We start from the raw sequence: 288,358 nt of genomic DNA on the forward strand, positions 1-288,358 counted from the left end.
GACAAGCACGAAAATTTTTCTCGTACGATACCAGATCATACTATTTCATTTAACCTCTGGAAGACTTACCCCCCTTCATGGCCAGGCCATTTTTTGCCAGATGTGGTGCATTTTGAAAAGTACTGCATGCTGAATCTTTACTGCCGTTTTGAAAACCGCACCAAAAAATGCAGCTTCCCATTGAAATAAATGGAAATCAAGGTAAAAACGCGCCGCAATTTACATTTTTTGGTGCGTTTTTGAGTCACATTGCCAGTGCATGTGATCTCAGCTTGCAGAGTTTGGATTCATTGAATGAGTTTACCAAAAATGGAAATATTGCACAATATACAGCCTCATGCTACATAACTAAACTGCATTTCATGCTGAATAAACTAAAGTATTAATGTATCTTAAATAGAAAACTATCTTTAGATAGATTTTTACTCCAAAAGCATTTTAATAAAATAAGTTTGATAAATATATATATATAAAAAAAAATCAGGTTTAAATAAAAAAAAATATATTTTTTTATTAGTTCTTAAAAATCATCGATTTTTATCCACCCTGGTTGTCCTTGTCCCGCCACTGGTTGCTGTATACTGCAAAGTCAGGGAAGTGTTCCACATTAGAAGCTTTGTGTGCCCTGGATTGAACTACTATACCGTGAACATCACGAGGCATCCTATGTCAGTGGCAGCTGCAGCCATTGTATAGCAGATGGCATACTTGCATGGCAGATGCCAGTCGCCGCCCCTGTATGTGTGCCAGGGTTAGATTTCCATTGGAGACGCTGATATAAACTTATTGTAAATATATTATACAAAACTGGGTGTGGTGCCATCCAAAAGAAGAAGTGGTTTATGGCATACTGGTTTCTTTTTTCTTTTGATGATGCCAGTCAGTATGAGGTGCTGGAGAAGAAGAAAAAACATCTTCAGCTTGGTTCCCAACCATAACGGCCTCTGCATTATCCAACACACGGCACTTTGTGGGGTAAGCAAATGCAAAAAATTAGATTGTAGCTCTAACTACTCCACAATAATTATAATACAAAGTAATTTAAAAGGAAGGTTGGGTACATTGTGGTGTCATTAGCTGAGAACACGGCAGCAACGCACAGCTTCTGCGGGTGCAGCTTGGTACACCGTAACACACATGCCATGCCTTGTTTTGTGCTGCATTATTAGTGTAGGGACTCTTTTGTCTATTGCCATGCATTTTGGTAATGCAATAGATCACAATGGCTTAAAGAGGTTCTAAAGCGTCAAGGTTTTTTAACTTCATACATTCTATGCATGAAGGTAAAAAACCTCCTCTGTGCAGCAGCATCCCAGCCCCCTGAATACTCACCTGAGCTGCATCTCGATCCAGTGATGTGCACAAGAGCCTTGGCTCTCCGGGAACTCTCCCTCTCCATTGGCTAGGAAAGCAGTGGCAGCCATTGGCTCCCACTGCTGTCAATCACAGCCAGTGAGCCAATGAGGAAAGAGAGGGGGTTAGGCCAAACTGCAGCTCTGTGTGTGCATGGACACACAGAGCCACGGCTCGCGAACAAGCCTGCTTGTGTGCCCCCCCCCGTTGCAGGCTGCTTGCTGTGGGGGCACTCAGCAGGAGGGAAGGGCCAGGAGCACCAGTGAGGGGCCAGAGAAAAGGAGGATACAGGATGCTCTGTGCAAAACCAACTGTACAGAGCAGGTAAGTAGAACATGTTTGTTATTTAAAAAAAAAAAAAGCCTTTAGAATCACTTTAACTGGCTCCTGACCAGCCGCCGCAGATATAATGCGGCAGGCTGGCTCCCCTGGGCGAGCCGTCGTAGCTTTAAGTAGGCTGCTTTAAGAGCACTAGGGGGCACGCGCGATGACGGAGCCAATGCGTGTGCCCGGCAGTCGCAATGTTCGTCGGGTGCCCGCGATCACTCCTGAGAGAGACAGAACGAAGGTCTATCAACGTAAATAGACAGATCTCCGTTATGTCAGGGGTAAGGAGGCTGATCAGTTGTTCCTAATGCTTAGGAACAATGATCCATCTCTTTCCCAGGCAGTCCCATCCCACCACAGATAGAAACACTCCCTAGGTAACACACTTAACCCCTTGATCACCCCCTAGTGTTAACCCCTTCCCTGTCAGTGACATATATACAGTAATCAGTGTTTTTTTTTAGCTCTGATCGCTGTATAAATGTCAGTGGTCCCAAAAAAGTGTCAAAAGTGTCCAATCTGTCCACCACAATGTCGCAGTCCCGATAAAAATCGCAGATCACCGCCATTACTAGTAAAAAAAAAAAAGTAATAATAAAAATGCCATAAATATATCCCCTATTTTGTAGACGCTATAACTTTTGCGCAAACCAATAAATATACACTTTTTGCAATTTTTTTTTTACCAAAAATATGTAGAAGAATATATATTGGCCTAAACTGAGGAAGAATGTTTTTTTTTTTTTAAATTGGCATATTTATTATAGCAAAAAGTAAAAAATGTTTTTTTTTTTCAAAATTGTCGCTTTGTTTTGTTTATAGCGCAAAAAATAAAAACCGCAGAGGTGATCAAATACAACCAAAAGAAAGCTCTATTTGTGGGGAAACAAGGATGCCAATTTTGTTTGGGTACAATGTCCCATGTCAGTTAAAGTAACACAGTTCCGTATTGCAAAAATGGTCTGGTCATTAAGGGGGCAAAACTTCTGGGGCTTAAAGGGGTTGTAAACCCTTGTGTTTTTTCACCTTAATGCAGCCTATGCATTAAGGTGAAAAAACACCTGGCAATGACCGGCCCCCCAACCCCCCCCGTTTTACTTACCTGAGCCCTGGTATTTCCCACGGAGAGGATGCGCTATCCCTCTACCCGGGGTACTCGGCTCTTGATTGGATAAATTGATAGCAGCGCAGCCATTGGTTCCCGCTGCTGTCAATCAAATCCAATGATACGGGCGCCGGGGCCCATCATACATTCGGACGCCGAATGATGGACTCAGAAGTGCCCCCACAAGGTAACACCCCTGGGATAGCGCTTCTCCTAGGGGGTTATCTGATGCGGGGAGGAGCCGCGAGAGCCGCCAAGAGACCCCAGAAATCGGTGTTTGGGGCCACTCTGTGCAAAACGAACTGCACAGTGAAGGTAAGTATGACATGTTTGTTATTTTAAAAAAAAATGAAGCTTTACAATCACTTTAAGTGGTTAAAGAGGGCCTTAAGATTATTATCCAAAGACAATCAATTATATATATCTATTGATATTCTGTTTCAAATGCCACTTTATGCATTGACATACATCTTTAGACCCAGTCTGTCTAGAAAGTATAATCACCTGATGACTTGCCACCATCCACAGGCAGCTTAACTCTTCAATAAGACACAGAAGTTGAATCCAACTCAATTTTACACAATGCACAGAAACTAAACAGTGTGAATGAGCCCAGAGTGTTAAACTCCTTCAGCATCCCTGAATATCTGTCGTGCCCATTATGAAGGGTTCCCACCATGTATGCATAGAGTTCCTAGGTCTGTAGGCCTGCTGTGCCCATTATGAGGGGTTCCCACCATCTCTGCACAGAGTTCCCACGTCCGTAGGCCTGCAGTGCCCTTTATGAGGGGCTCCCACCTTCTCTGCATATAGTTCCTGGGCCTAGAGAATGGCTGTGTCTATTATGAGGGGCTCCCACCATCCCTTCACTGATATCCCAGGACTGTATGTAGGCAGGTTGAAATGTGTGTGTCTTCACCTAAGGTGCTTTATTAGTATATATTTTTTTCAGGTTTGCCTGGGAAGTGACAGCCCATGAATCTATTTCCCATGCTATGAGTACTGAATTGATTCTACCTGCACTTCACGCCAAGGTAAATTATTCATTTATTCCTCTAGTATCAATGAATTGGTCCCTGTATTATATATTCCAAAAAGGGACACCCCTATTTTATATATTATTTTCCTGTTTTTTATGTCTCCTTCTGCAAACACTGGCTGGGCATTTCACCAATGGGACGCTCTTCATACATATGAAATCTGTATTTCTTCATTTTCAAGCTACATTTCAACTCTGGGCAATCCGGGGTAAGGTCCATGTCTCTCCCTTATATCTATAAGTATTGATTAGTACTTTATAATGGATATGAAACCCACTATGTTGAAATCTTTGCATACTTAATTTATGCCAATAAGAATGTTTTCTATCAATATGTTTTTTTTGTTGCTTTTTTTGCATTTATCAACATGAGCATTCATTCCAATCTTTTTGTTGTCTTTAGCATTTAAAACATCACACCGGAATCTCCTGAGGAAGCTCTGCTGAGCGAAACATGGTGAGTGGTGATGTCTATTAACTATGCCTTTGTACAGAACAATTGACTTTTGATATGGATTAAATACTGTTCTTATGTTTTTTATCTTTGTAATAAAATTCATTTTATATATAGTATTAGTGAGCCTTTCAGTCTCTTTACCCAACATCTTTAAAGTCCCGAGGTTTGTGACCTCCCTGTCCCCCCCTTTTTTTAATCTTTTGTATATTGGGAAGTGGTGTTTATTTTGATTGTTTCCGTCTTATCTTTCTTGAAATGTGTAGTTAGTCAAGCTGCTAGCCCAGGCTGAGGAAGTGGTTAAAACATTTTTGGTTCTGCTTTCCCAGGCTTTTGGTTTTGGCGGCCCCACCTGTGATATAACAGAGGGGGGCCACTAGGACAGGGGGCAAAGGTAGAGAGATGAGAATCAGAGTGAAGCATGTAGTGCCGAGAGTATGGAGACCTACCTGTAAGTGCTAAGATGGCGCTGAAGATACTGGGAGTCAAGGACAGCAGCCAAGTCATGGACAATGGGAGGAGAGGTAGTGGCGCTTAATGAGACGTACATGATTATGGCTCAGACAACCCGTAAGTAATGGGTCCTAAGTATGAGTATTAGATGGCTCCTATGTACATGTAGTCCATCATCAGTCCATATGAAAACAAGTGTGGAAAATAAGACAGAAAGTCCTTGGCTGAAATGCTCCAAGTCTACAACATAGTGGCTGCCAGCTGGGATAAGTGAGAAGCAACTCTATGGGTAAGATACAAATAAGACAGCAGTGCCATCAAAGTGCAGTATGAACAGTAAAAAAATCATTAAATCGATATGTAAACAACTCACAAAGGTCAGATGTAAACACGCTTCTATGGCATAATGTATGGGATAAGGCTCCTCCTTGCTCGTATTAATCCATATTGCTGTGTAGTACACTCTGAGAGCATACAAACAAATGGCCCCTACCCCCAACTATAACTGGTCTTTGCAGCAAGGAGCACATGGAAAGGCAACACATGTCAAACAAAACCAGCTCAACTTACCGACTAGCCTGCAACCAACCAAATCATTTTGTCTAACAGTATGCGTTAAAAACAGGGGTTTCGTTTGCAAATACATGCGTAAGCTACAGATCCCCGTCAAGGCACCCCCAATATTTTCTGCAGTCCTAACTCAAAATTTTGAGAGCCTCCACAGTGGAAGCACATGCATTATAATAGATAGGGTGAGGGAAGGTGACCCTGGAGGGAGCCCCCCTTCCGTAAAGACACAGGGGCACACTGGACACCTGGTTCAGTTACTTACAGGCTGGTTGGTAAGCTGAGCTGGAAATTTCTTTGGTCTGGTTTTACATGCATTGCCCTACCATGTACTCCTTGCTGCAAAGGCCAGTTATGGGGGGGGGGGCAGTGGCCATTTGTTTTTACTGTTGAAATACTGGTGAGGGGATGCACTGGACACCTTTTCTGCCATGGTGCTATGTGCTGGGTGTCTAGTGTGCCCCTGTGCCTTTTGTGGCAGGGTGGGCTCTCTGGAGGTTCATCTGCCCTCTGCCTATTCATTATAATGCATGTGTTTCTACTATGGAGGCTCTCAAAATGTAGAGTTAGGACTGCAGATAATCCTGGGGTGCCGTGAAGTGGTTCTGTAGCTTACGCATGTATTTGCAAATGTGTGCAAACTAAACCCCTGGTTTTAACACATACTGTTAAGCAGGATAATTCGGTTGGTTGCAGGCTGGTCGGTAAGTTGAGCTGGGAATTTCTTTGGTTTTGTTTTACACTCTGAGAGCGTAACCACGCTGGTGGTATTTAGGACTCCCCAGCAAGCAGAGATGCCCTGACAGCTAGAATGTCCAGTCCAGAAGGTCAGGCAGGGGGCGTGACAGGCGCACGTTTGGAGCATGCATGCTCCTTCCTTAGGCCAAATAGAGGCCATAGCAAGTCTGGTCTTTTATGGGCAGAGAAGCTGGCAGGCAACAAATGTCAGCATTCTAGCGCCGCTGTTCGAGGTAACACAGTATCACATTATAAAGGAGCAGAGGTCAGCCATGGTAGCTTGTGACACATAAATAAGTACTGGGAAATCTAATAACAAAAGACATCATGGAACAGTCTTAGTCCGTAGAGTTTCAGTATTAAGTTGGCCCACCCTTTGCAGCTATAACAACTCCTCTGGAAAGGCTGTCCACAAGGTTTAGGAGTGTGTCTATGGGAATTATCCAGGCTCATATATCACCATCTCACATGTGTGCAATCCCAGCTGCTCTTTGTGCGCACAGTCCACCCCCGCTGGACTATGACTGGCAGAGCGTGGGGCGCCCCATCACCTGATCAGCGGGCCGTTTGCGTGTGACGCCCATTCCCTTTAGGACCTGAATGCCGGCATTCTAAGAAAAAAGATACATAATGTAGCAAAATTATATATATTTTTTTATTGATTGACAGGATAATCATTTACTAATCTCTCGTGTTGTGATTACAGTAATAAGCGGCTTCCAACTGAAAATCGTTTGATTTTCTACTTTACTTTAACACGCGCGTGAGTTAAACAAACACATGAATGGCTGCTCTGAAAAATACCGTATTACCAACACCATAGAGCGTGAATGATTGCTAGAAAAGGAAATGTTTCTATTTTTATTTTTTGTACATCATTTTTAAAGGATCAGGCCACCCAAAGATGAGATTTGGGTTATAGGTGGGCGGAGTCATCTTCTGGCTTCTTATGTATCTTGAACTCCCTGATGTAATTCCTGGCTCTGCTCTTGTCAACCGGGGGGGTTTCAGGGGTTCCTGTCCACCTTTATGCATGCATCCCATCTCCCCCTGTTAAATTATCTATAATATAAAATAAATATATACTCAGTAGGGATGGTGGGAGCCCCTCATAATGGGCACAGCAGGGGTACAAACCCAGGAACTCAGCACAGGGATGGTGGGAAACTGCTATTCTGCTCCTTGACAGTGAGGTGTGAAGTTGCTGGTTCCTTAGCTCCTGTGCTTCCAGAGACCAGGGGCTGAAGTTGCTTCTCTGCCCCAGGAGGGATGGTAGATTCTGGGAAAGACCCTGGCAGGGGCCCTCTGGATAGGCCTGTGGAAGATACTGGGCCTGGCCCAATGAGTCCCTGTCTGCCTTTAGACAGAGGATTGTTGGTAAGCTGAAACGGATTGAGAAAGAAGAGGAGAAATTGTTGATTTTGATGGCTGAATTTAGGAAGAAAAAACAGATTTGTGCCAAACTATACAGCAAGAAGAGACCGGCTCTGAGGCCTGAGTTGAAGGACTTGGAACAAGCTGTGAAGAAGCAGAAAGAATTGGTGAGCTCTTTGAAGGAGAATAGTTGAGTATTTAAAGAAAAATATAGAAATGAGGAACGATTCAACCGAATGAGAAGAGGAGCCGCTTCCTGCATGGAAAGTGACCAACTCAGTGAGGAGATGCAGGTACCGACAGAGTCAGCAGAGAGTGAGAAAGTGGGCCTGGAGGATAAGCCCAACTCTTCAACACCTCAGACACACGCTGAGCCCACAATGGCGGAGGCCTCTGTCTCCCTCCCTCTGCAGCAGCAATATGGAACATCTGAGCAGGAGGTTGAGGGCAGTACTGGCATGCTGGAATCCCCTCAGGGTGCGGATTCCCTAGATGATGATGAGAAGATGGACACTGTTCCTCACCCTGTGAAACAGAGACCTGTAACGAGAGCAAGATTCACCATGAAGTCTGCAGCAGCTGGGGGGAAGTCTGATCCCACCATCAGTTGTGACATCGCAAAGGTAACAACACAGCAAACAGGTACAGTGTGTGTGCAAGATGGTGAGGTGGACTTTATTAATGAGAATGAGCTTGCTGAGGGTTGTACTGCTGAAAACAATGCTTTAGATGAAACTGGTGAGAGTAATTGTCAGCTTCTGGGGGAACTGCAGCGAGGAGCTCCATGGACAATACAATGACTTTGTCTGGACCAGAGAATGGTGGAGGAGATGCTGGGTGCAGTAGTACTACAACTCTCCAGGAGTCTGCCGTAATTAAGACTGTGATTGAACCCAGGAGAGAAGCTGAGTGTTCAGAGCAGGGTGAGAGGGCGGGTCCTGCCACTGCTAATCAGAAGACTGCTATCCCAGCTGATTCAGACTCTCTGCCAGCTAGTTTCAATGTGTCTAAGGACAAGACTGCAAATGCTGGTGGTGTAAGAAAAACTTATGCTGTTGTTGCTGCTACAGGATCTGGGAAGGGGCAGCAAGGAAGGAATATGAAAATGTTTTATCTTCCTCCCTGTTTAAAAGGAGGAATGTCGTTCAATTAAAATGGGAGTGATGGATAAAATTTTGCAGATGGGGTTCAGGCCTGCAGATATCTTCGCACTGATCAGTCCGGCAGGTTTCTATGAGTACGATTTGTCCTTTATCCGTCCGGAGTCTTTGGACATATTTTGGGAGAAATATGAGCAAGTGTGTAGGGCCCCGCTGGACTGGAAAGGTCTCATCCCAAAGCTTATATCACGCCAGCCACTCATTAAAATGGTGAAAGTTCTTGTCTGCAATGAGTCCATACCACAAGGGGATTTATCTGTATAGTTGAGGAGTTATGGAGATGTCCTGAGCCCTCTAAAGAAGATTTTGGACGATCAGGGAATATGGATGGGGGGGGGTGGTCTGTGCAGTCAAAATTAATAGTAATTGACAATGTTGTCCAGCATCTGCCATCCTCAGCTTTCCTGGGGAGGGACAGACTGACCATCTTCTACCCGGGCCAGCCAAAGCTCTGCAACAAGTGTGGAGATAAAGGGCATCTTGCATCCTCCTGTCCGGTGATGAAGTGCTCTCTGTGTCAGAGTATAGGACATTTGGCAAAGGACTGTAATATTATAAGGTGCAATCTGTGCAATGCGGTGGGGCATCCTTGCAGTCAGTGTCCTGAGGCAATGCACAACAAGCCTGAGCTCATGAGAGAGTTCTTCCGCCTGGACATGGAGGATGCTCAGAGCTCAGCAGCTGGAGTGCCTGTGAGTCCATCTGAGTCTGTGCCAATACCCAATGTGTCTGTGTCTTCCCAGTTGCCCCAGTCCGTGCCAATACCCAATATGTCTGTGTCTTCCCAGTCTGTGCATTTACCTAGTGTGCCAGTGTCTTCCCAGTCTGTAGGTAAGGTTTCAGTTACTGAGAATGTGTCCAATCCTTCTGTGTCTTCTAAAATTGCAGAGGCAGCGAGAGGTGCTGAGGCAGGTGCATCATGTGCAGTGCCAGTCCCCCTCCCCTGATGCTGCAGGGTCTCTGTTAAGGATCGTGGGGTGCAGAGAAGTGGGGAGGATGGTGAAGAGGCTGGCCTGGTGGTGAATAAGGGAAAAGAGAGTGGGGGGGAGGGGACTGAAGGGGAGGATAGGTGTGGGGAGGCTGTTGATTCCGGTTTGTTCAAGGATGATATGGAGTGGTTGGGGGATAAAAGGAGGAGGGGCAAAAGAAAGAAAAAAAAAAAGAGGTACAGTTACCTTAACCACCTCAATACAGGGCACTTACACCCCCTTCCTGCCCAAGCCATTTTTCAGTTTTCAGCGCTGTCGCACTTTGAATGACAATTGCGCGGTCGTGTTACACTGCACCTTAATTAAATTTTTATCATTTTTTCCCCACAAATAGAGCTTTCTTTTGGTGGTATTTGATCACCTCTGCGGTTTTTATTTATTGCGCTATAAACAAAAGAAGAGGGACAATTTTGAAAAAACACAATATTTTTTACTTTTTGCTATAATAAATATCCAATTTTTTTTTTTTTTTAACAAATTTTTTCCTCAGTTTAGGCCGATACGTATTCTTCTACATATTTTTGGTAAAAAAAAATTGCGATAAGCGTATATTGATTGGTTTGCGCAAAAGTTATAGCGTCTACAAAATACGGGATAGATTTATAGCATTTTTATTATTTATTTATTTTTTACTAGTAATGGCGGCGATCTGCAATTTTTATTGTGACTACGATATTGCGGCGGACACATCGGACACTTTTGACACATTTTTGGGACCATTCACATTTATACAGCGATCCGTGCTATAAAATTGCATTGATTACTGTGTAAATGTGACTGGCAGGGGGAAGGGGTTAACACTAGGGGGCGCTCGAGGGGTTAATGTATTACCTAAGGAGGTGATTCTAACTGTGGGGGGAGGGGACTGACTGGGGGAGGTGACCGATCGCTGTCCCTATGTACAAGGGACACGCCATCGGTCTCCTCTCCTCTCTGACAGAACGTGGATCTGTGTTTACATGCACAGATCCACGATCCTGCTCTGTTACCCGGCAATCGCGGGTGCCCGGCGGACATCGCGGCCGCCGGGCACACGCACCGGGTCCCGAGTGACACAGCGGGCGCGCGCGCGCGCCCCCTAGTGGCTCGGGAATGCGAGGACGTCATATGACGTCCTCCCAGAACAATGGAAGCCTCGTCCAGCCGTCATATGACGGTGGGCGGTGGCTTAGTGGTTGAGTCATAAGGTTTTGCCTTTGGCAAATAAGTTTGAAGCCCTGTCAGATGATGATGATGATAAATGGGACTCGTTCAGTACGGTATCCTCTATGGATGATGAGTGCCAGGGTGTAACGAAGCTCGCTGGTTCTCCAGGGAGACGGAATAGTCAGGCTAAGAAACGTCTGCCTCAATTACCCTAATGGCAGTTCCCACTCCATTTTTATAAAAGGCCACATGCATGGTGACGGTGATGTTCCTTAGCCTGGCTCCCCCGTAGGAATTATGTTGTGCGCAATTTGGTTTGCACCATTTATTATATTCTTGTTTTTTTTGTTTTGTATTATCATATTCAATTATTTTGTAAATATGTTTTATTTATTTATTATGGTTTTATTGTATATAAGTTGTTGTTTGTAGGATTTTTCAATAAACAAAATTAACCCCTCATATTGGGCAAATCAGGTGTACAGACCCAGGAACTAAGCACAGGGAGGGTGGGAACCCCTCGTAATGGTGACTATATATATTAAAAAAAGGGCACTCTCCCTGTGAATATTAATACCAATATACATCACCTTAAACTCATATATGTACACAATGATTCAAATGTCCAAAATCATGATTCAAAAAGATGATTCAAAAAGATCAAAACTCAGAAACAAATAAAAATAAAAACAAAAGACAAAAAAAGTCCATCAGTGATGGTGATATTCTCAAATAAATATTAAAGTGCTGCTGTGGCAAGTGCTGTAAATAAAATCTTCCTGTGTGCCCGCTCACTCACCAGCTGCTATGGACTCCCATAACAGAAGTCATATGCACTTTGCAAGTCAACTGAAATGCTGGGATTAGAAGTTCTCCAACCAGGCTTCTACTTTTATAGACCCAGATTCTCCTCATATCTGAGTTGTGATCTTTTTGAATCATGATTTTGGACATTTGAATCATTGTGTACATATTTGAGCTTAATGTGATGTATATTGGTATTAGTATTCACAGGGAGAGCGCCCTATTTTTATATATATTCACGATTTAAAGGCACTACACCTTTGAAGGAGCAGCATTCCTAGTTTATATGAATATATATTAGATATTTGGTTGTCACAATTTGTTACACAGTCACTAATTTATAAAGTTTATTGATGTACTACACCCATTCACGTGGGTATATGTATATATATATATATATATATATATATATATATATATATATATATATATATACACACACACACAGTATCTCACAAAAGTGAGTACACCCCTTACATTTTTGTAAATATTTTACAACACTGAAGAAATGACACTTTGCTACAATGTAAAGTGGTGAGTGTACAGCTTGTATAACAGTGTAAATTTGCTGTGCCCTCAAAATAACTCAACACACAGCCATTAATGTCTAAACCACTGGCAACAAAATTGAGTACACCCCTAAGTGAAAATGTCCAAATTAGGCCCAATTAGCCATTTTCCCTCCTCAATGTCATGTGACTCGTTAGTGTTACAAGGTCTCAGGTGTGAATGGGGAGCAGGTGTGTTAAATTTGGTGTTATCGCTCTCAATCTCTCATACTGGTCACTGGAAGTTCAACATGGCACCTCATGGCAAAGAACTCTCTGAGGATCTGAAAAAAAGAATTGTTGCTCTACATAAAGATGGCCTAGGCTATAAGAAGATTGCCAAGACCCAGAAACTGAGTAGCAGCACGGTGGCCAAGACCATACAGCCGTTTAACAGGAAGGTTCCACTCAGAACAGACCTTGTCATGGTCAACCAAAGGAGTTGAGTACACATGCTCAGCATCATATCCAGAGGTTGTCTTTGGGAAATAGACGTATGAGTGCTGCCAGCATTGCTGCAGAGCTTGAAGGGGTGGGGGGTCAGCCTGTCAGTGCTCAGACCATATGCCGCACACTGCATCAAATTGGTCTGCATGGCTGTTGCCCCAGAAGGAAGCCTCTTCTAAAGATGATGCACAAGAAAGCCTGCAAACAGTTTGCTGAAGACAAGCAGACTAAGGTCATGGATTACTGGAAGCATGTCCTGTGGTCTGATGAGACCAAGATAAACTTATTTGGTTCAGATGGTGTCAAGCGTGTGTGGAGGCAACCAGGTGAGGAGTACAAAGACAAGGGTGTCTTGCCTACAGTCAAGCATGGTGGTGGGAGTGTCATGGTCTGGGCCTGCATGCGTACTGCCAGCACTGGGGAGCTACAGTTCATTGAGGGAACCATGAATGCCAACATGTACTGTGACATACTGAAGCAGAGCATGATCCCCTCCCTTTCGGAGACTGGGCCACAGGGCAGTATTCCAACATGATAACGACCCCAAACACATCTCCAAGATGACCACTGCCTTGCTAAAGAAGTGAGGGTAAAGGTGATGGACTGGCCAAACATGTCTCCAGACCTAAACCCTATTGAGCATCTGTGGGGCATCCTGAAATGGAAGATGAAGGAGCGCAAGGTCTCTAACATCCACCAGCTCCGTGATGTTGTCATGGAGGAGTGGAAGAGGACTCCAGTGGCAACCTGTGAAGCTCTGGTGAACTCCATGCCCAAGAGGGTTAAGGCAGTGCTGGAAAATAATGGAGGACACACAAAATATTGACACTTTGGGCCCAATTTGGACATTTTCATTGTCATTAATGGCTGTGTGTTGAGTTATTTTGAGGGGACAGCAAATTTACACTGTTATACAAGCTGTACACTCACTACTTTACATTGTAAGAAAGTGTAATTTCTTCATTGTTGTCACATGAAAAGATATAACAAAATATTTATAAATATGCGAGGGATATACTCACTTTTGTGAGATATATGTATATATACACACACACACACACACACACACACATATATTTTTTTTAGTTAACCCCTCATAATGGGCACAGTGGGTGGGTCTGTACAATGGGTGTACAGACTTGGGAACTCAGCACAGAGATGGCAGAAACCCCTCATAATGGGCACAGCAGGTGTACAGACCTGGGAACTCAGCACAGGGATGGTGGGAACCCCTCATACACCAATTATTTATAACATTATGACCACTGACCAGGTAACTGAATAACATTGATTACGTTGTTACAATGGCATCTAAAAGTTGGTGGAATAAATTAGGCAATAGGCAGCAAGTGAACATGTTGTCCCTAAAGTTGATGTATTGAAAGCAGAAAAAATAGACATCGCAGTTTGTTGTGTATGGGGGCTATGAAGCCACAGACTGGTCAGGGTGACCATGCTGACCCTGTCTACAGCCAAAAGTGCCTACAATGGGCATGTGAACATCAGAATTGGACCACGGAACAATGGAAGGAGGTGGCCTGGTCTGATGAATCACGTTTTCTTTTACATTATGTGTATGAATGGGTGCGTCCTGGGGACGAGATGGCACCAGGATGCACTATATGGGAAGAAGGCAAGCCGGCAGAGGCAGCGTGATGTTTAGGTCAATGTTCTGCTGGGAAATCTTGGGTCCTGCCATTCATATGGATGTTACTTTGACATGTACCACTTACCTAAACACTATCCCTGACTAAGTACACCTCTTCACGTTCCCTGATGACAGCGGTCTCTTTCAGCAGGATAATGCGCCCTGACACACTAAATTAAAGTGTTAACTTGGCCTCCAAATTCTCCAGATCTCAATTCAAATCCAAGTGCTGTCAAAAGCTTGTAGGCTTCACCTCTGTAACATCTCTAAAATTTGCCCCTTTTTAATTAATGAAACCACCAAGCTCCTTATCCACTCACTTGTTATCTCTCGCTTTGACTATTGCAACTCCCTTCTCAAAGGCCTACCTCTCCATAGGCTATACCCTCTTCAGTCTATCATGAGACTTATCTACCTTACCAACCGCTCAGTGTCTGCCAACCCTCTCCTCCAATTCCTACACTGGCTTCCCATTGACCAGCATAATAAATTCAAAATACTAACTACAACATACACAGCAATCCACAACTCTGCCCCCAGCTAAATCACCAACCTTGTCTCCAAATATCACTCAATCCGTCCGCTCTGCTCCTCTCAAGACCTCCAGCTCTCTAGCTCCCTTATCTCCTCCTCCCATGCTTATCTCCAGGACTTCTCCAGAGCCTATCCCATCCTCTGGAACTCTCTACCTCAATTTGTCCAGCTTACTCCGGCTCCTTCTCTGGCTGCCTTTAGAAGATCCCTGAAAACTCATCTCTTCAGGGACACCTATCTCTTCTCCAACTAACTGAACTTGTATCTCTTCCATCAGCTCATCCCTTGCAGTTATACCCTTTTGTACCACTTTTCCCACCCTATTAGATTGTAAGCTCTTGAGGCGATTCAGTTCGCATTTGCAGCGCTATACAAATCATTCATTCATTCATTCATTCATTCTTGTGAGCAGGGCCCTCTTAGCCCTCTTGTATGTTATTGTACTGTATTGTCTCCCTTTAAATTGTAAAGCGCTACACAAACTGATGGTGCTATATAAAACCTGTATAATAATTATAATAATCTGTGGGATGTGCTGAAAAATCAAGTCTGATCCATGGAGGCCCCACCTTGCAGCACACAGGGCTTAAAGGATCTACTACTGATAGCTTGGTGCCAGATACCACTGCATACCTTCAGAGGTCTAGTGGCGCCATGCCGAGATGAGTCAGGACTGTTTTGGCAGCAAAAGGGGGACCTACCCAATATTAGGTGGGTGGTCATAAAGTTATGGCTAATCAGTGTAAGGGGCACAGCAGATTGACAGACCCAGGAACTGCACAGGGCTGGTGGGCACACCTAATAATGGGGACAGCAAGTGTGCAACCCCAAGAATGTAGCTCAGGGATGGTTGAAGCCCGTCATGATGGGCACAGAAGGTGTACTGACCCGAGCCATAGCTCAGGGATGGTGGGAACCTTTCAAAATGGGCTCAACAGGTGTACAGACCCAGGAACCTAGCTCAAAGATAATGAAAACCCCTCATAATGGGCACAGCAGGTATGCAGATTTAAGAACCCAGCAAAGGGATGGTGGGAAAACCTTTTAATGGGCTCAACATGTGTACAGACCCGGGAGCATAGCTCAGAGATGGTGGGAATACTTCAAAATGGGCTCAACAGGAGTACAGACCTGGGAACCTAGCACAGGGATGTTGGGAATCCCTCATAATGGCCACAGCAGGTGTACAGGCCCGGAAACTCAGCTCATGGATGGTGGGAACTCCTCATAATGGGCACAGAAGGTGTACAGACCCTGTAATTCCTCACAGGGATGGGCGAACCCCTCATAATCGTCTGGTAGCAGACCCAAGAACCAACATCAACAGACACCCTGAGAGACTATCAGCTAAAAATCTCCTTTGTAGCTCTGACCAACTTAAAGGGGTTACAAATCCTTCCATATACTCTTGAATTGACTGGCCTCAAGTGATACACAGAGATGAAAAAATCATCCTACATACAGTGCCTTGCAAAAGTATTTACCCCCTTGGCTTTTTTGTATTTTGTTGCCTCACAACCTGGAATTAACACGGATTGTTTGGGGATTTGCATCATTTAATTTACAGAACATACCCACAACTTGGAAGATGAAGATGTTTTTTTTTAATATTGTGAAGCAAACAATAAATAGGACAAAATAACACACATAAAAAAATAAATGTGCATAACTATTCACCCCCCTAAAGTCAATACTTTGTAGAGCCACTTTTTGCGGATATCACAGCTCCAAGTCGCTTTGGATAAGTCTCTATGAGCTTGCCACATCTTACCACTGGGATTTTTGACCATTCCTCCTGGGCTTTGACTAGGCCAGTGATGGTGAACCTTGGCACCCCAGATGTTTTGGAACTTCATTTTCCATGATTCTCATGCACTCTGCAGTGTATTTGAGCATCATGGGAAATGTAGTTCCAAAACATCTGGGGTGCCAAGGTTCGCCATCACTGGACTAGGCCATTCCAACACATTTACATGTTTCCCCTTAAACCTCTCAAGTGTTGCTTTAGCAGTGTGTTTGGGGTCATTGTCCTGCTGGAAGGTGAACCTCCGTCCTAGCCTCAAATCACACACAGAGTGGTACAGGTTTTGCTCAAGAATATCCCTGTATTTGGCACCATCCATCTTTCCCTCAACTCTGACCAGTTTCCCAGTCCTGACTGCTGAAAAACATCTCCACAGCATGATGCTGCCACCACCATGTTTCACTGGGGATGGGGATGGTGTTCTTTGGGTGATGTGATGTGTTGGGTTTGCGCCAGACATAGCGTTTTCTTTGATGGCCAAAAAGTTAAACTTTCAGTCTCATCACACCAGAGCACCTTCCTCCATACATTTTGGGAGTCTCACACATGTCTTTTCGCAAACTCAAAACGTGCCATTTTGTTTTTTGCTGAAAGTAATGGCTTTCTTCTGGCCACTCTGCCATAAAGCCCAACTCTATGGAGCGTACGGCTTATTGTCGTCCTATGTACAGATACTCCAGTCTCTGCTGTGGAATTCTGCAGCTCCTCCAGGGTTACCTTAGGTCTCTGTGCTGCCTCTCTGATTAATGCCCTCCTTGCCCGGTCCGTGGGTTTTGGTGTGTGGCCGTATCTTGGCAGGTTTGTTGTTGTGCCATGTTCTTTCCATTTGGTTATGATAGATTTGATGGTGCTCCTAGGGATCATCAAAGATTTGAATATTTTTTTATAACCTAACCCTGACTTGTACTTCTCAACAACATTGTCCCTTGTTTGGAGAGTTCCTTGGTCTTCATGGCAGTGTTTGGTTAGTGGTGCCTCTTGCTTAGGTGTTGCAGCCTCTGGGGCCTTTTAAAAAGGTGTGTGTATATGTAATGACAGATCAAGTGACACAAATGTCACGTACACATGATTGGACATTCCGACAACAAAATCCTGGATTTATTTCCGACGGATGTTGGCTCAAACTTGTCTTGCATACACACGGTCGCACAAATGTTGTCGGAAATTCCGAACGTCAAGAACGCAGTGACGTACAACACGTACGACGAGCCGAGAAAAATTAAGTTCAATAGCCAGTGCGGCTCTTCTGCTTGATTCCGAGCATGCGTGGAATTTTGTGTGTTAGAATTGTGTACACACGATCGGAATTTTCGACAACGGACTTTGTTGTCGGAAAATTTGGGAACCAGCTCTCAAATTTTTGTTGTCGGAAATTCCGACAACAAATGTCCGATGGAGCCTACACATGGTCCAAATTTCCGACAACAAGCTCTCATCGAACATTTGTTGTCGGAAATTCCGACCGTGTGTACATTAGATTGCACACAGGTGGACATCATTTCACTAATTATGTGACTTCTGAAGGTAATTGGTTGCACCAGAGCTTTTTATGGGCTTCATAACAAAGGGGGTGAATACATACGCACATGCCAATTATCAGTTTTTTATTTCTGAAAAATAGTTTTATGTATATACTTTTTTAATTTTACTTCACCAACTTAGACTATTGTGTTCTGATCCATCACATATAATTCAGATTAAAAAAATATTGAACTAAAGGCTATAATGTAACAAAATAGGTAAAAAGCCAAGGGGGTGAATACTTGCAAGGCACTGTAGGTTGTACCTGTTTATCTTTGGCCATTTGTCCTGTACATATTTGTAAAACTCAGAGCTGAAGAGGATTTTTCACAGACTTACAATGCAGGGGGCATGGAGCTGCAGTTGCACACAGGAACAGAGCAGAGACTGTCAATCACAGGCTGCATGCTGGAGGTCCCTCCCCTGTCACCATTTTAGTCTTGGTGTCAGGAAAACTTGTCAGAAGTGACTCATGCTGATAGCAGAGGAAAGAGGAGACAGCAGAGAGAAATGACACTTAGTGGTCTGGATTGAGACAAGTACACACTATAGAGGGATATGCTTTGTTCATATTTCATGTCTGAGGTTTACAGCTACTTTAACCTGAATGGAGTTGTGTTTTAGTTGCCCACCAACACTCAAAATCTAAACTGTTAGTAGTATCTGTGTCCATGTTCAAGCTCTATCCCATCACTTCCTTCTCTGGCACTGGGGGAATTTCCCCAATAGGTTCACAGACAGCAATAGAATAACCTGACAGAGGCTCTAACCCTTCCCCACTCTATCCAATGCAGTTGGGCATTCCTGGCTTTCTCTCCTTCATTGTGATCTCTATGAGAAGTGTATCAGGCTGGGATCAGGTTGTATTTGTGTTCAGAGATGGCTCCCTTGGCGTAGTGCGGTGAGCAGACTGCGTAGTGACATGTCCTGGCTGTAGGGCTTGGTGTAATGTGCGGAGTCATCTCAGGGCCTTCCTCTATAACTGTACATCTCTCACATGTTCCGTCTAATGGGGGTAATTGTGTGTGAGTGGCCAGGATTGTGTTCACAGCCCGGGGTCAATGTGTGGCTCCCTGCTATCTCCTCCGATAATAACACTGGAATAGACAGGCGGTGTCTCTCCCTCGCTGTGTTTTGATGCTTGCTGCACTGCAGAGACCATAAGAAGCGAACGTTCCCCACAACACTGGCTGAACAGCATGCAGACGGCTTAACCGCTATTCTACCGGCCGGGCTAATGTCTTCATTTTCCACACACGAAAAAATCTACATTTTTTGCTAGAAATTACTTTAAAGCCGGAGTTTTCAGACTTTCCAGTACGAGTAAATATATTTTATAAATATTTGTTCACTGCCCTACTGACACCCTTCTCTGCCGTACTGACACATCCACTGTCCTACTGACACATCTACTGCTCTACTGACACATCCACTGCTCTACTGACACATCTACTGCCCTACTGACACATCCACTGTCCTACTGACACATCTACTGCTCTACTGACACATCCACTGTCCTACTGACACATCCACTGTCCTACTGACACATCCACTGCTCTACTGACACATCTACTGCCCTACTGACACATCCACTGTCCTACTGACACATCTACTGCTCTACTGACACATCCACTGTCCTACTGACACATCCACTGCCCTACTGACACATCTACTGCCCTACTGACACATCTACTGCTCTACTGACGCATCCAATGCTCTACTGACGCATCCACTGCTCCACTGACGCATCCACTGCCCTACTGACACATCCACTGTCCTACTGACACATCTACTGCTCTACTGACGCATCCAATGCTCTACTGACGCATCCACTGCTCTACTGACACATCCACTGCCCTACTGACACATCTACTGCTCTACTGACGCATCCAATGCTCTACTGACGCATCCACTGCTCCACTGACACATCCACTGCCCTACTGACGCATCCACTGCCCTACTGACACATCCACTGTCCTACTGACACATCTACTGCTCCACTGACACATCCACTGCTCTACTGACGCATCCACTGCCCTACTGACGCATCCACTGTCCTACTGACACATCTACTGCTCTACTGACACATCCACTGCCCTACTGACACATCCACTGCTCTACTGACACATCCACTGCCCTACTGACACATCTACTGCTCTACTGACACATCCACCGCTCTACTGACACATCTACTGCTCTACTGACACATCTACTGATCTACTGACACATCCACTGCCCTACTGACACATCCACTGCCCTACTGACACATCTACTGCTCTACTGACACATCCACCGCTCTACTGACACATCTACTGCTCTACTGACACATCTACTGATCTACTGACACATCCACTGCTCTACTGACACATCTACTGATCTACTGACACATCCACTGCCCTACTGACACATCCACTGCCCTACTGACACATCCACTGTCCTACTGACACATCTACTGCTCCACTGACACATCCACTGCCCTACTGACACATCCACTGCCCTACTGATGCATCCACTGCTCTACTGACACGTCCACTGCTTTACTGACACATCCAATGCTCTACTGACACATCCTACTGACAAAGTCCACTGCTTTACTAACAAACTCCACTTCTCTATTGACACTGTTCACTTCTCTACTGACACCATCTTCTGCCCTACTGACACTGTTCACTTCTCTACTGACACTATCCACAGCTTTACTGACACAGTCCACTGCTTTACTGATAAATCCACTGCTCTACTGACACTGTTCACTTCTCTACTGACACCATCCTCTGCTCTGCTGACACCATTCTCTGCTCTGCTGACATGTCCACTGCCTTGCTTACTGACAGCATCCACCATTATACTAGGACCATCCTCTGCTCTACTGACACATCCACTGCCCTACTGACACTGTCAACTACTCTACTGACACCGTTGACTTCTCTACCTACACATCCTCTGCTCTACTGACACGTCCTCTGCTCTACTGACACGTCCTCTGCTCTACTGACACGTCCTCTGCTCTACTGACACATCCAATGCTCTACTGACACTGTTGACTTCTCTACTGACATATCCACTGCTCTACTGACACATCCGCTGCCCTACTGACACATCCTACTGACAAAGTCCACTGCTTTACTAACAAAGTCCACTTCTCTATTGACACTGTTCACTTCTCTACTAACACCATCCTCTGCTCTACTGACATCATCCTCTGCTCTGCTGACACGTCCACTGCCTTGCTTACTGACACCATCCACCACTCTACTGGGACCATCCTCTGCTCTACTGACACATCCACTGCCCTACTGACACGTCCACTGCCCTACTGACATGTCCAATGCTCTACTGACACTGTTGACCTCTCTACTGACACGTCCTGTGCTCTACTGACACATCCAATGCTCTACTGACACTGTTGACTTCTCTAATGGCACATCCACTGCTCTACTGACACGTCCACTGCTTTACTGACACATCCAATGCTCTACTGACACATCCTACTGACAAAGTCCACTGCTTTACTAACAAAGTCCACTTCTCTATTGACACTGTTCACTTCTCTACTGACACCGTCCTCTGCTCTGCTGACACTGTCCACAGCTTTACTGACACAGTCCACAGCTTTACTGACACAGTCCACAGCTTTACTGACACAGTCCACAGCTTTACTGACACAGTCCACTGCTTTACTGACACAGTCCACTGCTTTACTGACAAATCCACTGCTCTACTGACACTGTTGACTTCTCTACTGACACCATCCTCTGCCCTGCTGATATGTCTACTAACCTACTGACACCGGCCACTGCTCTACTGACATGTCTCCTGTTCTAATGACACCATCATCTGCTCTACTGACAGACATCGTCCACTCTTAAGGTAGGCGAAGTTAATATTTTTACAGTGACATTTGTTTTATTATATATATTTTTCTAAGTTTTCCTTTACTAGGCCTTGCTAGGTAATTTCTTTAAATAAAAAAAAAATATGTTTCACCGAAACTCCGGTGATCTTTAATCTCTTTCATGTTGTTCAGATAGATCTCCACCTCTCAAAGGTTACCTGCCCCTACTCTAATGTATTGACTATGACAACAGTTCTCCTGACGCTTGTCCTTCATTTGGACATACTTTATGTAAAGATCAATTACAGTAGAAAGGTCGCCGGGGGGCCATCAAAACTTTGCTATGGGGCCCCATGATCTGCAGTTATTTTCCTGGTTTCTTTATCAGTGATATAAGCTCGTTCTGCAGCATTCCTTTGTACATCATTGCTATAAAATACGTGCCCCGGCAGGTTTACACTTTCTTTTATTTCTTCTGTATCTTAAAATACCGAAGTCCTGTTTTACCTGAATTATGAATTTACATTTTTTTCACCACAAAGATTTTCACTTTAAACACTTAAACTGTCATTAAAAGGAATGAGGGATTTGCCATTGCTGATCGTCTTCTGAAAATGACAGTTGGCTGGTTGTTACGCTGACCTCCTGGCTTCAGTTCTTCTGGACACAGAGGTCTTACCCTACGTTCACATCTATGCACTTTGCTGTGCGTTTTCCGTTTTTCAGGAACGCACTACAATCCATTTAACATGGTTTCCTATGGTACATGTTCACATCTATGCGTTTTTCAGCCAGTGCGTTTTTGGAAAGGGTCGGGGGCTTTTCCCACAGCAGATTGCAATTTGCATGTAATAGACTTCAATGTAAGACAAAACCAGAGAAAATCCCCATCTCAACTCACCAACCAATCTGCTTACCAACCGAATTAACCTGTGTAACAGTTTGCGTTAAAAACAGGGTTAGCACACATCTGCAAATGCATGCGCAAGCTGCAGGGCCCCTTCAATGTAGTCACACTAGAAACGCAAGTGTTGCGCTTTTGATGCGTTTTGGTTTTTTTTTGCTTTCGCCTTTAAAAACACTGTATATAGCTGGTTGCTAAGGAGCAGGCCAGGAAGCCGGCCGCCGTGTCCTTAAAGTGGAGTTCCACCCACTTTTACAACTCTTTAGCATCCCTCACTAAACTGTGCACTGTAAACGAATTGGACATTTTAAAAATTTTTTTCTCAGCACCTACTGTATATCTGCTGTATACATTTTTCACTTCCTCCTCCCTGGCCGCGGCCCATCGCATCATTTCCTGTTTGCAATGCCTTCTGGGAAGGGGCAGCAACTTCCTCTGACACTGCCGTTGCTATGGAAACCTGACCTGAAACCTATTACACTGCTTGTGCTGCACTGAGCATGTGCGAGATCTGCAAGGATGAGATCCAGGAAGAAATACAGTCTGGCTTCAGATGCCCAGAATTAAGATGGCCACGGCCTGCTGTAAGTTTATAAAATAACAAACTACTGCTATAAACTAACAAAACAGACCTTAGTTTACAGACTAACTTTACTAGAATACATTAAGCTTGTGTATTATAGGGGTATTTTTATTTAAAAAGTACATTTTGGCTGAAACACCACTTTAACAACCGATGAGTCATCAGCTGTCAGCGGGGTTCCCTGCTGATAGCTGAATGTAAAAAAAATGCTAAAAAAATCTGTGAAATAAATGGCGTGGGCCCCCCCCAAAAAACCATACCAGGCCCGTAAGGCCTGGTATGGAATGGATTTGGAGGGGAACCCCATGCCAAAATGTACCCCCCTCAAAATCTATACCAGACCCTTATCCGAGCATGCAGGCCGGCAGGTCATGAAGGGAAGAGGACAAGCGAGCGCTCCCCCGGAACCCCCCCCCTCCTGAACCATACCAGGTCACATGCCCTCAACATGGCGGAGGGGGGTGCTTTGGGGACAAAGGCCTCTTCCCTATAACCTTGGGCTGTGGTTGTGGGGGTCTGCAGGCGGAGGGGGGATTATCGTAAACTGGAAGCCTCCTTTGACAAGTGGGCACCCAGCTCCCACCAGCCCATGTGAATGAGTATGGGGTACATACTACCCCTACCCATTCACCAAAAAAGTGTAACAGTGAATAAAGACAGTACAAAAGTTTTTGACAATTCCTTTATTAAAAAATTAAAAAACAGTGTCCCCCCACCGATGTAGATCCATCGTCAATCACGCCGCCGCTGCTGCATTACATTCTTTCCGGGCCATGCTGGTCGGGAAAACTGTCAACATGGACCTGGAAGTAACGTCATACATGTCGCATTCGGGTAAGGAACAAGAAGGGGAGGAAAGCGGATGTGTGTCAGCTCTCCTCCCTCCCCTCTGCCCGCTTTGTCGTCCCGGGCCTACAGATGGGCAAGCAGAGCCTGAGATACATAGCTGGGGGTGTGCGCAGAGGGCACTATATCCACTTGTTGGGAAGCAATCCGGCAGCAGTGGAGCCACCTGTGCACTTCCACCTGACAAGGGAGCTCTGAAAATGTAGAAGAAAACTACATGCATGTCCGAGGCATCAGGCGATGCAAAAATGTGCATCCCTGCAACAGCCCTGCCTTACTCTATCCAAAAAAGTTTTGCATTTAGTGACACTTTGAAATTCAGGTACAAGTCTATCTCAGTGTTAAAAGCTGTACACAAAGCCAACACATTGAAAAGGTTAAGCCTTCCTTCGTCAGGGCTTGCTGATGACGAGCATAGTCAAAACATTATAAAAAAAAAAAAAAAAAAGTATGATGGTTGCAGCATGTGTACAGCCCAGAGTTGTTGCATGCCCTTCTTTAAAGATGGTCAGTTAAAAAAACATCTCAACCACATGATTTTACTGTCCCCTGGATGCCATGTGAACGAGTCCCAAGGGGACTTTCCTTTTATATGTTACCACAGTGCCTGGCATTGGAGGGAAGCCAATACTGATACAATAAGCTGAACATCATATCAGTGCCTCTTTTCCATTTTATAGAGCTGGCCATAAACAGCTTGTCACCAGGTGTCAGCAATAGAGAAGTGAGAAGTCCCGGCTGACATTTACTATGAGGAATGTCAGAAGTTCTCCTCCAGTGTTACTGGGAAATGGATGAATCATTGGATCTATTTATAAATCACTGTTCCTCTATTTTATATTTAATGTATCCAAAATCCACAATAGATCCTTCTAAGGGAAAAATCCGCACAGCGTTGACAACCTCTGGAACAAAACGAATACTGATGTCACTTTCTAGATGGTAACAATACATCTGGGTTGTCACTTTGTATTTGAGAAGTCTTGCTGGGCTCCTTTACAGCTAAACTCCAGGTATGGATTTGATTGCATAGTTAGATTAATCCAGCTAGGACCATGTAGTATGCTTGTGCCATATCTGTGTGGGTCTGCTGTGGAAGTGGAGAACCATTCTAGTAGTCACTGCTACAACAGTGATTGCCGCTATCTCCCGGGTCCCATGCTGCCCTGCCTGCTGCACAGTAATCACAAGGGTCACCAGGTTAGGTGCCATTCACAGAACACCTTGCATTCTTCTCAATGATAGAAGGCATCCATTGATTAGATGAGGTTGAGATTGTGACATCACTGCTCTGCCTCTCCACCCCATCCAATCAGAGAAAGGCTTTTATGCATTGAGAAAAATTCAAGACGTTCTATGAATGGCGCCTGTGCTGAGCAAGCAACCCCCTGTGGTTACTATGCAGAAGAGCAGCACGGGACCTGAAAGACAGTTGCGATCACTGTAGTAGCAGTGATTCTCCACAGCGGACCCACAGGTATGGCACATACATGCAACATTGGTCCAAGCTGGACTAATGTAATCATGCAATAAAATCCATATCTGAAATTCAACTTTCTGGGCCCCCCTTCCACCCCTTGAGTCCCCTACTGGCAATATTGTGTCATTTCTTTCCTGTTAACTCTTTCTGATGTCCTTTGGCTGGTCATTGGGTCTCTGAATGGCATGCTCAGGGGGCAGGGCCATGGCTTTCTGTACTCACTATCTTTCCTCAGTGCTCTGAGTTGGGTGGCACCATTCACTTCTGAAGACTGAGGACATCTTGTGGCGAAGAAGAGGTACTACAGGTGGCAACTCCGGATATTTAAAAAAATATTTTTTTTCAGGGAAAAAAAAAATGTATTAAACGGTGTTATATAGTGCCAACAAAACACAATGCTTTACATTTACATCAGTCCCTGCCCTCAAAGAGCTTACAATCTACGCTCCCTATCTCACATGCAAAAATAGCCTGGGGTCGGGATTTAAAGGGTGATTACAGCCTTTGTATACTTTTTTCTTTGTTATTTATGTGAATGTGATCACCATATGCTGATCCTGAGAGACATACTAATCTTTGGATCAACTTTAGAATCTGTGCACCTGATTTTTTTAACCCTTTTACTGCCACTGACGTCTGTAGCATGTGGGTGGCAGCAGAGGGTTTTGCACACACATAAATCCGACAAGCTGACCATCGGCTGTCAGATAGAAGTGATCCGGCGGCTTCCACACCCCCCATATGTGTCACTCCCTTCACCCTTTGCGTGCCCCTTGCCATCTTTCCCTGGCTTTGCATGTCTATTGGTGCAGCTACAGGCATCATCCCAGTACAGTTTTTTTTTTTTTAGGCAGCGGTAAAAGCAATCTAAGGGACTAACTAGCCACTGGATTGCTTTTACAAGTAGCGTGAGGGGAATTCGCACCCCTCCCGTCGCTGTACCAGAATCTCCTGTCCCCCCCCCCCGAAGTCCTGATCGACCAGCCGGCTGATCATAGAACCCAGCAAAGACCCAATCAGCTTTGTTGGGCTCTATGATTTGGTAACCCGGAAGTGATGACATCATATCACTTCTGGGTTACCTGGATGTAAACGGCGCCATTTAAAAAAAATTAAAAGCATTTGATCTCCCCAATCTTGGTGTAATCAGATGCTTTTAAGGGCAGAGGAGGGATCTGGGGTCTTATAGATCTCTCCATAAAGAGTACCTGTCACATGCCTATTGCTGTCACAGGGATTTTTTTTTAAGTGACAGTGTCAAATTTAAAAATAAATGACAATAAAAAAGTTTTAAAAGTTTTATAGTACCCCCCTCCCCCCTCCATGCTCACGCGCAAAGGCGAATGCAAGCTTTGGTCCCGCACATTGTCCCACACATGTGCAGTATCGCCGGGAACGTCAGATCATGGGCAGTAATTCTAACACCGGACCTCCTCTGTAAATCTAAAGTGGTAACCTGTAAGGCCCCTTTCACACCGGGTGGGCCTGATCGGACCACCCATTGTTCTCTATGGGGTGGCAGGTGTGTCCACTGAAACCAGACAGATAGGGATCCGTTCCCCATCTGTCGGGTGGATCGGATGACAATCAGATAGAAATGGACAGGCAATCCTTTTCTATCCAACTGTTCCATAGAGGCGAGCATACTGTGTCTGTGTCCATTGTGCATAGTGGAGCAGATACGGACCTGTCATCTGCCTGATCGGCTGGGATTAGCGGAGAGATCCCTCGCTGAGCAGACGGATCTGCTTGGACAAATTTTGCTCCTTCTAAAAGGGGCCTAAAGGCTTTTAAAGCTTCGCCTGTGGATGGTAAAATTTACGTTGTTTGTCACAGTTGCACGGGTGTGCGCAATTTTAAAGCATGACACATTTGTTATCCAATTACTCGGTGTAACATCATTTTCCAAAAAAATGAGTTATGTATTGTGGGGTTTTTTTTGCATTAAAATCCAAAAAAGTGTATTTTTTTACAAAATAATTATATTTGAAAAACCGCTGCGCAAATACCGTGACATGAAAAATTGCAAAAATCTCCAATTTATTCTCTAGGGCCTCTACTTTAAAAAAAATATATAATGTTTGTGGATTTCAAGATATTTTCTAGCAAAAAATACTAATTGTTAAACAAAAACTGCAAGAAAAGGCCTGGTCTTCAAGTGTTTACTTGTTTTAACCACTTGCCGACTGCAATATTTATATATATATATATATATGTTGTGGTCTGCAAGTGGTTTACTGCGATTATGGCTGAAGCTATCAGCCATAACCATGGTGCTTTTTTTTTCTTCAGACGGCCGGCTTTCTCATGAAACTGGTCCGAGCGGCTCAAGAGCTGCTGGGCCGGTTCCCAAAGTGGCAGGAGGGGACGTCCCCCGTCCGTGGTGCTTCTCGGGCTTGCCGTCTCTGAAACTTCACCCGAGAAACGATCCAGCGGTGAGGCCTGCTGCTCCCATAGGCGATCAAAGAGTTAACACCTCTATGACCTTGGGGGACCAGAGTGATGTCATGACGTCAGTTCCGGTCCAGGCTGGAAGAATTTTTCGAAAGTTTGATTTTAAAGGTAAAGAAGAGATTTTTAAAGGAGTTTAAAGCGTCGCCAATGGAGATTTTTAAGTACCGTAGTTTGTGGCCATTCCACGAGTGTGCGCAATTTTAAAGCATGAGGTGTTAGCTATCTATTTACTCAGCATAACTTCATCTTTCACATTTTACAAAAAAAAAATGGGGTAATTATAGTGTTTTTTTTTTTTTTGTTTTTTTAATTTAATGCATTTCTTTCAAAAAAATTGCATTTGCAAAACTGCTGCGCAAATACCGTGTGACATAAGATATTGCAACGCTCGCCATTTTATTCCCTAGGGTCTCTACTAAAAAAAATGCATAATTTTGGTGGTTATAAGTAATTTTCTAGCAAAAAAAACCCGGATTTAATCTTTTAAACAAAAAGTGCTAGAAAAAAGCCTGGTCTTCAAGTGGTTAAACTTTTTTTTTTATATATATTTCTGGCCTGGGTCAAAATTATTTCATACATAGTCTTCATGGGAGGAGGGGCTTTCTCAGCTAAGCACACCCTCCTGCCTGTGTATTATCACATATGGCGACCCATCACATTTGGCTACCCGCTGGACTGCGCGACGCCGCCATATGCGTTCCAAAACTGTGGCGATCTGCGCTTGCGCAGAATTTTGTGGCCACACCCCTGAGTCCAGGTTCAAGCCCCACCATCCAAGTGGACATAGAGTTAGATTACGATTATGCTGAGCAAAGCGAGGCCATGCCCGAAGCGTGGCAAGCGAAGCGAGCCCGCGAGGGGCCCTGTGGCTAAGTGGTCTTACAACAGTGTTGGAACGCATATGGCGGCGTCGCGCATGTGCACTCCAGCGGGTAGCAAAATGTGATGGGTAGCCGAATGTGACGTGACACCTGCTTCCGGGAGCTAAGGGCAGATGCATTCCAGGAAGTAAATGCTACATAAATCATTTGCCCTTACTCAAGATGGCCATGGTTAGAAATGCTAGGGGGGCGTTTTTTAAACTGATTTTTCAGCAAAATAAAGCATAGAGACATGGATGGATGAGTGGGAGAGTTTGCTTTGATTATTAAAATAAAATAAATATTGTTTGAGTTTTGTGTTGCTCAGGTGCAGTTTAGTTCCGCTTTAAATTTTCATTTTCTGTATCCAGCATTTCTAGTAATGAGAAGGAATTCCATGCCTTCGGGGTGCATAGCTCTGCACACTGACACCACAGTCATACATAATTATCAGCAATCAGAGATTTATTGAAGCTTCCTGGAAACTAATCATCATTCAATTCTTATTTGTCTTTATGTAAGAAATGCACAGCGGTGCTGATAAGGCCGTTACTACAGCAACGGTTTGTTTGTGTGTGCGGAAGTCCCGGCCCTGGAGGATGTTTGACTTGATGCCCTGATAACTTTCTCAGCTACTGTGGTTAGTAGCTTCTGCTTTTTCCTTCTTGTAATGAGAACCGTCATGCCATCCGAGCAAGTCGATAATTACCTGCAAGACCCCTCACCGTCTCGTAAAACGAGTTTTTACGTTTCTGCCAAAGTGCAGAGTTTCACCGACCTTGCTAGATAATTTAGGTGTTAAAAAAGCCACAACAGTAAAATCAGTCTGCATGTGCAGTAAAGCATGCTTGTTACACTCACTGTGGAACCTAAGGGGTTAATCCTCTGCATTGTATAAAAAGGCTGTTTGATCCTGTCTTTTCTTATCCTCCCCTTCTTCCACTGTCCCCAATCCATCTCCCCATAGAACAGAGCCATGGAGGCACTCTGCACATGCTCAGTTCGGTGTGTATTGCTAGAGTTTTTTTTCTTTTTCTTGGGAGAGTGCATGTGATCAGCACAGGGCCAATCAGCACTGTTAAGACAGAGGGTCAGGGGTCACGCAGCCTCATAGGACAGTCAGAGGAGAATGAAAACTCCTCCTACAAGCTTTAACCAGTGCTTGGCTGGAAACTGATAGAAGTCAAAAGACTGCTATATACTGCTGATGATAAAAGCTATTTATCAGTTTATATTACTAAAATAATTGCATTTCCATGTTCTGTGTATTGTGGGAGATTAGATATAGTGAATGCAGGGTCCTGAGTTTAGTAACTTTGCCATTCTAAAGCTTCCCGCCAACCACTTTGCATATTATTTTATACTGTATATACTGTGATTCTGAATATGCTGCAGAAATCTCCCTCCACCAAGTCTAGCTGCATCTATTTTAACTGTGGGCAGCTGAAGCTGCTGCCTGTTCACTTCCTGGATCTAAACAGACACACAGAGGCACACCTCCAGTTCTTCAGCCGTGCAGCTCTCATTGGCTCTCTTATGACTCATCCCCCCTCCCTTCCTGGCAAACTCTCACGAGAGTGAGAGAGGGAGCTGTGCATGATGTCATAAGCCTAGGCTTATCACCAGACAAGAAACAGGAAGTAGGCTGCATGTGTTTTTAGCAAAGACTCTGGAGAATAAACTGGGCGGTCGTTGCAATATTTTATGTCACACGGTATTTGCGCAGCAGTCTTTCAAACACAATTTTTGGGAAAAAATACACTTCACTGCATTTAAATAAACTAGACAGTAAAGTTAGCCCAATTTTTTTGTATTTTGTGAAAGATGATGTTACGCCGAGTAAATAGATACCTAACATGTTACGCTTTAAAATTGCGCACACTCGTGGAATGGCGGACAAACAACAATACTTAAAAATCTCCACAGGCGACGTTTAAAAATCTTTAACGGTTACTTGTTTAGAGTTACTGAGGAGGTCTTTTGCAAGAACTATTGCTCTCACTCTAGCGATCGCTGCGATACTTCACACGTGTGATTTCAACACTGTTTACATTTGCGGGTGTGACTTGCGGTTGCGTTTTCATGGCTGCGTGAGCACGCGGGGACAGGGGCGCTTTAAAAAAAAATTCTCTTATTTTTTTTTACTTTACACTGTCGCTTTAAAAAAAAAAAATATCTGATCACTTTTATTGCTATCAGAAGGTAAACATCCCTTGTGACAGTAATAGGTGGTGACAGGTGCTCTTTATAGAGGGATCTGGGGTCTAAAAGACCCTCCTTTGCACTTCAAAGTATTCAAAATGCCAAGATCTGTGTTTTTGAATATTATCATTTTTTTTTAAATCGGAGGTCATGCCGGCTGGTTGCTCAGGTCTCCCAGTGGGACCGGAGACCCGGGCGGAGTGGCGGAAGGTGGTGGGAGGGGACGTCACATTTGACCGTTACCTTGGGCGATCTGCATGCAAATACAGCCTGCCTTGCAGTGGCGGCCCGTCCATTAGGGGCGCCGGAGCGCCGCCCCCTCTATCCACGGCCACCACCCCCATGCTCTATCCACGGCCGCTATTTTGACAGGACACTGCCACACCCTATTCATATGTCCAACCCCTTTCAGGACGGCGGGTGCGTGAATTCCAGCGGCGAGGGTTTTTTTTTTTAAGCAACTGATCAGAGCCAGAGGCCCTAATAGGCTTCAAAATAGGGTGGGCTCGTGGAGCATAGCATTGCGCCAGGAGCCCACCCAGGTGTTTCAATAGCGAATATTAAATCGCTGTTGTAACACTGATCCCCAATCCGACCAATCAGAAGCTGGTCTGAAACCTGTTTTCTGATTGGTCGAAAAGAGAGTCCCAATTGGCCGCCGAGGAGAAAGGAGGAAACGGAAGCTGCCGCAATGCCCGTGGAAAGCAGGGGAAGGGAAAGCCGTCGCCGAGCAAGGGAAGCCGCCAGTGAATCCCGGGAGAAGTGCTGCCCACCATAGATGGGGTAAGTGCATCAGACCCACCCGACCGAACTGACTGGGGGGGGGGGGGAGGGGGGGATGGTACTGTTTGCCCCCCCCAAAAAAAAAAAAAATTACCACCCACCCCACTGCTGTCTTGGCATGCCCACTAGTCCAGACTGAAACCCACCCATCAAGGCATTTTGATATTTTCATAACTCCTCCAACTGATTGCATCAGGACTGAGGGTTCTTAATAGGAGTACTGGCACAGGGCGCTGTGTGGTGTTCTCAGGAAGCTATGTACAGCACTCTGTCGGCCCCTCCCACCAGCCATGATCTGCCAGCATTGCATAGCGAAGTACAGAGACCTCACTGGATCTAAAGTATGGTATGTAATGAAACAGAGGAAGGAAAGAGCCAGGGAAAGCAAAATATAAAGTAGGGCTGAGGGGTTTTGAGAGGAGTACTGAGGCAGGGTGCTGTGCTGTTTTCATTAAGCTCTGTACAGTGAGGAGAATAATTATTTGAACCCCTGCAGATTAAGATGCATTAAGATAAAAAGAACCTTTTGCCTTTACAACCACTTTAACTTGACTCGCCTTGTTCGGAGGAAGAAAAATGCTGACTATGACCCTAAGAACATCATCCCTACAGTGAAGCATGGAGGTGGAAACAGGATGCTTTGGGGCTGTTTCTCTCCTAAAGATACGGGTCGACTTTGCCACATTGAGGGGCCAATGGACGGGGCCATGTGTTGTAAAATCTTGGATGAGAACCTTCCCTCGGCCAGAACACTGAAGATGGGTCATGGACGGGTCTTCCAGCATGACAATGACCCAAAACATACCGCCAAGGCAACAAAGGTATGGCTCAAGAAGAAGCACATTAAAAAAAATAAACAGGGAAGACATTGGGACTTTAAATGAGGCCGTTGGCAGGATGGAGTTGAAATAAAAGGTAAATTTATTGCATAGGCATCAAAAATACATAACATAATACGTGCATAAAAGGTTGCATGCGCATTCACGTTAAACAAAACCTGCATAAATATATGCTAATACAGAGGATAACATGGTATCTAAGCAATAAATCAGAATTAACATACATCATAAAGGGAGTACATATACAACACTGGGAGGTACATGTTAGCATGATGTAAAAGGTACGTATAAAAGTATAATTTCCTAAAAACATTGATCCGGATGAAATCATATTGAAACAAAAGTAGCTGCATCCATATTGCCCGACGCGTTTCTGTGAATAACACTTCTTCAGGGGCAGATGCAGTGAGGTATCTGTAAATAACAAAATGTGAAAACATCAACCAATGAGCTAAAAGCAACCAGAAAGGACAGCGAGTCGATTTCTGGATACTTACACTATGTACCTAGCTAAGGTGTATCGTAGGGTAGGCACCGGGCTACAACGATTTGTTCTCCCCCGGAGCTGAGGCGGCCAGGGACCCAACGCAGGACAGGCATACATAGGCATCATCCCCAGAACACAGACCATCACCTCCAACAAAAAAGCAAAAACCAACACAAAGTCATCATGGATGTGTATCTGAAATGGATGAGAAGGTCCATTGAGATAAGCCAATGTAGTTGACAAAAAGAGTATAAAAAGTAAAGTATTACCAAAAAGGGGAACCACTAAATGTTACCTTAATGCGCTTGGGACAAAGGCTAGCTAAAGCCATGGCGTCTGCACGTGTGCGGGGGTGAAGGCTGCGTCTGAGGGAGAAAGACAGGAGCCTAAAAATGCATGCCGCCTGCGTCTGCAGTGACCGCCAACGTCACATAGGAGCCGACAATGCGTGAGGCGGGACTACAACCTGGGCGGTGGGAACCCGCCCAGGACTGACGTCACCACGTCCAGCTGGGTCGGATGGTTGGAAAGGCGCGTACCTCCACCGCAACGCCAGCTAGTGATGTCGTGTGGAGGAGCGAGGCGTGACGCCGATGCGCTGTGATCTGCCGCCCGATCCCCAAAGGGGGAGGGGGGGGCCGCGCAGAGCGCATTGCAGCTCCGGGTATGAAACAAAACACAGCCTGGGAATCAAACCCCACATACACTATGCCGGGATGTAACCATAATTCCCAGAGTTCCAGCAGCAATTGTATAGCAGGAAATTAAGTGTACCTGTAAACTGCTTCCATCCCTAATATATAGCGATGAAAAACTTGTAATGGGACTTTGAATGAGGCACAAGATAGTGCCTCCATCCCAGGTTAGGGGAGAAAAAAGAAGGAGCAAAAACATAAGGACTTAAGATGAGGCAGTTCACAGGGTATAGTACCGAATGTCGGTAAAATATGGCTTCCAGATGTACGTCGCATATAAAAAAATTGCTCATGCATACGCATAAAACATGGCCTAAACCTGGGATGGAGGCACTATCTTGTGCCTCATTCAAAGTCCCATTACAAGTTTTTCATCGCTATATATTAGGGATGGAAGCAGTTTACAGGTACATGTTATCCTCTGATACCATGTTATCCTCTGTATTAGCATATATTTATGCAGGTTTTGTTTAGCGTGAATGCGCATGCAACCTTTTATGCACATATTGTGTTATGTATTTTTGATGCCTATGCAATAAATTTACCTTTTATTTCAACTCCATCCTGCCAACGGCCTCATTTAAAGTCCCAATGTCTTCCCTGTTTATTTTTCTAAACCCGGGATGGAGGTACTACCCTGTCCTCATTTAAAGTTCCATATCCTCTTTTTTCGCTATATTAAGAAGAAGCACATTAAGGCCATGGAATGGCCTAGCCAGTGTCCAGACCTTAATCCTATAGAACATTTATGGAGGGAGCTGAAACTTCAAGTTGCCAAGCCACAGCCAAGAAACCTTAAGGATTTAGAGAAGATCTGTAAAGAAGAGTGGACCAAAATCCCTCCTGAGGTGTGTGCAAACCTGGTCACCAACTACAAGAAACGTCTGACCTCTGTGTTTGCCAACAAGGGTTTCTCCACCAAGTACTAAGTCATGTTTTCCTTACGGATCAAATACTTATTTTACTCACTGAACTGCAACTCAATTTATAACATTTGTATCATGTAATTTCTGGATTTTTGGTTGATATTCTGTCTCTGTCATTTAAAATACACCTACGATAAAAATGATAGACCCTTCATTTCTTTGTAAGTGGGCAAACTTACAAAATCTCTAGGGGATCAAAAAATTATTTTCCCCACTGTATATATACAGAGTTCAGTGTGTTTGTGAGTGTGTGTGATTGAACCTAGCCGATAAGCAGGATTCAGCAGTGGAAGCTGGTACCAAAACCCCCCCTACCCCCACCCTGGTTGGTCGGTCGGCGGCAACCCCCTGGGAGGGCGGTCGGGACATCAAAGCCCCGCACTTACCCCATCTAGGAAGCAGGTGAGCAGGTAGCGTGTCCGGCGAGCGGCAGCTTTCTTTCTTCTCCTCCTCCTATGCATTACGGCAGCTTCCGCCGTGTATCTCCCTTCACCTCCTCCTGGGCGTCTAATAGGATTGCCTGTCCTTTCAGCCAATCGGAAAACGGTATCAGACCTACACTTCCTGATTGGCGGAGAGGCGATTCAGTGTTAGAACAGTGAATATTCATTCGCTATTCTAACACACCTGGGTGGGCTCCGAGCGCAATGCTCTGCGACTGGAGCCCACCCTATTTTGAATCCTATTAGAGCCTACAGTCCTAATCAGGTGCTTCAAAAAAACACCCCCCGCCGCTGTAATTCATGCGCCCTGCGTCCTAAAAGGGGCCAGACGCATGATTAGGGGGTGGCAGCGGGGATGGAAAGGGGAGATGGTGCCTTGTGCCCCTGGGTTTCAGCCGAAATTATGGGGGGAAATTTGCTGCCAAACTTGTGCTGTGTCCAATCACAGTAAGGGTCGGCAAAGGCAGAGGAAGGCCGGTCATGTACATGTAAGTGACTGTGCCTGTACCTGCTGCCCAGTCTCAGTATATTGGCAGGTAGTTAATTAATAGAATATTTAATTGATTTACTTGATTAATAATTATTTTATTAATACTTAATTTCTGTGCGTTTACCTGCAGTTTGTTAAGTTGGTGACAGGCTCTTTTTATAGGAGTAAAAATGAATAATCATGATTGGCCGAGTCCCGATTGTGCGAGACTCCATCCTCTCCCGGTGTCTCACATATCCGGCGACCGTTTTTGGCATTGCTCGCATAGTTCAGCCGCCATTGTGATTGTAGTTACAAGAATCAGAAGAATTTCTATCCTGTACATATGTGTGGGCTGCGCTGACAGAAGTCATTAAGGATCGCTTTCCTTGGAGTTCTGTTACACGGACACATGGCAGGAAACCCAAACCACCGATGGAAACTCCACCATGGACCGCGGGATATATTGAGGACGTGTCTGTTCTTGCAGCGGGGGCAGCCCGTGTCACATGACCCGCTGTGATTTCTAAATCATGTTTGCTGAGAATATTAGCCTGTAGCTCACAGTCTCTCTATGACATCATTGCCCTGATCCATTGTTATCGCCATAAAAGAGAATTACGCTTTCCCTTGGCGTCCAATTGTCATCGGCAGCCGTTTGAGAGTCTGGCGCTGGTTTAAATCCATATCAGGGGTCGGCAGAGCATCAGAAATGAAATGTTGGTAATATAAAAGAAAACTATTTTTAAATATTTTGTAATTCTCTTCTTTTTTTTTTTTTTAATAGAAAACAAACACAGTATTAATATTTTTACACTTTTTAGGTTTTGGGCTCCTTCAGATATGTGAGGGGCATTAAGGGCCAGTTCACACCACATGCAGTCCAGTGCATTTATTTTCTGCATCAAAAACGCATGGAAAGTAGGTTATATGGTTTCCAATGGCGTAGTTCACAGAAGTGCTTGCAGTTCCAGGGTGTTCCAGTTCCATAACATGCTAGAACATGCTGCATTTTTTCCTGCACTGGAAAAAAACAGGAAAAAAGAAGAAAAAAAGCACCTGGAATGCACCCGGAAACACATAAAAAATGCACTGGAATGCCCAAAAAATGTGCATGCGAAAACGCGTCACGGAACGGATCTGAAGTGCGTTTTTTGTGGTGCGAACCAGCCCTTAAAGCAGGTGGTTGAGCCGTGGTTTTAACGCCCCCTGGCCACCAACCTGAACACTGAGGGCTGTACCCAGCACGGCCATGGCAAAAATAAAACCCTCTGCTGCTTTTGTCCAGCAGTATCACCATCAAACACAATACTTCAAGGTAATGGGCCCAGTACCGGGACAGGTTTGTCTAGCACCCATGGCAAGGATGCAAAACTGTGCCCCCATCCCCACTTTTAATGTATGCCATAGAATGGGTCTTACTGCCCTGTGTCCAATCTCTGCCCCCCCCCTCCGCTTCACTGTGCCCAGGGCAGCCTCCCCTCCTGCCCTCCCCTTGTCCCAGCCCTGAATGGTACTATGGCAGGGGCGTACGTACAGGGGTCGCAATTGTGACCCGGCCCCATGCTCCAGGGGGCCTGTGCAGCCCCCCCTGTACACCTGAATAGGAGGGCAGCAGGGGCATGCTGAATGCCCACCTCTCCTCTTCTCCCTCCCGCAGACATTTAGCGGCTGTGGGAGGGAAATGGAAGGCATCTGTTCCTCTACATGCCACTCCCGCCGCCTCCCTATCCCTGTCCTGCTAACCGGGCCCCCCGGTCGGGGACCAGGGGGGCCCTTCATGGCTGAAATTGAACCCTGCAGATTCTAGTTGCCCCTCTGGACTATGGTGCAACTGCCCTGCAACCACACAGTTGCGGCACAGTGGTGCTGCCATGGAGAGTTAAAACGATCAATCACCCTGTGGATGGCTTTTCAGAGGCGTGGCAAGGGTTGCCATTTGTGAGAATATGCCCTTAAAGTGGATGTGAACCCGAAATTTTTTATTTATATCATACTGTAGAGTATAAGATTTCCTATCATTTGAGCCCAGTCTTACCACACAGAGTTAATCCATCTCTGAGCAATCCTCTTTTATTGTTCAGTGAGAAAAACTTTGTCAAATCCTCCCCCTTGCTGTGAGTGACAGGTGATTTACATATCTCGTGCACTAGCCTAAGACATGCATGATTTTTTAATTCCCTCCCCCACTCCTTTCTTCAGCAGCTCTGTAAGGATTGGCTGTTCCACACCTCACCATGATTTGGCATGCTGATGTCATGTGGTTACTTTCCTGTCTTTTCACTGGATGTTAGAGATCATAGCCCACCCACAGAATCTGCAGTTTTTCGGGTCTAATAACAGACAGAGGGGAGACATTTGACAGGTAAAGATACATACAGGAGGCGTGTATATCCTTATAGATAACCCCTATGGCAGTAGATTAGAAAGGATGACATTGGGTTTACATCCACTTTAAAGCCAACTTGAACCTAGAAAATACTTCTAACCAGTTCTGAGTAAATGAAACAATTAGGACCCGTGATTCAGTTATCACTTCAACACTGGACTTCTCAACTCACCAAACCAGGCAATGCCACAGCCGCAGCCACATCAACCACTAGAGAGGAGCAGAAATCTTGCAGTACACAAAGTAGTCAAGCAGATTGTAGTATTGGAGGAACTGTGTATGTCAGCACTGTTCCCCGTACTCAGGTGTAGTAAGGTATGCCCTGGTTGAATGTGTTTCATTGATTTGAATCGAGAAGTACAGCATTAGGCAACTAGATGGCGCTAAACAGCATAGGAAATCAAATGATGCTTAGCGCCAACTGGTGGCCACATGTTGCATTTTCATGTTTAACCACTTGCTGCCATATCATGTACCTAGTACATCATTTGACTTCAAGTGGTTGTACCGGGTGATGCCTGCAGCTCCAGGCATCATCCTGGTACCGTTTTTTAGAGCTGATGGTCGGCTCTCTTGTAATAGCAATCATGGCATCTAACTAGCCACTCGATTGCTATTAGAAGCATTGGGAGGGGACGATTCCCTCCTCCCTCTGCCTTCTATGGCTCTCTTGGGCTCTCCTGTCCCACCGGGAGACCCGAGCAACTAGCCGGTGCGCCTGCCAGCTAGTCGGAGACCCATAAAAAGCTGGGTCATGTCTCAGCTATGGTAACCTAGAAGTGATGACATGACATCATTTTCGGTTTACCCGGATATCAACGGCGCCATTTTTTGAAAATCTAAAGTATTTAAAAACGCCAATCTTGACGTTTTGAATGCTTTCAAGGGCAGAAGAGGGATTTGGGTTCTTTTAGATCACAGATCCCTCCATAAAGAGTACCTGTCACTGCCTATTACTGTCACCAGGATGTTTACGTTCCTTGTGACTGCAAGTGATTAAAAAAAAAAAAAATGAATGCAACACTGTAAAAATAAATTAATAAAATAAATGAATAATTAAAAAAAAAATGAACGTGCCCCTGTGCCCCTTGAAAAACTGCTGCGCAAACACTGTGCGACATAAAAAATTGCAAAACCCACCATTTTATTCTCTAGGGCCTCTGCTAAAAAATGTGTATATATATATATATATATATATATATATATATATATATATATATGTGCGTGTTTGGGGGTTCTATCTATCTAATTTTCTAGCAAAAAATACTGTTTCATATGTGTAAACAAAAGTGTCAGAAAAGGCCCGGAGGTCACATGGTTAAGTCAGAAAGTACAGCATTTGGCAAACTAGATGATGCTAAGTAGCATATGAAAATCATGATACTTAGCCCCAACTGGTGGCCACATGTGGTATTTTCATTTTTAAAACAATAAAAACATTCAACCCATGCAAAATATAGCCTAATAATTATTTTTTTGCCCCATTTGCACAGAACAGCCCCTTCACTGGGTAGTTTTCTATGCAATATTTCTTTTTTTTTTTTTTTTTTAACATAGACCCCTAAATGTCATTCTGTTAGGCTTTACATCTACTTTTACCACTAATGCATGTAAGCAAAAAGAATTGTATGAAAAAACGTCATTTAAAAAAAATGTTAAACCTGAAGATCAATGAGGAATGTCAGGATTGCAATCCATGAGAACAAGTCTGTATAGTTGCGGGGGAGGGGACACAGCTGGTCTCTGGAGACAATCTCCTGGTTGGACGGATCAATGACGGGTCTGGATGACACCTCTGTGCCTGTACAGGACAAGCTGCTGCAGACAAGGCTGAGCTGGTTTTTTAAGATCAGGGATTAAAGTTCAGCGCTAGAAGCGAGACAAACCAGCTGCCTGCTGTCCCATTGACCACAAACCATCCTGAGAATGGATTATGTGCTATAAAGACGTTCTGAGTCCCATAGGATGCGTTAACTCATTGCAGCTTTACATAAGTGCCTACTGATGGCAGGATGTCCCCATTGGCAGATTGCCCCTCACATCCTGTCCTGGTGACAACTGTAAAACAAGGATGGGTCATAGAAGAAGCATTAGTGAACCTTTTAAGCTTATAATAATATACAAAGTACAATATTTTATTATTAAAGTGTTGCAAATGCATACCTCCCAACTTTTTGAAATGGGAATGAGGGACACCTATTAGCAAAAGTATGTAGGCATAGGACACACCCCCTGCCACGCCCCCACAAAAAAAAAAAAGATTTATTAACTGGTTCACAACCGCCCCATAGCATATTTACTACTACAGGGCGGCCGCACTGCGCAGAATCATGTGTATATATATCTATATCTATATATATATCTATATATATAGATATAGATATATATCTATATCTATATAGATATATATATCTATATCTATAGATATATATAGATATATATATCTATAGATATAGATAGATATATATACGCGGCTCTGCACTTCCGGGTTTTGGGCGCAAGTGCTTGCAGGCGGTGGCTCGCTCCCGCTATGATTTCCGCGAGGACCTGCCAATCGTTCGTTACACTGACAGAATGACAGTCCACCTATGTAAACAAGGCAGACTATCATTCTGTGAGTACCGAAGACATGGGATCCTGTGTTCTTGTGAAGCATGTCTACCTATAGTAAAAGCACCTCCCCCACACAGTTAGTAAAGCACTCCCTAGGCACACATTGAACCCTTTGATTGCCCCTGATGTTAACCCCTTCCCAGCCAGTGACATTTGTACAGTGACAGTGCATATTTTTTAGCACTGATCACTGTATTAGTGTCACGGGTCTCCAAAAAGTGTCACTTATGCCTCGTTTCCACTGAGCGGATCGGTTCTGTACGGTACGCTATTTTGAGTGTTTCCATTATGAAAGCGGCCCATACAACCGAACCATACCGCACCATTCAGGGTCCTGCTTCAGATGTGGGGTCATAGAAAATGGTACGGTACGGTTAGGGCAGAGCTACTGGCGTCACACGATACATTCCACTGATTGGTGGACAGAAAAACGTCTGCCAATCAGTGGGACGCCACGCTAGGCATTTTTTCTAAACCCTGTATGGCCCCTGGCGTTCTGACTTGCAGTGGAAACGCTCACCTGATTAGGCCGGACCATTCTAACCCTTCTAAACTGTACCGACCCGAACCGATCCGCTCAGTGGAAACGAGGCATTAGTGTCTGATTTGTCCGTCACAATATCGCAGTCCTGCTATAAGTCGCTGATTGCCGGCATTGCTAGTAAAAAAAAAAAAGACGCTATAACTTTTGTGAAAACCAGTCAATATACGCTTATTGGGATTTTTTTAACAAAATATGTAGCAGAATACATATTGGCCTAAACTGATGAAGGAATTCGATTTTTTTTACATTTTTTTATTGGATGTGTCTTATAACAGGAAGTTTTTTTTTTCTTTTTTTATTTCTTTCTTTCTTTATTTCTAGCACAAAAAATAAAAACCGCAGAGGTGATCAAATACCACCAAAAGAAAGCTCTATTTGTGGGAAAAAAAGGACTTAAATGTTATTTGGGTACAGTGTCACATGACCGCGCAATTGTCAGTTAATATTGCATCGCAAAAAAATGGCCTGGTCATGAAGAGTGGGGGGTAAATCTTCTGGAGGTCAAGTCGTTAAACTCCCAGGTACTTTTTTTTTTTTTTTTTAACCACTACTATTCCTTTATATTGGCTTTTGAAATTTACAAGTTCAGCAATTTAGTAATCAAATAAAAGGTTTAGCACTGGGAAACACTTTAAAAGATAAAAAGCGCATTTTATATACAACTATATAGATTGGACTAAAATGAGGGACAAATGAGGAGGAATGAGGGACAGAGGGACATTGTTCCAAATCAGGGACAGTCCCTCGAAATCAGGGACAGTTGGGAGCTATGCAAATGCTCAGCTACAATGTTCCAATTAGCATTGTATGTGATTTACTGGTGTAATACCAGGTTTCTCCACTAGGGCCCATTTACACCATGTTGTTGGGATTACCGTGCATTACTGCGTTCTTTACCGCAACGCACATTATGTACGTTGGTGAGATGCAGTGGCATTTATTTGAATGACACCCCAACGCACCTTGCCGATGGATGTGTGCTGCAGCACAAGTCTACAGGAAGGTTCACCAGTGGGATTTCAGAATGAATGGCACTGTACGGCGCTTACAATGATCAGCTTTTATTTATGTAAAACTTTTATCTCAAAAGGAGAGAGAAAAAAAAGTTTGCTTAAACGTGTGAGCTGGAGTTTGGCTTCAATTTGTTAGTGTGTTTATATCTGCTAGTACATTTAAACACTTCCCCCCCCCCCCAGACTGACAATACTGCTGTGTCTGCTGTGCCCCCTTTGCTCCTTCATCCAGAGGGTGGGCGCTCTAAGGCCCCATTCACACCTGATTGATTATCTGCTTGAAGCTCAAAAACACTGGAGGAGGAAAAAAAAAATCAATGATTCTCTATGGAGATGGTTCAGATCTCCAACTTAAGTTGCCTGAAGCCAAACAAGTTCTGGAGCTTTATTTTGTCGCTTGAATTTGGGTGTTTTTGGTGCGTTTGTATTCCCATAGAAATTTATAGAAACGTGCAATTTATGCGTTTCTGCGCGTGTTTTTTTTTTCTGCTCAAATGACAAAAAAGTAAAAAATAAAATAGTGATAATATATGAATAAATAAAATAAATACACAAATAACTAAAAATCATCATAAATAAGTAAAATAAATAAATAATATGTAATAATACATTAATAAATAATAATTAACCTCTAACCTTAACCGCTAAGCCACCGCCCACCGTCATATGACGGCTGGACGAGGCTTCTGTTGTTCTGGGAGGACGTCATATGACGTCCTCGCCCTCCCGAGCCACTAGGGGGCGCGCGCGCGCGTCACTCGGGACCCGGTGCGCGTGCCCGGCGGCCGCGATGTCCGCCGGGCACCCGCGATTGCCGGGTAACAGAGCAGGAGCGTGGATCTGTGCATGTAAACACAGATCCACGTCCTGTCAGAGAGGAGAGGAGACCGATGGCATGTCCCTTGTACATAGGGACACCGATCGGTCACCTCCCCCAGTCAGTCCCCTCCCCCCACAGTTAGAATCACCTCCTTAGGTCATAGATTAACCCCTCGAGCGCCCCCTAGTGTTAACCCCTTCCCTGCCAGTCACATTTACACAGTAATCAATGCAATTTTATAGCATTGATCGCTGTATAAATGTGAATGGTCCCAAAAATGTGTCAAAAGTGTCCGATGTGTCCGCCGCAATATCGCAGTCACAATAAAAATTGCAGATCGCCGCCATTACTAGTAAAAAATAAATAAATAATAAAAATGCTATAAATCTATCCCCTATTTTGTAGACGCTATAACTTTTGCGCAAACCAATCAATATACGCTTATCGCAATTTTTTTTTACCAAAAATATGTAGAAGAATACGTATCGGCCTAAACTGAGGAAAAAATTTGTTAAAAAAAAAAAAAAAATTGGATATTTATTATAGCAAAAAGTAAAAAATATTGTGTTTTTTCAAAATTGTCCCTCTTCTTTTGTTTATAGCACAATAAATAAAAACCGCAGAGGTGATCAAATACCACCAAAAGAAAGCTCTATTTGTGGGAAAAAAATGATAAAAATTTAATTAGGGTGCAGTGTAACATGACCGCGTAATTGTCATTCAAAGTGCGACAGCGCTGAAAACTGAAAAATGGCTTGGGCAGGAAGGGGGTGAAAGTGCCCTGCATTGAGGTGGTTAAAAATATTAAATTTATTATTATTATTATTAATATTATTATTAATAATAATGAAAATAATAATATAACAACACCCAAACTCGAACAAAAAATAATTAATTAATAATAATAACAATATTAATATTTTTTTGTGTTAGGGTTAGGGTGTTTAGTTATTTATTATTATTAAAAAAAAATTATGCGGTAAGGGTTAAAGTTAAGGGTTATTTATTTATTTATTGTTAGTATTCATTTATTGAATTGATTTATTTCTTATTTATGATTTTTATTTATTTGTGTATTTATTTTACATTTATTTATTCATTTAATAATAAATAAAATAAATAATAAATAACCCCAACTCCTAATCCTAACCCTAACCTAAACTGAACTGGAACCCCTTACCCTAACGAAAAAACATTATAATAAATGAATAATGATAAAAGAAGAAATAAAAGCTAATGGAAAAGCTGAAATACCTAGTAACAAATGATGCAACAAATAATAGTTTTCTCTATCGGCTAATAAAAAAAAATGCCAAAGCCCCAAAACGCTGCATACACACGTGCGAAAGCGCCCGAAAAAAACATGCGAAAATTGCCAGAAAAGCGCTCAAAGACGCTACACTCTGGTGTGAATGCAGCCGCGTTACTGGCCAGATCACCAGGTGAAGACAGAGGGGGGGAAAAAACGTTAAAAAAGAAAACGAATGCAGCCGCCACATCTAGTGATTGTAAGCCGCAATCTATTACATTTCTGGTTTGGGGTTTATTACCGCTTTGAGCATTCAATCTGAAGGACAGCAAATTGCAGAAATCTGCTTAATGGGCCAATAGACCTCAATGCATGTTAGTGAGTTCCCTCCACACTGCGCTGCAATGCCCATCCATTGGAAGGTGGGGGGTATTGGGATGCCCATCAGAATTAAAGTGGGTGTAAGCCCTCGTTCACATTGGAGTGATTTGTCATGCGATTTGACAAGTCGCAGCCTATTGCCGGCAATGGTGCCGTTCCAAACAGTGCGATACCGACTTTGCGGCGCCGCACCGATTTGCAAAAGTAGTCCCTGCACTACTTTTGCAGATTTCAGTTGTGACTTCAATAGATATCTGTGAATGAAGCCGCACAGATGTCTTTCAAGCAGCACCTGAAATCGCACCGACCTGCTACGCTGAAATCACACTACTTCAAGAGAATCAATGTGAATCAGGGATTAGTGTCATTTCTGTCTGCTGCTTCCTTTCTCTGCTGTCAGCATGAATCACTTCTGACAAGTTTTCCTGACACCAAGAGAAAAAAGGGGACAGGGGAGGGATCTCCAGCACACAGCCTGTGATTGACAGCCTCAGCTCTGTTCCTGTGTGTTGTGTGAAGGAGGGTATGTGTGTTCCTCCAATCAGCTCTCAGAGCTTTCCTCGCTGAGCTCTGCAGTGGGCCATTTCATCTCCCCGCCCCCTGCTTTCTGAAAGATCAGACAAGCTTTATAAATTCTGGACTTTGAATTGCTGTAGAGAAGAGAAGACTGGAGATAAACAGTCTTCTGTAGGGAGATTTGTTTCATCTCTGTGTATTACCCGAGGCCACCAGTCACTTCACTGGGTATATAGAAGGGTTTACAAGCACTTTAATGGCACCGCTGACCGAGCAACGCACCACAACGCATGTGTTTTGGAAAATGTGCCATTCAGAATAAATAGCACCGCACGTCACCAATGTACCGGGTAATGCACAGAGGTGTGAAAGTCCCCCAAAGGAAAATTGTCTTTATAGGAAAATACAAGGCTGTGGTTTCAGTGCTGTTAGATCCTGGCACAATTCAGGAAGATGTTGGTGCCTGCTAAAAGAATGAAAGGGGTGGGCCAGGGACAACCAGGCTGGGGAGGCAAGGGCTAGATGATTCTGAACATCCTTCAATCAGCAAATGAGGTGGGCTCCCTGCTGCTCCCTCCCACCAGCCATGATCTGCCTGTACTGCATAGAGAAGCACAGAGACCCAGTGCCCTGTACTCCTCTTCTGAGCCCTAAATCCTGATGAAAGCAGTGGGCTGGCTGTTGGGAGGAGTTATGCAAATATCAGAATGCCTTGATGGGTGGGTGCCTGTCTGGAGGAGTGGGCGGTCCTATCAGGCTGTATTTGCATTAGGACCACCCTATGTGATGCTGAGCCTCCATGATTGAAAGAACGGAGAGCCAATGAATGAAAGGGGCGGGCCTGGCATAGTCAGGCTGGGGAGGAAGCAAGGCGAAGGGTTACAAGAATTACTACTAAAGGTAGAGGCATGATGGGCAGTCCCCTGCACTGTGGGCACATGGGCGCCGCCCCCCCCCATCCACGCGCCCAGCCCCTTTCAGGACGCATGGATTCCTATGGCGGGGGCGGGAGGGGCTGGTACTTTTTAAAGCACCTGATTAGAGCCAGAGGCTCTAATAGGCTTCAAAATAGGGTGGGCAGAGAGTGCGCCCCGATCTGATCCCACCCAATTGTGTGACAATAGCAAATACATTTTCGCACTAACCTTCCTCCCCGCCAATCAGGAGGCAGGGCGTCAGACCTGTTTCCTGATTGGTCAAAGCGCCAGGCCACCCTATTGGATGCCTGGCACTTAGGGAGAGGAGCGGAGGACTCTGCGACACATGATGGAGCGGAGGTCGCCGCCACTCCAGCGTGTGTGGAGCTGTTGCCTGGCAGTGAGTGCCACAATCTCAGAGCCGCGGGCCCCGTGAGTGGGGGGGGGGTCGTTGGGCACAGTGGCTGCATATGATGGGCACAGTAAGGCTGCAATTGATGGGCACAGTGAGACTGCGATTGATTTGGGGGGGGGTTCAGTATTTTTCAGTTTGTTTGCGCCCCCCAAAAAAATTTTGAGCACCATCCGCCACTGATGATGGGACTTGTAGTTCTGCAACAGCTGGAGGGCTGCTAGTTTGACATCCCTGGGCTAGATGATGCTGGATATCCTTCAGTCAAATGAGGTGGGTTCCCTGCTGCCCCCTCCCACCAGCCATGAGCTGCCTGCATTGCATAGAGAAGCACAGAGACCTAAAACTCCATTCACACTTGTACCACTCCAAAGTTGCGACAACTTTGGTGCAATTTTGACGCAATGTTGGATGGGTGCAACTTGGATACGACTTTGGCTTTGACCAGTGATAATGGACAATTGTTGCACACAAGTTGCATTGTATAATATTCAGGTCCGACTTTCATGGAACTTTTGAGGATTAACATTGAAGTCTATGGCCCTCAAGTTGCATGAACTACTTTTACGTTGCTGCGACTTTAAGGCCCCTTTCACACTTGTGTGACTTGTCCTGTGACTTGGGACTCTAAAGTCGCATGACAAGTCGTACCCCATGATTTCCAATGATAACCATTCATATCTGTGCGACTTCCAGTCGCACCGACTTCAAAGTAGTCCCTGTACTACTTTGGTCTGACTTTGTTGCGAGTTGAGGTCCATAGACCTCAAGTTTATACAGACATTCCTTGAAATCGCTGTAAAATCTCACGACTTTCAGGTCACGACAGTGTGAAAGGGGCCTCAGTTGCACATATATCAATGGTTATCAATGGAAAACACGGGGAACGACTTGTCATGCGACTTTGATGTCCCAATGCAGATATTTGCCAGCACACCATGGATCGACAAAATAGCGTCCAAATCGATTTTTATTGCATGATCGCACCACAAAGTGATGATGTCCCAAGTTGCAGGACAGGTCGAACAGCTGTGAATGGAGTGTTAGCCTAGGTTTCCAATATTGCGACCTGATAGTTGTGCGATTTTGATGTGACTTAAAGCAATGCCTGTGTATTTTTGAGGTCTGTGGACCTCATGTCGCATCAAAGTCGGACCAAAGTAGTGCAGGGACTTTGAAGTCGCTGCGACTTGAAGTGGCACAGATATGAACGGTACTCATTGGAAATCATGGGGTACGACTTGCCATGCGACTTTGCAGTCCCAAGTCACATGACAAGTCACACTAGTGGAAAAGTAGCCCAAATCCTGATGCAAGCAGTGGGTGGGGCTCCCGGGGGAGGAGTTATGCAAATATAAAAATGCCTTGCTGAATGGATGGAGGAGGAGTGGGCTTTCCTAGGCAGGTTGTATTTGCATTAGGTCCGCCCTATGTGATGCTGCTCCTCCATGATTGAAAGAACTGAGAGCCAATGAATGAAAGGGGCGGGCCAAGGACAGTCAGGCTGGGGAGAAAGTAATCCAGTCATGGAGGTTCTTTATCACATGGGCGGTCTGCATGCAAATCCAGCTGGTCTCAGACTGACATTCACGCATCAAGGCATTTTGATATTTGCATAACTTCTCCCACTGCTTGCATCAGGGCTGAGGAATATAAACAGCACCCTGCCAGCCCCTCCCACCAGCCATGATCTGCCTGCATTGCATAGAGTACAACAGATACCCAGTGATGATGTAACTGGGACCAAAATAAGGTATGTAATGACAACAGAAAGGTTTTATATAAAAGAGGGTGGGAGGAACCGGAGATATAAGCAGATTAAACTTCAGCTTTAACAACTCCTCTATGAAAACCCATGCATGTACGTACTGGTCTGCTCTTACCAAAGAGACAAGCCATCTGGAATTAATCTGATAATTTCACACATTTAGCAACTATAAAGTGTCACGGCCGGATAAAATGACTTGTGTGCCGTCACCGACAGCTCCGGGCGCGGTGGTGGCGGCGGCGGTAGTAGCGAATTCTGTTTTCCCGGGTCGGTCGGCAGGGGGTCCGTCTAGAAGGACAGCGGATCTGAGGCACAGCTGTGTGTGGGTGGGGGGTGGTCCTGCTTGGAAAAAAAAAAACAAGCAGCGAGAGCTCCAGGCGGCATTTTGATTTCCATATAGAAGGAGCAAGAAACATTGGCGCGGGGGAGGGGAGGGGGGGGCGGACAGGCAGGGTACTAAATTGCTTGATGACACAGAGAGAGACGGGAGATGATTGCAGGGATGGGGCTCACCAGCTGCTGTTCAGCTACCAGTCCATGCACGATCCGAGCAAATCTGTGTAACATTTTAGAAAACAGATCAATAGAATTTGCTGCAAATGTCCGATCGTCCCTTTCCTGGAGCCGTCTCCCTCTGTCCTCCAAACTTGGCCCAAATTTTCAAATCTCTATAAATTCAAGGCCTGAGCCTAAAGCCGGTCGCAGATGGATAAAATTCTGCCAGCTCAGCAGGTACAAATTTCGATCCATCTATGGGCAGGCTGGTTGGACAGAAATCAAACTAAGAGATCAGCTTCTGTACAACCAGCCTGTTGGAATTTTTGCTTGATCTGTGCCGCCGGCTGTAGCCAACGGTGCTAATGAGTATGTTCTGATGGCGGAGAAGCCAGAATACAATAGCTCTGCACAGGGATATGGCAGTAGATCTGGCCCTCCTGTACCGCGCCCCATCAGTTCAAAAGGGAGGCCTGGGCATCCCCGAACTGTATTGCCTTATTGCTGACTCTTGTGACTCCCCCCTGCAGCACTTCCGGCTTTTACTCCTCCTTCTCCCTTCATTTGCACTGCAGGGGTATCAGCTCCAGGACCTGCGCCCCCCTTCCACCTGCTGTTGGCCCCCCTCTATTCCTCCCCCCCCCCGCAGAGCTTCCGGCTTCCCTCCTCTCCTCTCCCGTCAGCTGCACTGAAGGGGGATCGGTTCTAGGATCTGCACCCTCATCCCCTGTGTTCCCCCTCTCCACGCAGTGCTGCCAGCTTCCCTCCTCTCCTGTCGGCTGCACTGGAGGGGGATCGGTTCTAGGATCTGTGCCCCCTACCACCAGCTGTTGGGCCTCCCTGTGTGCCACCCCTCCATCCACACCACTTCCGGCTTCTCTCCTCTCCCATCGGCTGCACTGGAGGGGGGATTCGTTCTAGGATCTGCACCCTCATCCACCTGTTGTTGCCCCCCAGACCCCCCCCCCCCCCCACAGCGCTGCCAGCTTCCCTCCTCTCCTTTTCTGTTGGCTGCACTGGAGAGATATCGGCTCTAGGATCTGCGCCCTCTTCCACTTGCTGTTGGGCCGCCACCACGCAGCGCTGCCAGCTTTCCTCCTCTCCTGCCGGCTGCACTGGAGGGGGATCGGTTCTAGGATCTGCACCCCTACCACCTGCTGTTGGGCCTCCCTGTGTACCACCCCTCCCCCCACAGCACCTCCAGCTTCCCTCCTCTCCTCTCCCGTCGGCTGAACTGGAGCGGGATCCGTTATACAATCTGCACCCTCATCCACCTGTTGTTTCCCCCACAACGCTTCCGGCTTCCCTCCTCTCCTCTCCTGTTGGCTGCACTGGAAGAAGATCGGTTATAGGATCTGCGCCCTCTTCCACCTAATGTTGGGCCCCCCCACAGCGCTGCCAGCTTCCCTCCTCTCCCATTGGCTGCACTGGATGGGGATCGGTTCTAGGATCTGTACCCTCTTTCACCTGCTGTTGGGCCCCCCTGTGTGCTCTCCCCAGCGCTTCCGGCTTTCCTCCTCTCCTGTTGGCTGTACTGGAGGGGGATCGGTTCTAGGATCTGCGTCCCCTACCACCCGCTGTTGGGCTTCCCTGTGTGCCAACCCCCCTACAGCACTTCCGGATCCCCTCCTCTCCCATTGGCTGCACTGGAGGGGGATTGGTTCTAGGATCTGCGCCCCCATCCACCTGCTGTTGGGTCCCCCTATGTGCTCCCCCCGCGCGCAGCACCTCCGGCTTCCCTCCTCTCCTCTCCCGTCGGCTTCACTAGAGGAGGATTGGTTCTAGGATCTGCGCTTCCATCCACCTGCTGTTGGGCCCCCCCGTTCCCCCTCTCACCTGCAGTGCTGCCAGCTTCCCTGCTCTCCTCTCCCATCGGCCTCACTGGAGGGAGATTGGTTAAGATCTGCCTCCTCATCCACCTGCTGTTGAGCCCCCCCTACCCCCCGAAGTGCCTCCGGCTTCCCTCCACTCTGGTCAGCTACTGCAGGCACACAGGAAGGCTGTTTCAAGATGGAGAGTGGGAGGAGGTGGTAAATATATCCCTTTTACCAGCCTCTACCTTTCATGAATGAACACAATGAGTGACCGGTATCAAACGTTCCTGTATCCATTAATCGCTGAAGCAAAGTAAACTGTGTTTACTATGCTCCAGTCTGCGAATGAACAGGAAGCCTCTGTACAGAGCACTTCCTATTCATTCATCTGTGCAGCTGAGGCTGCAGAAAAGGGACTGAATGAATCTGTGTTCTCTGTCCCTTTCTCTGTCTCAAAAGTGAGATATCACATCAGGGTCTGTTTAGAGCCCTGATATTTTATCCAAGGTCCCCAATAGGGCAATTAAAAAACTGTAAATAAATAAATTAAAAATACAATTCTAAAAAAAAAAACTGTAAAAAAAATCAAAAATTCTAAAAAATGATTTAAAAAAATAAGGATTTGTTCTCTGAAGAGCAGCAGTCAACATTTGGATTGATCCCCAGAGAGCATTTGAAAAGCAGTGAGAAAGCATATTGCCTTCTCACCGCCTGCTTAACCCAGGGACAGTCAAGCTGGGGAGGAAAGGTTTAGATGATGCTGGATGTCCTCCAGAAAGGAAATGGAGTGGGCTCATTCTTACTTGCTGCAGCTTCGAATACATATGAGAAGCCCACAGTGTGCAGTGAAATGACAATACGCCTGACAGTCTCTTGCTGCACCTTCCATTCATTCTTTGAGGGCCCACTCAGACCTTGCTGCCCCGGTGCTTTGCGGTAACGCACACTAATTTGTGCATTGCTAATGCAGTGTACAAATTAATGTGCGTTACTGCAACATTAGCCTATTCTAATGAATATGTTGGCAATGCACCTACATTTCCAAAAAATTCGACATGCCGCATTCTTGGCAATGCAGCGTGCCACAATGGATAGTAGTGCATTACTGTGCGTTATGGTGTGCTGCTACACATATGCAGTGAAGCTGTGTTACCTTAGTATGTTGGCATGCCTTTCAATGAATGGCACCTGTGATTAACCCAACTTGGACAAGGGCTTTTGGAGGGGAATGCAGGGTAGCCCCTTGCCTACTGACTATGGGCCCTGGCATTTGAGGGAGCTACAAGCATTCAGGATGATGTCCTGTTATATAATACAAGATGACAACGCCACATTTAACAGTTAAGGAAGCCATGGTGGTCTCTGCAAACCTAAAACTCATTGACTCAATCAAGATGTATGTGAAAAGAGAGCTGGTTAATGAGATTTGCACAGCCCTGGGTCTTCTTGAATACTGGTGCCAGACTGTCTGGGTGGGCAATGACCTAGGCTTGTCTAGGTGATTAGTTGTTAATTAGCTTACTGTTTATGTTATTACTATTTACAGTTTGCATTGTTTAAGACAGTGTTTTTCAACCTTTTTTCAGCCAAGGCATTCAGCCTTTACAATCGCAAACAATCCTGGGTCACACCTGTCTGAGGGCTTGTTCGCACACTTTTTTGCACATTCCCCTCCTAGCACAACTCCACCAAATCCTCCCTCCTAGCACAAACCCCCTACCCAAATCACCCTCCCTGCACAAACCCCTCCTCCTAGCACATCCCCACCCAAATCCCCCTCCTAGCACAACCCACCCCCCCTCTTAGCACAACCCCTCCACCCAAATCCCCCTCTCTGCACAAACCCCTCCTCTTAGCACAACCCCACCCAAATTACCCTCCTAGCACAACCCCCCCTCTTAGCACAACACCTCCACTCAAATCCCCCTCCTAGCACAACCCCCCCCCCACCCAAATCCCCTTCCCAGCACAACCCCCCCCCACCCAAATCCCCCTCCCAGCACAAACTCCCTCTCCCAGCCAAAAACTCCTCCTTCTAGCACAACCCCACCAAATTTCCCCTCCAAGCACAACCCCCAACCCAAAGAACCCTCCCAGCACAAACCCCCACCCAATTTCCCCTCCCAAATACCCCCTTCTAGCACAAACCCACCCCCCACCCAAATTCCCCTCCTAGCACAACCCCCCCCCCCCCCACCCAAATCCCACTTCCCAGCGCAAACTGCCAAAAATCCCCCCTTCTAGCACAACCCCCCAAATCTCTCCTCCAAGCACAAGACCCAAACCAAAATCACCCTCCCAGCACAACCCTCCCAAATCCCCCCCCCCCCGCCTCATAGCCAAATCTCCCTACTTGCTCCCAAATCCCCCACATAGCACAATTATCCCCCGCATCCCCTTCTCTTTCCTACAGTAGTGACAGCAGCCAAGAGGGGAGAGAGCCAGGTGGAGGTGTAGGTTGTGCTTTCTCTAACCCCCCCCCCAAGTTCCTCTCCTTCCTGAGATCTGAGCAATCCTCTTTTAACTGTACTCCTGTCGGCAAGTCCTTAGCAACCGATGATGTCATCTGTTGGCAGTACATGGTCAGGGGGCCAGCTCCCCTTTTTCTTTTGCCGGCAAGAGTACAGAGAGGAGCAGAAAGTGGGGGGGATGCGGGCACAGCTCTCCCTCCTGTAGCACAGGAGCTACCAGAGGATTGCTCAAATCGGGCTGTTGATGCGGCACACCTAAGGAATCCTCATGGCACCCCAGTTGAGAAACACTGGTTTAGGATAATGTGATCAAGCTCTTATCTGATTTTGTGTGGTATATATTCTGTGTGCATTTACAATAAAGTGAGTTCCAGTGTGCACCTAAGCTAGTGTCATCTAGTTTGTGGGTGCAATACTCAGCTATAATACCTGGTTCCTGGTTCCAGAATGGAGGAAGCTGTATCTTGGTGGAAGCACTTACGCTGGGTGCCAGGTGGTCCTTTACACTGCACCACAACTCAATAATCCTCTCATTACTGCAGTGGAAAAGTGCATTTTAGCCCTTGAGGCCCATTCACAGCATCACGGTGCATTAATGCTTGTACATTGATCTGCATCAGTGTGCGTTGCATTAAGGCAGCTGCCAATGCACCAAAAATTGGCAATGCCTCATTTCTGGCAAGGCACTGCACCCCTAATGCATGTTAGCTGGAGTGCAAGTCCAACTCCATTGGCAAGGTGAGAGTATAAGGTGAAGAGCCGGCAACGCGTGATCCTGATAACAGAACTTTATTGATAAAGGGTACAGTGTGCAAGTTGCAGCATCTAAGGCAAGATGCACTAATTCAGAATGAATGACACGGCATGGCCCCAACATTGCTGCATGTTGAGTAACGTGCATTACAATAGTGTGAACGGGACCTATGAGCTACTACATGAGAAACTTTCATTAGTGAGACTGAGCAATTGATCTGCCAAAATCACACAATGCTAAGATTTCATTGCGTAGGAGAAGCAATTAGCGATTAATTAATCCCCTTGTATTCAAAGGGAGGTGAAGATTAATTACTCAACAATCACTGATCTGGATGACTCATGGCTGATTTTCACACATTCAGCTATATCCAATGAGGATAATCTCATCAGATTGATCTCCGAACCATCGCACAGTAAACAATGGTGGCAAAACAAAGAGAGATTTTTGAAAAAGAAGGTTTTTTTAAATCTCCAAGATTAAAAATCGCCCGTGTACCCCTTTCCATTCACACTTAAAGCCAAACTCTGAGTTTACTTTTACTTAAAAAAGACCTCTGGAAGATTTACCCCCCTTCATGACCAGGACATTTTTTGCGATATTTTAACTGCCAATTTTCATTTTAAATGTTGGTCTTTTTTCTTTTTTTTTTTTTTTTGTAAAAAATAAAAAAACCACCAAAAAAAAATCTCTATTTCTGGGAAGAAGATAATAAAAAATTAATTTGGATACAGTGTTGCATGACCGCGCAATTCTCATTCAAAGTTTGACAGCGCTGAAAGCTAAAAATTGGCCTGGGCAGGAAGGGGGTGAAAGTGCTCAGTATTGAAATGGTTAAAGTAACAGTAAACCTGGAGTTAGGCATAAGTATAAGCTTTAGGGGGAATTTTGCACATTAATAAGCACTTTTTAGAATCATGAGTTTTATGTGTTTAGTTCACTCCAAAGACTTTAAAATGGGAGTTTCTGAAAAACACAAATTTTTTAAGCATTTTTTAGTCTCTTCTATTAAAGTCACTAAAATTGCACGATATTCTCCATGTACTTTTTCCAGCTTCACGCAACAACCAACAAGCGACGCAACGCTCGGGTGTGAAGGGCCCTTTGAGAATAATGGGATTCTTCATGGTGAACATTGTAGTGCTTGGGGAATGGTGCAACACAATGCTCAGGTGTGAATGGAGGTTAGATGTGACTGTTTGTGGACACAAAAAGTGAATCACCGGACTGTGACTCAGTACATCAGACATGTAGACATGTTTGGGACGTTCAGTTATTTTTCTAAAGAACATCAAATTGAGGAAGACGTATGATCTAATAGACGTTGAATGTAGGATCATTGTTGGTGACATGGGGGGTTGCAGCATCTCAGAAACCGCTAAGTACATTGCAGAAGTTACAGAGAAAAAATAGAAACATCCATCTGTGCATGTAAATACCTCATTAAGGATAGAGGTCAGAGGAAAATGACCCTTGTGTAAGCAAAAAAAATTGGTAAGAATCTGGCCTTTTTTTGACACTTTTGTTTACATGAAACAATCTGTAATTTTTGCTAGAGAATTACTTAGAACCCCCAAACATTATATAGTTTTATAAGAGGCCCTAGAGAATAAATTGGGTGTTGCAATTTTTACCCAGTGAAGGTGCTGTTCTGTGCAAATGGGGAAAAAAACAACTGCTATTAGGCTATATTTTACATTTTAATGCAAAAAAAAACACAATACATAACCCTTTTTTTTTTTGGAAAATAGAAAAAAATGATGCTACGCTGAGTAAATAGATACCAAACATGTCACGCTTTAAAATTGCAGACCTGTGCAAAGGCGACAAAGGACATAAAAGTTACTATCCATAGGAGAAGCTTTTAAAGCTTTTAAAGCTTTTACAGGTTACCACTTTAGATTTACAGAGGTGGTCTAGTGCAATAATTATTAAACAATTAAGTGCAGCGCAAAAAAAGAAACAATAAATAAATAACTGCTGGAAATCAATATATTGAAAACCAATTTAGTCCATACAGTCAGAAATAGAAATAGAAAATTCTTCTGATTACACCCAGGTCAATCGCTTGTCAGCAGATGTAATAGGTAAATTCATGAGGATGCCCTTACCAGATCAGGTGGACCCCTTATTACAGGGGGTCTTTGAGGCATAAATGGACCAGTAGCACACTGCTCTGCTAGATGTCATCTGCGGAGACCGAACATCCGATACCCCGGGATCCAGAGCAGGCTGAAAGATCCGTGCTTTATTACCAGAATAAGCGGCAGTAATCTCCAACAAAATGAATAATAAAAAGATCTAAGGGCGATCCGTTTGCAATATCTTTCCAAATAAAGTTTATTTGAAGCACAAGAATAAAAGCGCTCAGCGGCGCTGTATTACATAGAAAGGTAATTATTTCAATATATGCGGTCTGTCCGTGACAGGACAGCTGTTAACTTGAGATGGCTGCGGGTGATGTCGGTATTACTCCACCCCCGTACGCGGCGTTACGTCACTGAGGACTTCGTCAGCGAGGGAAGAGCACGCCCATCACCCAGAAGAATATATACTCTTGCTGATTAAACGAGGGGAGTGTCAGAGCACCGGATACGGAACCTGGAGCAGAAAAACCTTCCAGCGCTCAATGGGGACATCATCCCAGGACTCAGCTTAAATTTAAAAAGTGAAAACTGAATAAAACTAATGATACTAATAGACATCCCAAAAATAAAGTGCTAAATATACACGATCTGTATTTAAGGGTACCGAAACATCATTAAAAAATTAATAAAACGTAATTAAAACTTAATAAAACCACCCTTACAGTAATACAGATTTTTAAAAACACAAAGCAACTGCATAGCATCAACAAGTAAGTAAAAATATGAATAAAATGTATAAATAGAAAACTCCACAGCTCAACAACTAATCAGTATTTTAAAACCAGGATAAAATCGATCATTTATTAGAGATAAAACAGTTGAGATCGAACTCAACATTTAGTCCTCTAGGGTCTGACACTCTGGTTTCGTGTATCCAGAAGGATTCTCTCTGGCTAAGTTGCCTAATAAAATTACCCCCCCCCCCCCTCCAATGTTTTGTAACTATTTCTATACCCCAAAACAACAATTTTTTTGGGTCCCTGTTGTGGCACAATCTAAAATGTTTAGAGACAGAATGAGTTTTAAGGCCTTGTTTGATGTTATTTACATGCTCAGAGATGCGGACTCCAATTGGCCTCGAAGTTCGCCCCACATACTGGAGGCCGCATTCACACTGCAGCATGTAAACCACGCCCACAGTGTCGCATGTAATTAGATTTTTGATTTGATAGGTTTTGCCAGTAGCATTGGCAGAAAAATCCTTCTTCCTTTTGTTGTTAAATTTACAGTGCCTGCATGCTGGACATTTTCCGCATGCATAAAAACCAGACATAAAATTAAAAATGCGGTTTTCTTTAATAACAGGGGGGTCCACTACACCCGGGGCTAATAAGTCTCGTAAGGTGGGTGGGCTTCTATAAATAAATCTCGGGCGTGCTCGGAGGGTAGGTCGCAGAATATTATCTTTTTTCAGGATATCTCAATGTTTTAAAATAATTTTTTCTATTTTCTTATACTGAATATTGTAATCAAGAATTATTCTAAACTGGGAATCCTCTTGGGTCCTATTCTTATTCTTAGTAGAGTCTCCTACTAGAGTAGATCTATCAAGGGAGCCTACTTTCAATATTTCATCTGTAATGAGAGTTCGCATGTAGCCCTTTTGTACAAATTTTTCTGCCATAATATTGGCCTGAGAGAAATAATCACTGTCCAGAAAGCAGTTACGCCGTAGGTGAATAAACTGCCCTCTGGGAATATTCATTAGCCATGTATTGTGGTGGCAACTGTCCAGGGGGATATACCCATTCCTGTCAGTTGGCTTACAGTAATTACGAGTTCTATAGGCGCCCTCATACTTGAAAATCTCCAAGTCTAGAAATGCTATGCTACTGGCATCAGCATTCCAGGACAAGTGGATATTCTTGGTATTGCCATTAAGCCTTCACATAAATAACTGGAGACTAATTAAGTCTCCGTCCCAGATCATGAACAGGTCATCTATATATCTTTGGTAGCAGATCAACTGAGCCGGTCTACTACCAAAGACAAACTCCTCCTCCCAGTGTGCCATGAACAAGTTGGCGACGCTCGGCGCAAAACAAGCCCATGGCTACACCGAGGATTTGTAAAAAGAATTTACCCCCATACCAAAAGTAATTCCTAGCTAAACAAAACTCTAGTGCTCTCACAATAAAATTACAAAGTTGGGGGGAGAGATTAGACTTGTCAAGCGCCCTTTGAACAGAGCGGATAGCATCAGGATGTCCAATGATAGCGTAACGTGAGCCCACATCGGCTGTCACCAATAGACTATTTTCACTGAAGGTTACATTTTCCACAATGTTAATAATATGTTTAGTATCCTTCAGGAAGGCTGTAGTAGTAGTAACAAGAGGCTTAAAAAAATAATCAATATACTGACCCAAGCGTGCGGAAACCGAGTCTATACCATTCACAATGGGTCTCCCCGGCGGAGCCTGGAGATCCTTGTGAATTTTAGGTAAAAAATATATGATCGGTCTCCTGCAGGCACTTGGGTTCAGATAGGATGCTTCCTTTTTATTCAGCACTCCAGTAGTTTTACCTGAGGTAATAAGTACCTCCAATTCATTCTTGAACTGGAGAACTGGGTCTTTACTGAGGATCTGGTAAATTTTTCTATCGGACAATAATCGATCCATTTCTCCCTGATAGTAGGATTTGCTCATGACCACTAACTCGCCCCCCTTGTCGGCGGGTCGGATCACTACATTTTTTTTTTTCCAATAAACTAATTCCCTTTTTAAGAAAGGAGGGGTCCCCAACTTTTCTCACTTTTAGCTCCTCCAAATCACTAGCCACCATATTTTTGAAGACCTCTACATGTCTATGATCACTTTTTGGAGGGTTGAAAACTGATTTATTGGCTAAATTAGAGTGTATACCTACATTTATATTAGATGGGCGACTAACTGACCTTTCCCCAGGTTTAGAGAGAAAATATCTCTTAATGTTTAAAGTTCTAACAAACTTTTGCAAACTGATATAAGTTTTAAATTTACTGAGGTTACAGGCTGGGGCAAATTTTAGACCCTTGTCTAACACTCGTAACTCGTCTTCAGAAAGATCGACCCCACTAATATTAAATATACCCCTACCCAGTGGGATTTTAATCTTTTTTGTTTTTCGTCCAGCTCTTCTCCCTCTCTTTGTCTTCGTTTTCCCCCCTGTCTGTTTCCGGTCGGGGTGAAATCTTTTTTATCTAATTGCTTTTGGTTTTTTGGCACCGCTATAATCCCCGCATCCCTATTCTTTATACTAATTTTTTAATGATGTTTCGGTACCCTTAAATACAGATTGTGTATATTTAGCACTTTATTTTTGGGATGTCTATTAGTATCATTAGTTTTATTCAGTTTTCACTCTTTAAATTTAAGCTGAGTCCTGGGATGATGTCCCCATTGAGCGCTGGAAGGTTTTTCTGCTCCAGGTTCCGTATCCGGTGCTCTGACACTCCTCTCGGTTAATCAGCAAGAGTATATATTCCTCCGGGTGATGGGCGTGCTCTACCCTCGCTGACGAAGTCCTCAGTGAAATAACGCCGCGTACGGGGGTGGAGTAATACCGCCGACATCACCCGCAGCCATCTCAAGTTAACAGCTGTCCTGTCACGGACAGACCGCATATATTGAAATAATTACCTTTCTATGTAATACAGCGCCACTGAGCGCTTTTATTCTTGTGCCTCAAATAAACTTTATTTGGAAAGATATTGCAAATGGATCGCCCTTAGATCTTTCTCTTATTCCTTTTGTTGGGGATTACTGCCGCTTAGTCTGATAATAAAGCACGGATCTTTCAGCCGGCTCTGGATCCCGGGGTATCGGATGTTCGGTCTCCGCAGATGACATCTAGCAGAGCAGTGTGCTACTGGTCCATTTATGCCTCAAAGACCCCCTGTAATAAGGGGTCCACCTGATCTGGTAAGGGCATCCTCATGAATTTACCTATTACATCTTCTGACAAGCGATTGACCTGGGTGTAATCAGAAGAATTTTCTATTTCTATTTCTGACTGTATGGACTAAATTGGTTTTCAATATATTGATTTCCAGCAGTTATTTATTTATTGTTTCTTTTTTTTGCGCTGCACTTAATTGTTTAATGATTTTTAATGTGGTTGGTGTGTCCTTTAGTGTCCAGCTTGCATATTTCTATTAGGTTTAGTTTGCGCTGATTGTCCTTTATTTTTAATTGTCTAGTGCAATAATTACTTCCCATGATCTGAGGTTTGCGGCAATACCGTGCATGTGTAGAAAGATTGTTGTTTGCATGCGTGCGGGACCGACGGGCACGTTCGCGCACAGGAGAACTGGGGTACTTTATTTTATTTTTTATTAATTTTTTTACATTTTTTTTTATTTTCACACTGTTGCTTTAAATTTTATTTAATTTTTGAGCATTTTTATTGCTGTCACAAGGAATGTTAATATCCTTTTTGACAGCAATGGGCATGTGAAAGGTACTCCTTATGGAGAGGTCTTACAGACCCCAGATCCTTCCTATCCCCAAGATCCAACACCAAGGTTTTTTTTTGGAAGTCTTTTGATTTTTCAGAAATGGTGTCGGGTAAACCGGAAGTTATGTCATGTAATTGCTGCCGGGTTACCATAGCCCAGAGCCGTTCAAAGCTGATCCTGGCTTTGTTCAGCTGTCCGACCAGCTGGCAGACATGCTGGCTGTTGCACAGATCTCCTGGTGGGATGGGAGAGCCAGAGCAAACCGTGAAACGTGGCAGGAGGAGGGGAACGTCACACTACTTGTAATCAGTGGCGACTGGTGTTTTTTTTGGAGGGGGGGGCGGAAAACAATACACCCCCCCCCCCCCAGCGGTCAGTCAGTCAGGCGGGGCCCCACACTTACCCCATCTTGTGGGCAGCGCCCTGGGCGGCGATGGTGGCTGCTGTCTCATCCCTCCTCCGGGAAGAGAATCAGTGTTACAATAGCAAATATTAATTCGTGGAGCGGCTAAATAATTGTTATATCCGTAATTCACGTTTACCACCCAACCCTCGCAGCCCATAGATTCGTAAAACATAGTCCTTAATGCTTTTTCTCTTGCTTTATTCATTAACATGAACTGGGATGGGGGAAGGACTTCTTTTGAGATGCTCTTTTGTTACATTATCATCTTTTACTGTCTCTTATGAGAAAACTAGAATCAATTGCGGATAGTTGGGAAATCACTTTGTGTGATTTCTTCAATCAGGGAAGATGGAAGTAGATTTGATAGAGAATAATTGACAAAGAGTCACTCTGAATAACTTCTTCATCTGCATGACTTTTCAAGAACAGTCCGTATCTCTATATGTGTGCTTGCAGCTTCACCGCTACCTTTTTACCACTACTTCCCATCTGAATGGTACTTCCAAGTTGAGCTAAAGAAAAGTCACTCTGAATAACTCCTTCCGCTTGACTGATTGGAATCCCGGGGCATTGCTGTACCCAAAGTCACAGGCCATCACCGCCTATCTCACTGACTTGCATACCAACAACCCTCAGCCTCTGGCAGTACCCTTCCCTTGGGCTTTCACTCACGTGATCAATAGTCCATGTGCCACTCATAAACAATCGCCCAGTTTTCTTCCGCTTTTGTTGCTACTTCTCCCGCAATGATTCTTTGTTCCTTTCTCTCCTTTATGGCCCGCTCCTTTCCCCCGCAGGGGCGGCCAACGACACCAGCGACTACATGCTGTAAGGTGTCGTCTCTTCCTCCATGGAGACCGGTTCCCCACCCTTCTCGCAAGGGGGGAGCTCCGTTGGCTCCCCGGAGGGGGAAACCTCTCCCCTCCGGGAACCAGGCTGGCTTCTCTCGCTCCTACAGGACCCTCACTCAACCATGTGACCCCGCTTTTATACGAGAGATTACCAAGCAAATTAATGATTGGCCGAGACTAGCATACAAACTACCTGCCAGTCAAATGAAAAATGAACAACAACAGGCCTGTTGTAATAGTACAAGCCTGTCTAAATTTACCTGACATTGTAAACTAACAAAAAGGTCACCTACATAAAAGTAGGTGCCTGCTACACCAGTATAACCACTGAAAGTCCAGTGACGTACGGGTATATTGCTGGTTGTAAGTGGTTAAAGACATGAAAATGTAGTATGCCACGTGAGAATATATTTCATGTAAATGCTTTGGTACTAACCAGTCGCGAACACTGAGTGTGCTACACGTGCCTCAAAAACCTCTAGAAGCTGCACAGGGCATGTGTAATATGTTCTATCCTTCCCCCCTCCTTCCCTCTTGGCACTTGACAGCAATTCCCAGCTGTCAAAATGACAGCTGGGAGATGCTGTGCAAATATGGCACCTGTAGTAGCAGACCCTGTCAAAGAATAGATCTTCTGACACAGTTCGGGGAATTCCGTTAATCCCTACCAACACTTTTCTGATGGTATAGCCCTTTAAAATGGCCTGTGCCAGATTCCAAAATCCCTCCTGCCTGGTTCAGTAACTTTACAGACACGTGGCAGATTCAGGTACTTCTTTATAGCGCCACTTTTACATGTACCAAATAAAAAAATAATTTCCTACAGTTCATAGATAATGAAATTGGAGGTAACGAAGACTCTAAGTTGGACTACAGAGATAGCCAGAGTGCCTGTCTCTGTATGCAGTGTAGCTGAGCAGCATAATTGCCATGGCTACCCCTTCCCCTCCCCTTCCTACCTGTCACTTGTTGTTAAAGTGGTAGTAAACTTAGAATTATCCAAATCAGGCAGGCTTTTTATAACAGAAGAGACCCTAGAGGTCTCGTCTGTCCCCCCTGCCAGCGGGTAATGATCTGCGCCAGCGGATAATGATCTGCACATGCGCAGCTCAGACCACATTTATGGCCCACTCATCGATGCGACTCCTGTGTGCATGTGCGCGAGCGACATCACATCAGTCCGGCCAATCAAGCGCCCCGGGGATGCGAAACCCAGGACGAAGACTGGGGGAAGATGGAAGCACCCGGAATCGGGGAGAGTCCTGATATTTTATCACTGGAGGGCTCTGTCCGTAGGTAAGTTTGACATAATGTAGTAGTATGTGGTACATGCTAGTGCATTATGGCTTAAACCTGCAGAGGGGGGGGGACATTATTTTATATTGTCCATGAGACTTTACTAGCGCTTTAAGGAAGCTGTCAGCTTCACAGCCAACAGCCTCCCAGCAGCAAGTGATGCAAGGCGGAGCCTGATGGGGAAACTAAGACACTAGATCCCTATCAGGCCTGCTCTCTCCTTGTGATTGACAGCAGGCAGTGAACGGAGTCTGTAGCCAATAGCAGGTTGTCTCTTGGGCACAGATTCACTCACTGCCTGCTGCCAATCACAAGAGGGACGGATCTGATGGGGAACAAGTGTCTATGAATCCCCATCAGGCCCCACCCACTCAGCTTCAAAACGCCCCCCGCCGCTGTATTGGCTGTATGACGGCTTCTGGGGCAGGAGAAAGCGCAGCTGCACTGAGGGTGGAATGTCTGTATGGGCACCTCTTCCACATGCGGGGCATGCCCCAGATTTATCTACTTGTTTACACCAGTAGATGACTCTGTGGCCTGCACCAACATTTATCATGTTGATGAACATTGGAATTATAAAGAGCATCTTAGACACTCTTTGTGAATAGTAATGTTGTGCAAAACAATGTTTTGTATCTGCTCATTCATCTGCCAATCAAACAAAAAAGCTTCCCTCTGCATATGATGTCAATTAAAGCAACCAGACAAGTAAAAGAAAGCTTACTTTTAAATTTGTTCCTATTTAACCCCGTATTATTCCTTATTTTATGCTAATCAGCCCTAATTAACATCTTCCTCCCCTTCTCCCCTTAGCTAATATTTTCCTGAATATTATTTTTTGTTTATTTAAAGGGGTTGTAAAGACAGAAGGTTTTTTTTATCTTAATGCATTCTATGCATTAAGATAAAAAGCCTTCTGTGTGCAGCAGCCCCCTCAGCCCCCCTAATACTTACTTGAACCCCATCTCTGTCCAGCGATGTCCACGAGCGTGTCGGCCTCTGTCCTGATTGGCTGAGACACAGCAGCGGTACCATTGGCTCCCACTATTTTCAATCAAAGTCAGTTAGCCAATCAGGAGATAGAGAGGTGGGTCCAAACCGCAGCTCCATGTCTGAATGGACACATGGAGCTGTGACTCGACTCGGGTGCCCCCATAGCAAGCTGCTTGCTGTTGGGGCAATCGGCAAGAGGGAAGGGCCAGGATCACAGAAGAGCGACCCGAGAAGAGGAGGAGGAGCCGGACTGCTCTGTGCAAAACCAGCTGCATACAGCAGGTAAGCATAACATGTTTTGTTATTTTTATAGAAAGAAAACAAGACTTTACAATCACTTTAATTCTGTCTTTCTAACCATTATTATTTATTATTATTATTATTATTATTAATTATATATATATATATATGTATGTATTTTTTTTTCCCATTTTATTCATTCGATTTTTTAGTGTTGCATTTAAAAAGCGCACAAAAAAAAGCGCCTTCTTTTCGTTTGTAAATAACTTTTCCATGCTTTGTACCAGAATCTTAATTTTAGTGCCATTTAGGGCAAATAGAAAGCACAGTATGTACAGAATGTATTATGTACAGTAACAATCATTTTTTTTAAAACCAATTATGGTCAGAGTAGAATAAAAGTATTTTTAAAATAGTTTTATTACCTTTTTTTGTCTATGGATTACATAAAAAATAAAATATTTTTTGTAATATATTACCACAAGAAAACCCTGTTTATCTGCAAAAAAAAAAGATGTATGTATGTATTTGTTATCTTAAAGTGGAACTTCACCCTTTTGAACATAATGCTCTCTCCTCCACCCCCACCATCTAACAAAATTGCAAAAAAAAAAAAAAAACAGGAAATACCTTTTTTTTTCTACAGCACTGCTTCCCCAATCCTCACCTAGACCACAACGATTATGTATATGGGCACTCTCGCCTCCTGGGATGACAGGAAGGTGTGTGCCAGATTCTGCCCAGATAGCAAGCAATTGAGCTGCAAGTTTGAAAATGACTTATTAAGCTATTGCTAGACTTTCCAGGCTTCACAAGTTTGTCGCACAATTGCAGCAAGTCTGCATTGCATGACAACAGATCAACTTTCTTTGCAAACATTCTGCAAGTCTGCTGCAAGTTCTGGTTGATTTATGTTGTGCAATAGTCATCCCACCACAGGGGGCACTGTTGCTGAATTTTCATGCTGCAGACTTGCAGAGCTCTTGCTGTAGACTCACCACTGCAACTTTGCTCTTACTAGAGACTTGCCACACAAATTTGCTACAAAATGGAAGTGTCTACTGGAACTTGTGCCTCAATTGTTCTGCAAGTGTACAACTTGCCAGTGAAAATGCGCAGCAAGTTAACAGACTTACAATTCAACACCACCACAAATTTCTGGCACGTTATCCTTGCTATCTGGGTGCGCATGCACAAGAAACACCACGGGTGTCTGCCAGAAAGCAAGAATAACTCTTGTGGCATGTCTACACTTGCATGGGGGTGGGGGGTCTGGCGCATGGGCAGTCACCCCGTGGGCCTTTGTCATGTCAATGGGACGTGTCTACGCATGCGTTGGATCTCTCTTTAAGATAGTGGGCATAGCGGAGCAAGGGGAGTCCATAGAGTATTGTGTGTTTATTTCATTTTCACACTGGGCTATATATATTGTGTGTAAGATTAGATAAAAGACAAGATAAGTTGTCATTGTATAAAACAAATTCACAATGAAATTACTTTTCTACTCCACACACCACAATCATCCAACTAAGCATTTACCATACATGATTTAACCACTTGACCTCCTGAAGGTTTACCCCCCTTCATGACCAGGCATCTTTGCTATACAGCACTGTGTTACTTTAACTGACAATTGCACGGTCACGCAACACTTTACATAAATGTAGTACTAACTCTCGGTGGAACTGCTGGTTTAAAGCGGGCTGTTACCTTCACTCTCGATACCTCTGTTTCACCGGCACCGCGTCTAGGGTCCCGTTGAGTTTACCTCTGGACGATGTAGGCACCAAACACTTGAGTATATTTTCCAATGCTTTATTGAACAAGTAATAAAGGAAGTAGCAGGACAGAGGCAGAAGGAAAGTTGCAGGGAAGCTCAAATACCTTTCCTTAGTATTCTTTAGAACATTCTTTGGAATTGAACACTTGTAGTTGAATGCACTCCCCTTGTGGGATTCAATCTTTGCCCGCCTGGATAGGCCTCTCTCACTTGCCTAGCAGCCAGTACGCAGCACGAACAAAAGTCTCTGCCACAGACTTGTTTGGAATAAAACCTGTATGATCCTCTGCCACAGGATGTATTGGTTTGCGATGAATGTCAGACACAGTACTTGAACCTTTAAGCCAACCCGGCAGTACTATGCAGTAAGATTACTTTAGGATACGTCCTCCAACCGAGTCACCAGGCCCCTCTCCAGACCAGCACTCTGCATGATCCTTCCATGACGGGTCCTCCCCTGGGATCTCCTCGGTTGTCTAGCTTCTTCACTCAGGACAGACAGCCCAGGACCATTCCTCTGCTGCTGTGGTAGGCCCCAGACAGGCTTCTGGGCCCACCCACACACCACAGCGACGTGGGCCTCCGGAACGGAGGACCACAAGGTGGTACTCCTAACGCATACCTGTCGGCCAGGAGGGCCAGCAGGTGGCTGAAAACGAACCCTAAAACATGGCGTCTGTCCCATAAATACCCTCTCCCAGAATGCAACTCTGAGGACCACCTCCATCGAGTTGTCCCCGGGACAGAGGAGCACTCATACGCTTCAACACGTTGCCTTTCCAACACCAGCCCATGGTGACAACGACACCCACCGGCACAGTGTGGAACTACACACAACTCAGCCAAGCTGGAACAGAGGCAAATCTAACTTCACCTAACAAGTAACCCACAAAATTTACCTATCAGCGGTAGATTAAAAATCTACCAGCGCTACATACTCCCCCCACTACAATAGACGTTGTCCTCAACGTCTGTAAAAAAAAAATAATAGTAATGACTCCCAAGCCTGAGAGCAGGTATTTGAGCTTAAAACTTGGATTAAAGTAAGAAGAGAAGAAGACAGTAGAGAGATATTACAATTTCAACATTTTCTTTTAAACAATATGTTCACATCCGTAAACAAAACCACATTATGACTGTTGCAACCCCACTACCTATCTAGCTGAAAAGCCTCACAGCTTGATAGAAGGTCCACTTGCTCCTGAAAAAAACAAAGTTAAACACACACACAAGATATATACAGTTTTAGGAGCAAAGTCTCATTCATGAAAAATGAAACTCTCTTCCTATAATCTTTCCTATGTTCCCACTAGGGAACCAACTAGAATAACTTGAGGAGTCCATCCCTATATATATTTAGGTATGTCATATCTTTGAACGAAAGAAGTCCAGCTAGCGAAGAAAACACCTGGCCCTTGGATTTAGAAACAGAGAGCTAAACACCAAATCTTGATCACGAAGATCTCTGAACACTGACACTATCTGTCTACATACCCCACAGTCCTTTATCCATAATCACCAGTAGAAACGAGGATCTGGCAATGTCAGTGATCTTCCTTGTTTATCCATTGTAGTAATAAAGTACACCACATCATCTTTTCCTGGTCTGCAAATGACCACTTTGTCAGCATAAATGTGCCGACCATAGTTCCAGTGCAGGAAACATCCACTGAAGCGTTCATCCATTGCAACAGAACATGATGGGTCCTCCCCTGGGATCTCCTCGGTTGTCCAGCTTCTTCACTCAGGACAGACAGCCCAGGACCATTACTCTGCTGCTGTGGTAGGCCCCAGACAGGCTTCTGGGCCCACCCACACGCCACAGCGACGTGGACCTCCGGAACGGAGGACCACGAGGTGGTACTCTTAACGCATACCTGTCGGCCAGGAGGGCCAGCGGGTGGCTGAAAACGAACCCTAAAACATGACGTCTGTCCCATAAATACCCTCTCCCAGAATGCAACTCGGAGGACCACCTCCACCGAGTTGTCTCCAGGACAGAGGAGCACTCATACACTTCAACACGTTGCCTTTCCAACACCAGCCCATGGTGACAACGACACCCACCGGCGCAGTGTGGAACTACATGCAACTCAGCCAGAGTTGGAACAGAGACAAATCTAACTTCACCTAACAAGTAACCCACAAAATTTACCTATCAGCGGTAGATTAAAAATCTACCAGCGCTACATAATTAAAATAGAGGGTTTTTTTGGTGGTATTTGATCACCTGTGCATTTTAAACAAAAAAAAAAGATGAACAATTTTGAAAGAAAAAAACAATATCCAAATAAAAAACATATCCAATATCCAAAAACATATCCAATAAAAAATGTAAAAAAATTTAATTTCTTCATTAATTTAGGCCAATATAAAAAAATACCAATAAGCATATATTGATTGGTTTGCGCAAAAGTTATAGCGTCTACAAACTATGGGATATACACTATATTGCCAAAAGTATTGGGACGCCTGCCTTTACATGCACAATAACTTTAACCACTTCAGTACCGGGCTATAGTCATATGACGTCCGCAAATGGGAACTCCCATCCTGGGCGGGCGTCATATGACATCCTCGGTTTCTCGCCGCTCCTGCGGGGCCCGCAGGGCGGCGATCGGGGATGAGATGTGTCCCTCGGACACAGCCCATCCCAGATCCGTGTAAAGAGCCAATAAAAAATGGCTTTTTACCATGTGACCGGCTGTGTCCAATCACATCTGAGTACCTGTCACAGCCCATCTGAGTACCCAAGTACCTGAGTACCTGTCACAGCCCATCTGAGTACCCGAGTACCTGTCACAGCCCATCTGAGTACCCAAGTACCTGAATACCTGTCACAGCCCATCTGAGTACCCGAGTACCTGTCACAGTATATCTGAGTACCCGAGTACCTGTCACAGTATATCTGAGTACCCGAGTACCTGTCACAGTATATCTGAGTACCTGAGTACCTGTCACAGTATATCTGAGTACCCAAGTACCTGAGTACCTGTCACAGCCCATCTGAGTACCTGTCACAATATATCTGAGTACCTGAGTACCTGCCACAGCCCATCTGAGTACCCGAGTACCTGTCACAGTATATCTGAGTACCTGTCACAGTATATCTGAGTACCCAAGTACCTGAGTACCTGTCACAGCCCATCTAAATTACCCGAGTACCTGAGTACCTGTCAAAGCCCATCTGAGTACCCGAGTACCTGTCACAGTTCATCTGAGTACCTGTCACAGGCCATCTGAGTACCTGAGTACCTGTCACAGCCCATCTGAGTACCTGAGTACCTGTCACAGTTCATCTGAGTACCTGAGTACCTGTCACAGTCCATCTGAGTACCCAAGTACCTGTCACAGCCCATCTAAGTACCCGAGTACCTGAGTACCTGTCACAGTTCATCTAAGTACGTACCTGTCAAAGTCCATCTGAGTACCCGAGTACCTGTCACAGTCCATCTGAGTACCTGAGTACCTGTCACAGCCAATCTGAGTACCTGAGTACCTGCCACAGCCCATCTGAGTACCTGTCACTGCCCATCTAAATACCTGTCACCACACATCAGAGTACCCAAGTACCAGTCACCAGCCCATTAAAGTACCCAAGTACCTATCTATAGCCCATCAGAGTAACCGAGTACCTGTCAGCAGCCCATCAGAGTAACCAAGTACCTGTCTCCAGCCCATCAGAGTACCCGAGTACCTATCTGCAGCCCATGCCTCATAGAATATACGTTGGGGTGTTTGCTTAACAAAATGGGGTCATTTTGTGGGTAATTCCACTGTCCTGGTGCTCAAGGACCTTCAAAAGTGTGATAGGTAGGAATGAAATGAGATGTGTAATTTGTGCTCCTAGAACGTCTGAAGGTACTACTTCAATGTTGGGCCTCTGTATGTGGACTGGCTGTATAAAAGTCTCACACATGTGGTATCGCCATACTCGGGAAGAGTAGCAGAATGTGTTTTGGGGTGTCATTTTTGCTATATACATGCTTTGAGTTAGAAATATCATGTAAACTGACCACTTTGTGTAAAAAAAAAATATGTTTTAATTTTCTTTCCACGTTTTCCGAAGACTTGTGGAAAAAAATGAATCGTTCAAAAGACTCATTAGGCCTCATAGAATAGACGTTGGGGTGTATGCTTTCCAAAATGGGGTCATTTTGTGGGTAATTTCATTGTCCTGGTGCTCCAGGGCCTTCACAAATGTAAAAGGTCATTAGGAAATTAGAGGTGTAATTTATGCTCCTAGAACCCCTGATGGTGCTCCCTGCATGTTGGACCTCTCTGTGTGGCCAGGCTGTGTAAAAGTCACACACATGTGGTCTCGCCATACTCAGGAGGAGTAGCAGAATGTATTTTGGGGTGTAATTGGAAGTATGCATATGTTGTGTGTGAGAAATAACTTGTTATTATGACTATTTTGTGAAAAAAAAACCAAAAAAAATGCTTAATTTTCCCAAGAATTGTGGGAAAAAATTACAACTTTAAAAAACTCACCATGCCTCTTACTAAATACCTTTGTCTACTTTTAAAAAAGGGGTCATTTGGGGGGTATTTGTACTTTCCTGACATTTCAAGGCCTCAAGAAATGAGATAGGCCGTCAGTGCATCAGGTGTGATCAATTTTCAATGATTTGCACCATAGCTTGTAGACTCTATAACTTTCACAGAGACTAAATAATATCCACTAATTTGGGTTATTTTTACCAAAGATATGTAGCAGTAGAAAATGTTGGCCCGAATTTATGAACAAAAATGACTTTTTTTTAATTTTCGCTCTTTTTTCACTTATGTCACAAAAAATAAAAAACTCAGTGGTGATTAAATACCACCAAAAGAAAGCTCTATTTGTATGAAAAAAATGATAACATTTTTGTTTGGGTACAGTGTTGCATGACTGAGTAATTGGCATTCAAAATGTGAGAGCCCTGAAAGCTAAAAGCTGGTCTGGGCAGGAAGGGTGTAAAAAAATTTCCTGTATTAAAGTGGTTAATAGCATCCCAGTCAGTAGGGTTCAATATTGAGTTGGCCCACCCTTTGCAGCTATAACAGCTTCAACTCTTCTGGGAAGGCTGTCCACAAGGTTTAGGAGTGTGTCTATGGGAATGTTTCACCATTCTTCCAGAAGCCCATTTGTGAGGTCAGGCACTGATGTTGGACGAGAAGGCCTGGCTCACAGTCTCCGCTCTAATTCATCCCAAAGGTGTTCTATCGGGTTGAGGTCAGGACTCTGTGAAGGCCAGTCCAGTTCCTCCACCCCAAACTCACTCATTCATGTCTTTATGGACCTTGTGCACTGGTTCAAATCATTTGGTGGGGGGGATTATGGTGTGAGGTTGTTTTTCAGGGTTTGGGCTTGGCCCCTTAGTTCCAGTGAAGGGAACGCTTAAGGCGTCAGCATACCAAGACATTTTGGACAATTTCATGCTCCCAACTTTGTAGGAACAGTTTGGGGATGGCTCCTTCCTGTTCCAACATGACTGCACACCAGTGCACAAAGCAAGGTCCATAAAGACATGGATGAGCGAGTTTGGGGTGGAGAAACTTGACTGGCCTGCACAGTCCTGACCTCAACCTGATAGAACACCTTTGGGATGAATTAGAGCAGAGACTGTGAGCCAGGCCTTCTCGTCACACCTCCGTGCCTTACCTCACATATGCGCTTCTGTAGGAATGGTCAAACATTCCCATAGACACACTCCTAAACCTTGTGGACAGTCTTCCCAGAAGAGTTATAGCTGTAAAAGGTGGGCCAACTCAATATTGAACCCTACGGACTAAGACTGGGATGCCATTAAAGTTCATGTGTGTGTAAAGGCAGGTGTCCTGATACTTTTGGCAATATAGTGTATACTGGAATTTTCACTTATTTTTATATTAGTAAAGGCGGTGATCAGCGACTTATAGCGGGACTCCAGTATTGACACTAACTGACACTTTCTGGGGACCAGTAAGAAAATACAGTGACCAGTGCTAAAAATATGCACTGTCACTGTACTAATGACACTGGCTGGGAAGGGGTTAACATCAGGGGTTATCAAAGGGTTAAATGTGTGCCTAGCCAGTGTTTATGTGCACTAAGTGTGCTGCTTTTACTAAGGGAAGTGATACAGGGAAGGAAAATGTATCGCTTGCCCCCTGTCAAAATGAAGCTTGGCATTGTTTACATAGGCAGATCTCAGTTCTGTGTGTATTACCGACGATCGGCAGGTGCTAGTGGACATCCATTGGCCGGCACCCACTGATCGCCTTCTGCTGTGACAAATCACAGCAGAAGCAGCGCGCCTGCAGTGTGCATGCTTGTTCCCTATCCGGAAGTGCCAGATCACATACAAGGTATGCGATCTGGCACAGGAGAGCTGCTCTGCCGTGGTACATCCTCGTGATGCGGTGGTCCGCAAGGAGTTAATTATACCAAAATATTAAAAACGTCACCATATTAAAAACAAAAACAACAAAGCGATAACATAAGACTATGTGACCTCTTTCATTTGTGTATATATACTGTATATATATATCTAGATATAGATATATATCTATATCTAGATATAGATATCTAGATATAGATATCTAGATATCTATATCTAGATAGATATAGATCTATCTATCTATCTATCTATCTATCTATCTATCTATCTATCTATCTATCTATCTATCTATCTATCTATCTATCTATCTATCTATATACATACAGTATATATAAATATAATATATTATTATATTATATATTTTAAAAACAGGGACAATTTATAGCAACTGGGGTGGAGATCGCTATCTTCCCCAACTCTATAAAACATGTGCTAGTCACGCCCATCCTTAAAAAGCCCTCACTGGACCCCACAAATCTTAACAATCTATGTCCCATCTCCTTATTCCCCTTCTCCACACTCCTTAAAAGACTGGTCTACAACCGACTGAGCAACCATCTGACTAAGAACAAACTTCTTGATCCCCTTCAGTCTGGATTTCGCCCTCAACACTCCACAGAATCTGCTCTCCCCTAAACTGACAAACGACCTACTAACGGCTAAAACCAACGGACACTATAACTGTACTACTTCTCCTGGACCTCTCTGCTGCCTATGACACAGTGGACCACCCCCTCCTCAAAAAAAACTCCACTCCTTTGGTCTCCGTGACTGTACTCTTCGCTGGTTCTCATCCTACCTATCTCACCCCTCCTTCAGTGTCACTTACAACACTACTTCCTCCTCTCTTCTTCCTTTCTCCATCGGGGTCCCCCAAGGTTCTGTTCTTGGACCTCTCCTTTTCTCAATCTACACCTCCTCCCTGGGTCAGTTGATTGCCTCCCATGTTTTTTAATACCATTTCTAAGCGGATGACACCCAAATCTATGTCTCTAACCCCCTCACTCCATCAGTCTCCTCACACATCACCAACTTACTAACAGACATATCAGCCTGGTTGTCACATCACTTCAAACTCAACCTATCCAAAACCGAGCTCATGATTATTCCTCCCTCACGTGCCCCTTCACCTGACTTCTCTGTCAAAATCAACGGCTCAACTATCAACCCGTCCCCGGATGCCAAGGTCCTAGGTGTAATCCTGGACTCTGAACTATCCTTTCGGCCCCACATACAATTGCTGTCCAAAGCTTGCCACCTCAACCTCCGCAACATCTCCAAGATATGCCCCTTCCCAACCAATGACACCACAAGGCTTCTAATCCAGTCCCTGGTCATCTCTCGCCTTGACTACTGCAACTCTCTATTAAAGTGGTTTAACTTTAAATAGGCTATCCCCCCTTCAGTCCATCATGAACACTGCTGTCAGGCTCATCCACCTTACAAACTGCCTGGCGTCTGCTACCCCTCTCTGCCAATCCCTCCACTGGTTTCCGCTCACCCAACAAATTTAAATTAAAATACTAACAATAACTTGCAAAGCCATCCACAACTCAGCCCCCAACTACATCATTAACCTAGTCTCACAACCAAATCGTTCTCTTCGTTCCTCCCAAGATCTCCTGCTCTCTAGTTCCCTCGTCACCTCCTCCCATGCTCGCCTCCAAGACTTTTCCAGAGCCGCTCCCTTCCTCTGGAATGCTCTACCCCAATCTGTCCAACTATCTCCCACTTTGTCCACTTTCAGACAACTAATCTCTTAAGAGAAGCCTATCTGGCCCCCACCTAACAACTGTACACATCTATTTTCTTCATCAGCACATCCCCCACAGTTCTTACCTTCACACGCCCTCTTAGATTGTAAGCTCTAATGAGCAGGGCTCTCTGATTCCTCCTGTATTAAAGTGTATTGTAGTTGTACCGTCTATCCTCAAGTTGTAAAGTACTGTGTAAACTGGCGGCGCTATATAAATTCTGCATAATAAAAAGTAATGAAAAATTATGGTTGAATAAATTGGCCAATGGCAGAAATATAAGAGTTGCTTTGCTCCATAGAGGGTGTACAGGTGGGAGAGCTGAACTTTTTGAAGGACCCCTATTTTCCTATGGACTTCAGAACAACAAACTAAAGGGAAAACTTCAAACAAGCTCCCACACAGCAAAGCTTCTCTTGATGGGCAACCAACAGTCGCTCAAACCATAGAATTGCAGAAAGGAGAGCCAGACCAAAACTGAATGAACGTGTCCAAGATAATTTTAATAGTTGGTTAAAAAGTAAAAAAAAAAAACAACCAGCATGTTTCGGGGCAACACCACTCTCCCTTCGCCAGGGCTCAACACAGGATAAAAGAAACCATTGACTAGACAGATCTATATTAGAACCTGCATTGAATTCTACACATGCAGTAACAACTTGACAGCGGGTGCTGAGCAGTAATGGAGCACCATGATGAAGAGGGTGGTGTGCTGCCCCTGAAATGCGTTGGGTGTTTTTATCAACAATTAAAATGATCTTGGACTCTTTTATCCAATTGGTCTGGTGATCCTTTCTTTATTTCTATGGCTGAGCCTTCTTTTCTTGCTGAGTTGGGAGATTTGCTGCTGTGCACAGTGCTGAGCACATTCTTCGCATTTCGTTAAGTGTTTGAGAATGAGACGCCCGGCTGCTAAGGGAATGTAACCAGAATCATAAATCAATGACAAGTTCTGCTACAAATGACAACAAGATTAATAACTAACATTATAATAATAACTAATAACAGAGACACGCAAAATATTATATATGACAAGTTAGCAGGTAGAGAGGGCGAGGGCAGAGATTACATTAAATCGGGGGCTGAATGCGGCTGTTCGCTTGCTTTTATACGGCCTTTGGGGCACTATTCCTTTTACAGAATCCAATGAAGGGGCACAATTCCTTCCAATGACACCAGCGATGGGGCACTATTCCTACCAATGATGCCAATAGTGAGGCAAAGTTCCTCACACCAATAATGGGGTCCAGTGACACCAGCGATGGGGCACAATTAATCCCAATCACACAAACGATGGGGCACAATTAATCCCAATGACACAAACTATGGGGCACAATTAATCCCAATGACACAAACTATGGGGCACAATTAATCCCAATGACACAAACAATGGGGCACAATTAATCCCAATGACACAAACTATGGGGCACAATTAATCCCAATGACACAAACTATGGGGCACAATTAATCCCAATGACACAAACAATGGGGCACAATTAATCCCAATGACACAAACTATGGGGCACAATTAATCCCAATGACACAAACAATAGGGCACAATTAATCCCAATGACACAAACGATGGGGCACAATTAATCCCAATGACACAAACAATGGGGCACAATTCCTCTCACTGACACCATAGGTGAGACATTTTTTACTCGCACTAATGCTGGGTCATTTTCTGCTACTGATGGCTACAGTCCTGCACCCCTGAAGTCTAAAGGACAGTAAACTGGCCCTTATTGTAGAACGTTTGGGAACCCCTACATGATACATTCGTGAACTATTAGAGGAACCTGTACTAATAGTGTATGTAGGCAACCATTACTGGTCTCTCCTTCTAAAGAAAGCTACTTGTCTAGCTATCATGTATATCCTAGGTCTTTAATACTTTGGCTTCTGATTTGTATCTCTGGGATATTTCAACTGTGAGGTCTCTCTGCCATAGTTCCTGATTCTGTCGCTGTCCACAATCTTGTGTTCCAGCTGATTCTATTACATTCTCTAAGATTTAAAATAAATAGAAAAAATCAGCAGGGATGGTGAGAATCCCTCATAATGGTCACAAAAGGTGTACAGACCTGGGAGCTCAGCACAGGGATGGTGGGAACCCCTCATAATGGGCACAGAAGGTTAACTCAGACCTGGGAGCTCACCACAAGAATGGTGGAAACCCTTCATAATGGGCACAGCAGGTGTACAGACTGGGGAACTGAGCACAGGGATGGTAGGAACCCCTCATCATAAAGGGCACAGTTGGTGTACAGACCTGAGAACTTAGCGCAGGGATGGGGGGAACCCTTTATAATGGGCACAGCAGGTGTGCAGAACCGGGAAATCAGTACAGGGACGGTGGGAACCCCTCATAATGAGCACAGGTGTACTGGCTCAGGAATTCAGCACAGGGATGGTGGGAATGCCTCATAATGTGCACAGAAGGTGTACAGACCTGGGAACTCAGCAAAGGGATGGTGGGAACCCCTCATAATGGGCACAGCAGGTGTACAGACCTGGGAACTCAGCACAGGGATGGTGGGAACCCCTCATCATAAAGGGCACAGTAGATTAGAGACCTGAGAACGTAGTGCAGGTATGGTGGGAACCCCTCATAATGGGCAAAGCAGGTGTACAGGCCCAGCAACTCAGCACAGGGATGGTGGGAACCCCTCCTAATGGGCACAGCAATAGTGCAGACCTGGTAACTCAGCACACGCATAGGGGGAACCCCCTCGATTTTAAACACACCAGGTGTATATAAGCCCTTAAAGTTGTCCTTCAACTCCAGTCTAATGGATAAGATGACGCCTTCAGTCTGCTGCAGGCAGGAGGAAGCACTTCCCCAGTCTCTCCCCTGTGATCAGACTGCAACATTGTAACGTTGTAGCAAGTTACAAGGTGCAAGTCTGCAGCATGAGACTGATGTGTGTCAGATATTTGTGAACACAGCCAAGAATTGGACAATGAGCCGGCATCTCATTCCAGGAAGTAGATGGAGGGGCCCTGAATGATGCCTGAATAAAGTTGGCACCGTCCTATTGCAATCTCTGTAAGCGGTATTAAAGAGTAGCTCCACTTTTGTTGAGAAACAAAAATTCCCTGATTCCTACCTGTTGTTATTCTGAAGAAATAGCAGTTTTTTTGTCTGTGTCCAAGTGAATGTGAATGGGAGTGGTCTAACCAATTGACCTCCAGAAGTTTACCCCCCTTAATGACCAGGCCATTTTTTGCGATACTGCACTGCTTTATTTTAACAACAATTGGGCGGTCGTACAACGCTGTACCCAAATAAAATGTATGTCTTTTTTTCCCCACAAACAGAGCTTTCTTTTGGTGGTATTTGATCATCTCTGTGGTTTTTATTGTTTGCGCTATAAACAAAAAAAGACAAATTTGAAAAAAAAAAACAATATTTTTTACTTTCTGCTATAAAACATTTCCAATAAAAAATGTAAAACATAAAATTTCTTCATTAATTTAGGCCAATATATATTTTGCTACATGTTTTTGGTGAAAAAATCCCAATAAGCGAATATTGATTGGTTTGCGCAAAAGTTATAGCATCTACAAACTATGGGAAAGATTTAAGGAATTTTTATTTTTTAATAGTAATGGCGGCGATCAGCGACTTATAGCGAGACTGCGATATTGCGGTGGACAAACCTGACACTAAAGGCCCATACACACGATCCGAAAGTTGTACGAAAAATACCGCTTTCAACTCGATCGTACCATAATCGGATGGATGGTACAGAGGTTTTGCAAGCCGATCACGACAGTTTATCCAATATTATCCAATCGGAGATGCACGAAAATTTTTCCCGTATGATACCAGATCGTATGATTTTCGTTTAATCAGTACAGTTGTCGTTTGAAAATACAATACAAATACATTACAACACATGACATCACTTGCGATTTTTTTATTCTGTCGTACGAGAATTTTAGTACATTTATTAAACTCTACATGTTTGATATGCGAGTAGCATGCAAAAAAAAACAAAAAAAAAAAACGGATGATCTGTTGTCCGATTTTCTATTCGTGTGTGTATAGGGCTTAAGTGACACTTTTTGGGTCAGTGCTAAAAAATATGCACTGTCACTGTACTAATGACACAGGCAGGGAAGGGGTTAACATCAGGGACGGTCAAAAGGTTAACTGTGTGGCAAACAATGTGTTATCCACTGTTGGGGGAGATGCTTTTACTATAGGAAGGCATTGATCCTGTGTTCCTGCTTTACAGTCTGGGTTGCCAAGGTTCACCATCGCTTATAGGATAACAGACCTGGGACTATGGGTGCTCCAAAAAGAATAGTAATGCGGTGTGCATAGTGCCCCCTCACCCTCCTGTCAGGCCCTGTTCCGAGTTACAATCATGTCTGAATAATGTGCCTGGGTTTCAAGGGGACTGAAAAACGGGCACATGATTTAAAACCTGGACTGTCCGGGTGAATCCCAGGCAGGCGGCAACCCTAGCACATGCGTGCCCCAGACCCGGACCCTAGTACGCGATCCTGCACAGGAGAGCCGCCTAGCCTCCGTATATATAAATATATATGTAAATATACGGTCGGCAAGCACTTACTGATTATAAATCAGCTGCTGCACTTGCAGGGTTTTAATGAGGAAAGGGGCAGGGTTTGCATCCCTTTAGACGTAAATTGGAAGTGGTTCTGGACAGCCGCACTCTGAAGAAAATGCCTTTTTATTCAAAAATTAAATCAAAATCAAAGATACATGCCACAGCAGACAAAATTACTGACGCGTTTCGCACCAACAGTAGTGCTTACTCATAGCTTATAGCTCCCTTTAGACGTGATTTCCCTTCCCGGAAGTATCTTACCAAGAATGACATTTTTGTTGCAGAGGATGCCCAAAACCTGACTTGTACAGTATCTTAGGCAGACTTCTGGGAAAATCAGTGAGCCGATCACACAAGCAGGAAATGACATTTCTGGGGGATGTTTTGTATACCATCTGTGTACAGAACACCTCCGGGTTGCCATATTGCATTTTACAGAAAATGACAGATTGAAAGGGAAAAGTCATTTTTAATAACATTCAATTACAATATGATTTGTGTAGCAATTGTATACGCTATATTATTATTATTATTATTTATTTTTATTTGCTATTTTATTTCCACTTAAGTGGAGTCACCCTTTAAATACCTGGAAGTGTTACACTGACTAATCACTTTTGCCGTACTGAACATAAAATGAAATATCCTGTGTTACATCCGCTTTAAGATCCTCTGCCGTTCTGTAATAATTCTCACGCTCGTTAGAAATCAGTGAATCTTTCAGGTGCATGCGTCTTAAATGACACCACCGGTGAATGTTTGGTGAAAGTCACACTGGCCGCTATGTAAATGAGCCCCATTGTCTGTGTCCTGATGACTCCAGCCAGGGAATAGTTCCTGGAAGGAAAGACAAAGCAGGTCAGAGGTATCAGATTCCTTATCTCTCCCATTCTGTCTTGTGCAGAGCTGTAATATAATAGCAGAGAAGATTCCAGGGAAGGAAGGGCACAGTGACCTCAGCGCAGTGGGCGTGGCTGGAGAACCATCTTCCCAGGAAGGTAAGTGATTTTATTGCAGTGTACAGATGGGGTGAGGTCCGGAGGGGGGCGAGGCTCTGCAGAGCGTACATTAGGAAGGCGTGATCCGTTCTATAGATTGAAGGGGCCGGGGATTCTATACACAGTGGAAAAATACCGTACATTCCGCCCAGCGCTGCTTTTCCATGGACTAAAATGGAAGCGGTGCGGCCGCATTACATACACAAATCATCGATCATCTCACCCGCCCGATTGGAGCTGCAGAACCGGATTAGAAATGCTTGCTGAGATTTAAAGGTGAACTTCCAGCCTTCCCTTCAGTCTTGCACAGTTGTACAGGCTCCTCTCCCGTACTGACATTGCTTATTCCAATTACACTGCACACTGTGAGCTTCTCATAATGTGCTTTAGTTGCGATGACAATTAAGATAGCGCCCACCGCCTCATTTCCTAACTGGAGGACACCCAGCATCATCTAGCTCTTTCCGCCCCCCAGCCTGATTGTCCATGTCCAGCTCCTTTCATTCATTGGATTTCAGTTATTTTCATCATGGAGTCTCAGTGCCACTTGTGGGTGTTACCTAGGGTGGTCTGCATACATACAAACAAAAAACATCATGGGGGAAATAATAGCTAAAGGATGAAGGGGAAGAAGGTGTTAACTAGGGCTGAGTAAAGTACATTAAGGGTTATTAATGGGTTAAATATACAGCCTGCCTAGAAACACCCACCCCAGACTGATATTTTCCCACTGAGGCATTTCAACCTCTTCACACCTAAGGGTAAAACAAATCTTAAAGTGGTTGTAAAGGCAGAAGGTTTTTTTTTATCATAATGTATTCTACGCATTAAGATAAAAAACCTTCTGTGTGCAGCAGACCCCCTCCCCCCTAATACTCACCTGAGGTCCATCTCGATCCAGCGATCTTTCACAAAAGATTTGGCTGTCTGAGGACTCTCCCTTATTGGCTGAGACAGCAGTGGGCGCCATTGGCTCCCGCTGCCGTCAATTGAGGGCAGTTAGCCAATAAGGAGAGAAAGGGGGCAGGGCCGAGCCCCGGCTCCCTGTCTAAAAGGAGACACAGAGCAGCGGCTCGGCTCGGGTGCCCCCCATAGCAAGCTGCTTGCTTGTGGGGGCACTTGGCAGAGGGAGGGGATAGGAGTGCCAGCGGGGGACCCGAGAAGAAGAGGATCTGGGCTGATCTGTGCAAAACCACTGCACAGAGCAGGTAAGCATGTTTGTTATTTTTAAACAAAAAAAACCAAACAAACATGCCTATACTTACCTGCAGCCCTGATTCTCTTGTTCTGGGGCCCCCCGCCGGCACTCCAGGTCCCTTCTCTTCTTTGGGCGTGCCCACAGAAAGCCGCTTTCCCTGGGGGGCACCCATGCGGGCTCGCTCTTGAGTCCATTGGCATAGACAGCGGGACTCGGCCCTGCCCCCTGCTACCATGTCACTGGATTTGATTGACAGCAGCAGGAGCCAATGGCTCCCGCTGTTTTCAATCTGTCCAATGAGGAGAGAGACAGCGGCTGGAACCACATCATGCACATCGCTGGATCGGATCGGGCTCAGGTAAGAAAAAGGGGGGGGTTCTGGGGGGGGAGCTGCAGCACAGAAGGTTTTTAACCTTAATGCATAGAAGCATATATATATATATAATATATAATGCATTAAGGTGAAAACCCTTGAGACTTTACAATCACATTAATGCCTAAGCACAATTTTGCAATTTTGACATGTATTAGTTAATATCATCACAACTTCTTTGTGCATGCAGATGGATTATAGCTTGTTTTTTTCCAGGACAAATTGGGCTTTCATTTGGTGGTAAATGGTAATGGATATCTCTGGCATGATCAAGCATACTACAAACAAGTAACTGGTATAGCCATGGGCGCTAAGTTCGCACCTAGCGAGGCTAATGCACAGTAGGAAGAGGAAAGAGTCTATAAGAATCCACCTGTAGAAATTACCTTCTATAAAAGATTTATAGAGGATTTTATTATTATCTAGAATGGAAGTAGAGCTTCATTGGAACTTTTCCTACTTCATTTAAATGAGAATCAAAAGAATATACAACTTACATGGAACATTGATGGAAAGCAAATTGATTTTCTAGATTTAGAAATTAGAATAGAAGAAAACAAACTCCTCACCAGAACGCATTAGAAAAAACGTGGACAGAAATATTTATTTGTCTGTAGATAATTGCCATTTTAAACTGTGGCTATATAATATTCCAAAAGGGCAATTAATAAGATCTAAAAGAAATTGTACTAAAGAAGAAGACTACATGATTCAAGCTAAAATAATTGGCAATAGGCTCATAGATAAAGGATATACTCAGCAATTTATACAAAAACAAATAGAACAAGTTAACAAAATGGATAGGGTATCTATGATACACGGAAACAAAAGAGTTCAGAAACAACCATTGGAAGCCCTGGCTCTAATTTTAAATTTCAATATTCAACATAAAGAAGTGGAAAAACGTATTATAAGACTTTGGCATGTATTGAAAGGTAACAAACATCTACATAGTATCCTACCGGATAAACCAACTTTTATTTATAAAAGAGCTACAACATTGAGAGATATGATCGTTAAAAATGTGGTTGAGCCCCCTCCTCCCACCAAAAGAAATTTTTCCTTTTTTTACTGGGAAAGGTTTTTTTACCCCATGTAAATATTGTTATGCCTGCAAACATTCAAAGAAACTACAAAAGCAAAGAGCAGAATTCCAGGCTACTAGCACAGTTTATCCTATTAAGGATTTTATTAGCTGCAATACTGAAGGAGCAATCTATATCTTAGAATGTACTTGTAAATTACAATATGTTGGGAGAACAAAAAGAACATTAAAGCGTTCCACCGAAAAAAAAAAAAAAAAATATATATATATATACAAATACTGCTACTGCTGACTTTAAATATAAAGACACTTACCTGTCCAGGGCGCCCACGATGTCCTCACCAGAAGCTGATCTGTCCCTTGGCTCCTGGGTGGAGGCGTCGGCATGTTCGGTAAGGGAATCAGGAAGTGAAGCCTTGCGGCTTCACAGCCTGGTTCCCTACTGCGCATGCGTGAGTTGTGCTGCGTGATCTCACTGGTCCCTGCTGTCTTCTGGGACCTGTGTGTCCCAGAAGACAGCGGGGGGGGGGGGGGGGCAGAGGAGGGACCACGGATACTGCAGCCATCTATGGCCAGAAGTGGGAGCAAATACCTGGATTATACAGGTATCTGCCCCCCCCCCCCCAAAGGTGCCAAATGTGACACCAGAGGGGGAGAGGAATCCAAAAAGCAGAGGAGATCCAACTGGGTTTGGATCAGCCCGGAGAGAAGCTGCCGCCACCCACTGCCCATAGCTCTGCCCAGAGATGGGGTAAGTGCAGAGCCCCAACTGACTGAACGACCGGGGGGTGGCTGGATGCCGTCTGTGACCCGACCGACCGGGGGGGTGGCGGTGGTAAGACCGTTTGCCGCCCCCCCCCCAAAAAAAAAAGAAAACTAGCCGCCACTGCCTCATTGGAAGATTTCTCCTCTATTTCTGTTCTGGTGACAAACCAAAGTTTTGGATTTCTCATCACTTTTCTGTCCTGGTGACAACATCATTAGGAAAAGGTGAATCTCCCCAATGGGGACACAGACAGCAATAAAAAGCAGACAACGGATATAACCATTTTCTTCCATCCTAATGGCTTTAGATACAGTGGGGGAGATTTACTAAAACTGGAGAGTGCAAAATGTAGTGCAGCTGTGCATGGTAGCCAATCAGCTTCCAGGTTTTACTGCAAGAAGCTGATTGGTTTCTATGCAGAGCTGCACCAGATTTTGCACTCTCCAGTTTTAGTAAATCGACCCCACACTGTAGGGTCTGCTCATTGATTTATCTCCTTAAAGTGAATATAACAAGTTGCCAGTTTTACTGCTACAGGGAGGCTGCGCTGCGCAGGATCATGTGTATATACGTGACCCTGCACTTCCGGGTATCAGGCGTGAGTGTGCACCCCACTGGCAGCTCGCTCCCGCTGTGATTCTACACAAGACAGGAGCTGATCAGCGGGTTCCGCAGACCGGATACCCACCAGCAGCCGCTGATCATTCTGTACAGGGGCAGAATGGTGATCTGTCAGTAGGGAAGGCATGGTACCTGTGTTCCTGCCAAGCAGGGACACGGATCTGTGCCTTATCCTAGTAAAATCACCTCCCCCACTACAGTAAAACACTGGTTAGGCATACTTTTAAATGTTTGATCGCCCCTGATGTTAACCCCTTCACAGATGGTGTCATTAGTACAGTGACAGTGCATATTTTTAGCACTGATCACTGTCTTAGTGTCACTGGTCCCCAAGAAGTGTCAGTTAGTGTCCAATTTGTCCGCCGCAATATTGCAGTCTCGCTATAAGTCGCTGATTGCCGCCGTTACTAGTAAAAAATAAAAAAATAAATAAATCCATAACTATATCCCATAGTTTGTAGACGCTATAACTTTTGCGTAAAATATACACTTATTGGATTTTTTTTTAACAAAAACATGTAGCAGAATACATATAGGCCTAAACCGATTAAAAAAATTAGAGTTTTTATATTTTTTATTGGATATGTTTTATAGCAGAAAGTAAGAAATATTAATATAATAATAATAATATATAATATAAAAAAAAAAAAAAAAAAACGCAGAGGTAATCAAATACTACCAAAAGAAAGCTCTATTTGTGGGAATAAAGGATAAAGAAATGATTTGGGTATAGCGTTACATGACCGTGCGATTGTCAGTGAAAGTAATGCAGTGCCATTTCACAAAAAATGGCCTGGTCATAAAAGGGGGGTAAATCTTCTGAAGGTCAAGTGGTTGAAAGGCAGACTTTTTTTTTTACCTTAATGCATTTTCTACATTAAATGAAAACACCTTTAAGGTGCAGCCCCCCCCCCCAACCCTCCCCCACAAATACTTACCTGAGCCCAATCTTGATCCAGCGCTGTGCACAAGAGCCGTGGCGCTGCGCTCTCCCTCCTCACTGGACTCAGTAGCTCCCAATGGCTCCTGCTGCTGTCAATCAAATCCAGTAATGAAGGGGCAAGGCCAAGCTGCACTGTCTGTGTCAACAGACACAAACAGTGCAGCTCAGCAGCGAGTAACCCCCCCCTTCTCTAGCAAGTGGCTTGCTATTGGGGCATGGGGGGAGCTCAGAGGGCTGGCCGGGGACCCCAAATGAGGAGGATCTGGGCTGCTCTGTGCAAAACCAGCTGCACAGAGGAGGTAAGTGTGACATGTTTGTTTAATAAAGTGGTTGTAAAGGCTTTTTTAATTTCATACAGTCTATGCATTAAGGTAAAAAACTTTCTGTGTGCAGCGCCCCCCCCCCCCCCCCAGTCCCCCTAATACTTACCTGAGATCCCTCCGATCCAGCGATGTTCACAATAGCCTCAGCTGTCCTGGGACTCTCCCTCCTCATTGGCTGAGATAACTGCTGTCAATCACAGCCAGTGAGCCAATGAGGAGAGGGGGGGCGGGGCCGAACTATAGCTCTATGTGTCCGAGCTGCTTTGTGCAAAACCATTACACAGAGCAGGCAAAAAAATTATTCTTTATTATCACTTTAATTATTCTCTATACACATACTGAGATACAAATAGGAACTGATAACAGAGCACCAACCAATCTCTGCTTGATGTGCAAATACGGAACAGCAACTAAGTAAAAAGTGAACAACGTAAGCTAGAAAAACACTTTCAGTTCAATTTTACAACAAAATGCAACCCTACAGTTTCATTATAGACCTGGTGTACACTATTGTGGGTGGAGGGTGGTGGTGTGGGAATCTCAGCGATATAGGCCAATTTTAGCCCCTAGCAATAGTGACTGTCTTCAGAGACTGCAGACATATTATTATTATTATTATTATATAGGATTTATATAGCGCCAACAGTTTGCGCAGTGCTTTACAACATGAAGGCAGACAGTACAGTTACAATACAAATCAATACAGGAGGGATCAGGGGGCCCTGCTCGTTAGAGCTTACAATCTAGAACTACAGGAGGTGATCAGAGACTGCAGAAATACTACAGGAGATGGTCAGAGACTGCAGACATAGTACAGGAGATGATCAGAGACTGCAGACATACTAGAGGAGATAGTCAGAGACTGCAGACATAATACAGGAGATGGTCAGAGACTGCAGACATACTACAGGAGATGTTCAGAGACTGCAGACATAATACAGGAGATGGTCAGAGACTGCAGACATAGTACAGGAGATGGTCAGAGACTGCAGACATAGTACAGGAGATGATCAGAGACTGCAGACAGACTACAGGAGATGGTCAGAGACTGCAAACATAATACAGGAGATGGTGAGAGACTGCAGACATAATACAGGAGATGGTCAGAGACTGCAGATATGGTACAGGAGATGATCAGAGACTGCAGACATACTACAGGAGATGATCAGAGACTGCAGATATGGTACAGGAGATGATCAGAGACTGCAGACATACTACAGGAGATGATCAGAGACTGCAGATATGGTACAGGAGATGATCAGAGATTGCAGACATACTACAGGAGATGATCAGAGACTGCAGACATACTACAGGAGATGATCAGAGATTGCAGACAGACTACAGGAGATGATCAGAGACTGCAGATATGGTACAGGAGATGATCAGAGACTGCAGACATAATACAGGAGATGATCAGAGACTGCAGACATACTACAGGAGATGGTGAGAGACTGCAGACATAATACAGGAGATGGTCAGAGACTGCAGACATAATACAGGAGATGATCAGAGACTGCAGACATAATACAGGAGATGATCAGAGACTGCAGACATAGTACAGGAGATGATCAGAGACTGCAGACATAATACAGGAGATGGTCAGAGACTGCAGACATAGTACAGGAGATGATCAGAGACTGCAGACATACTAGAGGAGATAGTCAGAGACTGCAGACATAATACAGGAGATGGTCAGAGACTGCAGACATACTACAGGAGATGTTCAGAGACTGCAGACATAATACAGGAGATGGTCAGAGACTGCAGACATAGTACAGGAGATGGTCAGAGACTGCAGACATAGTACAGGAGATGATCAGAGACTGCAGACAGACTACAGGAGATGGTCAGAGACTGCAAACATAATACAGGAGATGGTGAGAGACTGCAGACATAATACAGGAGATGGTCAGAGACTGCAGATATGGTACAGGAGATGATCAGAGACTGCAGACATACTACAGGAGATGATCAGAGACTGCAGATATGGTACAGGAGATGATCAGAGACTGCAGACATACTACAGGAGATGATCAGAGACTGCAGATATGGTACAGGAGATGATCAGAGATTGCAGACATACTACAGGAGATGATCAGAGACTGCAGACATACTACAGGAGATGATCAGAGATTGCAGACAGACTACAGGAGATGATCAGAGACTGCAGATATGGTACAGGAGATGATCAGAGACTGCAGACATAATACAGGAGATGATCAGAGACTGCAGACATACTACAGGAGATGGTGAGAGACTGCAGACATAATACAGGAGATGGTCAGAGACTGCAGACATAATACAGGAGATGATCAGAGACTGCAGACATAATACAGGAGATGATCAGAGACTGCAGACATAGTACAGGAGATGATCAGAGACTGCAGACATAATACAGGAGATGGTCAGAGACTGCAGACATAATACAGGAGATGATCAGAGACTGCAGACATAATACAGGAGATGATCAGAGACTGCAGACATAATACAGGAGATGATCAGAGACTGCAGACATAATACAGGAGATGATCAGAGACTGCAGACATAATACAGGAGATGATCAGAGACTGCAGACATACTACAGGAGATGGTGAGAGACTGCAGACATAATACAGGAGATGGTCAGAGACTGCAGACAGACTACAGGAGATGATCAGAGATTGCAGATATGGTACAGGAGATGATCAGAGACTGCAGACATAGTACAGGAGATGGTCAGAGACTGCAGACATACTACAGGAGATGGTCAGAGACTGAGAATTCACCTGTTCCCTTATTTTGGTATGGATCTGTAGTGTTGGAGATTAGTCACGGGTGATTTGGGTAGTGTGGTTGGTGAAGGTTTCCTGTGTAGCTTTAGCCTCGTGTATTTTCTATGAGTGGGAGTGCAGAGAGTATGCTATCAGTACCCAACTCCCTCACATTCTATGAAGCGGATGAATGGTGGTGATAGTTGTTAATGCTGATAGATGAGTCATGCTCTCCCCTACACCACACTGCTCTGCTGAGACCACCAATAATGCCAGATTTGCACTTTTACACATAGTCATCCCTCCTGACTTTGTAACATAGAAAAGAGGGGCGCCATTCAGATCAATGATTTAGACAGAAGAATTTTACTCTCCCTATCAACTTTATATCATTCCCTTCTTGCACTCCTCCTCTAAAAAAATTGGGGGGGGGGAGTACCTTTTTTTTTTGGGGGGGGGGGGGGGGGGCTCTCACCCAACTTCTTTTTTTTTTTTTTGACCCACAGCCTCCTGGGATGCCCATGTTACGGGTCCCAGGAGACTTGGGGGGGGGGGGGGGGTATACTTGAGTTCCTCCAGGAGATTTACCTTTCATGACAGGCCATTTTTGCGTTACGGCACTGCGTTACTTTAACTGACAATTACGCCGCTGTACCCAAATAAAATTGATGGTTTTTTTTCCACAATTAGAGCTTTCTTTTAGTGGTACTTGATCACCTCTGCATTTTTTTTTTGTTTTGTTTTGTTTTTGTGCTATAAACAAAAAAATACCAATAATTTTGAAAAATACAAAAAATTTTTACTTTCTACTTTAAAACATATCCAATAAAAAAATAATTTCCTGATAAATTTAGGCCAATATATATTCTGCTACATATTTTTGGTAAAAAAAAATCCCAATAAGTGTATATTGATTGGTTTGTGCAAAAGTTATAGCGTCTACAAACTATGGAATATATTTATGGAATTTTTATTTATTAATATTAGTTTTATGTTTTTTAACTAGTAATGGCGACGATCAACGACTTATAGCGGGACTGCAATATTGCAGTGGACAAATCGGACACTAACTGACATGTTTTTGGGGACCAGTGACACTAATACAATGATAAGTGCTAAAAAATATGCACTGTCACTGTACTAATGTCACTGGCTGGGAAGGGGTTAACATTGGAGGCGATCAAAGGTTTAAATTTGATTCTAACCAGTGTTTTACTAAACTGTGGGAGATGCTTTTACTAGAGTAAGACATGGATCCCTGTCCCTGCTTTGCCAGAACACAGGATCCATGCCTTCCCTAAGGACAGAATGACAATCTGCCTTCTTTACATGGGCAAACTGCCGTTCTGTCTCTGTACCGAACGATTGGCGGGTGGTGGCAGACATCAAGTGCACGGTACCTGCTGATCAGCTCCCACTGTGTGTAATCACAGTGCAAGAGAGCCGCATTCGTGCCTGCTACCCAGAAGTGCAGGATAATGTATACTCTATATTGTCAAAAGTATTGGGACGCCTGCCTTTACTTGCACATGAACTTTAATGGCCCACGCTTTGCAGCTATAACAGCTTCAACTCCTCTGGGAAGGTTGTCCACAAGGTTTAGGAGTGTGTCTATGGGAATGTTTGATAATTCTTCCAGAAGCACATTTGTGAGATCAGGCACTGATGTTGGACGAGAAGGTCTGGCTCGCAGTCTCTGCTCTAATTCATCCAAAAGTTGTTCAGGTTGAGGTCAGGACTCTGTGCAGGCCAGTCAAGTTCCTCCACCCCAAACTTGCTCATCCATGTCTTTATGGACCTTGCTTTGTGCACTGGTGCGCAGTCATGTTGGAACAGGAAGGGGCCATCCACAAACTCTTCCCACAAAGTTGGGAGCATGAAATTGTCCAAAATGTCTTGGTATGCTGACACATTGAGAGTTCCCTTCACTGGAACTAAGGGGCCAAGCCCAACCCCTGAAAAACAACTCCACACCATAATCTCCCCTCCACCAAATGATTTGGACCAGTGCACAAAGCAAGGTCCATAAAGACATGGATGAGCAAGTTTGGGGTGGAGGAACTTGACTGGCCTGTAGAGAGTCCTGACCTCAACCTGATAGAACACCTTTGGGATGAATTAGGCCTCTTTCACACGAGGCGGGCTCCATTTCTATGGAGCCCGCCTCGGTCCGCCGGCTCAGCGGGAGATCAGTCCGTTGATCTCCGCTGAGCCGGCGGATGACAGGTCCCTCTCTGCTCACTGAGCGGGGAGGGGCTTGTCAGGCGCCGCTGCCGCCTATGGAGGGATCGGACGAAAACGGACAGCGTGTCCGTTTTCGTCAGATCTCACCCGATCCGATCCGCCAGCGACGGATCTGGACGTAGAGCCATACGTCTGCTTTTAGCGGATCGGACGGGGTCGGATGTCAGCGGACATGTCTCCGCTGACATCCGACGCTCCATAGGCTAACATGGATCGCCCGTTCAGGTCCGCCGTCAAAACTGACAGGCGGACCTGAACGGTCCGATCGTGTGAAAGGGGCCTTAGAGTGGAGACTGCGAGCCCGGCCTTCCAGGGATGGTCAGAGATTGCAGACATAGTACAGCAGATGATCAGAGACTATTTTTGGTAAAAAAAAATCCCAATAAGCGTATATTGATTGGTTTTGCGCTAAAGTTATAGCGTCTACAAACTATGGAATATATTTATGGAATATTTATGTATTTATATATTTATTACTAGTAAAGGCAGCAAGCAGCGACTTATAGCAGGACTACGATATTGCAGCAGACAAATTGCACACTAACTGACACTTTTTTGGGGACCAGTGACACTAATACAGTGATCGGTGCTAAAAATATGCACTGTCACTGTACTAATGACACAAGGTTAACATCAGGGGTGATCAAAAGGTTAACTGTTCTTGTGTTCATTGAGATATTAAATAAAATCTTACTTTTCAAAAGGGGTGTACTCATTTATTCTGAGCTGTGTATATAAAATGCACTACTTATCTACCAAAAAGTGTTTCCCGATGCTAAACCTTTAATCTGATTTCTAAATTGCTGCATTTGTAAAATTCGAAAAAGCCAATATAAAGGAATAGTATTGGTAAAAAAAAAGCACTTGTGGGTTTAATTAATCCTTTTTTTTTTTTTTACACAATTCTCCTATAAATTGGTTGTAAACCCTTTTTGTTGACTTTTATCCATAGGTAAGTCTAGAATAAGGCTTACCTATAGGTAGTGGAAATATCTCAATACGTGCGCCGTTCAGGAGATATTTCACTTGTAGTGCGCTAATGTCGTCATCGGCACATGTGCTGTGAAGGAACGGACCACCGTACCGTCAGTTCCCCCAGCGTGTGCTGTGACTGAATGCGCGCGGGAGTGACGTCACGACCAATCGCAGAGCAGGAGTCTGCGGCCCTAGAAGGAAGAGGGGCGAAGATGGACGTGGCCTGCTCAGGGGACAACGCGGGCTTTGTTTGCAGGTAAGTGTCGTATAATGGGCTAGTATGAGATGCATACTGGCCCATTATGCTTTTCATTCGCAGGCCTTGCGGGGAGCAAAAGAGGAAGTAAAACCCATCTGGGTTTACTTCCTCTTTAAGGGGGCGTGGTAAGGGGTGTGTCCTATGTCTACATACTTTTGCTAATAGGTGGCCCTCATTCCCATCTCAGAATATTAGATGGTATGTTCTGTGTTGTCAAGTTTTTGTAAATCCCCCCCCAATATGTATAGATATCCTTGTACCTGGAAGACTTTTCTCCCATATTATCTGCCACCAGGGCACCTATCATTTGTAATGAGGACCCCACAGTATAAGACCCCCGTATAATAATTCAAACACAACCTTCCAAATCCTTCACATGTCAGAAGCAAAGATAGATGCCTATGTACACTGACCCTTATGCATGATCTCATTAAACTGGCAGGGGGCCCTGAACTGAAAACAGCCCCGGGGCCCATGGTACAATGAACCCATCACTGCACTTTGGGAATGCTTTGTGGATCAGATCTGGGTCTGGTCTGGGCCTCATACTAACACTTTATTCTTTATCTTCTGAAAAATTGAATTATTGTAGAAACAGAAAAGTGATGGCCGAAAAAGACAGAGTAGTCCATCGAGTCTGCCCCCTTTTTTTGCTTGTTTGTTTTTGTTTTTTTTTTATTATTAATTTTTTTGGGATTATAATTATATTGCTGACATTGGAAATCAAAGACCTCTTCAGTACTTAAAGTGTATCTAAAGACATTATTTTCTTTTGAATGGAGTAGGGAAGGGTTGAAACCCCCATCAGGTTTTTTTTGCATATGTGTCCTACTGGGAAGATTTCCCTTCATTGTCCTTTACATGTAAAGGGAAGTAGGAGGAAATGATCAGACTGCAGCATTGCAACTTTGTAGCCAGTCAAGGCAAGAGGATGCAGCAGGGGCTGATCTGTTTCAGACAAGTGAAAAACATGCAAAAAAAAGTGCGAGTGGGATTGCGCTTTCCCGCTACGCTGAAGTGTGAATGGGGCCGTACCTAGGGATGAGCTTAAAGGGGATCTTCAGTCCCCCCAATAAAGAATGGAAAGTCAGCAGCTACAAATACTGTAGCTGCTGACTTTAACTACTTGCCACCCGCGCTATAGCCGAAAGACAGCTGCAGTGCGGGCCTTTACTACCAGGAGGGCGTCCATGGACGTCTGGCCGGCGCACTCTGTGATCACCGAGTCTATGAGACTTGGCTGGCCACAGATCCGGGTAAGGGGTTGATCCCGACCGCTTACAACGTGATCAGCTGTCGGCCAATGACGGCTGATCACGTGATGTAAACAGAAGCTCAGTAATCTGTATTTTTTTTTCCCTCACGCTGCCAGCATGAGGGGAAAAAAAAGTTGATCGCTGGCTTCTCTCAGAGGGACATCAGTCCCTCACTCAGAAAGCCGCGGCTGTGCCCACCAGTGTCAGCTGCCAGTGCCCACTGTGCCACCTACCATTACCACCTATCAGTACCCACCAGTGCCACCTACCAGTGCCCACAGTGCCACCCATCAATGCCCACCAGTGCTGCCAATCAATGCCCATCAGTGTCTAATAATCAGTGCCACAGATCAGTGCTGCATATCAGTGTCACCGACCAGTGCCCATCAGTGATCATCAGTGCCACCTATCAGTGCCGCTTATCAGTACCACCTATAAGTGCCCTTCAGTGCCACCCATCAGTGCCCATCGGTGCCACCTCTCAGTGCCACCTATCAGTGCCGCCTCATCAGTGCTTATCAGTGCCCATTAGTGCTGCCTTATCAGTGCCTATCAGTACCCATTAGTGCCACCTTATCAGTGCCCATCAGGAGGGCAGGACTTAGGGTGGTGGGGGCCCCTGGGCTTGAGTCACATTCGGGCCCTACCTTCTATACATATGCACAGCTCTATAAAACAGAAATCGAAAAGGACAAGGTGTGCCAGACTCAGTGCAGTATTAAAGAACTTCTGTTTAATTGGACAAGACAAAACAGCCAAATGGCTACTCACAAAAGCAGATAATATATAAGCGTATAAGTGGGGGATACTGTACTGGTATTCGTCCTGGGTCCATGATTAATAAAGGCAATAAAAATGGATAAAATGATAATTACTGTATTTATCGGCGTATAACACGCACCCCAAGTTTGGGAGGGAATTTTAAGGAAAAAAAACTTTTAGGAGGATTGTTTAAGGGAAAAAACTTTTAGGAGGGAAGTTTAAGGAAAAAAACTTACATTTAAATGCCCATCAATGCAGCCTTATCAGTGTTCATCTGCAGCCTTGTCAGTGTCAGTGTAGCCTTGCTCCAGTGTCATTGCTGCCTTGTCATTGCAGCCTTTCAGTTTGAAAATGGCGCTGCCGAGATACAGAGCCAGCTTTTGGCCGCTCTCGACAGCTCTCAGCGGCTTTCGGCCGCTCTCAGCGGCTCTCGCGGCATTTGGCCGCTCGGCGGCTTTCGGAACGGGCGAGGCCGGCGGGGCCCGCGGGGCCCCCTATTGGCCGGGGCCCATGGGCTTGAGCCCCATCAAGCCCAATGGAAAGTCCAGCCCTGCCCATCAGTGCAGCCTATCAATGCCCATCAGTGAAGGAGAAAAATTACCTGTTTTCAAAATTTTATAACAAACTATGAAACAGTTTTTTTTTTTTCAAAATTTCGGTCCATTTTTGTTTTATTTAGCAAAAAATAAAAATCCCAGCAGCAATTAAATACCACCATAAGAAAGCTCTATCCGTGTGAAAAAAATTATAAAAATATCATTTGGGTAAACTGTAGCATGACCGCGCCATTGTCATTCAAAGAGTGACAGCGATGAAAGCTGAAAATTGGTCTGGGCAGGAAGGGGGTTTAGGTGCCCAGTAAACAAGTGGTTAAAATAAAAGCACACTTACCTGTCCAGGGATCCAGCACCATCCTCACCCAGGCCTGTTCTTTGCTGGTTTTCGGGTCCCCAACGGCGGCATATATACTAAATGAAGCCGGCTGTGACTCCTTGCGGCTTTACAGCTGGCTTCCCACTGCGCAAGCTGTGCTGTGCTTTGTGATTGGTCCCGCAGCTGCCAGCAAAACTGGTACCCACCGCCTCACAAAAAAAAAAAAAAATTGACCCAAAGTGGTGGAGAAGGGGTGGGAGGAGGCGGAAAAGTATATCTTCCCCTTTTTGGGTGAAGTTCTGCTTTAAGATTTGGTCCAAACACAAGTTCAAACCCAACCGTGGTTGATTGGGCGTTTGGACGAATGCCCGAACATTTACTAGACGTGTGCAGAATGAAAAATTTGTTTCATTTCGATTAGTTGATTAACTGATTTTATTTAGTTAAATTTGTTTTTGTAATTCGTTTAATCATTTTGAAATTCGATTTAAATTTTCTGAATTCAACCAAATTGAATTCAATTCGACTGTTTCCAGAAAATTCTAATTTTTTTTTTTTTATTCTAATGCAGCTGCCAATTTTTTTCACATCTAAGAATTGGATTATGTTTACATTTCATGTTTCCAAATTTGAATAGAATTCAAATCTAATTAAAATTTTGGTCTAATTTCGTTTTGTTATTTTGAAGGATTTGTTTACATTCGTTACTATTGTGATTTGGAATTCGGATACATCCGAATTTCCAAATAAAGAAAAATTTGTCCGAATTTTGATCGAACGTCAGGAGCCAAACATCATCTATACATACGGTATTACTTCCATTTATGTACGTATAAAATTCAAAATACTAACCACAACATACAAGATCATCCACAGGGGGATGTTGGCAGGTACCGGCACCGCTGAGTCCCTAACAAATAGTGATGTCACCGGCCCTATTCACTTACATGGCTGGAAAAAACATGTAATCAGTTGGGCTGGGAAAATTAAAAAAAAAATAATTGAATGGGATCCCCCCATAATTCCTACAAGGCCCTTTGGGTCTGGTATACATTTTTAGGGGGAACCCACCCAAATCTCTGAATTTTAGGGGAATCCCCACACAAGAATCACAAAAAGCGTGTGGTCAACCCCCCCCCCTCCCCCCAAATCTCTGGATTTTAGGGGAATCCCCACACAAGGATCACATTAAAAAAGAAAGCGAAAGCCCCCCCCAAAACCCATATCAGACCAAGCCACATGCCCTCAACATGGGGGGGGGTCTTGCCAGGGGGGAAACAACTGGTAAAGCACCTGGTCTTCATGTTGATGAGGACAAAGGCCTTATCTCCATAACCCTGCCCCAGTGGTTGTGGGGGTCTGCAGGTGAGGGGCTTGTTGAGGTCATGTGGCATAATCTGGTTCAGGATGGGGGGAGGGCATACTAGTTTACCCTTTTCCTGGTCTGCCTGGGTAGGAGTCTAGTATTGATTTTTGGGGGGAACCTTTTTTTCATTTCTAGATTTTTGCATGGGGTCCCAGATCGGTCTGGTATTGCATTTGAGAGCGATCTTGCATCATTACTAATTTGTTCTTTTCTTGTGGGGTCTTGTTAAAATTCATATGTGTGTGTGTGTGTGTATATATATATATATATATATATATATATATATATATATATATATATATATATATATATATATATATATATATATATATATAATATATATATATTTTTTTTTACTTATTTTACTTTCTGCTATAAAACATATCCAATAAAAAAAGTGAAAAATATCAAATTTCCTCATAAATTTTGGCCAAAATGTAATCTGCTACATGTCTTTGGTAAAAAAAATTAAAATACCTATAAGCGTATATTGATTGATTTATGTGAAAGTTATAGCATCTGCAAACTATGGGATATCTCCTACTCTATTAGCTTTTAGACAATCCCTGAAAATCCTCCTCTTCAGAGAAGCTTATCCTACCAACACCTAACAACTGTATGTCTATTTTCTCCATCAGTCCATCCCCCACAGCTATTATCTTTTGTATCACTTGACCCCTTCTAGATTGTAAGCTCTAAGGAGCAGGGCCCTCTGATTCCTACTGTATTGAATTGTATTGTAACTGCCCTTGTGTTGTAAAGCGCTGGGCAAACTGCTGGCTGCGCCCACCAGTGCCACCTACCAGTGCCCGCCAGTGCCACCTACCAGTGCCCATCAGTACTGCTAAGCAGTGCCCACCAGTGCCACCTACCAGTGCCCACCAGTGCCACCTACCAGTGCCCATCAGTACTGCTAAGCAGTGCCCACCAGTGCCACCTACCAGTGCCCGCCAGTGCCACCTACCAATGCCCATCAGTACTGCTAAGCAGTGCCCAGCAGTGCCACCTACCAGTGCCACCTACCAGTGCCCATCAGTACTGCTAAGCAGTGCCCACCAGTGCCACCTATTAGTGCCCATCAGTGCTGCCAATCTGTGCCCATCAATGTCCCATCATCAGTGCTGCCTAGCAGTGCCACCTATCAGTGCTGCCTATCAGTGCCCTTCAATACTGCCTATTAGTGCCTCCTCATCAGCGCATATCAGTGAGGAGAAAAATTACCTGTTTGCAAAATTTTATAACAAACTATGAAAACAGTTTTTTTTTCTTCAAAATTGTTGATTTTTTTTTTTATTTGTTTAGCAAAAAATTAAAAACCCAGTTGTGATTAAATACCACCAAAAGAAAGCTCTATTTGTGTGAAAAAAGTGATAACATTTCATTTGGGTACAGTGTTGCGTGACCACGCAATCCTCATTCCTGGGCAGGAAGGAGGTATAAGTGCCTGGTAAGCAAGTGGTTAATACCGCTTTAACATGAATAAACAGACCTGATGCCGGGGTTTACGGTAACAAATGGCAGTTACCTTCTAAGTTCTTGTAACTATGTAACTTTTTAAAAATTGTGTTCAATACTAAAAATGATTCCATGTGCAAAACCTTCTAGTATCGCAGACTGTACAGGAGTTTGACCCAAAGGCGGAGGAGGGGTGGGGGGTGGTATTATGCTGTGTGTATGAGGAATGTATGTCCAGGGCGGCAGAGAGATGGAATTACACCATGTCACTACAGGAGGGGAAGTAATGATGCAGCTTTCTGCCTTGTGTATGAGGAGGAGGAGGAGGAGGAGGAGAAGGAGGAGGAGGAGGGGGGTTCCTCTCTGGCCCTATCTGCTCCTTATTTCCTCCTCTTTACTTCTGTTCCTTATATGGGCAAAGAGAACTGACAAGGGTGAGGTCACCGCGAGACCAGCGAGACCGCAGCGAATCCGCAGCGAGACGTCACAGCGCTTTATCTCCAAAGATAACAAAGTTTTGCAAACAATGAAAATATTTTGTTTAATTAAACTCACCTGGGAGAGGCGAAAAGGAAAAACGCAGAACGTAAATGTAAAAAGTCAATCTAACGCAAAAACTTTTTTTTTTTTTTTTTTTCATTTTGGATAGAGGAAGGAAGATTAACCTATCAGATTTTCACACATTTCCGCCTGTCACACATAGGGCAGCCCATTCACTTCAATGCATGTTTGTCGCCCAAAAGAAGCTTCTGTTCCTTTTTGGGGGGTGAGCTTCACGTGATTTTAAGGCCCCTTTCACAGCAGAAACTGCAGGTTTTTTCCTTGTACCTATGCATGCATTTGATGTGCATCCTACATGCAGTTGACGTGCGTTTTTCTATCTGCATTTGTCCTGTGAGGTCACTTTCTTCTTCTTTCTTTCCTTGGGCGTCTATGTGCACTGTAAAGTGTTGCAGCGTGTTTGCAATGCATTTTTGTGTGTTTTCCCAACATCGCCTGTTCGGCGAACACCCGAAATTGCGGGGAGTTTGGCGGAATGTTTGCCTGCCGAGCACCCCAGAATGCACTGCATGCTGCACAGGGCATTCTAAGCCCTCATTGGGCAAAGCATTTTTTTTTTAAATGGCGTGGGGTCCCCCCAAGATCCATACCAGACCCTTATGCAAGCATTCAGCTTTGCAGGCCAAGAAAAGGAGAGGGGACAAGTGAGAACCCCCCTTCCTAAACCATACCAGACCACATGCTCTCAACATGGGGGGGTGCTTTGGGGCAGGGGGGCCCCTTTTTCACAACCCTGGGCTGTGGTTGTGGGGGTCTGCAAGCAGGGGGCTTATTGGAATCTGGAAGCCCCCTTTAATAAGGGGGCCCCAGATCCTGCACCCCCTCCCATGTGAATTGAGTATGGGGTAAATTGTACCACTACCCATTCCCCCCCCCCAAAAAAAGTGTTTAAAAAGAAATATCAACACAAACACTGTTTATAACAATTCCTTTATTAAATAAAAAAAAACAATGTCACCCAATGTAAATCGATTTACATTGGGGGACGAAGGCTAACCGCCGACTGCAAGCTCCGCCGTTTGACAGTTCTTATATAGGTAAGGGGTGGGGCCACCTGGCGACCTCAAACTGGTAGCACTGCCCATTACCTATATAAGAACTTTCAAATGGCAGAGCCTGCAGTCGGCGGTTAGCCTTCGTCACAGGCGGAGCTCTTTTTCTTTTTCCGTGTCCGTTGGTGGCGGCAGGCTTTGCGATTGACGATGGATGTACATCGGGGGACATTTGCTTTTTTATTTTTAATAAAGGAATTGTCCAAAAACTGTGTGTGTTTTTATTTCTTTTTGACATTTTTTTGGTAAATGGATAGGGGTACAATGTACTCCATACTCATTCACATAGGGGGGAGGAGGGGGCGGGACCCGGGGGCCTCCTTGTTAAACCCCCACAACCACAGCCCAGGGTTTTTGGAAAGAGGCCCTTGTCCCCATCACACGGTCAGTACCCGGGCCCCCTATATATTTTTTATGGGCAATAACTTGCAAACAAGCCTTCAAAATGGGCAAAATCAAAATGGGATTTTTCAAATTCGGGTCCCATAGACTTTAATAGGGTTCGAAGTTCGGGTCTGAACTTTTGCGATGTTCGAGAGTTCTGGTGCAAACCGAACCAGGGGAGGGGGCTGTTTGGACCAACTCTAGTTGCGGGTTGGTACTGTAATGTAAGACTTGATTCACACCTTTTTTGCACATTTTTCATGCGTTTTTGTGCTACATGCATCTGATAGCCCATTCAGTTCAATGGGCTGACCTGTGAGCGACAAATGCACAAAGTAGCTCATGTACTTTTTTGTGCATTTTTATACATTTGTCAAGTGATTGACGTGTGCAAAAATGCGTGACTGGTGGCTGCGTTTGGGGTGTCGTTAACAACGAATGGCACCGCAAGTGTGACGTGTATTTCCTGCGCGTTTCTCATTTACAAAATGCTCAGGTGTGAATACAGCCAAAACTTGCTGTTTGGCAATTATAATAAAAAAAAATGTATACAAAAAACCCACCAAAAAATGGTCATTAGGAGGCAGCAGTAGCACCTCCTGAATGCCCGCCAGCAGCTGCTATGCCATCACATTGCTTCATCACTACTTGTCAATCGCCTCTGAAGGTCGATCTGAATGCAGGTTGGATTTCAGAGGACAGGTAGATTTAGATGCACATTAATCCAGAGTGCCACAAAGGGGTTGATTTACTAAAACTGGAGAGTGCAAAATCAGGTGCAGCTCTGCATGGTAGCCAATCAGCTTCCAGCTTCAGCTTGTTCAATTAAGTTTGATAAAAAACCTGGAAGCTGATTGGTTTCTATACAGAGCTGCACCAGATTTTGCACTCTCCAGTTTTAGTAAATCAACCCCAAAGAGTCCAAAAATATGTTTTGTTGGATAATCAGCAGAACGAAAGCCAACATGCTTCAGGAGTTCGGACTTCGCACTCCATCAGGGCTTGTAGATTGTATAATCTCAAATATGGTAATGTGACTCTCCTGAATTGCAATAATAGTTTTATATATATACTGTATATATGGCCAAAACGAGAGGCAGTCATAAGCCTTAAAATAAGGACCATAATCATAAACTTTAATGTACTGACGTTCTGATGAGCTGCATCTCATCAAAATGTTGATACATTAACCACTTCAGCTCTGGAGGATTTTACCCCGTTCGTGACCAGGCCATTGTTTTGCTATTCAGCACTGCACTAATTTAACTGGTAATTGCGCAGTCATGAAACAGAATTGATATAATTTTTTTTTTCACACAAATAGAGCTTTCTTTTGGTGATATTTGATCACTACTGGGTTTTTAATTTTTTTTTGCAATGTAAAAACGTAAAAAGACAAAAAAATTAAAAATTTTGAAAAAAAAACCCCCAATATTTTCTTTTACTTTCTGCTATAAAACATATAAAAAACATTTTTTTTAAATCTAATTTCTTTATAAATCGTGGACAAAATGTATTCTGCTACATATTTTTGGTAAAAAAAAATCTCAGTAAGTGTATATTAATTGGTTTGTCTGACAGTTAAAGCATCTATAAACTACCGTATATTAGTATATATATTAAATTTTTATTTATTTATTTTTTATACTACTAATGATCAGCGACTAATAATGGGACTGCGATAGTGGGACGGGCATCTGACAATAACAGACACTGGAGGGGAACTGACTGCCACTGATATCCCCAGTCACACTAATACAGTGATCGTTGATAATAATATGCACTGTCACTGTACTAACGACACTGGGTAGGAAAGGGTTAAAATCTAGGGTGATCAAAAGGTTAAATGCAGTGGCAGCCCGTCCATACAGGCGCAGGGGTGCCGCCCCCCTAATCCATGTGCCTGGCCCCTAATCTACATGTAGGGTGCTGGACGCATGGATTTCATTGTTTTTTTTTTTTTTTAAGCACATGATTAGAGCCTGAGGCTCTAATTGGCTTAAAAAAAGGGTGGGCTCGGGGTGCAGAACACTGTGCCCCGAGCCTGCCTACTTGTGTGGCAATAGTGAATTTATATTCTCTATTGTCTTCCTGATACTCCTCCCTGGCCAATTTATGAAGCGGGTCCTGAGACCCGATTGGCCAGGGAGTCTTAGGACTCCCGGCCAATCGTGTCTCAGGACCCAATTCCTGTTCGGCCAGGAGGAGAAGCAACGGCCCTGGAGTGAGGAGCAGCAGCCCTATCATCATCCTTCTAAGGTAAGGAGGCCCCCGATCGCTGCATTCTCATCTGTCTCCCGTGGGGGTGGCATTGGTTTGCCGCCCCCCAAATATGGACCACTAGCCGCCACTGGTTAAATGTGTGCCTAACTATGTGTAATGTGTGTGTTATGTGTTGCTTTTACTAAGGATCACATTTTTTCCCCTGTCAGTGAACACAGCTCTGTACATAAGTACATAATTACATAGTTACATAGAAGGTGAGGTTGAAAAAAGACACAAGTCCAACCTGTGTGTGTGATTATATGTCAGTATTACCTGTATGTTGCGGTCGTTCAGGTGCTTATCTAATAGTTTTTTTAAACTATCAATGCTCCCCGCTGAGACCACCGCCTGTGGAAGGGAATTCCACATCCTTGCTGCTCTTACAGTAAAGAACCCTCTACGTAGTTTAAGGTTAAACCTCTTTTCTTCTAATTTTAATGAGTGGCCACGAGTCTTGTTAAACTCCCTTCTGCAAAAAAGTTTTATCCCTATTGTGGGGTCACCAGTACGGTATTTGTAGATTGGAATCATATCCCCTCTCAAGCGTTTCTTCTCCAGAGTGAATAAGTTCAGTGCTCATAACTGATATCCTCCAGACCCTTTATTAGCTTTGTTGCCCTTCTTTGTACTTGCTCCATTTCCAGTACATCCTTCCTGAGGACTGGTGCCCAGAACTGGACAGCATACTCTAGGTGCGGCCGGACCAGAGTCTTGTAGAGTGGGAGAATGATCATTTTATCTCTGGAGTTGATCCCCTTTTTAATGCATGCCAATATTCTGTTTGCTTTGTTAGCAGCAGCTTGGCATTGCATGCCATTGCTGAGCCTGTCATCTACTAGGACCCCCAGGTCCTTTTCCATCCTAGATCCCCCCAGAGGTTCTCCCCCCAGTGTATAGATTGCATTCATATTTTTGCCACCCAAATGCATTAGTTTACTTTAAACCTCATTTGCCATGTAGTTACCCACCCCATTAATTTGTTCAGATCTTCTTGCAAGGTTTCCACATCCTGCGGAGAAGTTATTGCCCTGCTTAGCTTAGTATCATCCGCAAATACAGAGATTGAACTGTTTACCCCATCCTCCAGGTCGTTTATGAACAAATTAACCACTTGCTTACTGATCACCTAAACCCCCCTCCTGTCCAGACCAATTTTCAGCTTTTAGCACTGTCACTCTTTGAACAACAATTGCGCGGTCATACAACACTGTACCCAAATAAAATTTTTATATTTTTTCCCCACAAATAGAGTTTTCTTTTGGTGGTATTTGATCACCTCTGAGTTTTTTTTCTTTTTTGTTAAAAAAGACCCATTTAAAAAAAAAAAAAAAAAAGACAAAACTGTTTTATATTTTGTTAAATTTTGCAAACAGGTCATTTTTCTCCTTCATGGATGTACGCTGATGAGGCTGCACTGATGGGCACTGATAGGCTGCATTGATGGGCACTGATAAGGCGGCACTGATGAGGTGGCACTGATGGACACAGAAGTGACACTGAGAGGTGGCACTGATAGGTGGCACTGATGGGTGGCACTAAAAGGCATTGATAGGTGGCACTGAAGGGCACTAATAGGTGACAGTGATGGGCTGATCGGCACTGGTAGGTGACACTGATAGGCAGCACTGCTAGCTGGCACTGATTGACATCACTGGTAGACATTCATAGGTGGCACTCATGGGCATTGATAGGTGGCACTGATTGCTGGCACTGTTATGCACTGGTGGGCACTGATTCGTAGCACTGTGGGTACTGGCAGGCGGCACTGGTGGGCACAGATGAGATGGCTGTGCATCCTCCTCTTCAGGACCGATGTCCCTTGCACAGAAGCCGGTGATCAGCTTTTTTTTCTCCTCACGCTGTCAGCATGAGAAAAAAAATGATTACTGATCTTTTGTTTACATCACGTGATCAGCTGTCATTGGCTGACAGCTGATCACATGGTAAGGGGCCAGGATCGGCCCCTTATTCCAATCTGTGATCACTCGAGTCTCATTGACTCGGTGATCACAGCGTGTGCCGTGGGTGCCTTGCAGGGGGCGCGCGGGTAGCGTGTAAAGGGGAGGACGTCTATTGACGGCCTCCCGGCAAAGTAGGTCCTCGCTGTAGCCGTCATTCGGCTATAGCGTGGATCTGAAGGGGTTAAATAGGATTGGACACAGAACACTGGGGACCCCACTTTCCACCCCTGACCATTCCGAGTACTTCCCATTTATCACCACCCTCTGAACTCGCCCTTGTAGCCAGTTTTCAATCCGTGTACTCTTCTCACCCTATGGTCCATGCCAACGGACCTTATTTTGTACAGTAAATGTTTATGGGGAACTGTGTCAAATGCTTTTGCAAAATCCAGATACAAGTCTACGGGCCTTCCTTTATCTAGATAGCAACTCACCTCCTCATAAAGGTTAATAGATTGGTTTGGTAAGAACGATTCTTCATGAATCCATGCTGATTACTGCTAACGATACCGTTTTCTTTACTAAAATCTTGTATATAGTCCCTTATCATCCCCTCCAAGAGCTTGCATACTATTGATGTTAGGCTAACTGTTCTGTAATTCCCAGGGATGTATTTTGGGCCCTTTTTAAATATTAGTGCTACATTGGCTTTTCTCCAATCCACTGGTACCATTCCAGTAAGTAGACTGTCAGTAAAAATTGTATTGTTTACAATCATAATATTCCATATTTTAAGATCCACGAGTGCCATTCCATAGTGATGTCCTCAATGCTGAGAAATACAGGCAGATACTTATCCATCATGCCATACCATCGGGGAGGTATGTGATTGTCCCAAATTTATTCTGCAGCAGGACAATGACCCCAAACATACAGCCAATGTCATTAAGAACTATCTTCAGTGTAAAGAAGAACAAGGAGTCCTGGAAGTGATGGTTTGGCCCCCACAGAGCCCTGATCTCACCAGCATGGGGTCTGCTTGGGATTACATGAAGAGAGAGAGGGATTTGAGGCAGCCAACATCAACAGAAGATCTGTGCTTAGTTCTTCAAGATGTTTGGAACAACCTACCTGCCGAGTTTCTTCAAAAACTGTGTGCAAATGTACCCAGAAGAATTGATGCTGTTTGAAGGCAAAGGGTGGTCACACCAAATGTTGTTTTGGATTTCTCTTCTGTTCATTTTCTTTCCATTTTGTTGATAAAAATAAACTATTAACACTTCTATTTCTGAAAGCATTCTTCATTTACGTTTCTCACACCTGCCTAAAACTTTTGCACAGTACTGTGCTTTGGGAAGAGAAAGCATCATGTGGACGTGCAGGCCTGGTTCACACCTATGCATTTTTTTAGTGCGTTTTCAGTTTTGCAGAAACACACTACAGTCCATTTAACAAGGTTTCCTATGGATGTAGTTCACATCTGTGCATTTTATGGAAAGGGTCAGGGACATTTTACAGTTTTTTTTTTCAATGGATGAAAAGCATGTATTGAAAAATGCACAATGCACCTGCAATATGCAAACTGCAACCTGCATAAGTGTGAATCAGGCCGCAGAGACATGCAGAAATGAAGGTCAAACATTTCTCCTTCCAGAGACTGCTACCTAATATAGATAGATAGTGACAGAGAGAGAGGCAACTAGAGCCTAGAGACCACTCCGCTCCCTTGGGGAGATTGAAGGGCTGTTATACACATTTGTCTTGCAGTAACGTGCTTTACGGCAGCGCAAGATATGCAGAAACTGCAGTGCTATTCAGTTTAAATACCCCCCCCCCCCCCCCACGCACATCCCAACAAGAAAGGTGTGTTGCTAATCAAATTTGAAAAAAATCAATGCTGCCTTATCACAACACAGAAATCGCAAAGGTCTGCGCCCGGCCTAGGTGAGAATGAGATTAACACTTTTTGGCCAACTGTCTCTTTTGCGCCACATTGAAATCAGCGTGTTGCAAATTAAGATTTTCTTTCATAGGGAGTTAATACTACGCTACCAAGTGATCAATAGCTAAGCAGAGACTACATTTCCCAATCAGAGACAGTCACACACAGAAAGAGATGCAGAGACAATCATAGAGAGACAGTCATAAAAAAAGTCATTCACAAAGAGACAATCATACAGATAGAGACAGTCAATTGGAGACAGTCATACAGAAAGAGACATGTACAGAGACGGCCATAGAAAAAGAAATATACAGAAAGAGACAGTCAAACAGAGACAGTCATAGAAAAAAGAGACACATACAGAGACAGTCATACAGAAAGAGACATGTACAGAGACAGTCATACAGAAAGAGACATGTACAGAGACAGTCATACAGAAAGAGACATGTACAGAGACAGTCACACAGAGGAGAGGACCAGGAGACAGTTATACACAAAGAGATAGCACAATCATCGAGAGACATTCATACAGAAAGGGACATGCACAGAGACAGTCCTATAAAAAGAGACATATACAAAAAGAGTCATACAGAAAGGGACATGCACAGAGACAGCCATCTAGAGACAATCATACAGAAATACATGGATGGAGACAGTCCTACAGTAAGAGACACATACAAAGAGAGTCATGCAGAAAGAGATATGCACAGACAGCCATTCAGAGACAATCATACAGAAAGAGACATGTACAGAGACAGTCATAGAAAAAGAGACATGTACAGAGACAGTCATAGAAAAAGAGACATGCACAGAGACAGTCATACAGAAAGGGACATGCACAGAGACATTATCTGGAGACAATCTTACAGAAAGAGACATGTACAGAGAAGAAAAGGACCAGGCCATAGTTATACAGAAAGAGATAGCACAATCATCCAGAGACAGTCCTACAGAAAGATGCATGCACAGAGACAGCCATCTAGAGACATGCACAGACAGCCATTCAGGACAATCATACAGAAAAAGCCATGCTCATAGACTGCCACACAGAGAACATCATACAGAAAGAGACATGCATAGATACCACCATACAGAAAGGGACATATACAGAGACAGTCATAGAAAAAGAGACATATACAAAGATATAGAAAGAGAGGCATGCAGAAAGAGACATGCACAGCCATGCAGAAAGAGACATGCAGAGGGACAGCCATACAAAGACAATCATACAGAAAGAGACATGCACAGTTAGAGACAGCCATGCAGAAAGACACACGTACACAATCATGCAGAGTCAGAGCCTATAAGCAGCCATACAGGAAGAGACATGTAGAGTCAGAGACCTCCCTGCACACCTAGCATGTGAGCACAGTGCATGCCAATAGTGTGACACAGCCAGCAGTCATGGCGTGGCTCCGCCCCCTCCACACCCCCTGGGCAGTCCCAGGCACTCTCTGGCAGTCTCTGGCTCTCAGGGTGCAGTCAGTCTCTGCTATTCAGAGGTAAGAGGCATTGTGTGTGTCTGTGTGCTGTGCTGGGGGTGGGGGGTCTCCAGGCTGGGTGCTGTCTCATCCCTGGCTGCCTCTCATGTGGATCTAAATACTCCGATGTCTCTTTAATTTCTGCACAATGCTTGAAATCTTCTCTTCACAGCTGGCTCTTTTGTATCTTTCTGTTACCCCATTGGGTCCCGATCCTCTATATTATTAATGTCTCTTTGTGGAAAACAATCTCATTGTAGAGTGCTGTCTCATCTGGGGGGTGTCTCTTTTGCATGGTTGTCTCTTTTGTGATTCCAGGGAATTCAGGGGGTCTCATTGACTAACATGGAGTAAACTTACTGTGTAGGACTAATGTAGAGGGAGAGCTGGGAACAGAGTAGAAAAACAATACCCTGTAACATTTCATCCAAATATTTATAAATACAATGTAACATTTCACCAACTATACAAAATTAAAAAAAAACTTTGTATATTTTGTAATTTAGTTTATTTTTAAATTATATAATAAATGTTACATTGTATTCCATTTCCACTCTGTGTTCCCAGATCTCCCTGTACATGGACTGTCTCTTCCTGTACATGGACTGTCTCTCTTCCTGTACATGGACTGTCTCTTCCTGTACATGGACTGTCTCTCTTCCTGTACATGGACTGTCTCTCTCCCTGTACATGGACTGTCTCTTCCTGTACATGTACTGTCTCTCTTCCTGTACATGGACTGTCTCTTCCTGTACATGGACTGTCTCTTCCTGTACATGGACTGTCTCTTCCTGTACATGGACTGTCTCTTCCTGTACATGGACTGTCTCTCTTCCTGTACATGGACTGTCTCTCTTCCTGTACATGGACTGTCTCTCTCCCTGTACATGGACTGTCTCTCTCCCTGTACATGGACTGTCTCTCTCCCTGTACATGGACTGTCTCTCTCCCTGTACATGGACTGTCTCTCTTCCTGTACATGGACTGTCTCTCTTCCTGTACATGGACTGTCTCTCTTCCTGTACATGGACTGTCTCTCTCCCTGTACATGGACTGTCTCTCTCCCTGTACATGGACTGTCTCTCTCCCTGTACATGGACTGTCTCTCTCCCTGTACATGGACTGTCTCTCAGCTTGAAGTCCTCCTTTCCTTGTACACCAGGCTGAACATTTCCATACCTAGCTGTCTCTTTTGATGTCCTCCTCCTCTGGATGTCTCCTTCAATTGGATTGCCTCTGATTTTTGTTTTATTTGAACAGAATCTTGTTCAGAGATCTCTCATTGTAACTGTCTATTTTCTTTGTTGGGATGTCTCTTTTTCTGCTTTGCATTTAATAATGTAGCCGGGCTGTAGAATAAAAATAAAATTAAGGGGGGCATTATGTCTCTTTTCTACCTAAAAATTGCTGTCTGTTCATACATGGGAGTGCAGAGCAGTCTTTTTTCCCTAACGTACACCCTGTGGTGGGCTGTCTCTTTCCCCAATGAATGGTCTCTGTCCTACAGTCTCCTTTTGTTAATGTTGGCTGGGACTGTCTCTTAAACTCTAGCATGAGGTATGCAAAGCTGTCTCTGTGCCTGTTCTTCATTCTCTCTGTGCAGGAATGTCTCTTTCCTTGTTCATAACTATTACAGCATTAATGCTGTCTCTTGTCTTGTAACATATGTTGGGCTGTCTCTTTCTTGCTTATAGCATATGGAGTGGTCTTTTCCAAGTCTTATTGTGTGAGCAGTGTTTCACTCCTCATGTACAGTACGCAGGGCTGTCTCTTTTCCCTTGTATAGTACGCAGGGCTGTCTCTTTTCCCTTGTACAGTACGCAGGGCTGTCTCTTTTCCTATGTATAGTACGCAGGGCTGTCTCTTTTCACCTGTATGGTAAAAGGGCTGGCTTCACTATTATAGTGTACAGAAATGTATTTTCTGCTGGTACAGTGCATAAGGCTGTCACTTCCCCCAAAAAAATATGCAGAGTTGTCTCTTTTCCTTCTGTACTGCATTCTTGGGATGTCTCTCCAGGCCCCGCCCTCCATTCCTGGGCTGTCTTCCCCCCTGCAATCTGTGCCTGAACTGTCTCTTTTCCCCCTGCACTCTGTGCCCGGGCTGTCTCTTTTGCCCCCTGCACTCTGTGCCCGGGCTGTCTCTTTTGCCCCCTGCACTCTGTGCCCGGGTTGTCTCTTTTGCCCCCTGCACTCTGTGCCCAGGCTGTCTCTTTTGCCCCCTGCACTCTGTGCCCGGGCTGTCTCTTTTGCCCCCTGCACTCTGTGCCCGGGCTGTCTCTTTTGCCCCCTGCACTCTGTGCCCGGGTTGTCTCTTTTGCCCCCTGCACTCTGTGCCCGGGCTGTCTCTTTTGCCCCCTGCACTCTGTGCCCGGGCTGTCTCTTTTGCCCCCTGCACTCTGTGCCCGGGCTGTCTCTTTTGCCCCCTGCACTCTGTGCCCGGGCTGTCTCTTTTGCCCCCTGCACTCTGTGCCCGGGCTGTCTCTTTTGCCCCCTGCACTCTGTGCCCGGGCTGTCTCTTTTGCCCCCTGCACTCTGTGCCCGGGCTGTCTCTTTTGCCCCCTGCACTCTGTGCCCGGGCTGTCTCTTTTGCCCCCTGCACTCTGTGCCCGGGTTGTCTCTTTTGCCCCCTGCACTCTGTGCCCAGGCTGTCTCTTTTGCCCCCTGCACTCTGTGCCCGGGCTGTCTCTTTTGCCCCCTGCACTCTGTGCCCGGGCTGTCTCTTTTGCCCCCTGCACTCTGTGCCCGGGTTGTCTCTTTTGCCCCCTGCACTCTGTGCCCGGGCTGTCTCTTTTGCCCCCTGCACTCTGTGCCCGGGCTGTCTCTTTTGCCCCCTGCACTCTGTGCCCGGGCTGTCTCTTTTGCCCCCTGCACTCTGTGCCCGGGCTGTCTCTTTTGCCCCCTGCACTCTGTGCCCGGGCTGTCTCTTTTGCCCCCTGCACTCTGTGCCCGGGCTGTCTCTTTTGCCCCCTGCACTCTGTGCCCGGGCTGTCTCTTTTGCCCCCTGCACTCTGTGCCCGGGCTGTCTCTTTTGCCCCCTGCACTCTGTGCCCGGGTTGTCTCTTTTGCCCCCTGCACTCTGTGCCCGGGCTGTCTCTTTTGCCCCCTGCACTCTGTGCCCGGGCTGTCTCTTTTGCCCCCTGCACTCTGTGCCCGGGTTGTCTCTTTTGCCCCCTGCACTCTGTGCCCGGGCTGTCTCTTTTTCCCCCTGCACTCTGTGCCCGGGCTGTCTCTTTTGCCCCCTGCACTCTGTGCCCTGGCTGTCTCTTTTGCCCCCTGCACTCTGTGCCCTGGCTGTCTCTTTTGCCCCCTGCACTCTGTGCCCTGGCTGTCTCTTTTGCCCCCTGCACTCTGTGCCCGGGCTGTCTCTTTTGCCCCCTGCACTCTGTGCCCGGGCTGTCTCTTTTGCCCCCTGCACTCTGTGCCCGGGCTGTCTCGTTTGCCCCTTGCACTCTGTGCCCGGGCTGTCTCTTTTCCCCCTTGCACTCTGTGCCCGGGCTGTCTCTTTTCCCCCTTGCACTCTGTGCCCGGGCTGTCTCTTTTCCCCCTTGCACTCTGTGCCCGGGCTGTCTCTTTTCCCCCTTGCACTCTGTGCCCGGGCTGTCTCTTTTCCCCCTTGCACTCTGTGCCCGGGCTGTCTCCCCCCCCCCTGTAGAGAGTGTTGCCCCAGCTCAGCCTGTAAATCTCGATAATGACTCCCATCTGGGGAAGGGATGGGGGGGGGGGGGGGGGGCTCTCCTCCTCCTGCAATCCTGAGACATTGCTCACTCACCTCTTCTTCCTCCTCCTCCTCCCCCCCCCCCCCCCCTCCTTCACTCAGTTACCTCATTCTGGCCCCGGGGCCCTCAGCCTGTCTCTTACCTCATTCCTGACCTGCAGGCTGTACCCTTTCTAACCTATCAGCTGCCTGAGTGATTGCTGACCCCCCCCCCCCCCCATGGCTGGGACTCCTGAAGGGCTCAGACCCCTGCCGGGCTGCAAAACTCCAACTTTTCTGCCACTCTGCAGCCTCACCTCTGCCCATTGTTGTCCAGACAAAGGAGGGGGGTGGACTACTTCCATGGAGAAGTCAATGGGATTAGATTGTCCTAAATAATCTTATCAATGCAGAGAAGCTGACCATACACTATACAATCTCCTTCAGATCTACTACCAACTATGTAGTGCAAGGGTCTTCCTGATGTGATTGGATTGTGTAGGTATGTCCAAATGTAACATTGTTTTGGTAAATCTAAGGCTGAACAATATATACAATCTGATTGTACAGAGATTGCCTTTTAGATTGACCAAAATTCTGTAATAGAAGGACAAACCTTGAACAATTTATCATAATAGTATCCAATCCAGCAGGCCCTTGAACTCAGGGCTGTAATAATGCTCATAATGACATAATGCTCATACATCTTGAGGTGGGGGCACACAATTTGGGCTATTTGCCCTGAGCTGTAGATGACTTTATCCCGGCACTGCTTGCACTACATAGTCGATGGTGGATTTAAAGGAGATTGTACAATCAGACAGTGTAGTATATGATCAGCCCAAGGGTCACCATACAATCTTTGTAGAGTCAACCTTAGATTTACCAAAACTTTGTAATGTAACCAAACCTAAACTATTCAGTAAATCTATCCAAATTCCAAGAGAGTCCCTTAATTTGCTGGGATTTCCTCTGTTTTGTCTATGGGACAGGAAGTGAAGGGAAATCTCCCCAAAAGGTACAGAGGTTATAATCCTACCTTACTCTAGCCAGAATTAAAAAAAAAAAAAAAAAAAAAAAAAGTTTTTTTTGCCTATAGTTCTACTTCAGGTAATGATTTCCCTATGACAGCTAGGCAATCCTGATCACTCGTTTCTCAGCAGCTGCGCCTGTCACGATCAGTAATTCTTACCTCACTCAGTGACGTTACAGATCACCGTCTCGCACCGTTGCGTCACCTCCTTACTCATCATTGTGTCAATGTCCCGTCTTCCTGCACAGTCACTCCCTGTCCAGAATTTACAAGAATTCCTGCTTAGTTCATTGAAAAGAAAAAAACGTCCCCTCCGGGCAGATAGTAACAAATGTTATTGCAGGTCCTTACTTGCCTTTGTCCTGTAGGTATTGAAGACCATTCCAGTGCACTTCCTGAATTCTTTGTCAGGGCTAATCAAGGAGGTCCATCTGGTGAAATTACATAATCACATCCAGGCATGGCACAGTGAGAGGGGGGCACGCTGGGGGGGTGGGCGGAAGTTGGCAGATTAGGGAAGGGGATCGGTGCGGGGGAAGCAATTACAGGAACGATGCCCTGTGTCTGTGTCTCTCCCTGCAGCCGCTAAAAGCCGGCAGGAGAGAGAGAAACCGGCTTTCAGCTGCTGCAGAGAGCCACACAAGGCATCTTTCTGCAATTGCCCCTCTGCCCGACCACACCGATTCCTCTTGCTGTTTGGGCCCCCCTGTGAGTCCAGGCCCCCTACAGGAGGAATGCTGGTCCCCACCCCCCCCCCACCACCACCACCCATCAGTGGCCCTGATCACATCCACTGACTAGAGAAGATCTAAACCCTAAGCTCTGGTTCACACCACTGCAATTTGTCAGTTCAAAAGTGCATGACCAGTCACATCCTATTTGCAGAAATGGAACCATTTAAATCGTTGTGACTCAGAAAAAAGGTTCCTGCACTATTCTGCTATTTCATTGCTACTCGCATTGACTTCTGTCAAATGAAGTCACAAGCCGCAATGAAATTGTGCATCAAAATGGAACTGATCACCGATTTTGAAATCACACTGAAGTAGCGTGATTTCAAAGCCGCACTGGTGTGAACCAAGGCTAAGGGCTCATTTACAAGGTGCGGCTATGCTGCCACCCTGCTGAAAAGCAATTTACAGTGGATCAATTTTTCAGAGGGTGCCTGTGGTATGGAGGCAATATGTTGCACCCTCGCTGCCTATATTAACCCTCAAAACGCTGACCCAGTGTTCTGCAGCTGCACACATTGCACGCGGTTACATCATCACTTGAATGGGTTGCAATCAGCGGAGGTACTGTCTGCCCAAAGACGCATGCAGTTTAATTTTGGTTGCATCCACAAAGCAAAGCATTACGGCAGTAGCATGCGTTCAGTCCTGAGCAGCTATATGTCCTAGTATAGGTGGGTGGTCGGGGGGAGGGGCAGTAAAACCAGGGCTCAACCGCCTGCTGTTGCCGCCTCCCATGTGACTGAACCTTAAGCCTCCGTTTACACCATTGCGGCTTTAAAATCACGCTACTTCAGTGCGAATTCAAAGCTGCACATCCGTGCAATTTTACTGCAACTTCATTTAACAGAAGTCTATGTAAGTCACAATAAAATTGGTAAAAAGTAGTGCAGGAACAGTTTTTATAATTGCTGCAACATGAACGGTTCCATTTCTGGCAATTTGGTGCGACTTGTCATGCGATTTGGAACTGTCAAATCGCATTACAAGTTGCAGCGGTGTGCACAGGGGCTAAACCTAGGTCTATGCGTTTTCCATGCAGCTTTGTTTATGCGAACACAGCATTACATTCTGGGCTGCTGTACCTGCAGGAAATGCAGGGTAAAAGCCCCTGAACCCTTTCTAAAACCGCAGCCACACAGAAACCGCATTATTCTTTGGCACCATGCGTTTCCATGCACAGGAAAACATGCCATGTGGGGGGCGACATTAAGAATCAATGGCACCCCTGCTCGTCTGTTAAATGGCAGCGCATTTTAGCTGCAGGGGCGTGAACGTGTGCATTTTACCCAAGTCTTGGTTAGCACTTACAGGTACAACCAAGCGCGTAGGGCAGCTCATTCATTTCAATGGGCTGCCCTACACACGAGAAACGAGGAAAATAAGTTCCTAACTTTTTCCAATAATCACTGCGAAAATGCAAGCATTTTCAATGCATGGGGGGTGTCACTAACCATTAATGGCACTGCAGTACTTCTGCTTAAGGGCTACGCGTTTCTGTGCATGTCAGGAAAGCATGTGATTTTTACAAGTGTTCCCAACAAACATAGATGTGAACTTAACCTTACTGGATGATAGGGAAAAGGGATCATTCCAGGTGCTGCACATCCGACAAAAGGAGGATGACATCCATTAATAAGCCCTGTGGGCGAGGCGAAACATGTCAGTAGGACGCCTGGATGGCATCTGGGCTGAGGCTGCTCTTGCCATCTGATGTGCGGCACCTAGAATGATCCCTTTTCCCTGTTTGCACATATTGAGCTGAGACAAGCTCTTTCCTACCCTTCACTCCTCAACGACTGTTCACCGGACATAGACTGGCAGACTGGCAGGAGCCTGGAGCGGTACCCCGTGTCATTTGCGTGGGTTCGTCCTTGCTGGATAATGTTTAGTTTGCGGATGCACTGTTTTACTTTTTATTTTTTTTTTTATTTTTATTATTATCATCCTGTTTCCCTGTCTTACTGCTGTTGATCTTCTCCAGCCTCTTTCAGACACTCCCTGCCTACCTGCACTCCAGCGATGGCTGCATGGCATTTCTCAGGAAGGAGTTCCTGATGGTGATAACAGTGGACCATGCCGTTGTAATGTGTGTCCCTTGTAGTCTCCATCTGAAGCCCATGTGACAGGGTGACAACGCAGGGGTACAAATGGGGGGGGGGGCAGTGTTGTCACTCTGTAATAGGAACCGACTGAGCAAGGACATTTATAGCAGGCTCACTGGGTAATATGCTAAAAAAGCTGCATAATTTAAAGGATTAAAAACTACTTTTGAAATTACCGTAACGCACTAGTTGCAGATTTAAAAGACTTTAAAATGACAAAATGAAAGGAACATATTCAAATTTATGAGATTTCAGTGGTTAGGATTTGATTTACTGAAATAGGAAATGCTACAGCCCTGGCATGTCTCACCTGTGATTAACATACATGCTGGGGATGCCATCTTACATGCCCTGGGTGTTGCAGTTGTCACAACAGCATCCTTATCTTGGCTTCACATTTGGCTCACTCACTGCCTATCACCGCTCATCCTTCCTTCCTTCACCCTCCCTGTTTAGCACCAGAGTCCTCGACTTCTACCTCCTGCCATGGCATCATTGTGTAGTCACATGACCCATCTTGTAGGGTCATCTCAACATCCCCATTGTCGTAGCGCCATCACTTTTCTATCCTTCCTACTCATTGCTGTCAATGCACCCTTCTCTGAGCGCCCCCCTCCCCCGCAGTCACCATGCTGCACCCACTCCCTGCTGTCACATCTCCTTCCTGCATCTGTCTTTTCGCTAAGCTGTCGCCCTCATCCTGCAATCACCCCCCACACAGTTGTCTCAGCAGCCTCGTCCTCCAGTTTAATTTTACAGCAACCCCACACTTGTGCTCTACATACTAAGGAGTGTTTCCTAAGAAAAAAGGTGCTTGTAGCCCGGATCAACCTCCAAAGAAAAGATAATGCTAATTTATTGCGTATGAACAGATATTCATCCAGGAGAATAGTGGATGCAGTTTGGGTCGCCTTTTAAGGCATGCAAAAATAACAAGGAAAAAGAGATTCCCCAAAAGAAGGCAAAAACCCAAACACGATCTGTCAAAAAAACCAATTTATTTAATAAGCTATAAACACCACACAAAGATACAAAATGAAGACAATAATGGGCAATTCAGGGAACATAACAGATGATTAATAAAAATTGATAACGTTATCATTAAAAACACCGGAGCCGCGGCCAAACATACCCCATACACACACCAATCACAGCAGCAGATTCCTACTAAATAGGTAAGTAATTGGGTGATATGAGTCCTCAAATCAACAGTATAGATGGTATGGCGGTGTGGGGGTGGGTGGATGAATGCAAGTTGACTTTAAATTATTTCAAGAGGTTTCAATGTTATATGAACACAAATAGAAGATTAATAACAGTCCGGGAGCTGAACATATGACATATGCAGGCTGATCACAATGACCGGCAACATCTACTGTAGGCGATAGTAACTCAGGACATTCAAGCAAAGAAGTTCATGTAAGTGGCAAGCAATGAGGGGGAGCAAATACGACAAGGCTGCACTGGTATTATAAATAGGAGTGATACTACTCTCACCAGGTGGATCAGCAGCTCACAGGATCGCAGTGCTTAGCACGTGACGTCAGCACGTCATCTCGGAGCCGTGATCACAGGGCGTTTGAATGTTTCACCGGGAACTAACAGCTGACGACCGGCTTATACCATCTGATAGAAGGCGCTGACACAGCGGAACTTTCTCCACCAGACGGCACAAGCAAATGCAATTTTCTTCATCAACAAGTAACTACCTGGGGTAGAGCCTGCGATCCTGTGAGCTGCTGATCCACCTGGTGAGAGTAGTATCACTCCTATTTATAATACCAGTGCAGCCTTGTCGTATTTGCTCCCCCTCATTGCTTGCCACTTACATGAACTTCTTTGCTTGAATGTCCTGAGTTACTATCGCCTACAGTAGATGTTGCCGGTCATTGTGATCAGCCTGCATATGTCATATGTTCAGCTCCCGGACTGTTATTAATCTTCTATTTGTGTTCATATAACATTGAAACCTCTTGAAATAATTTAAAGTCAACTTGCATTCATCCACCCACCCCCACACCGCCATACCATCTATACTGTTGATTTGAGGACTCATATCACCCAATTACTTACCTATTTAGTAGGAATCTGCTGCTGTGATTGGTGTGTGTATGGGGTATGTTTGGCCGCGGCTCCGGTGTTTTTAATGATAACGTTATCAATTTTTATTAATCATCTGTTATGTTCCCTGAATTGCCCATTATTGTCTTCATTTTGTATCTTTGTGTGGTGTTTATAGCTTATTAAATAAATTGGTTTTTTTGACAGATCGTGTTTGGGTTTTTGCCTTCTTTTGGGGAATCTCTTTTTCCTTGTTATTTTTACTAAGGAGTGTTGTCTGGATGCCAGCAAGATCTTATTTAAACATTCCTATATATACGTAGATTAAACTGATATCCATGTAGGTCTGTAGACTCTATATAGTCAAGCATAAGTGGACACCAGACCATCATCCATATTAAATGGCCAACAGTAGGTGGACACCCCTACCAATAATTGAGTTCCAGTGTTTCTACGAATGGGTACTGTTATTACTACAGTACCTCCTCACTTGTGCTCTACATACAGAAGAATGTTCTTGCCACCAGTATCTTATTCAAACATTCTTATAGATGCATTGATTAAACAGACATCCTTGTAGTTGTAGACCCTATATAGTCAAATGTAAGTGGACACCAGACTGTCCCCCATCTTAAATGGCCAACAGTAAGTGGTCACCAGACCGTTCCCCATATTAAATGGCCAACAGTAGGTGGACACCAGACCATCCCCCATATTAAATGGCCAACAGTAGGTGGACACCAGACCGTCCCCCATATTAAATGGCCAACAGTAGGTGGACACCAGACCGTCCCCCATATTAAATGGCCAACAGTAGGTGGACACCAGACCGTCCCCCATATTAAATGGCCAACAGTAGGTGGACACCAGACCGTCCCCCATATTAAATGGCCAACAGTAGGTGGACACCAGACCGTCCCCCATATTAAATGGCCAACAGTAGGTGGACACCAGACCGTCCCCCATATTAAATGGCCAACAGTAGGTGGACACCAGACCGTCCCCCATATTAAATGGCCAACAGTAGGTGGACATCCCTACCAATAATTGAGTTCCGGTGTTTCTAGTAACGGGTACGGTTATTACTACAGTACCTCCTCACTTGTGCTCTACATACAAAAGAATGTTCTCTAGATGCCACCAGTATCTTATTCAAACATTCTTATAGATACTTAGGGTATTAGAGCTGCTATTTTTGCTATTAATTCTTATAGATACATTGATTAAACCAACATTCTTGTAGTTGTAGACACTATATAGTCAAATGTAAGTGGACACCGCCCAGCAATGATTGGGTTCAGGTGTTTTTAGTAAGGAATGCTGTTATTACTACACCATACGAAGACATTGTACACCAGCCTTTCTCAACCTTTTAAAAACAGAGGAACCCTTAAAATAACTTTCCAGTCTCAAGAAACCCCTGCTAAAAATTACTATATCTACAATGCATGATACATTAGTGTGATGGTCTGTGGGAAGAATGCTTCTTACACTTGTGGTCATTGAGAAGATTTCCCCCCCTTACAGATAGCTAAATAGTGTCAGTGGGAACTTATCTGAGAGGCAGAAATTGCTCAAGGAACCCCTAGAAAACTCTGGAGGAACCTTAGAGCTCCATAGAACACTAGTTGAGAATCCCTGTTGTAGACAATTGTTCCACTTGAGTTTGGTGAAAGGCCTTTTCTTTTCCAACATTACTGTGCCCAAATCCAGCTCTATAAAGATATGGTTTGGCCAGTAAAATGTTGGGGAACTAGAGTGGCCTTCATAGAACCCTGACCTCAACCCTACTAAACACCTTTAGGATGAAACAGAACGCCAATTGTGGGCCAAGTCTCCTCAACCAACATCAGTACCTGACATTACAAATGTTATTTTGGCCAAAAACACACTCAAAAAGGAGGTAGAAAGCCTTCCCAAAAGATAGCCATCAAGGGGATAAGGCGGAAGTACTTCCTATTATTGCCCTTGGTTTTGGAATGGGATATTGAACAAGGTGTAATAGCCAGGTGTCCACAAACAATTTAGTGGAGATATTTGTGCTCTTCCAACCAAGGAGTGGAGGCTCCTTAGCCGCAAAGCAAGAGGGGAGAGGAAGGGGTGTAAGTGTAAACGCCAAAATAATGGTCTGGTTTTGGAATGGGATGTCCAACAAGATCATATACATGTGAAAGTCAGCAATCCAGACTTTAGGCCAAACAGTGTATCTGTGCAGTGTTGCCTACTGTGTATTATCTGTTGCTCATTAAAGGGTTATTCCTGCAAAAGAAGAATAGGCATTGCTCCTCAAAATACTAATTGTCTGCTATGCTTCACCACCGGCAGTGGTATGGGAATTTCCCATCCTATTCCCGGGACAAAATATAGCTGGCTGAGCAGCCATACCAATGAAGCTTTGTACAGTGCCATCTTAATAACATTATGGGCCCCTGGGCAAAGTAGTGCACTGGAGCCCCTACCAGTATGCATCACGGTGTCCTCATCCATCAGGTGTCCCTATCACTGTGTCCCCTTACATCAGGCGTCCCCATCACTGTGTCCTCATCTATCAGGTATCCTCATCATAGTGTCCCCATCCATCAGGCATCCCCATCACAGTGTTCCCATACCTCAGGTGTCCCCATCACAGTGTACATCAGTTGTGCTCCCCCTTCCCCCTTGTACTTACAAATCACAAATGCTGCTCCCACCTGCAATTAAGTCAGCTCCCTCATCTCACCTCCAGCTCTTTTCCGCCCCCTGCAGGAGGGAGGTGAATGCTGAAATCATTCTCCTGTGGAAGCCAGCCGCTGCAGCTTTTGACAGGAGTGACATTGCAGTTACTCCTGTCAAAGAAGAACAGCAGAAGCGCCCAAAACGCCAGTGCACCCCCACCCCAACACAGTGTCTGGCCGCCCTATGTTCTGGCTCTGATCATGGGGCTCCCATACACCTAGGACCCCTGGGCAGTGCCCTGGTGTGCCCATTAATTAAGATGGCCCTTGCTTTGTATACTACGAATTGACCAGCTTGGCCCTAATTATTTAAAGGGACATTAAGGGTGGAGATCAGCTTTAACTTTATGTACAAAATCTGATTATGCAATTACACAGGGACAACTCTGATAAGATTCCCCATGTCATTTTTACAAGATTCTAAAAACATTAAAGTGGTTGTTAAGCTACTACTATAAAAAACCCCCATCCCCTCTGTAACATAACGATATGTGTCCCTGGGTTTTATAAAAATATGCTGATCTGTACCTATATCCGAGTGTCTCCCGGTGCTCACATGACTCCTCGGCTCTCTCCTCTGTCCAGCTGACAGCTGTGGAGGAAAGAGAGAGAGAGAGAGAGACACGAGGAGTCGCGTGATCGCCGGGAGACGCTCTGATATAGGTACAGTTTGGCGTATTTTTTTTATATAACACAGGCACAGGGACACATATTGTTATGTTACAGAGGGGATGGGAGGATTTTATATTGGATATGAGAGCAGCAGGAGGGGAGGGGGGCGACCACTGACACAAGCAGACAGGCAGGGTGTGAGGGGTGAGAGGACAGAGGAGATCAGAGAGGAGAGCTGCGGATGACAGAGGCACGTAAACTGACCACGGTGTTAGGGCTCAGCAGCCATGATCAACCGTGGTCAGTTTACAGTGGGGAGGGTATAGCCAGGCAGGATCAGCCAGGTATTTCAGGTGATGAGGGGGGCCAAATGACACAGCACAAACACTGTGCTGTAAAACATGCTTTAAGGGAAAAAGGATCTGTTTTTTTGTTTTTCTAGGATAACAAACAGTTTAAAGGCCCGTGTACATTTTTGCAGTGCAGTAATGCATGGCGTGCTGAAGCAGTTCATTAAAAGGAATGGGCTGGAGAGTGTAAACTCTGGTGCAGCTGTGTATAGTAGCCAATCCGCTTCTAACTTCAGCTTGTTCAATTACGTTTTGACAAAAAAAAAAAACTGCAAGCCAATTGGCTAGCGGCTACCATGCACAGCTGCACCAGATTTTGCATGCTCCAGTTTTAGTAAATCAACCCCTTTATGTCTTTTTAATTAATTTATTTTTAACCTCTTTGCACCCGCGCTGTAGCCTTCTTTCGGCCTAAATTGCCAGGAGGGCGTCCATGTACTTCGTCCCGTGCATGTGGTGCCTGCACGGCCCCTGCGGCGTGCTCTGTGATCAGTGAGTCCATGAGACTCGGCCCCTTACCACGTGATCAGCTGTCAGCCAATGACAGCTGATCATGTCATGTAAACAGAAGCCGGTAATTGGCTGACAGCATGAGGAGAAGAAAAAGCAGATTACCGTCTTCTGTAAACGGGAGATCGGTCCCGCACACTCCACACCCAATGCTGCTAAGCAGTGCCCACCAATGCCACCTACCAGTGCATATCAGTACTCCTAAATGGTGACCTCTATCAGTGCCCACCAGTGCCACCTATCGGTGCATATCAGTACTGCTAAGCAGTGCCACCTATCGGTGCAGCCTCATCAGCGCACATCAACGAAAGAGAAAAATTACCTGTTTGCAAAACTTTATAACAAACTATGAAAACTTTTTTTTTTTTTAATTCAAAAATTTTTTTGAATTATTTTTTAATTTTTTTTTTTGTGCAGATTATAAAAACCACAGAGGATATCAAATACCACCGAAAGAAAGCTATATTTGTGGGGGGGAAATTTTATTTTTTAAAATTAATTTTATAATATAATTTTATTTGGGTACAGCATCGCACAACCGCGCAATTGTCAGTTAAAGTAACGCGGTGCCGTATCGCAAACAAATGGCCTGATCATGAAGGGGGGGGGGGGGAGTAAATCTTCCAGGGCTGAAGTGGCTAAAAAAAAAAAAAAGTCAATAGTTCATGATACAAAGTTGTTTAGGAAATAACTGTCATTGCATTCGGTTATACATCTCCTTTAAGTAAATGTTCCATGATGGGAATTTAATGAGCTGCAGCTGTGGTGGAATAGATAATAAACACTTGGGGCTTCTGTACTGTATTGTACGGCCCTACAACCTATGTTGCTTTATTCTTCTTATATAGGATTTATTTAGCGCCAACAGTTTGCACAGCGCTTTACAACGTTGGGGCAGACAGTGCAGTTACAATTTAGAATGGGAAGGGCCATCTCTTCATAAATAAGATGTAAGCGCCCCTTCCCCCCCTTGACATTCTATTAACATGTAGGCAGCCATGCTACATTATTGGCATCTATTAGAGTTGCCTGCGATCCCGGACCACAATCCCCCGCTCTGGACGGCCTCCATAGGAGAGGGCCTGGAATAAAGTGCTGAGCTGTGCAGGAACCCCCGGGAATATTGCCATGGAAACAGAGGGAGACAGACGCAGGCAGAGAGATGAGAAGAGGAAAGGCGTTCAACCTTGAGCTAGCAGGGATCTCTTCTGCAGGATTTGATCACAGTGAGAGTTAGATTACACTTAACCGCCCTTTTATACGTGTTTAACCCCACGCATGTTGTGGCGCCCAGATCATATTGCAAAGAGGAGGCCGTGGCAAGCTGGCCATTGTGTCGCATTGTCTCCGGCACTCAAGGGGTTACAGCATCCTGAACAATGTCCATTGGGATCCTGAACGCCGCTGCTTTATAACCATTTTTTTTTTTTTTATACGCCCTCCTGTACAATCTGTAGTCTGGTTACAATATTGTGTTTAACATCTCTGCCCTTTTTTTTTTTTTTTTTTTTGTACAATAGACATCACAATGGACCCAGCAGCTCCCGCCACCCGCATGACCTCCTCCTTCACCATCAACATCTCCACGCCTTCGTTCTACAACCAGCCCAAGAAGTTCGCCCCTGTGGTGCCCCCCAAGCCCAAGGTGAACCCCTTCAGGGCCCCGGAAGAAGCAGAGCCCAAGAACGTCTCGGCGGGGTCCCTGGAAGGCCCTGGCATCAAGGCTTTCTTAGGAAAAGTTGGAGAGATCCCGCCCGCGGTGCCATCTAGCGGAGAGCATGAAGGTAACGGAAACATCTGTTCGTAGTGTTCCGAGGGAGAAGATTGTTTGTGACATTTGTATCTGTTTACTGAGTGTGTTTTTTCCCCGGAGGAATGCGTAGGAAGCTGATTTCGGATTGCGTGTTTTCTGGAATGGGTATGACGTGTTGTGGTCGGGCTGCGTTAACCCTTGGCGGAGTCAGCGGCACGACTTAGACAGGGCTGCTTAGCATGAGTTCAGAAAAGTCACACCTTATTAATGCAGGTGGGGCAGTAAAAACAGGCGGGTGACCTAACCTTGCTGGTGGAAATATCTGTGCCACGGTTGATTTGTGGCACAGCAAACATTTTATACAGCATGTCTCTTTTGTCAGGTGGTGCCACTATTCTGGTGAATGCGTCTGTGCTGCAACTGCCTTTAATGCACGCATTTTCACCGTGATTTCACTAAAAAACAGGAGTCCAGGAGGCAACATATTACCTCCTGTCAACCGGTTCCTAAAAAACAATTCACAGCGCAAAGCTTTCCAGAGCAATGCTTTTTGAGCCACCCCTGTGAATGAGGCCTTACTGTGTATGACAAGGAGTTAAAGCAACTGTCACTTTTTTAAAAGCAACTGTCACTTTTTTTTAAAAGCAACTCACCTTTTTTAAAAAAAAAGCAACTGTCACCTTTTTTTTTTAAAAAAAAGCAACTGTCACCTTTTTTTTTAAAAAGCAACTGTCACCTTTTTTTTTTAAAAAGCAACTGTCACCTTTTTTTTTAAAAAGCAACTGTCACCTTTTTTTTTAAAAAGCAACTGTCACCTTTTTTTTAAAAAAGCAACTGTCACCTTTTTTTAAAAAAAGCAACTGTCACTTTTTTTTAAAAAAAAAGCAACTGTCACTTTTTTTAAAAAAAAGCAACTGTCACTTTTTTAAAAAAAAGCAACTGTCACTTTTTTTTAAAAAGCAACTGTCACCTTTTTTTAAAAAATAGCAACTGTCACCTTTTTTTTAAAAAAAGCAACTGTCACTTTTTTTAAAAAGCAACTGTCACTTTTTTAAAAAAGCAACTGTCACTTTTTTTTAAAAAGCAACTGTCACTTTTTTTAAAAAAAAGCAACTGTCACTTTTTTTAAAAAAGCAACTGTCACTTTTTTTAAAAAAGCAACTGTCACTTTTTTTAAAAAGCAACTGTCACTTTTTTTTTAAAAGCAACTGTCACTTTTTTTTTAAAAGCAACTGTCACTTTTTTAAAAAGCAACTGTCACTTTTTTAAAAAGCAACTGTCACTTTTTTTAAAAGCAACTGTCACTTTTTTTAACAGCAACTGTCACTTATTTTTAAAAGCAACTGTCACTTTTTTTCTTAAAAGCAACTCACTTTAAAAAAAAAAACGCAAGCCAACTGCCGCCTTTTGTTTTTTTTAAAAAAAAGCAAGCCAACTGTCGCTTTTTGTTTTAAAAAAAAAAGCAAGCCAACTGCCTCTTTTTTGTTTTTTAAAAAAAAGCAAGCCAACTGCCACTTTTTGTTTTAAGCATCAGTATAGGAAGATACTAGATATCTCTCCTGTGGGACTTCGAAGCGGTGCTCTCTTGAAGAGCTACGGCCACTAAGGAATCAGACGCACTTTCAGGAGTGTTGAGTCCCTGCTGTCTCACCTATAGGACACTGGTGGGGCTGGTGGAAGATAACCCAAGCATCTGACACACCTCAGCGCTGGTATTTGGTAATCGGTTAAATAAAAATGGAAGGGTTTTAATGCAAACCATATTTAAGAACCAGTGACCCCTTCACTGGGTCTCTGTGCAATGCAGGCAGATTGTGGTTGTTGGGAGGGGTCAGAAGGGTGCTGTACATAAAGCATCACAGCACCCTGCCTCAGTACTGCTCTCAGGTGTCAGTACTCCTCTCAGGTGTCAGTACTCCTCTCAGGTGTCAGTACTCCTCCTTGAGTGGTGAAAGAGGTTAATGATTTGATGCTAGGGAATGACGGTAATCTCTTGCTGTACACAGGATCTTTTTAAAAATAATGCCACTGTAAAAAGCCCGAATTTAGGTCAGAATGTGTCATTGATGTAGATTTTTTACCCCTTGGCACATACAGCAGCCATTTTTTAAAAAATGTTTTATTTCGGTGCTATACTTTTTTTGTGGTGGGTTGCTGTTCTTTTCCTTGTAGCTCAATGCTGTATTTTTTTTTTTCTTGTGGTGCGGCGCTGTGCTTTTATGTGGCTCTCTGATCTTCTTTTTTGTTGTGGCGGGGGAGGCTGGACTTTTTGTTGTGGCGGGGGGAGGCTGGACTTTTTGTTGTGGCGGCAGGAGGCTGGACTTTTTGTTGTGGCGGAAGGAGGCTGGACTTTTTGTTGTGGCGGCGGGAGGCTGGACTTTTTGTTGTGGCGGGGGGAGGCTGGACTTTTTGTTGTGGCGGGGGGAGGCTGGACTTTTTGTTGTGGCGGGGGGAGGCTGGACTTTTTGTTGTGGCGGGGGGAGGCTGGACTTTTTGTTGTGGCGGGGGGAGGCTGGACTTTTTGTTGTGGCGGGGGGAGGCTGGACTTTTTGTTGTGGCGGGGGGAGGCTGGACTTTTTGTTGTGGCGGGGGGAGGCTGGACTTTTTGTTGTGGCGGGGGGAGGCTGGACTTTTTGTTGTGGCGGGGGGAGGCTGGACTTTTTGTTGTGGCGGGGGGAGGCTGGACATTTTGTTTTGGCGGGAGGAGGCTGTACATTTTGTTGTGGCCGGGGGAGGCTGGACTTTGTTGTGGCGGGAGGAGGCTGTACATTTTGTTGTGGCGGGAGGAGGCTGTACTTTGTTGTGGCGGGAGGAGACTGTACATTTTGTTGTGGCGGGAGGAGGCTGTACTTTGTTGTGGCGGGAGGAGACTGTACATTTTGTTGTGGCGGGAGGAGGCTGTACTTTGTTGTGGCGGGAGGAGGCTGTACTTTTTGTCGTGGCAGTAGGAGACTGTACATTTCCTTGTGGCTCTAGAAATCCTACATAACCTTCTGCACACAGCTACAGTATATGCCCTTTCTAGCAAACTTTGCAATACAGAACAGGGATTTTAGCTCACACACATATTGCAGTACATGTTTAAGCTGGCCAACTGCGTCACAGTAATTTTCCAGTGTTAATATGCAGTCACACCCCTTTAGCATCTAATAAATTATACGTATGTACAAGCTATTAGGTATTAAGCACAGGTATATCTTAGTTTTTTTTGTTTTTTTTGTGGTTTGGCACTGTACATTTTTCTTGTGGCTCGGCGCTGTACATTTTTCTCAGCACTCTTTTTTGCGGCGCTGTACTCTTCTTTTTTGTGGTTTGGCGCTGTACCCTTTTCTAGTGGCTCGGCGCTGTTTCTTTTTCTTGTGGCGCGGCGCTGTACTTTTTTTTTTTTTTTCTTGCCACAGTGCTCTAATCCTTCCACGTTTCACGTAAGCCTAGTGTGCCATTGTTGAACTAGACCCCCCCACCACACCTGGAGATGCAAGTACCTGACAGTTCCATGACTTGCTGGCTTCCATAGTTTGAGTTAATAGCTTGTAACAAGTATGCAGATTAGAATAAGGTCAGCAATCGTTATCTGCTTATTTGCTCCAAGTCAGTGACTCAAAAGAGTTGATTCAAGAGGATCAACGTGACAGCCAGGCAACTAGCATTTGCAGAATGAGAATTGACACAGCCTCCCTGAAAGGCTTCACTTCCAATCTCTGAGGGCTGGTTGGTCACGTGTTTAAACAGAAGTTTTAGAAACTTCTGTTAGAAGCTGCAAATCTCAGACCACCATAGTAGTTCTCTCAACCAGAATATTTCTTTGTCCAGGCCAACAGCTCCCATCAGAGAATTTTGACACGGCTGAAATGTGACCTGTTTTCTTTGTGACTGTGAACACTCTGATTCTAAATCGGTTTGTTGTGCCTGACACCTGTTTGGTTTGGGAGGGTCCCTATTTCCCGGAATGTCTCAGAGTTTGTTGAAGAAATTCTTGTCATAGCAGTAAGGGGACAGGCACTTGTGGCCATTCAGTTGGTGTCTGAGTCTGACCACAGTGAACAAACTTAGCTCAATGGATAAACAGGAGGTGTAGCGCTGGAAGCCTTGGGCTGTCCCATTGATATACAGATTGGGTTACCCCATTGGTATATGGATGGGGTTACCCCACTGCTGTATTGGTTGGGTTACCCCATTAGTATAGGGTTTTTGATACCCCATTGGTGTAGCGATTGGGTTACCCCATTGGTGTAGGGGTTGGGTTTTACCATTGGTGTAGGGGTTGGGTTCTACCGCTGGTGCAGGGGTTGGGTTCTACTGCTGGTGCAGGGGTTGGGTTATCCCCGCTGGTGCAGGGGTTGGGTTATCCCCGCTGGTGCATGGGTTGGGTTATCCCCGCTGGTGCATGGGTTGGGTTATCCCCGCTGGTGCATGGGTTGGGTTATCCCCGCTGGTGCAGGGGTTTGGTTATCCCCGCTGGTGCAGGGGTTGGGTTATCCCCGCTGGTGCATGGGTTTGGTTATCCCCGCTGGTGCATGGGTTTGGTTATCCCCGCTGGTGCATGGGTTGGGTTATCCCCGCTGGTGCATGGGTTGGGTTATCCCCGCTGGTGCATGGGTCGGGTTATCCTGTTTCTGGGATAAGAAGTGAAGAAAATCTTTCAAATGGTACACAAGTGACACAGTGCTTTACATATTGTACACATCAGTCCCTACCCCCAAGGAGCTTACAATCTAAAACTGGACATACACAATACAATATGGTTTTACAATTGCCTTCAAATTTACTAAAACTATGTAAATGAAGGAAAATCTGTATAATCAGTTTGTACAGTGAACAATCTCTCAAGTAAACACAGGGCCAATTTAGACAGGAGCCATTTGACCTACCAGCTTGTCTTTGGGGTGGGGAATGAAACTAGGGTACCCAGAGGAAACCCATGCAAGCACAGGGAGAACATGGAAACTCCATGCAAATCATGTCTAGCCAGGGGTTGAACCGAGGACTTGATTGCTGCAAGGCAGAATATCTAGCCACTGTGTTGTCCCACTGTACTATAACTTTACTCATAATTTGCACCGAAAATGCACATTAATTCATTTCACATGTTCCTGTCCAGCCCTGGCATAGCTTTAACTGGGCTGTTACGCTTGAGGGTGGGAAGGTCTGCCTGGTCACATGACCAGTGTGATTGGCTGTCACAGTGGTCACATGATCAGAAGCTGATCCTGCCAGCTACCGGCCATTACTAGAGACCAAAAACTCGAGCACTGTGCTGGGAGCACGCAGTGACCATGCTTTTAACATGGAAACATTGGTCGCACATTGGTGCATGGGCATCAAAGCCCACCCTTTTTGCCACCACACATATGCGTTACATGGCCAGCAAGAGGTTAATAGAAGGCGTGTAATTACTTGCATGAGCCGGCCCCATGCTGAATGAAGTTATTTTGTTTGCATGACATCCGGCTGTTCATGTAAACTGCGGCTCAGCCGCGCTCGCCGTATTATGACGGTAATATTGTAATCAGGGGATCGGGAAGCCGTGCAGCCGGATAATTAAGATTCATTGTCTCCCAGAGAAAGCTAAAGAGAAAATTAAAAGGGCCATTAAACCGGAAACACCAGTGACTCAAATCGAGAGACCTTCCAGTAACTGCAGGAACAATAAGAAATTGCGTGCTTCGGTAACGTCAACTAAAATTCAGCGCGCCTTTTGTTTGGGGGACGGCATAGTCCTCATTCCATTAAAAACATTGGCAAAGTTTGACAAGTTCACAATAATGATCTATTAAGATTGGCAAACTTTGTTGTGTTCCTACGCAGCTTCAAAATCTTTTGCAGATGACGGGAACTGTAGACACATTTTCATGCTATTTACACCTTTTGTGAACTTTGCTGTTTGAGTAACTCAGAGGTTTTACCTGTAAGTATGCCGGCTCACACCTTCTACAAATTCAATAAAGACTTGCAAACCGCAGTGGCAAAAGTTCCAGTATTAAAGCTGAACTGTAGTTCTAAATTAATAAATTATTAAATGCAGTAATTTTAATATACAGGCAGTGAAAGTACCTACATTTAACCTGGTATCAGCCTCTTGCAGACCTTGTACAGCAGAGTTTAGACCGGGGGAGAGAAGTGCTTCAAGTCAATTGTGCTGCAGTGGAAGGAGCCGGCAGAGTGACGGAGAGATACGCTCATCGTGGTGCTGCTTTTCCTTTACTGTCTATTCACTAATTGGGGTAGGGGGAAGACCTGTTAGTATTGCTTAAAGGCATAATCTGCTTTTTGATAAATGAAACATTAATAAATTCACCTATATTGTTTTTTTATACCTTTTTTTTTTTTTAATTGGAAACCAATGAAACTACTATCAGGGCAATACACTGGCTCCTGCAGATTTTCCCACCAGCCTCTGATCCATACAGAGGTACAGACCTTTGATTATGTAGTTGGATGAAGTAATCAATGGACTATGGGTAGGGTGACCTTACCGCACGTGTGTTCTATTGTGAACCATGAGTCCCTCTACTGCAGTGGAAAATGTGACTTGTAGTTTCTCCATTTGCAGATCCTGGCATGGACCAGTAAATGGATGGCACAGGGGTTTCGGGTGGAGTCATGTACAGGCATATACTGAAAATATACAGAATGAGGGGTGTGAGCAGTTTGAGGGAGGGGGCTGGCATTATGTTCCATGTTACACCCTAAATATGGATGTAATATGGTGTGAAAGGAGAAATTAGCCATCAGGTCTCCTCCCCCTGCCTGACAGAAATGTTATATAAGAGAGGTGTGTTGGTCTCAGAACTGGATGGACAACAATAAAAATCTATTGGCAGATAAAATGGTTGTACAAATACACAGATGTATATCATCTGTGTATTTGTCTTGTTGCATGGAGTTCTGAATCCCAAGCTGTAGTGGATATCTGAACAGAGATAGACATGTGGTCAATGGCTTTTGGTCCAGAAGCAATTGGTTGGCTAGACTTTCATATTTGGTATGGAGTGGCTAAAAGTGTGATATTTTTATTTATTTATTTTTTTATTTAATTTTTTGGCAAAATCTCCAGCGCTGGCTTTTTGAATTAATTAGGTGTTCTACATTGTCCGATCAATAATTTCTTCATATCCAACATGATTAGAGTCCTACAGACAGGACACCAAATGTTCTTGGGATGTCCTTGTATGTGTGGCCCCTAACCGTAAAGATGTGTTTGCCAACCACCACCTGCTGACGGATCTCGTTATTGCTTAATGAACCCCCCTGCCAAATACAACAGACATAAATGCTGGGGAAACCGTGCAAAATGTTATCTTGCCCAATGTTGGTCAAGGGCACTTCCACACTGGTTGCCACAAGGGGTCCTGAATCAACCTGTTATCTGTGCAGTTACAGACTCTGGGGGTTCAAATCTTGTTTTCAATTACTCTTTTCTCAAGTGTTCCATTAGGAAATATATTTTCAGGTGTTCTTGAAGGTCTACTGATGACGGGGTCTTTGGTTGCAAGCAAATGTGCAGAATTTAGTCTAGTGTTGTGAAGGTGCAATTTGCTATCTTGAGAAAATAGCAAATCGGTATTCTTCTAGTTTCTATACAATAATGTTAAATTTGAAAATGATCACTTTAGAAATTGGGGGAAATGCCAAGTGTGTGCTTTTGGATTCAATGGATGCTGTCGCATTATGAAAAGAAGTGCATAATTTCCACAAACCATAAAGTACAAATGATATGGAAACCATGGCATGGAGCTAAATGATGGCCTACACATACGTAACAATATACATAATGAAATGATCTCCTTCAGTTGGCCATATGTAGATTGTATTTCACTTGATTCCTGTTCAATTGGCCAAAGTTTTTTCCCTGGTTGGCCCTACCAGCAACATAGAAATCCCTCTATCCATACTGTTTAGCGTAGATGAAGGAATTGAGTATATGGCCAGATTTAGAGTGCACTTGTACCTCAGAATAACCAAAAGTTGTATTCGGGAGTTTTGCTAGACCCTGTCGCCTGGGGCACTGGCCCCTGGTCTCGAGTCAAGAGCCCCAGGTCTGCAGTCACGACAAGGTGGGTAGGAGCACTTACGGCTTGTGTCTAGGTGAGCATAAAGTGGTTGAACTATCTGGGCATATTTAAAGTGGATCATTATCATTTACCTTACTGAATCCTACTGGCTAAGCTTATACAGTATATTCTGCTATTGTTGTGGTTGTGCATGTATAGCATTTATATTAAAGTAATAGTCACTTTAATTGATATAAATGTATTTGAACACGTTACTGTCATTCCTCATAGAAATCCTTTATTTTACTTTTTTTTTGCCTCATTAGTTGCTCTTTTTTCCTTTAGAATTTGTCCTGCCTCCTCCCCCTCCCAACGATGACTCCATCTTGAGCCCGGGGTCTTTTCCACCTCCTCCACCTTCCTTCAGTGACGATGTTCTTGGCTCCCCCACGTCTAGTTTCCCCCCTCCTCCACCTCCTGAGTTTGCTGAACCCTTCCCGCCCCCTGCGGAGGAAACCTTCCCATCACCACCTCCGCTGGATGAAGCCAGTGATATTCAGGTAAGAGAGACCAAATAGGATTTGTTGAAAATTTTTATGCAATATTTTGGAATAATTTCCTCCACCCCTTTTTTTGTTTCTAGAAGCCAAGTAGTACCATTTTTTTAACTGCCCAACAAACTATTATTTTTATTTGAAGATAAGTTGGATCAGGATTTTGGTAGATATTTAGATGCTGTCCTTTAGTTAGGAGGCTACTTTCTAAGATAAAATGGATCAGAAGAGGAGGTCCCTAGAATGACCATTTAAGTTTAGTAGAATGAAGGGAACAATAGACATATGGTCAACAGTCCAGCTCAATTTTTATTTGTCATGGGGGTACAAACTATAGATAATGCATTTTGGGGGCTTTACTGATTTCTCTTGATCAGGACTACAGATAACCTTTGGGGGGCACTATCCCTTCTAATATGATGTGATGCCATTCTTTCAATTCACACCAATAATTAGGCAGATTTCCTCCCATTGACATTAATGATGGGGCATCATTTCTCCCACTGACATCCAACGATGGGCACAATTATTCCCACTAACATCATTGATGGGGCACAATGCCTTCCACTGATACCACTGATGGGGCACAATACCTTCCATCTACACCACTGATGGGGCACAATGCCTTCCATCTACACCACTGATGGGGCACAATGCCTTCCATCTACACCACTGATGGGGCAAAATGCCTTCCATCTACACCACTGATGGGGCACAATGCCTTCCATCTACACCACTGATGGGGGACAATGGCTTCCATCTACACCACTGATGGGGCACAATGCCTTCCATCTACACCACTGATGGGGGACAATGGCTTCCATCTACACCACTGATGGGGGACAATGCCTTCCATCTACACCACTGATGGGGCACAATGCCTTCCATCTACACCACTGATGGGGCACAATGCCTTCCATCTACACCACTGATGGGGCACAATGCCTTCCATCTACACCACTGATGGGGCACAATGCCTTCCATCTACACCACTGATGGGGCACAATGCCTTCCATCTACACCACTGATGGGGCACAATGCCTTCCATCTACACCACTGATGGGGCTCTATTCACCTGTATGCACCAACAACCTACACCAACAATGGGGAATTATTCCACTGACCGATGCCAATTATGGGGTACTAGTGCCTCAAATGACACCAGTGGTAGGCAGTGCTGGATTACCAATTAGGCAGAGTAGACACTGGCCTATGGGCCCCATGCTGTTTCAGGGCCCTATGACAATGGATCGCAACAATATTGATTAGATCATGAATGGAAATTGTGCAATGAAGCTTTCTTAAATTGTCCACAAAAGATAGAATCAACTCAAAGAAACAAAAAACTTTACATTAAAGACTCTAGAGAAAATCCAGTATTAATGTAATGTACCCTATATCAACTTAAAGTCCTTAAACCGTAGACATCAGGTTCGTATTAGTTTGTCTCTTAAAAGCTCATCCTCTTTCAGCTGTCAGTTTGTAAAAAATTTTGATGCAACCTACGTCTGTGTAATGTATAGTAGTGGTGGTCATCTCCATCTAGCGGCCATCGTGCACACTACTTAATTTAATGTTATCCAACTAGAGCACACACATGAGAAAGCTCCACAAACCTGCGAGGGGGGCCCAAGGTTTTGAGTGCCTAGGGGCCTCCACAGAGTTTCATCCAGCACTGGTGATAGGGCATTATTCCTCCTCCGGCTGACCACAGGCACTAAATCATTTATTTCCACTCCCGCTGAACACCAAACCCTTGGTACATTTTTTGCTTCCTCTCTCCACCAAACCTAAGGTATTGTTTACTCCCACATTGGGGCATTTTCTAAACCCACTGGTCACAGTCTAACCCCTCCTAAAGTATGAAGGATGGTGAACTGGCCCTTTGTTTGAAAAGTTTAGGGATCCCTGTTTGATGATGAACAGAAAAACAAAAACAAAACTAGATTGTCAACCATACATCTGGAGCTTTCTTCATTCTACCCAACTTACTGCTGTTCTTTCCATTTGGAACACTACATTGATCAGAGTATTTATAATCTACACAGCCTGGATTGCTTCTATTAATATAAGATCCTATTTTTGAAGGATGAAATTGATGTTTTGTGATTGATGCTGCCTAAGTATTTATTGATTATTTTACCTGTTTTATTATTGATGAAAATAACCCACTTGAATCAATTTTTTAAATGCAATTGTGTCTTTCCTTTTTTCTATTTTTGAAGCGTATGTAAAAACAATATTTTTGTCGTTTTGTAGATAGGATATGGAAGGTTTAACTCTCCCCACCCCCACCCCTAAAATCCAAAATTGTATACCAAAGTAAGGGGTAAGAGGAAATTTTCAATGGGGACAAATTCTCCAGGGACATCTAAGATGAAAATTCCCCTCGGTTTGGGGGGGGATTTGCTCTCATTTCCTGTTGTGTCAAAAGGAAAATCTCCCCGACTGGGGCACAGAAAGCAAAAAAATACCCTGCTAGGGGCTTTAAAAGGTAACTCCATTTTGGTGGGGAAAAAAATAGCAAATAAAGAAAAAATAATATAGCATATACAATTGCGACACAAGTTTGAAAGTTTTCTATCTGCAGCTCTGTAATTTTCTGAAAATGCAATATGGCAACCTGGAGGCGTTCTGTACACAGAATGCCCCCAGAAACATCATTTCCTGATTGTGTGATTGGCTCACCAATTTTCCTAGAAGTCTGCACTAAGATACAAGTCAGATTTCAGGCATCCCCCGCAACAAAAATGTAATTTTTGGTGAGATACTTTCAATAGGAAATCACAGCTAAAGGGATGCAGGCCCATCAACTTTCCTTATTAGTGCCCTGCAGGTGCAGCAGCTGACTGATAATTATGAAACTCCCATTAGACTCCCTTTCCCCAATGGAGACAAACACAGTGATTTCTTCAGAATAACAAAAGGTAGGAATCTGCAACAAAGTTTGGTAAAATCCTTGCAATGTACATAGATCACCCATGTTTTTTTTTTTTCTCAACAAAAGTAGAGTTACAATTTAACTTTTCCCTTCTCTGTGAAAAAAGGGCTATACATGCACGTTAAAGTATAACTAAAGGTAAAACTTTTTTTTTTTTTTGATAGTGGAGAAGGGACTAGAACCATCCTATCAGTTTTTATTGCTGTCTGTGCCCCGTTAAAGAGATTCACCCTCTCTATTTGTCTTGTTTACCATTATCATTGAAGGTGAAAGGTAAAGGAAAGCTCAAAATTTTGGGTTGTCCCCAGAGAAGTAATAGAGGGGAAATCTTCCAATGGGGACACTAGTTCTGGTGAGCTAGGGGTCCCCAAGGACTTCCCTTAATTTGCAGGGATTTCCTCTCACTTCCTGTTTGGCTGTGGGACAGGAAGTGAAGGGAAATCTCTGCAATGGGACACAGATGGTGAAAAAAAAAATGACAGGGGTTATAATCTTCACTTGCTCTATCCAAAAAAAAATGTTTTGCCTATAGTTCTACTTTAACTTTGCTGGATTTAACTTTTTTTTATGAGCCTACCATTCACTTTTTTACCTACAGCTTTCCATTTTGATCTTCTGTGAACTGTGGAAAGATTAAGTCCGGTTACAGGATGAAAAACAAAAATGTAATTTATCGCCAGTCTTTACAGTTACTGGAAGTACTGTAATGGAAAATTGTGTTTGGTAAATTACTTGAAAAGATGCAATATGCAGATATTGCTCTTGAGTTTTATATACACCCATTATCTTATAATGTTTTGTTTCCTTTTTGAGTGATGGTAGTTTGGTTACAAAGATTATTTTATCACTAGCTTGTCACCCCCCCCCCCCCTTCTAATTTCTTCCTGTTGGAAGTCCTGGTTGTGCTTCCTTTCATCTCTCCACCAACCACAAAGAGTCTTGTTTCAGCAAAGGAAGGCTGTTATCTCTTAGTCTTCATTTTCTCAAATTTTCACCCCTGCAGGACCGTTCGTTTTTAAAGGATGTTTCTTTATAGGCATGCCTTCTAACATTATTTAATATATTATATATAATATATATTGTATGCGTGGTGCAAATCTGAATGATTTACTTTAAAACCTAACTTTGATCTACAAAAGTACTTCACTCTTGGTTCACAGGTTCTACCACCACCTCCTCCGGCTCCACCTATTCAACTAGTATCTGCACCGAAACCTGCTGCACCAGTTCCTTCCAAGCCCTCTCCCCCATCAACATTTTCTCCAAAAAATCCTCCTACATTTTCCCCCAAGCCCATTGGCCCGTCGTCTTTCAGCCCTAAGCCCGCCGCTCCTGCACCAGTTGCTCCAAAGCCTGCTTCTCCATTTGTTCCAAAAGTCTCTGCTCCTCACACATATACCCCTTCACCACCTGCCACTAACCCTCCGCCAGCTCAGACCTTCTCCCCAAAGCCAAGCGCGCCATCATTTTCTCCAAAACCGACTCCATCTCACACCTTTGCTCCGAATCCTTCTGCTCCACACACTTTCTCTCCCCGGCCAGCAGAGCCAAGTTCAGAGGCCTCGCGACCACCACAGCAAAAGTTTCCACCACTGCAGGCTGCGGTGTCTGAACCTCCAGCATCCTCCATACCATCATCTGTACGGTCACCAGGATTCAACTATGCACATCAACGAGAAAAGCCTCAAGTGCTTGAAAAAGCGAAACCGGATGAAAATGTCAGGGTTCCAGCCCCGCAGAAGGAGTTCAGCAGAAATTTTGTGCCACCAGAGAGCGTTAAAAGCGGAGTGATAAAAGCCAATGGGACCTCTGTCCCTAAAACACAACCGGAATATTTTCAGTCGCCAAGGCCGCAGTCAGATGGCGTGCAAACCAGAGGACCTCAGCCAAGCCTGCAAAGGCCTTCTGAGCCAGTAAGGAACTTTTAATATAAATGCTTTAAATTGAATGTGAAAGTGAGGCAACAGTGGTTGTGGCAAGTTGTTTAAATTGTCCAATCTCATGTTTATCCTACAATAGTCATCCCAGGAGATCCAACCATAGATCTCTCTATCTGGATAAAACTGTCTGGATTGGTTGGGCTTCTTGGGTTTAAATAGTATTTAAACCAAAAGTGTATTTATTTTAATTTTGGGTAGTGTTACTGCTTCTGGTTTTTCCTATTGACCATTGTCCCCAGGACTGAAAGTGAGGGAAAATCCAAAATGTTATCTTATTACTAGAACATGAATGGATGGAACACTTGTTTCAGAGACAAATGTGGAGGGGATGTCTCCTATGTGAGATTTGCTCACTTTCTGTGGAGAAATCGTACCAATAAATCTGCAAAAAAGGCCCCATAATCATGATGGGGTTGATTTACTAAAACTGGAGAATGCAAAATCTGGTGTGGCTGTGTATGGTAGGCAATCGGCTTCTAACTTCAGCTTGTTCAATTTAGGTTTGACAAAAAAACCTGGAAACTGATTGGTTTCTATGTAGAGCTGCACTGGATTTTGCAATCTCTAGTTTTAGTAAATCAACCCCCGATATGCCACTGTATATGGCCATGTGTGCTCTTGTGGTTGTCAGCCACGAGAAATATCATTGGGCAGATGAATTGTTTGTTGAGGGTAGGCAATTCTTCCATTGTAATGTTATTCTCTTGCAGAATCGGACTGCTGGCTCCACTACCCTAAACATGAAGGAAGTGGAAGAGCTGGAAATGCTGACTCAGCAGTTAATGCAGGAGATGGACAAACAGCCCACAGGAGAAGGACACGTCATGGGTACATACCATTTTCTTTTTAATCACTAAAGCTTCATGTTGTTTGAGTGTCTTGTCTTCCAGTATTACTCAGGCTTTAAAAAGAAACCCGACCCAAGAAAAATATGAAGGCCACTACTGACAAATGTTGGAAGTGACCCTTAGGCTTCAGAACATTCTAAATCACTCAGTTGGAGCAAAGCTTGCAACTAGGGCCTTCAGACCGCCTTCTGGGCTTGCTTATTTTGGGTCAGAGTCAAAAGCTGGCCATACACTCAGTCAATCTCAACCACTTTATTGGTGTAAGAAGACATTTTGGGCTACATTAAACTTGCTAGATGCTGCCAACAATGTTCCTGGTTCCAAAGTAATCATGGGGATAGTCTCCAAAACTATTAGAGTTTTATTCCCCATATTCCAAATACAATTTAAATTTGAGTGGCTCTCAAGGTGACCATAATTTCTTCTGTAGTTTGAAGTAGGGATGCACCGATACCATTTTTTTTTTTTTTTTTAGTACTCACCGATACCAATTACTGATACCTACCACAACTGTTTTGTTTTAACTTCAGCTATCTGCAATGGTACAAAGCATTGAAAAGTTATTTACAAATGAAATAAATAGATTTTATTTAAATTTAGCGATTTTTCAATGTGAAATGTGTAAATATATGTTAATATATATGTGTAAAAATATTCACTAACAAAGCAAACAAAAAAAATGTTTTAATTGTTTATCGTTTATAAAATAGACGTGAACAAAAGAAAAAAAGCAGGTAAATAATAATTAAATGGAGGAGAATAGGGAGTTAATTAAGACTGATTACAGTAAATGATGGGGTTAATTAAGGGGTTAAACAGAGCAACGTTTGTTCATCCCTTTGATCTGCAGATGAAGAAACAGAAATATACAAAAAGAAACAATGTTTCTTTTTTTTTTTTAGTGTTTCAGGGCTGAGCAATGTTGGTAATAAACATTGCCGGCTGCTTTTTTTTTTTTTTGACAGCTCCAATTAGCGGACTTTTTTAACACTGGGGAGACCCACTGGCAGTTCAAAGAACCGAGCCTGAAAGTATCGGTTTCAGGTATCGGTGCATTTGCACGAGTACCGATACTTGTGCAAATACTCGGTATAAAAAATTACATGTGCCCCTTTTGCGTATCGGAGACTGGTTTAATACTGTATGCTGTGTTTAAAGAGATTGTCAATAGGTGAGGTTTGTCTGTTCTAATGTAAACTCTTAAGAGCAAAAGTTAAGTGGAAATCGTAAGTGTTTAACCCCCCCCAGGGTCACCAGTGAAAGCCGGAGCCCTGCCGGAATAGTATAACGGGGCCAACTGTCAGCTTAATTTATGTAGCTTGAAGATTTTTGGTCTTTTTTTGGATGTTGGTAACTATTTTCATCCATTTCTGAGCTTACATCCTGTTATGAATACAGGAAAACTTACCAGGTTCAACGTGGGTTGCAGTGTCTGCTAGCATGGATGTTGCACCTATTAAAGGCTGCAGTGCCTCCCTTAGTGGACACTTCTACCTAGGGGAGTATTGACGTTTTGGTAAGGGTGCAAGTTTTGAAGCATTGAAATAAAATTCCAGGATTCAACTCTGCTTTTACTTAATTTTAATTGCGTTCTAATTTAATGTTAATTTAAATGGTAAAAATGTATCTAGTGATGCCGAGGCTCCATAGTTGAAAGAACTGAAATACAGTAAAACCTTGGATTGCGAGTAACTTGGTCTGTGAGTGTTTTACAAGACAACATTTTAAAATTAATTTTAAATTGATATACGAGCAAGGTCTTCCAATACGAGTAGCGCCACATAACAACTGAGTATAAAAGAGAAGAGAGGCACCTCTAAGTGTAGCAATATGGTTACATTTAATGAAGGTACAACCTTTTAGGCTTGGTTCACACTGCCATGACTTGGGATCCGACTTGTGAGATTCCAAGTCGCGTGACATGTGAAATCCCATTTTAGTCAATGAGAGCTGTCTCAATTAGCACTACTGAAGTCACTCCAATTTTAGAAAAGGTTCCTGTACTACTTCAAGGCGACTTCTATCTGACTTGTGCCCATAGACTTTAATGGAAGTTGCCCTAAAGTCACATTGCTATAATCTTTTTATATGGACTATAGACTGAAGGACTTGTGAATAAATGGTTGTGGAATGAATCATCAGAGTTTCCATCATTTCTTATGGGGAAATTCGCTTTGATATATGAATGCTTTGGATTACAAGCATGTTTCCGGAACTAATTATGTTCACAATCCAAGGTTTTACTGTACAATGATTGAAAGGGTCAGGCCAGGAACAATCAGGCTGGGGAGGAAAAGGTTAGATGTTGCTAGGCATTCTCCAGCTAGGAAGGTGGGCTGTATTGGACTTGCTGCATCTTCTTATGCACATTTTCAGAAACTCACGTAAGCAATTTCAGTACAGGAGAGGAGCCTGTACAACTGTGCAAGATTGAAGGAAAGGCTGGAAGGACAGTACCCTTATCTGGAAACACCTGAAAATAAGCATTTAAAGGGGTGACAAAATACATTTGGCCATATAGGACATCACCTTTTGGGAGCACTGTCCCTTTAAGGACTCTATTTGCAAAAGTCAGTGATTTAGTGATGGCGGTATTGTTGTCAGTGGTCATTTGCATGGTGGTGTGTGCTGGTTTTGGTTGGTATGTCAAAATTAAATTTATACTGAAGGGTATAAATGTTATTTGTAGACACGTGAATTAGATCTGGAGTCCTTAATTAAATCTCCTTCTAATTGTTTCCAGACTAGAAATCTGTTTACTGGTTCTCACGCAGATTAGCCGCTTTAGACTTGCTGTCAAACTTTTTAATCTGAACCTGCCATGTAATAATGGGCCCAGATGGGAAAGGAAGCCCTAAAACATTATTTTGATTTTCATTAGAAGTGGGAAGTGTTAGGATTTATGTCAGAATTGTACAGTTGTACAACCTTCTGTTTTAATTTCTAGTAAGCTATACAATGTGTGGGTCTGTCTGTTCTACTATCAGATTGTTGTACATGCGGTCATGCTAAAGAAGAACTCAAGCCTCACCTGTATCCACTGGCTTCTGCCTCTAGTGCTTGTTAGAAATCTGTGCTGCTTGTAGCCAGGTGCAGGCTATTTTCCAGCCTGTAGGTGGCATCACGCTGCTATTACAGGTGGGGTGGGGTTCGATGAGGGAAAGTGCCTTCCCTTACCCCACTGGCCCTCTTGGGGAAGAAAATTGTCCAATTGGACGCTGAAATCTCACAAGACCTTGGTGGTCATCTTGATGGGGGAACCTGATAAATGAGATGACCCACGTCATTCAGGCGCACTTGGAGCGAGTGGCAGGTTAGGGACAGGAACCCACTACTAAGGTAAATCATTCAATGCAGGCAAATGTTCTGGTGAGTAGAGAAGGATCAGGGAGGTTTCCTGCAATTTGGAACCCTGTACAGTGCCCAGGTCTTTTCTTCTTGCAGAATAGATGCAGGAACTCCCCCTTCTGAGTCACCTCTTGTCTCCACCCCCTACCCACCGCCGAGCACTATCCCTTGGTTCCACCTCCTAACCATCTCCCAGTACCGCCCCTTTTAGAGACCAGAACCAAGTATCATTTTGTGGTGCTAAGTAATTTGTATAGAGTTTGTTACTGATTACAAGCAACAATAGACCCCCCCCCCAACAACAATAGAACTCACACAAACAATAATAGATCCCCTAGCAATAATAGATTCCGCACACATTACCCCCCCCCAGAGTACATCCCCAGCAACAATACAATAGACCTCCAGGAAATACAACAGATTTTCCAGCAGCCAGAATCAATAGATTCTCCAGGAGCCAGCAACAATAGACGTCTCCCTCAACAGTAGATCCCTCCCAGCAACAATTGCCCCCCCCCACACAAAAATAGATCCCCCAGCAGCCAGCATCAATAGATCCTCCAGCACCCCTTGCCATTACATTCATTCAGTGCTGGAGGTGCCGGAACTGCGTTTCCTCACGTTCACGCTGAAAAAAAAAGCTCTGCTGGTGCCTAAACTAGGAAAGTAATGTCTCCCCATATATGTCAATGTATATCTAGTAGAATTAGCCACAATCAACTGGACTTGTTCTGCAGCGTTTTAGATGTTTCCTAGCTTATGCCAGCCATTCTCAACCAGGGTTTCGCCAGAGGTTGCAAGGAGTTCCTTGAATGATGGTTGATTGTGCTCCCATTTGATGATACCTGCATAGTTCCTGGGCCACTACCACCTGGCAAAGCCAGCAACATGACACCAGTGATCTTTTAAGCTGTCTGTATTGGTGGTTTTCTAGCCACCACTTTAAGGGTTGCTTTGTTCCTACTGACTACCGATGTGAGAGGCATTTTCCCATTGACCCCCAATGAATTGGTTGCAGTGAGGGCTTCTCAAGGCCTAAAAATTATTTCAGGGTTTCCTCTAGGGTAAAAACTTTTCAAAATGGTGGTTTATCCAGACCACTTCATTTTTAATCACTGGCAGAAATATACCTCAGTATTTATATCTATTTATATCCAGACACCTTAATCCAACCACCATGGAAAGGCAGATGATGTTGTCCAAGAACAGGATGGGAGGTGTGAAAGTTATGGAATGCATGTAGATTGGGCTACACTGGATAAACTTGGCAACCTCTCAACAAACAAATGGCCCAACCTTAGAGGGCAAATTCTACAAGTCACGACTTAGCAGTCTACCTATTGATTAGGGAAAAGGGATATCCATTTGAGGACATCGAGGTGTACATTTTGGACATTGGCGACAACTAGTTCAAAAGAGGCGTGAAATGGGCCATCTATGTCTAACTGGACAACCATTGCTGAAAAGGGATGTGGGTCTGTGACCCCATCTGTCTTCGACATATACCTAGTCTTCTAACATCTCTACTTTTGGCAGCAATTCACACCTTCAACTATGTAAATCCAACGATTAAACACCTATGCAGACTCCCTTGCCCTAAAACGGGATTATGTCACTCATGGTGATTGGATTGATGTATTTGCTATCTGTGAGGATATAAATGATGGGGAATGTTCGTGACTCACTAGAACTGAAGAATTGGCTTGGAGAAGCTACAAAACGTCTTTAATGTTACAAACAGTGGTGGTCACTCCATTGGGGGCACAGGGGTGCCACCCCCTAATCCATGCGCCCGACCCCTAATCTACATGCAGGTTGCTGGACACATGGTTTTTAATGGGGTTTTTTTTTTAAAGCACATGATTAGAGCCTGAGGCTCTAGCTTAAAAATTGGTGGGCTCTGGGAGCAGAACACTACACCCTGAGCCCACCCAGTTGTGTGACATTAGCAAATTAATATTCGCGAATGTCTTCCTGCTTCTCCTCCCGGGCCAATCAGGAAGCGTCTCAGGAGCCACTTCCTGAAGGAGAAGCAACGCTTGTTCGGCCAGGAGGAGAAGCAACGGCCCTGGCTCTTCTCTCGGCAAGCTGGAGCGAGGAACAGCAGTAACAGCCTCTTTAAGCTTCCAGGAGCCCTACCCCGGATCCAGCACTACCTCGTCGTTGGCCTCCTAAGGTAAGGTCACTGATCACAGCTTTCCCATCCGTCTCCCACGTGTGTGTGTGTGGGGGACGGCGATAGTGCGAATGGGGGGGCCAGGTTTGTTTGCCACCCCCCCAAATATTGAGCACCAGCCGCCACTGGTTACAGAACAAGTCCAGTTGAATGTTGTGACTAACTACTACTAGATGTTTGATGGGAATGTACTATATGATTATAGTGGATGATATTGAAAAGGGCCATTTAGGGACTAGTTGTTGATTGTCAATTGTTGGTTATCTTCCCCTCCTCTCAGATCTCTGCGGATTCTGCGGTAAGGGTCTTTCTCGGACAGAGACGGTTGTGCGAGCTGGGGAACACCTATACCATGTACATTGCTTCACATGCTCTAAGTGTGAACAGCAGCTCCAAGGTCAGCAGTACTACGAGAACAAGGGACGTCCACTCTGCGAGGACTGCTACCAGGTAAGTGCATCAGTTGCCACCAGGATGTTGAATGCCAGAAGAAGAGGGTTTACTAAACAAATTCAAAGTATAAATAAGCTTTACAGAAAGCAGCCAGTGAAAGCAATTGGTTAACTTGTAACGCTATCCAATAAACGATATACTGTAACTGGGTCATTGTATTTAAAGCGGGGGTCCACCTATCTATCATTTTTTTTTTTTTTTGAGTTCATTCACAAACTTTTCTTCTCAGCATTACATACTCACATATTGTGTGTAATATGTCCGCCTGTGTCAGATTTCGTGGAAAGAATAACTTATATTATTCACTGCAGGCGGTTTCCATCTTCATTGTGGGCATTTGAAGCCCACAAGCATTTATTTCCTGGATGTGGTGAATGCTGTGCTCCCAGCATTCACCCCTCGTTCCCGCACATGCTCAGTGGCATCCTGGGAAGCCTGAGACTAGCTCCCAGGAGTCTGGGAGAGGCTAGAAACACACCTACTCCCACGGGAGGAGAACCAGGAAGTGCAAAGAAGAATAGAAAAATAAAAGGTAATTGCGGCAATTTAAATTTTTTTAAACTGCATGTCAGCATCTAGGCAAGGAAGAGAATACATACAGATATTGTTCAAAATTTGGGTGGAACCCCGCTTTAACTGAATGTGTTTTCTAACTGCAGCACAGGGTCATCCAAGAGGATACTTTCTGTATAATTTCTTCCCTCTACTTCCTATATTACCAGTCATTTAAGGTGGTGGAGTGGTGGACTCCAAGCTTGTGGGTGGTTCCTAATAATGACTGGTATACTATGACAACTTTCTTATTGCCAGATGGAGCCCTAACAGTTCACATGTATGGAGTAAAAGAATGAGCGTGCCAAGATGTGATTACTGTATATGTCCAAATATAAAAATTTTATTTGTCCAATAAACGGCTCTATCAAGAGATGACATCCAACACATTTTGGGGGTTATGCACCTATAGCCATAATGAAAGGGTATACATGCTTAACCCCCAACTATGTTGGCTGAAAAGCATTGGTAGCTCACTGATTGCTTGGACTTCTTGCTTCCTATTTAACACATATGTGCGGTGGCAAAGAGCATGGGATTTAACGTCCCCATGCCACACATATGCGTCCATGGGTGCCAGTGACTGTTCTGTCAAAGACAGTTCTTGGTCTCTGTTAATACTCGTTAGCCAGCGGGATCGGCTCCCAATCATGTGACCACTGTGACAGCCATTCACAGTGGTCACGTGATCGCCCGATCCTTCCCCCTCGATTATTACCTGGTATCGACCGCTTGCAATCCTCTGAAGAGTAGAGCTCAGAACGGGAAGGGCATGGCTCGCAGTGAATCGGGTTTTCTACAATTTTTTTGATTTTGATTATGGTCACTATTTAATAAGTATTATTGTTCATTGTGCTACTGTGATTGTGTAGATTGACACTACATTTGTTTTCACTTTTTTGTTCAATTTTTTTTTTTTTTAAAGTAGCAGCTCGTTTATTTAGTTCCTTGGCGTAGTGCTTATATGAGAATATATTAAATAAGTAGACCACATGTCATCTGTGATTTAACTTGCCGCAATCCTGTACTTGACCTGCCGTGAATCTCGGGTGCGAGTCAGCCATCCTTCTGTGCAGAGGAGAGTTTTCAGTAATTTTCCTCTGTAATTCAGCCTCAGTTTAGCCTGTTCACTCTCGCTAATTGCCTGATTCTGGGCAGATTATTTTTAATTTTTTTTTTCCGTTCCTCGGCCTCTTCAGAAATATTCCATCATCGACTCTGTGAGCCGGACTGTGATGATGAAACGCTTATCTCCCCCTCTAAGTGGATTATATTAGAGAGCGTTAGCGAGGCGAGATCACAGGGAGCCATTATATTACATCTCCCAGTGTTAGTGTAGACGCTCTTTGTGAACCGTTGTGGTGTTCAGATCTGGGCCATTGTGAGGATTGGACGCCCTGCCGAGCGATGTTTACCTGCCGAAAAGATTTATTTCAAAGGCGATTGTTTATCGTATGTTAGCAGAGTTCTCTTTTGGGGTTATTTTTAGGTCATTTGGGGGAGGGGGGGGGGGGTTGGGAAGTACATCTCTGCAATAAATTCACATCCCCATGTTTTATCCCTTTCAAAGCGTAACATTTTATTTTTATCCCTGTAATTGAGCCAATAGCCCCCCTAACAGAACTCTTTATTTACCTTCTTAAAGCGGACCTCCACCCCAAAAACTGTCTCCACTTGGAGAAAAAAAAAAAAAAATATATATATATATATATATATATATATATATATATATATAATATTTATATTTTTTATTTTTTCTCCAAGTGGAGACAGTTTTTGGGGGGGGTGTGTATATATATATATATATATATATATATATATATATATATATATATATATATATATATATATAAATATATACACACACACCACAGTGTAGAGAGATTGTATATTTTTTTATTGTATGTGTGTGTGTGTATAATATATAATCGATAGATGGATATCTAATGTTTTTTTAAACTGCTTTTTGTGTGTGGCGGACAGCACTTCCTTCTTACCTGAGCAAGAAATTACATTGCGCATGCATGTGAAAATGTGCTGAAGGGCTCTGTCTAGCCCAGGGTTTTTCAACCAGGGTTCCACGGAACACTAAGGTTCCTAGGGGTTCCTTTTAGCAATGAACAGTTTCTGCCTCTCCGATAAGTTCCCACTGACACCATTGATCTTTTTAGCGATCTGTAAGGGGGTAATTCTTCACAATGACTACAAGTGGAAGGAGCATTCTTCCCATTGACCATTACAGTAATGTATCATGAGTTGTAGCTATAGTAGTCATTTTTAGCAGGGGTTCCCTAAACCTGGAAAGTTATATCAGAAGGTTCCTCTGTGTTGAAAAGGTTGAGAAAGGCTGGTCTAGCCCCTGGTGGGACCTTCCTCACATCTGCACATGCTCGGCCTTCCCTGCACACACATGCAAAGGTGGTGCACTTCCAGAGGCCCAGGACCTCTGTCTTGTCTGCGCATGCATGCAAAACTTGACACGTGCACAGATTTGCCGCAAGGCTCTACCAGGTCCTGAAGGCCAGGCAGAGCCCTTCAGCGCATCTGCACATGCGCCGGACATTAAAGTATATGTGACCCTTCACCTTGTAAAACAACCCATTCAGTTTAAAATAGAAATGAAAGGCAAAACATTTGCGTATAGAAATAATAAACATTATCAATGAATGTTTTTCCTTTTTTATAAGTGATCACATCCCCTCTGTTCTCAGCTGCATAAGGAGCTCAGAGAGCCAGAGGAGGAAAAACAGCAGGACACTGGTTTTCCCAATGAATGTCTGTGCAGGAGGGGTGTGTCAGGAGGAGGAGAGCAGGCTGAGTTCCCAGCAAAACTAGAAAACTGACCACGCTGTGCTGTCATGCCTAGTGTGGTCAGGTTTTTTATTTTATTATTGGAAAGCGGAGGGACTGAAAGAACATCAGGGATTTCACTAAGACCCCTTTCACACCGGGGCAATTTTCAGGCATTTTAACGCTAAAAATAGCACCTGTAAAGCGCCCGAAAACCGCCTCTCATGCCTCCCCAGTGTGAAAGCCTGAGTGCTTTCACACTGGGGCGGTGCGCTTGCAGGACGGGAACAAAAGTCCTGCAAGCATCATCTTTTGGGCGGAGCCCATTGGAATGAATGGGCAGTGCTTCCAAAGTGGCACTTTATCGCTAATGGAGCCGCCACCGCAGTGTGAAAGGGGTCATAAAGGAAGCAATACAAAGAGGACAATATGCTTTCTCATACAAGTACATGGTAGTGCAGGCACATATCAGGAATATGAAATGTTGGGGTAACATATTCTTTAAGGGGACAGAAAGTTCCTCCTTAAGGCTCTGGTGCTCTCCCCGACTTCCTCTTTGTTCCACTGTTTGTGGTCTTCAGTTTTCTAAATCCGATTTTTAAATCAGATATTTTATATTATTTTTTTTATTCTTACATTTTTTTTAAACCCACTTGGGATTTCAGTGTAGCAGAGGGAGAGTTATCCAAGAACTACAGGCGTACAGTTAGAGTTAGGAGCTCACTGGATTTCTGGAAGATCAGCAAGTATTTTTTTTCTGTACATGCAGTGTTTTTATAATTATTATTTTACTATACAAGGTTTATATAGAGCCAACCAGGGCTGCTGTTAGAAACCACAGGGCCCCATACAGCCAACCTGACAGGCGATCCCCCCCCCCAAATAGTTTACTATGCTTCAGTTATGAATGAACACAGTGAGTGATCAATATGGATCACTCATCTGGTTCATTCAGAAAAGGAAGGGGCTGGTACATGTGACATATTTACCGGAGAGCCATACAGAGGATTGGTTCCAGTTTTTAGACTTGTAGACTTGCCTCCTTCATTATTCTTGGAATCCCTGCTTTCCCAAGAACTACGGTGGCAGAAAAAATCTTCTGCCTCACGGTACTTCTGGATGCCTATTCCCCTGCCTCATGCTGTGGTTTCATCTGCTGACACCCTACATCGCTACTGTATCTTATAGTGATGAAGGAGCCAGTGGATGGAACCACAGTGGGGGGGGGGGGGTGCAGGCATTCGACATAACTAGAAATGAGTCAGGTGTGAAGATTTCTTCTGGCTCCTCTGCTCTGCAAGAGAATGAAGAATACAGGAACGTGCTGCTGGAAAGTGTCTAAAAGTCTCCTTATTTTTTGCAGGATATTTTGTAATTAAATACAAAAAAAAAAAGTGACCATTGCTTTATCCACTAAAATAACATACTTGCTTTATTGGTATCAAATTCTCTTTGCTTCAGGCTGAATACAATGATGCCAAGCACCCTGCAATATATCCAAGTGGTGTTTTGGTTTTTAAGAGCTCCATCTAGTGGCCATCTCTGTGCTAGACAGTACAGTCCTTGTGCTTAATGAATAATTAGTGAGAGTCAATCGGGTTGCATAGAATGGGAATAATCCCTGGTTGCCTAGAGGACAGGTATTGAAGAAATGTTTTTTTTGTTGTGAACTTCAAAGTTAGCTTTCAGACCACGATGCACTCAGATAGATAGATAGATAGATAGATAGATAGATAGATAGATAGATAGATAGATAGATAGCGATATACTGTATGTATTTAAGATGTACCACTAAGCGCTGACATTTTTTTTTTCATTTATTATATATATATATATATTATTTTTTTTATTACAAGATAATTTTTTTTATAGGCTGAATGTTAGTGGGTAGTGATATGTTGTCACTGTTTTAATAAAGAATTAAGAATAATGTAATAAAATATAATTCACTGCCATAAGGTTGTAATAATGCTGAACATGATTTTAGGACACATTGGAATGTTGTGCAGTGTGCCAAAAGAGGATTACTGAACGTTTGCTGAAGGCAATGGGCAAGGCCTACCACCCAGAATGCTTCACCTGTGCGGTGTGCCACCGTCCTCTGCAGGGCGAGCCTTTTATAGTGGACCAGAACAACCTGCCACATTGCGTCGCAGATTACCACAGGTAAGCTTCGTTCTTTTATGGTGGACGATAGACTCCCTCAACTGCTTTTTGTCCTCGTTCCTCTAGATCAGTGGTTCTCAAACGTTTTGATACCATGGCCCAGTAAATTCTTCCATGCCCCAATGAAAAAAATAAAGTTGATGCTCACACAAAAAAATATGCGAATACAAAACATGTATTGAAATGCTGTTGGAGGGATGGAGGTTGTGAAGTGGATTAGGCAACTCTGCAGCTGACTTGGTGGCCATGTGGGGGAAGAGGTTTCTGGATGAAGCTGGGGGTGCGATAGAGGGCTGCAGGCTCTAGAGCAGGCTGGGGGGACACTGTGGGAGGCTGTGTAGCACTAGAAGTTGAGGCCTCTTAGAAGGCCAGGGTCACTATGAGCCCCATTGGGAGGTTGGGGGCAGTATGGGAGCTGGGAGGTTAAGGGATATGCAGCTGGCTGGAGGCTCAGGAGAAGAGAGTCTGCAGCTTCTTGGAGACCACAGTCTGGTGGTTGACAACCACTGCTCTAGAGCTTTTTCCATTCATAATCCTTGCAATGTGTTTATTTTGTAGGCGATATGCTCCTCGCTGTTCAGTTTGTGGGGATCCGATTGCCCCTGAGCCTGGCCGGGATGAGACTGTGCGGGTGGTGGCTCTGGAGAAGAACTTCCATATGATGTGTTACAAGTGTGAGGTGAGATTGTGCAACTTTTCTATTCCCATTTTCAAACTCTACAAACAGAGGCGGCTCTAGGCTTTGTGAGGCCTTAGGCAAAACTTACACATGAGGCCCCACGGCCTGGGACGCTCCGTGATGAGGCAGCTATTCCTCAGGCTGTGGGCAGTATCTGATTTGTCTGTCAGCTCCTATGCCACTGAGTCCCAGTGGGGGTAGGCGGAGCCGCCGGCGTCAACTTCAGTGATTGAGAACAGGCAAATTAGGCGGCCGCGAGGCCCCTGTGAGCGCGAGGCCTTAGGCGACCGCCTAATTTGCCTAATTAGAGAGCCGCCTCTGTCTACAAACATTTGGTGTATCTTTACTCGAATATATGTTTAACCACTTGCCTGCCAGGCACTTACACCCCCTTCCTGCCCAAGCCATTTTTCAGCTTTCAGCGCTGTCACACTTTGAATGACAATTGCATGGTCATGCAACACTGTACCAACATTTTTTTTATCATTTTCTTAACACAAATAGAGCTTTCTTTTGGTGGTATTTAATCACTGCTGGGTTTTTTATTTTTTACAAAAAAAAAAGACCAAAAGTTTTGAGAAAAAAAGTTTTTTACTTTTTTTCTGTCAGTAAATTTTGTAACTAAGTAATTTCACTGATGTGCGCTGATAGGCTGAACTGGTGGGCATTGATGAGGTGGCACTGATGGGCACTGATGAGGTGGCACTTATGGGCACTAATGAGGTGGCACTGATGAGGAGGCACTAATTTGCCGCACTTATGGGCACTGATAGGTGGCACTGATAGGTGGCACTGATATGGGGCACTGATAGGCGGCACGGATATGCAGTACAGATGGGCACTGATGGGCATTGATGGGTGGCACTGATGGGCAGCAATGATTGCCAGCACTGACTGGCATTGCTAATGGGCACTGATTGGTGGCGCTTGTGGGCAGTGGTGGGCATTGATTGCTGCCACTGGTGGGCACTGTATGCTGACATTGGTGGGCAATGGTGGGCACTGTTTTTTGACACTGTATTTATTTATTGTATTCAGGGCACTGATGATCAGTGCCCTGATTACATCCCTAGATGTCCCCCTGTGAGGAGATGCCGCTGATCGGCTCTCCTCTCCTCACACTCTGTCAGTGTGAGGCGAGGAGAGCCGATTACCAGCATCTCCTTGTTTACATGTGACCGGTTGTGATTGGACACAGCCGATCACATGGTTAAAGAGCCGCGGAGGGGGCTCTTTACAGAGATCGGGGTCGCGCAGTGTTGCCGCACTGCACGCCCCCTCGGGTGCACGAGAGCGTACGTTCTGGCATCCTGTCATATGACGGCATGCCAGAATGAGAGCTGCACCACCCAGCCGTCATTTGATGGTGGGTGGGCAGCAAGCAGTTAAATGTTCTGTTTAATGATCTTTGTTCATGGGGCAAAAGTATAATTGAAACCTCTGGTTACTGCGTTTGTTCATACTTCATGCCCCTCATGTCTTCTATCTCACCCTGTCTTATAATTATTATAGTTATAATTATTTCTTTAACAGATGTATTGGTTTTCTGATGTTGGCAGTAGTAGAGTGCTCTACTATGTTAACCACTATACCAGGGTTTCTATACCATGGTTCCATGGAACCCAAGGATTCCTCAGAGTGTAAGGGTTGCTATGGATTCCTTGAGCAATTTCTTCCTCTCAGACAAGTTCCCACTGACACCATCAATCTTTTTATCTATCTGTAAGGGGGTAATTCTTCTTTCTCAATGACCACAACTGTAAGGAGCATTCTTCCCACTGACCATCACACTAATGTATCATGAATTGTAGACATAGTTATTTTTTGCAGGGGTTCCCCGACATTGGAAAGTTATTTTAAGGGTTCCTCTGTGTTGAAAAGGTTAAGAAGCTGCACTATACCATGTTAGTGGAACATTTCGAATTTTGGTGATGCACCTTTTGGCTAGATTTTTTTTTTTTTGAAGAAGACGACGACTACCAAAGACCTGACATGTTTTCAAAACGTCCATTTTTTTTTTTTTTGTTTGCCAATAAAGGGCGTACATGCCCAACATTTTTATAGTTGCTAGCTGGTCCTTTCCATGACCCTTTCCTTGTTGTGCCATCTAGTCTTTATGAGCTTTGCCTCCACAGCCTGCCCTCTCTAATGCCTTGGACAATTGGTTTGGCCTCACCCTAAAGCTGGAAGTACACTAGAAGAATATTGTTTGAAATGTTTTCATCTTAAAAACTTTAATTTTCTAACCGTTAGTGGGATCATATTAACATATGTTTTTAGCCACAATGATGATGAGCAGGATGGGAAAATTTTTCCCAAGTGAACTCATTTTCCAACATTTCGAACCAGACTAAATTTGCAGTACATGGCCAACTTTATCTTTGCGCAAAGGTTGAGAATAGATCTCATAGTCAACATCCATACACAATATGATCTTGGCTTCTTTCTGATGGAAATTCAAATGTTTTTGGGTCAATTTTATTTGATTAAAAAAAGGTTATTCTTTTAGCTCTGATTGTAAAAAGGAAATTTGTAAAAAAAATACTCACTGTATGTACCTACCATGCCTTGCCTGAGGAACTTGTGAAAAATGTTTTCCTCAATTTCCCCTCTTTTCTTTCTTCTAGGAATGTGGTTGCTCTCTCTCTGTCGAGGCTGATGACTCTGGCTGTTTCCCATTGGATGGCCATGTTTTGTGCAAGAAGTGCCACATAGTCCGTGCACGGGCTGTTCACTGATGCCACCCTCGCAGCCACCTCCCACTACAAGTACTAGCCTTGTCCACCAAAGACTCTTGGACCTTCTTCCTGGCCACACCCGTCCATGCTGCTGCTTCTACTGTAGTTCAGTGTTATGGATATTAACCAGTTTACAGCTTCTGCCGAAACTGATAGTTAACTGCTGGTCAGCCGTCTCTTAGCTGCTAACCACTAGTTAGTAAATCTTTGCTTTTAGCCTGCCAGAAAAAAAAAATGTTGTCTATGTCTTAGTTCCAACATATTCTCTATATAATTTTTTTTCCTGTGTTTCTGAACTTTTTTCATCTCATGATCTGAGTGAGACTATCAATGGACAGGTTTTTGTTTTAACCTGCGATTTCTTTTAGTTTATCCTAATTTTGTTTTTGTATTTTATTCCTAAGTTTTTAGAAGGCCTCTTGAGACCATTGAATTGCCATGTGCTCTTCCTTTAATTCTTTAGATTCCAAACTTTTTTGGTTTTCACAAGTTATTTTCTCACTAACCCATTCATATGTGTTACTGATTATTTGCACATGATTTTTATAACCAAAATTAGGTTTGATGTGACAAAAAGAAGTATCTGTTATGCCAAAACAGATTCTCATGATTAATGGTTCCAAGCCAATGAAAGTGTACAGAGACTGTAATATGGAATAAAACCCCCTCCGAAATACTTTAAAATGTGTCAGAACTTCAGGAGTATATAGGACCATATTTTTTTAATAGTGACCTTTTTTTCCTTTTTTACGATAAACTGTCATATTAAAAATTGAAAAAAAAAAAACATGAAAAGGAACTGTGGCTTGCTCATTTAAGTCTTCACTTTAGTATTCTTTTGTAGGCTCTGTTGTAAGGGTTTGATTACAGTTTTTTGATAAGAGCAAAATGGATAAGTGCTTGAAGTGAACATTAGGTAGACCAGTAGGCTCATTTTGAAAATTATGATGTTCAACACTGCACTGATGGAGTTATGGATAATGGAGCTCTGGGAGCTCCGGGTAATGGGGTTTGGGGATCTGGCTCTGGGATATGGCTCTTCGATCTCTGGGCGATGGGGCACTGGGATCTCTGGGCGATGGGGCACTGGGATCTCTGGGCGATGGGGCACTGGGATCTCTGGACTATGGGGCACTGGGATCTCTGGGTGATGGAGCTTTGGAAGCTTCAGATTTTTGGGTGCTGGGGTTGTGGGATCTCCAGATGGTGGGGCTTTGGGTGATAGGGCTCTGGAAGCTTCAGGCTTTGGGGCTCTGGGTGATGAAGTCAATTTAGACCTGTGCCCAACCACAAATGAACAGTCCAAACAAGCACTCAACAAGTTACATTTCCAACCCCAGATAATCCCAAAGGACCTTAAAGTGGATCTGAACCTAATCAATAACACTTTCATATAAGCTGTATATGGTAAGGCCATTTCAAAAGTTTTCTAATATTCTATGTTTTTTAATCTGCAATTTTCTTTAAAATAACATCTGATGATCCTGCTATGAAGGTCTTTGTTCAGGCACTTTCTGTTATGTAGCGACTACCACCTTTCAATTGTGCTTCCCTGGTAAAGATTCCAAGCGTCTGTGCTGCAACATTTTGCACAGGTATGGTCCAACTATGTCACTATCAGAAAGCCGGTCTACAGCAATAATGCGCGGGTGATGCTGGAGCAAGCACATCTAGACCAGAAGTGAATACTGAAATGAGAGGAAGAAAGAAACATACAAGGCAATTATTTGATGCAATGGGGTTGATTTACTAAAGGCAAATAGACTCTGCAAGTGCAGCTGCTCCAGGGCTTAGTAAATGAGGTAAGCTTCACTTTGCAAAGAATAACTAATCACGTGCAAGGAAAATAAGAAAAAACAGCATTTTTGTTTGCACATGATTGGATGATGAAAGTCAGCAGAGCTTCACCACGTTTACTAAGCTCTGGAGCAACTGCACTTTGCAAAGTGCACAGTCTATTTCCCTTTAGTAAATCAACTCCACGGTCCTTTAGTGAACTATACTACTCTCTATACTCTACTATAATATCTGTCTAAATAAAACCCTTTAATGCCATGACTGCTTCAAAACCCGAGAAAAGTCTCTCTGATAAACATGACACCATCTCCCTCCCCCTCTCTGCTTGTATTTGAGCTCTGGAAAGCTCCACGTCCGCAGGGAACACAGCCTGCACCATTGATTGCAATAAATCTCTGGGCTGCGGCCATTCCAGAAAACAACATGCAGATGTCAGACACAAGAAGACATTTCTGGTTTTTATGGGGGGAAAAATCTGTAACGCCGCAGCAACATGATACTGGCTTTACAAGCCTCCCGAATGATGTCAGAAGAACATGTACTGTAATCTGAGAGCGTGTTTGCACAGAACACAGATGTGCCAGTGTATATAATATATCAAATAGCAAATTCCCTTTCTGTTAGGCCTAGCCGTATTCTAATGTCTTGCTGTAGGAGGTGTTATTATTGGTGGCTGTGGGCAAGCCCAATGTCTTCTGCTACAGCCACCCTCCATCCCAGGGCATAAATTCAGCCATTGCAGACCATATGTCTGCTATGGGGCCCAGAGCTGTCCTGCTCCAATAGTGTTTGGCGAATACGTTTGCATAAAAATAAAGCTGAATCCATACCAACAAAGAATAGGTGCAACAGTCACTTTCCTTCCAGAGCTATCCGCCATTTTAATTATTTTCCAGCAGTGGATGTCGCCAGTATTCTGGGTTAAATGATGGCCAGAGTTATTTAATTCAATTCCTGCGAGCATGGACACAGCCCTGAGGTGGGTGTCATGCTGGCCTAAGCTCACAGCACTGCACTACAGAACATTGCTTACATACCCTTGCAGTACATGAGTGACCACCTGTGCTACAGCAAGAACCACCCACCTCCAGAAGGAGTATTCAACTACTGACATTACCGGACTGACCAGAAGATATTCAGGGGGAAGATATGTATACCTTTTAAAATATAAAAAAGTGTGGAGGACCGCTCCCCTCAGTGGGAACAGTAGCTTTGTGAAGTCAGGTCCTGATGTTGGATAAATAGACCAGGCTCTGGATGAGTTGAGGTTAAGGCCCCATGCACACCGGGCGTTTTTGCAGCTGCTGTTTTTGTCTTCAGATGTTTTTTTTCTACGGTCAATAAACTCTCCAACATGTTATCCTATGTGTCCATGCACACATAGGCTGTTATCAACTTTTTTGGGCTGTAAAAAAAAACCCCAAAATTAGTGGGTTCTGAGAGGGGTTTTTCAGCTGTAAAAATGCTCTAACAGCTAAAAACGCATATAAACACTCAAACGAGGATCACCAGCGTATTTTAATGTTTTTGATCCATTGGGAAAAAAATGCAAAAAAACGCTTACACTGAAAAACACTAAACACCGATATTGCAAAAACGTTGAAAAACTCACTGCAAAGCTACTGCCATTTTTATAACCTTAATATAATGTCCAGTGTGCATGAGGCCTAAAGCTCTGTGCAGGCCGCTGAGTTCCTCCCCACCAGACTCCTTAATACATGTCATCGTGGAAGTGGGTTTATGCACCCAATAACATTGACGGGTGTCCAAATACCCTTGGCCATATCGTGTAATATTTTCAGAAGGAGATCAGCAATGGCAGCCCCCATGCTAATCCTATGAATAGTTTGCTGTAAAAAAACACTTCTGTGTTTTATCCAGTCTGAATAGAACAATGCCACATCCTGCAGAAGTTGGCTCTTCATCTATCACCTAGTCACTATACTGCTCTGTACAGAGCTGTAAGATGCCTATTTATTAAAGCAGATCTTCAATGTACCTGAGGACCACCAAAAACACTTAATTCCTTTTAAATATTCAAAGCGAACTCCCCCGTCCATCCATGCCTCTATGCTTTATGTTGCTTGAGAAATCACTGTGAAAAACAACCCCCTTGCATTTCTGAGTGTGGTCATCTTGAGTAAGGGCAAATGATTCATGCAACATATACTTCCTGGAATCCATCTGTCCTTAGCTCATGCATGCAGGCAGGAGGGTGTGCTTAGCTGAGAAAACCACATGGAAAGCAGGAAGTAACTGAGACTATTTGAAAAATTGTTTAAAACAGGTAAATATAATAGTTTCCTATCTATTTACTAATGATAGCACCATAAGGATTAAAAAATAGTCAATGTTGAGTGAGAGAGCGAAGTTCCGCTTGAAAGTGGAGCTAGCATTAGATATATCTTTTTAATGTTAAAGGAATTGTAAAGTCTCCAGGTTTTTCACCTTCATGCATTCTATGCATGAAGGTGGAAAACCTTTTGTGGTGAAACTACCCCCCCGAGCCCCCCTTTTTCTTACCTGAACCTGATCTTTCCAGCGATGAGAATGAGCCCAGCAGCTCCAGCCGCTGTCTCGGGTCCTCACTGGATAGATTGATAGCAGCAGGAACCTTTGGCTCCTGCTGCTGTCAATTAAATCCAGTGACACAGGAGCCGGGGACGAGCCCTACTGTCTGCCTCAATAGACACAGCAGCGGGACTAGGGAGCACGCCCGCATGGGTGTGCCTATGGATTACGGCTCTCCGTGGGGGCACTCGATGAGGAGGAAGAGCCAGGAGCACCGTCAGGGGACCCCAGAAAAGAAGGTTCAGGGCCACTCTGTGCAAAACCCTTGCACACGCGAGGTAAGTATAACTTGTTTGTTATTTATTTTTATTTTTTTAATGAACCTTTACAATTGCTTTAAGTAATGTATTGATACAATTGCTTTGAGAGCAATTATTATTCTGTATCACACCAGAAGAATTGCAATTGAGATTGAGGAGGGGGGAGGGGGGGTTCATTGATTTTCCTTTGTGGTCCCTGCTTTCCATAATAATAATGAACAGAGTAAGGTAAAACGCAACAAGAACACCTGCAGCCTTACCAATGAAAGCACAAAGTCTTTCAACTGAGGTTTGCTATACACAAAGAGGAATGGTGGAGACGTCGTAAATCTTCTGACCCAAGCTTTCAATACATGATGCTTCAAAAAATATTAAATGCACTGCACAGCTTCACTATGCTAGCCCCTGAATGCAATGACTAAGCTCACCATACGCTATACGAAAAATCGTTCAAACTTGTTTTCAAATAACACTCGGCTGTGAGAGCAAACATTTTTGCCATCATGTAATGACCAAATTTTGATTGATAAATTGTTCAATGGACATAAATGAATCAGTTTGTTTTTTTTTTTTGCCTAATTCAAACCTTTTGGGCGAGAAACACATTAACCTATTAACCTTTCAATGTATCATTCGTTCGGTAGAATTTTCCAATCTGTTCCTTTGATTTTTTTGGGGCTCTGAAAAGCTAAAACCGATTTTCTATTTGTGCCCATTGACTGAATGAAAAACAAACGAATGGTCCAAATTACAGATTTTCGGCTAGCGTATGGCCAGCATTACTCCAAGTCCTTTGGATTGTGGGCTGGCTGCCATTTTCTTGGTGGAGTTTTGAGACGTTTGTAAAAGGGCGGCGGTGATGAGAAGGGCAGTTGATGATAAGACCTGGCTTACACATAACATTTTAATTTGCCTCAAAAGAGTTCAACATAGTAGAGTTCAGGGCTCTATGCAGGCCACTTGAGTTCCTCAACACCAAACTCATCAAACCACATCTTTATAGAGCTGGTTTTGTACACAGGAGCACAGTTATACTTGGACAGAGAAGGGCCTTCACCAAAGTTGGAATTGCACAATTGTATAAAATGTCTGTTTTCTCTATCAATAACAGTATTCATCACTGGAAACACCAGAACCCAATCAGTTGGAGGGGAGTATTTTCAGAAGGAGATGGGCAAAGACCTCCTCTGTCATTTATGCAACCTGAAGAGCAAAATGACCTGCACTCGGATTGTGGCTGTATCTAATCCCAAAAACAAAAATGTAATAGACTGCAGCTTACCGGTCCTTAGATGTGTTGGCTGCATTCGATTTTTCTTTTCAAGTTTTTTTTTCTTTTATTTTTACCTGGTAATCCTGCCAGTAAGATATTTTTTGTCCTAGGGTGAGCTACTGAGTGGTACCTGTGGAGGGACAGCATTGTTACCCAAGGACAGGAAGTATTTTAGAACTACAGAACACCTATCTTGCTCCTTAAGATAGGGACAAGCTGTTCTGTAGTTCAGAGGTGAATCGGGTATGGCTGATAACACTGTTTAAGAGTACACTACAGAGTGTACAAGACTCAGGCACCACTAACTCTTATCCACATTGATGCACAGCAGGCTCAAGATAAGATTCCAGGTTAAGCACAAATGGAGTTCATCAAACCCCTTTATAAATACAAGACGAAGGTTCTCTGTCCTGTAGGATAATGCCTTCATGTTGTCACCAGTGTTTCCATAATTCTTGCATCATGGACTTGTTTTGGTTTGTTCCCAAGAGCCTAGCTTGAAAAAACCTAATTGATCATGAAGTTTTCTCTTACACCAGCAAGAAATTAATATTGTTGGTCTACTAACATTTATAGCTATGGAATGGATCAAGCTATGGAAGAACAGTAAATGGATTCAAAGCTACAGCTAGCAACACAAGTCCCTGGTGTGGACATTATATATAATGTTCACATTTGATATTTGGCCTGATGAATGTGTAACCAATTACCTGCTCTCCTGCTACTCTCTCCCGACTGGACACATCAGCGTGTATTATTTTTAACTCGCTCGTTGTTTTATAATGATGGATTATAATTCTGCAATGGGCCAGTGTATACAAAATTATTATTTTAGTTATAAGAGGAGTCTAGTGGGCTGCCAACCCCTGGGTTCCTTTATGTCTCGGATACTCCAGCAGTGAGATCTCGCCACAATTCCCTGCTCTCTTCCTATCCATCTGTCCAGGATTTGGGTGTTCCTGCCCACCGGTGTTCCAGCTTCTCCTGTTACATTCTCCATAATATGAAATGTAGCGATCCCTGGCATCAGGGAAGGCTGACATTTAACCTCAGGGTGCTGGTTCTTAACCATGGTGGATGTGTACGGCTGCAGAAAAGATAGGTGACAGTCACTTTTAGGATGAACAAGGTGAGTTTATTGCTCACAACAGGAAAAAAATGCAAGCAAGAGGGTTAGGGCAAAGGACACCCTAGGACAGTACACAGACAGATCAGCAGACTCCAAAAACTAAACAGGCAGGTAGACAGCAATACAGGACAAGGGCCCTAGGTCTGCACCCAATGTTCTGTACCTATGTAGACACAGCTGTCTCCTAAAGCAATCAAAAACTCCCAACACCGTGCAGGGTTTCATTGGATTAGTTCCTCTTGACACTTTCCCAGTGTCTCCACAGTCCCCGGCTCATGAAGAGTAATCTCTGGTACTTCATCTCAGAACTCCATATGCCCACCAGGCAACAAGAAGCTCTCACTCTGGCAGAGCCTCTCCCATGCCCCCAGGCAGCAAACAGGCTCTCTCTATAAGAGCCCCTGAACACATGGCCAGGCTTCACCCAACGCAACTGTTCCTCACACATCCACATCAGATCAAGGTCTAGGTGAAAGGACCTCAATCACCTGACTTCCGCCAAGTATATACTCTCTCCCAGTATGCTCTGTGGCCTGAAACTCCTACCGATTGGCTGAAAGAGATATGCATATTCATAACGCAGTTTCACTGCTGTTCATCATACTAATGTCAAAGGCAACAGTGCCATCTATTGAAAGAAGGAACCACAGTTAAAACAGGCTTAGGAGAAAACCAAAATGATCAAAAAGACTATAAATCAGGCAGGTTAATTACCACCTAGCACAGCTAAATTTACCAGTAGCCCCTGTTCAGGACAAGGGTGCTACACAAATAAATATAAAATATATCATGGATGGTGGGAGCTCCTTATAATAGGCACAGCCGGGGAAGAGAGAGATCCTTTCAATCAAGTCCCCGAGGGATAGAAGAACCTGTGCCCAACACTGAGATAATAATTTTAGGTGGACTGATCCTTGGCTTTCATTATTCAAAGAATATTCTCCATCACCCACAATGATAATGAAATTCATAGCCCTCTGCTATACAGCCAAATATATTTTACTACAATGGAAAATAAAAACACTCTTTTATCATTAAATACAGATTCCTGTCAATAAATATTTTATGCGAATGTTCAGAACACTAAAAGAATATTAAATCTAAACCCGTACATGCAGAAAAATAGATATTTGATATTCCTCTAGATTCACACTAAAACCAAAGTGACATTCCTAAGGGACAGGAGATTCTGGGGACAAATCCTCAAAGCTTGTCCCCAGCCTGGAACATTGGTGACTGTGTCAATTTGTCCGAGAGGATTAGAACTTGTGCTCTTATACAGAGATCCTGAACAGGCAAGCAAATCATACTGTATGTTTCGGAAAGTAATACGCATTCAATATCTACATGAACATGCATACACATAGAATACAGTATAAACATAGAAATTACCAGCTAGGGAGGTTTGAAAACTGAATGTGCTCACCAGTGCCTGAACAGATGCCAGCTAAGCCTTGGCATCCCTAAAATAAAATGTGATTTTCTCTAATTTATTTGGGTCTATCCAGCCATTTTATTTCTATGTCCATAGGTTGTGAGATATGAGCAAAGTGACAGGGGGTGTGTTACTGACATCCTGGGATCACAGGAAGGGGTTGGATAATGTTGAGCCCTGGGGGTGTGTCACTGACAGCCTGAGATTGCAGGAAGAGAGGTTTGTCACTGACAGCCTGAGATCACAGGAAGGGGATGTCTCACTGACAGCCTGGGATCACAGTAAGAGGGGTGTGTCACTGACAGCCTGGGATCATAAGAAGGGGTGTGTCACTGGCAGCCTGGCATCACAGGAAGAGGGGCATGTCACTGGCAGCCTGGGATCACAGGAAGAGGGGTGTGTCACTGACAGCTTGGGATCACAGGAAGGGGTGTGTCACTGACAACCTGGGATCACAGGAAGGGGTGTGTCACTGGCAACCTGGGATCACAGGAAGAGGGGCATGTCACTGGCAGCCTGGGATCACAGGAAGAGGGGTGTGTCACTGACAGCTTGGGATCACAGGAAGGGGTGTGTCACTGACAGCCTGGGATCACAGGAAGGGGTGTGTCACTGGCAGCCTGGGATCACGGGAAGAGGTGTGTGTCGCTGACAGACTGGGATCATAAGAAGGGGTGTGTCACTGGCAGCCTGGGATCACAGGAAGATGGGTGTATCACTGGCAGCCTGGGATCATAAGAAGGGGTGTGTCACTGGCAGCCTGGGATCACAGGAAGAGGGGTGTGTCACTGACAGCCTGGGATCACAGGAAGAGGGTGTGTCACAGACAGCCTGGGATCACAGGAAGGGGGTGTGTCACTGATAGCCTGGGATCACAGGAAGGGGTGTGTTACTGGCAGCCTGGGATCACAGGAAGAGGGGTGTGTCACTGGCAGTTCAAAAATTGGGGAAGGGGGAAGAGGAATAAGTGAGCTGTCCACCAATGTACAATCAGGTACAGAGCCTGACCTGTTTGATCATCCACCAAATTTGGTCTTGTTGCTGTAACCGTATTGCATACAAAAGAGGAAGGGGGGTACCTGGTATGGAGTACCAGGTAAGGGTTACTTCCAGCAATAAAAATTGATCAAACTTGGTATTGCAAAAGCATATAAAGTTTATTTTAAACACGTCTAATACATGGTATCAAATTGTTTAAGAAAGAAGTGCAGTAAAAAAGGTTAAAGTGCTACAATGTGGCTATAGATATTCATCACAGTCATTCGACAAACAGACAGACATATAACATTACAGGATGACAAAGAACACTGTCGGGACATATTGGTATAGCCGACGGTCAGTCACCAATAGGGTTAAGTGTATTGTGGTTGGTAGGGGGGGGTACAGTAGACCCCAATGGTTTCAATTTATGGTGTCTGGCGGTGGGCTAGTCCAATGTTAAAGAGAGTGAGGATGGGAGATGGGGAGGGGGGGCTGGCTCAGCCTGTGGATTTTAATGAGTGCCCATAGGTTACAGTGATGAAAGGCAATGTTGGTCCCTGGTTAGTATTTGATGATAATATCCGGCACGTACAGTCTTGAAGTGCACATATAATAAGTGGACCAGAGGTCCAGTCATGAGATGGTTAATGCTTTGCTATCATTTCAGTATTCATTTGGCTCCCTTCATTTAAATGGAGAAGTGTAGCTAGCATGTCATAATCATCATCTGTTCTTAAAGCTGGATTTCCACTGTGGGGGCATATGGGACAGGCTATGAGCATACAGTCTATCTGTCTGTGGCGATATGGATAAGCAGCAAATTGGTGACTATAATTGGTAAAAGAGGCACCGGGCGGAGTTGGCTAATACGTATCAGGTAAAAGCTTCCATCCATTACCACTCTGTTGTAGGTGGTTTGGGCCGGTGATTCTCATAGTTGGTGTAGCTGCAGATTCAGCTCTCTGAATGGTTTCCGTCACCGGTGCGTGTGCTGGAGGGGGGGTCCTCACCAGTTGCTTGTCCTTGGCCAGTGTTTGTGGGTTGAAAGAAAGCCGATTCCCATCCTCGTGTCCCGCCGTGGGTCTTAGCAGCTGATTGCTCAGTCAGACCGGTATCTCCGACATCTCCATTAGTCTCGACATCCTTCACTCAAGCTACGTCACTGGACTAGGCAGCGTAGTGACGTCAATGCGTTTCGCTCGGTCTATTGGCGTAGCTTCATCTCGGACAATACTTAGACTAACACCTGCACGCCCTTTTATAGTGTAGTTAATGCATGCAATGGCCATCCGGGTATTTTGAGTTTTAGGAGGGGAAGTGTCTTGTTTGAAGAAGGAGGGAAACTTTCTCTCAACTGTTTTAAGAGCCCATTGTGTTTCATGGGAGGTGAATATTCATCGATGGCTTTAGCCAAGATTGAATACTAGAGGAATTGTTTATGGGGATTTCAAATTTGAAAAATAGTTATGATGGGGGGGGGGCACAAGAGGAAAGGACAATATGACGCTTATAAAGTTTATTAAAGTTATGAAAACAATCATGTGTGAAGAGATGTATATGTACATATAGGACAGTAGCAAGCGGATATAGTGGATGGAGATTAGATTGTGAGAAGAGGAAAAGGTCCAAGACGCCATATGAATCCTGTTTAATCCAATTGTCACTAAGATTGGAACCAAGGGTAGAGGAATTCACTAAACTTCAAGAAAGGGCTGTAGATTTAATTCGGTGTTAAACCCCACAGGGATGAGGGACTTCAATACACCCACCATTTTTCTTTTTGCAGGAGTATACGATCAAAGTCACCCCTTCTGGTGGGTAGCTTTAATGCGTAGATTCCTTTCACGTTCATGGAGTGGGAACTCCCCCTAAGGCAGAGTGCAAAATGTTTGGCAAGGGGTTTGTCTGGGATATTACCTTTTTCATTAATTTCCTGTAAGTGTTCACCTATTCGTACCCTTAATTGTCTTTTTGTTCTTCCCACGTAAATTTTGGGACAGGGGCAAGTGATCATGTAGATGACGTGCAATGTGGAGCAATTTCATCTCGAATTTCATACGTCTCCTTATCATGAGCGTCGGTAAATGTGGAGGTTCTGTGTACCAGTGGACATATCTGGCATCTATTGCAGGGAAACATCCCAGTTGTCCGTGGGTAGTCTGCTAGCCAAGTAAGGTCATGCTGTTTAGTGAATTTTGACTGGATCAGCATGTCTCCCAAGTTTTTGGCCCGACCTGCCACTAGTTTCCGGGAAGTGCCAACAATCCTTTCTGATTCAGGAGAATTGGTTAGGATCCCCCAGTGTTTCTCCAAAATTGATCGTACTGTGGTCCACTGTGACCCAAAGGCCGTTATAATCCAGATAGGGTCATTAGTCATCTGGGGGAGTTCATTTAGTTGTTTTGGCGGTTCCATAGTTAGGAGGCTGTCGCAATCTGTAATTGCTGCTTTCTTTTTGGCTTGCGTAATTTGTCTATGCGAGTAGCCACGCTCGCGAAATCTGGTATATAGGTCACGGGCCTCGTGTCTGTAGTCAGCTGCACTTGTGCAATTCCTCTTAATACGTAAGAATTGCCCCACTGGTATGCCATTTTTTAGCCAGTGGGGATGATGGCTGGTCGCACACAGAAGTGTATTCACTGCCGTTTCTTTACAGTGTGTACAGGTGCGGAGTTGACCCCTGTCCAATGTTATCTGTAGTTCCAGAAAGGTGAATCTCACCCGATCGAAGGTATACGTCAAACGTATATTACGTTGATTAGTATTACGTTTTTTCATGAATTCATGCAATCCATCGGGGGTACCCTTCCAAATCATCAGTGCATCATCCATGTACCGCCACCACGTGTGCACATGTTGGCGGTACATCGACAAAACGTAGACCTCCTCCACTTCCCAGAGACCCAGGTGGAGGCAGGCATAGGCCAGTGCCCACGCTGCCCCCATCGAGGTACCTCGTATCTACTGGTAATAGGTATTTCGAAATTGGAAAAAATTGTTAAGTAGTGCAAATTCCAACAAGTCTACCAAAAATTCATTTTGTGGACCTGATTCAGGGTACGCAGTGTTTAAAAAGGATTCAACGGCCTGTATCCCACACTGGTGGGGTATTGAGGTATAAAGTGATTCGACGTCAATACCCACAAGCCATACGTTTTCATTTTGCTCAAATGCCTTACTGTAAGTGTGGAAATCTTTGCCAAGACATGGCGGGTATCCTGTACATAGGTTTTGAGTGTCCTGACCATATCTTTCAGTAGTGTGTCCAATTACCTACCTACCTTCTCAAGGGTACCCTGGCATGCCAAGACTATTGGCCTGGCTGGTGGATTTTGTAAGTTTTTGTGTATTTTTGGGATTATGTAAAAGGTAGCTACATTGAACTCACATTCTGTAAGATATTAAAATTCACAAATGGTCAGTGGTCCTTCATCTTTAGCCGCCAGCAGTATTTGGTTTAGTCTCCGGACCACCTCAGGAAAAGGGCTGTGGTCCAATTTGTTGTACGTGGTCCTGTCATTGAGCAGTTTTTTTGCTTCTTTTTCATAGTGTTGTTGATTTAGCAGGACCATGTTCCCACCTTTATCGCTATTTTTGATAACAATGTTTTTTCTTTTCCTAAGGTCGTTGAGAGCTTGTCTTTCACCGGCGCTTAAATTGTCAACGGCCTTTTGTGTCCAGTCAACTTTCTCAAGATCTGTCTGGACCATATCTAGGAATAGATTCAGCCATTTATTTTTTGACAGGGGGGGGCATTTTTAAGGACCTAATTCTTAAATTAGCTTGTCTTCTTACCGATGTTGTTGTTTCTAACGGTTACTCATTTTCCTCAAGCAGTGTCAATGTCACTGACAGCCTGTGATCACAAGAAGGGGGTGTGTCACTGACAGCCTGTGATCACAGGAAGGGGGTGTGTCACTGACAGCCTGGGATCATAAGAAGGGGGTGTGTCACTGACAGCCTGGGATCACAGGAAGGGGGTGTGTCACTGACAGCCTGTGATCACAGGAAGGGGGTGTTTCACTGACAGCCTGGGATCACAGGAAGAGGGGTGTGTCACTGACAGCCTGGGATCACAGGAAGGGGGTGTTTCACTGACAGCCTGGGATCACAGGAAGGGGGTGTTTCACTGACAGCCTGGGATCACAGGAAGAGGGGTGTGTCACTGACAGCCTGGGATCACAGGAAGGGGGTGTTTCACTGACAGCCTGGGATCTTAGGAACAGTGTGTATAACTGAAATCCTGGGATCAAAGGAAGAGGGTTAGATAATGTTAAGCCTAGCCACCCTGGGCTCTCGGATGAGGTTCGATGATGCTGAGCCCAGGTGGTGCGTTAATGAAAATCTGGGCTCACAGGATGGGGTTGGATGATGTTGAGCCCAGAGGGGGGGCATTGACAGCCTGGGATTGCAGGAAGGCGTTGAATGATGTTGATCTCAGAGGGCATATCCCTGACAGCCTGCGGCCAAAAGCAGGGGTTGGATGATGTTGAGTCTATGCGTTGTGTCACTGACAGCTTTGGATTACATAATAGGTTTGGATGATGTTGAACCCACGCGGGATGTATCAGTGATAGCCTGGGATCATAGGAAGGGATTTGATGATGCTGAGTCTAGGGGTGCCATTGACAGCCCAGAAACACAAAAGAATACATTTTTTCCAAATTAGATTTTTTTTATTGCTTTATTGGATATGGTTTATAGCAGTAAACCATATCCAATAGTTTTGCAGAGTGGTACCTGCTCCTCTCTTGTACTAAAATAGCTTACTCTGATTTCACTGCATTCCCCTGAGCCTCTCATAATGTGCATTAGAAGCTGCAGCAAATCAGAGAGAATCCACCTTACTTCCCAGAGGATGTCCAACATCATATAGCTCCTTTCTCCTTATCTTTGCATTGAGGACATGGGAGACAGTTGGAGGGGGGCACAGTAAAATTTACAGCAGACCTTGACCCCCGATGCTTGGCAGAGAAATGTCCAGCGTCTGCTTTATAGAGCAGAAAACCGCCCAATAGCAGAGCAGATAATACTACTTGGATCTGGATTAGGTAATGGAGGCTGAGAAGCCTCCTAAATTATCCCGGTGGCTCAGCTCTGTACAGTTTGGATCTCTGTTGTTAATGTAAAAACAAGATGTTCTTGTTCTTAAATGACTCATAATGAAACGTCCTTGCTTCCTGTGCTTTGCCTAAGACAGATAAACATACTTTTGCCTATGACAATATTTTATATCCGTATTATCATGTGCTCAGCCTTGTAAGTCTTTTATTAAAGGCCACATCCCCTCCTCCTGTCTGTGCTCGGTTCTCTGCTATTTATTCTCTCTGCTGTTTGTTCTTTTTCTGGTCCATCTTTTCACTTTTTTTTTTACAGTTCTGTACAGGCAGGATGCTGCAATGAGTACGATGCACAATAGCTCATGCAGTGGTCCCAATACAAACACCAGCCACTTTATTGGGTACACCTGTTCAATTATTTGGTAACACAATTTGCTAATCAGCCAAACACATGACAGCAACTCAATCCATTTAGGCATCTAGACGTGGTGAAGATGACTTACTGAAATTCAAACCAAGCATCAGAATGGGGAAGAAAGGGGATTTAGGTGACTTTGAATGTGGCATGGTTGTTGGTGCCAGACGGGCTGGTCTGAGTATTTCAAAAACTGCCGATCTACTGGGATTTTCACGCACAACCATCTCTCAGGTTTACAGAGAATGGTCCAAAAAGAGAAAATATCCAGTGAGCGGCAGTTGTGTGGAGGAAAATGCCTCGTTGATGTCAGAGGTCAGAGGAGAATGGGCAGACGTTCAAGATGATAGAAAGGCAACAGTAACTCAAATAACCACTCGTTACAACCAAGGTATGCAGAATACCATCTCTGAACCTTGAAGCAGATGGGCTACAGCAGCAGAAGACCACACCAGGTGCCACTCCTGTCAGCTAAGAACAGGAAACTGAGGCTACAATTTGCACAGCCTCCCCAAAATTGGATAATAGAAGATTGTAAAAAAGTTGCCTGGTCTGATGAGTCTCGATTTCAGGTGTGACATTCAGATGGTAGGGTCAGAATTTGGCTTAAACAACATGAAAGCATGGATCCATCCTGCCTTGTATCAATGGTTCAGGCTGGTGGTGTAATGGTGTGGGGGATATTTTCTTGGCACACTTTGGGCCCCTTAGTACCAATTGAGCATCATTTAAACACCACGGCCTACCTGAATATTGTTGCTGACCATGTCCATCTCTTTATGACTACAGTGTCCCCATCTTCTGATGGCTCCTTCCAGCAGGATAATGCACCATGTCACAAAGCTCCAATCATCTCATCACTGGTTTCTTGAACATGACAATGAGGTCACTGTACTCCAATGGCCTCCACAGTCACCAGATCTCAATTTAATAGCCACTTAAGCCCCGGACCATTTTGCTGGCCAAAGACCAGAGCACTTTTTGCGATTCGGCACTGTGTCGCTTTAACTGACAATTGCGCGGTCGTGCGATGTTGCTCCCAAACAAAATTGACGTCTTTTTTTTCCCATAAATAGAGCTTTCTTTTGGTGGTATTTGATCACTGCGGGTTTTATTTTTTGCGCTATAAACAAAAAAAAGCGACAATTTTGAAAAAAACACAATATTTTTTGCTTTTTGCTATAATAAATATTCCCCAAAAATATATAAAAAAACATTTTTTTTCCTCAGTTTAGGCCGATATGTATTCTTCTACATATTTTTAGTAAAAAAAATAAGCAATTATTGATTGGTTTGCGCAAAAGTTATAGCGTCTACAAAATAGGGGATAGTTTTATGGCATTTTTATTAATATTTTTTTTTTTTACTAGTAATGGCAGCGATCAGCGATTTTTATCATGACTGCGACAATATGGCGGACACGTCGGACAATTTTGGCGCGATTTTGGAACCATTCACATTTATACAGCGATCAGTGCAATTAAAATTGCATTGATTACTGTGTAAATGTGACTGGCAGTGAAGGGGTTAACACTAGGTGGCGCTGTAGGGGTTAAGTGTGTCCTAGGGATGTGTTCTAATTGTAGGGGGGATGGGCTAGCTGTGACACATCACTGATCACCGCTCCCGATCACAGGGAGCTGTGATCAGTGACACTGTCACTAGGCAGAACGGGGAGATGCTTGTTTACATTAGCATCTCCCGGTTCTTCCTCTCCGTGAGACGACCCGACTCATGGAGTTCCAGGCCGGCGATGGCACGGCGGCAAATTCAAAGGGATGTACAGGTATGCCCAGGGCCGACCCTAGGGTCACAGACGCTTGGGTGCAGAAATATTTCTGGCGCCCCCACATGGGCATGGTCATCTTACCAACTCCTCCCCTTTACAAATGTTTCTATGGCAACGACTCAAACACAGAGATGCTCCCCTTAGAAGTCTTCGTTACCTTGGGATCCTCCCATGATCTCTTAACAATAAAGAAAATACAGGAAGAGAGTACACTAATGAGACCTGGAGGGGAGTCTCTCTGATGCACACACAGAGGGCTGTCTGTTAGAAAGAGCCCCTAGACATAATACGGTCAAAGACTGCAAACATGGTACAAGAGACAGTCAGAGACTGTAGATATAATATAGGAGATGGTCAGAGACTGCAGTTCCTATGGATGTTAGTAGATAATGACCGATCGGCCCTCTCACCTGACCCAGCGATACAGCAATGGTTCCTCTGATCAGGAGTCTGCTCACTCTGAATTGCCCGTGGCGACTCCACTGGGTAGCACCCAGATCTGTATTCCTGCAATGACTCCATTCCTTTCTCCACCAGGGATGGCGCTAGGCTGTGTGGCTTTCCCTCTGGTGGTGCAGGGCAGCAGGGTTCTCTCTCTGATGGTGTTCTCTCAGCACTGCCCTCTCACTCTGGAGTCCTGGGTGTACTTTCCTGGGTGTAGACCCCCCCAGGACAAACCACCCCCCCTCCATTAGTACAGACGCCCACCAGGACAAACCCCCCTCCATTAGTACAGACCCCCCAGGAGAAACCCCCCTCCATTAGTACAGACCCCCCCTTCATTAGTACAGACCCCCCAGGACAACCCCCCCTCCATTAGTACAGACCCCCCAGGACAAACCCCCCTCCATTAGTACAGACCCCCCCAGGACAAACCCCCTCCATTAGTACAGACCCCCCAGGACAATCCCCCCTCTCCATTAGTGCAGACCCCCCAGGACAAAACCTCTCCTCCATTAGCACAGACCCCCCCAGGACAAAGCCCCCCCCTCCATTAGTACAGACCCCCCAGGACAAAGCTCCCCTCCATTAGTACAGACCCCCAGGACAAAGCCCCCCCTCCATTAGTACAGACCCCCAGGACAAAGCCCCCCTCCATTAGTACAGACCCCTAGGACAACCCCCCCTCCATTAGTACAGACCCCCAGGACAAAGCCCCCCTCCACTAGTACAGACCCACCAGGACAAACCACCCCCCCTCCATTAGTACAGACCCCCCAGGACAACCCCCCTCCATTAGTACAGACTCCCCCAGGACAAACCCCCCCTATTAGTACAGCCCCCACCAGGACAAACCCCCCTCCATTAGTGCAGACCCCCCAGAACAAAGCCCCCCTCCATTAGTACAGACCCTCAGGACAACCCCCCCTCCATTAGTACAGACCCCCCAGGACAAAGCCCCCCTCCATTAGTACAGACCCTCAGGACAAAGCCCCCCCTCCATTAGTACAGACCCCCCCAGGACAATCCCCCCCATTAGTACAGCCCCCACAGGACAAACGCCCCTCCATTAGTACAGGCCCCCCAGGACAACCCCCCTCCATTAGTACAGACCCCCCAGGACAAACCCCCCTCCATTAGTACAGACCCCCCAGGACAAAGCCCCCCCCTCCATTAGTACAGACCCCCCCAGGACAACCCCCCTCCATTAGTACAGACCCCCCAGGACAAAGCCCCCCCTCCATTATTACAGACCCCCCCAGGACAAAGCCCCCCTCCACTAGTACAGACCCCCCAGGACAAACCACCCCCCTCCATTAGTACAGACCCCCCAGGACAAACCTCCCCTCCATTAGTACAGACCCCCCCAGGATAACCCCCCTCCATTAGTACAGACCCCCCCAGGACAACCCCCCCTCCATTAGTACAGACCCCCAGGACAAAGCCCCCCCTCCATTAGTACAGACCCCCCAGGAAAACCCCCTCCATTAGCACAGATCCCCCAGGACAAAGCCCCCCCCTCCATTAGTACAGACCCCCCCAGGACAAAGCCCCCCCTCCATTAGTACAGCCCCCCAGGACAAAGCCCCCCTCCACTAGTACAGACCCCCAGGACAAACCGCCCCCCCTCTGCATTAGTACAGACCCCCCAGGACAACCCCCCCTCCATTAGTACAGAGACCCAGGACAAAGCCCCCCTCCATTAGTATAGACCCCCCAAGACAAAGCCCCCCCTCCATTAGTACAGACCCCCCAGGACAACCCGCCTCCATTAGTACAGACCCCCAGGACAAAGCCCCCTCCCTCCATTAGTACAGACCCCCCCAGGACAAAGCCTCCCCTCCACTAGTACAGACCCCCCCAGGACAAACCGCCCCCCCTCTCCATTAGTACAGACCCCCCAGGACAACCCCCCCTCCATTAGTACAGACCCCCCCAGGACAGACCCCCCTCTATTAGTAGAGACCCCCCCTCCATTAGTGTACAAAAAAACACCCGGGCGGCAGCTAGTGAGGAGAGGACAGTGTGCAGCCGCGCCGCCTGGGTGGAGAGCAGATGGAGACAGGCTTGGGCGGGAGTGAGAGACAGAGGAGGAGAACACGTCAGGCAAGGACCACCCCCCCAGCGATGTCACTGTGCGGCTGGTCTCTTTCCACACAGAGACCAGCCGCTTCGATCTCCAGCGGCTGCTCTCCTTCTCTGACAGGAGGAGGGAGGGGGGACAGGCTTGAGCCTCGAAAAATACAGCGGTGGCGGTGACCTGCGGAGGGAGCTGCCTCTGGACACAGAGAGGAGGAGGAGGGAGGGGAGCACTCTGGCGCTTCAGCGCCACCACCTCTCTGGCACCCAGGTGCACTGCACCCCGTGCACCCTGCCTGGGATCGGCCCTGGGTACGCCCATTTGCCCAGCTATGCCATTCTGCCGACGTACATCGGCGTGCACCGGTCGGGAAGCGGATAGAGCACCTTTGGGATGTGGTGGAACGGGAGATTCACATCATGGATGTGCAGCCGAGAAATCTGCAGCAACTGTGTGAAGCTGTGTGAATTTTTTGTTACTCACCATAAAATCCCCTTTTTTAATTGACGGACACAACAGCTTCCTTATACTTGACCATAGGGTTTATGGCGCCACCTACAGGTGTAGGACACTATGGTTGAGAATAAAGTCCCGTACACAGGGGCCGCATGTCCGGAGACAACGTCCGGTTTAAAAAAGAACAAACGGAATCGGACCCTGTGTATGTCGGCCTATTCTGGGGGGGGGGGGGATCGCTGTACTGACCTCGCATGATTAGTACAGCGGCTCTGACTGTAGCTGACAGTTTTTTTTTTTGTGCAACCCGGCTTATAGTAGTGTGGTAGTGTGTACCCGGCTTAAGGATGCTGTGTCCATCAATGAAACTAAAGGAAAAACGAGTGAGCAAGAGATTTATTAAGAATGGGATTTTAAGGGTACTACATATTCAAGACAAGGCAATTGATTAGTATAAAAAAATATAAATCATTTATTCAAAAGGCACACAAAAAAATGATAAAAATATGACTACAGTTACATTCATGGTCCTGGGTATGCACACCTATCTCAACCCTGACCTAATGAGAGAACTGAAAGTGGAGGGTCACCCTAAAAAAAAAAAAAAATTGCATGAAAAATCCTAAAAAAATAAAAAAAAAAAACATTTGAAAAAAAAAAATTTTTTTAAACTTACCTAAACCCTTGTTGCTAGGCAGTCTTCCTAATCTGCCTCTTCCTATTCCACGGCGTGTTCTGCTCCTCGGGAGTGGCCCCGTTGCCTTCTGGGAACTGTGTGTGTTCCCAGAACACCACAGGGCCATTCACAGAGCGCCACGCCGCTCGCACGAGCGCTGTAGGAAACTGGCAGTGAAGCCGCAAGGCTCCACTGCCTGTTTCCCTTACCTAGGATGGCGGTGCTGGGACCCGGGAGCCGAGGGACGGGTCGGCCTCGGGCGGCGACATTGTGGGCACCCAGGACAGGTAAGTACTTATTTAAAGTCAGCAGCTACAGTGTTTGTAGTTGCTGACTTTTACATTTTTTTTTTTCAGGGACGGAATCCCGCTTGAAGTTACATATATATAGTTCCTACGTTCTGAAGTTTTGACGTGTTTTGCCAGAATGGCTTCATCAGGAAAAGGACGGAGGCATTCAATTAATAAATGTTAAAAGCAGCAAATTGTGCATAACCTTAGGTGTATAAAGGAAGAACAAACAAAAATTAATTAATGCATCACAATACAAAAAGGAAGTTTTTTTTAACACAATATAACATTGCACATGCATGGTTCATATTGATATATCAAGAGAGAGAATACCCCCACCCCACCCACAAAGAAAAAAAAAGTTTGCAGGGCTTGTATTTTCGCCCTGCTAGACTGAAAAGCGGATGTGGTCATCAATTCCGGTTTCCGGTTGTTAGTTCATGATGCTTGCACCTCCCCCTCTGCGTCCGTGGGGCGCCACTGCGGCGTGACGTCACACGCCGTCTTTTGGCGCCACGGGGGGGGGGGGGGATATTTAAACCCCAGACAGTACATACGTTTTTTGACACTAAGTAAGGTAATTCTTTACTTTGGCACTAAGATTGACTACATTTCCGTTTGGGAGTCTAATGCCGCGTACACACGGTCAGACTTTTCGGCTACAAAAGTCCGACAGCACGTCCGACAGACTTTCGACAGACTTTCGACTGACTTTTGGCGGACTTACAAGCACACAAAAATTCCGACCGATTCATACGTGATGACGTACACCGGACTAAAATAAGGAAGTTGATAGTCAATAGCCAATAGCTGCCCTAGCGTGGGTTTTTGTCCGTCGGACTAGCATACAGACGAGCGGATTTCTGGGTCCGGCGTAGTTACGACGTAAAGATTTGAAGCAGGTTTCAAATTTAAAGTCCGTCAGATTTGCGGCTGAAAAAGTCCGCTGAAAGTCCGGGGAAGCCCACACACGATCGGATTGTCAGCCAGCTCATCGGCGTCCGTCGGACTTTTGTAGACGAAAAGTCCGACCGTGTGTACGCGGCATAAGGGACTCTGCATTGATAAGCATACATCTTTTATGTTGCAGAGATCGACTATAGCCATCTTTTTCATTTGGAAACTTGGCTTTGTGATCCCCTGCTATCCCCATGCATCTTCCTAGTTTCTGTGTTTGAGAAAGACTGGAATAGTTCAAGAGTCAGTCATTTTGAGGTGAGAAGGTTTTTGCTTTATGTACTTTGAAACTGTGAGGTGGGGTTTGCATAGTTGCCAACAGTCACGATTTTCCCGGGACAATCCCGATTTTGGGACCCTCGTCCCGATTGGAGGCTGTCCCGAATTGGGATTTTCCATAAGGAAAATCAGGAATGTTTTTTTTTTGTTTTTGGAGCACCTGGCTTCAGCAAAATGGCGGCCGGCGCCGCCGCTTGATCTTCCACTAGTGACAGTGTTGAGTAGTGGAGAGAGGAAGGGGGCTCGATCCGTGCAGCCAATGAAGCGGCTTCTTTAGCTGCACGACCCCTCCCCTCTCCACTGAAGCAGAAGACAACAGCGCCACCGTCGCCGTGTCTTGCCGAAAGTTCCCCAGCCCCATACTGCCTGCGCAGTACAGGGGGTCCATACTTGCCGAGGGGAACTTTCTTGGCAGGCAGAACACCGGCCGCTCCTGCACTGAGCGGGGGGGGCCTGCACCGAGGGGGGGCTGCATTGAGGGGGGGTCTGCACTAATAGAGGGGGGGCTGCACTGAGGGGGCTGCACTAATTGAGGGGGGGCTGCATCTAGGGGGGTCTGCACTAATAGAGGGGGGCTGCACTGAGGGGGGGCTGCACTAATAGAGGGGGGGCTGCACTAATAGAGGGGGGGCTGCACTGAGGGGGGTCTACACTAATAGAGGGGGGGCTGCACTGAGGGAGGGGCTGCACTGAGGGGGGTCTGCACTAATAGAGGGGGGGCTGCACTGAGGGGGGTCTACACTAATAGAGGGGGGGTCTGCACTGATGAAGGGGGTCTGCACTGATGGAGGGGATCTGCACTGAAGGGGTCTGCACTGATGGAGGGGGTCTGCACTGATGGAGGGGGGCTGCACTAATAGAGGGGGGCTGCACTGATGGAGGGGGTCTGCACTGATGAAGGGGATCTGCACTGATGGAGGGGATCTGCACTGATGGAGGGGGTCTGCACTGAGGGGGTCTATACAGACTCTGCCGGGGGCACCTGATGCAAGGACAGACTCTGCCGGGGGCACCTGATGCAAGGACAGACTCTGCCGGAGGCACCTGATGCAAGGACAGACTCTGCCGGGGGCACCTGATGCAAGGACAGACTCTGCTGGTGGCAGGCGACGTGGCTAGTGACACGCTCAGGGATCCCACTGATTCGGCATTATGGTGAGTTGAATGATTTAATTTTATATTACAATGTAATAATAGAAATAATGTGCTTCAATCATCCTGACACCATAACAACCATGGTGCCGGGATGATTGAAGCGTTAACACCAGGTGTTTGGAGTATCTTTATCTGCTGATTGTTAAACTTTCATATGTTTCAAATGCCCCGCCCGCTAATTATTGTACGGCTCCGCCTACAGCCAAAAAAGTGTCCCACATATTTTTTTTGCAATGTTGGCAACTATGGGTTTGGAGACTCTCTTGCAGTATAGTGCCTGATAGACGGCTATATGCAGGCCCGGATTTACTCCCTTTGCCGCCCCAAGGCCGGGTCCTTCAACGCCGCCCCCCCCCCCCCACACACACACACACACACACACACACACACACACACACACACACACACACACACACACACACACACACACACACACACACACACAAACACACACACCACGTCCTTTATCGATGACTTCTACAATAGATCAATTAAAAACATATCTCCATACACGAGAACACTGAAAATAACTGGTTTTAATTGTACAGACTAAAAATACTTCAGGGTAAGCGCGCGAGGGGTAAGGATTTTTCGCAGGCAATTTTTCAAGGCAATGGCTGGTGTTAGTGCTTCAATCATCCCCGGCACCATGGTTGTTATGGTGTCAGGATGATTGAAATGCATTATTTCTATCATTACATTGTAATATAAACTGAAATAGTTCAACTCACCATAATGCAGAATCATTGGGAGCCCTGAGCGTGTCACTTGCCACCATCTCTTGTCACTTGCCACTAGGCCTGCCACCAGATGGGGATGTCACTTGCCACGCTGCCTGCCACCAGATGGGGATGTCACTTGCCACCATGCCTGCCACCAGATGGGGATGTCACTTGCCACTATGCCTGCCACCAGATGGGGATGTCACTTGCCACGCTGCCTGCCACCAGATGGGGATGTCACTTGCCACCATGCCTGCCACCAGATGGGGATGTCACTTGCCACTATGCCTACCACCAGATGGGGGATGTCACTTGCCACGCTGCCTGCCACCAGATGGGGATGTCACTTGCTACGCTGCCTGCCACCAGATGGGGATGTCACTTGCTACGCTGCCTGCCACCAGATGGGGATGTCACTTGCCACGCTGCCTGCCACCAGATGGGGATGTCACTTGCCACCATGCCTGCCACCAGATGGGTATGTCACTTGCCACGCTGCCTGCCACCAGATGGGGATGTCACTTGCCACTATGCCTGCCACCAGATGGGGGATGTCACTTGCCACGCTGCCTGCCACCAGATGGGGATGTCACTTGCCACGCTGCCTGCCACCAGATGGGGATGTCACTTGCCACCATGCCTGCCACCAGATGGGGATGTCACTTGCCACGCTGCCTGCCACCAGATGGGGATGTCACTTGCCACCATGCCTGCCACCAGATGGGGATGTCACTTGCCACTATGCCTGCCACCAGATGGGGATGTCACTTGCCACGCTGCCTGCCACCAGATGGGGATGTCACTTGCCACCATGCCTGCCACCAGATGGGGATGTCACTTGCCACGCTGCCTGCCACCAGATGGGGATGTCACTTGCCACGCTGCCTGCCACCAGATGGGGATGTCACTTGCCACCATGCCTGCCACCAGATGGGGATGTCACTTGCCACTATGCCTGCCACCAGATGGGGATGTCACTTGCCACGCTGCCTGCCACCAGATGGGGATGTCACTTGCCACCATGCCTGCCACCAGATGAGGATGTCACTTGCCACGCTGCCTGCCACCAGATGGGGATGTCACTTGCCACTATGCCTGCCACCAGATGGGGGATGTCACTTGCCACGCTGCCTGCCACCAGATGGGGATGTCACTTGCCACGCTGCCTGCCACCAGATGGGGATGGCACTTGCCACGCTGCCTGCCACCAGATGGGGATGTCACTTGCCACCATGCCTGCCACCAGATGGGGATGTCACTTGCCACCAGATGGGGATGTCCCTTGCCACCAGATGGGGATGTCCCTTGCCACCAGATGGGGATGTCACTTGCCACGCTGCCTGCCACCAGATGGGGATGTCACTTGCCACGCTGCCTGCCATCAGATAGGGATGTTACTTGCCACCATGCCTGCCACCAGATGGGGATGTCACTTGCCACTATGCCTGCCACCAGATGGGGTATGTCACTTGCCACACTGCCTGCCACCAGATGGGGATGTCACTTGCCACGCTGCCTGCCACCAGATGGGGATGTCACTTGCCACCATGCCTGCCACCAGATGGGGATGTCACTTGCCACGCTGCCTGCCACCAGATGGGGATGTCACTTGCCACACTGCCTGCCACCAGATGGGGATGTCACTTGCCACGCTGCCTGCCACCAGATGGGGATGTCACTTGCCACTATGCCTGCCACCAGATGGGGGATGTCACTTGCCACGCTGCCTGCCACCAGATGGGGATGTCACTTGCCACCATGCCTGCCACCAGATGGGGATGTCACTTGCCACCAGATGGGGATGTCACTTGCCACCAGATGAGGATGTCCCTTGCCAATGTTGTCATGCTGCCTGCCATCAGAAGGAGGAGGGCGGAACAGCGGTGCGGGCAATGAGAGATGTCATCTTTCTCCCACGCCGCCGCACCGCTGACACTACTTGCTACTGTACTCTCAATTTTTTAAAAAATGGCACCGGGCGGCGCAATCACGCTACTGCGAATGCGCCGCCCGGCCGAGCGCTTACGAGCTTTCCCGAGCCCGGCCGGCTTCGGAACGGCGCATGCGCAGTTGCGTGGTCGGCTTGCGGCCATCTTTTCTATGGGCACTGGTGCCCATAATAGACGTTAATGGGCAGCACGAAAGGGGGGGCGGCCGCGAAGTCGCTGCAGGAGCGGCGCCGCCCCTACACCACTGCCGCCCCGAGGCCTGGCCTCGGTGGCCTTGTGGCTAATCCGGCCCTGGCTATATGTCCTGTTAGATTTTGTAGAAGGCGTCAAGCTATTCATATGAAGTGAACACACCGACGCCTCTAGTGGCTGCCCTGTCCGTATGAGCTCCGGGTATGTACATCATTATATTTACAGAGCTATGGGAGTGTGGTGAGTATGGTTAATTTATAATTGTTTATGAGCTGGTGCTCCCTTCACCCCCCAAATGACTAATTTTTACCTTGATGTATAATTCATTGCAGACACTGCTGCACCTTTATCTGCTTGACCAAATTGAAAACTACATCCCTCCCCACGGGAAGTCTGACCACTTTAAGAGACAAGTTTGGGGTCTAGGCAGCAGGGTTGCACTGATTTCTCCCAGTTGTGCTCACTCCAAGACCTACTATTAAGGAGCTCAGCGAAGCTGGCCCCCCTACAATCAGCACAAATAAAAACTCAAGTGTATTTCTTTAGTGCTACGTTTGTGCTGTTTTGTGCCGTAAAGATTTACATTTGTGCTGCTTTTATTCTTAAGATATTAGCAATTGTTTTTTCAAGACCATGACATCACCTAGCCCCCCTACAACGCCCAAATGACACAAAACTGGTCTTGTTGGTTAGTGCTACGTTTGTGCTGTTTTGTGCTACTAAAATTTCCGTTCTATCTTTCATCATTTTCGCATTATTAATGATTTATCAGCACAAATAAAAACTCAAGTGTATTTCTTTAGTGCTACGTTTGTGCTGTTTTGTGCTGTGAAAATTTACATTTGTGCTGCTTTTATTTTTAAGATATTAGCAATTGTTTTTTCCAGACTAATGCCCCGTACACACGGTCGGACTTTGTTCGGACATTCCGACAACGAAATCCTAGGATTTTTTCCGACAGATGTTGGCTCAAACTTGTCTTGCATACACACGGTTACACAAAGTTGTCGGAAAATCCGATCGTTCTAAACGCGGTGACGTAAAACACGTACGTCGGGACTATAAACGGGGCAGTAGCCAATAGCTTTCATCTCTTTATTTATTCTGAGCATGCGTGGCACTTTGTCCGTCGAATTTGTGTACACACGATCGGAATTTCCGACAACGGATTTTGTTGTCGGAAAATTTTATATCCTGCTCTCAAACTTTGTGTGTCGGAAAATTCGATGGAAAATGTGTGATGGAGCCTACACACAGTCGGAATTTCCGACAACAAGGTCCTATCACACATTTTCCGTCGGAAAATCCGACAGTGTGTACGGGGCATAAGACATCACCTAGCCCCCTAAAACAGCCAAATGGCACAAAACTGGTCTCGTTGGTTAGTGCTACGTTAGTGCTGTTTTGTGCTGCTAAAATCTCCGTTCTATCTTTTATCGTTTTTGCGCTAGTAATGATTTATTAAAGGTCACCAAAGGTCACTCAGCCCCCCTACAATGCCCAAATGACACAAAACTGGTCTTGTTGGTTAGTGCTACGTTTGTGCTGTTTTGTGTGCTGCTAAAATTTTCGTTCTATCTCTTATCGTTTTTGCGCTAGTAATGATTTATTAAAGGTCACCAAAGGTCACTCAGCCCATCTACAACGCCCAAATGACACAAAACTGGTCTCGTTGGTTAGTGGTACGTTTGTGCTCGTTTGTGCTGCTTACATTTTTGTTTGTGCTGTTATGGTTTTTAAGTTATAACTGTTTTTTTAAACCCCACCCACTTTGCCCCGCCCCTACAATCAGCACAAATGAAAACTCAAGTGTGTTTCTTTAGTGCTACATTTGTGCTGTTTAAATTTTCGTTCTATCTTTTATCGTTATTAATAATTTATTAAAGGTCACTGAGCCCCCCTACAACACCCAAAAGACAGAAAATTGGGCTGGTTGGTTAGTGCCTCATTTGTGCTGGTTTGTGCTGCTAAAATTTGTATTTGTGCTGTTATGGTTTTTTAGTTATAACAGCTTGTTTATATTTGATAACACCCCACCCACTTTGCACCCCATGTTATTAAATCTTTAAAACAAACATACTGTTTTTTAGTGCTACCTTTGTGCTTTTTTGTGTCATAAAAATAAAAATTTGTGCTGCTTTTATTTTTAAGATAATAGCAATTTGTTTTTTTCAGACGATGACATCACCCCCCCCCTCCTGTCACGTACCTGGTTAGTGAGCTCCTGGTTAGAAAGCAGCCATGGGAGCACAGCGCGGTATGAGTGCCTGTGATCAGTCCAGTAGACTGCGTGGTGGCAGCAGTCAGCAAGTGGATGTGGCAGCAGAACCGACTGGTGGCAGATGAGCTGGCACTAGCTGTGTGAAGTTGGCACTCCATGTTTGTAAAACCTGAATAAAAATATACTATTCGTTTGTGCTGTTTTTGTGCTGATTTGTACCGCAAAAATGAGCGTTTGTGACGCTTTGGTTTCGGAGATATTGTGCGTTATATTTGCTGAAACCCTGCCCACTTTGCACCCCATGTTGCTGAATTTTACAAACAAACACGCCATTCGTTTGTGCCGCGTTTCTGCTGGTTTGTACTGCAAAAATCAACTTTTGTGCCGCTTTGGTTTCGGAGATATTGTGTGTTATAGCTGTGTGAAGTTGCCATGTTTGTAAAACCTGAATAATAATATACCATTCATTTGTGCTGCGCTTGTGCTGAATGTGCCGCAAAAATGAGCGTTTGTGCAGGTTCGGTTTCTGAGATATTAAACATTCAATTAAATGTAAGCCCCGCCCACTTTGCACCCCATGTTGCTGAATTTTAAAAACAAACATGCCATTCGTTTGTGCTGCATTTGTGCTGGTTTGTGCCGCAAACAAATACGTTTGTGCTGCTTTGGTTTCAGAGATATTGTGCGTTATAGTTGTTGAAACCCTGCCCACTTTGCACCCCATGTTGCTGAATTTGAAGTGTTTCTGCTGGTTTGTGCCACAAAATAAACTTTAGTGCCGCTTTGGTTTCAGAGATATTGTGCGTTATAGTTGATCTCACAGCATGGGTAGCAACTTGGATCCCCTGCGGTTGCTGGACAAGATGCCAGACCAGGGGCGGATCCAGGGGGGGGGCAACAGGGCAATTGCCCCCTCCGAGATTGTGGGTGAGTGGGTGGGCAGGGCAGGCATCGCTGTGGGTGAGAGAGCCGGCGGGCGGCTCCACAGCTGAGAGCATGGGTGGCTCCGTTACGTGAACAGCTGTGTGCGGCTCAGTGACAGTTTGTGAGCGGCTGCTGGCCAATCAGGGAGCCGGCGGGTGGGGGAGCAGAGAGATAACATCATTTCTCACCGCCCAGCGCTGCCCTGCATCCCTGCAGTTCCGCCCTCACTGTAGAATGTACAGGCAGCCGCGGCAGCAGAGAGATTACATCATCTCTCTGCTGCCCCTGGGGCGGGATGCAGCGCTGACACATCCGCTCAGGATGAGCCCTGTGTTCGCTCTGCTCCCATCACTCTCCCAGCGGCAGCAGCCAGCCCATTCCTCCCTGCCCAGCACTGATGACAGGGGGTCACCAGTTAAATAAGCCTGACTCTGACTGGGACACAGCAGACAATTATAGCAGCCAAGTGACAATCCGCAACCTGTGGCATAGGACGTGGCAAGTGACAATCTGCAACGTGTGGCATGGGACGTGGCATGTGACAATCTGCAACGTGTGGCATGGGACGTGGCAAGTGACAATCCGCAACGTGTGGCATGGGACGTGGCAAGTGACAATCCGCAACGTGTGGCATGGGACGTGGCAAGTGACAATCCGCAACGTGTGGCATGGGACGTGGCAAGTGACAATCCGCAACGTGTGGCATGGGACGTGGCAATTGACAATCCGCAACGTGTGGCATGGGACGTGGCAAGTGACAATCCGCAACGTGTGGCATGGGACGTGGCATGTGACAATCTGCAACGTGTGGCATGGGACGTGGCAAGTGACAATCCACAACGTGTGGCATGGGACGTGGCAAGTGACAATCCACAACGTGTGGCATGGGACGTGGCAAGTGACAATCCGCATCTAGTGACAGGTGACGTGGCAAGTGACAATCCGCAACGTGTGGCAGGTGACAGTGGCAAGTGACACGCTCGGGGCTCCCACTGATTCTATGGTGAGTTGAACCATTTAATTTTTTATAACCATGTAATAATAGTAATAATGCGCTTCAATCATCCTGACACCATAACAACCATGGTGCTGTGATGATTGAAGCGCTAACACCAGCCATTTCCCCATTAAATTTACCCCCAAAAAAACATATTTTCTGGCAGTGCCCCTCCCGAGACTAGGCTCTGGATCCGCCCCTGTGCCAGACATGGACAGGCTGCTTTCCCAGCTCAGGGCGGAGGCAGCGTCCAGAGGAGCGGAGTGGCTGCAGGAGCAGCTCTCATCTGTCGTGCGAGATCGTCAGCCCTTCCAAGAGGGTCCATGTATGTATGTTGGATCGGGAGGTCACCTGTGGGGAGGACAGGGTATCCCTGCTTTTGCGATGGTCCAAAACGGATCAGGCTGGCAGGGGCAGAAGGGTTCAGATTTTTGCTGTGCCGGCTTTGCCCTTGTGTCCGGTGGGTGCTGTCAGAGAGTTTCTCACAGTGTCCGGATTTGGCTGGGTCCTTTTTGTTACATGCAGATGGGTCTCCCTTGTCCAGATTTTAATTCATATCCATTTTTCGTAAATGTTTAAGGGCATTGGGTTTGGAGGAGAAAGAATTCATCTTGCACTCATTCCGAATTGGGGCGGCCACGGAAGCCGCCAGGTGTGGGTTGGATGACGAAGCGGCCAAGCGTATTGGTGGGTAGGAATCGAAAAGGTTCCAGCTTTATGTTCATTCTCATCTGTTGTCTGATTGGGGGGGAGGGGGGGGAGGGGGGGTAGGTCATTTTGTGAGTGTTCTGTGTTGGTAAGCCTGTGTTTGTGTGCTTGTTTGGTGTTATTTGTGATGTTGTTTCTTCTCTTTCAGGTGGTGTGATGGGCCTTGTCTGGATACTGGGCCACGCCTATGTGTTTTGGGGAGCCAGGCGAGCAGACGTTAGGCCCAGTGGTAGGCAACTAGGCATTTCTAGGCAGGAAGTTTGTGTCCACTGGTTGGGGGTACCGGGCATGCTGTGAAGTGCATCGCTTTACTACTGGATAGACCACCGAACGTTCTGGTGCTACGTGTCGGCGGCAATGGACTGAGGTCCATGTTGGACATTATTTGTGATGTCAAGTTTGGCTTTCCCAGATATGCTTGTCGTGTGGTCCGACATCATTGCTCAGACGACTTGGCATTTGGCTAGGTCGGTGGAGCGGCTCAATAAAGCCCGCAGGAAGGTCAACAGCGAGGTAGGCAGATTTGTAGTAATGGGGGCCTGGTTATCTGGCATTTGGAACTGGAAACGGATACTTAGGGATGCCTTTGGGGTGATGGGGTACACCTCAATGTGGTGGTATATGATTTGTGGGCCCTGGGGTTGCAGGATGGTATTTAGAGAGCTTTGAGGGTGTGGAGGGGCACTCAAGGGTAAGGTCTTCCCCTTGTGCACTGTGGCGGTCTGGCGGAGGTTGGTCTTTGCTGGCGAATGAAGAAACCTCGGATAAGGAAGGATTCGGGACCCATCGGTGGTATAGGTCCCTCTGGTGTATTCCAGGTAACGTGGTTTAGCTGGAATTGGTTAATGGGTGCACTGCGGTTAGTAGGTTAGCCAGTATGTCAGCTGGAGGCCTAGTATAGTAAAAGGTACCGTAGTGCATTCTTGAACATACGATAGTTTGGGGTTCCTGCAAAGACCAACGCAATTAGTGACTGATGGGTTTTTGGTTTAATAAATGTTTTTTATGGTTTATGTTCATTTAAGTTTATTTGTTAATAAAGAGGCTCCTACAGCCAATTTTTTACTCCATTTATGGTGTGGTCTCCATTAATGGGATTTAATGGTATGGGTGGGATGGAGTATGGGGTTGGTCTGGCAGTTATTGGCTAAGGATGGAACATCTGTTTTACAATGGTCATGCCTTTTCCAGGGTACAGTATGAAGTGCAGTGCTCGTTACAGTGGGAGGAGCATTACATTAAGGAAACCCAAGCTGAGTATAGGTCCTGTAAGTTCTGTATGTAAGATTCAATAACGAGGTGTAAAGTCAGTGTGGTTTGGCAACATATAACGCACAATATCTCCGAAACCAAAGCGGCACAAAAGTTTATTTTTGCGGCACAAACCAGCACAAACGCAGCACAAACGAATGGCGTGTTTGTTTTTAAAATTCAACAACATGGGTTGCAAAGTGGGCGGGGTCTAAGCAACTATAACGCACAATACCTCGGAAACTAAAGCGGCACAAAAATTTATTTTTGCGGCACAAACCAGCACAAATGCAGCACAAACGAATGGCGTGTTTGTTTTTAAAATTCAGCAACATGAGGTGCTAAGTGGGCGGGGCTTACATTAAATTGAATATCTAATATCTCAGAAACTGAACCAGCACAAAACGCTCATTTTTGCGGCACAAATCAGCACAAACGCGGCACAAACGAATAGTATATTTTTATTCAGGTTTTACAAACATGGGGTGCCAACTTCACACAGCTAGTGCCAGCTCATCTGCCACCAGCCGGTTCTGCTGCCACATCCACCTGCTGACTGCTGTCACCACGCAGTCTACTGGACTGAACACAGGCGCTCATACCTCGCTGTGCTCCCATGGCTGCTGTCTAACCAGGAGCTCACTAACCAGGTACATGGCAGGAGGGCGGGGTGATGTCATCGTCTGGAAAAAACAAATTTCTATTATCTTAAAAATAAAAACAGCACAAATTTTTATTTTTATGACATAAAAAGCACAAAGGTAGCACTAAAAAATAGTATGTTTGTTTTTAAGATATAATAACATGGGGTGCAAAATTGGTGGGGTGTTATCAAATATAAACAAGCTTTTATAACTTAAAAAAACATAACAGCACAAATAAAAATGTTAGCAGCACAAAGCAGCACAAATGAGGCAATAACCAACCAGCCAAATTTTGTGTCTTTTGGGTGTTGTAGGGGGGCTCAGTGACCTTTGGTGACCTTTAATAAATTATTAATAACGCAAAAACGATAAAGGATAGAATGAAAATGTAAACAGCACAAAGTAGCACTAAAGAAACACATTGAGTTTTTATTTGAAAAAAAAAAAAAACTGTTATAACTTAAAAACCATAACAGCACAAATAAAAATTTTAGCAGCACAAACGTAGCACTAACGAACGAGACAGACCAGTTTTGTGTCATTTGGGCGTTGTAGGGGGGCTAAGTGACCTTTGGTGACCTTTAATAAATCATTAATAACGCAAAAATGATAAAAGATAGAACGGAAATTTTAGCAGCACAAAACAGCACAAATGTAGCACTAAAGAAACACACCTGAGTTCTTATTTGTGCTGATTGTAGAGGGAGCAAAGTGAGTGGGGTTTGAAAAAAAAAACTGTTATAACTTAAAAACCACAACAGCACAAATAAAAATTTTAGCAGCACAAACCTAGCACTAATCAACAAGACCAGTTTCGTGTCATTTGGGCATTGTAGGGGGGCTGAGTGACCTTTGGTGACCTTTAATAAATCATTGATAACGCAAAAACGATAAAAGATAGAACGGAATTTTTAGCAGCACAAAACAGCACAAACGTAGCACTAATCAACAAGGCCAGTTTTGTGTCATTTGGGTGTTATAGGGGGGCTAGGTGATGTCATGGTCTGGAAAAAACAATTGCTAATATCTTAAAAATAAAAGCAGCACAAATGTAAATTTTTACGGGACAAAACAGCACAAATGGTCAGCCCTGGAAGTCGCTATATTTCTTCCATGACAAAGTTCTTTTAGTTTAACCCCCCAAGTGCCATTTCTATAGATATTCTGGAGTGCAGTACCCTTAATCCACCAGTAGATGGCACAGTGCTAGCAGTTATTATTCACTGACAGCACAGTAAATCCTTAGAAAAGAAGGTATTAACATACACTATATTGTCAAAGGTTTAGGTACAACTACCTTTACACGCACATGAAATTGTATGGCACCCCAGTCTTAGTCCATAGGGTTCAATATTGAGTTGGCACACCCTTTGCAGCTATACCAGCTTCAACTCTTCTGGGAAGGCTGTCCACAAGGTTTAGGAGTGTGTCTATGGGAATGTTTGACCATTCTTCCAGAACAGCATTTGTGAGGTCAGGCACTGATGTGGGACGAGAAGGCCTGGCTTGCAGTCTCACAGAAGAGTGACGTCACCCATAGAGTTACTATGGGCTTCCGCTGTCGGCTGTGTCCTCTGCACCCGCCTCCACAGCGAAGCCGCGGCTGACAGCTCAGCGTAGGATTGGGTTGGATCGGCTCCAGAAAAGGTGTGTATACTGATTTCTTCTTTACAGGGTTAGATAGGTTGGTGTTAGATCGTGAATGTCTATAGACATAGTGGGCCTGGTATGGATTTTAAGGGGAACTCCACGCCAAGATTTTTAAAAAATCCATACCAGACCCTTATCCGAGCATGCAGCCTGAAAGACAGGATAGGGAGTGGGGCGCTCCTGTCCCCCCTAAACCATACCAGGCCATGTGCCCTCAACATGGGGAGGGTGCATTGGGGTCCCCCCAAAGCACCTTGTCCCCATGTTGATGGGGAGAAAGGCCTCTTCCCGACAACCCTGCCCATTGGTTGTCAGGGTTTGCGGGTGGGGGCTTATCGGAATCTTGAAGCCCCCTTTAATAAGGGGGCCCAACGATCCCGGTCCCCCCAATGTGAATGGGTACATTGTACCCCTACCCATTCACCAAAAAAGTGTAAAGAGTAAAAACCACAATAGACAGTTTTTGAAAATTCCTTTATTAAAAAAAAAAAAGTGTCCCGCGATGTACATCCAACCGCTAACGTAACCAGATCACCCCGCCCCCTCTGACATCACATGACATCAGATGTCAGAAGGGGGCAGGGTCACTCAGTTACATCACCAGGTGGCCCCGCCCTTGCCTATATGACAGCTGTCACAGCCAAGAGACAGCAGTCGCCGGGAGGCCTCCCATCGAGGCAGAGCTTTTTTTCTCTCTATTTTTTGGGTCCATCGGGCCGCATGATTGAAGATGGATGGACATTGCGGGACACTTTTTTTTTTTTTAATAAAGGAATTGTCAAAAACTGTCTATTGTGGTTTTTACTTTATGACACATTTTTGGTAAATGGGTAGGTGTACAATGTACCCAATACCCATTCACATGTTAAAGGGGGCTTCCAGATTCCGATAAGCCCCCCGCCCGCAGACTCCAACAACCAATGGCCAGGGTTGTCGGGAAGAGGCTCTCAAGGTGCTTTGGGGGGACCCCAAAGCACCCTCCCCATGTTGAGGGCAAGTGGCCCCCTTTCCTGGCCTGCCAGGCTGCCTGCTCAGATAAGGGTCTGGTATGGATTTTGGGGGGGACCCCACGCCAGTTCTTTTTACAATTTTGGCGTGGAGTTTCCCTTAAAATCCATACCAGACCCAAAGGGCTTGGTATGGACCCCATGCCATTTTTTTTCTTAATTCTGTCATATGCCGCGTACACACGAGCGGACTTTACGGCAGACTTTGCCCGGCGAACGGGATTTCGTCGGACAATTCGATTGTGTGTGGGCTCCAGCGGACTTTGTTTGCTCAAAAGTTGGACGGACTTAGATTTGAAACATGTTTTAAATCTATCCGTCGAACTCGAGTCCGGTCGAAAAGTCCGCTCGTCTGTATGCTAGTTCGACGGACAAAAAGCCACTCTAGGGCAGCTATTGGCTACTGGCTATGAACTTCCTTATTTTAGTCCGGTCGTACGTCATCACGTACTAATTCGACAGACTTTGGTGGATTGTGTGTAGGCAAGTCCGTTCATTCAGAAAGTCCGTCGTAAAGTACGTCGAAAAGTCCAACGGGCAAAGTCTGCCGTAAAGTCTGACCGTGTGTACGCGGCAATAGGGTTCCCCTTAACCAGCACTGTATTATATACTGTACACTGACTGCACTGTATATATAAGTATATATATGTAATATGTAAGTTTGGTCTTGTTGCACTTTTCTCTTCTACCACTAGGTGGCTGAGTACTTGGTGGTACTAGATATGAGAAGGGCAACTCAAGGTCAGGTTTTGGGTAAATGGGGTATCTCAGCCAATGGGCTGGGGTTTTGTTGAATCCCTTGGCCTGCTGGGAGAACCTATATATTCGGGTGGAGTCGAGTGATCTATGTTCTGTGCCACCTGGATGGCTGTCTGGGTGGACGTGTGTTGTATTGCCTGAGGGCCTATTCAGAAGCAAGAGAGCAGTGCAGGGTTGGGACTGCGGCTTGCAGTCCAACCAGAAGTGACGGTTCTGTTGGCCAGAGAACCTGTCGTGGTCGGAGGTAGAGGGGAAGCTGTCACCAGTAAGGGACTGTCCGCCATCATTACCAGGGACCACAGTGAATAACTGAAGCAAATACTGGATCAGCATTCTCATCAGATGGGGACAGTGAAGAATCGGGAAACTTCAGTGGGTATCAAGCCAGGGACCCAGCCAGCGGAGGTGATGCTTGCAGAGCAGCCTTGTGTGTCAAGCCAGGGACCGAGCAGGCCAGCGTGGGTGAAGCTTGAGAGGTATCCTGAGTGCCAAGCTAGGGACCCAGCAGAGAAGCGGGAGTGACACTTGAGGAAGATACCACCATGAAGATTGGAGGAGTTCACGGGATTCAGTGGCAGTGAATCAGCAGGTCTAGTGAGCTCAGTGTGCTGAAGAACTACAAAGAGTGATTGTAGTGAAAGAGAAAGGAACTGTTACATTTGTGTTAGGAACTGTTAAAGACTGTTGCCATAGGAGACAGCATTCCTGCATGTAGATGTGGCGTCTTGCTGGATGCCTTTCCCTGCATGGCTGTCCTCCTATCGAAGTCTCAGAGTCTGTAAATTTATCTTGCAACTACCTAAGTGTAGTGCTGGCCCCGCGGGGTTGCTACGTGTTACAGCATCAACACACTTCTCCCTGCTCACAGACATCTATTATGCCGCGTACACATGATCGGGATTTTGGTCGGAAAAAGATATGATGGCTTTTTCAATGGGATTCCGCTCAAGCTTGTCTTGCATACACACGGTCACACAAAAGTTCTCTGAACTTTCGACCGTCAAGAACACGGTGACGTACCACACTACGACGAGCCGAGAAAATGAAGTTCAATACTTCCGAGCATGTGTCGAATTATTTGCGAGCATTCGTGATTTTTTGCGCGTCCGAATTGCATACAGACGATCGCTTTTTCGGATAGGAACTTTTTCCGACTAAAAAATAGAGAACCTGCTCTCAGTCTTTTGTTGGCTGGAATTCTGCCAGCAAAAGTCCGATGGAGCATACACACGGTCGCATTTTCCGACCAAAAACTCTCATCGGTCTTTTGCTGACGGCATTTCCGATTGTGTTAAAGGGCATAAGACACACTTCTCAGTCAATGAACAGTCTCTTGCTTGTTTTTGTTGTTTTTATTAGGGGAACTTGGTTGGGGAAAAGGACATGGGAAGCCCATAGAATGAATATTACTGGCAGTATAAAAGTAGCTGCATCACACTTCTAAGCAGAGTAAAAGTAACTGCACATATACTTCTTAGTAGAACAAAAGATTTGACTCTAAACATGTCCTTTCCTCAGCACACTATTGTCAAAAAACAACACAGAAAAATTTCCAGCTTACTTACCAACCAAAAAGCCTGGGGAATGCCCAGGAAAAACCCAAACCTACTTATCAACCAGCTCGCAGACAACCAAATGAACCTGTCTAACAGTATGCGTTAAAAACAGGGGTTTAGTCCGCACACATTTGCAAACGCATTCGCAAGCCACAGAGCCTGTGGGGACACTCATAGTTTAGCATTAGGACCACAGATACACAGGGTGCCGTCACGAGGCTCTGTGGCTTACGCATGCGTTTGCAAATGTGTGCGGACTAAACCCCTGTTTAGTCTGCTGGGGGACGCACTGGATATCTTTGCTGCCATTGTGCTATTGCTGGGTGTCCAGTGCGTTCCTGTACCTTTAAGAAGAAGTGGGATCCCTCCAGGCATACTTGCCCTCAATCTATCCATTATTATACAGAATATACACTGACCGGCCACTTTATTAGGTACACCTTGCTAGTACCGGGTTGGACCCCCTTTTGCCTTCAGAACTGCCTTCATTCTTCGTGGTATAGATTCAACAAGGTGTTGGAAAAATTCCTCAGAGATTTTGGTCCATTATGACATGATAGAATCACGCAGTTGCTGCAGATTTGTCGGTTGCACATCCATGATGTGAATCTCCCATTCCACCACATCCCAAAGTTCCTCTATTGGATTGAGATCTGGTGACTGTGGAGGCCATTGTAGTACAGTGACCTCATTGTCATGTTCAAGAAACCAGTGGTGAGATGATTGGAGCTTTGTGACATGGTGCATTATCCTACTGGAAGGAGCCATCAGAAGATGAGTACACTGTAGTCATAAAGGGATGGACATGGTCAGCAACAATACTCAGGTAGGCCGTGGTGTTTAAATGATGCTCAATTGGTACTAAGGGGTCCAAAGTGTGCCAAGAAAATATCCCCCACACCATTACATGACCACCAGCCTGAACCATTGATACAAGGCAGGATGGATCCATGTTTTCATGTTGTTTAAGCCAAATTCTGACCCTACCATCTGAATGTCGCAACTGAAATGGAGACTCATCAGACCAGATAACGTTTTTCCAATCTTCTATTGTCCAATTTTGGTGATCCTGTGCAAATTGTAGCCTCAGATTCCTGTTCTTAGCTGCAGGGTCGATCCTAGGGTCACAGGCGCCTAGGTGCAGAAATATTTCTGGTGCCCCCACATGGGCGTGGTCATCTTACAAACTCCTCCCCTTTACAAACATTTCTATGGCAACCACTCAAACACAGAGATGCTCCCCTAAAGAGTCTTTGTTACCCTGGGATCCTCCTACGATCTCTTAACAATAAACAAAATACAGGAAGAAAGTACTCTAATGGGACTTGGAGGGGACCTGGAGGGGGGTCTCTCTAATGGAGACAGAGAGCGCTTCTGTTAAAGAGTCTGTTAGAAAGAGCCCCCAGACATACTGCAGACACAGTACAGGAAATGGTCAGAGACTGCAGATATGTACTTGTATCAACATGAGATTGTCAGAGACTGTAGACATGATACAAGAGATGGTCCGAGACTGCGGGAATGATACAAGAGATCAATGCATCAAATGCAGCCTACCAGTGCCCACCAATTGCAGCCTCATCAGTGCCCATCAAATTCAGTCTACCAGTGCCCATCAAATGCAGCCTACCAGTGCCCCTGGATCAAACAGAGCGGTGACGATCTCCTGCTGTCGTGGAGCTTAGATTTGAATCTCCCAGGCGGCCTCTGTAACAAAGTCCTGCCTCCTAGACCAGCTTGCGGCTCTTATGATACACGTCACACTGATTCAATTTCACTGTATTGGATCAGTATTCCGTCTATTACAGGAGCTGATCTAGGAAGCAGGACTTTGTTACAGCGCTGCCCAGCGGCAGATTGACAACTCATGGGGCCCCCGGGCAATATTATTATTGCCCGGGGGCCCCAAGGTTTAAATGGGGCCCTAAGGTTTAAAGATGTCTGCCGTCATACCCTCCACACATCTCTCCTGTACATACCGCCCCATGATATACCCTCTACACACCTCCCCAGGAGGGTATGACAGGAGGGCAGTATATACAGGAGAGGAGTGTGGGGGGTATGACAGTGGGCGGTATGTACAGGAGAGGAGTGTGGAGGGTATTACAGTGGGTGGTATGTACAGGAGAGGAGTGTGGAGGGTATGACAGTGAGTGGTATGTACAGGAGAGGAGTGTGGAGGGTATGACAGTGGGAGATATGTACAGGAGAGGAGTGTGGAGGGTATGACAGTGGGGAGTATGTACAGGAGAGGAGTGTGGAGGGTATGACAGTGGGAGATATGTACAGGAGAGGAGTGTGGAGGGTATGACAGTGAGTGGTATGTACAGGAGAGGAGTGTGGAGGGTATAACAGTGGGTGGTATGTACAGGAGAGGAGTGTGGAGGGTATGACAGTGGGCAGTATGTACAGGAGAGGAGTGTGGAGGGTATGACAGTGAGTGGTATGTACAGGAGAGGAGTGTGGAGGGTATGACAGTGGGAGGTATGTACAGGAGAGGAGTGTGGAGGGTATGACAGTGAGTGGTATGTACAGGAGAGGAGTGTGGAGGGTATAACAGTGGGTGGTATGTACAGGAGAGGAGTGTGGAGGGTATGACAGTGGGCAGTATGTACAGGAGAGGAGTGTGGAGGGTATAACAGTGGGCATTATGTACAGGAGAGAAAAAAATCACGCCCACCAAAAGGCCCCCACATCCATTATTTTATATCATAGTTAAAACTAAAATTAAATTTATCAGGAAGTCAGATTTACATGCAACAGCAACAGCACCCCCACTATCAGGTGTCCCCCCTTAACAGCAGGAGCTCCATACTTAGCATCAGGAGCCCCCTTTCACATCGTGAGCCCCCTAATTAACATCAAGAGTCTCCTTTTACATCAGAAGTCCCCCCTTTACATTAGGAGTCCCCCTTTGCGTCAGTAGTCCCTACTTACATCAGAAGTCCCCCTTTAACATCAGAGTCCCTCTTTACATCAATAGCCTCCTACTGAACATCAGGTGTCTCCCTTTATGCCATCATCCCTCTTTACATCAAAAGTCTCCCCTTCACATTAGGAGTTCTCCTGTGGATTTGGGTCTTCTACCCCATATGCGCATGCCCATGTCCTCCTCCTGCAGAATCAGGATTGTCGTGTCACTTGCCACCATCACCTGACACCAGATGCAGTGTGTCATTCGCCACCATCGCCTGCCGCCAGATGCAGCGTGTCACTTGCCACCGTCACCTGCCACCAGATGCAGCGTGTCACTTGCCACCGTCGCCTGCCGGCAGATGCAGCGTGTCACTTGCCACCATCGCCTGCCGGAAGATGCAACGTGTCACTTGCCACCGTCGCCTGCCGGCAGATGCAGCGTGTCACTTGCCACCATTGCCTGCCGGAAGATGCAACGTGTCACTTGCCACCGTCGCCTGCCGGAAGATGCAGCGTGTCACTTTCCACCGTCACCTGCCGACAGATGCAGCGTGTCACTTACCACCGTCACCTGCCGCCAGATGCAGTGTGTCACTTGCCACTGTCACCTGCCGGAAGATGCAGCGTGTCACTTACCACCGTCACCTGCCGCCAGATGCAGTGTGTCACTTGCCACCGTCGCCTGCCGGAAGATGCAGCGTGTCACTTGCCACCTATATCCTAGCTCTCTCTCTCTCCCCTTCAGAGGGGCATGCCGGGGGCTGCAGTTTCCCTCTTAGGATTGCTGAGGCTTGCCAGTCCTCGGGACTACATGTCCCATGATCCTCTTTTGTGCTCCTTTTTTTTCCTGCTCAGTAGGAAGGAGAGGGCGCAGCTCCCCACTCCCAAGTACAGCAGAATGAGGAAGAGAGGGAGGGGGATAGAAGAGCCCACAGCTGCTCTCGCCACACAGAGACACAACCACTCACCCAGCTACTGACCGAAAGAAGGAGGGGAATGGGTAGAAAACAGAAGGCCCTCTCCTTACAGCGGCGGCTTGAGCGGAGGGGGCAGCACAGTTTCTCCTCCTCGTACCCACTCGCCGCCGCTATGGTTTGATGGTGGGAGCGCACGCAGGAGGGGGATCCGTGGCACCTGAGCTTCGGCACCCCCCCTCTGCCTTAGCTCTGGGCGTGGGGCATCCAGTGCACCCGCCCAGGATTGGCCCTGCTTAGCTGACAGGAGTGGCACCTGGTGTGGTCTTCTACTGCTGTAGCCTATCTGCTTTAAGGTTCAATGTGTTGTGTGTTCAGAGATGGTATTCTGCATACCTTGGTTGTAACAAGTGGTTATTTGAGTCACTGTTGCCTTTTTATCATCTCAAACCAGTCTGCCCATTTTCCTCTGTCCTCTGACATCAACAAGGCACTTTCCTCCACACAACTGCCACTCACTGGATATTTTCTCTTTTTCGGACCATTCTCTGTAAACCTGAGAGATGGTTGTGTGTGAAATTCCCAGTAGATCAGCAGTTTCTGAAAATACTCAGACCAGCCTGTCTGGCACCAACAACCATGCCACGTTCAAAGTCACTTAAATACTCTTTCTTCCCCATTCTGATGCTCGGTTTGACCTTCAGCAAGTCATCTTCACCACATCTAGATGCTTAAATGCATTGAGTTGCTGCCATGTGATTGGCTGATTAGCAACACATGTATTTGCAAATGTGTACAAACTAAACCCCTTGGTTTTATAATTAACTGTTATGCCGCGTACACACGGTCGGATTTTCCGACGGGAAATGTTGGATGTGAGCTTGTTGGCTGAAAGTCTGACCGTGTGTATGCTCCATCGGACAATTGTTGTCGGACTTTCCAACAACAAATGTTGGCTAGCAGGTTCTCAAATTTTCCACCAACAAAACTTTGTTGTTGGAAAGTCCTATTGTGTGTACACAAGTCCGCGCACAAAAGTCCATGCATGCTCAGAAGCAGAAGCGGTCGGTCTTGTAAACTAGCGTTCGTAATGGAGAATTAACATTCGTGACGCGGCAAATTAGGAAATCTCCAAATGCAGCGCACAATTCTCTTCTTCTTTAATGGGATAATAATGAAGCTGCTTTTCTGGTGATACTGATGGAGTTATTGCAAACGAATTTGCAAAGGCTTTTTTTTTTCAAGTGATATCAAGAATAATAATAATAATAATAGCGCTAAATGAAAAACGCAAAAAGAAAAGCACAAATCAACACTCACCAAACTTCTACTAACACAAAATTAGCAGAAGGAGCCCAAGTGGTGGCGCCAAAGAGCTGAAAAACCACGTTGTACGTCTAGTACGTCACTACGTTCATAATTGTTGGCCAACATTTGTGTGACCGTGTGTATGCAAGACAAGTTTGAGCCAACAACCTTCGAAACAAATTCCACGGTTTTGTTTCAGAAAGTCCGATCGTGTGTACGGGGCATAAGACAGGATAATGGTAAGTGGCTGGTAAGTGAGCTGGGAACTTTTCTTTATTGTTTATTGATCCTGCTACCATATGTAGCCAATAAAAAATTGTTCTAATGGATGGTTACCAAGTAGCCGGCTTCATTGCATTAGAAGATTATTGCTACATTTCAAAGGCATTTGGGCCAGAGCACCGCTTCCGAGTCTTCAGGTAATCCATGGTAGAGCATGCTTTCTTTGTGAACTATGTTTGTTGTCCGTCAGACACCCCTTACATCATAGTCCCCCTTACATCAAAGTTCACCTTACATCAGAATCCACATCATTGTCCCTGTTTCATCAGCACAGAAAGGAGGCAGGAGGAAAGCAGGTCTGGGTAGAAGAAGTGCTGTCCTCGTGTGAGTTCTGGGGCAAACACACCATTGGTTGCTAAGATGCTGGTGGTCCTAGGGTGAGGGTTGAGTGGGGAGAAGCAGACACCTTGGGCAACCTCTGCTGACCTGAATTCTCAACCTGTTCACACTGAGGATATGATACACCACTGACTCTAACTACAGGCCAGATAAATTGTTGTAGAGGGTCAGATGTGGCCAACTGGCCTTAGTTTGGGGGCCCATGGTCTTTGTATCCTGTAGCATTAACAATACTCCTCACTGGAAACACTCCATCATTTTAGAGGAGTGTTTATGTGTTTTTGTCCTAAAGTAGTGGCGGTGGTCCATATATGAAGTTTTCCCCTTGGATGTGTTGTAAATGGTGCTGACCTACATCAGATTCCTGCTTAAAATATTCATCTAAGCCTACCTTTCACATTAAAGTAACTATGAGCAATGTAAAGCTCACTGCAGTAATTATAATTTGCTCCAGTGGTGGACGCACCCAGATACCTCTTTTACAACCAACTTGCTGGAAATTAGACTAAAAACTAAAATTGGGAGGGGGGTTGGACATTCTTTTGCTCCTCAGGTGAGAAGGAGCTATAAATCCCAGCAGGCATTAGAACCTAGATGAGCTGGCATTTGTATTTTCCCAAGTGGTTAGAAGGGTCATGGTCTGCCAGCGCTTTCTGTAATGTAAACTCGGCATGTAGAATAATGTTCACAGCTCTACCGGTGACTTATAATAGCCAATGCCCTATGGATTATGTGTTCAGTATTATAGAGCCAGCTTTTCCATCAAGGTATGAATCACTGGTGTTTCTTTCCCTGCAGTGCTCGCTGCCCTCTGTTCTGACTCTGCCAGTATAAAGAATGGAGAAAATGTTTTATTCAGGGACAAGCACTTGCTAAATAATTGATCATAATATGATACTTGAAAGCAAAGAAATATGAGGACTGTACTGCAGGGTGACACTGCCCTCTAGTGGCTATTCAGGTAAAGCACAAAATATAATATTGTAACAGCGCCATCTAATGGCAATCTGCAATACTACGGTATCAGAAAATTTTTTTTTTTAATAGTACTATTGTAACAGATAAGTTAATTCTTATAAAATACATCATATTTTTGGTAAGATCAGTGTCTTACATTTGTTGAGGTCTCTGCAGTGGATTGTTACTCTCAAGCTCCAATTTCTTTGTATTTGTCACACCAGCGAACCCATAGCTCCCAACCGTCCCTGATTTGGAACAATGCCCCTCTGTCGCTCATTCCTCCTCATTTGTCCCTCATTTTGGTCTGATCTATATAGATGTATATAAAATGCACTTTTTATATATCAAAAAGTGTCTTCCAGCGCTAAATCATTCATCTGATTTCTAAATTGCTGCATTTGTAAATTCCAAAAGCCAATATAAAGGAATATTAGTGGTTAAAAAAAGCACTTGTGGGTTTAACCAATCTTGTTTTTTGTACAATGCTCCTTTAAGGGGGTGTGGCAAGGGGTGTGTCCTATGCTTGCATACTTTTGCTGATAGGCGTCCCTCATTCCCATCTCAAAAAGGAGAGGTATGGTGAACAGGCAATCCCACTCTTCCTGCATATGCTAGCAAATGAGTGCCTGAGAACTCCCTGCCATAGTTCCCGACTCCTCTCCTGCCCACCTAAGAGATTTGGGTGGTCCAGCTTTTCCTGTTCTCCATAATATAAAATAAAAATTAAATGAGAGAGGGTGGGAAAATTGATCAACTATGGTGACACTGAACTATTCTGATAACAGTAATAAAAAATGTAAAAAAAAATAGAAAAAGAAAAAAAAATGTAAAAAAGTAAAAAAGTTAAAACAATATGATACATTTGTTTCCCTGTCACCAGTCAGTATCCCTGATCATCGCCAGACCGGTCATATGATGACGCTGTACTGTACTGGTTACAGTATGTAAAAAGGTCATTGTATAAAAAACAAATTTTATTTAATATCTTCATTTTCCCAAAAATGTGACACAAAAATTACAACTTGAAAAAACTTGCCATCCCTATTACCAAATATCTTGGACTGTCTACTTTCTCCCAAAAAAGGGTCATTTGGGGGGTATTTGTACTGTCCTGGAATTTTAGTTCCTCAGGTAATGAGATTAGTACATCAGGATTGATTAATTTTGAAATATACAGTGGGTATAGAAAAGAATCACCTTTCTTTAAAATAATCACATGTTGCTGCTTTGCAGCCTGAAATGAAGACAGACACGGTTTTTGTTTTATACAGCTGTATTTACTAGTGCAACTTATAACATCCAAGTAAAAGATATAACACCAACATGTCAGAAAAAAAAAAGTTCTAAAACAGAATCACTGAGTTGGAAAAATGATCACCACCCTTGTGTCATTATTTTGTTGGACCACCTTTTGCTTTAATTCCAGCCTTTAGTCTGTTGGGATATGCCTCTACTAACTTTGCATATGTAGACTGTGCAATATTTGCACGCTCTTCTTTGCAGAATTGCTCAAGCTCAGTTAAATTTGATGGTGACCATTTGTGGACTGCAGTTTTCAAGTCATTCCACAGATTTTCAGTGGGGTTTAAGTCTGAGCTCTGACTATTCCATGCAAGGACAGTCACCTTTTCTCCTTCAATCACTGTGTGCTCATTTTTATTGTGTTCTTTGGGCCATTTTCATGTTGGAAGGTAAACCTTCTTCCCATTGACAACTTTCTTGCAGAGAGCAGCAGAATTTTCTCAAGAATTTGATGGTATTTTGCCCCATTTATTTTTCTTCCATCTTGACAAGTGCTCCAGTCCCTAGCCCCCTAGTGGTTAACCCCTTCACTGCCAGTGTCATTTTTACAGTAATCAATCGCTGTAAAAATGACAATGGTCCCAAAAATGTGTCAAAATTGTCCGATGTGTCCGCCATAATGTCGCAGTCATGATAAAAATTGCAGATCGCCGCCATTACTAGTAAAAAAAAAATTACTAATAAAAATGTCATAAAACTATCCCCTATTTTGTAGACGCTATAACTTTTGCACAAACCAATCAATAAACGCTTATTGCAAATTTTTTTACCAAAAATATGTAGAAGAATACGTATCGGCCTAAACTGAGGAAAAATAATGTTTTTTATATTTTTTTTGGGATATTTATTATAGCAAAAAGTAAAAAATATTGCTTTTTTTCAAAAATGTTGCTATTTTTTTATAGCGCAAAAAATAAAAACCGCAGAGGTGATCAAATACCACCAAAAGAAAGCTCTATTTGTGGGAAAAAAAGGACATCAATTTTGTTTGGGAGCCGTGTCGCATGACCGCGTAATTGTCAGTTAAAGAGACGCAGTGCCAAATCGCAAAAAGTGCTCTGGTCCTTTGCCAGCCAAATGGTCCGGGGCTTAAGTGGTTAAACGCAACTTGAAGATTCTGAGGCCACATGGAAAAAGGTGTTATGGTCAGATGAGACCCTTAAAGGAGAATTATAAAAAAAAAAAATAAAAAATGTGTTAAACAAGTTTTTTTTTTTTACTATCACTGTTCCTTTATATTGACTTTTGGTATTTACAAATGCAGTATTTAGAAATTGGATCAAAGGTTTAGCACTGGGAATTACTTTCTGAAAGATAAATCCTGTAGTGCATTTTATCCCTTTCATGACTAAGCTTATTTTTGAAATTTGGTGTTTACAAGTTAAAATCCGTATTTTTTGCTAGAAAATGACTTAGAACCCCCAAACATTATATATATATATATTTTTTAGCAGAGAATCTAGAGAATAAAATGGCGATTGTTGCAATATTTTTTATCACACGGTATTTGTGCAGCGGTGTTTTAAACGCAAATTTTTGGAAAAGTGACACTTTCATGAATTTTAAAAAATCCAAACAGTAAAGTTACCCCAATTTTTTTGTATAATGTAAAAGATGATGTTACGCCGAGTAAATAGATACCAAACATGTCACCCTTTATAATTGCACGCACTCGTGGAATGGCGACGAACTACGGTACCTTTGAATTTCCATAGGCGACGATTTAAACATTTTTTACGGTTACCAGGTTTGAGCTACAGAGGAGGTCTAGGGCTAGAATTATTGCTCTCGCTCTGACGATCGCGGCGATACCTCACATGTGTGGTTTGAACACCGTTTACATATGCGGGCGCGACTTCTGTATGCGTTTTCTTCGCTGCGCGAGCTCGCGGGGACAGGGGCACTTTAAAAAATTTTTTTTTTATTTAATTTATTTATTTTTGTACTTTATAAATTGTGTTTAAAATTTTTTTTTTTTTTTTTTTACTTTTATTGCTGTCACAAGCAATGTAAACATCCCTTGTGACAGTAATATGTGGTGACAGGTACTCTTTATGGAGGGATGGGGGGTCTAAAAGACCCCCCATCCCTCCTTTACACTTTAAAGTATTCAGATCGCCGAAAACGGCGATTCTGTATACTGTGTACTTTTTTAAATTCGGCGCCATTGGCAGCCGAGTAAACGGGAAGTGACGTCATGACGTCGCTTCCACATTTACAACAAGAAGGCTGGAACGAAGCCGCTCGCAGCTTCGTTCCAGCCCGCCCCCAGCCGCCGAAGGCAGCCGAACGGACACCGGGCCTCCCGATCGCACGGGAGGCCCGGTAACAGCGGCGGGAGGCGGCGGGAGGGGGGGGATGTCCCCTCCCGCTCCTCCGGTATAACAGCCGAGCGGCTTTTAGCCGCATCGGTTGTTATACTCGGGTAGCCGATCGCCCGCTGAAAACAACGGTACCGGGATGATGCCTGCAGCTGCGGGCATCATCCCGGTATAACCCCGGAAAGCCGAGTACGCATATGTGCGTTCGGTCGGCGGGAAGGGGATTTATATACAACTATATAGATTAGACCAAAATGAGGGACAAATGAGGAGGAAAGAGGGACAGAGGCACTTTGTTCCAAATCAGGGACAGTTGGAGCTATGGTTCAAGTTGTCCTTTTGTCTTATTTTTTTCCATGATTTAATCAAAGGTTTTCCTTAATTTTACAATTTTTTTTCCAATAGAAAAATACCACTAAAAGAATGCAGATAATGTGCAATTAAAGGTAAAAAAATAAATAAAGAAAACATGTTCTCTCCCACCTACAATGTATTTTTCTATTATTGCATGGAACTGTATCTGGTTAATATTGTTATGATGTATGCTGACATCTAGTGGAGGTTTAGGGACAATACAACTTTTGTAATTTAGGACATCCCTCTGTTTATCATTTTCTATTCATTTCTAGTTAAAGAGGAACTCCAGCCAGCCTCCCCATTTTTTTTGGGCTCCGCTTACCTGATGGTGGTATCTGCAAAGTTAAGTTAGGTCGCTTAGTCGATCGCACCCCCCCTTCCCCGTCACTCGGTCGTCAGCCCACCAGCCTCGCACTTACTCCATCTAGGTCGCGGGCAGCGCTTCCTCCTCGTCGGCTTCCCCTGCATCTTCTCCTCCTCAGCGGCCAATACGATCGCTTCTCCGCTTGGCCAATCGGGTCCCAGGACCTGCTTCCTTATTGGCCAGAAGGAGAATAAGGAAGACAATAGCGAATATTAATTAGCTATTGTCACACAACTGGGTGGGCTCAGGGTGCAGTGCTCTGCCCCCCGAGCCCACCCTTTTTTGAAGCCAATTAGAGCCTCTGGCTCTAATCACATGCTTCTTCTGCATGTAGCTTAGGGGCCGGACGCATGGATTAGGGGGCGGAGCCCATGTGCCTGGTATTGACGGGCCGCCGCTGAATGCTGGTGACTTAGTATACTGGGGGGAGTGCTTCCAACTCTGTGCTGCTCCCAAAGAGAGGAGGTGATAAGGGAATTGTGTGCCGGTGTTCTGTGCAGAAATTACATCTACAGAATGTCTGCTCCTGTGTATGACGTTCCACGCCGAAGAATCACCATAATGTGTCAATGTCATGTCAGATGCCACGGAAATCCTGCAAGGTTCCAGTAAAGTGTAGAGAATCCATGTTGTGTGTGGACATTCCTTTATTCCAGAATATTAAGGCCTGCAGCCAGGAGTGTGAGACAATATAGCGGAGGGGTCCATCTACAGCAGGAGGGGGGCTGTCCTATCCAAGAAGAAATGGGGGCAGGGACTTGTGTAGTTTTGCCCCAAGACCTGGCCAATCAAGAGCCCCCTTACAAACAGATACTGAGAATTACACCCAGCGTACAAGACAAGAGAAGTGGTACTGTGCAGAGCTCATACATACAGAATAAGAACAGATACCGAGAATAACACCCAGCATACAGGACAAGAGAAGTGGTACTGTGCAGAGTCTTTCATGCATAATAAGAACCAATACTGAGAATTAAAGCCAGCATGCAGAAGAACATAAGTGGTACTGTACAGAGCCCATGCATACAGATTAACAGATACTGAGAATTATACCCAGCATGCAGGAGAAGTGCTACTGTGCACAGCCCATACATTCAAAAGAATATATACTGAGAATTATACCCATCAGAGAGAACAAGAGAAGTAGTACTCTGCAGATTCCATACATAACAATGTAACGATACTGAGAATTACACCCAGCATTGTGGACAAGAGAAGTGGTACTGTGCATAGCCCATACAGTGGGGAAAATAATTATTTAATCCCCTGCAGATTTTGTAAGTTTGCCCACTTACAAAGAAATGAAGGGTCTATAATTGTTATCATAGGTGTATTTTAAATGATAGAGACAGAATATCAACCAAAAACCCAGAAAAAAACACACAATACAAATGTAATAAATTAATTTGCAGTTCAGTGAGTAAAATAAGTATTTGATCCCCAAGCAAAACATGACTTAGTACTTGGTGGACAAACCCTTGTTGGCAAGCACAGAGGTCAGACGTTTCTTGTACCACCAAGGCAATAAAGAAGTGGCTCAAGAAAAAGCACATTAAGGTCATGGAGTGGCCTAGCCAGTGTCCAGACCTTAATCCTATAGAAATTTTAAGGAGGGAGCTGAAACTCTGAGTTGCCAAGAGACAGCCAAGAAACCTTAAGGATTTAGAGAAGATCTGTAAAGAAGAGTGGACCAAAATCCCTCCTGAGATGTGTGAAAACCTGGTAACCAACTACAAGAAACGTCTTACCTCTGTGCTTGCCAACAAGGTTTCTCCACCAAGTACTAAGTCATGTTTTGTTTGGGGATCAAATACTTATTTTACTCACTGAACTGCAACTTAATTTTATAATTTTATGTGTTTTTTTTTCTGGATTTTTGGTTGATATTCTGTCTCTGTCATTTAAAATACACCTATGATAAAAAAATATAGACCCTTCATTTCTTTGTAAGTGGACAAACTTACAAAATCTGTGAGGGATTAAATAATTATTTTCCCCACTGTACCCACAGAATAAGAACAAATATTGAGTACATATTACAGTATGTAGGAGAAGAGAGGTTGTACTGTGCAGAGTGTGAGACAATATGGCAGAGGGTTCCATCTACAGCAGGTGGGTGGCTAATAATTTATTAATATTTATTTATTAAACACTAGAATAACAAATAATATAAATATAAGTATTCAATAATATCATAATAATATTAAATAAACACTATTTATAGATTTTAATATTTATTTAATATTCATTATACTAACACTAATATTAATTATACTTATTATATATTATTATTATTAACATCTGAAGAGTCATCAGCTCTCAGCTGACAGCTGAATCTACATAAAAGAATTGGTGGCAATAAAAAAGAATTGAGGAAAAATGTTGTGGGGTCCCCCCCCCAATGCATACCAGGCCCTTTGAGTCTGGTAAGGATTTTGAAGGGAACCTTCCCCCCCAAAGCACCTTGTCCCCATGTTGATGTGCACAAATGTCAACCTAGGGTAAAACAGAGGAGGCTACGGGGGGGTCTATAGAGTCCTAAGCCTTAGCACAGTCTCTCTATCTCCCTCTAACATAAGAAAAGAAAAGGAGAGGGGAACTGCATTGCTCCTCAAAAGATTCCGGTGTTCTCGGGTGAACACATTCAGGCAATATAGCAGCCTCACCTGTTAAAGAATCATCCGGTTCCACTGTCAGTCTAGGGTGTCCAAATGGATATATTGGACACCTCTAGAGGTGGTTATCCTCTGAATTAAGCATATCACCATGAAAAAAAAAATTTGTGAAGACCACAGAGAAATTCTTCAAGGAGGACAAACCAGTGGAAAAGCTATTGATCATTTATTGATTATCCATATAAAGAAAACTATTACAAAAACTAGGTGAAAAAATACAACTATCTCCAACACATAATTAAAAAGACTTAATGTCTTGGTAGGACACCGGTGGCCACCATTCCTTGATCACACCTTTCATATCCCACACATTCACACATGCACAGGCAGACCAGGATCGATCCTCTAATCGGTAGAAAAAAAGGGGGTTATAATAGCCCTGAACATTGGAAAAATATATCAATAATTATACCTAGATGAGGGGTATTATCCTCTGTAAAGTGGATAATGGGAACAGGTTAGAAAAATACTCAGCCGTCACTGGCACATTCTAGGTGAGTCTCCCATTCTCTGGAATATTGCTGGTGATAGGCCCCTACTCACAGCTAGAAGAGCTACTAATCTTAGAGACTGTCTGGTCCACTCAGAGTACCGTAGACACGGAAAACGGGACTGGCTTACCAGCCTTCCCCCACTCAAGGGCATGTATCAATGTGGTAGATGCCACATATGCAAATACGTGGACAAGACTGATATGTTCACCAATTCTGATGGTACTAAACAATTTAAAATCTATAATTTCATAAACTGCCAAACAACACGTGTCATATACATGCTCACTTGTCCATGTGGACTAATTTATGTGGGAAAAACAAAGAGGCAGCTCAAAACCAGGATTGGTGAACATATACAAAGCATAATTAATAAAGATGACGATCGTCCGTTATCTCTACATTTTTTTTAAATGCATGGAGGAGAACCGAGTGGTCTCAAATGCAAAGGTATATACAGACTTAATCTACCATCACGTAGGGGAGATTTTGATAGGATTCTCTATCAAAAAGAAAAAATGTGGATATTTTACCCCAGGGTTGTAGGGAATTTATTCCTACTATCATTAACCTGTCCATGAAATGAAATCTCTCTCTAACTTCATCTATCAAAGCTTTTTGCGTCCTCTACCATCTATGAGCTAATTCTCTACCAAAATGTGGTTATCCCAATTTCTATTAGTTCCAAGACGAAATAATTCTCTTAATTTTCTCTTTGTGTAAAAAAAATCCATGTAAAAAAAAATCCATCTAATTAACTTTCTATAATTTTTTTCTTCTTTGACTCTTTAGGAGTTAACTTCCAGTATTTGTGTGTAATTTTGCTCAATATTTTATATATCTAGCTACCGATCGCCCCTGTATGAGTGTGTGTCACTGCATGGGTGATGTATGATACCCTGATTGAATCACAGCTCACATAGAATGTCTCCATATGAAATCGTTCAATCCCTGATTGACTGAAGATTTAAACAGGGATTTGAAACTACTGCGCATGCTCTGAGGAAGCTTTTAACAAAGTGAAACATGTAAGCATGATCTTATCATGGTATCCGTGATGAGGACACCGAGACCCCCATTCATCAACTTGACTCCCCCCCTCTACTTTTCCTCAGGCCACCACCACGCACTGGGGACCGGCTACTGATGTAACCTACACGGTTGATATTACAAGGGTACATCTTCTGCTGTGACCACTGGCTTCATTGGAGGACCTATCCTCTCCTCCCTCCCTGACACGGACAATTGCTTCAACTCCTCACGGAGAAAACCACTTTGCTATCCGGTTTCTGGATTTCCCCGCAGCAGCTGCAACAGTGACAGATGAATCACGGAAACCATACATAGATGTCTGAGGCTGTGATCAGCTGTACACACGAAGACATGGTGAGTTGTATCATATTCCTATTACTTGTATAATGAAATACTATCAGCATATTCCGTAAAGCATCTAGTTCAAATCCTGCTTTGATACAATCTGTCACTAGTCTCTGATCTCCAGCTATAGCGTGTATCTGTTGAATACCAAGAGTTTTTGAAACAAAGTATCCACAGCGGCTAAACACTGAGGAACGTTCACATAGCACTAGCACTCTGTATGTTTCAATCCCTTTTTGCCCCCCGGGAAGACCTGCTATGAACATTTACTAACTTTACAGAGGATAATACCCCTCATCTAGGTATAACTATTAATATTTTTCCAATGTTCAGGGCTACTATTACCCCCTTTTTTTCTACCGATTTGAGGATCGATCCTGGTATGCCTGTGCATGTGTGAATGTGAGGGATATGAAAGGTGTGATCAAGGAATGGTGGCCACCGGTGTCCTACCAAGACATTAGGTCTTTTTAATTATGTGTTGGAGATAGTTGTATTTTTTCACCTAGTTTTTGTAATAGTTTTCTTTATATGGATAATCAATAAATGATCAATAGCTTTTCCACTGGTTTGTCCTCCTTGAAGAATTTCTCTGTGGTCTTCACAATTTTTTTTTCATGGTCTCTATCTCCCTCTGCAGGCTGGAGGGATGATACAGCTGAATCTTCTCTCCAGCAGACGCCAGCCTCTGCTCCTTCCCACAGGAGAGACAAGTCCGTAGCAAGAGTGTGGAGTTGTCAGTGTACAATATAAACAGTTACATATATAATTATATTATAATTAAAATATGTGTGTATATGTATGTTGCTATCTCCAAGAATGGAATACTCAATTCAACGTATATCATTGATGCTTGTTAGAGGGAAACGCGTCGGTTGGAGAGAATCTTGTGACGTCACCACGCACCAGCTGGCAGTCTGAAAACCTGTGGCTGTGTTTTTGTATCGTTTTTATTTCGCTGTGCTTAAGAATTTAAAAAAAAAATAAACTACCATTATTTATTGCACCATGAAGTTCCTTTTCTTCTAAATCTTTTATACCTACTGGATGAGCATCGGGCAGAGTGAGTGGAAGGTGGGAAACTTATGAAAACGTCTCGTTGTCCTTGACGGAGGAGAGTGGTTAGTGTTTGGAGCGGACCAGGTGGAACATCACAGCTGATTACTGTGCATATCAGGCGAGCTTGATCCCTATAATTTGGGGTCCATTGTGTCTGGTAAAAGGCCATCTGGCTTTTAGTTTATTTCTCAGTTTGGATTCAAAGTACTGACCAGTTGCCATTTCAGATTTCTAGGTGCTGCACCAGAAGTTGCCTTGATTGTTACCTCATCTCAAGTTTATTTTGTGATTTGGGACTTTTTAACACAATAATTAGAAGTTGCCTTCATTGTCACTTTATTTTAAAACAATTTTTTTTTGTGTTTTTGTGGACTTTTTTAACACAATAATAATCGATTCACATGGACCAATTCACTGACATGTTATGTGCTTTTGTATGATTATTCAATAATGTGTTTTAGGTTTGCGCAATCTTTTTTTTTTTCTTTCATCTAAACAGTTACATAGACATTACATTAACACATTACTATAAACTATCTCTAGACAACCATGGACAACCCATAATACATATTGACCCCCATAGTAACCATTCAAAGCCCTTAGAAACAGAGTCAATTCAATAATGTACTATATCTATACACACACACATATGAAGAAAGTATTCACACCCCCTTAAATTTTTCACTCTTTGTTATCTTGCAGCCATTTGCTAAAATCATTAATTTTTTTCCTCATTAATGTACACACAGCACCCCATATTGACAGAAAAACACAGAATTATTGACATTTTTGCAGATTTATTAAAAAAGAAAAACTGAAATATCACATGGTCCTAAGTATTCAGACCCTTTGCTGTGACACTCATATATTTAACTCAGGCGCTGTCTATTTCTTCTGATCATCCTTGAGATGGTTCTACACCTTCATTTGAGTCCAGCTGTGTTTGATTATACTGATTGTACTTGATTAGGAAAGCCACACACCTGTCTATATAAGACCTTACAGCTCACAGTGCATGTCAGAGCAAATGATAATCATGAGGTCAAAGGAACTGCCTGAAGAGCTCAGAGACAGAATTGTGGCAAGGCACAGATATGGCCAAGGTTACAAAAAAAAACTGCTGCACCTAAGGTTCCTAAGAGCACAGTGGCCTCCATAATCCTTAAATGGAAAACGTTTGGGACGACTAGAACCCTTCCTAGAGCTGGCCGTCCGGCCAAACTGAGCTATCATTTGAGAAGAGTCTTGGTGAGAGAGGTAAAGAAGAAACCAAAGATCACTGTGGCTGAGCTCCAGAGATGCAGTCGGGAGATGGGAGAAAGTTGTAGAAAGTCATCCATCGCTGCAGCCCTCCACCAGTTGGGGCTTTATGGCAGAGTGGCCCGACGGAAGCCTCTCCTCAGTGCAAGACACATGAAAGCCGCATGCAGTTTGCTAAAAAACACCTGAAGGACTCCAAGATGGTGAGAAATAAGATTCTCTGGTCTGATGAGACCAAGATAGAACTTTTTGGCCTTAATTCTAACCGGTATGTGTGGAGAAAATCAGGCACTGCTCATCACCTGTCCAATACAGTCCCAACAGTGAAGCATGGTGGTGGCAGCATCATGCTGTGGGGATGTTTTTCAGCTGCAGGGACAGGACGACTGGTTGCAATCGAGGGAAAGATGAATGCGGCCAAGTACAGGGATATCCTGGACGAAAACCTTTAATATGTAATGTGTAAACTTTTTTTGGATCCTTTTTAAATCATAATGATAACAGAAATCACCCAAATGGCCCTGATAAAAAGTTTACATACCCTGGAATGTTTGGCCTTGGTACAGACACAGAAGATTGCACATGCAGGTTAAAATGGCAATTAAAGGTTAATTTCCCACATTTGTGGCTTTTTAAATCACAATTAGTGTCTGTGTATAAATAGTCAATGAGTTTGTTAGCTCTCACATGGATGCACTAAGCAGGCTAGACACTGAGCCATGAGGAGGTAGAAAAGAACAGTCAAAAGACCTGCGTAACAAGGTAAATGAAACTATACAAAGATGGAAAAGGATATTAAAAAACACCCAAAGCCTTGAATATGCCAGTCAGTACTGTTTAATCACTTAATAAGAAGTGGGAAATTAGGGGCTCTTTTGATACCAAGGTCAGGTAGACCAAGAAAGATTGCAGCCACAAATGGCGGAAGAATTGCCCGGGATACAAAGAAAAACCCACAGGTAACCGCAGGAGAAATACAGGCTGCTCTCCAAAAAGACGGTGTGGTTGTTTTTAAGGAGCACAATTCAACGATACTTGACAAAAAAGAGCTGCATGGTTGAGCTGCCATAAGGAAGCCTTTACTGCGCCAATGCCACAAAAAAGCCAATGAGGCATGTCAAGGTGTTGTTGGGCATATTGTAACCAGGCTTTTTTGTGGAACTTGTGCTGTAAAGGCTTGTTTCTGGCAACTTGACCATGCAGCTCTTTTTTGTTCAGGTATCATCGTATTGTGCTCCTTAAAAACAACCACAGCATCTTTTTCCAGAGCAGCGTGTATTTCTCCTGAGGTTACCTGTGGGTTTTCTTTGTATCATAAACAGTTCCTGTGGCAGTTGTGGCTGAAATCTTTCTTGATCTACCTGACCTTGGCTTGGTATCAAGAGATCCCCAAATTTTCCACTTCTTATTAAGTGACTGACTGGCATATTCAAGGCTTTGGATATATTTTTATATCCTTTTCCATATTTGTAAAGTTTCATTACCTTGTTACGCAGGTCTTTTAAATGTTCTTTTCCAACTTCCGTGTCTGTACCAAGACCAAACATTCCAGGGTATGTAAACTTTTTATCAGGGCCATTTGGGTGATTTCTGTTATCATTATGATTTAAAAAGGATCCAAAAAACTATGTGATAATAAATGGCTTCATGTTATTGCTGTCCCTAAATAAAAGACAGTTTTTTGGCATGATCAATCATATTTTCAATATTAATGCCAAAATTTCACAATTTCTGCCAGGGTATGCAAAACGCATTAAGTGACTGACTGGCATATTCAAGGCTTTGGGTATCTTTTTTATATGCTTTTCCATCTTTGTAAAGTTTCATTACCTTGTTACGTAGGTCTTTTGACTGTTCTTTTCCACCTTCTGTGTCTGTACCAAGGCCAAACATTCCAGGGTATGTAAACTTTTTATCAGGGCCACTTGGGTGATTTCTGTTATCATTATGATTTAAAAAAGATCCAAAAAACTTTGTGATAATAAATGGCTTCATGTGATTGCTATCCTTAAATAAAAGACAGTTTTTGGCATGATCGATCATATTTTCAATATTAATGCCAAAATTTCACAATTTCTGCCAGGGTATGCAAACTTTTGAGCACAACTGTGTATATATATATATATATATATATATAGTTACAGAAATACTGACCCATTACTAAAAAACCCACCCTTACACTTCAATGGATAGCCCATAGCAACCGCTCATCGTCCCTAGCAACACAGTGCAGTCCACAGTGTAATATATATACAGTAAATATATATCCATAGCAACCTTGCTAGGTGCATAGCAACAATGTGGAGTTGTCAGTTTACAATATATAAAGTTACAGAGATAACGACCCATTACTAGAAACCTTCCTCTAGACTTCCATGAATAGCCCTATAAAAACAATGGACCCCCATAGCAACCATACAGAGCTCAGAGCAACACCAGAAGTCATCTCCATATTACACACCAGACTGAATGTACAATACATATTGCCCCTATATTTCTCCATTATCCCAGAAATAGAATGTCAGGCGTAACCGACAATAGGAGAAATCTAAAAACAGCTCTGCAGTCTGCAGGTGCCAGAGTTGAGCTTCGCGTTCCAGAACCAGCCAATCACAGTCCCCCTATGCATTTAAAAGGCGATATTACAGTTGGAAGCACAGTTGCCTTTCAAACAGTTTTGAGACAAATGTCAAGAAAAAAATACATATCTGTATACTGTACACTGCTGCAGCATTTTACATTAAAGCATTCTCTGCACACCAGCTGAAATTTCAAATCAGGCTTCTGGCAAGGATGTCTGCACTGAGTGTCAGAATGAGTGAAAGGTGACACAGAAGGGGTAACTGACAATGTTACATCTGCTGATTTTCCTATTAGAAGCCCTGATAGTGTCATATTACATGCGGCATTGGGCAGATTTAGTCTTTTTTGGAGCCAAAACTTTTTTTTTTTTATTAAGAAAGAGTGGTGATGGGTTAGATTAGAAGCCCTGTCAAATGATTATTCTTGGGGATTTCACCTGTATATTTGTCCTGATGACCGTATTCCCTGAAACAGGAAGTGAGGCGTGATCAAAAATGTTGGATTTGTCACCAGAACTGGGGATCAGGGTAGGTCTTTCTTCCTGTGGGGACACCTGTTTCCTTACACTTCCTCTTGCATGGCCAGGATGGGAAGGGAAATGAAATTTCCTCACACAGATGGCAAAAATAACCTAATAGGGTTTTTAACCCTTTCCTACCCTAGTTTTGGCTATGCATACACTTACATACAACATTTACATACATACACTTACATTACAACACATACAGTATATACATATACTTACATACAACGTATATACATACACTTACATACATATACATACTCCAAAGACATGCTGGTAGGTTAATTGGATCCTGTCTAAATTGTCCCTAGTATGTATGAATGTGAGTGTAAGCTCCTTGAGGGTAGGGACTGATGTGAATATACGATGTATATGTAAAGCACTGCGTAAATTGACGGCACTATATAAGTACCTGAAATAAATAAATAAAAATAAAATAAATATACATACACCATATTCAGTATATACATACACTTACATACAACATACATACAACGTATACAGTATATACATACACTTACATACACCATACATATATATATACACTTACATACAACATACATATACATACACTTACATACAACATACATACAACGTATACAGTATATACATACACTTACATACAACATACATATACTTACATACAACATATACAGTATATTTATACATACAACTTACATATACATACACTTACATACAACATACATACAACGTATACAGTATATACATACACTTACATACAACATACATATACTTACATACAACATATACAGTATATTTATACATACAACTTACATATACATACACTTACATACAACATATACAGTATATACATGCACTTACATACAACATACATACAACATATACAGTATATACATACAACATACAGATACATGTGCTTACATACAACATATACAGTATATACATACACTTAAATACAACATACATATACATACACTTACATACAGCATATGCAGTATATACATACACTTAAATACAACATACATATACATACACTTACATACAACATATTCAGTATATACATACAATGTATACAGTATATACATACACTTACATACAACATACACATACATACACTTACATACAACATACATATACATACACTTACATACAACATACATACAACGTATACAGTATATACATACACTTACATACAACATACATATACTTACATACAACATTTACAGTATATACATACATACAACATACATATACATACACTTACATACAACATATACAGTATATACATGCACTTACATACAACATACATATACATACAACATATACAGTATATACATACGACATACAGATACATGCGCTTACATACAACATATACAGTATATACATACACTTAAATACAACATACATATACATACACTTACATACAGCATATGCAGTATATACATACACTTAAATACAACATACAGATACATACACTTACATACAACATATACAGTATATATATACACTTACATACAACATACATATACATACACTTACATACAACATTTACTGTATATGCATACACTTACATACAACATACATTCACATACAACAAATACAGTATATACATACACTTACATACAATATACATATACATACAACATATGCAGTATATACATACACTTACATACAACATACATATACATACACTTACATACAAAATACATATACATACACTTACATACAACATTTATATGCATACACTTACATACAACATACACTCACATACAACAAATACAGTATATACATACACTTACATACAACATACATATACATACAACATATGCAGTATATACATACACTTACATACAACATATGCAGTATATACATACACTTACATACAACATACATATACATACACTTACATACAAAATACATATGCATACTGTCACGGACCGTCCCACACTCCGCTTGAGTGCTTCCGTCATATACCACTTCCTCCCAGTCTGTATACCGATATCAGATATTCCAACCTCTCTGAGCACAAAACAAGGCGACACTTGCTTGTTGCTAACATGAACTCACTTTATTCAGAACCCGAATACAGTTTTATATACAGGAGAAAATATTACTCTAACAATACAAACGTAACCTAATTACCCTAATTACCATGAGCTAATTAACTAATCCTTTATACAGCCTAGGTGATTGAGACATGACCTTTTGCCCAGACTGAGTTAATTATCACAGGACATTTTCTCACAATAGCAGCAGCCCCAATAGGAGTCGTCCCGTCTCCTACATTGTATAGAGGACAATGTCATCAGCTCATTCAATTAACATAAATACAGGTAGTTGGAGTTGATGACACCAGCATCTCCTCACAGGATGTGTCCCAACAGTATAATTCAGTCTTATCATTCTAATATGGCATATAAAGGGTTCCCAGAGTCTGTGTGTTTTGGGGGGACATGGAGCTGAATCCAAAGTAACACCAACCCCAGGGTCCCCAGGCATACAGCTCACAGAGAGCACCATTCCCCCAAATGCTAGGGCCCATAATCGGTGGGCAAGAGGCTTGCGTTCAGTCCCCTCCAATAGCCTCTGTCCCGGGTGAGTCTGTCACACATACACTTGCATGCAAAGAAAAAAACAAATTGATTTTAAAAAAGGCAGCCAGGCAATAGGGCTTTAATTCTGTTCAGCCAGTCTTGGATTTATTTGATTCGTTTTATACTTAGGGTCCTTTCACACTGGGGCGGGCGTCGGCGGTAAAGCGCCGCTATTGTAAGCAGCGCTTTACCGCCGGTATGCGGCTGCTAGCGGGGGCGGTTTTACCCCCCGCTAGCGGCCAAGAAATGGTTAAAAACCACCGCAAAGCGCCTCTGCAGAGGCGCTTTGCCAGCGGTATAGCTGCGCCGTTGCATTGATTTCAATGGGCAGGAGCGGTGAAGGAGCGGTATACACTCCGCTCCTTCACCACTCCGAAGATGCTGCTGGCAGGACTTTTTTTACGTTCCTGCCAGCGCATCGCTCCAGTGTGAAAGCCCTCGGGTCTTTCACACTGGAATGAAAGCAGCGGCAATTTCGGGTCGGTTTGCAGGCGCTATTATTAGCGCAATAGCGCCTGCAAACCGCCCCAGTGTGAAAGGACCCTAATTGATAGTGTAGAAAAACAAATACATGAATAGAAGGTAATCAATTCTTTTTTTTTTCCAGAAATCAATGTGATTCCTCCTGAACTGCAAAGACATTGTGTTTGCTTAAGAAAGAGAGACTGAGGCTACCAGTGGCACCGAAAATGTCCCCGCCTCAAAAATCAACAGACGGTGCCCACCAGCCGCACAGACGGTGCCCACCAGCCGCACAGACGGTGCCCACCATCTGTAGAGGCTGTGGCTGCATCGGAAGAAGAGCTACAGATCAGCATCTCTACAGAGACTGAGTCTATTCCAAAAAGCGGGACTCAGATCACCGCTACTACAGGCAATGAGTTGGACCAAAAGAGTGAGATCCAATCTGCTGTGCTCTCCCTGACAGACTATAGTCATAACCTTCAAGTCTTTGGGTGAGCTAAAAGATAGAGTAGAGATCAGCAGCTCTAGAAACAGACCTGGATTTACTCCCTTTGCCGCCCCAAGGCCGGGTCCTTCAATGCCGCACCCCCCCCCCCCCACACACACACACACACACACACATACTCACCACCATTCTCGTCCTTTATTGATGACTGCTACAATAGATCAATTAAAAACATATCTCTACACACAAAAACACTGAAAATAACTGGCTTTATTTGTACAGACTGAAAATACTCTGTAATGCAGAAAATGCCTTTTAAAGATTATAGCAGTAAGAAACTCCCTACAATTTTTTAGTTCTAACTTTTCTTTTGGCAAACTCATCGATAAAATCTTCATAGGACAAAGTATTTAAAAGTTCTGACTCAATGGCAAGTAAAGCTAAACTGTTCAGTCTTTCTTGACCCAAAAATGATCGTAAATAGTTCTTTATGCAAATACATTTCATTCATTTTTATGCACCACAGCTCAGTTGCAGTGCATAGAAACAGTATGCATTTTGCACTACACTGCTCAGCATGCAGTGGCGCTGTTGCAGTGTGAACAGGACACATAGAAAACAATTGTTTTCTATTGCCCTTGCAGAGACCTGTGTTTTGCTAGTGCAGAAATCACAGACCCCCTTTTACATCAGTGTCTTCAGTCCCCCCTTCACATCACATCACAGACCCCCTTTTACATCAGTGTCCTCAGTCCCCCCCTTTACATCACATACCCCCTTTTACATCACGACCCCCTTTTACATCAGTGTCCTTAGCCCCCCCCTTACGTCATATCCCCCCTGCCTCATCACAAACCCCCATCACAGACCCCCCATCACAGACTGACCCATCACAGACTGACCACCCCATCACAGACTTACTCATCACAGACCCTCCCATCACAGATTGACCCCCCCAAATCACAGACCCCTCATTACAGACTGGCCCCCCATTACAGACCCTCCCATCACAGACTGACCCCCCAAATCACAGACCCCTCATTATAGACTGACCCCCATCACAGACCCCCATTACAGACTGACCTGACCCATAGCAGACCCCCCATCACAGACTGACCCCCCATCACAAACTGGTCCTAACCCATCACAGACTCCCCATCACAGACTGACCCCCCAAATCACAGACCCCCATTACAGACTGACCTGACCCATAGCAGACCCCCATCACAGACTAACCCCCATCACAAACTGGTCCTGACCCATCACAGACTCCCCATCACAGACCCCCATCACAGACTGATCCCCCAAATCACACACTAACCCCCCAATCACACACTGACCCCCATCACAGTCCTCTCTCAATATCAAACTCCTTTACAACACAACACTCCCCCCTCTCCAAAGAACCCTACCTTATTCACGCAAGACATGGAGCCTGGCCGCTCTGGACAACGGGCGGGACTTTTTACGTTAAAAGTGAGTGATCTATTGCTGGGACCGCCCCACCACCTAGCAACCAATCACCCACTTCTTAACTTAAAAAGTCACGGAAGGGAGCAGGTTCTTCCCGCTACTTTGCTACTTTCCAGGCAGAGGTAAGCAACTTTATCTTTTACTTATTTTGGGGGTATTTTAATAGAGTCCAAATCAATTAGATTATAACATTCTACTACCCCTTATAGCTATCCAATCACTTGCGTTGGTAAATGTTAGTCAACCGGACTGGTTCTGTAACCTTGAAGAGGTTTTGATGGTCATGCAAGCAGCTCCTTCAATTCTTACTGCTTGCTAAAGAAGCATAACATCTTCAACATCACAGAACAATCCCAGTTAAATGTGACTATTTCTAGCTATAAAATAACCCGAATAAATGAGACCCTTCACAGACATGTTGCTAAGTTTTCACTGAAAGTCTCCAAATGTGAGAAGACAAAGGTGAAGGGTTGAATATGTACTCCTATAGTGAATAATAAATGCATTATAATTTTTTATCTGTTTTATCTTCTTCTAGGATTTCCTTTGCTATGTCATGGAGTATTTGAATGGTGTGATGCTGGATGATTTCATACCCAAGAGGAAACCTCTGGATAATGACACCATAAGGTAAGTACTAAAATGGGGTCTGCTGGTAGTGGGCAGAGAGGTAGAATGTACAATTGTAGATAGATCACTTTTAAGCTATGGGGCCTCTGTATTTAAGGAGGTGATGGGACATGCTTGCTTTACCTAACCACCCCCGGCCCCAGGTACACTTGTCAGGAGCCTTGCTCCTATGTTTGGGTTGGTTCAATATTTTTAATTAGAAAATGTAGAGGGAATAGGGAAGCAGGATAGCTGCTAGCTATTGGGCCAGAATTTGTAGCCTGACCAATGGAATCTGACAAAAGTAATGGGAGGGACTCATAGACCTGAGATCGTAGCTCGATCTTTCCAAATTAATATACTCTAATATACATGGGTTTAGATTGACATAGATTGACCAAGAGATTGGTATAATGGAAACATTCATGGCTGTGATCTTAACTGAACAACAGTCATTACATTAGTACTTACAAACTTTTATAGTAATAACTCCATAATGAAAAAGAGTTTGTTTATTGCAAATTAAATATAAATAATACCTTTAAGCAAACTTTTATTAAAATGATTTAGCAAATTTCAGCATGTCTTCAAAAATATACCTATTTCCTGTAGCATTAGAATAGGATAATGTTAATTGGGAACCAAGATTACAATATGATAAGTTTATCACTAATACATTTATTTTCTTCTTTTCCATCAGATTTATGGCTACAGAGCTGCTGTGTGGCCTTCAATTTCTTCATTCCAGAGGCATCATGCATGGGTAAGTATTTGAGCCAACATATTTTGTTCCAGCTCATTGGTCTCCAAACTGCGGCCTACAGGCCAGATGTGGGCCCCTTACCTGCCTCTATCCGGACCTTGGGGAGCTATTCTTTCCACTGATGCAAGGCACTATTTATCCCACTAATGCAAGGCACTATGCATCCCACTGACACCAATAATGGGGCACTATTCCTCCCACTGACACCAGTGATGTGGGACTATTCCTCTCACTGACACCAATGACGGGGCACTATTCTTTCCATTCATACCAATGATGGGGCACTATTCCTCCTACTAACACCAGTGATGTGAGACTATTTCTCTTACTGACACCAATGATGGGACACTGTTCCTTCCATTGATACCAATGATGGGGCACTATTCCTCCCACTGACACCAGTGATGTGGGACTATTTCTCTCACTGACACCAGTGATGTGGGACTATTCCTCCCACTGATTGGGCACTATTCCTCCCACTGACACCAATGATCAGGCACTATTCCTCCTATTGACAGCAATGATGGGGCACTTTTCCTCCCACTGGCATCAATGATGAGGAACTATTTCTACCACTGATACCAATGATGGGGCCCTATTCTTTCTCCTACTCACCACAAACACTATAAAATATTCATACTTCCAATGACCACCAAGCCTGGGGCATTGTTTTCTCCCACTGGCCCCAGTCTGTCCCCCTCTAAAGACTAGCAATCTGGCCCTTTGTTTAAAATGTTTGGAGACCCCCCTGTTCTAGTTGATAGCAGCCTGCTTACCATTTTTTACTTCTTCTTTACAGTGATCTACATGTCATATCTTCATTGACAGTACCGGACATGTCAAGATTATCAATTTTGGTTTGGAAAAGATGAGAAATTCCTTTCTGTTCAGACACTTCATCTATTAATCCTGAGAAGGTAAGGTACACACTGTCCACTTATTGGTGGTGCTGTAGTGTTTTTCTGGCCACAAAGAGGTTCTTAAAGCCTAACTTCGGGCAAAAAAAAAAGTTTTCCCTTGCTGTGGGGCTGTGCCTGAACTGCAAGGGTTAACTGCTAATTTTTGTCTAGGGGATTGGAGAAGGTAGATGGTAGATATACTTACCCAATCCTCTTATCCTCCCAGCACATGACTGATCCCTGCAGCCCCTGCCCCCCTTGGTCTAGCGGTCTTATGCAGTGGACTGTTCCTAATGTCATCACACCCATGCACCTGCTTTGGATGTGAGGACGTCAGGAACAGTCCACTGCTGAATCGTGGGGGAGAGCCGTTTGCCACTGAAATGGAGGAACCAGCGATTATTAGCTTTCTGTTTGCCCCTGGACAAAACAAGACGTTAACCCATGAACAGTCCCACTGTTGGTTGGTGAAAAATTTAACTTTGGTTAGATCCCAAGAATGGGGTTGGACCTCTGCTTGTTGTAAAATCATGATACAGCCAATTGCTGTTATGAGGTATACTGTTTATATTATGTGCTATAGGAGTTGAATTAAATGTATTGTATTTTTGTATTTATTTTATTATGCTCTTGGCTATAATAATAATTTTTTAATTTCTCCATGCCCTTCATGAACCATGGTGCAGCTATCGCAATGACTACTTAGACTTTTGCCATACACTCTTTCTTATGGAAAGTATCCACACCCGATGCAAACACAGTGACATAGGTTATCAACTACAGGACTTAAGAAAGGAGGCAAGAAATTGCTCTATCCTTGCAGAGATAGAAAAAGTTTACTTACAGTATTTGATTTTTGCTAAAAAAATTGGCTAAATTAAATTGTTTAATTATTGCTTTTGTGATGTTTAGGATCTATCTTTTTAATCCACAGGCCATGTATGTACAAAGAAATTTCCGACAACACCCATTCTTTTGCAGGGATAAACTGGGATGAATTGGAAGCTGGGAACGTACGTCCACCATACATCATGGAACCTGTAAGTATCTGAAATCATGTTTGTAGTTGTGCTATGTCTGCTGTTTTGCATTCTCTATTCTGCCCCTACTAGTGGGTATCTGTAGTATTTCGGGTTGCGCAAGCGCCTTGACCTATTGCTATCCAATAGATTGCACCTTAGGATAGAAAAACAATCCATAGTGGACCATTTACAAATAATGCATCTATAACTATAAAGCATCAGCTTCATGCTTCTAACTGCAAAGTTCCTGCAGAGAATTTAGAATCAGTGCAGTATATAAAGATCATTTAGAAGCCTGCCTGTACAGTAATAGCAATATAATGATGATTCCTAGTGATGCAATGTCCAATTGTGACTGGTCCTTTTAAATAAGATTTCCTTTGATATGTTCACTCAGCACATAGCAAATAACAGAAGTTGCCCAATATTATTAATATTCAATATAGGGATAATTAGGCATTATCTGAAAACATTATTTCCTTTCTCTAATATGTTTTTTCTCTCCACAGAACCCAAAGGTAAACCGGTCAAGGAAGATAAAACTGCTTTTTGAAGAACCCAAAAAACATCTTCCAACAACAGAAGTCGGTGAATTTGACTTTGTCAGTGACCAATGGAGAGAGATGCTGCAACACCATCATTGCTAGGAGGAGGTATTGGGGGGGAGTGCTAGGAGGGGGAAGTATGCTAGGTGGGGGGATATTTGCTAGGAGGGGGGTAGAGGGGGATATGTATTAGGAGGGGGATATTTTCTGGGAGAGGGGATTAGAGGGGGATATGTGCTAGAAGGGGGGAATAGGGGCATATGTGCTAGGAGGGGGGATTAGGTGTGTAGCACCCTTTAGTGTGTGACACTAGAGTTGAAAGTAGGTAAAAGCTTATTCTGGCCAGGAATAACCAGAGTCATGGAATTGGGTCAGGGTTACTAGAGTGCCTCCCCCTGGTGTCTGGCAGATTGAAGAACCTTCAAGAGTTAAAGGGGGGATTAGGAGGAGCTGCTATGAATATTTATGGAGCTGGCAGGGGGTCTGGGGGGGATATGTGCTAGGAGGGGGGGATTTGGGGGCACACATGGGCATTGAAGCAGTGGGAAAGGGGGGGGTGACCGGAACAGCTGGAGGGGCCCAACCAAATATTGGAACCAATCCCCTTTGTGTGTCCCTGCAGCACAGCTGGCAGGATGTAGATGAGAAGAAGCTGGCTGCACTGCAGAGGAAGCCATAGGGAGATCAGTTCCAGCGATACAGGATAGCATGGCAAGTGCCCGGGCTCCTCTGTTGAACTGATGGGGCCCCGTTGCTGTACATTATTTTCTGCAGTTTGGACAAATTGGCATGTATTATTTTCAAATCACTTGTTGTTTGACATGATATGTCATAATTCTGCAATGGGCTAGCCAAACCAAAAAGGGAAACTTTAGTTCTAAGTGATCTAAGTCAACCCCTGGCTTCTTTTATACCTTGGGTACTCCAACAGTTAGATCTCTCTGCCATAATTTCAAACTGTTCCTGTTTATCTGTCTAGCTTTTGGGTGTTCCTGCCCACCTTTGTATGTTCCAGCTCCTGTTACATTCTCCATAATATCAAATAAATAAAAAACATATAATGGATTGTGGACACTCCTTATAATGGGTACAGCAGCTGAACTCTCTTGAATCAAGTCCCTGAGGGATAGAAGAAACTGTACCCAACATTGAGATAATAATTTTAGATGGACTGATCCTTTAATGTGGAATTCATTTTTCAAAGAATGTTCTCCATCCAACACAATGGTAATAAAACTCATAGCCCTCTGCTATACAGTCAAATATTATATCTTTTACTACATAAAAATAAATACTCTGTTATCATTAAATACAGATTTTTGTTAATAAATATTTCATGTGAATATTACGAACACAAGGAAATATGAATTCGTACATACACAAAAATAGATATTTGATATTCCTCTAGATTCATTCTAAAACCAAAGTGACATTTCTAAAGGACAAGAGATTCTGGGACAAACTGTCCCCAGCCATGAAATAGGGAGTATTGATGACAATTTCGATTTGTCGGAGAGGATCAGGAATTGTGTTACACAGAGAGTCCCCAGGTCTCTTGGGGTGACACCATTGGCTTTTATTTCAAGGTGTCCTGTCAAAAAGAAGAAAAGGTGAACGTCAAGAATTGGATTAGAGCCTTATAAATGTAGCATTTATCATTCATAGCAAATCTGCCAACAGACCACAGCCGAGACATTGGGGTGGATTTACAAAAGGGTTTGTGCATATAATCAGACATTGATATTGTGCAGACAAGCAAATCATAGGCACATGAACAGTGGTGGCTGGTGGTATATTTTTTGGGGGGGGGTGGGGGGCAAACAATCCACCCGCTGCTAAACGCCCCCAACCCCCCCCAACGGTCGGGTCACAGGCATGGCACCCCCCCAGTCGGTCAAAAGCCCCGCACTTACCCCATCTAGGTCGCGGTCAGTGCTTCCTCTGGGCGGCGTCTCCTCTTGCGGCGGCTTCCCCTGTGTCTTCTCCCTCCTCCTCCTTGGCGGCCAAAAGGATCGCTTCTCCTCTCGGCCAATCGGGTGATGGGTCTCAGGACCCACTTTTTTATTGGCCATGAGGAGAATCAGGAGGACAGTAGAGAATATTCATTCGCTATTGTCACACAAGTGGCTGGGCTCGGGGCGCAGTGCTCTGTGCCCCGAGCCCACCCTTTTTGAAGCCTATTAGAGCCTCTGGCTCTAATCACGTGCTTCTAAAAAAAACCTAAAAAAACATTGGAATCCATGCTCATGGCGCCCCGCATGTAGATTAGGGGGCCGGACACATGGATTAGGGGGGTGGTGTCCCTGCGCCCTGCATTACGGGCCACCACTGCACATGAATGTATTATGCACAGAAGAGGTACATGAAGAAGCATAGATCTAGCATATATACATTGAATATACTAACAAGGGAGATGTGTACACACCAGTGTCTTAACACACACCACCTAAGCCTTGGCATTCCTTAAATATAAATGTGATTTTATCAAATGTTTTTGTGTCTATTCAGTCATTTTATTTCTATGTCCATAGGTTGTGCGGGTGTGCCGCTAAGACCCCGTGGATCACAAGAATGGGTTGGATGATTTTGAGCCCGGGGGGTGGGGGGGTGCCATTGTTTGGAAGGGATTATATGATGTTGAGCCCACGGGTGTGCGTTCATGGCCTGGGATCACAGGAAGGAGTTTGATGCTGTTTAGCCCACAGGGGTGCCATTGAGAGCTTGGGATTGGAGAAGGAGGTTGATCCCAAGTGGTGTGCCATTCACAGCCTGCGGTCACAGGAAGGGATTAAATGATGTTGAGCCCACCTGAGTGAGGGGAACTTCACTGTGGCATTCCCCATGATGTCAGAGGGGGGCGGGGTCACCGGGTGGCCCCGCCCTCCGTTATTTAAGAACCGTCAGAAGACGAGAAACGTCACACAGCGGGAGCCTCCCATCATGGATGCGGAGCGCCCGAGAAGAAGGGAAGAAGACGCCGCGGAGGAAGATGCCGGACGAGAACGCCAGAGGAAGAACCAGAAGAACCAGAAGAAGAAGAAGAAGGAGGAAGAAACCGAAGGAAGAAAGAAGATAGAAGAAAGAAGATGGAAAAAAGAAGACTTTAAATAAAGGAATTGTCAAAAACTGTCTCTTGTAATTTTTAACATTTTTTGACAGTTTTTTTGTGAAAGGGTAGGGGTACTTTTGTACCCCCTTACCATTTCACACAGGGGGGGCGGGATCTGGGGGTCCCCTTGTTAAAGGGGGCTTCCAGATTCCGATAAGCCCCCTGCCTGCAGACCCCCACAACCACTGGGCAAGGGTTGTGGGGATGAGGCCCTTGTCCCCATCAACATGGGGACAAGGTGCTTTGGGGGGCTACCCCAAAGCACCCTCCCAATGTTGAGGGCATGTGGCCTGGTACGGTTCAGGAGGGGGGGGCACTCTCTCATCCCCCCTCTTTTCCTGTGGCCTGCCAGGTTGTGTGCTCGGATAAGGGTCTGGTATGGTATGGTATTTTTTTTTTTAATTTTGGCACAGGGTTCCCCTTAAAATCCATACCAGACCTGAAGAGTCTGGTATAGATTTTGAGGGGGACCCCCATGCCATTTTCTTTTTAAATTTTGGCCGGGGTTCCCCTTAATATCCATACCAGACCTGAAGGGCCTGGTATGGAATTTAGGGGGACCCCCACACCATTTTTTTTTAAATTTTGGCTTGGGGTTTCCCTGTGGGGAATTCCCATGCCGTTTTTATCAATGAATTTTTAAGTGTATTGTCGGACCGACAATTCATTAATAGCCGCGAGTAGTTTTAAATGACTTTTTTTCCTTTGAAATGTCATTTTGCTGTCAGACTGTTCTAAACACGGGAAACATGCGCCCCTTTACAGGCATACTATAGACACCCCCCAGGTATGAAATTTAAATTTAAAATGAAATTTACACTTTTATTGTTTCACTTTAAGCATTATTAAAATCACTGCTCCCGAAAAAACGGCCATTTTTAAAACTTTTTTTTGCATTGATCCATGTCCCCTGGGGCAGGACCCAGGTCCCCAAACACTTTTTATGACAATAACTTATAAGCCTTTAAAATTAGCACTTTTATTCATGTTCGAGTCCCATAGACGGTGTTCGCGTGTTTGAACAAATTTTTTGCCTGTTCACATGTTGTGGTGCGAACCGAACGGGGGGTGTTCGGCTCATCCCTACAGTCGACAGCCTGAGATTATAGGTAGAGGGTGGATGATGCTGAGCTTACTGGGTGTGTCATTGACAACCTGGGCTCACAGAAAGTGGAGTGGCCAGGACTGGATTGAGTGAAATTTGTATGGATGAGAGGGGAAGGAAGAACCAAGGGAGGAAAAAAATATAAGCAGATGAAACTTCAGTTTTATTATGTGCTTTATCCCTTCCAAAATGTTTGGGCTGCCTTAACGCAATGTGACTTTAGGCACAATATATCTTTGCATTGAAGATTAGGGATAGGGGACAGTTGAGGGGGAAAGCATGGTAAATGCTTGGCATGTCATATATAGCAGAGTGGATAACAGCAGTTGAATCGTGACTTGTTAATAGAGGAGAAGCCTCCTACAGTATATTATCCTGGTGGCCCAGATCTATACTATCAGGATCTTCATTGTCAATATAATGTAGCCCATTTGCCTTGATGAGAATGGAGAGTGAGAGAAACATTGGCTGCAGCTGCTCTCTGTAGCTGCTGCTCTGTGGTGCTGAACTGGTTAACAGCTATATCAGCAAGGGGAGAGAGCTGCTAAGCAGGAAGAGTTCAATAGCCCTAGTCAGGCAGCACTGCACTGTAGGAACTGTAGTCCAGAGTAGAGATACTCTACTGTAATCAAGAGCTTTGAACTGCATTTCCCACAGGAAGATTGCCAGGAAGAGGGAAAAGAACTGCATTTTCTCAAGCTGAACAGGACACAGCTTTCTATTGCCATGAGGGAATTTGGAGAGTGCATATTGCTGTCCAGGGTGCACTATTGCTGCTGCATATTGCCGGCCTGAGTAGGAACAGGAGTTCTGAGACCAGGTGTGCTGACAGCCAGAGTTACCTGGGTACAGAGCAGAGAGTGGACTAATCAATGTGTGGGATCAGATGGTGAGCTGCAATATTGCTGGGACTGGTGACCTGCTGCTGTGGGAATTTACTATCAGGTTGTTTATTGTATTCTTTGTACATTTCTGATCATTTTTCCTACTTCCTGTCTATCTCACAAAGATTGGAAAGAACAGGAAATGAAAATCTCTCCACTTCATGCCTCTTGAAAAAGTGTTAGACAGGAAGTGAAGAGAAATCACTCCAGTGGGGACCCAGTTGGGCTTGAAAGTAAATATGTCATGGCAGAAAAATGTCACTGTTGACCTATTTCTGAAAATGCAAATTGCCTGGCAGTATGCCAACTAGCATTAGTTCTTTCTAATTCCCACACCTAGAATGAACATGAAGGTCTGAAATTTTGGAATGAAGTTAGGAGTTGTCATTTGCATACTTGCTCCAGGGCAGAAAGTCAAAGTGATAAAAGGTAGGGGATCAGCATGAAAGCCAGGCAACCATCATTTTCAGAATGAAAGGTCATCCAATGGTTTCTCCTATGACAAATTTCTTTAAAGCGGGGGTCCACCTATCTATCGTTTTTTTTTTTTTTGAGTTCATTCACAAACTTTTCTTCTCAGCATTACATACTCACATATTGTGTGTAATATGTCCGCCTGTGTCAGATTTCGTCTGAAAGAATAACTTATATTATTCACTGCAGGCGGTTTCCATCTTCATTGTGGGCATTTGAAGCCCACAAGCATTTATTTCCTGGATGTGGTGAATGCTGTGCTCCCAGCATTCACCACTCGTTCCCGCACATGCTCAGTGGCATCCTGGGAAGCCTGAGACTAGCTCCCAGGAGTCTGGGAGAGGCTAGAAACACGCCTACTCCCACGGGAGGAGAACCAGGAAGTGCAAAGAAGAATAGAAAAATAAAAGGTAATTACGGCGATTTCAATTTTTTTAAACAGCATGTCAGCATCTAGGCAAGGAAGAGAATACATACAGATATTGTTCAAAATTTGGGTGGAACTCCCCTTTAATTCAACTCTAAAAGAGCAATTTCCAGAACTATAGATACTCTGGAGTGCAATACAATAAATCCACCAGCAGATGACAGTATGCTAGCAGTTATTTTTCACTGACATAGCACAATAAAGCCTCATTAAAAGAGGTTATTCACATGTATCATTCCATCACATATCCCCAAAATAAGAGGCTAATTCCTCATTTCAGGAGCCATACAAATCATTCCTTGATGCCCTATAGGCCAGATCCACATCCAGAACTGTATAGTGCAAATATAGCCTGATATTAAAGAGCCATTTATCCCAAACTTCATACCTGCCACCTTGAAATGAGAAATATTCATTTTATATTTGGAATATGTGATAGAATCAGACACGAATACATAAGACACAGAGATTAAACAATTCTCAGAGCAGACATGCATGTCATATACTGGGGGAGTCACCATTATCTTGTCCTCCGGGGAGCTCTCACTGCCTTGTGTGCTGCAGAAGCTGCTGCTATTGGATGAGGAGTAGGAAGGCATTGGCTTTCAGCAGAACTCCAAAGTCTGGCTTGATAAATTTCTTACATATGGAGAGAAACAAAGGAATCAAGGATTAATCATTTCCTGCTTTTTTGTGCTGCTTACATACAGTATATAATAACAGGGTCACTCCAAATTGATGTTTTAGTTACAGGTGGAGCCTGGTGGGCTAAGTCAGTCCCTGGCTTCTTCTAGGTTAGGGATACTTCAACAGTAAGATCTTCTGGCCATAATTCCTGGATTTGTACACGTCTACCCGAGAGTTTTGGGTAGCTCCGGCTCCTGCTGTTACATTACCCATGATATAAATAAAATAAAGCAGGCTAGGTGGAAACCCCTTATAAAGGGTACAACAGGTCAGAAGACCCAGGAACTGGGCAAGGATGGTGGGAACCCCTCAAAATGAACACAGCATCTGTACATGTAGTGTAGGCGGTAGATGCTTTTTCCATGTCCCCTTCCTCGTTGGGTGCCAAGTGTGGGTCACATGAGAGGCCTACCCCAGGGTGAGTTCTTCTGGGCTGCGCTAGGGATCTCCCTCGCTACTAGAGGCCGTTCCACCTATAACAGGTATACACTATCGACAGGCTCAAGTAAAACGTCCATTACCCTAGATAACCACTTGTGTCTTCTCACTACTCCACTTAACACCAATATCTTTGTACCCCAGTGTGATAAGACACACTTGATAAACTGTGTGCCGGTTACTTGCAGTACATCCCTCAGCATTTCAGTAAGTTCAGACCAGGCAAGGACAACGTTTCAATACTTTACTTAAGAAAAGTGCAAAATGAACATTCCAAAGTTTAACATACAAGAACAGGATTTTTCCTACCTCCCTACTCACAACCATAGGCTTGTTCTGCCCTGGCATACCTGCAAAGGTTAAGTCCAACAAAGTCCTTTAGAGACACTCTCATGCAGATTTAAGTCCTTCAGAGGCATACTCCAGTGCTGGTGTCTTTGAGGTTAACCCCAGGTTTCGATGCCTTTACATCCCAATAGTGATAGATGACCTCCTTCTGCTCCTCGCGGGCATCATTCTCTGTCTACCTCTCTTGGATCCTCCACAGGAAAAAATCCCCGAACCCTCCCCAACTACCACTATGGGGGGGTCTCTCTCGGGGGCTAAACTCTCATACCAGACCACTGTCCCATATTTATATATCACCGGATTAGTGCACCAGACCCAGAGAAGAACCCGTCAAAGAACCGGGAAAGGAATTAACTCCTACCCTCCCGGTCGGGACAGCACCTATCTGGCTATTTCAACCTGCTTGCATATACTGTAGATCCTAGAATTAAGTGCAGGGATGGTCAAAGCCACCCATAATATGCACAACAGGTGTGCGTACCTGGGAACTCAACAAAGGGATGGTGGGAGCCCCTCATAATAGGCACAGCATGTGTACAGACCCAGGAACTCAGCACACAGATCTCACTGATAGCATCCCTGGGAGGTAGAAGAGGGTAGAGGGGGTTCAATTATCAGGCACCCACCAACATCGGTTTTGAGTGGACTAATAAACCAATCACAATCCATTCACATCACTGCCTACCCCAGAGGAGGTTACAATCTAATGTTCCTTTATTCAGTCATACAATCATATTTATAAAAAAGGCCAATTTGGAACCCAGTTAATCTTACTAGTATTTATTTGGGCTCTGAAAGGAGACTATAAGACCTAAAGAAGTAAACACAAGGAGGGCATGTAATCTTCATACAGATAATGTCCCTGGTAGGAACTGAGATGACAACCCCAGTGCTGCACAGCAATAGTGCTAATGACCTAGATTATTCAAATCCTCTATAAGAGGAGTATATGTAAAGGAGGATAAATTTGCAATAATTTTTGGCAGCTCTGTTGTAATCAGGGTCGCTGATAGGAGGTAGAACCGGCCCACCTGTACCATGCCCAGGCCCCATCAATTTAGCATGGGGCCTGGAGGCAGAGAAGGGCCTCCTTAAATACTTTTAAGGATGGGAGCAGCCTTGTCAGACAGGTTGTATGGGGCCCCAAGATTTCAAATGTTTGTCCTGTCTGTATTAATGAGGAAGGAATGTACTTGTCAAAGATCAGTCTGAAAATCAGACCCATATATGATGGCTGACATCTTCAGCTTGCAATTAAATGTCATATTTAGGCAGGGCACTATGGTTCTGGCAAGGTTGCTTCCAGCGCAAATTGGGGTACTCCTTAGCTAGGGGACCCAGAGTTTGGAATCCAGGAATAGAAAATCTAAGAACAAACGAATAAGCCTGCACGGCAGCACTCAGATACAACACCTTTATTCGATTTAAAATCCAACGTACAGCAGTCAATCCATACGGTACAAAAAAGGGGGATGCAAGCAGCTTACATGTTTCACACTTGCCATCCAGGCTTATTCGTTTGTTCTCTGATCCCAGCAGAGCCTGCACCTGAGTGCCTATCAAGGGTGTGTATCATTTGGAACCTGTGCTTTGAGAATGGCTTTTCTTTTTCTTCTCTCTGATACTCGAATAGAAAATCTAATGAGACCACCAGACCAAAGGACTAAGAGTCCAAAAATCTTAATATTGTTGTGAATTCATAACAAGGAGACATAAAACAGCCAACACGTTTTGGAGATCAATACTCCCCTTCTTCAGGGCTCAAATATTGAATGTGGTTAACAGGACTCAAAAAATGGAACAATCACCAAGATTAATTATTTGAATTTGTCCAGGGTCAGTGTAGCAGCTGCATGTGTATTCATTTTGGTGACTATGCTGTTTTTTGAGTCCTTCTAACCACATACAGTATTTGGGCCCTGAAGGAGGAAATCTCTGAATTCCCGAAACTCGTTGTCATGACTCTATTTTTGACTTTATTTTAAGGTCACAGTCGCCCCTAAAAACACGGTACCCTCCTCCGATTCCGAGATGCACCTTTTCTCCTCCGAGACACTTTCTATCGCAATGCTGCTACTTCTACATCCCCGTGAGAGCGTGTCACGAGAGCGCTGAGGGCTCCTCAAAGACATAAAGAAGGTTTGAAAGAAATAAAAATTATAAAGCGCTAATATATTGAATGGAGAAGGTTTTTTGGGATCACTCTAAAATAAATTATTTGTCATACAGCACACCAACCACCTGCATTCTAGGCAGCTTATTGATGAACATATGCTCACGCTAATGCCTCTTACACACGACCGGTTTTGCCGTCAGAATAAACTATGTCTTACATACACACGATCATACTAAATTCCGACGATCCAAAACGATGTGACGTACACCACGTATGACGGGACTAGAAAAAGGAAGTTCAAGAGCCAGTTGCCAATAGCTTCTGTCTCGTATTTGCTTCAGAGCATGTGTCGTTTTTGGTCCGTCGGAACAGCATACAGACGATCGGTTTTACCGATAGTAAGTAGTTCCAGCAGGAAAATTTAAAACAAGTTCTATATCGTACGTTGGAATTTTCGACGGGAAAAGTCCGATAGGTCGTACACACGATCGGATTATACGATGGAAAGCTCCCATCGGACTCTTTCTAGTGGAAATTCCGCTCGTGTGTACGTGGCATTAGACTTATTAGGTGTTTGCCTTATTAATGGATGACTTGAATGCCCTGAATAAAGCCCCGTGCACACGGTCGGATTTTCCGATGGAAAATGTCCGATCGGAGCGTGTTGTCGGAAATTCCGACTGTGTGTGGGCTCCATCGGACATTTTCCATCGGATTTTCCGACACACAAAGTTGGAGAGCAGGAGATAAAATTTTCCGACAACAAAATCCGATCGCGTCAATTCCGACCGTGTGTGGCCTGTTCCGATGCACAAAGTGCCACGCATGCTCAGAAGAAATTCCAAGACGGAACAGCTCGTTCTGGTAAACTTAGCGTTCGCAATGGATACAGCACTTTCGTCACGCTGCAATGTTAAAAATGGTTTAATACAGCGCACTCTCTTCTTCTTTATAATGTGACAAGAATTAAGTAGTTTTGCTGCTCATATTCACACACACTTCTCACAAAGTTTTATTTTTGTTTTTTTATTGGGATTCCCTGAATATATTGTTATTAGTTGTCCCATCTGACAGAATTTTTTTTTTTATTTAATTTTTTTTGGGATTTTAAGCCTTTTTTTTTTTAATGTTTGAATTTTTTTCAAAGGCTGATCTTTGTTCAATGTTATTTTTATTTTTACTCCAGAATATTTTTATGTGTGTTTTGTGTGTCAAGTTACCCCAACACCATTGATATCTTTTATTATTTAATCTCAAGGAGATTGTTTGGTGTTGGTGTCCTTTGTTCATTTCACATTGTATATTTGAAATGTACCTGAATCCTCACAAACAAACTGTCCTTTTTGAAGTAAAACACATAGGAGAGTATAATTCAAAACAAAAATCCTTTATTAAGGGCTCAGAACCAAACAAAGAGGAAGGCAACACTGGATCAACAGGAGAAATTAGCGAAGCCTGGGACCCCCACAGCAGACATCAATTCTTGAACATCAAAATTGGTGGCCTGAGGAGTCCATATGTAAGGGAGGGCAGTCTGGTCCAGAATTCGCAGAGATCTGGATAGCAGCAGATGACATGTGTGTCCCAAGGCTGTGGTACCACAAGAGGCTGCATTTTTTGGCCGACCAGACTGGACCCAGGGTCCTCACTTTCTGGTCTTCCTTTCACGCTTCCTTCCGGGCTGTGCAGTTGGAGATGTGGCAGGAGGAGGAGTAGGACCTGGAGGAGGACTGGGAGGACCTGGAGGAGGAGGACCTGCAGGAAGAGGAGGAGGACCATCGCAAAGGTGTGTCTGAGCTGTCATTTGGCCCCTCATACCTTTGTTAAGAGCCTCCAATATGAGCGACTCACACAAGACTTGTTGGCCCTCCTCCATCCAATGACGGCAGCAATGTCCTCCTCCACGGTCTGTCGTGCTCCCAGGACCTCTGTAGCCCTCCAAAAGAGTCCTCCGGTAGCCTCCTCTAGGGCACTCCTCCTACTGCCACTTTCTCTTTTCAGGGGAGGTGGAGGGACCTGCAGATCAGCCAGCCGGCTCTGCCCGGCCACCTCCTGACTGAGACTTCCCTGTGTATGAAAAAGGGACATGGTTGTAATGTTTTGCTTCATCAATCACAATCCTAAATTAGTACTCCAAACTAACATCTAGTTAACATCATTGATTGGACAAGCAGAAATATTTAGAGGAATGCTATACCTGGCTCAATCTGGGCTCCTCCACATGTTGCCTGGAAGGCCCAGGTTGGGCGTCAGAAGCCTCAACTGGGGGGGAAGGAAGCGTGGAAGGAAGACTGGAGAGTGATGGCCTGGGTTCAGTCTGGCCTGCCAGAAAATGCAGCCTGTCGTAGTACAACATCCTGGGGACATAGATGTCATCTGCTGCCCTGGATCTCTGTGAATCCAGGACTTTCTTGCGCTCTCTTAGATATGTGCTCCTCAGGCCACCAATGAAGATCTTTAAATAGGTGATGTCTGCCGTGGGTATCACCTGCTTCACAATTTCACACAATTGCACCAGTGCTGCCTTCCTCTTTGTTTGGTTCTTGTAATGGGGGTGTTTAATCTCCCACAGACAGGGCAGCTCCCTTAAGATATCTATGAATACTGACATGAAGTCATTGTCTTTCACTAAGATATCCATGTTCACTGCAAGACACAACACAAGACAAAGCCTAATGTCAGACAAAACTCTCCTAATCTTGTTACAATATAGGCTTCAATGTAGAAGCAGTATAGGCACAAGTTTGTCTCTTACCTTCGTTCTTACGATCGGCGCGTCCAATGCTCCTTCCTCCGCTCACAGATCGTACGTAATACGCACGCGTGTTACGCTTTATACACACTGCGCATGCGTGTAACTCCGCCCGCCCCTGACGTTCTTTCTAGTCTATTCCCCGCCCCTTTTCGTTCGGCGCAGTGGGGGAAGAGCACATGGCGGAGTCACAGCAGGTGCGTGCTAATTGCAGAAACGAGGAGGAGGAGGAGGAAAGCCCGGATCCGGACACGTCCCGATCCAGAAGGAGACGTTTTAAGGCCACAAATATGTCCTTTGGGGAGATGTTGGAGATGGTCAACATCATGAAGAAGTCCGACTATGACGGAAAGTATGGGCCTTACCCCAACCCCAATATCAGAAAGGCCAAGATCATGGCGAAAGTGATCAAAAGTCTGCAGAAGAATTTCGGGGAACGACGATCGAAAGATCAGCTCAGGAAGCGGTGGTCGCACCTGAAATTGAGAGAGCCCGAGCAGTACCGAAAGATCCGGAGAGTGCTGCAAAAAAGTAAGTAGTTGTGCTGTGTTCCTATTCTTTCTGTCTTTATTGCGTTCGTGCTGCTCCATATGCTTTTCTTAATTGTACAGTTTAAAAGGGCAACTTTAATGTTCATGGGCCCATTATTCGTTCGTATCAAACATTTTTCTTTCGGCCTCTAAAACACCATTGTTTAGGCCATATGCATTTTCCCACATTTTTTTTGGGCCTACTTGGATGCCAAATATTTGTTTGTGTAGATGGGTTTGTTACTAGAATGAAATGCCAACTAGATTGTGTGTAAGGAGAGGACACTGAGCAGCTGTTTTCACATCTGGACACTGGAGCACTAGTGTGGGACACAAGAACACCATTTTTATTAGGGGGCCACACAGGTGCTCCAGTGTATACTATAGGGGGGTCTCCATCTGTGAAGCTTGTACTAAACAGGTAAAGTATTGCAGCTTGACAAAGGCCAATAAAAAAAATACATCTTGGAACTCGGCTAAAATAGACAATTGTACCCCACTTCCAAGCAATGTTTCCTATTTCTAGTTCTGCCATCAAATATCTGTGTGCTAATTATACCATTTTTGTTTTACATAGGGGAGAAAAGACTCGGAGGACACCCCTCATCCGAGGAGACCACAGACCCTCCACCTCTGGAAGAAGGGGAACTAACACCAACCCAAGAAGAGCAGGAGGAAGAAGAAGATGTGGTGGAGATTGGCACCACAACAGGTGAGTGTCTGCGACCACAGGCTCAGGTAAAAGAGATGGATGGTGGCAGATTTTTGAGACCTGTTTTTGTTTTCTTTCTCTCTTTTTAGGTGATCGTGATCCAGAACGTTTCACATCAGAAAGTGCCCAGATCCTGATCGGGGAGATCATGGGGTGTAATGTCGAACTGCAAAACATACAGCAAAAAATCAATGATGTTATTAAAAAAAATAATAACATCATTGATGTTTTGGGGCGAATTTAAAACCCCACAAAATCACTTTTTGGATTGTGGTCCAATCTTTTAAATATTTTTGCAATGTTTTGAAAAGCCAAATTTGGAGGATGCACACAGTATGCCAACATGTGCTATCTGCCATCACGGGAGATCAATGGACGCGTTTTGGGGGTGCAACCCCTTCCTCAATTATAAAGTAGCGTTGAGGAAGGGCTTGCTCCCCCAAAACACGTCCCTTGATCCCCCCTGATGGCAGATAGCACATGTTGACATTCGTAAATTGGTGTGCATCTTCCAAATTTGGCTTTTCCAGGGGTGATTTCCCCCCATCTGAATGCTATATCAAACCCAGTTCCTAAATACTGATGTCTGATATAGTCTTCAGGTTTTACCTAATGTGAACTTTGTAAGTTCAAGTTTTTTGGCTTTCTTGTTGGTTTTACACAGGCCTGTTTTATCTGAAATGGACATTTCGATTTTTGATAATGCTACTGCAAAAATTGTTATACAACAAACATGTTGGTTTGTTTTAACAACCTTTGGTAAATGCACATGTGATTGTGCATGTACAAAAAAGTTGCTTACTCAAGAATGTGTGGATTATTGTCTCAACACTACAATACAACACTTTTGGGGTGATGTAATTGCTGTTTTCTGCAAAAATGGGTGTTATTTCCTAAGGGCAAATCCTCTTTGCACTACAAGTGCAGTTTCAGTGCAGTTGCAAGTGCACTTGTAGTGAAATGTGTTTTTGCATTTAGGAAATAACAGCCAACAGTGCTTTGTATAAGGTTACACAATCAGGACATTTTCTGGACTCAACACATTTCTGTCAGGGTCAGCTAAAACAAACACAAGCAGTAAATGTCCACCAAGAATTTCTTTTTTTTTTATTATAAAAAGGCTTCACAGATTGTCTGGCATATTGATAGCCCCCCTACCCGCAAAGAACTCCAGGTAGCGTATCCGGACATCACGGGCACTCAGGGAGGGCAAGCCAGGACGGCCACTTTCAAGCGCCGTCAGTGTGGTTTGATGTAGGATTCCGGCCTCAGGCCCAACTGAGCCAGCATAGTTGGCCGAATGTTTCCTTAAAAAGTTATGGAGAACACAGCACGCCAGTATAATATGGTTCAGTTTATACTCCGCCATATGGATGGGTGTCAGAAATAGTCGGAACCGGCTGGCCAGGATTCCAAATGTGTTCTCCACCACTCTTCGGGCTCTGGCCAGCCGGTAATTAAAAACCCTCTGTTCCGGGGTGAGGGTCCTCATTGGGAATGGCCGCATCAGGTGGTCCCCCAGCGCAAACGCTTCATCAGCAACGAACACAAATGGGAGTCCTTCAACATTGTCCTCTGGAGCTGGCAAGTCCAAGCTGCCATTCTGGAGACGCCTGTAAAACTCCGTCTGGGCGATGACTCCACCATCGGACATCCGGCCATTCTTCCCCACGTCCACATACAGGAAGTCGTAATTAGCCGACACCACCGCCAACATCACTATACTATTGAACCCCTTGTAATTATAATAGTACGACCCCGAGTTGGGTGGTGGGACGATGTGGACGTGTTTCCCATCAATTGCCCCTCCGCAGTTAGGAAAGTCCCACCGCTGGGCAAAGTGGGAGGCCACAGTCTGCCATTCCTGTGGCATGGAAGGAAACTGTTGAGGAAAAAACAATAAACATTACTATTTTTTCACAGAAACATGGCAAGCAGATTAGGCACAAACATTATGTGGCAACCTCCAGATAGCATTTAGTAAGGGGAATTTAACAAGGCCAAAGTATAAGGTACACCTATCATATTCCCCCTCCCCCCTCTCATGGGCCATTTCTAACATTATAGGGGGGGGGATCTTGGACAGGTAACCCTCTTCACTTCATTGAGAGCTGAATGCCTAAATAATGGGTATTACTTGGAACAGCCCCTCCTTAGTTACGCTATTGGCAGACCACTGGACAGGTAAGTGTCATATTACAAAGATATAAATACACATTGTACACATTTGAGGACATTTGGACATTCTGCTATTACCTATCAAGATAATAATAGAATACAAAAACTTGAAACAGTACCATTGGAAAGTATACAGGCAGGCCCTTGCACTACATGCTTTGGACAATTCATCCATAAATCTGACCAGTAAAGAGGTGGGTATAGTGTGTATGGGTTTCGCAAAGTCAGCAGATAGATGATTGAGGATACATAGAGAATTGGGATCAGCTGACTTAGCAGTTGGGGGAAGGAGGGTTACAAAAAATTATTTGGGGACACCAACAAAAAAAAGCCTCTGGCACTCTGCCAGAATTTAAATAAAAAATAACATTTCCAAACATTTTAGGGGGTGTTTGGGGTAAAGCACTACTATAGAGCTGATAAAATACATTGTTAAGTGACTACATGAGGTGAATATAGGCCAGGAGACACCATGCTGGGGAGGTTATTGAAGGGCAAATATGTATAAAGGACTAAAAAAAGAATTACATAAAAATCCAGCATGAATGAGAACAAAGGGGACATTCACAGCATAATACAATCATGGTAATTAGGGAATGAGGAAAGAAATACAATATATTAGCAAACATTAAATACAAAAAAATGTGATATAAAAGGATAAAAATCTTACCTTCATATACTCCTTCTGCAGGACCTGTATGATGGCAGAACAGGTCTCTGGGATGATGATACCCAGAGCCTGGGGGGAGATGCCTGTCGAGAACTTCAAGTCCTGTAGGCTTCTCCCTGTCGCCAAATACCGCAGGGTAGCGACCAACCTCTGCTCCGGAGTGATGGCTTGCCTCATGCAGGTATCCTGCCTGCTGATATAGGGGGTCAGCAAAGCCAACAAACGGTGAAACTCGGGGTCCGTCATCCTGAGAAAGTTCCTGAAATCATCAGGATTATTCTCACGGATCTCACGGAGCAAAGGCATATGACAGAACTGGTCACGCTGAAGCAACCAATTCTTGGTCCATGAACTCCTCCCCACCCTGTTCATGGACTGGACTTGTGTCAAGGTCAGGACCCCAACACCAAGCCTCCGCACAGCACGAACTCTACGAGGAGTACGCATACGAAACATGGCTAGAATACGGTCGGCTGCTCAGAACGAAGTAACAGAACGCACTGAAGAACAGCAAGGCCTGTGAAGAGCGACCTGAAAACCAGTAACGAACGAACAAGAATACAATGACTACTTAAAGGCACGCGGAACTTGCTTGCACGCACTGAAGAGCAGATACAAACCCACAAGCACAAACTGAATGGCAGAAAACGATCTGAAAGCCACGAGTCTGAAAAAGCGTGAATCGTCTCTCACCAAACTTTTACTAACACGAGATTAGCAAAAGGAGCCCAAAGGGTGCCGCGCTTGGTTCTGAGCTTGCCTTTTCTAGTCTCGTTGTACGTGGTGTACGTGACCGCGTGGTTGGCGATCGGAAATTCCGATCGGAAATTCCGACAACTTTGTGCGACCGTGTGTAGACAAAAAAAGTTTGAGCCAACATCCGTCGGAAAAAATCCTAGGATTTTGTTGTCGGAATGTCCGAACAAAGTCCGACCGTGTGTATGCCCTATAAGTGAGGTGCACTCTAGAACCCCTGAAGTGCAGTGGCACGTTTATCTTGAAGAATTAAAGTAGTTGTAAACCTCAGACATGAAATATGAACAGCATATTCCTCTATAGTGTGTACTTGTCTCAATTAAGAGCACTAAGTGTCGTTTTTTGCCTGCTACTTCATTCCTCTGCTATCAGCATGAGTCACTTCTGAAAGATCCAACCAATCCCCCAGGTCGACCAATTGTAGCTGCCATGGACAGCGTCACCAGCTCTTTTTCCATATACATTGACCACTTCCTACAACCATTAGCACAAAACCTACCCACATACATCTGTGATGGTACCCTTCTCCTAGACATCCTTAAAAACTACACCTGGGAACCCACATATCAATGGGTCTCCCTAGATGTCAACTCCCTATACACTTCCATTCCCCATGACGTTGGTCTTCGAGCTGTTAAACACTTCCTATCCTTAGACCCATCCATCAAAACTACACAGGCAGACTTCATCATAGACTCCACCCAATTCTGCCTGACCCACAACTATTTCTCATTTGACAACAACTTCTACCTCCAAACCCAAGGGACGGCAATGGGCGCCAATTTTGCGCCCAGCTACGCCAACCTCACCATGGGCCTTTGGGAACATCTGTTCATTTGGAACAACAATCCTTTTTCCGAATTCATTATATACATGGGTCGATATATAGATGATATTATCATCATATGGGACACAACCGGACCACCCATTGACAATTTTGTAACTCATTGCAACTCCAACAACTTAGGCCTCTCCTTCACATCCGCATGCAGCCCAGAGAGTTTGGCCTTTCTGGACCTTGAGCTCTGTCACAACGAAAATACGATCTATGCAAAAAACTACATAAAGCCCACAGCAGGCAATTCATATCTACACTACTAAAGCTGCCATCACCCCAGATGGATCTCTAATATCCCAAAAAGCCAATTCAACCGCCTAAAACGCAACTGCACCCACAACTCCAAGTACATCAGACAAGGCAACCTTTTCAAAACCAAATTCCTAGAAAAAGGATACCCCCCAGCTCTAATAGAAGAAGCTTTCGCCAATTTTCTAGAAAATGACTCTCCCTCCCATACAGAACCACCAACCCAACCCACCCCCCCCCCAGCCCCACACCACCAGGTTCATCACCCAATTTCACTCAAAATACAAAAAAATTGAAAGAATCTTCAAAAAGCACTGGGACATTCTACTGGAGGATCCCATGCTAAAATCATCCATCCACACTGTACCCAAGATTACATACAGCAAAGCCAGAAACATAAAAAGCCTTATTGCCCCAAGCAAGCTTAAAACTACACGTAACAGACCCACCCCATCTCGGACCTTCCTCTCATTAAACGGCATGTATCAATGCAAAAAGATCAAATGTCTCACCTGCAAATTTGTCCCCCATCGCCAAAAATCTTTCACCACAAAAGGAAACACCTACCAACTCAGAGAATTTTTCAATTGTTCCTCAGACATTGTAATTTATGGCATCCGTTGCCCCTGCAACCTACTCTATATTGGTCGAACCATCCGAACACTTAGGAAAAGATTTGGCGAACACCGCAGATCTATAGAGGAAAACCTTAATCTAACCATCCCCAGACATTTCAAAGAGTACCACCAAGGCTCCACCAATGGTATACTAGTATGGGTCATCGAACAAATACCCAGGACCCTCCCCCCCACAGAGCGTTTCAAACGTCTCTGTGAAAGAGAAACTTTTTGGATATATACCCTTGACGCCCTTGCGCCTGGAGGCCTGAATGAAGAAATAGAAGTCAACCCAGTCCTCTAAAAATCCATCCTCAATCATGCCCAGATCCCCTTTTTCACAGCCCCAACACACACCCCACATCTCCCCCACCACCCTTTCCTCCCCCCCAACAATAACACCCCTCTATACCCTGATGTGTCTACTCCCCTTTGCCCCCCCCTTTTTCTATTCCCCCTTTAAAATTCTTCCACTCTAAGGTTCTACCCCTATATCCCACTAGAAACCCACACCCACCACGGCATGTGTCCAGACATGTCCTGGTTCCACCCAACGCATGCGCATGTGCATGTATGTGTGTGTATATGTATGTGTATGTATATATATATATATATGTATGTGTATATGTTTTTTATGCGTTTTTTATGCGTTTTTTATGCATTTTCTATATACATTTTTTTTTTTTTTTTTTTTAATATATATTTTTTAAATTTTTTTTTTTATGTATATCTTTATATGTATTTTTATATGTATATTTTTATATATACATTCCTTCTTTTCCACATTTTTCATATTTTATTATATACAATTCCCTACCCATTTATAAGCCCACAACTCCCTTCATTTTAAAAAAACCCCTCCTATTTCTCCCATTTTCATCCCATCATCACTCCCATTTATTTTTATTTTACTACATATATAGATTTTTCTTAGATTATTTTTTAATTTTTACAATTTTCTAATTTTCCCTTTTTTCCACATATTATCCTCTTCATCCCATTGCCATGAGATCACCCCATCCCACCCTCCCACTCTTCATCCCGTCCTCATCCACCTCTCAGCAACTGCCTTCTAATAAGCACATATCCATGCTATCACGTCCCACTGCTGTTCTCTCCCTCCCCCCTCTCTCCACACACTTCTTCACCTCCCTTGCTATTTCCTCCTTGTCTCCTCCACTCTCCACCCCCTATTCTGTCATCATGTTCCTCAACACTGTCCACCCCTCCCACGGTTCCCTTAAGCCTAATACGAGGTAGGCAGAGCCAATGATGCAATTGCCCCGCCCGCCCTTCTTATACCTCTTCCGAAATTATTGGACGCTATGCCTGATGAAGGAGCACGCATGCTCCGAACGCGTGCACGCCCCCAGCGTCACTGATACCCGGGAAATACAACTTAACAGACGATCCACGCTGTGCCTGTCTTAACCCAGCCTGTGACACTGGTTACCACCTGCGCCGTCAGACGGGACAAGGAGACAAGTGTAACACACTCCAGCATTCAGGATCGCCCCCTGTGGAGCCCTGCTGCCCACCACACAGCTTCCCGGATGGATTTTTTACTTGATGTGCCTGTATCTACCTTACTCTGAGTGAGTGCATTTTAACCTGTAATAAATGTTTATGCTACAGTATTACACTTAGGTCGGCGCTGCTTTTCTTCCTTTTTATAGAGGAGGGCACAGCCTGTGAATGACAACCTCAGCTATGTTCCTGTGAGCTGTGTGATGGGAGTGTGTACCTTCCCTCCAATCAGCTCTGACAGCTCTCCGCATTTATGTAACTTCAGTTCCCCGCCCCCTGCTTTTCAGAGCTGAGAAATCCTGTGTAAATTCTGCACTTTGAGTGGATGTAGAGGAAAGATGGCTGTACATAAACAGGTACAACTTATGTAGAAGAATTTGTTTCATCTCTGTGTATCACCTGAGGCCTGTCACTTTACTGGGTATATGTAAGAGTTTACAACCACTTTGAGTAAGGAAAAAATACAAAATATGATAATTTTGTCCTCTGAAGTCTTCTATTTTGCAGTCCTGCAATTCAATCAAAATAAAGGACACTTTCTATAATTTTATCATTATAAAATAAAAATAATAAATAAAAAATAACAGGCAGAGTCCAACAATCACCAAATGAAATGGTTGCATCACCTTCTTCCTTTTCTATTTACCTTATAAAACAAAAAATGATGCTCTATACATTTTTTTAGCCTATATGTTGAAATGAAGCATGTCTAAGGCTATAACATGTGGTTCCATTCAGGAAACTAGTCATTACCAGCAATGCTATTCCATTTTAGGGGAACCTGTCATTATAGGGCCAGATACATAACGTAGAATACTGAGCCCTCATTCACACTTAGCATGAGCATAGACTTTTTTTTATGCATTGGTAATGGAATATTGAATTCAAATACTTACTGTAATTTTCTTTTCCTTACAAGCTCCATGGCAGCATAGCTGGGTATAGGCTCCGCCCTCCATGCCTTCAGTACTTAAAGAGGAGGGCCCATAAAAAGAAAAAAAAAAATTAAAAGTCAGCAGCTACAAATACTGCAGCTACTGACTTTTAATTGGAAACTTACCTGTCCCTGGGTCCAGCGATGTGGGGGGATCGAAGCCCTGCTCGTCTCCCCCTCCGTTCGGCGGTGCTGGCATTGCAACTGTGGGCACTGGGCTGTGGCTTCACAGCCTGGCACCCACTGCGCATGCGGGAGTGGCGCCGCGCACCGTGATTGGCCGCTCAGTCACCTGGGACCTGTAATGGGTCCCAGATGATTGACAAGTTGGAGGGAACAGAGCCGAGTCCTTCCTGTGCCGAGGGGGAAGTTACGTCTTCAGCCCAGGCACTGGAAGAGGCAGATTTCGAGGGCCCGCATAGCAACAGGGAAAACAAGGTAAGTAAATTTTTTTTTAATCCAATTAATTATTTATGATTGATTTCCAGCACAGTCAAGCATTTTTTGTTTTATGGGTGGAACACCACTTTAACTCATATACATTTGAGCCCACCTACAGCCTCGGCATTCTGTAACTAGTCCTACCAAGCTGGGTGGGATCTGTGCTGCCATGGAGCTCATCAGGAAAATAAAAAATATGGTAAGTATTTGAATTCAATTTTCAGTTTTCCTGACGGCTCCATGTCAGCACAGCTGGGAACTAACTAACCAAAACAGGGGAGGGATAATGCTACACACTCCTTAATTCTGACTAAAAAAACAGAAGCCAGGATGCTTCTGCCAAACTCAACTGTCATTAACCACTTGACAACTGGGCACTTAAACCCCCTCCTGCCCAGATCAATTTTCAGCTTTAACGCTCTCACACTTTGAATGACAATTACTCAGTCATGTAATAGTGTACCCAAATGACTTTTTTGTCCTTTTTTTCATACAAATAGAGCTTTCTTTTGGTGGTATTTGATCACCTCTGGGTTTTTTATTCTTTGCGCTATGAATGAAAAAACCGTAAATTAAAAAAAAAAAACACATTTTTCTTAGTTTCTGTGATAAAATTTTGCAAATTAGTAATTTTTCTTCATAAATTTTGTCCACAATTTATACTGCTACATATCTTTGGTAAGAAAATAACCTAAATTAGTGGATATTATTTGGTCTTTGTGAAAGTTAGAGAGTCTACAAGCTGTGGTGCAAATCATAAAAAATTGATCACACTTGATGTACTGGTGGCCTATCTCATTTCTTGCGACCCGAACAAGTCAGGAAAGTACAAATACCCCCTAAATGACCCCTTTTTTGAAAGTAGACATTCCAAGGTTTTTAGTAAGATGCATGGTGAGCTTTTTGATGTTGTCATTTTTTCCCACAATTCTTTGCAAAATTAAGATTTTTTTTTTTCCCCACAAAATTGTCATTGCAATAGGTTATTTCTCTCACATGGCATGTATATACCACAAATAACACCACAAAATACATTCTGCTACTCCTCCTGAGTATTACGATACCACATGTGTGGGACTTTTTCACAGCCTGGCCATATAGAGAGGCCCAACATGCAGGGAGCGCCATCACGTGTTCTAGGAGCATAAATTACACATCTAACTTGTTGACTACCTATTACATTTTTGAAGGCCCTAGAGCACCAGGACAATGACATGTGACACTGACATGGCACTGATGACAGGTGGCACTGATACGTGGCACTGATGTGGCACTAATGACAGATGGCACTGATACGTGGCACTGAGACTGATGTGGCACTGATGACAGATGGCACTAATACGTGGCACTGATGACAGATGGCACTAATACGTGGTACTGATGACAGATGGCACTAATATGTGGCACTGACAGATGGCACTAATACGTGGCACTGATGACACGTGACACTGATGACAGATGGCACTAATACATGGCACTGATGACACGTGGCACTGATGACAGATGGCACTGATGACAGATGACACTAATACGTGGCACTGATGACATGTGGCACTGATGAAAGATGGCACTAATATGTGGCACTGGTGATAGATGGCACTGATGACAGATGGCACTAATACATGGCACTGATGAAACTGATGACAGATGGCACTGATACGTGGCACTAATGACACGTGACACTGATGACAGATGGCACGTGACACTGACAGGTGGCACTGAGGACAGATGGCACTAATACTTGGCACTGGTAAAAGATGGCACTAATATGTGGCACTGATGACAGATGGCATTGATGACAGATGGCATTTATACGTGGCACTGGGGACAGATGGCAGTGGGGACAGATGGCAGCGACATGACAGTGGGGACATATGGCAGCAACATGACAGTGGGGACAGATGGCAGGGATATGCAGTAGGGAAAGATTGCAGGGACATGATAGTAGGGACAGATGGCAGGGACAGATGGCAGTGGGGACACTTTTTTTTCGTTTTTTTTTTTTACTTACCGCCGCAGCGGTTCGGTCTCCCTCCTCACACGCTGTTTCTGTGTGAGGACGGAGAACCGGCGATGAGAGATGATTTCATATGTTTACATATGAGGTCATCTCTCATTGGCACCGCCGATCGTGCTGAAAACGGCCGCTATGATTGGCCGTTTTCAGCGATCTGTGACTGGCTGTGTCCAAGGGACACGGCCAGCACAGAACTTCCCCGATGCATGCCCGCGGGAGCACGCATCGTGGAAGTAAAGAGGAGGATGTCCAGGGACGGCCTCCCGGCAATTAGCGTCCGCGCTGCAGCCGTCTTTCGGCTATAGCGCGGGCGCGAAGAGGTTAAGCCATAATTATGAATATTTTGGTGCCCACGTAGCTGCCTTGCAGATAGTTTTAGACACTCGGCCTGCTGCCACTCTCAAGGTCGAGACCCTTCTAGTGAAGAGTGCCATGATTCTCCTGGCACAGCCAATCATTTCAACTTGTAGGCCAAGGAGATGAGCTTTACCAACCAAGAGGCAATAATCTTGCTGGAAGCCGTAAAATCATTATGTGTTCCACCTGGAATGACAAACAGATGCTCCGCCTCCGACTTCCTGATGGCAGAAGTCACCTTAATTAAACATTTTAAAGCTTGGCCCACATCCGATGGGCTTGAGTACTCACCAAAAGGAATGTAGGAGGACAACCTCTTGTGTTATATGGACTCTGAAGGTCAGTTCAGGCACAAAATTTGAGCATTGGCATTAATACCACCCTGTCTGGGAAGTACGCGAGTATGGGTTCTTTAAACCCCAAGGCCACCAATGCTGACTCTTCTGGCTGATGTTATTGCCACCAATAAAGCAGTTTTCACTCAGAGGTACCACAGGGTGATTGAAGGCATCTGATGCAATAACGTCCAACAGTAATCGGAGATCCCATTTCGGAAACAATTTGAGGTTTCAACCAAATTGCATCTTGAAAAACAGTATAAATTAAGTGTTGGATGCCCACTGTATGCTGGTGAAGGCAGAGATAGCCGAAATGTGTGCCTATAGCACACTTATGCATAGACCTAAATCAAGCCATGCCTGCAGACATTTCAGAACAGACTTCTGCAGAGTCCAGCGTAAAATCTTGACCAGCAATAATGCTGGGAATTTGTGCCATATTCTACTATAGGCATGGTTAGCGCTGTCCTTTGTTTTCGCAATCTTCACAGAGCATTCAAAATCCATTAGCCTCTGCCTCTCCAGACCCAGGCCATCAGCCTGAGCCTGTCAGATGCCGGATAATTGGGACTTTGGAGAAAATTTGATCTTACAGGCAGAGGGAGTCAATCCTTGACACTCATAAGGATGAGCAGAGGGTACCAAGGCCTCTTCGGCCAAACTGGGATTATCACCACAACTGTCACCTTTCCCCGCCACAGCCTCAGCTGGAAGCTGAGAATCAGAGGGACCAGCAGAAAGGCATAAGCTGTCTTGGAGATCCACTCTGCGGTCAGCACCTCCACCCTGATTGCTTGCGGATTCTGGGCCCTGGAATAGAACTTCAGCAACTTGGTGTTGACTGGGGATCTGAGCGGGTCTACCTCTGGAAGAAAAATACCAAGCTCTGTTAGTTCTCAAAAGACTCGCAGTAGTCTGGACCATTCATTGTCGTCCGGACTTGTCCTGGACAAATAGTTTGCCTGAAGATTCTTCTGACCAGGCGCATAGGCCGCAGATAGCTGCAGAAGATTGACTTGGACAGATTCTAGAATTAGAGAAACCTCCTTCAGAAGGGAGAAACTGAGCCTTGTTTCCAGATGTAGGCCACAGTCGTTGCGCTGTCCAACTTTACCAGGACAGGCTTACCCCGGATGAGGTGACTGAAGGCTTATAGCCTGAAATGCTGCTCTCAACTCCAGGAGGTTAGACACCATCTTGGACCCTTGAAAAAGACCATTGGCCCTGGGCCCATTGCTCTTGAAGTAGGGCTCCATTACTACTTTGCTGGTGTCTGACTGCACCACCAGCCACTAGGTCATCAATGACATTGCAGAAGATTTAATTTCTTAAACCACAATTTTAGGCCACTGGTCCAGAAACCCGACTTGAATGGGAGCGAGAGTTAAACTGAGCCTACCTGAGCTGCTGGAGCGAGGAGATTTCTATGACTCAATCTAAGACGTGAAGGACAAAAGATCTCCAAATATGACCTAAAATGCTTGCCTTAAGAGACCACATGTCAATCATCAAAGCCGTACTTATGTTCATAGAGGAGCCACAAAGTGCCCCTAAGGCATGTATGGGTGGCACAATCCCAAAATACCAGAAAGCATCCTGACATGGAACCCTTTGTTCTGTCCACCAGATGTCTTGCTGATTATTTTTACCTTATTTGTACCTGTGTTGTTAAATTTACATGCAAAATGTGTAATTTACTTAAAGAGGAGGGCCCATTAAAAGAGAAAAAAATTAAAAGTCAGCAGCTACAAATACTGCGACTGCTGACTATTAATTGGACACTTACCTGGCCCAGGGTCCAGCGATGCGGGAGATCGAAGACCCGCTCATCTCCCCCTGTGTTCGGCGGCGCCGGCATTGCAACTGTGGGCGCCGGGCTGTGGCAGCCCGGCGCCCACAGCCGGGCACCCACTGTGCATGCGCGAGCAGCGCCGCGCGCAGTGATTGGCCGCTCAGTCACCTGGGACCTGTAATGGTTCCCAGGTGATTGACAAGAGGGAGGGAGCAGAGCCGAGTCCTTCCTGTGCCGAGGGGGAAGTGATGTCACCAGCCCAGGCACTGAAAGAGGCAGACTACGAGGGACCTCCTAGCAACAGGCAGGGCTGATCCTAGGGTCACCGGCGCCTGGGTGCAGAAATATTTCTGGTGCCCCCACATGGGCGTGGTCATCTTTACCAACTCCTCCCCTTTACAAATGTTTCTATGGTAACGACTCACACACAGATATGCTCCCCTAAGAAGTCTTTGTTATCTTGGGATCCTCCCATGATCTTTTAACAATAAAAAAAATACAGGAAGAGCGTACACTAATGAGACCTGGAGGGGGTCTCTCTGATGCACACAGAGAGGGCTTCTGTTAGAGAGACTGTTAGAAAGAGCCCCCCAGACATAGTACAGGAGATGGTCAGAGACTGCAGACAGGATATAAGAGATGATCAGAGACTGCAGACATACTACAGGAGATGGTCAGAGACTGCAGACATACTACAGGAGATGGTCAGATACTGCAGACATAGTACAGGAGATGATCAGAGACTGCAGACAGGATATATGAGATGATCAGAGACTGCAGACATAGTATAGGAGATGGTCGGAGACTGCAGACATAGTACAGGAGATGGTCAGAGACTGCAGACATAGTACAGGAGATGGTCAGACCGCAGACATAATATAGGAGATGATCAGAGACTGCAGACATAGTAGAGGAGATGATCAGAGACTGCAGACATAGTACAGGAGATGGTCAGAGACTGCAGACATGATACAAGAGATGATCAGAGACTGCAATCATAGTACAGGAGATGCCCAGAGACTGCAGACATAGTACAGGAGATGGTTAGAGACTGCAGACATAGTAGAGGAGATGATCAGAGACTGCAGACATAGTACAGGAGATGGTCAGACTGCAGACATGGTACAGGAGATGGTAAGAGACTGCAGACATGATACAGGAGATGGTCAGACTGCAGACATGGTAAAGGAGATGGTCAGAGACTGCAGGCATAGTACAGGAGACAGTCAGAGACTACAGACATGGTACAGGAGATGGTCAGAGACTGCACACATGATACAGGAGATGGTCAGAGACTGCAGACATAGTACAGGAGATGGTCAGACTGCAGACATACTACAGAAGATGATCAGAGACTGCAGACATAGTACAGGAGATGGTCAGAGACTGCAGACATAGTACAGGAGATGGTCAAAGACTGCAGTTCCTATGGACATTAGTAGATAATGGCCGATCGCCCTCTCACCTGACCCAGCAATACAGCAATGATTCCTCTGATCAGGAGTCAGCTCACTCTGAATTGCCCATGGCGACTCCGCTGGGTAGCACCCAGATCTGTATTCCTGCAATGACTCCATTCCTTCTCCGCCAGGGATGGCGCTAGGCTGTGTGGCTTTCCCTCTGGTGGCGCAGGGCAGCGGGGTTCTCTCTTTGATGGTGTTCCCTCAGCACTGTCCTCTCCCTCTGGAGTACTGGGTGCACTTCCCTGAAAGCTTTCCCAGGCTCCTTGATCTCTCTCTCTTCCATTCAGCTGAGCATGCTGTGTGGGCTGCAGTTTCTGTGTTACAGTGGGGCTGCCAGTCCTTGGGACTATATGTCCCACAATCCTCTTCTTTGCTCCTTTTTCTATTCTGTTTCTTCCCTGGGCATATAAAGGTAGGGGGAAGATACATAGTCGGCGGCTGTGCTGGCAAGCACCGCTCACTAGTACAGCAGCGTGCGCGAGAGGGAGGGGGGAAAGAAGAGCCCGCAGCTGCATTGGCGTCACTAGGGTTGTGGTCACCCCCCTTCCACCAACTATAGTTGCCCCTCAGTACAGACCCCCTCCACTAAGTATAGACCCCCCTCTATCAGTGCAGAACCCGCACTAAGTATAAACTCCTCCCTCAGTACAGACCTTACTCAGTACAGACCCCCCCAGGAAAACCCTCCCTCCATTAGTACAGACCCCCCCAGGACAGATCTCCCCCTCTATTAGTACAGACCCCCACAGGACAAACCACCCCTCCATTAGTACAGACCCCCCATTAGTACAGACCCCCCAGGACAGACCCCCCTCCATTAGGACAGACCCCCCATTAGTACAGACCCCCCATTAGTACAGACCCCCCTCCATTAGTACAGACCCCCCCTCCATTAGTACAGACCCCCTAGGACAGACCCCCCCTCCATTAGTACAGACCCCCAGGACAGGACCCCCTCCATTATTACAGACCGCCCCAGGACAGACCCCCCTCCATTAGTATAGACCCCCAGGACAGACCCCCCTTCCATTAGTACAGACCCCCCAGGACAGACCCCCCCTCCATTAGTAACGACCCCCCTGGACAGACCCCCCCTCCATTAGTACAGACCCCCAGGACAGACCCCCCATTAGTACAGACCCCCCAGGACAGACCCCCCCTTCATTAGTACAGACCCCCCCTCCATTAGTAAAGACCCCCCAGGACAGACCCCCCCTTCATTAGTACAGACCCCCCTCCATTAGTACAGACCCCCCAGGACAGACCCCCCTCATTAGTACAGACCCCCCTCCATTAGTACAGACCCCCCAGGAAAGACCCCCCTCTATTAGTACAGACCCCCAGGACAGACCCCCCTTAGTACAGACTCCCCAGGACAGACCCCCCTCAATTATTACAGACCCCTCCTCAATTAGTATAGACCCCCCCAGGACAGACCCCCCTCCATTATTACAGACCCCCCAAGACAGACCCCCCTCCATTAGTACAGACCCCCCAGGATAGACCCCCATTAGTACAGACCCCCCAGGACAGACCCCCCCTCCATTAGTACAGACCCCCCCAGGACAGACTCCCCCTTCATTAGTACAGACCCCCCTCCATTAGTACAGACCCCCAAGGAAAGACCCCCCCTCTATTAGTACAGACCCCCAGGACAGACCCCCCATTAGTACAGACCCCCCAGGACAGACCCCCCATTAGTACAGACCCCACCTGGACAGACCCCCCTCAATTAGTATAGACCCCCCCAGGACAGACCCCCCCCTCCATTAGTACAGACCCCCCCAGGACAGACCCCCCCTCCATTAGTACAGACCCCCCTCAATTAGTATAGACCCCCCCAGGACAGACCCCCCTCCATTAGTACAGACCCCCCAGGAAAGAGCCCTCCTCCATTACTACAGAGCCCCCTCCATTAGTACAGACCCCCCTCCATTAGTATAGACCCCCCGGACAGACCCCCCCTCCATTAGTACAGACCCCCCCTCCATTAGGGTACAGTAAAAACACCCGGACGGCAACTGGAGAGGAGAGGACAGTTTGCAGTCGCGCCGCCCGGGTGGAGAACAGAGCAGTAAACAGCAGGCAGGAGTGAGAGACACAGAGAGGAGAACGTGTCAGGCACGGACCGCCCCGCCCCCCCCGCGTGACATCACTGTGCGGCTGGTCTCTCTCCACACAGAGACCAGCCGCTCTGCCTCCATTCTCATCTCCGGCTGGCTGTTCTCCTTCTCTGACAGGAGGAGGGAGGGGCTTGAGCAGTTAACACAGCGGCGCCTTTTCTTCTTAGAACACCGGCACCGGACACAAACAAGAGGAGGAGGAGGGAACGGAGCACTCCCACCTCTCTGGCGCTTGGGTGCACTGCACCCCGTGCACCCCATCTGGGATCAGCCCTGGCAACAGGCATTTAGAGGTGAGTTAAAAAAAAAATTCCAAATTTTTTAAAATTTTTTTTTTAGGAATTTTCATGTATTTTTTTTTTTGGGTGGAACACCACTTTAAGACAATCATATGTGGTGTGCAGGCTCCTTCTAGCGTTCCTTTTTGGTATTGCTGCAGTTCTGTTTATTGTTTTATTGTATGTGTAATTAAGGAAGTTGTCAGCAAGCAGGGAATTCTGGGTAGAATCTTAACAGGAAGTGAACCAGCCACTATTCTTTTCAACACATTGCAGGAAGTAAGACATGTCTTTCTTAATCTGTCGTCATCACCCCTTAGAGAAGTTAAAAAGTAAGTTTTTATTATCTCATCTTGTACTGTATATCGTTGTTTATGCAATGTATGCTGTATTGTATGCAATATTATACTTATTGAGGTCTATTTCTGTTATTTTGTAGTTTCACCTGGCTTGTTCTAATAAAACTGAGATCAAAGAAATATGGTATCTGAAGTTATTGGTTTAGCTAGCTGTCCCAGAGACAGAACAATGAAATTTTTAAGCTGACCTCTGAAGGAAGATAAGCTGACTTCGGAAGTCTGTACAGCCCGGTGCTATGCAGTACCCATACAGTCAGAAGCCTCAAAAGATACAGGCCTGCGGCAGGCGAAGCAAGCAGCCACGCTACACAGAGACGCGCTCTGTCAACAGTAACGACACTAGAACGGTCTCTATACAGCAAGAAAGCTTCTTCCCCGCAGCCATGTCTCACAGTGGGACATCTTACAAAACACGTTCATGAGCAAGCTCATCTAAGTCATCTGTCAGAAATACAGCAGCTATCGCCTGTTCAAAAGCCGAAGCAGCAAAAGCCAGGGCCGCATTCGCAGACCAAGAGTTGCAGATGAAAAAAGAAAAGGCCCGCCTTGATGCAGAAAAGGTGAGACAGGAACAAGAGAGAGAGAAGGAAAGAGTACGCTTGGAGCAAGAGAGAGAGAAGGAAAGAGTACGCTTGGAGCAAGAAAGAGTACGCATGGAACAAGAGAGAGAGAAAGAAAGAGTACACATGGAACAAGAGAGAGAGCAAGAAAGAGTACACATGGAATAAGAGAGAGAGAAGGAAAGAGTACGCTTGGAGAAAGAGTACGCATGGAGCAAGAAAGAGTACGCATGGAACAAGAGAGAGAGCAAGAAAGAGTACACATGGAACAAGAGAGAGAGAAGAAAAGAATATGCCTGGAAGAAGAGCTAGCCCAGCAGGAAGCATCTCTGAAATTGCAGCAAGCTATCTTAGAAGCTAACATGGAGAAGCTGGCAGTAGAAAGAGACGCTGCTGCCGCCATTGCAGAGGCAGAAGCTTTAGAAGCAGCCGTCTACGATGAGCCAAGAGTAGGCAGCAGCATACCGGGCCTAGAGGAGGACCAACAAGATTCTTTGCAACGCACGTCAGATTATGTCTACCAGCACTGGGACCCAAGCAGCATCCCACAACAAGAAATTAAATATGACGTCAGTGAGTCACATCAAATAAAGCAGCAACAAGACGACCTGGGACCCCAGCGCTACAAGCAGGAAAAATCTGACAGAGTTCCAGACTTTCCAGTTCCAACCAAACCTTCTACTCCACAAGGTACCCAGCCTTCATGCAAGCATCAAACACCAGTCTTCACTCCAAAGGTGTATGCAACGAGCCGGTACGAACTGCCAACCTTATGTAAGTTTGAACCCAGCGCGCCTAAAGAAGAGACTTTTACCAGGTATGCTTTTACACCGCACTACAATACACCAGCAGCCTACCCCAATGCCAATCAGGCTACTGTAGACTTTGCCAAGTTCCTGGCCAAAAGAGAGTTAGTTACCCAAGGACTTGTCAAATTCAGTGATCGCCCCCAACACTACAGGGCGTGGCGATACGCTTTCCAGAGTGTCATTCAAGGTCTAGATCTATCCTGCAGGGAACAGATAGAACTCCTTGTAAAGTGGCTTGGCAATGATTCTGCTGAACATGCCAAAAGGATCAGAGACATTAACATAAACCACCCTGAGATAGGCCTTGCAAACATCTGGAACAGACTAGATAGATGTTATGGCTCACCAGAGGCTATAGAAAGTACACTGTTTAAAAGGATAGAAGACTTCCCAAAAATACCTAGCAGAGGTTACCAAAGACTCAGAGAATGTGTATGGCGTTACAAGTTGCTAAAGCAGAAGGAGACCTACCTGGCCTTTCTTATCTTGACTCTGCTAGAGGTATTACCTCCTTAGCACAAAAACTTCCTTATGAGTTACACGAAAGATGGATTACTCATGGCTGTAACTACAAATGAAAACACAATGTGCCTTTTCCTCCCTTTAGTGAGTTTGTGGACTTTGTAGACAGACAAGCAGGAATGAAAGATGACCCCAGCTTCATTTTTCCAGTGTCTTATACCACTTCTTCTGGCCCTAAACAACTCAGAGCTCCAGTAGCAGTGCACAAAACTAACATTTCTTCCCACAGATTTGCAGAGTCTCAGCCAGAGGATCAAGACAGCGACCCTACTAAGTTCTGCCCTCTACATAAGATGCCACATCCTCTTCTGGAATGCAGAGCCTTCAGGACAAAGACCATCCAGGATCGTAAAGCTTTCCTCAAAGAGAACAACATCTGTTACAAGTGCTGTTCTTCGTCCACACATTTCGCCAAGGACTGTAAGATCAGTGTCAAATGTACAGAATGTGACAGCACAGAGCACAACACAGCTCTACACCCAAGGCCTACTCCAAGAACTTTCCCACCTGTTCATAGGGACAAGGAGCAAGGCGGGGAGACCAAAGACTCTAGCACAGACGCCATAGCAATCACTTCACAGTGTACTGACGTCTGCAAAGGAAGTACAGGTGGCAGATCCTGCTCTAAAATCTGTCTTGTAAGAGTTTATCCAAAAGGACACAGAGACAAAGCAGTCAAGCTCTACGTTATCTTGGATGATCAGAGTAATAAGTCACTAGCTAGATCTGTGTTTTTTGCCATTCTAAACCTTAAAGGCCCCAGCAGCCCTTACTCCCTTAGGACTTGTGCAGGTACAGTGGAAATGGCAGGGAGAAGAGCTGACGGCCTACAAATTGAATCTATGGATGGTAAGACATGCCTACCCTTACCGACCATAATAGAATGCAACCAGATGCCAGACAACAGATCAGAGATTCCCTAACCAGATGCAACAGCTCACCAGACTCACTTGAATCACATAGCACATCTCATACCAGAACTAGATGATCAGGCTCAGATAATCTTACTCCTAGGAAGGGATATCTTGCAAGTCCACAAAGTAAGAAAACTGATCAACGGTCCTAAAAATGCCCCATATGCCCAAAAACTGGATCTCGGGTGGGTCATTATAGGTGATGTTTGCCTGGGAGGTGCACACAAACCGCCATCTGTTAATAACCTGCTCACTAGTACCCTTGAGAATGGTCGTCCTACTCTTTTCCAACCCTGTCAAGATCACATCCTCATAAAGGAGCTACCACACAACAAGCCTGTACCTCTTCCCTTCCTATGTCCCCTCTGTGACAGCAATAGTTATGACAACGACCAAAGTGACTTAGGAAGCACAGTGTTCCAGAGAACAAAGGAAGATAACCAGGTAGCAATGTCCATTGAGGATAGGCTCTTCTTAGAAGTTATGGAAAGGAGTATGGAGAAAGACGGGACTAATAGCTGGGTTACACCTCTTCCCTTTAGACCACAAAGACGACGTTTGCCTAACAATAGAGAACTAGCATATAAATGTCTCACTTCCCTAAGACACAATCTTCAAAGGAAACCAAAGATGAAAGAACATTTCCTTTCCTTCATAGAGAAAATATTCCAGAATGGTCATGCTGAGATAGCCCCAAACCTCAAAAGAGGAATGCTGGTACTTACCTATATTTGGGGTCTATCACCCTAAGAAGCCAGGACAGATTAGAGTGGTGTTCGATTCCAGCGCCAAACATGAGGGTGTCTCGCTAAATGATGTCCTTCTCTCTGGCCCTGACCTTAACAACAGATTATTAGGAGTACTTCTTCGCTTTCGCAAGGATTCAGTCGCATTTATGGCAGACATACAGCAAATGTTCTATTGCTTTCTTGTTAAAGAAGAACACCAAAACTTTCTGAGGTTTCTCTGGTTCAGGGACAACAACCCCTCTGGAGACATCACAGAATACCGCATGAGGATGCACATGTTTGGCAACAGTCCTTCCCCTGCAGTTGCTATATATGGCCTCAGACACTCTGCTAGAGAGGGAGAGTCAGAGTATGGGTCAGATGTCAGACAGTTTGTGGACAAGGATTTCTATGTAGACGATTGCTTGAAATCACTACCCACAAATGAAGCCGCAATCAGTCTCCTCAAAAGAACTCAAGCAATGCTTGCATGTTCCAACTTAAGACTTCACAAGATTGCTTCCAACAGTAGAGAAGTTTTAGAAGCCTTTCCTGTCCAAGATTATTCTAACGAGTTAAAGGACTTAGATCTAGACACAGACTCGCTTCCCATGCAACGCAGTCTTGGTTTGCTTTGGGACTTAAGACTTAGGGCAGCACAGTGGTGTAGTGGGTAGCACTCTCACCTAGCAGTAAAAAGGGTCGCTGGTTCGTATCCCAACCATGACACTACCTGCCTGGAGTTTGCATGTTCTCCCTGTGCCTGCGTGGGTTTCCTCCGGGTACTCCGGTTTCCTCCCACACTCCAAAGACATGCTGGCAGGTTAATTGGCTTCTGTCCAAAATTGGCCCTAGTATATGAATGTGAGTTGGGGACTTTGGATTGTGGGCTCCTTGAGGGTAGGGACCAATGTGAGTGTGCGATGTATGTGTGGAGCGCTTCGTAAATTGATGGCACTCTATGGATACCTTAAATAAATAGGGATAATTGTAGACATGCACCCACACTCACTCAGGTTGAACTGGATGGACTGATGTCTTTATTCAACCTTACTAACTATGTAACTATGTAACTATCTGACATGTTTACTTTACAAGTAAACACAGAAGAAAAACCCTTTACCCTTAGGCCCCTTTCACACGAGGCGGGCTCCGTTTCTACGGAGCCCGCCTCGGTCCGCCGGCTCAGCGGGAGATCAGTCCGTTGATCTCCGCTGAGCCGGCGGATGACAGGTCCCTCTCTGCTCACTGAGCGGGGAGGGGCTTGTCAGGCGCCGCTGCCGCCTATGGAGGGATCGGACGAAAACGGACAGCGTGTCCGTTTTCGTCAGATCTCACCCGATCCGATCCGCCAGCGACGGATCTGGACGTAGAGCCATACGTCTGCTTTTAGCGGATCGGACGGGGTCGGATGTCAGCGGACATGTCTCCGCTGACATCCAACGCTCCATAGGCTAACATGGATCGCCCGTTCAGGTCCGCCGTCAAAACTGACAGGCGGACCTGAACGGTCCGATCGTGCGAAAGGGGCCTTAAAGGTGTCCTGTCTACCATAAAAAGCCTGTATGATCCCTTAGGTTTTGCAGCACCTGTCACCATCCAGGGTAAAGCACTACTGAGAGACTTAACCTGTGAGTCGCTAGATTGGGACCACCCTCTCCCCACTGACAGGAAGAACCTATGGTTAGAGTGGAAGGAGTCACTAACAGCTCTATCCAACCTTAAAATTCCACGCCCATATGCTCCTCTGTCATCTGCTGACGTTCAGATGCAAAGACTTTGTGTGTTTTCGGATGCTTCTGTTAAAGCAATTGCTGCTGTAGCTTACCTGAAAACCATAGACACTAAAGGACAATGCCACATAGGGTTTGTAATGGGGAAAGCAAAACTTTCACCACTTCCCGAACGCACCATACCCATGTTGGAACGTTGTGCTCCAGTATTAGCTACAGAGCTAGCTTTACTCATTGCAATCAGAGGCCCAGTGAAACTCATTTGCTCTGACAGAGGGTCTAACTTTGTAGGAGCAGTAAAAGAACTTCAAATTCCTTCTAATTTGGATGTTCTCAGAGTAGAAAAATACTTGAGTGAACAAGACTGCACGTGGATCTTCAACCCACCTCACTCTTCTCACATGGGAGGTGTTTGGGAGAGGATGATAGGCATAGTCTGCAGAATTCTTGACTCTATCTTCCTTCAAGTAGGAACTGCAAGGCTTACGCAGGAATGTTTAGTGACATTTATGGCAGAGGTTACAGCTATCATTAACGCCAGACCTTTGACATCCATTTCAAGTGACTCTGAGGATCCAGTGGTCCTCACACCTGACATGTTACTCTTGCAAAAGACTTGTCTTGCCGGTGCTCCAGCTGGAGAGTTTTGTGAGAAGGACCTTTACAAACGTCAATGGAGACGAGTACAAACCCTTGCCAATACCTTCTGGAACCGGTGGAGGGAACAATATATATCTACTCTACAAGTAAGGAGAAAGTGGCCCACTGAAAAGCCTAATCTTAAACCTGGTGATGTTATGCTCATGAAAGATTGCCAGGTACTAAGGAATATGTGGCCTTTAGGTTTGATCACCAAAGTACTACCAAGCAAGGATAATCGTGTCCGTAAGGTCGAGGTTAAGATCTTTCAACAGAATGAGGCTAAAGTATTCTTGAGACCAGTGACCGAACTTAATCTGTTGCTTTCTACGGAAGACTCTGTTAGTGACATCACTTGATGTCAGGCGGGGAGTGGTCTGTCCACCAGATGTCTTGCTGATTAATTGTACCTTATTTGTACCTGTGTTGTTAAATTTACATGCAAAATGTGTAATTTACTTAAAGCGGGGGTCCACCTATCTATCGTTTTTTTTTTTTGGAGTTCATTCACAAACTTTTCTTCTCATGATTATCTACTCACATGTTTTGTTAATAAGTCCGCCTGTGTCCGATTTTGTTGTAAAGAATAACTTATAAAATTCACTGAAGGCGGTTTCCATCTTCATTGTGGGCATTTGAAGCCCACAAGCATGTATTTCCTGGATGCGGTGAATGCTGTGCTCCCAGCATTCACCGAGATGTTGTGATGACGCTGTTGCACAATGCATGCTGGGAAGCCTGAGACTAGCTCCCAGGGGACTGTGGGAGGTCTGGGAGAGGCTAGAAACACGCCTACTCCCATGGGAGGAAAACCAGGAAGTGCTAAGAAGATTAGAAAAAAAAGTAATTACGGCGATTTAAAATTTTTTACACAGCATGTCAGCATCTAGGCAAGGAAGAAAATGCATAGAGATAATGTTCAAAATTTGGGTGGAACCCCACTTTAAGACAATCATATGTGGTGTGCAGGCTCCATCTAGCATTCCTTTTTGGTATTGCTGCAGTTCTGTTTATTGTTTTATTGTATGTGTATGGTAATTAAGGAAGTTGTCAGCAAGCAGGGAATTCTGGGTAGAATCTTAACAGGAAGTGAACCAGCTACCATTCTTTTCAACACATTGCAGGAAGTAAGACATGTCTTTCTCAATCTATCGTCATCACCCCTTAGAGAACTTAAAAAGTAAGTTTTTATTATCTCATCTTGTACTGTATATCGTTGTTTATGCAATGTATGCTGTATTGTATGTAATATTATACTTATTGAGGTCTATTTCTGTTATTTTGTAGTTTAACCTGGCTTGTTCTAATAAAACTGAGATCAAAGAAATATGGTATCTAAAGTTATTGGGATAAGAAGGTTTAGCTAGCTGTCCCACAGACAGAACACCCTTTACTGACTTATTGGTTTATGTGTTGGCTTCCCAGTTTTTCCTGGACTCCCAGCCAGAAATGCAGAAGCTAACCTCTCTGGAGTGAGAGTGAGCGTGGAAACTCACTCTTGAGTTTTTTGGTCTCCTTTAACTCAGCAGACATTCATTTTGAGGCAGGAAGCCAAACTGACCACTAATAAATTTAGGCTTGACCTTCTACGATCAAGAAAAATGCAGAGATAGCGTTTGTCCTTGAAGGTCACAACATGGTAAGATGGTAAGGTCATTTGTGGTAGAAAGATGGCTGTATGCTATGCACACAGCCATATCTTTTGTACTAATAAGCACCCATTTCCATCTTAATGATATAATGTACCTTTTTGATCGTATGTCTCCCCTCTGGTTCCCCATTCCCCAGTAAACAGACATTACCACATTCTTACATCCTCAGCTTCCTCACACTAGCCAGCAAGCCCTTTTATTCACACAAAAGCTTTCACAAACAGGAAGTGATGGTTACAGCAGCCAATCACTTCTTAAATGGGAAGTGACATCACAGGATATGACCATATAAGGATTTAACACAGGATGTGACAATACAGAAACCCTTCCAACATGGTTAAATACAGAAACAATCACAGACATGTATACATTCAAATAGAAATACAGTAGTGACGTGTGCAGACGGTGGTGTGAAAAACAATGCGGCAAGCACATGGCTTTGAACACAACCGTGTGCACACTCCCACTGTTACCAGTGATGCGAGCCATACTATACTATGAAACAAGGTATGTGGCGCTAACTAACCTGAGTGAAATATCTGGTGAAAAAAACAGTACATACAAGTGCAATATTAAAATAAATAATGCATACCATAAAATTATTATAATGCAATATATATCAATAATAAAGCGCAGTAGTGCAAGATAATAAAGTGCAATAAAAAGTAGAGCAAATATTCGATCTAGAGCTGTGCAATATATAAACAATGTGCTAAAAAGTGAAATAAAACGATGTGCATAAACAAAATAGATGACGTGACACACCAATGTGTGTGAAAAAATGTCCAAAAAATGCAAGCAGATGATCATAAAAAGTGATAAGTGCAATCCAATAAACCGTGTACTGCGACTCACAATACAGACAAGATGAGATCTTCTGATAATATTTCAAAGAATATAAGGAAAGTGCAAGTGCGATAAACAGTCAATGTGACGAAAAAAGTGTCTATGATGTAGATGATATTGTATTAATAGATGGTATTGGGAATCTTGTGTCATTACTTTTTTGAGGTTTCTCTTCATATTAGCTGGACCAGTCCTTCATTTATCCTTATTTTAATATTTTGGTATATTCTTATCGCTACCATTTATTGGAGGCCATTTGTTATATTTTTTGAATGCTATTATGCTTCATTTCCACTAGATGTCACTTTTCGCCACATTGACTGTTTATCGCACTTGCACTTTCCTTATATTCTTTAAAAATATTATCAGAAGATCTCATCTTGTCTGTATTGTGAGCCAGGTGCCACCATTTCCGGGTACGGCCGAACCCGGAAGCATTTGTCTGTGCTGCTGTTTTTATCGATTTTTTCATGTAAGTTACTACTTGCCTTTTGGAAATAAAATTTTAATACTACACCATGGAGCCACCTTTTTTTTCTTTCACCATATATTCACTGGCACCTACTGAGTGTGGGAGAACGCAATCTTGTGTTGGATATCGTGTATGCTTGATATCGTGTGTCCCCGTGCACCATATTGTGACGATACCGGAAGCTGATTGCCTGTGTTTTGCTGGTCCATGCTCGATTCAGCCCATTGGGGGCTGCTGCTAGAGGTGAGAGGCTAGGGGAAATAGCTGTCACACTCCGGAGTATGATTGGATGAATCATCTACATCATAGACACTTTTTTCGCCACATTGACTGTTTATCGCACTTGCACTTTCCTTATAGTCTTTGAAATATTATCAGAAGATCTCATCTTGTCTGTATTGTGAGTCGCAGTACACGGTTTATTGGATTGCACTTAACACTTTTTATGATCATCTGCTTGCGTTTTTTGGACATTTTTTCACACACATTGGTGTGTCACATCATCTTATATATTTTGTTTATGCACATTGTTTTATTTCACTTTTTAGCACATTGTTTATATATTGCACAGCTCTAGATTGAATATTTGCTCCACTTTTTATTGCACTTTATTATCTTGCACTACTGCACTTTATTATTGATATATATTGCATTATAAGTTTATGGTATGCATTATTTATTTTAATATTGCACTTGTATGTACTGTTTTTTTCACCAGATATTTCACTCAGATTAGTTAGTGCCACATACCTTGTTTTATATTTGTTTCAGTTATGTGAGTACACTTTTTATGTTGGCGGCTTCTTCCAGTTCTTTGGTTTTTGTGGTTTTGCGCATTAATATCCCCTTAGGTTTGTTTTCATATTAAACTATGGCCCAGTGGGCTATAATTTTGTATGGTTATACTATGGTTCCCAAAGTACGCAGACTTGCTTACTTAGGAATTGAAATGCGGTCGCCATGGAGTGGCCAGTTCCTTGGTGAGGCATAAACAGACATCCTTAAAAGAGCAAGCAGATCCGCCGTGTCCACGGGAAGGTTTCCGCATCCAATGGTCTTCCACCAACATCTGTATGTGAGAATACCCTCACATGAGCGTATTACAGCAAAACTGACACTGGGGGGCATCTGACAACATACATTAATAAAATTTTCCACAACAGCTCCTCCTCTTTGTCATATCCTCCCATGTGTTTCTCGATGAATCTTGATCTTCTTCTTACACCTAGAAATGTATCAGTCCTTACAGTCCATATGAGTCCATAAAAAAACAGGAAAACACGGCTTGACATGTAGACTCTGTTCTTCAGGAGGATTGACTTATAGGGAGGACACGACATGGTGAGCTGTAGTAATCGCCAGTCGGTCTGGGATCCTCTGTGTCTTGTACATGGGCTGGGCTTCGGGGTGTCTCATCTCGGTGAGGAAGATGTGGTCATCTGCTCGGGCTCTGTTCACTCGTCCAATCAGGCGACAGGAGCACCTCATCACGACATATAGAAGGAATAGAAATAAAAACAACATGAGTATATATACCCCTACTTCCTTCATCCATGATCTGATAGAAAATAAAGAATCCCCCAAGTTTCCCAAGCACTTAAAAGGATTCCAACCTTCAATAGCTATAGCTCTGGCTTTGCCTTGCAGGGATCTAACCTTATCCATATGGGCCTGAACTTTGTCACTGGTATCCTCAATCCAGGTATAACAATCTTTACTTATGAATTCCCAGACACCCCCTTGGACTGTGGGAACTTCCTTGTTGCTTCAACAGTTACATGAAACATCCCATCCTCAATGGATGAGAAATTGTTCAATTGTTTCATAAGCCTAAACCCCCACCGTGTACAAGCAGGAAACCATGCCCAGACCTGGTCGGGGGTTGGTGAGCAATTCCCTTCCAGCTGTCCCTGCCATTCTTACCTTCTCTCGCGCCATCAGATCCTCACGATCGGCCGCGACATAAGATGCTGGGACGAGTTTCACCATCACACATGAACCTCTTGCCTTAGGGAAATTACCTTATAAGCTGTAGATCCGCATTAATACCAAACTAAAGTTGAAACACACTTGTGGACTACCTAGTTGTCCCGATACCAAAGCTGGCAAGAACCAGAGCTATTGTTAAATTTAGAATTATTTTACCCTCTAGAAATGTATCGTTAAGTTCCATTGACAAGTGTCTGTTTGGATTTTACTAGTTTGTCAAAACTTCTCACACCAATATGAACATCACATATAGCATGTACCGCCATCATCGCTGGGGCACTAGAGCTCGGTGGAGATTCAGAGTAGGCCCCACCATGTGTCCTGTTCGCTTTCTTAGCTAGTTGGAAAATACACTTTAAAAATATAAATAAAAAAAGATTCTCCTCATCCTTTTGGTGTAGTTGAGCAGCTTCTTGCAGTGGCTGGCGTGGACCCAGTTGTCCCGTCCTTCAAGCTTCTTTACAAAGACCCAGTCACCCGGTTAGAAAGAATGTAAACTGGGTATTGTGTCAGGGTCCAGAAGGGACTCATGAACCCTGTGGTGGACCTTTTGAAGTTCATGTTACAGTGACTGCACCTACCCCATCAGCTGAGAATGTAGGCGACAGCTGCTGAGGAAAGTACAACTCTGGTCTTGGTTGACCTCAAAACAAACCTCATATGGCAATAACCCAGACATGTGGGAACTTAATGACTGTGGTCACTGCATCTCACCATCTGGGGTGTAATACCTGGAACCATTGAAATAAAAGGTTCCTTTGGGAGCGTCCTTCACCAGACTGCTGACTCAAATTCCATCAAAGGAAAAAGTCATGGAATAAAGTAGCAAAAGAGAAAAAACGACTCCTGTGCACAGGTGGATCACCATAAACAATACGTAAACACAGGCCTTGCTGCCCTCAAGGATGGGGATCCTAGTAAAAACCGAAATAAAAAGGAGACAGGGGCGCACCAGCCTTGTGCATTACCTTTTAAAACATTTATTGAATAAAAATAGTAAAAGGAAACAACTCACAAGCAATTGGTGGAGGAGGCACAACATAAAATCGCACCGTCAGACAGCCTGCGACTTAGGATGAGCGAAACCTTCCAAGGATCGTGGAGGAACGCACAGGCATCACAATCAGATAACACGTTTCGAAGGGAGGATCCCTTCTTCATCAGAGCTATGCAGTCTGACTGCATAGCTCTGATGAAGAAGGGATCCTCCCTTCGAAACGCGTTAGCTGATTGTGATGCCTGTGCATTCCTTCACGATCCTTGGAAGGTTTCGCTCATCCTAAGTCGCAGGCTGTCTGTCGTGCGATTTTATGTTGTGCCTCCTCCACCAATTGCTTGTAAGTTGTTTCCTTTTACTATTTTTATTCAATAAATGTTTTAAAAGTTAATGCACAAGGCTGGTGCGCCCCTGTCTCCTTTTTATTTCGAAAAAGTCGTGGAACCTGCCGTTCCTACTAAGTCACAAACTTGGCTAGAATTAGAGCGGTTAGTATTATTGGTTTGAAAATTTGTCATTCTCACCACTCTCATCCCCCCTTTTTTCCCTCCTCATTACAAACTGGAGTAAGACATGCAGGGTTTAGAATGGTGCAGAACAAAACAGTGAAATAGCCTATGATACTTTTACCTTCCTTTACACCTGTACATACACTTTCAGAAACTCCTTAGACCTGAAAAGATACTTACAAAAGTTATTACTCTATCCTTCAAAGAATGGTAAACAATACAACATTTGTGTACATTGGTAAATTGTCACTTGACATTCCACAAAACTGATAATAACTAAACCCTCTGTAACTCTTACTTTCATGTTCTAACTAAAATACTACAGCCGCGACATGCAAGAGGGCTGTCGCGGTAGGTTCAAACATGTTACTACATACAAACAATGAGAAGACTAAAACATGAGACAAACATTTAGATACAAATGTGGGGGAGATATTTCAAAGTTCCCAAAACAAAAATGAAAAATAAAAACAACCAGATGGAATGCTGCCTTCATTCTTTTAGCGATAGAAAAAAAATACAATTTGAAAAGCACAAGAGCATCTCGAAATCTTTGCATGGACCAGGCACACAAAGTTCAAAAACAGGCCTGTGTATTTTTATTCACACAGACGTGTACAACGCATTCATCAACTCACTCACCATTACAAGTTTCTGAAGCCGCAGTCGCGCTACATCAACTTCAGAGGGATACCCAAAATAGTATCCTTGGACCACCTCACCTGTCAATCTTTCTGGGGTTTAATGGCCTTTTCCTCAGAACTACTCTGTTTCCTCGAAAATAAGACCTAGCGTGATTGTCGGTGATGGCTGCAATATAAGCCCTACCCCCCAAATAAGCCCTAGTTAAAGTCCTTGTAGGTCTTATTTTCAGGGTAGGGCTTATTTTCGGGGAAACAGGGTAGGGCTTATTTGGGGGGTAGGGCTTATATTGCAGCCATCACTGACAATCACGCTAGGTCTTATTTTCGGGGAAACAGGGTAGACTCCATGTACTGTGCATCCGTCTGACTGTGGGAAGCCTCGCATTCCTTCTCTTGCATGGACTGCCTTTGCCCATCGCGATTCGAACCGGCTTATCATCTTACCCCTGCGTCCAGGGAAACCCTTGCACCCATTCCGGAGACCACCCCCGGTGCCTTCTTTTACAGTGGATTGATGGACTACAACCACTATTAGTCCCCCAACTAGAAACCCTAAAACAAGGCATCGACTCTATGGCTTGTTGTCCCAACACTTTTGGCACAGAACTACAGAGTACCACTCTTTTAACAACCATTAACTATGCCAAATGATTCGTCAACAACCACAGATCAACCCCTGAATTATGTCTCTACCCCTCACAGTGTATGCATACACAAGCGCATTGCGTTGTACGACCGTACACTGCGTCGCCAGGCGAATCTACACAGAGCACTTATGCCCGCTTTCTTTTACAAAACTATGCGGCTTCTCTCTGTACCTCAATATTACAACAATAACTTGGATGCCTCCTGTTTGCTCTCTACCCAAAACTGTATTACAGTATAAAACTTAAAAGACAACTGGAATTAAATTTAAAACGCTTTCAAACGCCAGTATTTTCCCGTTGTCCTTCAAACACGAGTCAAAAGACCAAGCCCCTCCCACCAACTTCCTGTGGATACATAAAATTCTGAAAAGAACTTCCTGTTGCATGACCAGCTCTAAAAACCCCTCAAACTGGTTTATTTACATATCAATGTACAGGAAAAGGGAGGGGGGAGGGTAAGCCCAGCTTCATATACTGCAGGCTATACAATAAAAACTAAAGAAAAAGGGGGTCAAACTGCGCTAACAGAAACCCAAACCACAAACAAAATAAACAAGTGAGCAAGTGAATATATAAATGAAAAACAGCAGCAATTCTCCTGAATAACATAAGTACAGTGCGGAATATAAGAAAAACAATAGAATCGCGCTAAATAAATGATCAAATTTGGATTGAAAATAATCAAACTGTGATAGTAATATATGAACAAACATATAATTAATATAGTGATAGAGTCTTGGGCAACCCTCTTAATCATGTGTGATATCACAGTGTTGTGGCATGAAAAATGGTAAAATGTGGGAAGCCGATTTAAATACAATAAACAATAATAGAGAAACCAAGGGGTTAATCCCTGTGAATAAAAAGTCCCTTTAAGTAAAGTGATTGGTGCAAGTCAAATCTTGAGGAGAAAGGATCCACCACCGGTAAAGAAGGGGTGACTGCTTACCGGAGCCCCATGATCCCCCACTACGGAGGATCAGGGGAAGCTGGTATGTAAACACCTCTGCAGAGTGTAACCAACGAGTCAGCTGCTGGACTAATTAGGGAAGATGGCCGTTTCTAAACCTCCTCAGCAAGGCTCCTGATGTTCCTAGCTCTCCTCATAGCAAAATAGGCTCAACCATGGATGTACATAGTGAGAAAGAACATAGGCGCTCCATAGTGTAAAATCTCTTTTGGTTTATTAAAAAGTAGATAAAGTAAAACACTTACATCAATGTAAAATTAGCAAGCCTTGTTCGTCTGGTGCGCCGGCCGGTAACACACAGACTAACCCGTCCTGCTGAACGATCAGTGGAAGACACGTGGTGACGTCAGCGAGTCGCTCGCCCTACACAGCGTTTCGTGATAGGTCACGTCGTCCAGGGGCACGGGCGGCACGCTGCGTCACCTCCCTAAATACTCAAACATTTGAACAGACCTTGTTCTGAAATTAGCCACTCATTGGGCATACACATCAGCGCTGCAAGCTGATGATGTCCAAAGGTTCTCTGCAGCCAATTAGAACTCGGGTCAATACTGACCAGCAATTTCGTAGATATGCGACTTAAAAAAACATCCTTTGGACAACCAAAGGAGGCTGGCAGTAAAAATTCTAAAAGGAAAGTCTATATAAAAATCTATATAAAAAACAACATATTCAGTTGAACCAGAAGCCAGCTGGATATTCTCTGCGGTGACACCATAACCACCACACTAGGTGCCGCCAAGTGGTTAGGTTTGGTATTACAACACATTAAAGCTAAATTAAAAGACAAAATGGTATATTGCAAGGATTATTTAGAAACCCTTTGGTAATCCAAAAAATGAATTTATCTGAAAATATATATAAATTTATTTACATGTAAAATTATAAATAAAATTAATGGATAAATAAAAGAAGAGAAATGAAGGTAAATGTAAGATAACCCTAAAACAGCACCGAAAGAGGAAGGGAATGGAGAGCAAAGGGGAAAAATCTCCCCAAAACAGGTACAAAGAGAAATTGATGTTTAGCCCATAAAGTATAATCATAATATAACATTTTACAAGGCAAACACCAATATATTATACAATACAAACCTCAGCTAAAGCGACAAAACACAAATAAAAAATTAAACACACACCGCTAAAAGTACAAAAACTCAGTTAAAGCTATTAAATTCATTGCAAAGTAGACCGCATGGCTACACACATACAAAGGAATTGGAGCAGCTTCTAGGATGATCCACAGGTCAAACAGCACAAAATCTTTAAAACTGCTCCTCTCAAGATGGCCGCCGACCATGCCTCATGGTGACTACATCAAAAGCCAGGCCACAACAAAATGGTGCTTTTTCCCGCCAAAACCGAAATCCAATACAAAAAAGGCCACTCTTCTACTGCAAAGTTACCAAAAATTAAAAACACAGTTCACCTACAATAGCTTACATTTGCTTAAAAGAAAATAGAAATGATTCCTAGAAACAAGATGGTGGCTCATGTCACATTGTTTCACACACAAAGGAATTGAAAATGGCCGACCATAGCCACATGGCAGACAACAACAAAAGGAAATGGCAGACAAAAGCCAGGCCACGACAAAATGGCGCATTTTCCCGCCAAAACCAAAATTTCTCCCCACAAAACTACACATTTGAGATACTAAATGAACACTTACAAACATTTCCCTCTACATACCACTAGGGACCTTGGCCAACCAAACAGCACATTTAAAAGTGTTAAAGTTATGAAAAAGCACAACCTAAAACAAAATGGTAGATGAAATCTGGACCACAGCAAGATGGCCGATGACAAAAGGGCTACTCTAAAACACAAACACATGAAATGCAATTGTTGAACACTTAAACCATAATACAAACACTTTAGGAACAGTTCCACTGAAAAGTATGTAATCTCGCCGCACAATTGAGAATGCACACTTAGGAACACATGCTATCCAATGAAACAACAAAGCCACATAACACGGCTGAAACATATTCTTGTCCCCAAAGTTCATATACTCACTGTGGCATCAGCTTCCATAACAAGCCATTGAGAAATACATTGATGCTTGCATGTCTGCTCAGAACATTAAAGCTCCCTTCCCACAGGATGTAGCCCCTTCAACACAAAAACAGTTCCTATTGTAACAACCATGCCTGCCCCTCCTCCACTGAACCTCATGGCATTTTGCAAACAGATTCAGCTACTTACAAAACTGCTCAGCCACACACACATTCCATGTTGCAAATAATCCCAATTCATACATTTCTATTTCTCATATACTTATTAGACAACATACAGTTACTTACACATACACACAGCAAACAGTCTCCTTACACAAATATTCGAGATACAAATCACACGCACACACACACACATACACAGGCAGGCACACACACACACAGGCACACACACACACACAGGCACACACGCAGACACACACACACAGGCACACACACACACACGCAGGCACACACACACAGGCACACACAGGCACTCACACACAGGCACACACACAGGCACACACGCAGACACACACACACGCAGGCACACACACGCAGGCACACACACAGGCACACACACGCAGGCACACACGCAGGCACACACACGCAGGCACACACACAGGCACACACACGCAGGCACACACACACATACAATCAAACTTCCAGCATTATTTCAAAAGACGAAAAATCAGTTCTTCTGCAGAGCAGAGCCTCCCAACACATCGGAAAGAGATGTCCTGGACTGGGATCGGTTCTCCCCCCTTTCTTGCCGGTGTGGAGGGGGCTCTGTTTGTCCATAAGGACCTGGCTCTCCACCTGTGGTAGAAAGATGGCTGTATGCTATGCACACAGCCATATCTCTTGTGCGGCGCCGAAAAAAGCCGAGAACACTCGGGTATGTGTATCTTGGCTCCAACGAATCCCTGCAGTCTCGGCGCCATATTTGAATCTACACACAGCTGTGTATGTCGGCGGCGAGTGCACAAAGCTGCACTGACATGGCTGCACTGGGGCAAAGCTGCATGGGCAAACCTGCACTGAGAAAGCTGCACTAACAAAGCTGCACTGGGGCAAGGCTGCACTGGGGCAAAGCTGCACTGACAAAGCTACCCTGACAAGGCTGCACTGACAAAGCTGCACTGACAAAGCTGCACTGACAAGGCTGCACTGACAAGGCTGCACTAACAAAGCTGCACTGACAAGGCTGCACTGACAAGGCTGCACTGACAAAGCTGCACTGACAAAACTGCACTGGGGCAAGGCTGCCCTGACACTGAAAAGGCTGCAGATGGACAGATAAGGCTGCATTGATGGGCAATTTAATGTAAGTTTTTTTTCCTTATACTTCCCTCCTAAAAGTTTTTTTTCCTTAAAATTCCCTCCTAAACTTGGGGTGCGTGTTATACGCCGGCAATACGCCTGACAAGAAAGTCAGCACATAGCGTAATCTCGTTTATTTTAGGCAAACCCCCCATATACAAGCGCACCTCTTAGTAAAACTGCGTACATCAAGATTAAAATCATAAGCAAAGGAAAATGTGTGACCCAGAGGGCGCTATCACCGTTATCAGCCATCCAGGATACATCCAGCATCTCCTTTCCAGATAGCTGTAGACAGTTCCGGGTAGGCGGTGGAGGATGGTGGAGCGCACAGCGATCCCTTTTGGGATGTCGTGTTGGTCACGCCCTGACCGGTTTCATCATTACGGACTTCCACAGAGGGCGTGGCCACACGACATAACAATGAACTTAAATATCCTCAACCCAGCTCAGGAGTAACATTGACTATGGGAGAGATAGACCGATCAGAGGGGGTCCCCCCAATCCCTATTACCAGCCTACCAATAACAGTCAATATCATGTTCCAGTACACAACAAATATGATATTCTGAGACAATATGATGATAGGGAGAGATACCAATCCCCACGTCCTTTTTTAGGGAGAAGGAGAGGATGGCAGAAGCGGGGTTGAGGGTTTCCCCCTTGAAGAGGAAGACCTCCAATGTACCCTCAGCAAACACAGGAGAACAGGGGGCCACAATTGAGGAATCCGGCATATTGGGTAAGAGATCGAGTCCAATATCAAGACCTATGGAGAGAAGAACAAGGGGCTGTAGAGCTGGACGAAGGATCCAGAAAAAGAAGGAGAGAACAGGACTAGGGGGTATCTTGAACTTGACGGATGTCAATTTAACACATAAGGAGACTAAAATTTTAAATTTGGGACTGAAGTGTGGCTTAAAAAGAACGATCAATAAATTCGATGTGATTATAGGTGTACACAAATATCTGAGAAAAATCAACATGAAAAAATACTTCTTAAACAAAAACTCACAGCCTGTTACTAGTTTATCATCAGTCACTATTGATAATGGATTACGTAACAAATGGATAAATAATGAAGAAACTCCTGCGCTGTCAGAAATACCTATGCTAAGGGGCACTGCTGCAACACCTAAATGGCTGATCCAAACAGACAAAAGTGGTGATTGCGCTGTGATAAAAGGGGAAGGGAGGAAGAGGAAGGGGAAGGGGCTAGCTCAAATGTATAGAGAGGTGAATGAAAAATGAAAAAAATTATACAAAATATAAAGGTATAATGAGTATGAGGGCTAGTATCATACTAGCACATAAAAAATATATATTGTAAATACTGAAACAGAAGAAAAGAAAAATCTCAGTGCAAAAGGGCTAGTATCATACTAGCACATATGTGGTAACTCAGCAAATACTTATCAAAAGGAAAATCTCAGTGCAAAAGGGCTAGTATCATACTAGCACATATGTGGTAACTCAGCAAATACTTATTGGTGACTCCAAGTAAATAAATGGTGAACAGTCCCACCGCCTTGTAGTACAAAGTGCTCAAACAATAAGTCATCAGTTCCAAAAAGGAAAAATGAAAAAATTATACAAAGTATAAAAGTATAATAAAATGTAATAAAGTGCAGTCTCATGAGCACTAAATCCGAATAAACTGAAGAAACAAAATAGCCTGAAACGTATAAAAAGCTATAAAATGAGTGACAAATACAGTGTGGGTACAAAAAAATTGAACCAAATAAAAATATATAAATTAAACAAAGTCCATGTGCATGAGGGCTAGTATCATACTAGCACATAAAAAATATTGTAAATACTGAAACAAAAAAAAAAAAAAAAGAAAAAATCTCAGTGCAAAAGGGCTAGTATCATACTAGCACATATGTGGTAACTCAGCAAATTCTTATTAGTGACTCCAAGTAAATAAATAAATGGTGAACAGTCCCACCACCTTGTAATACAAAGTGCTCAAACAATGAGTCATCAGTTCCAAAAAGGCAAGTCCACAAGCCACAGGGAAGGGAAAAAGGTCTTCAGTGGGGACACCTCTGTGCTCGCAAGCAGCTCCCCTTACTGCTGCAAGACAACAGCTTGTAATCCAGTAACAAATCACCAGCAGGCAAGGGTCCCATCCAGTAATTCAGGCGATTCGGGTGGTGGGTGTGCAGGATGGTATATAAAAAACATAAGCAGACAGTATATAGTATAACTCCGTGGTGGCCAAAGTGGAAAAAGGGACAGGACACAGAAGGGGGATGCACTCACTTTTGTAAAATGAGTGTGGGCGTCAATCCAACGAACGCCGAGTTCGTATACCTCAAAAGGGTGTCTTCAAACCGTCCCCGTTTCCTCAATGCTCGTCACAATGGGATGAATATATGTGGAGTGTTGGAAGAGAGTGCACATAGCATAATTCCGTATATAAATCAGTTTATTAGGTTAAAAACAACATGGTACACTTACATTTAGCAGAAGGCTATAGTAAAAAACATCCACGAGCGCCGAGCTCGTATCCTATCATCAGTCTGTGACAGTTCACGTGCTCCAATCCTGACACATTTCGTCACGTCACGTGACTTCATCAGAGGATAACACGGGGTGAAGAGTGTATGCTTTTATATGGTCTCTATGTAATGGGCGTTTGGCGGCCATTTTCGCGAAGCCTGCCACTACAAAAATGGACGCCCGGCGGCCATTTTCCCGAAGCCCGCCACTGATCTGGGTGAACCCAGCACTGGACAAGTCCGTCGGCCATTTTGTTGAGGTCTCACTCTTATATTTAAAAGAGGTACTAGTAGTCATAGTCATGCTTAATAAAAGGCAGCCAAGAGGCGCAGCAAGCCGCACACACTGCAAGGTGCATAGCAGCCAACTAATATATATAGTCCTGGGAAAACGTATAGCAAACTAAAATAGTGTATAAAAAGGGGCAAATATACAGTAAAAACGAGAATGCATAAATCAGCAAAATTATTAAGAAAAATAGACTAGTGGTTAGTCCAGCGGGAGAGGGGGCATCCAATAAATGTCAAAAGTGATGGATAATATAAAAAATTGTTTAAAAAATAAATAGAATAAGCAGAGATATCAAAAAGATACTGTAGCTCGGGGAATATCACAGGCTCACTGAAAGGGAATGCATAAGGTAAATACACTAAAATTAAAATATGTATATATGACAGTGAGAACAATATAGCAAAACCAAAAAGATAAAAAATATATAAGTAAAACTAATCAGGAGAGTATATAAGAAAATCAGTAAAGAATTAAAAAAGGAGAGGATGTGGGACCTGGTGTACATAATCGCATGGGGTGCAGAAGATTAATAGTCGCTAAGAAAGCAATTCAGGTCAGACTCGATGTTAAGCTCTTTGGGTACAAGAGTGTCCATAGAAAAGATCCATTGGGATTCGAGTTGACTTAAAATCCTCACTTTGTGTCCCCCACGCCATGGTTTGGTATAGGGCACAATACCCCAAAATGTCAGATGGCTAGGGTCTCTATTGTGACATTCATCAAAATGCCTAGAGACATTGTGTTTGTCATACCCCTTTTGAATGTTTTGAACATGTTCCTTGATACGAATTCTCAATAGCCTTTTGGTACGGCCAATGTATTGGAGGACACAGCTGCACTCCAACACATAGACCGCTCCCTCAGAATTACACCCAATAAACTCGTTGATCTCATATTTTGTGCCATTGCTGTTTGATTGGAAAGAAAACACTTTTTGGTTCGGATGTTTAGTACGGGTACAGGCATAACATCGTTTACAAGGGTAAAAACCCTTGCCTGTGAAGAAAGAAAATTGTTTCTTTGGAGGATCAATCACGCTTTTAACTAACTGATCTCTTAGTGTGGGTGCCCTTTTGTAGATAAATTTAGGTTTATCTGGTAGCACCTCCCTGAGCCCTCTATCAGATTTCAAAATATGCCAGTGTCGTGATACGATGCTTTTGATCTTCTTATATTGAGAGTTGTACTCAAGGACTAGGGGCACCTGATCCTGTTGACATGTTGGTCTTTTGTCTTCGAGCAATACTGGTCTTTGCATTTGTCCTACTTCTTCGATTTTTTTCTCTTATAAACTCTTGACTGTAGCCTTTATTTATGAATCTCTTTCCAATCAGACTGGCCTGCATATAGAAGTCTTTTTCAGGAGTGCAATTACGTCTTAGTCGCATGATCTGGCCTTTAGGGATGTTAAATAGCCAGTTTCTGTGATGGCAACTTCGCAGAGGTAAGTAACTATTACGGTCGACGTTTTTAAAGAAGGTCTTAGTAATGAATTGATTGTTGATACGTGAAAATTCAAGATCGAGAAACGGAATAGAGTGTTCCTCTATTTGCCACGTTAATACAATATTTTTGGTATTATTGTTTAACCACTTCAATACAGGGCACTTAAACACCTTCCCGCCCAGACCAATTTTCAGCTTTCAGTACTCTCACACTTTGAATGACAATTACTCTGTCATGCTACACTGTATCCAAACAAAATTTTTATAATTTTTTTCTCATAATTAGAGCTTTCTTTTGGTGGTATTTAATCACCGCTGGGTTTTTTCTTTTTTGCGATATAAGCGAAAAAAGAGCGAAAATTTTGAAAAAAACCCCACTTTTTTTAGCTTCTATTGTAAAATTTTGCAAATAAGTCATTTTTCTTCATAAATTTGGGCCAAAATTTATACGGCTACATATCTTTGGTAAAAATAACCCAAATTAGTGGATATTATTTAGTCTGTGTGAAAGTTATAGAGTCTACAAGTTAGGGTGCAAATCACTGAAAATAGATCACATCTGATCACACCTGATGTACTAAAGGCCTATCTCATTTCTTGAGACACTAACAATCAAGGAAAGTACAAATACCCCCCAAATGACCCCCTTTTGGAAAGTAGACATTCCAAGGTATTTAGTAGGAGGCATGGTGAGTTTTTTGAAGTTGTAATTTTTTCCCACAATTCTTGGGAAAATGAAGACTTTTTTTTTTTTTTACACAAACTTATTGTATTGACAGGTTATTTCTTGAACACAGCATGCATATACTTGCAACTACACCCAAAAATACATTCTGCTGCTCCTGAGTATGGCGATACCACATGTGTGAGACTTTTACACAGCCTGGCCACATACAGAGGCCTAACATCCAAGTAGCACCTCTAGGCATTCTAGGAGCAAAATTACACATATAATTTCATGACGACCTATCTCCCTTTTGAAGGCCCTGGAGCACCAGAACAATGGAAACGCCCACAAAATGACCCCATTTTGGAAAGCAAACACCCCAACGTATAATCTATGAGGCATATTGAGTCTTTTGAACGGTTAATTTTTTTCCAGAAGTTTTCAGAAAACATGGGAAAAAAATGAAAACGCATATTTTTTTACACAAAGTTGTCCATTTATAAGATATTTCCAACACATATCATGTACATAGCAAAAATAACACCCCAAAATACATTCTGCTACTCCTCCTGAGTATGGCAATACCACATGTGTGAGACTTTTACACAGCCTGGCCACATACAGAGGCCTAACATCCAAGTAGCACCTCTAGGCATTCTAGGAGCAAAATTACACATATAATTTCATGACGACCTATCTCCCTTTTGAAGGCCCTGGAGCACCAGAACAATGGAAACGCCCACAAAATGACCACATTTTGGAAAGCAAACACCCCAACGTATAATCTATGAGGCATAATGAGTCTTTTAAACGGTTCATTTTTTTCCAGAAGTTTTCGGAAAATGTGGGAAAAAAATGAAAACACATTTTTTTTACACAAAGTTTTCCATTTATAAGATATTTCCAACACATAGCATGTACATAGCAAAAATGACACCCCAAAATACATTCTGCTACTCCTCCTGAGTATGGCAATACCACATGTGTGAGACTTTTACACAGCCTGGCCACATACAGAGGCCTAACATCCAAGTAGCACCTCTAGGCATTCTAGGAGCAAAATTACACATATAATTTCATGACGACCTATCTCACTTTTGAAGGCCCTGGAGCACCAGAACAATGGAAACGCCCACAAAATGACCCCATTTTGGAAAGCAAACACCCCAACGTATAATCTATGAGGCATATTGAGTCTTTTGAACGGTTAATTTTTTTCCAGAAGTTTTCAGAAAACATGGGAAAAAAATGAAAACGCATATTTTTTTACACAAAGTTGTCCATTTATAAGATATTTCCAACACATATCATGTACATAGCAAAAATAACACCCCAAAATACATTCTGCTACTCCTCCTGAGTATGGCAATACCACATGTGTGAGACTTTTACACAGCCTGGCCACATACAGAGGCCTAACATCCAAGTAGCACCTCTAGGCATTCTAGGAGCAAAATTACACATATAATTTCATGACGACCTATCTCACTTTTGAAGGCCCTGGAGCACCAGAACAATGGAAACGCCCACAAAATGACCCCATTTTGGAAAGCAAACACCCCAACGTATAATCTATGAGGCATATTGAGTCTTTTGAACGGTTAATTTTTTTCCAGAAGTTTTCAGAAAACATGGGAAAAAAATGAAAACGCATATTTTTTTACACAAAGTTGTCCATTTATAAGATATTTCCAACACATATCATGTACATAGCAAAAATAACACCCCAAAATACATTCTGCTACTCCTCCTGAGTATGGCAATACCACATGTGTGAGACTTTTACACAGCCTGGCCACATACAGAGGCCTAACATCCAAGTAGCACCTCTAGGCATTCTAGGAGCAAAATTACACATATAATTTCATGACGACCTATCTCCCTTTTGAAGGCCCTGGAGCACCAGAACAATGGAAACGCCCACAAAATGACCACATTTTGGAAAGCAAACACCCCAACGTATAATCTATGAGGCATAATGAGTCTTTTAAACGGTTCATTTTTTTCCAGAAGTTTTCGGAAAATGTGGGAAAAAAATGAAAACACATTTTTTTTACACAAAGTTTTCCATTTATAAGATATTTCCAACACATAGCATGTACATAGCAAAAATGACACCCCAAAATACATTCTGCTACTCCTCCTGAGTATGGCAATACCACATGTGTGAGACTTTTACACAGCCTGGCCACATACAGAGGCCTAACATCCAAGTAGCACCTCTAGGCATTCTAGGAGCAAAATTACACATATAATTTCATGACGACCTATCTCCCTTTTGAAGGCCCTGGAGCACCAGGACAATGAAAACGCCCACAAAATGACCCCATTTTGGAAAGCAAACACCCCAACGTATAATCTATGAGGCATAATGAGTCTTTTGAACGGTTAATTTTTTTCCAGAAGTTTTCGGAAAACGTTGGAAAAAAATGAAAACGCATTTTTTTTACACAAAGTTGTCGATTTATAAGATATTTTTAACACATAGCATGTACATAGCAAAAATGACACCACAAAATATGTTCTGCTACTCCTCCTGAGTTTAACGATACCACATGTGTGACACTTCTACACAGCCTGGCCACATACAGAGGCCCAACATCCAAATAGCACCTCCAGTCGTTCTAGGAGCATAAATTACACATATAATTTCATGACTACCGATCATATTTTTGAAGGCCCTTCATATTTGTAAAACATTACATGTACATACCAAATAACAAAAGATTACCTGTGGTTTTAGTAGTTTAGTGGTCCACAGAGGAGAGCATCGGTCCAGGCAGTAGGCAGGGATGTGGTCAGCGACAGCAAAAGCAATCGTCCAGGCAGCAATACTGTCCATAGTTAGTTCAGGCAGAGATACTGTCAGCACAGCCAAAGCATTGGTCCAGGTAGCAGGCAGAGATGTCCAGGCAAAAATACTGTCTATAGTCAGTAGAGGCAGCAGGCCGAGATATGGTCAAAACAGCCAAAGTATTGGTCCAGGCAGCAGAAATAAACAGTCCATAAAGTCCTGGGTCATTACAGGCAGTGATATGGTCAGCACAGCCAAAGTATTGGTCCTGGCAGCAGGAAGGACCATCAAGCTTAGGGCCAGGGGGACAGGGATAGAGGATTCTCCCACCCAAATCTCTTTGAAGCCTCCGGGCAACCAGACCCTGTTCTGGGAACACAGAAAACCAAAAACTGATTTTCTCTACTCAGAACGCTATTCTGAAGCCCCTCACATATGTGAGACCCCTGTGTACTGAAGTAGAAGGGCAAAAGATCAGTCCAAGTGGCAGGCAAAAACATGGTCGATTTAACAGGCCGAGGTCGGTGCACGTGGATGTCAGAAACGTGGTTAAAACGGCAGGCAAAGGCATCGTCGGTAAACAGGCTGAGGTCGGTGCACATGGAAGTCAGAAATGTGGTTAAAACAGCAGGCAAAGACATTGTTGGTAAACAGGCCAGGGTCAGTTAACATGGAAGGTAGAAACATGGTTGGTTTTCGGGTGATTTTTGATAGCAGACAAATGAATTGAACATGGCCATATGAAACATATGAAACTTTTTTATACCAATATTTGGACTTGCAGGTTGACAAATATGGTTGCAGCATCTGATCATTTAAATCCACCCCCCATATACAGATTGTAGTCATGGACACATTCAGGCTTTACTACGGGGCCACGTCTTCTCTAAACCTCCACCAAGGTGTCGTTGTGAATGGTAGTCATTATGTGAACATCCTTCTTGTCCCGCCACTTCATGGCCAATACCTCCTCATTCCTCATGAATGCGACTTCCCCCTTTTGTAGCCGTTTTGGTAGTAAATTCTGTGGGAAGCCCTTCCTATTTTTTCAGAAGGTACCGCAGGCCAGGGTTTTTTCTCAATACAGGTGACAGAAAAGGGGCAAGCTGCTGTAGTAATTATCTACATATACATGGTAACCTTTTTTGAACAGGGGGTATGCAAGGTCCCACACAATTTTACCACTGGTTCCTATGTATGTGGGACACTCACGGGGCTGGAGCTGGGAGTCTTTTCCCTCATAAATGCGAAATGAGTACACGTAACCAGTGGCTCGGTCACATAATTTGTTCAATTTCACTCCGTACCTGGCTCTCTTACTTGGTCTATACTGTTTGATATTCAGCCGGCCAGTAAAGTGGATAAGGGATTCGTTACACAAATATTTTGGTCAGGGATAAAGACTTCAGAAAATCGTTTGGTAAAAGAATTTATTAGGGGGCTAAGCTTATATAATTTGTCGTGGTTGGGATGTTCTTGTAGAGGGCACTGCGATTTGTCGTTGAAATGTAGGAAACGCATTATCATATCGTACCGTGTCCTGGACATAACAGAAGAATATAGGGGCATGTTGTGGATGGGGTGGGTGGACCAGTAGGCATGCAGTTTGTTTTTCTTTGTAAGCCCCATATTAAAAGTAAGGCCCAAGAACAATTTCAATTCGTCTAGTGTGAGACGTCGCCAATGGAACATACGGGCGTAGGACGAACTGGGATTGGCAGCAATAAATTGCTCTGCATAGAGATTTGTTTGGTCCACCATGTACTGCAACAAATCTTCTGGGAAAAACAAATGGAAATAGTCCAAATATGAAAAATTCGAAGTGTTCAGCTGCACACCTGGCTGTACAGTGAAAGGGGGGATTGTAGCGGATCCTGAGTTGGCAGGCAACCATAAGGGGTTTGTCAGGGCATCGGGAAGGTAGGACTGGGCCCGGATTCTTTGGGCTGGATGTGCAATTCCAGTACTTGTACTGGGCTCCTCTTCCTGGGGTCTGGCGCTGCTGGTGGTAGGCAGGTTTTCTGATCTCAGTCCTGATCTCCTTACTCTTTTAGGAGGGGCGGTTTCCTCCGCTGACTCGGACTCCGATCCGCTACCCTCCAATGGCTCGTATTCCGAACCAGAATCGGATAATGAGAGCTCCCCGCTGCTCTCATCATCCGACATGGTAAGGATGTTATATGCCTCCTCAGGTGTATAAACTCTTTGGGACATGATGGTGGTACTTTTGGCGGTACTTATGGCGGGCTTGTGCGACGGTAGTGATGGCGGGCCTGTGTGACAGATGGGCTATGACAGATGGGCTGTCAGATTCAGATGTTACCGATGGCGGTACTAATAGCGGTACCGTTAATGGTACTGATGGCGGCCTGTGTGACAGATGGGCTGTCAGATCCAGATGGTGCCAATGGCGGTGCTGATGGCGGTGGCGGTGCTGATGGCGGTGGCGGTGCTGATGGCGGTGGCGGTACTGATGGCGGTGGCGGTGCTGATGGCGGTGGCGGTGCTGATGGCGGTACCAATGACGGGCTGTGACAGGTTCTGATGGGCTGTGACAGATCCTGATGGGCTGTGACAGATCCTGATGGGCTGTGACAGATCCTGATGGGCTGTGACAGGTTCTCTTTATTGATGAGGGGGGGTTCGTGTTGTGCAGACAGTAGACAGTAAAAATAGATGTTTTACTTACTAATCAGATCTCTCCTTCTTTCTCCTCACACGATCGGTGTGTGAGAAGAGAGAAGGAGAGATCCCTGGAAACCGCCACAGTGTTTATACTTGTGACCGGCTGTGATTGGACACAGCCGATCACATGGGTAAACAGTTATTTCATTGGCGGTTTACCCTGATCGGAGATGCGCTGTGTCCGAGGGACACTCGCCTTCTCCGATCGGCAAGCTGCGCGCCCCCCGGTGGCGCGCATTGCGCGTGCCTGATTTGTTATGACAGGTGACAGGCTGTGATTGGACACAGCCGATCACATGGGTTTACCCTGATCAGGGATGCGCTGTGTCCGAGGGGCACGCAATAGCGGATAATCCTGATCACGTCATATGACGTCCGATCAGGATTATCAAACCACTTTGCCGCCGTCAATATGTAATAGGGCGGGCGGCAAGTGGTTAATTTGGAAAAAAATGAGGTTAAGAGGTCACGATCACCTTCCCAAATAATAAAGACATCGTCGATATACCTTTTGAATAGGCGTAATTCCTTGGGTGGGTCCGTAAAAACAACTTCCTCTTCCCATTGGGACATAAAGAGTCCTGCGACGCTGGGGGCGAATTTAGCCCCCATAGCTACTCCTGTCTTCTGTTGGTAAAATTGTTTGCAATACCAGAAATGGCTGTGTTTCAGGCAAAAGTCGAGACATTTAACGAGGAATTTCCTCTGAAAGCAAGGGAGTTTGGTGTATTTTCTGAGGCCCCATTTCATTGCCTCACATGCTGCAAAGTGGGGTATGATCGTATATAGTAATGACACGTCTGCTGTTGCCATCCACACGATACCAGTATCTACTCTGTTTTCGAGTATTTGAAGCATTTGTTTCGTGTCACGCAGATAGGCCTTAGTGCTTTGTACAGCCGGTTGAAGATATTTGTCGATGTATTCGCCCAATCTTGTTGTGATTGATTCTGTACCGTTAACAATCGGTCTTAAAGGGGGATCGGTTTTGTCCTTATGGATTTTCGGTAAAGCGTAGATAATTGGGGTTCTGCAGGCTTCTGGAACCAGATATTTTGCTTCTTTTTTGTTAAGTATACCTTTATTGAGGCCCAGTAGTACTACTTGTTCAAGCTCTTTTTTCCATTTAAAAATAGGGTTCTTGGATAATAAGCAGTATGTGTTGTGATCTTCTAATAACTTCATCATGCCTTTGTGGTATTGTTCGGTGGTTTGAATCACAATACCACCTCCTTTATCTAAAGGCCTTATCACAAGGTCCTTTCTTTTGATAAGTTTCTGGATGCCGGTCTTAATAATCCTCGGTTCTTCTCTTTTCTTTACGGTTAAATGCTTAATTTCTTCCGTCACTAGGTGCTTAAAAACTTCTATATGGGTATTGCCCTTAGGTTTAGGGTTATACGTTGATCTGTTCCTCAAATTACTATGTACCACTGAATTGTTTTGTGTGGTGCTGGCATTAATGGGTTTTTCGATCAAATATTTCTTGATGTTTAATTTTCTTATATACTTTTGTATACTGATATACGTCTCAAATTTATCAAGATTTTTCACTGGTGCATACTTTAACCCTTTGTCTAGCACTACTAGTTCTTCCCGAATGAGTGGTACATCTGTAAGATTAAAAATTCCGTCTCCTATGTCTCCCTTTTTCTTTTGTTTTCCCTTTCCTGCTCTGCAGCCTCTTTTCTTATGGGGCTTTTTCTCCTTGTTTCCTCTGTTCTCCTCGGTGGATGGTATTCCATTCCTCTCTCTAAAAAAGATCTATTGTGACCCTGTTCATGATGGTAATCATATTGATGTCTCCCGTCCCTATCTGTGTCCCGGAGATCCCTCAAGGGGGCATAATAGTTTTGCGTATAGATGGGACTACGTTCTCTAGGTCTGTACGGTACATTAGGTGGACCTCTTCCTTCTCTGGGTGGATTGTGATAGTAGGGGCCAGGGTTTCTATCACGTGATCTATAATGATCATATTGCCCATGTTGGTAGTCTCTCGTCTCATGGTTAGTCTGGGGGTACACTGGGTGCCTCTCTTGCCTATATGGCTCATAAAGAGGGCCTCTTGCATTTCTTGATGCATTATTAGGTCGTGTCCAATGAGGTCTTCTGTTATGATTTCTCCGATTGTTGGATTTTGTTCCACCACTGTTGTGGGGTACGTTGTGGGTAGGGTGGTTGTTTCCAGGTGTTATATGGAGTATTATTGCTGGAATGCCTGTATCTAGCATCATCCTTCATGTGTCTTGGGGAATCTTCCCTTGGTGTATAATTGCCCGAATTTCTACGGGAGGTACTATACCGAGGTGATCTGGGTATAGGTGATACATCAGTTAATTAGAACAAACAACAATGAGTTGAATACCTAGACTAAACTTATTTACATTAAACCCATTATAGCTGACGTCAGACAGGTGAGTGGAGATGATGACATTAGCATCTCCTCACAGGATGTGTCCCAACAGTATAATTCAGTCTTATCATTCTAATATGGTATATAACGGGTTCCAGAGTCTGTGTGGTTTGGGGGCCATGGAGCTGAATCCAAAGTAACACCAACCCCAGGGTCCCCAGGCATACAGCTCACAGAGAGCACCATTCCCCCAAATGCTAGGGCCCATAATCGGTGGGCAACAGGCTTGCATACAGTCCTCTCCAACAGCCTCCGCTCTGGCCATGCCCGTGACATTTCTCCCCTTTCGGCAGGAGACTAACACAGGAGGAGACCCCAGACGGGTTGACTCCGAAGTTAGTCCACAGCTCCAGTCCTCTACTGCCTGTACCCACACAGTACCCCAAACAAATTATCCCAAACAGTGCATTACTCACCCAGCCATCCTCTGCCTCTCTCAGAGAACATATCTGCCGCTGGAGAGAAGACAGGGTGTCTGGGCTCACTCTGTCATGCTGTTGGGGATCTGGGCCCACTGCCCAGCATCCCTGGGGTATACAGGTGGGGACTGAAGCCCCATCAACTGACACCAGATCAAGCTGCAGTTGTGAGGTGATGACTGCATTCTCTCCTTGGACCTCCACAATTGCTGCAGGAGTGGGGCAGAGGTCTTGGACCCTCTGTCCGGTTGCCAGCACTTCTGCTGGGGGTTTGCCAGGTGGTTCCTCCTCTACAGAAACGTCTATTAAATCCCCAGTCTCTGGAAGTGGTAAAAGTGTGGGACAGAGGTCTTGGACCCTCTGTTCAGTTACCAGATCTTCAGCTGGAGAAGTTTGTTTTAAATCCATAGATGCTGCTGGCAGAAAATCACATGTCCCCGTCAGTGTTGTGGGAGAAAGGCCGACTACCTCTTCTCTCAGGAAGGCCGAAGCCACTGTTGGTGCTGGGCAGAACACAGTGAACTTTGGCCCTGATAGCAGCTCTTCTGCTGGAGGCTCATCAGGTTGTTCTTCCTCAGCAGAAAAGTCTATCAAATCCCATGTCTCTGCAACTGATGTCTGGGAATAGAGGTTCACCATCTCCTGTCCATGGAACCCAGAAAATGTTATCATTTCTGGACAGAGGTTAGCAGAGCTCTGCCCTGTTGTCAGCACTTCAGGTTTGGGGACGGCAATCTCCGGATTTTCCACTGCCGATTCTCTGGCATGCTGCTGAACTTGTTCTAGCAGTTTCCTGTATGCCCTTTCCAGATGCTGTTCCTTCCTTAGCAAATGGTCCAGATCAGGTTTGAGCTCTGAGACCCCTGCAAGACTGAGCATAGACTCTCTATAGTCTCTCATGTCCTCAAGGTCAGGTTCCCCCTCATTGCCAAACATAAAAAGATCTGTAAGGTTCTCCCACAGCAATCCAGGGCCGCCAAAGTCATATCCCTCCGGAGAGCATTCTGTTGTCTCCCCTAAATATCCCTCCTCTGCGTGCCATTGCAGAGCCCGATAACGATTGTCCAGCTCTATCTCCTGCTGGACCAACCTGTCCAACTCAGTCACCCATTGCTCCTGGGGCTGCTCTCCCAGGAATGCCATCCGCAATGCCCGTTGGTCACTGGCCCGTTGCTCTTGGGTTGGAAAGCACTTGCCCTGTTTTATACCAGCGAGACGGAGGGCTGCAATCCAGAGCTCCACCCGAATCAGCTGCCTGAGCTCCAGGTATTCATCCTCAGACACAGTCCTGGTGTACGTTGAAAGGATGATCCGCAGCAGCCCCGGGAATTCTGATGCCAGGTCCATATCTCCGCTGCGGTGACTGAAGTCTGCTATGCTGATCTTGGATCCAGTTGGAGGTTTGGATGTCCCAGACTTCAGACTTCAGGAAGCTTTCCCGCTGCTTGCCACCAATGTCACGGAACGCCCCACACTCCGCTTGAGTGCTTCCGTCATATACCGCTTCCTAAGTTCTGGAACACGAGTCCAATGGGTCTGGCTATAGGAACCCCAAGAACTAGACAACACCAGTCTTGGAGTACATCAGAACTGCCTTTATTTTGAGATCTCACAGACCTTTTTATATCAGGGATGACTCAAAGCTAACCTAATTAACATGACCTAATTTACTACAAAATGTACCCAGACCAGATGACAGTCTTGTGGGCACCGGGCTTCACACATTAATACAATTAACAATACAAACATAACCTAATTAACCTAATTAACATGAGCTCCAATAGGAGTCGTCCCGTCTCCTACATTGTATAGAGGACAATGTGATCAGCTCATTCAATTAACACACATTACCATAAACATCAACACAGAGTTAATTAGAACAAACAACAATGAGTTGAATACCTAGACTAAACTTATTTACATTAAACCCATTATAGCTGACGTCAGACAGGTGAGTGGAGATGATGACATTAGCATCTCCTCACAGGATGTGTCCCAACAGTATAATTCAGTCTTATCATTCTAATATGGTATATAACGGGTTCCAGAGTCTGTGTGGTTTGGGGGCCATGGAGCTGAATCCAAAGTAACACCAACCCCAGGGTCCCCAGGCATACAGCTCACAGAGAGCACCATTCCCCCAAATGCTAGGGCCCATAATCGGTGGGCAACAGGCTTGCATACAGTCCTCTCCAACAGCCTCCGCTCTGGCCATGCCCGTGACAATCAGTATGGCAAGGGTTAATTTTGACCGCCTTTTCCGGAGTGGAGAATGCGGAAATAGGTTCAACCTGTCCAATATTGTTCTGCCATTTAAATACCAGGTCCTTTTTAAAATCGCTGATATCCCTGGAGAATTTCTTTCCCTTTCTTTGCTGGGCTTCAGCGTCCTTTCTAGAAAGGTCCTCATTTAATTGTGCAATGAGACGTTGAAATTCAGCTGTATCTTTGTGGGCCTCTAATTGCTCTTTCAATTCTGCTATTGTTTGCTCTACTTTTCTGATTTTCTTCTGTTTTCTTTTCAACAAGAGTTGTAGCAATTCAATACCCTTATCGTTAAAAAATCTAAACCACTCATCTATAGATTCTTGGTCAATGAGGTCATCATTTAGAGGGACGTCCCACCTAAGACGCCTAGGCACAATTTTGGCCTTAATGTACCTGTCGAAGGTGGTGACATCCCACCACATATTCACTTTTTTCTCCATGTTATGGCCGAGCTTGCGTACTAAGCTCTCAATAGTACTATCTGTTTTTTTATCTTCACTGTTGAATACTGCATCAAGATCAACCTCTCTGCGTTCTATAAACGTGAAAATATCCATGACTGCAGCAGGGGTTAACACAGGTGGATTGAAACAAATGGATAAATAATGAAGAAACTCCTGCGCTGTCAGAAATACCTATGCTAAGGGGCACTGCTGCAACACCTAAATGGCTGATCCAAACAGACAAAAGTGGTGTGAATAAAGTAAGTGGTGATTGCGCTGTGATTAAAGGGGAAGGGAGGAAGAGGAAGGGGAAGGGGAAGGGGAAGGGGCTAGCTCAAATGTATAGAGAGGTGAATGAAAAATGAAAAAATTATACAAAGTATAAAGGTATAATGAGTATGAGGGCTAGTATCATACTAGCATATAAAAATATATATTGCAATATAAAATCTCAGTGCAAAAGGGCTAGTATCATACTAGCACATATGTGGTAACTCAGCAAATACTTATCAAAAGGAAAATCTCAGTGCAAAAGGGCTAGTATCATACTAGCACATATGTGGTAACTCAGCAAATACTTATTGGTGACTCCAAGTAAATAAATGGTGAACAGTCCCACCGCCTTGTAGTACAAAGTGTTCAAACAATAAGTCATCAGTTCCAAAAAGGAAAAATGAAAAAATTATACAAAGTATAAAAGTATAATAAAATGTAATAAAGTGCAGTCTCATGAGCACTAAATCCGAATAAACTGAAGAAACAAAATAGCCTGAAACGTATAAAAAGCTATAAAATGAGTGACAAATACAGTGTGGGTACAAAAAAATTGAACCAAATAAAAATATATAAATTAAACAAAGTCCATGTGCATGAGGGCTAGTATCATACTAGCACATAAAAAATATTGTAAATACTGAAACAAAAAAAAAAAGAAAAAATGTCAGTGCAAAAGGGCTAGTATCATACTAGCACATATGTGGTAACTCAGCAAATTCTTATTAGTGACTCAAAGAAAATAAATAAATGGCGAACAGTCCCACCACCTTGTAGTACAAAGTGCTCAAACAATGGGTTATAAGTTCCAAAAAGGCAAGTCCACAAGCCACAGGGAAGGGAAAAAGGTCTTTAGTGGGGACACCTCTGTGCTCGCAAGCAGCTCACCTTACTGCTGAAAGACAACAGCTTGTAATCCAGTAACAAATCACCAGCAGGCAAGGGTCCCATCCAGTAGTTCAGGCGATTTGGGTCGTGGGTGTGCAGGATGGTATATAAAAAACATAAGCAGACAGTATATAGTATAACTCCGTGGTGGCCAAAGTGGAAAAAGGGACAGGACACAGAAGGGGGATGCACTCACTTTTGTAAAATGAGTGTGGGCGTCAATCCAACGAATGCCGAGTTCGTATACCTCAAAAGGGTGTCTTCAAACCGTCCCCATTTCCTCAATGCTCGTCACAATGGGATGAATATATGTGGAGTGTTGGAAGAGAGTGCACATAGCATGATCCCGTATATAAATCAGTTTATTAGGTTAAAAACAACATGGTACACTTACATTTAGCAGAAGGCTATAGTAAAAAACATCCACGAGCACCGAGCTCGTATCCTATCGTCAGTCTGTGACAGTTCCCGTGCTCCAATCCTGACGCGTATCGTCACGTCACGTGACTTCATCAGAGGATAACACGGGGTGAAGAGTCTATGCTTTTATATGAGTGATGGTATCCCTCGCGCTGTTGTGAGTATAAGGAATGTGATGACAGCCAATCATCAATAAAATTAATACCAATGTGAGTGAATAGTGATGATGTCTATATAGACTGCAGCAAAATCAGAAAAGTGTTCACATTACACTCTAAAAACTATAAAGATAAAAGGATTTTGCGCTTCAAATCTATCACATAGTAAATAAAAATAACATATAATGTGGAGCTAGTGCTAAGATGTGCAAATAAAAATAAAAATAATAATGATCAACACAGAATTGTCCAAGTGAACTAATATCTAAATTCTCATCGTGAAGTGAAAGAGTTCATAATTAGTGCATCACATCAGCTGGGGTCAGATGTGAGGGAACAAATGATGGTATTCTTGATATAGAGAGTGCCGTTCTTACCAGGCTCTCAGAACTCTCACCTTAAGTGAAGTAAATTCAGGCATCAATAGGTTTCTTTAGTGAATGCTGTGTGTTATAGCGTAATGATTGTCCCGGTTTGGCATCTGTGATGGCTGAATAATCTTCTCAGTATATGGATACCTATCAATAAAAAGGTTTCTATCCATGTAGAAATTGCTTTGCGTGCAGACACGCTCAGAAATTCCAGGGCAAAAGAATGGAATTTACATGCACCACCACACAAGAAATACACAAAATCAGGGATTTTGTAGGATGCCATACAGAGGGGGTGGTATAGGTACTTCAGTGCAGTTGTAAACTACAATATGTAGGACGGACCAAGAGAACCCTTAAAGTTAGGATTAAGGAACACATCCAAAATATTATAAAAGGAAATCCCAAACACAATGTATCAAAACATTTCGCGACAGTACACAATCAGGATCCTACACACCTCCAATTTTGGGGGATAGAAAAATACAAAGGCTCATGGAGAGGTAGTCATAAGATCAGAAGTATTAGTCAAAGAGAGTCATATTGGATACATACTCTGCGTACATTAACCCCTAGAGGTATGAACGTAGAGTTCGATCTAAATTGTTTTTTAAATAATTTTTAATAATTTTAAGCTAATATGGTTGGATTGATGAAAAAATTCATTCAGTAAGGGGGTATATACATATTGACTGTATCCATAATTTTATTTAATTTTAAATTGATAATGATGGACATTGTTTTAATGAGAACGATACATATTTACATATTTTGTATGTTTTGTAATATGCCCTTGTATATGAGTCTGTATATATAAATGTAAGAGGCATCTCCTTGGGGACTAAGGTATACGACTGACGTCCCCAATGCGATTTTCATATCCATGTTCATATTTCGTTGCCAAACATTTACAAAACACATATCCAACGTTTTTACATCATTGCGTACATTAACATGGCAGACGACATTAGTTTCATCCACCCAAAAATGGCCGTCGTCTGTGGGAGTTTATCACTATACAGGTGACCACATGTTTACATATAGTTACCAACCACAAGAAAATGGCTGATGTATAATAATATTCACATATTATCTATCAGTTTAGAACCACACCATTATCATTTTCATATTTGTATATGACTGTGTAATATCCACAACAAATTAGAAAACAGCTTGAGATTTCGGACATAAGTACGCTTTATCTAGCTTGATCCTTCAAAACATGGCCGCCGTCTTGCACAGATTGCCACCTTTAAGATGGCCGCGACAATACACAAAGATTGCATACACAAGTGCGCTTCATCTAGCTTGATCCTTCAAAATATGGCCGCCGTCTCGTACAGATTGCCACCTTCAAGATGGCCGCAACAATACACATAGATTGACCATAACAAAAATGGCCGCTACACCATTTCCGGTAACACAATATAAATTACATCCCTCTCGGGCCAATCCGGTTCCCCATAAGAAGTCACGAGCGGTGACGTAACGCGTAGGGCGTGGCAGAGAGCAGACGTAACCGGAAGTCACGTAAGGAGGCGCCTCAGACGCCGCTCCTTCTGTTTCATGCTGTTTCTAATAGTTTTAAATGTAAGATACCACTTTTAGAAGTTAATAAAATACTTTTATTCTAAATACTACACCATTGGAGGCCTTTCTCTCTCCCCTCCCCCTTTTCATCCCACCGAGCTGGTGGAGCCCAGGTGGGCAACCCCCCCCTTTTTATTGATAGGTATCCATATACTGAGAAGATTATTCAGCCATCACAGATGCCAAAGCGGGACAATCATTACGCTATAACACACAGCATTCACTAAAGAAACCTATTGATGCCTGAATTTACTTCACTTAAGGTTAGAGTTCTGAGAGCCTGGTAAGAACGGCACTCTCTATATCAAGAATACCATCATTTGTTCCCTCACATCTGACCCCAGCTGATGTGATGCACTAATTATGAACTCTTTCACTTCACGATGGGAATTTAGATATTAGTTCACTTGGACAATTCTGTGTTGATCATTATTATTTTTATTTTATTTTTCTTTGCACATCTTAGCACTAGCTCCACATTATATGTTATTTTTATTTACTATGTGATAGATTTGAAGCGCGAAATCCATTTATCTTTATGCTTTTATATGGTCTCTATGTAATGGGCGTTTGGCAGGCCCGCCACTACAAAAACACTACATTTTCCCGAAGCCCGCCACTGCACTGGGTGAACCTAGCACTGGACAAGTCCGTCAGCCATTTTGTTGAGATCTCACTCTTATATTTAAAAGAGGTACTAGTAGTCATAGTCATGCTTAATAAAAGGCAGCCAAGAGGCGCAGCAAGCCGCACACACTGCAAGGTGCATAGCAGCCAACTAATATATGTATAGTCCTGGGAAAAAAAATTAATAAACTGGGAAACGTATAGCAAACTAAAATAGTGTATAAAAAGGAGCAAATATACAGTAAAAACGAGAATGCAAAAATCAGCAAAATTATTAAGAAAAATAGACTAGTGGTTAGTCCAGCGGGAGAGGGGGCATCCAATAAATGTCAAAAGTGATGGATAATATAAAAAATTGTTTAAAAAATAAATGGAATAAGCAGAGATATCAAAAAGATACTGGAGCTCTGGGAATATCACAGGCTCACTGCAAGGGAATGCATAAGGTAAATACACTAAAATGAAAATATGTATATATGACAGTGAGAACAATATAGCAAAACAAAAAAGATAAAAAATATATAAGTAAAACTAATCACTTTTTAATCCCTTGAATGGGGCCAACCAGCAAGTGGATGTGTTTAAAGGGCTAGTTCTACAAGACCTTGACAGCCTAATACCAAAGAAAGACGTGAACCCTCGCTATATACAAGAAGGCATTGCATCGTTGGAAAAAAGAAAAGACCTGGTTATCAGACCAGCGGATAAAGCGGGTGGGGTTGTAATACTCAATCAACTAAATGAGATGCTCATGGATGAAGATACATATAAAAAGCTGGACAGAGACCCTACAATGCAATATGAAAAGGAA

General features: G+C 44.3%; 1 protein-coding gene and 1 long non-coding RNA gene across 3 annotated transcripts; both read left to right on the plus strand.

Annotated features, from left to right (window-relative positions):
* Positions 1–727: 727 nt before the first annotated feature.
* On the plus strand, positions 728–104,457 carry LOC141105807 (uncharacterized). The gene is made up of 5 exons (XR_012235653.1): positions 728–975; positions 3,738–3,819; positions 4,007–4,033; positions 4,228–4,281; positions 104,111–104,457. It is a non-coding gene; the product is annotated as an uncharacterized lncRNA (long non-coding RNA).
* Positions 104,458–106,506: 2,049 nt separating this feature from the next.
* On the plus strand, positions 106,507–152,161 carry ZYX (zyxin). Of its 2 annotated transcripts, none has more exons than XM_073595944.1 (9): positions 106,507–106,643; positions 121,955–122,218; positions 130,527–130,741; positions 134,837–135,589; positions 136,327–136,444; positions 142,269–142,438; positions 147,771–147,949; positions 148,508–148,628; positions 151,256–152,161. In XM_073595944.1, the coding sequence occupies exons 2-9, from the start codon at positions 121,963–121,965 to the stop codon at positions 151,364–151,366; spliced, it is 1,923 nt and encodes a 640-aa protein (XP_073452045.1). In that variant the 5' UTR covers positions 106,507–106,643; positions 121,955–121,962; the 3' UTR covers positions 151,367–152,161. The 2 variants fall into 2 exon arrangements, with proteins under 2 accessions (XP_073452045.1, XP_073452044.1); XM_073595943.1 differs by lacking the exon at positions 106,507–106,643 and adding an exon at positions 121,536–121,660.
* The last annotated feature ends 136,197 nt before the right edge of the window (positions 152,162–288,358 follow it).

This window comes from Aquarana catesbeiana, linkage group LG08 (genome assembly GCF_042186555.1).
Source record: "Aquarana catesbeiana isolate 2022-GZ linkage group LG08, ASM4218655v1, whole genome shotgun sequence".
Taxonomy (NCBI): domain Eukaryota; kingdom Metazoa; phylum Chordata; class Amphibia; order Anura; family Ranidae; genus Aquarana; species Aquarana catesbeiana.

Excerpts from the sequence above, each read along its gene's own strand:
- ZYX (XM_073595943.1), top strand. The coding sequence starts at position 121,597 with ATGAGAAGAGGAAAGGCGTTCAACCTTGAGCTAGCAGGGATCTCTTCT. Across the intron at positions 135,590-136,326 it reads TGCAAAGGCCTTCTGAGCCA|AATCGGACTGCTGGCTCCAC; the intron begins GTAAGGAACTTT and ends ATTCTCTTGCAG. Across the intron at positions 147,950-148,507 it reads TGCGTCGCAGATTACCACAG|GCGATATGCTCCTCGCTGTT; the intron begins GTAAGCTTCGTT and ends TTTATTTTGTAG.